Source organism: Pholcus phalangioides, unplaced genomic scaffold, assembly GCF_987345545.1.
Source record: "Pholcus phalangioides strain wild (caught in Gottingen) unplaced genomic scaffold, Ppha-v1.0 ptg000003l_1, whole genome shotgun sequence".
Lineage (NCBI taxonomy): Eukaryota > Metazoa > Arthropoda > Arachnida > Araneae > Pholcidae > Pholcus > Pholcus phalangioides.
This window is the reverse complement of record NW_028301596.1, coordinates 19,234,036-19,479,441: the sequence shown is the minus strand read 5'-3', so window position 1 is coordinate 19,479,441 and position 245,406 is coordinate 19,234,036. Positions and strand designations below refer to the sequence as shown.

Sequence of the window (245,406 nt, the reverse complement as noted above, 5' to 3'; positions counted from 1 at the left end):
TCTTAGTGCAATGTGACATTCAATATGTGTTCATTTCAATAATTTGTTATGTCAAGTTAAACGTTTGTTTTTTTCCTTTCCTAGAATTTATTTCAAAGTAATGCTTCCATTTCCCGCCATTGGCGATGAAAATTGGCAACTTTGCTCAGTTTTGGCATCATTTCCGCCCCCCAATAAAATATTTTCAACCTATTGTTCAGTTCAGGGTCTGAAAACATTTTGACAATAAATTTCAACTGATGATGAAGGCTTTGACCGCATTTTCCTTCGAAAAATGCAAGAGAATCCAAGTCGTCGCAAACTGCTGCCAGAGAAGTTGCCAATTATCACTAAAAAACTTCAGTAAAAAAATGGAAATTCAAGTCAGCTTCGTCAAATGTACGGGGGAAAAAAACGGCTAAAATTACGTAAAAATACTGGAATATTTTGTAAAATTCGAATCATCTGTTCATCCCTTCATATAAACCATACATTTATGCGAGGTTATACATTTATGGTCCGAAAACACTGTTGCCATAGCTTTACAGAAATAGAAAACATTCATATCAAATATTCAAAGCATTCTTATCGATTTTGTGTGTGTTATCTTAATATCACATAATCCATGTAAATGGCATGATTAGACAATGAAGGACATTTTAAAAAGCTTCCTCGTGTGTGACCCTTTAACAAAGAAGTGAGATAGTAAAAGACTGATAAAAGCCAGAACCCGGATAAACACTTATAGAGGTTCAAAGTACAGCCACGGAAATCCGGATACTTTGTGACAATAATAATAAGTCGTCGGATCTCCCTTTGCCAATAATATAAACTAAGCGGACCCCCCTGGGTCAGTTTCTCGCATAAGCAAACGGGTTACATGCCCTGCACCTACGAATTTTCGGGGCACCGAAACTGGCTGCTTTTTATATAATCGTCATCAGCTCTGCCCCTCTGAATCCTAACTCATATTTTCATAAAGGGTGGTTGATGACGTAAGCATTATCCAACCCCCCCCCCCTCGTCATCAAAAGTCAGCAAATCGAAAACCCCCTTCCCCCCTCCCCATCGATGATGACGTAATACTTGAACGGCCCCTAAGCACGGTATCCCCACCCGCCTCTGCCTCAAAGAACACTATATACGAGAGGCCTCCAAAAATTCATATTTGCTCAGTGCCCAAACTTATGAGAAACCGGTCCTGCCTGGGGCAATAAAATTATGTCAGCGGACTGCATTCCTCCAAAATAAGATTTATGGGGTAATGGGTATACGTATAATACCAATGGAAAATTTTGCCACCTTCGAAGTTGCAAAGCCCCTCCACTCAGGGCCGTCTTAAGAGCCGCCGTCTTCATGGGTCAAGTTGTTTTTCTAAGGCCCAACCATGCAAATTCTAGAAAATTTCAACCGGATCTCATTTTTGTGAGGGCCCCCCCCCTCTTCTCCTGAGGTCCCCGGGTGAGTTAATACGGCACTGTCTCCACCTCCTCCGAACGGTTCTTGGGGAACTTTAGCATTCCACGGAGTACCAGCTAATAACCTATACCCAATACCAGTGGTTCTCAAACTTTTGTCACCTCTGGCTCCCTCGCTCGATTTTTTTTTTCATACCATGACCCATGTTCTTTTGAATAACCAGCTTATATCCCTTATGGGGGACAGAGCCAACACCTTCTAGAGCTTCTGCCGTTGACAGTGCGAGGGTGATGGTTGGTTTGTTGTGGTTACCCAATTCATGGTTCATCTGCGGCCCTCCAGAATAGTTTAATAGATATCTTCACTTAGAAAAGAACTACTTCAAAGCATAAACAGGCACGCAAATCATAAGGGGTGTAGGGAAAGGTTTTCCATGGCGAAACCTTCTAACAAAATTTCTGTTCTTGCAAATGCTAAAGCAAGAGGTTTTTATGGAGGCGAGATATTTCGTTATTGCCGCTTAAAGGGTTAAGAAAATTCTTTATACGAGGAAAGAGGATTCAAACTGTGCGCCACCAGTCTTTGTCAGACTAAGGTTTTTCGAAAAAATATTTTGTTACACTGCTCTGGGGAGCAGGGGGTGAGCGTTGATTAGGGTAAAAGGCGCTGCGAGTAGAAAAAGTTTTGAGAACCCTGACATAGGACAAGATCAGGGAGAAAAGTTTTTTTGGTGAAGTGTCGGAATGCGATGTTTTGACTGGTAATCTGACACCAGGAGAAATCCTGTCGTACGAGCACCCACGACTTTTTAGCCTTCCAAAGGTCGTCGCTAGCGTCTCACCGAATCATGCAGACGTTTAGGGACTCGCAGGTGCCTAATGTCAAAACCTCACATTCTGATACTTCTACAATCAGCTTATCCACGACCACCTAGGTTATATAGGAGAACGTGGCTCATCCCCCCTGATCTTGCCCCCAAGTGACCTTTTCCTTCCCCCCCCCCCCCCCCAGATAAAGAATTTTTCTAAGCTAAGGGATAACGATTCTTAGGTTCCAAAGAAATGCAGCGACGAAGGCACTGGAAGATCTGACAAAAAAAAAAAAAAAAAGGCTGACAAAGGTGGTTACTTCGGAGGAAACACCAAAGAAGCAGGTTCTATGTGTATTCTTCTTCCATAATAAAATAAGTCTCCGTACCCTTTGAACGTAGTAGTAGATTTGTTACAAAGTTAATTTTTTTCCTATAGATTTTCATTTTGCGATTTACAGAAGCGCTTCATTTCCCCTCCATTAGCGATTTTTAGTAATAATTGATAACTTGGCTACGTTTTGGCATCATTTTTGGCGACTGCTGATGATTTCTCGTAGTTCGGATTCCAAAATTTCCGGTTTTTTTTTTCTCTCGAGGAAATATGATCGGCCTATTGTTCAATACCTGAAATCCAACAAAAATTTCTGCTAATGATGCCGTGTCATTGACCATATTTCCCCAAGAGAAATGCGGAAGAGTCGAAGACGTCGCCAACTGTAAACAGAAAAGTTGCCGAAAGAGTGAGCCTAAGTTGTGAATTATTCCTACAACTTCGAGGTGCGAATGCCAGCCGATCTCTCCCGTTGAAAAACCTCGCCGTAGAGAACAACGCCTGCAACGGTACAAATGATTCAATCACTTCGAAATTTGAAATATAGATAGCAGCACTAAAAATTCACACACAATACTAAATACGCACTCAGACTGTTTGGTACATACAAGGGGCCCAATAATATCGGGACCAAAGATGTCTTTATAATTTAGACTCCCCCCCCCCCCGATTTTATAATAATCTGTCTGAGGACAGATTTATTCTGATGACGCTGAATAACTGCAGCATGTGTCGTTGCATTTTTAGGTGTAACGACGGAGTGGGTGGGACCCGCATTTCCGATCGTCCACGTTGTCATTGACATGACATTATTCTCAACGCATCGTCCACGTTGCCTGTCTGTTGAATAGCTCACGAATGGTTTTCCCATCTGGGCCTTTTGCGACCTGAAATCGCGTTTGAAAACTCCTTGTGGCAGTAGGGCGGTGATTTAATCGATGGTATACTCTCCAACACAATAAACACACGTTCCTCCATGGAATACATCACTTCCGGAATTTCTTTCACTATACGCTAATACCGGTCACGTTTCAACGGCGATATCTTCGACGACTGATCGTTCTCTGCGTCTGAGCTCTCTTTATAGGGATCTTTAATGCCGTCCGTGGCTAATTTGTCACTAAAATTTAAAGGTTTCTGTATCAGATTCTTACGTTTTTAATAAACGAACATACCACTAGTTTCATGTGCTTCTATCTATCACCGTTTCCGAGTTATTTATTTTCAAAGTTAGGGTCCTTCGTAAAACACCCGGTATCTTCGTCTAAAATATGGGAGAAAAAACGGGACATCTATATATTTTTTCCGCAGGGAATTTTACTCTAATAGGGTTGTTTATAAATGGAAAACCTGTTGCCGTTGCTACAATTGACACGTTTAAAACGAAATACGATAAACATGTTAATTGTTGGGGTAAATCGAGAAGTTATCCATACTTACAATAAGACAACCATAAGTATTCTTTATGGGCATTGCATAATATTTTATGTACATAATTATATTGTTTATACAAATACAACGCCACAACAGGCAAAATGCCCAACGAGGTTTGTAATTGCATTTTTAATTGGGTTGCTGTATTTTTGAAACATATCACATCCATATTTGTTATGGGCATCTTTTTCTCAGCCACCTCGTTTGGCATTTTGCATGTTGTGGCCTTGTATTTGTATTAGAACATAAATCAAATGTCCCGGTTTCTTTTCCCAAATATGGCCACCCCTATTTGTGAATTTTTTTTATTCGTATTGACTTCGAAAAAAAAAACTCTGTGTGCATCCAAAAAACATTTAATTGATTCTTGAATTTCACAAATTATGGCGATTTTTGAACATGATTGGATGACATTACACTCATTCGATGTTATCCAGTTGCCTGTCAGAACCTCACCTGAGGGGAATGAAATCGTCAGAGAAGAGTCGGCTGACTTCCTCAGCGACCTCTATACTGTTGATGATCAATCGCCTCACTTCCTCGAACCAACGATCGATCTCGTTCGTGCTCTCGTCGACAATGTCGTGATCACCGAAATCACCACCACCACCACCCCGATTATTGGGAAATCTGTTGGCGTTGCCGGATGAATTTGAAGCCTCGGGTGCTGCTGCCACAGCTTCCGAACTCGACGAGGTCAGCATCCTGGACAGAAAATTATCGGCGACCCTCACGTTCTGTCGAGCTGCGTTCCTCGCGTTCTTGATGGCGTCGTAGCCTTGCTTAAGGTCTTCGACCCAACGGTTGAGCTCGCTCAGTCCCACGACGACCTCCGGCGTAGAATTGCGGCGCAGGAGTTCCCTCACCTGTCCGTTAGGTGCTCTGGACCGCCCCAGGATCGCCAGGAACTGATCTAGGAGCTTCATGACCTGATCCGCCCAACCTATCAAGGACTGATACTGGACAGTTTCGCTGACGGTGGAAGAACTTTTCAGAATCGAACCTGCCCCACGCAGCATCTGGTTGGAATCACGCTGGTCGGCCGGCAAGTTCCAGCAGGCTTGGAAATCCTTCAGCAGGGCACCGAGGTTCGACTTGACCCGCGCGATGATCCCCTCTAGATCGGTGGTGTTTGACAGGTCCTCCTGCAAGCGGGACGCCATGACGTTTAGCCTCCTGTTGTTGAACTCCTGCTTGCCCTTGTTCACTCCGCACGTGAAGCCAAACGACATGGCGTTCCCAATGGTGCTGGCGGCAGCGGCGACCCTGTGGTCCACCTGCGCGAGCTTGTTGACCAACGCGGGACCGATCGAACACGCAGCCGGGGTGAAGCAAGACAATGGGCCCGTCGACCGTCGGGGGCTTCCCAGCGACTCCAGAGTATCCGACCTGTGACTGATCCAGTTGGGTAAGAAGTACACCAGGTCCTCGACCTCTTCCAGAAAGGATTTCGTGTGCTGGATCAGCCGAGAGGCCAGGTCATTCGGCGACGTCGTCGTCTTCTGGTCGGCCATGGCAACAGCGAAGAATTAGAAAACAGAAACTGGAAGAGCAAAATAGATTTTTATGTTATTAGATTTTCGGAGAAAATCCCCAAACATGAGCCACACAACATATAATAATGTAAAGACATTCATGAATAGAGAAATCGGTCATCTCCTTTCTCCTAAAGGTTCTTTCTTAGATTACACAGGGCAATCCAAGGTACCATCGAAGTCTTACCGCATGGGCACCATCAGGGGGATAGCTTCGGAGCCGTCTTAGCACGTGGGTACCACCAGTGTTACCTTAACCCTTATAGCGCCAATCCCGAGATATCTCGTCAAACCTTATCTGCTTTATTTCGGTCACCCCGAAACATCTCGGGAAAAATTTAAAAACCGCTTAAAGGGTGCCACTGTAAATTAGCCCAGTGCCGCCCTACAGCATAGGCACCATCCGGGGATAGCCCCTAGAGCCGTCTTAGCACGTGGATACCATCGGTGTCCAGCCCTCAGTGTCATCTTAACGCATGGGGTGCCACCGGAAATTAGCCGCTGTGCCGTCTTAAGGCGTGGGCACCATCAGGGGATAGTCCCAGAGCCGTCTTAGCGCGTGGGTACCATCGGAAAAGGGGGAAATGCATACGAATGAACCAGAGGTCTTCAACCCTCAAGACATTGCGGGCCAAATTAAAATTTTCCATGAAGCCCGTGGAGCTACTACCGTCAGTATTTTCATAAAGGAAATATGGTCAGCCTAGACATTTATCGTGTTGAGTGCATTTATTTTTTTTTGTTACCGGAACGCCTTTCGTGGGCCGCAGGTTATGCACCCTCTGATATGCAGATCAACTTAATGTACAGGGTGCTCCATAAATTCGTAAATCGTTTAAAAATCCATAAAAATTGAAGGAATTTGTGTATTTGAATGCAATTTGCGGTTGTCATTCTTACTACGAGGGGGAGATTGTTTTTGCGCGATAGAGAGCGCTGCACGAAAGCAAATCGCAGAATTCTTTCTTTTTTTTTATTATCAATCTCTTCTGTGTCCGAAACGTTGGTGAAGCTTCAGCTGATGATTTGTAGCTGAGCTAAAGCAACTTCGCCAACAGTGCTTTTTCTACCATTGTCAAAATCACAATGAAAACATTATGCAAGCGCCAGTGACAAGAAAATTCAGAAATGAGTTGTTAATCGTGCAACCTACATTTTATAGCACTCAGATTCGTATATTTGCAGCGATTTGCCTTCTTGAAGCGCCCTCTATTTACAAGAACCTGAACTTTTCCCCCAAGGGCGTAGCGGGGACTTGGGGGTCTGGTCCCCCCCCGAAATGTGAGAAAATGACCGAAAAAAGGGAAAAAGATGACCGAATCCATTGTTCTGTCACTTTTGTCTCCCCCCCCCCCCCCGAACGAAATTTCTGGTTACGCCCCTGTTTTCCCCCTGTATCAAAGAATTGCGAAATTAAGGAAAATTCAGAAAATGTCATTCAACGTCATTACGTCAGATTGTTACGGGAAGAGGGGGGGGGGGGTTTGAATAATGCTTACGCATTAACAACCCTTTATAAAAATATGTAGCATTTGCCGAAACTAGAAAACCTTTCCCTAGTCTGTGGGCATCTGAACTAATATTATTCTTATTGATAAGTCAGAGCCATCTCGAAATGTTCCGCAGATCCTTCAAGTGCTCTAGAAATTTATTGTGAGGAACTTAACCCTTTAAGCAATTTAAATTTTCCTGATCCGCATTATAACTGCCAAATTTGGAATCGCGTAGTCTTCCCAAATTGCAACTTATTTAAAAAAAAATTTCTGATTGAAAGCAACTTTCCTAGCCCCCCCCCCCCCCAACAAGAAAATTTATTTCGCCCATCGCTTTTATTTCCCCGAGTATGATACAGAAACACCTTATCACAAACCATTGTGTCAGATCTTATCGTGGAACCCCTATTTCACTGCGGTCTCCGCATGCCCCCCTCCCCCACATGGGGAGTGGGGTGGGGGCTGACAGGGCTCCAGCCCGAGATGATTTTCATAATTTTTTTCACCCTATAAATTCATAATTGTGGGGGGGGGGTGTCGTGAAGCGTCTGACCAGGGGGGCACCAAAGATTTCAACCTTGTGGCCCCACTACTACTAAATAACACATGCACCTCGTCCACATTCTTCTGCGGAATTTCTAACGAATTGGTGCATGTTGGAACGTGCGTGTACGTGTTGTGAACCTAGCATGAAGTTTGTTACTGTGTAATTCTTTTAAAGTGGAGTGCCGCCATCTGCCGCCAATTTTTCTAACTACGGCTGAAGTGCAATGATTGAATAATTATAGCGTTGTAGCCCTGTTGGTCTCTATGGCGAAATTTTTCAAAGGGGGGAGATCGGCTCGCATCCGCCTCTCGAAGTTGGGAACCACAGAAAACCAACATCAGCCGACCACCACTAGCGACGGTGAAATGACCCTACTGCAGGATGCATGGGTCACCATGTCGTGCCTGACTGAACTCTTTGTTTGTGCTCACGAAGTTGGAGCCCTGTCATCCTCATTGAGAGGCATATTCACGAATCAAGAGCTTTCATTATAATCATGATGCTAATCGTTGAATCATAGGGTGTTGTTCATCTGTGTTGTTGGTGATTATCTCCTGAGTATGAAATCAAGCATCTATCCTCAATGGTTTAAGTGAGCACTATAGGCCGGTTTTGTCGTCCGTTTTGGGGAAAAGAGGGAGTGTCTGCGATACGGTGGTGTCGTGTAGACGGAAAAAATCGAAGGTCAAGTGGTTCAAGGTCGCGTCAAAAAATCTGGTGGCCGACCTCCTCGCACCCTTTTTTTATGGAATGAATTTTCGTGTACAGTCGATCCCGGTTATAACGTTCCCATTTATAACGTTTTCCCGCTTGATGCAACTAATTTTTGGGGGGGGTCTAGGTAATTCTAATTGAGATTTCCCGTTAAAAGCGTTTTCCCGCTTACAACGTTTCCTCATGGCGGTTTTTAGAAAAACGTTATAAGCGGGATCCACTGTATTTTATTTTAATTTCCTGAATTTATTTTTCCAGTCAGACTTATTTATAACGATCGCCGTTTTAATGACAAATTTTCTATAACAACAGTTCTATGGCGGAATGACTAATTCCCATACAGAAGAATTTTCATGAACGTTGCTTACAACGTCGAAGAAATTCAACGCCCTCGGTTACAACGATTCATTTTTTTGTCACTCTTTCTTTTGTTTTTATGGCATGTCTTTTTAAGAAAATTCTCCATTTTTCCCAATTTTCGATAATTCTACCTACAATCGGTTATAATTTTTAGCAAAAATTGGTGATGCCTCGTATTTATGATCCCAATTCACCGTACTGTTCTAGATCAATTATGGTCAATGAACACTTTATTTACATTATATTTGATTTCATCCGATTACATTTTTGATCCAAAAAATAAGTACGTCAGCCTTACTTGTAATGACTAGAGCCCGGAAGTTTAGGCACTAAAGATGATCGAAATAGGCAGGCAAAAAGGCACTAAAAATGAATAAAATAGGCACAAAAAAAAGACATAATTTTAATGAAAAAAAAAAACTACAAATAACTAAAAACAGGTATTGAGGGCCCAAAAAATAGCTGAATTATTTTAATTACAATGTATAATAACTACATTATTATTTAAGTTAAATGGATTTCAAGTCAAAAATAAAATGTTACTAGACCGTCAGGATTAGGTTAATTCCAGGGCCACGATTACCAGACGCGGGGTCGGTAGGGATAATGATCTGTGGAGCTATTTCGAGTTGCGAATGATTCTCGTTTATTTGTCGTATCATTTTGAATAATCATTATCATTTCTGTAGTTGAAACATGGCTATCGTGTTCTATTTTTGTAAAAAGAAAAAAAATATTTTTATATTACTACGTATACAAGACTACTTCAAGCGTGGGGCCCTGCATGACCGCATCTGTCACACACCCATGAGGGGGAACTCTTGTCAATTTAATCGATTTTAAATGTGCATGTTTAATAAATAACCATGGTTGTTTGCAGCGCATTTATGGTGCAAAAAAATAAAGCCAAACAACATGGGCCCCAGAGCCCTGTTTGCTCCTATTCCGCCTTCCATAAGCCATGTTGCCAATTCAAGACCTTTTCGGACAATCATCGGTCCATTATACACATACAACGCAGTCCAATGCCTGAGCGAGACATATTATATGAAGCCTGTGAGGAGAAACAAATTTCTAACTTTCCTCCGCTTTTCTAACACGGACTGCGTTCATCTGAAACAAAATCATACACGGCTAATATCATCCGGTCAAAGCAAAATTAATACATGCCAACACCAATCTCTCAGATCACTTAGTTGCGTCTAAATGGGGCTGGGGAGGGCGGCTTTCTGACGATAAGTAATACTGAGATTTGTGAAATTTTAAAAAGAGCGATTTTTTTTGAAGTTTTCACAATGCCCGTAATATTCAAGTTTTACAGATTATGCCTCTGAAATTCACTAATAAACTTGAAACTGTTAAAATAGGCATTTATGGCACGATAATTTCAAAAAAGGCATTTTTACCGGAAAAGTTTAAAAATAAGTAAAAAAAAAAATATATTTATGTGGCATTTTGCCTGAACTTCCGGGATCTACTAAGGACGAATCGTGTGTACGCAAAAAAATTTCGCAGAATCTTCGATATCATTTTAACCGTGTTTGGCTGTATAAATAAAGTACTTTTTTTAATTATAACTTTGTGATCTGCAATTGCTGAACTGGTCAAAAACCTTTTTTTGGTCAGTATTGGCACCTAAAACTTTTTTTATGTAGATACGGAATTTCGGGCTGTACGAAATGTTTTGCACGCCATAATCCATTTTGCTTATCGAGAAACTTCTGAAAGTGGTATTTTAACTCAAATAGAGAGTTACGGTAGTCTCTCGATAATTCGAGGAGGATCGGACCGAGGCCACCTCGGATTAAGTAAACAATTACGAAGAAAACGGTCAAACTTCTTGCACATCTCTCGGCGACCCCCGAAAGTTGAAATGGTCTGCGTCCATTCAAAGGAGTCTATAAAATCCACGTATCAGAAGACATATTTCAGGGCACTTTTTGCCTTTTACCGACCTCAGTTGTACGTATTTTTCTTGCCCTGCGCATAGGCGGAGATAGACTTTGAAGTCTGGGGGGGGGGGGAAGGGGCATGATGATAATGTCAATTCATATATATGCATATACATTATATCTGTCGACTTCAATTTTGACGCTGGGGGGGGGGATGCATCCCCCCCCAGGCGTATCTCCACCCATGGCAGTGCGCCAACATTTTTTTTGTTGGGTAATTTTCGTTTTTTGTGAATAGTTTTTTTTTGTATTTTGATTTTATATTATGTTCCCTCCACTTCATGGATTCTTTAATATAGTAAATTATGTCTTTGACCTGCGATTTCTTTTATTTTTCTTCCTGCTCTTCTGCAACTGATATAATTGGTAAAGAGTGAATAGCAAGCGCGTCTTCCATTGTGGACATCCATCAACAGTCACAAGCTGGATCGGTTGAAAAATCGTTGCGTGTAGACACCCCGAAAAAATGACACGATTTTCAGACCGGTTTGGTCCCCCCAGAACGTACGATAAAACGGTGTGTGTAAACGGGCCTTATGACCCCCCCCCCCCTCCACAAGGGTAGGACTGGCAGGGCGCTAGCACGAAATCCTGGGACAAATCTCTATTATTGTACACTATAAACTCAATACAGAGGTGGCCCCCCAACAAACATCACAGTGTGTGTGGGGGAGGGGGGCCTAACTTAGGATGGGAGGGATGATGAGCACCGAGATGCTCGCAGGGAAAGGCGAAAGCCTTGTGAGTGCTGATTCACTCATGGGCTCAGTATCCCATTTCGATAAGATATTCGGCTAAAGTACCAAAGGATGTTTATAGGTGTGTTCAAGCTCGATTCCCGGTTCGTCCTTGAAATTTTCGTGACGCGGGGGTGCGACAGAAATCATGACCGTGGGTGGGGGGACGACAACATGACCACAGGAAACAGGGTTACCAGATTTGGAAACTGAGAAAGGAGGAGGAAGATGCCTCTGCGCAGGGATGGTCCTGAAAATTCTGCCGCCTGAGGCGAATATTTCGCCGCCCTTATAAAGGTGTGACTATTTGACTTTTATTTACACGTTGCTGTGAAATTCTCTAGCGAAGTGACATCCCTGAGTTCATACGTTTATGATCAGAGGCGTACGCAGAAGAGAACATGGGGGGGGGGGGGGAGACTATCAAAAATTAAAAATATCTTTTAATATTTTAGTAAAATGTTAAAATATCGAAAGAAAATGGCCTTTTATACCGCATGTTATCTTCATCCATTTCTGTTGATTTAAAATGATTTGTGAGACGGTTAGTAGCTCAAAATTCCTCTACGAGAGATGCCTGTACTCCACAAACCCAATGTGCCCCTTCTAAAAGTCGATCTTGCGTACGCCAATTGTAATGTTGAAGGTATGGTGCATCTTGGGTAATGCAAATTCTACAAGTAGTCATTGTATCGCTTGATCACTGTTTCGCACAGTGTAACCATGTGCTCCTTGCACCAATAAAAAAAAAACTCCAATCCAATCATATGGCAAGTTGATGGCATATATCGCAGCAAGTCCGTCGGAAAAATATTATATTTGTTTTTGGTGAAGTGCTACTGCGCACATTCTCCACAAACACCCTCGACCGCATATTCTATGATCAAAAATGTTTGTTTAGGTGTCTTATATCACCTCTTAAAGGTTGTCCCACGAATTTAAAATCACCCTGTATTTACATGAGAGAAAGACATCAATGAACTAGAACACCTTCCACCACCTATCGAATAAAACTGTTGCAACTCTTCGATTGAAATTAGCAACCGGATCTTGATTTTAATGTGCCGTATGAAAAGAATAATAATAGTATTAGTCAATATTTTATAAGCAATAATATATTAGTTTGAATTATGAAATTCGATTCGAAATTTTAACAGTTGTTATTTGTGCGTGGTAAAACAACGTTAGTAACAATCGCAAAGTGTAGCGATCTTAGGTTTTCTGTGATTGTAATCGAAAACAATACTAAAGATAAGAACGGCTGCACTTCGTGGACTTTACTAACGTTGTTTTACCTCTCACAAATATCAACTATTACAATTTAAAGGCAAACTTGATAATTTAACCAATATTATTGCTTATAAAATATCAACTAATATCATATCATATATAGTTTTTTCTATACGGCACATCAATCAAAATCTGGTTGCTAATTTCAATCGGAGAATTGTAACAGTTTTATTAGCTGTCGGTGAGCAAACAATGGTGTTCTTAAAATGGATGTTGCGGTTCTCTTCTTTTGAGAGCTGTTTTTTTTTTTTCATATTATCTTGGAATAAGCTGTGGTCACTCTCTGACCCAGAGTGTGCAAAAACATCCAGCCCACAGTCATTCAAGTGGTCTAGATGTTCCTTAAACGACACTTTCTCGTCACCATTAAAAATTTTGCTGATACTTTGATGATGACGCTTTGCAAGCATCAGTAAAAAAAAGTTCTCTTCTTTGAAAGGTCTCCGGGGTCGGGATTTTTGAAGTTTTCCGTGGCATTTGATCATGCGAATCCCAGAAAATCTGTCACGAAACCCCAGGATTCAGCGGAACATTAGTTGAAAATCCATTATCTAGAGCAGTGGTTCTCAACCTTTGGAAGCCCGCGGTCCGGTTTCATTTATTTTTCTAAGTGGAAGGCCCGGTCAAACACGTGATTAACGGAACGTGAATGGGAGAAAAGGAAACGGCAGATCAGTCGCGGCCCGGTATGAATGATGTCACGGCCCACTACCGGGACTACCGGGCCGCGGCCCGGCGGTTGAGAAACACTGATCTAGAGTGTGAGCCAGGGCCGTCTTAAGAATATCATGGGGCCTCCGGACCAATTGATTTTTCTGAGGCCCTACCAAACAACTTCTCGAAAATTTCAATCAGATCTCAATGTTGTGAGGCCTCGTCTTCATTGAGGCACCCGGGGGGGGGGGGGGCACGCCTTAAGACGGCACTGGTGTGAGCATGGAAGTTATTAAAAGAATGACCTCGCCACAGCAAGAACTAGGTCAATGAGCTACCAAACGAGTACCCAAAAGCGTTTCCGAGCACTTAAGTGACCAAAAAATAAACCTAGAGTGTGAGCAAGCATTCGAGAACAAAAACACTGTATGTGACCATGGAAGTGACCAAAAGAGTGACTTCACTAGAGCGAAGGATTAGGTGAGTGACCAAAAGAGTGACTTCACTAGAGCGAAGGATTAGGTGAGTGACCAAAAGAGTGACTTCACTAGAGCGAAGGATTAGGTGAGTGACCAAAAGAGTGACTTCACTAGAGCGAAGGATTAGGTGAGTGACCAAAAGAGTGACTTCACTAGAGCGAAGGATTAGGTGAGTGACCAAAAGAATGACGCAGATCGTGTGTAAACTTTTGAATGACCTAGAGGTTGAGCGACCAAACAGTGATCTGAAACATGAAATGATTTGTGTTAGCATGGGAATGTGAGCACGAGAGTGACCGAGAGAAAACGGCGGGGTTCAAGCGGGCAGGCGGTCAAGAAAATGGGACTAGAATAAGAATGCGTGGACTAAAAATAGAAGGGCAGCAAACTTGAGGAATGAGTGGTAAAGAAAATTAGACTGGAATAGGCGAACAGCGGCGAATTCAAGGAGTGCGAGGTCAAAGAAATTGATCCAGAATAGGCAAAGGGCGGCAAAAATTCGAGGAATGAGTGAAGAAAATCGAGATAGAATAGGGATCCTCAACCATAGGCAAAAGGGCAGCACATTCAAGGAATGCGTGGTCAAGAAAATCCAACTAGAATAGGAAAAAGGCGGCAAATTCGGGGAATGCGTGGTCAAGAAAATTGGACTAAAATTGGAGGACGACAAATCCATAAATCATACTCTGGGCGTAATGGGGTGGGGGGAGTTGCTTTGACGTTTTTCCCACGAGACGTATAAATGGACAAAGTTTTTAGCAATGGCTTTCCAAACAGTTAAGAGAAATACGGTAGAGTCTCGTTTATCTGACCTACCTAATAATCATGTTTTACAAAAATAAAAATCGAAACAATTAAAATTAATTAACAATTAAAATTAAACAATTAAAATTATAACTGTAAGCAGGGTTGTTTGGTTTAACCAAGTGGTTTTTTTCAAAAAATCAAATAAAAGTGGCCTAAATATCATTTTTTTCCTTGAAAAATATCATATTGGTTCATTATTAGCCAAAATGTTTCATTTTTACCACATTTTATATCCTTGGGGTACATTCTGATGGTATATCTTTAAATGACATAAGATTTTACAAGCGGTTTTTTTCAAAAAGTCCCATAAAATTGGCCAGAATATATATATTTTTTTCATATGAAATATCTTAGTTATTTAAAGCTATATACAGAAGCCAAAATTTCTCATTCTCGCCACATTTTCTAACCTTTGGCTACATTCTGATGCTCTATCTTCAGCAAATTCATGAATAAGGATTGCATTACACATCTAAATGCAGTGGTATAAGGGGACGTCGCGTAGAAGGTGCGTCTCTTTTCCGTGAGGTGGCGGAATATCCCCAATCACTTGATATTGGAGGGGTGTCCAATGTATACACGAAACTACGGAACTTAACGAAGAAACCTTTATTTCGAAGCACACTCAAAACAGACAACCTTCCAGGACGGAAGCCACATTCCAACTCACGTTCTCTTCTCTTGGAAGGTAGATTTTCTCTTCTCAACTTCTTTTAACAACGTATATACAAACAAAACGCATTAGGTGCTGTAAGGCCACAGAGAGTTAGTAAAAATATCCATACTGGGAAAATAGATTCGTTACAATCTCCCCCTCTGGCTCCGACGACGTCTCGGCGAGGAGCCAGTAAGAGCCATCTCTCCTTTGGGAGTAGTTCCTGACGAACAGAACGGGAAGCTCCGGGCAACTGCTGACACGCTTGTCTCAGGTCGAAGTTCAGTTTTCGAGTCACACCGGTTCTGGGGACGTCGACTAGGGTTCGGATGCACTTTTGAAGGACGCCACTCTCTTGGGGTCCGGGTAACCACGGTTGTGGTCTCAGCATCTCGTAATGGAGTCAACTCCCCTTGGAATCGGTACTGCGTTAAGGGATTCAAGACGAGTTCTTGTTTCCTCCCGTTCAGGAAATCTTCAGCTTCCTGAGTAGATTCAACGTTTTCAATGATCTTATCCAAAACATCATTCCCACTTTGGGACTCACGGAGAGTCCGTGAACTCTTCTCCACTACAATGAAGTTGAACAGCTCACACTGCTTGGCTCCTTTACCAATTGGGCTGGATAGCTTATCAGTGTGGCTGCCTGGACAGTTACGGGCAATATGACCACTATTTTTACACTGATAACACACTATCGGATCCCAACATCTTCGGGCAACGTGTCCACGTCGACCGCAGTTATAGCAAGCATGTCCTCCTCGCAAGGTCGAGTGAGAATTTGAAACACGACACTGTTCGTAGCCTTGTCCAGGGCCACCTTTACAGCGGTATACCCTGTCATGACCACTCTTGTTGATCTGGTGCTTGAGGTAAGGTCTTCCTCCCCCTAACTTGGAGCATCTATTGGATTCTTCTGAGAAGGAATAAAGTTCTCGCTGCTCGATGAAAGGTATCGGGCCTCCCCCTGGCTTGAAGCATCGCTTGAACTCCGGCGGGAATGAATCAAGTTCTCGTTGCTGAGAAGTAAGGTGGGTACCTTTATCTTCACGAAGTCGACACGAGGGTGACTCAGCAGGTAGTGCCAGGAGAGCACTACTTTCAGATGGGCTTTCGACGAACGGATGTCGCTTCTCAGGAGCTTCAGAGAAGTACCACTTTCCTTGCTGAACATCCAGGATGATACCAGCATCACTGAGAAAGTCGGTACCGAGAAGGGTTCGGTTTTCTCTGGCCTGTGGTAGCACCATCATCTCGGTGGGAATCACTTTACCTTGGACGTTAATGTCCACAGTCGTAGTTAGGACTTCGGCTCTACGAGCATATCCATCGGCTAGTCTCATAACGATAGTCTTGCGGGAAAAGGGCAAACCATGTTCTTGTAGGAGATGATATAGCTTCTCCCCTGCCACCGAATGTGTGGCACCCGTGTCAGCACACACTGCTCCACGCTTATGACAGATCATGACTTCGATAGCATTTCTTTTATGTCTCTCAGTTGAGAAACTGTAAAAGTCCAAGGCGTCGACACTAACTTCTGGGGTGTTCGTGGCAGGACTGCACGTTCGACATCGGGACTTGACGACACCAGGTTCTCCGCACCCGTAACATCTTAGGATATGACTGCTACTGGCATCTTTCGATTCCGTATTAGGATGGGGTGATAAACTGTATAAGTCCAAAGCGTTGACACTGGGTCCTGGTCTATCCGTTGGAGGATTACACGTTCGGCATCGGGACTTGGTAACACCAGGTTCCCCACAACCATAACATCTTAAGGCAGGATGACGTCCTGCATCTTCCGATTCCGGATTCGCACGTTGATTAGAATGAAAGTCTCTTTGTCGCACAGGGGACCTAGGGGGTTCATGTTGCTTTGACAGCAACTTCTTCCTCTCACATTGGATCTCGCTCTTTTTGTTTCGAAGGTTATCATAAGCATCAAGCTTCTCCACGATCTCTTCAGGGGTAGTCCACTCACTCCAAACATCCAGAAAATGTTCTTTAACTTCAGGTGGGATCCTCTTCTTCATCTGATCCGAAATCATCAAATCTTTCAGCTCGTCAAAGTTTCCAATGTTCAGTTCGGACAGCCAGCCTTCAAAGTAACTTTGGATCTCAAAGTGATAGTCCTTCCAGGTACTTCCAGGTGCTTTTCTGTGAGTAGAAAAGAGCTGTCGGAACCTTTCCGCACTCAGCTTGAAACGGCGTAAGAGAACCTCCCGGATGTGGTCGTAATCATGAGCCTTATCTTCAGGTTCTCGAGCAATGAGTTTAGCAACTTCATTCGGCAAAACTCCCAGCAGATATGCAACCCAGTTCACCTTCTCCACTTTCAAGAATTTTAGCTGTCTTTCAAACAACTTTAGGAATAGCGACATATCATCTTCACTCGGATTGAAATTCGGGATCAACCTCTTCACGTCGAACTTGGGCTGATCGATGAGAGCGACGGATGGCTCTTCTGCCGGTTGCGAGAGTCGTTGAAACTCAAGCTGCAACCGCATCTTTTCAAGTTCAAACGAACGTTCTCGTTCCTTTTCTTCGGCGATCCTAGCTCTTTCCTCAGCTATTCTAGATCGTTCTTTTTCTTCGTCGATTCTAGCTCTTTCCACAGCTATTCTAGATCGTTCTTTTTCTTCGTCGATTCTAGCTCTTTCCTCAGCTATTCTAGCTCGTTCTTCTTCTCTTTCCTCAACTATTCTCGCTCGTTCTTCTTCTCTTTCCTCAGCTATTCTAGCTCGTTCTTCTTCTCCCTCTCTTTCTCCGATAATAGTAGCCAGCAGGGATTTCACGAATTCTTCCTCATAACCGGAGGACTTTGTTATTATATGCTTGAGATCTACTACACGCGAATCATTCGGAACTTCCTCTCCTAATTCTAGAGCGAGTAGGATCAAATCACGTTTCTTACCTTTGGCCAAGTACGCCATTTCGATTTTAGGAGCTATCAGGAACCTCACAGTTGAGATCGAATGTCCGTTTCGTACTGCCTTGAGTTCGAGCCACGACGTTGGGCGCCAGTTTTATAGGGGGACGTCGTGTAGGAGGTGCGTCTCTTTTCCGTGAGGTGGCGGAATATCCCCAATCACTTGATATTGGAGGGGTGTCCAATGTATACACGAAACTACGGAACTTAACGAAGAAACCTTTATTTCGAAGCACACTCAAAACAGACAACCTTCCAGGACGGAAGCCACATTCCAACTCACGTTCTCTTCTCTTGGAAGGTAGATTTTCTCTTCTCAACTTCTTTTAACAACGTATATACAAACAAAACGCATTAGGTGCTGTAAGGCCACAGAGAGTTAGTAAAAATATCCATACTGGGAAAATAGATTCGTTACAGTGGTGTATTTCTCGTACAGGTTTCTTTTTCCCTTCACAAAGAAGCAGCAACAGTAGTGACACCATCATGCTAGGGGCACACACACACACACACACACAGGTGGTCTTGTATTCCAATAAAGACAATTACCTCACATACATTTTCTTTCTCATAAGAAGTAGCACATCTCCTACTGTATATCTTCCAGTCTTAATATTCAATAAGTTTTTTTTTTATACTTTCATGGTTAAGCCCAGTTAATCAAGGTTCTACTGTATAGTAGTAACAGATTTATGAAAAATAATCAGCTATATACAGGGTGATTATAATTTAAGTTTTGATTCCAAAACTATACAATAAGTACTGGTCAGAATGACTTGAAAATTCGCATGGATACTCCTGGAGCAATGGAAGTTTCTTTCGCAAAAGGAAAAAAGTGCAAGTAGATGATGCTGTACACTTGGCCAGCAGTATAATCTATTTTGTGCAACCACATCATTTCGGCACTTCCACAGCATCAGTGTGTGGATAGAACAACTTCTTGCACATTGCAATACCAGCAAAGCAGCTACTGAAGACCCATTTCGACAATAACAGAATGCAACTTAACCCATGCAACTTCTGGCGTGGGGGGTGCCACAAAATGTTATGAGCAGTGGTCAGATCGCGCATCTCCTATATGTTAGAAGTTCCTCGGGAATATTAATGGGGGGGGGGGAAGAGAGAGGTTGGTTCAATAAAGGTGAATTGCAAGCGCATCCACATCATGACCATGGCATACTCTGTTGTTGAACAAGAAGTTTTGTGCTTTCACCTCATATCCAGAACACGGTGGACAACATATTTAACATTTCTTGAGTAAGTTGTAGTTGTTTGATTACTTCGTTTTTTTTGTGATGTTTCCATTAATTACGAAATCGTGAAATGCTATAATTATCATTTTGCCATGACTGGTTATCGTTTCCGTTCTGAAAGCAAATTTCCCACGTGTTGGATGTCATTAATTTTATATTTTTAAGTTTTTTTTTTCCCCTTTACCCCAAATAAAACTCCATTTCTTCAGGAATATTCATGTCAATTTTCAAGTCATTCTGACAATCGTTCTTTTTTTACAATGTTTTGAAATCAGAACCTTAGTTATAATCACCCTGTATATCGTGAATCATTGCTAATTAATCTGCATTATTCATGCTTCATTAAATACATTATATTAACCTAATTTTTATTAGTTTTTGCAAAATAGCTTCCTAATTAAGTATTACTGAAAGTAACTGGAGAAAAAAACCTTTATATATTATATGATTAATAATAACATTAAAAGAATTTTCAAACAGTGATACATTGAGTTGCAAAAAATAATTAAATTGCAAAAGTTGGTTTTTGTTAAAATGTAAGAAATATTTATTGATTAATTAATATGGAAATAGTGTTAATTACATTAATAAATATTTTATTTTAATTAATTATTAGAAGTTTGAATGATTTTTCAGAAATTTTATTGTTTTTAATGTTAATACTATTTAAAACAAAAAACCGGTTTAAACCAAAAAAACCGGTTTTTTTACCAACCCTGACTGTAAGTAACCAATTCATTTTAATATCGTTTTACGTTTCAGTCAAAAGTTCAAGTCAAAATACTTCAAAGAAACTTATTAAAGCATATACAACTCACCCGAGGAGATCCGAAAACAGCGATTTCACTTCAGCATCATGTTCAGCAATTGCATGTAGGAGAAGAAAGTTGTTTTTTTTCGAAGAAAAAATGAATAAATGGCGCCACTAACCCCACTTTGATATTCAAGCTTTAACCACAGAAAGGAAATAAGCAACAATAATTATTGGGGTTTTTTTTTTTTTCTCTTCTATTCACTGCTCCTCCCCAACACGTGCTTAAAACTTGTCAAGGACGACAAAACTGTCTGGTTTCCGTTGACTTCCTCCTTATCACTCCACCAAAGCCGCTTGAAAGATGCAGCTTTGTTTTCCACTCCTGTCATCTCCTCCTCTATGGTTACTCTCTCGGAACTTGTTGCTAAGTGCTTGCCAAATTCGCCAAAAAACACCAAAAATTTATCGGCATTAAATCTTAAAATCCTTGGTCAGGGCCCCCCAGATAAGACAGGCCCCTCGATAGATAATTTTAATTTGCGCGAAAAAACAAAAATATGATGAGAATCGTCCCGGGGCCCTGTCAGCCCCGCCTTTGGTTATTTTCATAAAAGAAAGTTTGTTTTAACAGGCGTGTCACGGCATTGGGTTATTTTATTTTATGCACGCGTACGCTCACACACACACAGTAAGTAACCTAGAAATAAATACTCAAGCCATGGCCCTTTAACTCCCAGGGCCAAGGCAATGACTCCAAGGAGTGGGGGGGACTTGGAAGTCTGGTCCCCTTACCCAGGGACGGGCTTACGAATTTCACGACCCTGTGCAAAAAAATTTAGAGCACTTAAGCGACCCCCAGTGCGGCTCTACATCACTCAAGTTACCCCCCCCCCGGCACTTTCTCAGATTAGGGGCCGCTCAAATATTACGTAAGCAAATTTTTAGCCATTTTTGACCCCCCCCCCCCACGTCAGCAAAATTTCGTCATCAGCTTTGCCCTCCTGAATCCTAACTCATATTTTCATAAAGAGTGGTTGATGACGTAAGCATTATCCAAACCCCCCCCTCCCCCCTTGTCATCCAAAGTCAGCAAATCGGAAACCCCCTCCCCCCTCCATCGATGATGACGTAATACTTGAACGGCCCCTTACTCAAGTGATCCGCGGCATAATTACGGATCACTTGAATGATGCGTGCATATGATGTTCTTAAGTCAGCCACCTCGTTGGGCAATTTGCCTGTTGTGGCGTTGTATTTGTATTAGTATTTAAAGCATTCTAAGCAATCCCCTTTTGTATTAGTATTTAAACAGTTCGAGAGTACTTAAGCGGCCTAAAGACATTTCTAGATCACTTGAAGGATCCACGAAACATTTAGAGATCACTAAAGTGGCTCTCTAGGAGACTTATCAATAGGGAGATTGTTAGTTCAGGTGCCCACAAACCACAGTTGAGGATGCCATTAAGAATATTTCATATTTTTATAAAGGGTGGTTGATGACGTAAGGTTACTAGGTCATTCGTTTGGCCGCTAACTGACGTGGTTCTTTGCTTTCTAGGTCACTCTTTTCATTGCTCACGGACTTTGGTTTTCAAATCACTCTTCTCATAGTTCAGATGCTCACACACACACTCTCTCTCTCTAGGACACTCTTTTTGGCAATCACATGCTCATAGACGCTGGAACCTAGGGGCTGATGCCATTTGAGCGCCTTCCAGTAAATTTTGAAAGAGACCGAGGTCCCCAACAAATAAATTTTGAAAAAACAATGCAATGCACCTTCCCCATCCCACTTACATGCTTGGGTCCCGTATAATATACGGAACGCCAGCACATTTCGGCTCCCTTCATGTCGGCGCTTCTGCACATGCTTACTCACATTCTAAGTCACTATTTTGCTCACTCATGTGCTTGCAAACTCTCTAGGTCACTATTTTGGTGATTCATTGCTTGCTCCCGCTATAGGTCACTCACTGTCTGGGCAGAGGTGCATTTATGGTTTTGCCGCCCGTGGGCTACACACATATTTTGCCGCATTCTTCCATTCTAATTTTTTTGACTAATCTTTCCTCGAATTCACCACCATGTGATATATTCCACTTGGTCTTCCCCACTCCTGCAAGTACACCTGTGCCTCTAAAGTCACTTTGGTCACTTTCATGCTCACACACTCCCTTATAACCACTCTTTCAATTATTAACATTTTGTACACGTTTTTTGTTGCTCACATTCTTACAGATGCTCTAGGTCACTCATGTGATTCCTTGTTTTATAGGTCTTTCTTTGGTCATTCACATCCTTGCTCACTCCCGTGCTTGCCCTTTGGTCACTCATTGACCTAGTCCCTTGCTGTCAGGGCAGAGGCAGATTTATTGAATTATACAAATTTTGCCATCCTTCCTCCCATTCTAGTAGTTTTTTTGGCCACTCATTCTTTAAATCTGCTGCCACTCTGAACTTGCTGCTGTGAGCTACAGACCTGCTAAGCCTCCTCTTGTAAATATGTCACTGATTTATGGTAGTATATGAAAATGCCCATCTCCCATGATAATATTTTTCTTGGCAACTCAATCCTCAAATTTGCCACCTCTATCATTTTGTCCGCCCTCTAAGCCTCCTATAAATACGCCATTTCAAGATCAAGTGCCTCCATGGTGCAGTTCCACATCACTAGAGTGGCCTGTGACATATTCCCGGATCTCTTCAGTGGCCTGTGGCACATTTACACATCACTTGAGACAACCGCTGTGATTTTTCAGACCAGCTTTAACACACACTGAATTGAACAATTCAACAGTAAAAAACAGTTTTTTTTACATGAATAAAGTAATTTAAAAAATGGTGGGATTTGTGGCAAATACGGTTACACAAAGAAATTTCACAAAAAAGATAATTTTTTTGTAATTTAATACTCTGTTTTTTATTGAATTTTTCTTATCACAATTTCTTTCAATCAAATTTTGAATATTCACAGTATAATCATCAGAGAGGTTTTGTTTTTGTTTAAATTTTTTTCATCGAGGGAAAATGCAACAGAAAATACATGTCAAATAAACTTCACAAAATGAACAATATTAATACACATTTTTCATCAATAACAGGATTGAATTCAAAAGCGTATAAGGCTCATCACTGATTTCTGAAATAAATCTGAAATTCTCCTAAGAGACACACAGTATATAAACCTCGAGTCATTTCATTAGACGTGAATATAGAAACATAAAAAAAATGTTCATCAATATATACACATTTTATTACAAAAACAAACAATCAAATAAACGAGGAACTTTCTGAGAACACATTGGTGACAAAATTGTTCGAGCGAAACGATGAAATAGATCAAATGATTATAAAAATCAAAACACTCATACTGAAATGCAAATGGCACATTATCTCGCTCGATTCTCGCTCAATTCAACGCAATATTTTAAAATTTCCTTGAATGTTTCGATAAATTGTGTCAAAATGTTGCTTTTAATTACATTTTATTAGCAATTTTCTTTCAAAACAATCTTTTTCTCAAATTAAATTTTTGTGTTAGATTGTTAACATGGTATTGCATTGTATATGAAGATGGTCATGTAAATATTACATTTAAAGATGGAAGTACATACTAGAAGAGAATGTCATGTTGAAAAAAAAAAGTGTGAATTACAAAAACTGAGCATTCAAAAATGACTGATGGATTACATCAGTGGAATGGGTGTGATACATACAAAAACAACTGTAACGTATCACAAATTATTGAATTGTCATGAGTTTTTCAGGTATATGTGTATTGTGTATTTTAATTTTCCCACTATTAGCCCCAAAATATTATTTATAAATTATCCTATTGAGATAACGCAGACTGAAAATTTATATACACCTATTTTCAAACAATACAAAACAGGACCAGCTTATAATTAATGCTGAAAATTACCTCCTTCCACACCCAAGCATACTTGACAGAATACTTTTCTGAAGTTACGATCATTATTGGCTTGAAATCTCTTGGCCAGTGAGATCGTTTGATTTACCCTATTGAAAAGAAAAAGGGTGTGAAAAAAAGCCTCCCCCATAATTGAACGATTCAAAGACGCTACAAGCCAAAAGATTTGTACCGTAAATGCTGTTGCATGAGGAAAAGATCCAGAGATATTAGAGAAACCCATTTATATATGGTTGGATGCTGAATAACACCAATTTTTTTTCAGCAGCAGCATCTATTATAAGTGAAAATGTATTTTGCATCATTGAAGGTAAGTTTACGTAAAATTATTAAGCCAATATTCTCACCAACAGAACTTTTATAAACACAGGTTGTCCGGGAAAAAAGTATCCAAAAGTAATAGCTTATGGTAAGATAACTATGCATAACCATAACAAGTTATAATTTCAAGTTGCATTGAAGAGGCAAATTCCTCAAGTTTATTGGTGGGTCAATGAACTTTCATATAAGTACCATTAATAGCTGTGCAGCTCTCCAAATGGTGCTCAATCTCTTGCCAGGTATTTAGTAGCATTCCAGATGTTATCTAATCAACTGCTGCAGAAGCTGTTTCAAATCATGCTGGAGACTTCACATTCCACTCAGATTGCAGTGTTTAACATACATCACTGATTAAAAGTATGTTCGCCTATTTACTAAAAAAAACATCAGCAAACTTATGTTGTGGCATCTGCATGTTATCACTGAAACTTATTGCATGCACCTCATAAACAATTCTCTGAGCAACTTCTAGCAAATTGGTGTGCCATGTATGTGTTGTGTACCATCAAGTTTGTTCCTGAAGAATGCCTGCGATGTGTTCCAGAAGTGCTGTCCCCGTCTTTCGAATTTGGAAGCAAACAACTTGGCAGCTTTTTTTACTTGTATCATGTTTTATGCGTGAATTTTAAGTTTCGTGGGCTTGATTGCTCTCTATGGTAACTTTTATTTTTGAAATAGGAGATCAGCTAAAATTTGCAAACCTTGAAATTAGGAAACCATCTTCAGCCGATCAAATACTGGCAATCAGCAAAACTGTTGCAAAAAGCATCTCAAAACAGCTGTTGTCAGTTAGCATGCACAACTGTGGTAAAAAAACAAACCCTGTAGCAATTCCCCATCAATGGTACAGCACTTTCATAACCAAGCACGCACGATTCTCTCGGTATAAGCCATTAGGATACCTTTAGCATGGATACCTTGTATTTAGGGGATTTTAGAGAGATAGAATTGTCCCCTGGATATAGCGAATATAAATTGAAGAAAATAATGCAAAACGAAAACCTTATCAGCTACATGTCACATTTATTGCCAGACAAATCCTAGGTGCCAGATCGCCACGATGACTAGAAAATTAATATTGGCGCCTAATTTTTTCATGTATGATAACTGAATTGAAACCTGAGGAAAGCACAAAATTATCAGAAATGATATCAGCATGTTTGCTAGCATGAAAAGCAAGTCTGGAAGGTTCTGGGCAAGTAAAACAATAAACTATTTTGGACAGATTTTTGTTTGGCGGCTATAAAAATTTTCTGGTGCCCAATTTTTTTTTGACTTGTCAAGCCCTGTTTATTGTCATGATATAAAAAATAAAAATTAAATTTGTGAAAACATTTCCCAAGGAAATTTGATTGAATGAAACGGTATGCATTATTCAATAAAACATATGGTTAAGTGGAGCAAAAGAACCATTACAAAACAATTCGTTTTACACACGACACACTGTCTTTGCTACATAGTAGGTATAAGACTATTTTTTTCCTTTGTTAAATACCTATAAATCTTTAATTTCTATGAACAACGAATAGCCTCAGTGATTTCCAACTCGATAACATTTATGTACATTGTACAATATTGTCTTGCTCGTTTCATGAACAATACAAATACTATATGTACATGCAACAGTACATACACACACAAAAACTCTCATTTAATGAACACATAGAAAATGTTCATTGTTTCTCGTGAAGAAAAATTCTGAAATATTTCAACCAGTAATCATTCATTCAAAGGTGGTTGCAGCACATTCCGCAGCAATTTTTTTTAAGCTCGTCACATGACAACATGCAATACTTTCAGACACACCAATTACTCTTATTTCCATTTTGGTCCTCCAATAACAAAAGAAAAAGTAAAAATACCAAATACTTCGAAATTACCATGAAAAGACTCATAAATGAGAAAGCCAAACTTTGGTCGCAATAAAAAAAAATTATTTTTCATTATGCATGGAAAGCAATTCAGATTCATAAATGAATGCCAATCAAACTTCAGCCAAGATAAAAAAAACTGTTTTCAGTACATTTTTAACTGTATTTAGCATGTAACTGTTTTCAGATCAAATTTTAAAAAAAACTCTTTTCAATGTGCATGGAAAGCAATTCAGATTCACAAATAAACGGAAATCAATTCAGATTCACAAATAAACAGAAATCAAACTTCAGTCAAAGTAAAAAAATAAAAACTGTTTTCAATATCAATGGGAAGAGATTCAGATTCATAAATGAACGCTACTCAAACTTCGGTCAAGATAAAAAAAATGACGTGTTTCAACATGCAATGGAAAGCAATTCAGATTCATAGAAGAATGCCAATTAAACTTTGGTCAAGGTATAAAAAAACCGTTTTCAATAAGAATGGAAAGAGATTAAGATTCATAAATGAACACCAATCAAAATTCTGTCAAAATAAAAACCGTTTCCAATAAGCATGGAAAGCAATGAAGTCCATGAAATTATAACGAAACCTGTGAAGGTAAATAAAAACTGTTTTACTTAATGCTGCAAAACCCTTCAGCGACCATAAAAAAATAATAACTCGTGCAGAAACACATCGATCATGATCATTGAGAGTGCATTTGTTGGTCTTACACCTAAATGCTATCGAAATCATACAATAAAAGAATTTGATGATCGCAAAGATACATTAGACACACACATGGCTAAAAAAACTTTACCATGCACTGCAAATAATTTTTCCAGACTAGTTATTATTTAACAATTATTGAAAAATTTCGCTAGCCACCTGTCTGCTTGCTTGCTAAACATCTTGCAAGAAAGAAAAAACTGTGTCGTCATCTCTCACATGTGTGTGATTGTTCTCTATATATATAATATATATTTATTTATATATGTATATATAAACAACCATAGTTAGGAACGCTATATAATAACTTTATGCTAGCGATACTTTATAACGAGAGTTTTTCAGTAACATGTAATATAGTATTTCATTTTTTCTCTTTAAATAGATATTGACTCGTTAGAAGTCATTCAAATTAATTAATGCCTAAAGAATAAACCTACTTAATATAGAGAAAATAAACAAAAAGTACTCGCAAAGAACTATGCAGTCTCGCAAAAAACTTTTGGCAAATGCACTTTGAAATTAAAAAATAATGACAATAATAATGTCGAAAAAGAAAAACGGGAATTCTTCACAAAATTCTCGAAAAAAAATAATGCCCACAATGTATTTACAAGTTTAACGCACACGTGTTGGCACTGAAATATTATGAAACATGACATGGCAGAAACACATTTACATAAATATTATATATATACCGCTATTTTTTTAAATCGCAGCCTTGAGCACCATATGGTTTTCATATTTCATCTTTTATAATCTGATCACACAAACTTTAAAATATACTAATGTGTTGATCAAACCTATGGTATAAAGTTTCTTCCGAAGTTTTTTTTTAAGCACCTCTATGACCTACAAAATCAGTGTTATTTTTTTTAAATCGTCAGTAAAACACAACGCGGATTCTCATCCGAGTTTCATCCACAGTTTCAGTATAAAAAAAAAGAAAAGAAATTCTGATGAGGCTTTCGTTCATGGCTGTGAACAAAAAATTACGATCGAAAAACAAAAATCTTTCCTATCAGTCACTAACGTTTGTCTCTTCAGTCAACTTTTGTCGCATGCTTGAAATGTCTTTTTCCATCGGTACTGATGCCGATCGCTGTTTCTTCACCTGAACAGGAGATTTTTGAGATGAATTAGATGATTTGTGCCTTTCAACCGGTTCTTCGACTTCGCCGATGCTTGTCTGTACAAGAGGTGTATCAAGTTCTGGATACTGAGCCATCCTTGATCTCAGTAAATATGCGTAGGTCCTATACCTTGTCAGCTGAATAGTATTAGGATGACAGAAAGAGAAAAAATATATAAGTACAATTTCTGATACAATTAGTTACATAGCTCTATTACAGTGGGTTTTAAAACAGGGTTGTGAGAACACAATTTTTAGGGTGGGGGGGCCAGAAAATTTTTCATTATTCAAGTTATTGATGATTCAAAGGGTTTCAAAAATATAGATAGATGTTCACAAGGCACGTCTAAAAAATTAGAATTTACTGCTCTAAGTCAACAGGTTTCCAACTGGTTCTGCAAGAGGTTTTTGGGATACAGTGGTATCAAAAGATTTAAAACTTTTATCAGTACAGTCATACTGTCCTGGTACATCATAAATGTACATCATTAATTTCAAGACTAAAAACGTAAGTTGAGGTTAATTTTCCCACTCACATATTGTTGAAATAATGAGGCAACTAAATTTCAAAATCCCAAATGATCATAATCTATATCTATTGTATTTAATAACACAGATTCTTGATGAAAAAAAATTCCAAAGGTGATAAAAACTGTAGATTATGGCTAAAATCGCAGAAAAATTACCCTTCAGCGAGAAACAAAACACTACTGCCAATCTGCAGTGAATTAAAATGTCTTTCTCAAAAACAAACCCATATATTAAACATGTTAACACTAGAAAGATGGGGAGGGAGACTATACCTAGAAAGACGGGCAGGGTTCTGTGAGACCTCATAGCTTTTCTCTAGCAATTTTTTAACACTTTAATATTTTAGATCATGGTATGGTATTTTTATGACAGAATTGATGTCCGTCAGCGTGGAGGAAACAGGGGATCTGTATTTTCTATATTCCCGATAGGATTTCAGTGCTATATCACCTTTAGGTTTTGAATAGGATCAATGAGTGTGATCTGGATTTTTCTGCAGCTGGGAGAACGTGCTGATTTTCTTTCCGATAGGTTTTCAGCCAAATTTGTCTATTTAGATTTGGTAAAATTCATATAATTCCATTGATATGGAATCAATATCTGTAAACAATGGGTCTCGCATACAATATTTTAGAATCCTTGACATCCTACTGATGAGTAAGGCATATGCATTCTATATGCTTCAATCTGCAAGATTTTTTTTTACAACTAATAGACAGAATATTATTGAAATTTTGTATATTCATGTGAATCAGTTGGCGTTTGGTGTAGGACAAGGTATTTATTGGTGGCTTCTATATTGTTTGTGTTTATTGCTTCTACAGAGGAATGAATAAACACAATTCATTCCACTGTAGTGGATGAATCGTGTGGACTCCCCTAATGGACACTCCCCGTTAGTGGACACCTCTCATTAACGGACACTTTTCTGATCCCCGGTCCTGTGGAATAGGGTTTTAATGTATTTCACTCCCTGTTAGTGGACACTCTCAATAGCAGACAATAAAATGAGGCAAAATTTAATTTTTTTCTGAACTCTAATTCATTAAATTTTATTCATAAATTGAGAAATTATCATATATTGATATATATTTATCATATCATATAATAGAGATTATATATAATCCCAAGATCGTATTGATAAATATGATAACTCGTCAGTTAATTACTTGATTAACTGAACATAACTATTGTCCAGGATTCTGATTCCGAATGGTAATGTTGATTTTGTTTGCACATGTTGATACTTGTGAAGAAAGCCAATATTATAAGACTGATAATGTGGTTCTTATCTCTCATCGCATAACACATGTAGTGTATGTATTATGTAAGGGCAAAAATAATTAATTTTGTGGTTTAATGAAGAGAGGAAAGGTTACAAATTTTTCCATATTTATCAGACTTCCAACTTTATTTGGGGGGATTATACAAAATCGACGGTAAAAATGATAAATGTAGCAAAATTTAATCAAACTTTCTTTATCGAGACGATTTGCAACTATTCATAACCACTGGCGCATCACTTTTGCAGTAACATATACATTTTTAACATTAAAATGTATAAGAACCGATTGCGACTGAAGCTAAACGTTGTATAAATGTGAAAGTCATATAAACAAGGTTCCATTGTATATCCTACCTCTCCAATAGCAAGCACTCCCTATTAGCGGACAAAATTTTTGTTCCCATGGGTGTCCGTTATCGAGAGGTTCTACTATAGTGGCATTTTATATTGCATTAGCTGAGACATTGTTGGAGGTATAACTCCACTCCGATTCACACATTCATCATCAATACTTCACAAATGATCTGCCTGGGGTAATTTTCAATCTCTTCTCAATTCTCATCATCAGTACCACTTCATCTGAGTTTGCCTCACACAGTTTTTGCCAACTCTGAGAAATTTCCTCTTCCATGAATCTGCATTTTTTTTACATTTCTACAGCACTCACAAGAACGTGGATATTTGTACTTTGCAGAACAAAAAGTCATCGGACAAAATGACAAGAATACTTGACAAGAAAAACTGAGACACCCGCTGACCAACATTTGCAGATGAGATTGAGGGTAAAAAATGTCTTGTGAATGGGGATTATACCATATTGGATGCTCAAAGAGACTATCAGAAATATTTTGGTCTTGCAAAATCAATTGTGCTAACGTTGGCAGTACTATACAGTGAATGTGTTCTAAAATATCTGGGAGGGTCAGTGTGTGTCCCCCTTCTGTTTTTCTAGGTACATCTGTTTGTAACTTCATTGATAAGAAAGATAATGAAAAAACAGGATAAAATATTGGTGTATAATAGAAGCATAATAATTCAGGAAAAGTCGAGAAATTTTCAAGCTTTCAATTTATTCTTTCTCGAGGTATGGGAGCAGAAAGAGCATGCAGGTTCACAGAGACCCTGTCCGTCTTTCTAGTGTTAAGCACGATAAATATGTAATGCAAGTATCTGCATTTATAATGAAAGGAAAAAGCATCAATTTTTAAAGAACACTGACTTTTTGTGACACTTGATTGATGTTTTTGATTTCACCATGACCGATGTTTGTCTTTTTAATACAACTTATATGAAAAGAAAAAGTCTGCGTTTTTCTGAAACGTTTGATGAAAAGAAATTCATTGGAATGAGTATCTTTAAAATTTATTATTTTTTGATTATCAGTATTCATGTTTCGTTATTGCACGTACATAACTTTAACAAAACAGGAAGTTTTGACCACATGTGCATCACTATAATCTTCAATTATTATCCACGACTATTGACTGCTAAGCTATTTCCCTGCATGATAAGACAACTTTTCTTGTTACTATCAGAAGGTTAGTAAAACTTCCTTAAAAAAGGAATTTCCCACTATTCCCCCATTTACGACATGTGACGTCATTTAGAAAGGGGTAAAAAACAGAGACAAAATACTTTTTGCCCCACAAGAAATTCCTTATGGATTGTTTTCTGCACGGGAATTCTTTTTAAATGAAGTACGGAACTTTTAGGGACAGTTAGGAATTTTTTGTGATTTTCATAAAAATTCGAAAAGATTTAAGAACCTTTCAGGAGGTCGAGAGATGAAGCTAAAATTCAGGAGACTCCCAGAAAATTTGGGAGACTTGGCAGCTATGCACATGAATACAAATTTTTTAAGTCTTTAGTCAAAGTTATCACATTTTTCACACTATCACAATTGCAAATTGATTATTTGAACACACACCTCATAAAGTAGATGGGCTTCTTTTTCAGCATGCTCATGAACGAATCTTGATTTTCCTGTTCGCTCTGAAGTTTTGTTTAAATGCTCTTCATATTCTTTCTCCAGCCAGATTATTCTATTTTCATGGTCTTGGAGCTGCTCACGCTTGAAATAAAGTATACAAAAAATGAGCATATGAGAAAAATAATTGAAAATTAGAATGAAATTCATAGTTATTGGAATACAATACACATACTCGAAAATTATTCTTTTAGATTATGAATCTACGTAAAATTTAATATTTACCTTTGATTTCTTTCATTTGGCTTGAAAATGTATATTAAAGAAAATGGGTGTCTAGAAATATTATATCGCTTAAAATTTGCAAATTACCATTAATACATAAGATAATCAAGGGTTTTAAATTCACTTGATTTGAATCAGCCATTCAGTTTTGGATATTGCATTGTTTCAAGCTAAATTATCGAATTGGGATTACTTTAAGTCTCTATGTATGATGTTTTAGATGGCATTAATTTTCAGATTAAGTAAAAATATATGTATACACACATGTCGATATTATTATAGATAAGAGAACTGAGGTAGTCTTTTTTTACCAGGTTCATTTTTGTGTGACTAACGGGTAAAAGAGGCCTCTGAAATTTACGCTGACTACCAAGACCAGCTGGAAGAGATGGAGAAGACAGACTAGCAGCAACTAGATTGATTGCGTCCACCCAGCTGTCCAGTTCCTTGGAGTCGCTGTGAAGAAACCATACAATCAAACAATAAGACATTGCTTGGAAATTATTATGACAGGGGAGTCCATAAAAATTGTTCCATTAACCAACATTATGAAAGAAAAAAATAAATTGAATTACAAATACAAATAATGCTTTATATAGGCCTATATTGCAGGAGTTTCGAAGTAGAGGAGGAGGTAGAAATGGAAGAAGATCTAGAATGGATTCTATTATTGACAAAATGGTTTTGAAACAGTAAAAAAAATAGTATGAAACTTACTATCAGAATTAAAACTAAATTGAAATCAAAACAACTCTCAATAGCAAAATACAGAAAAACCTCTTAACGATCACCCCTCATTTGCGACCAAATAATAATTTCCTCTTGTATAATAAAAGTATGCTTTTCAAACCACTGATTAACGGAAAATTTGTTTGTCCCATGGTGTCCGTAAAAAAGAGGTTTTACTGTATTAAACTCTAAATATAGAAAAATATCAAACTCTCAAATTAAGAAAAAAGCACCACTGTATGCAAAATAATTAAGTAGTATAGATAGCATGCCTAAAATTATATGATTGCAAGAAATACACAAGATTATTTAAAAAAATTACATCATCAAGGAAAGATTCAAGATATTTGAAATATTAGGGCTTAGATAAAAATCATATGTTCACCTCGTTTGGAACAGATAAACAGCCTGATCAGCAGTGCGTAGCCGGAAGACATACTGTTTCTTAGTGTAATCACTAGCTTTCTCCGCATATGCATGATGGATTCGGATGGAGTTATGAAGACTGTCATAAAGTTGATTTTTCTTGAATCCATGCTCATCCTATAAAATATGAAATAAAAAGTATGTAGAGTGTGACAAATATTTGTCATGGTAAAACCTAGAACAAAACCACTGAACCTTCCAAAGAAAAGAGTAATAATAATAATAATGAAACATTGTTTGAAGTACAGTCGAGTTTGCTTAGAGCATAATCTTCCCTCCCACAGTGATTCAAGAAGTGTACGTTATAAACGACAAGAATGTTATAAGCGATGTCGTGAAATGAGCTTATATAGCATTTGTATGCACATGCATAAAATACATTATTGAGATTGCTGCAGACAAAATAAGCTTAAGCAGCAGATAATTAAATTTAACATAGAATGAATGTATTTTTTGGTTGATATATGTCTCCTGAGGAACTTTGAAAAATTTATTCAGTACATAATATGATGAACATGCATAAATTTCTGCTTAATTTAATTGATTTCGCTAACATTATTTGGGTTCATGCTAATAGTTTCATTCAACGTTGTCTTCATATTTGTAATTAATTTATAAAGATAAATTAATGTTCCCAAAATTTGTCATCAATCAACATGCTTTTGCATATTCTTTCAACATGTAGAGATTTGAACCATGTAAAGCTTTTAAACCAGTGCAGATTTCTGTTTTCCCGATCAAAACAGTTTTTCTTTTATCAGTGTCATCTACCAGGTGATCTAAAAGTATTAGAAAAAGCAAACATTTTTTCAATGATTTGAAAAGCATCAATGATGCTATTTTGACAGAAATAGGGAAAACAGAGTTTTTTAAAAATAATAAGTAATTGCCCACAGAATGTGTACATACTAACAGGTAGCGCTGTCTAGCTACCCACCACAAGCGCGGATCCGGAACAATATGTTGGGAAGCACAAATTAGTGGGAGCAAAGGGTATATCGTGAATACACATATTTTACAGGCGAAACCATTATTTTCAGTTGTATTTCTGGATCCAGAGAACAGGGCGCTATCACCCAACCCGATTCATTAGTCATATGTCAATATCAAATGTAATTATTTTGACAAAATTTTTCGTTACTAAAGGAATTCCCATGCCTTTCTGTGAAAGACTACGTCCAGATATCACCCGAATACAATGAATGTTGGTTGCAAAAATTGATCATTTCTTGGCACCATTTTCCCAGGTTTTTCTTTGCAGTATGTTGTATCACAATCATTTTATAGGTTAAGAGAGTGTTTTTGGTATGTTATATCCACAGTGTATGTTATACGTGTACTCAACTGTATTTGAGAGGTTGAGTATGAATAACACTATACCATCAATGGGTAAAAAAGAAACATAATTTGAAACAATTAAAAAATGAGGTTGAGAGGAGAAACTATATACCTTGTGAAGATAAAGGACTAAATCCTTTAATGTTGCATACAACATTTTCCAACTTCTTCGACCTAGTGGAGCTAAAATAACAAAATTAAAATTTGATTTGTACAAAAATGTCTTGCATTCATTTTAATTTTTGTTATCCTAAATTTTTATACACTTAACCCTTCAATGTTTATTTTTCCCCCGATAGAAAAAAACCTCATTACTTTTTTCCCCCACAAATGTTTCTGTAGGAAACTGAATAGAATGCTAATAACTTGTACAAAAACCTGTTTACAAAGCACCTCTAGTTTTAGCATTTGTTCAAGTAACTTTATTTTATTCAGCTTTATTTATTGTAGAGCCAAAAAAATTTAAAGTATCTAAAGCAGGGTTCTTTCCGGGGGCGAGGAAATTCTCAAAGAGATTTCAGGGGTGAGACAATTCATGAGCTTGGGTGAAAAATGCATTTGGTAGGGAATAACGGGGTAACCAAAATAAACATTCTAGTGTAAACATTTCTAGTCATATATACATCAGAATTTGACAGAACACATGAGAGTTGTTCAAATTTTTCTTTTTTTCTGCAACACTGTTTTTACCTTGAGACAGTACACGCACTACCCACACAAGACCTCAATTAAAAATGCATGTATATAGTTTGAAATTTATGAATTACTAGCTATAATACCCGGCGTTGCCCGGGTTTTCTTCAATGAGGCTTTTTTGGATCACGTAATATCTCCCTCTTTCTTTGAGGGACATGCAAACCAGGTCTAAGTTAACCAATATGGCCACTTCCTGCGAGTCTCATGAAATAAACAAATCTAGATATTTAAAGAAACCTAGAAATGGATTTCCCCCCATTTTTTAAGGGGCTCTAGGTATTTCGATTCCCCCCCCCCCCTTTGAACTTCAAGTTATCTATCTCTGCCTGTTTCTGCTTCAAAAAATACTTAATTAAAGCTGTGGAATTTTTCCCATGTACTTTTTAGGGGCCTGCAATTAATTTTAGAACAACCTAAACTATATGAATTTATGAAGTTGAATATTAAAAGGCAATGTGGAGACATTAATTTTCATGCTTGAGAAGATATAAATAAAAAGTTGAAATCAGTGTTATTGCATGGATAGTATCCAGCTCAAAAGTAGGTCCGGCTAATTACTTCATATTTAATCTCCTGGGCTTCGTATATCTCTAAGCGAACTCAATGTTTCAAAAATCGAGTATTTAATACAGTTTTTAAAATTATTGATGTGACAGAAAACCAAACCAAATTTCCACATTTCTACATTAAAATCGAAAATTTTAGCACATGTGTTTTCTGATTTCTATGAGGATCACCCTTTCCCTGACCATCAAAGTGATGCTGATGATGATTACGACGTCATTCAAAAAAACCTCATCACTGGGAGTATTGAAAATGTGGCAAACCATTATAAAGGTATAAATATTATACATATACTAACAGCGTTGAAGAAATGACAAACCATTGTAAAGGCATATACACGTCTGAAACGCATTGCTAGGGAACCACGGTAACCAAAGTAAATGTTCGGAAAGTGATTGTTGAGGCCCAAAAACCATTGTTGCTGGACAGTTTTTTGCCCTGGGCTGACGAAATTTTAAAGTAGCCTATCGTTCAAGTCGGGTCCCATTTGGTATATATGCAAAATTTGACGATCACACACACAGACAGACAGACAGAAAATCAATTTTATATATATAGATATAGTTCTGCCTGAAAAATATTGAAAATAATTCTATTTCTTTGATCACACAAGGCAAAAACCAGAATGGACAAGCAGGTGCCCCAAAAGCCTTTTTCAAGGACATTTTAATTTGACAATTTGATAGCGGAAAACCAGAACATATCTAGTCATGCTAAGCCTAATCGTGGTATGTAAAATGAATATGTAGTTGACAATGTGTTTTCTGAATTGAAAAATAGAACTTGTATAGTGTTAGAATAAAAGCAAAAGCTCGTAAGTATAAGATGAAATTTTACTACATACTTTTCTTTCCACTTGGATCTATGCAGCACTTTCTCATAACATAACCCTTCTTGTATTCTGTTGCGCAATTTGGATTTGGAACCTTCAATCAAGAGGAAAATATTTCTTTATTAATAACTCTTTTAAATTTTCAAGAACATAATTCATAGAAGAAATAAATAAACATAAATACAATCACTTGCCTAATTGGGTAATGGATAAACTGAGATACCCTGCTTATTCTAATATCATCCTCTGCAACCAAAAATTCTCCCATAGAGATAATGTTAGCCTTCTCCGCTTAATTGAATATTATAATTCACACGACAACTGTTGATACAAATCAACCACTACGTACATAGTATTTTAATCAGGACACACCAATTTAAAGCACTTGATTTTTAAAAAAAAATCATTGATCCCCACAAAAAGCATTGTGGGGTCATTTTGACCCCAGCAAGTATTAATGCATTTTAAAAATCAACAAAAAGAATTTTCATAAAAGCAATTGATTTTTTTAGAATGTCTTCATTCATCGATCAATTAACTCAGTAAATAATTTTTTAAATTTCTTTAATTATTTTCCCAAAAATTTCCTTTTATTAAGACACACATTCGAAAAAAATGGAGGGATATGTGACTTGAATTTTTTTAAATTATATATGAAAATTTTTGAATGCAATTTTCATGATTAAAAACTGAACAGATATGATTAAAAACTGAACAGATATGATTAAAATATACTCAGAAAATAAAATTTACAAATTAAAATAATATTTACTATATTTTCACAAGCACCAAAATTAGTCTTATTGTAAGACTGAAACACAGTACTTGCACACAAACAACTCCATGAAATATTGATCACACAGGTCTTATGTACAGTTCACTAACAACACTATCCTCATGCTCACCTCGAAAAAACTGGTGCTCCCCCGAAACGCAATTTCTATCTCAACACTACGTTCGTCAGACAAAAAATGTCTTATGAGAATGGTGAGGTGGGGTCATTATGACCCCATGAAATAATGGAAAGAAAAAATAGAACAACCTCATAAATTTGTCAAACACCTGTGAACAACTAGCTTGAAAGATACTGATAACAGGATGCACCAGATGCATTTCTTTCTCAAGGGAGTGGCATGCTGAGCAATGCGTGGGGTCAAAATGACACCACCATGCCAGTTGAGGGTTAAGCAAGACCGTGCAAGTCAGAAACACATTCATTAATTGTGCAAGGAACAATCTTGTCAATATAATTTGTTTTATTTAGTTGATGCTGAATAGCCCTGTGGTTGTACATCCAGTGAATTGAGCTACCTGCACCATATGTGTGATACTGAGTTGCATTAATAGGAGAGGATTCGTGAATAAAATCAATTTTCTCTACCAGAAAAATGTTAATCCATGAAGTTAATTTGGGCTTAACAACCTTTCATGTTACATAAACACAGGTTTTTGGTGTTTGTATTTTTTGATTTAGTTCATTTGTAGTTTATTCATTAATGCTTAATTAAATTTGAGCAATTAAGAGAAAAAACAGTTATGTGATATGACAGTATGCATTCTTAATGATTAACAAGATTTGTTTTAATTAATAAGCAGTCAGTTAATTTTAATCAAAAAATCTGATTTTTTAATTTTATTTTTTAAAAATCATGATTTTTTCATACCGATTTTAATTGGATAAAACATTTGGATTCAATGGCAGATATGTTGCTAAGTTAAGACTCAGGAAAAAAAACTAACTTGAGAGCATTATAACACATATTATTAGCGTGAAGTGCTGAATGGAGACATTGCAGCCTCTCTTAACTACAGCAATTTATAAAGAATTGAAAAGTGTGTCTCTTGTGTATTGGTTAGTGCACTTGCCCAGTATGCAAGGGGATCCGGGTTCGATTTACGGAAGAAACAAATCTCACTTTTCTTTCCAAATATTCGTTTCGGCATAACATCCAGAAAATTCAATTTCTCAATATATTTCGGGCCAAAAAAAAAAACCATCTCTTAATCATAAAGAACTTTGGCAACTTACTTAAGGCCAAGATAAAACTCGCAGTTACAGCTTCAAGTTTTGGTAAATAATTGTACACATATTTAGCATATCAGAAATGTTTTGGCATTAGGCTCCCTTTCTGGCCAAAGCTGAAAGGGACTGGAGATTTTGAAAAATCACCAGAATTAATGCTTTAGCCATACAAACAGAAGATAAGGATTTCTGGAACATTTTGCCTCCTTTGAGATTGATTTATGCGAAATTAACTATAACTTATTCTTTGACATTAAGTTTGACCTAAAATTTGAATAACCCAAATTTAGGTAAATTATGCTTCTAAAAAGGTTAGTGAACTTTGAGATACTTACTTCAAGAAATGGGTTGTGTCCAATATAACTTTGACGTGGTTCTTGAACCCCATGACCATTAGAGTTATTTTTCTTATCATCATCTCCAAGTTCTCTGTAACATATGGAAGGATGAGACACATACATTTTATACAGTGAAAAGGTAAACAGAATTTCTTGCATGACAAAAATGTATTCACATTTAAATCAAAATTAATCAGGAAAGACCTTAGTACAAAGACAAAAGAATGAGCACTGCACTGCATAGTTATTACACTGAGTGTCAATATATCTTTAATGGTTTTACATTTTAAGTTGTCACAAAAAATGATTCAATATCAAGACCAAAAGATAACTAAAGGCAACACAGCATTAAAGTCTGTAATATAACTCTTAAAATAACTGAGTTTGAATAAATTTGTAGGATACAAGTTTATTAAAAATTAAACTAGTCACACTTTTATGTTTGAAGTCCCGATTTAACCCTTCATATCTATATAAACTGATTTGGGCGATCTCTATAGAAGTATCAGCAATAATTCTAAAGAAATAGTTTTCCTGTTAAGAAAAAGTCCCATTACTTAGATTAAAAAATACAATATCTTTAATTCTCCGTTAAAAAAAGGAAGGGGGAAAGAAATATAGAAGGAAGAAAAAATAGAAAAGGGAAAAAGAGTACAGTAGATTTCTTTTCACCCTCACCTTCTCATCCTCACCCCCCATGTTATCTTCCTCTTATCTATCATTTCCCAATTTCATCAGGAACACGAATGTTTTTCAAGTTCTTGAAATTTGCACAATGTTTGAATGTTTATTCTATCCATATGAAAGTTGTTAACCAAATTGGTTTTACAAAACACATGTCAATTGGAGGGGAGACGCATTCATGTTTCTGGAAAAATTTTGATGCAAAAGAACTGATCCAACCAGATGATAAACCAAAAAGTGAAAATTTGCACATTTATATCTCTGATATAAAGGAGATGATACATAGCCTAAATAGTAGATAGATGCATTATATCGTCCCATTGTAACGTGCCGATGATCCCCCGGCGTAAAAGTCCGTAGTCACCGTCACGTTATCTTTGTCATAAATGTTACTAGTCTGCAGCTGTGATCGTATGGCGACGATCAAGGCCGATCGTGATGTTCGCCTGCGATCGCATGCAAATGAGGTGACCTTGAAGCCGATTGGCTTGATCAGACACGTGCGGTCGGATGTTTTTCCTTTAAATACCGGCCGTACGTTGTAACAAGTCTGATTCCGCGTTCGTCTAATCTTGTTCTGTTCAACTGAAGCCCTCTAGTAGGACGGTTCACCGTCTTACTACCGTATCTATTGGCCTTAGGCCGAATTGTTAAAATGCAATAATCTACATTATTTGAATCCGTTTTCCGGCAGGTCCGGAATCAAAATATAAAACAATCTTCACAGTCAAAGTTCTTCATTGCTGATCGAGGTGGTCCGGCCCTCAACCGAGAGGCCCCGGAGCTGATCAAGGTGGTTCGGCCCTCAACCGAGAGGCCCCCGGAGCTGATCAAGGTGGTTCGGCCCTTAACCGAGAGGCCCCCTGGAGCTGGTCAAGGTGGTTCGGCCCTCAACCGAGAGGCCCCCTGGAGCTGATCAAGGTGGTCCGGCCCTCAACCGAGAGGTCTCCAGGAACTGATCAAGGTGTTCCGGTTCTCAACTGAGAAAACTCCTGTGGTATTTACGGAAAAGCTAACAACATCGGATGTCCGATCGCTGCACAGGTTGACTGTTGTTGATCATCAATTGGTGAGCCAGTATCTTTACTACTAACGTCCAATAGAGGGCTCCAAGACATACTAATCCATTGTTAAAATTAACTAACCCATATAATTAATTGAATAAATAATAATATTTCATGCGAAAGTTTGTTTCTAATTATTTTCCACTTGTCGTTTGCCACTTTATTGCTGGATATTTCGAACCGGGCAAGCAACTCCCATAAGGGACGTTGCACCATGCATGCATTGAATATGCAAATTTTCCCTTTTTAATCAGCAGGTTGGATACCTTATTTTGTTGTCTAAATTTTGTCTGAAACTCAAATGTGTATCCCTTTTGAATCATGTTACAAAACATTTTAGGAAAATAACTTCCATAACACGGGTAGAGCAAACATTCAAACATCATTTCCCACATTGTTTTTTTCCCCAAAGACATTGTACATTCATGCTTCTGGCATGAGAGGGGGGGGGGGGGAGGGGGGCGATATGTGGGGGAAATCACTAAACAGGGGTATAGAAAGAATTGGGATGGGAAGAAAAACAACCTTCATTCATAGGATTACAATGAAGCTTCGAGATGAGAGAAGAGGTAAAAAACCAGGGAGTGCTGGAATGAATTTCTTATGTTTGCATTTGGATGAGATACCTTGTTCAAATGTAAACTTCATAAGGGGGGGGGGTGTTAAACATTCAATTTTAACCAAACTGTAGCGATGTCAAGCAAAATAATCAACATCGCAATGTTGCACACCCAACTGCTGTTCATCAAAAAAAAAATCTCAATTATATCAAAGAGATATGATTCCGCAGTTTAAAAGATTGATTCAAAAGCAGCAAATAATTCAAGCCCTTAAATTTTATAGTGAATTGAGCTGGAAGTAGTAGTAATAACTACTGACAGACTGGTGTGTGAAATTTTTAAGTACAAGAACACAATGACACACTTTTATTAGTAGATGGAATTGGAACAAGAAGAAACCTCTTTTTTGAGAACACAGCAGAACCCTTTAATGAAGTGGTGCCACAAGCCCTAAATTATTATCATCATAACAAAAAGAACAAATTTTGAAAAAGAGAGACGTTCTGAATATTAGTGCCGAGCTGAACTTTAGAAAGAAAAGTTTGTCTCTGCCGAGAATTGAACACAGGTCTTCTTGCAGTCAGTGTGAGAGTATATGAAAATAGCTAATTATTATGAAGTATCAAAATCTGAAGTGATTCTATTTTCTATACCAATTTAGGGACAAAACAGAATTTAAAAGTCTGTACTGATTAGGTTGATGGGAAAAACTTCCCAGGTAATGAAGTAACATGAATAGTATAAGCATTAAAGTTAGTTTTAAATAATTGATTAAAAAAACAATGAAAAAATGTGCAATCATTTAGAAATTTATAGACTTTCTCATGCATCGCTTTTTTTTTTCTTTTCTGAAACATGAAATTAAGCTTAGGGATTATAATGTGATCCCCATGCATTCCTGAGAGATCTGTACGATCTGTCCAGTGAATTTGTTAGTATTAGTTGACATCCATGTCCAAACTAGGATTCCAACCCAGACATGCACAGTCAAAGGCTGGTACACTAACCAGGTGGCAAAGTAAAAAATAACTCAAAATTATTTTACGTCACTTCTCACTGATGACAACTAATTATAGCAAATATTGAAAAATAGTCATTTTCAATGAAAAATGAAAGTACTCATTCTGTTAAAAATTGTGATCCTGCAAGACTTTTGATACTTTTTTTTTTTCAAGTTTCTACTCAGAAACAGGTATATGAAAGTTTAATCTAAAAATCTTGAATAATTAAAAACTTATTTCATGAGCACACTGAAAGGAATCATTGGATTTCTTCACAACTCCTCATATTTGATGAGATTGATATGAAGAAAAACTTTTGAAGAAACAAAGAATAAATGTCTACAATACCAGTACATGCAAAAATTTCCCCATACATATAAAAAAATAATTCTATAGGTCGCTTCCCCTTTTTGTCATTGTGTGACTAATAATAACCCCAGTGGTCAGCAGCCCTTCAATTCTGACCAGTTTCAGTCAATTATGGAGTCAGTATTTTTTTTCAAACACTTTTAATTAAAAATTCTCACAATAAAAATTTCTGAAAGCATAAAATGTAAAAGTACTAGCAGTTACACTCACCATATCCAAATGGTTATAATCACGTAAAATATAAAAGTAGGTACCATAAATGTACAGTAAAACTTCGGATTACAAGTAACTGGGTTTATGAGTGTAAGACGAGCAAAAATTTCAAAATTTTCAAACAGACTAACTTATGAAAAAGATATTTCTTGAAATAAGAGTAGTATATATATATATATATATATATATATATGCTAGAGACTCCAAGATAAACACTATAACTTTGAGTGTCCACCTTGTCTGTCGAGCATCCCATGATCACAACTAAAAAGCTGGCAGTTCACTTTCTCTCACTATGGGAGAGGCCTTATTACAAGTTAGAGGACCAGTCTCAAGCATTTTCCATAGATCTTTTTTGTGTTATTATTTCAATGAAAGCCGAAACTGAAAAATATCTTGTCTGCATATGTGTATTAAAGAAACCCTTTAAAGGGCTCGTTTGATTTGGGCCCTTTGTTAAAACATCACTGACTATCACAATAGCATTGCTGTAGCATCCTTCCCATGAAAGACTGTCTCACCCACTAATTAGGTTTAGATGTTTATGCAAGCAGAAATTCTAAAGTAAAAAAATCCCTTGCCCTTTTATATTATTCTGGAAATACTTGAACCTCCACTGTAAAATAAATAAAAATACAATAGTACATAACAAATCAACCAGCATTTTAGCTATGAAAAGTATCGTAGCTGGTGTGAGAGGAGGGGGGAGAACGGTTGCAAATTGAATTATTTGAGTTTCCATCATTTCTCATGAGGAAGTACGATTTGATATACAACTGTTTCGAATTATAAGCAGCAAGTTCCACTGTATTTAGGAACACAAAAAATAACGCAGAAGAATCATAAATCGGAAAACATCTGTGGCAAGTGAAAAAGTCGTTGACTAGCTAGCTGATTAAGTTTGATTGCACCACTCTCTTGCTATGACCAATAATTACACTGCTCAACAAAAAAAAGATATTTTCATGACCCCAAGGAAATTTCAACAGTTTAAGGGTATATTGGCACTGCTAATTTCACAACTGATATTGTTTTTGCCGAATTGGCTATAGTTTTTGACATAATGCATACTCGTAACATTTCAATATATAGTCTGCAGCCACTAATTTTTGCGTTGAATTTTTACTTTCAATTTTTTATTTCCCTTTTTTATTCAATATATTATTACATTTATATTATGATCAGACATTAGAGGTCTATATTTATTGATATTAATTTTATTATTTATTTACATTTCGCACAATTCGAATGTGATTTGTATGTTGCTTATGTATTACCACACACACATTAAAATTTGAATTTCATTTTATCTCAAAGACCAGAGCCAATCTGACAAAACTGAAGCCAGATTTAGAATTAGCACCCTAAAATCACTGAAAAAACTTTGAGAACAAATTCAGTGTGTTGAGCAGTCTTATTCACTCAAATTTATTTTTCATGCAATGAAAATCATACCTCGCTCTTAAACAGTAAAACTTTCAAACAGATCAGAAACATTTCTTATTTTTCAAGTTAAAATATAGTTTCAGTTGGTCAATTAAATGAACAAATAAATACAAAAATACAAAAGAGCATATGGGAAATATTAAGTATCAAACACTTGAATGTAATATAAGTTCAAACACCAGGAATAAAAAGAAAATTTCATAAATTTACAAGTTAAAAATATTTCAAACATAGAATATGCACCTCACAACAAGAAGAAATTTTCAGAATATAAAAACAAAATGAGGAAAAAAAAATTTTTTTTTAGTGAAAGCAAATAAGCAAGTGATGAGCTTTGAAACAAGGGATAGGGGAAATAAAATTTTTTTAGAAGCAGGTAGCCAACGCTAAAAATATTAACATAAAGTAAGCAAAGTAAGACAAATAGACATACATCAAAAAAGTACACAGACAGTACAAAAAGTATATGGTGAAATAATGAAGCACATAGATTTTATGAAAGAGATATGAAAGAAGACAAGCTTTGCGATGTATCTCAGATCGAGTGAAAAGAAATTGAGGGCAGTGTTTGTTACTGTAAACAATTGTCACTTGGAGACAATGTTGAATGCTATATTACTGTTGTGAATTCTTTTCCATCTTCTTATGTTACCAAGTTAGTTATATATAAAACAAATTCCACAAGTTTTGAGATGAATGCAATTAAACAAAGAGGTTATCATTATACCAGCAAATGCATTGTTTTGTGGCAAAAGAAACCCAAAATATGACACAATGAAAATGTTTTCATTATTTTTCTATTAAAATGGTAGTTATCTATTTGATCTGCATGATGGGTATTGCATGAAAAGTTTGCATGTGACGTATAAATAGATTAAAAAAAAGACCAGTCTTTATGCCATTTTTTTTAATAAATGAAAATGAATTAAGAGTATCTTGAGATTTTGAATTTTTATAATCTCAAAGTGAAACAAATACAATATCTTTAATTGATTTGACACAAAACTCTACCACTGATTGCTGGAAAAAATAAACACTAGTAATAGTTTTTAACATAGCCACAAAAATTTTCCAGCTATGCTATTTACTACTGTATTAATACTAAACAGTGCAACAGCAATAACATGAGCAACTATGCAAATGTGATAATTGTGAAATTGCACTATGAAAGTTCTATACTGTGTCTATCTCTTTTGTGTCTTAAATTTGACATGCATCAGTAATGCTGGAACCAGAATATTTTTATGGCAATGTTGAAAACTCAGAGGTCAGTTAGACTTTCCCAGTATCTTTTTTGGAAGTTAACGGACAACATATAGTCAATTATAGGGTGGCCAGATCATGTGACTGAGAAAATGAGACAAATCCTGATAAAAAATAGAGCAACTTGAGAAAACTTTTTCAGACGGCATTACAGTGTCAAATTTTAAGGCAATGGTTAAGACTACCTATTGCCAATAAAGTCTGTGGTTATAATGATTTACACAGTTGAATCCCAAATTTAAAATATAATAGAAACATTGTTTCAATGTATCTATATATAAAATTATTTTAATATAGATAAAGATTTTTTAATTTATTATCTCATGTGAAGAACGATTGTAAATGAGTAGATTATAAATTGAAGTGTTGATTTGAAATGTATAACAAGTATTACAACAACATATTAATTAAAAAATAATTTTATGTAATAAAACAAGGTGAATGCAGGACAACCATGGAAATGTTTTCATAATCTAAATAATGTAAAAAAGTAAGTGAAAATAATTTGCCCCCCGAAGAACCCTGAGATTATTTTTTAATCAGTCCCAGCGTCTAGTTATGCGTGGCCTAAGTTTGAGCACCAAACTGGCTGTTCTGTACTATAATGTTGTGCAAGATACAAATTCCATTCAAACTAGCGGCCATGCTAATGACACAGCCCTCTCAATTTGAAACTACAAAAAAATATGGGTAAATTTAAATGTTAAAATAAAATGTTTTCATCACTTTGTTAATGTTAATTCATTTTATGTTTAATGTTTTCATTACATATTAAAAAAAAATTGATTTGATCAGATCTTTGATTGCACAAAGAAAAAAAATCAGGATATACAGGCGTCCATAAAGCATTTTTTTTGGGGCAGTGCATTAATTAGTGAAAAACCGGGACATCTGGCCACCCTAGTCAAGTGTCGAGTATCAAGTCATATCTTATGAGGCATAAGATCAATGTCACCATGCCAGAAAAAACTTGCTCTTTATAAAGTTTGTATTCCATCAAAAGGAGATATTTTTGAATATGGAAAAAAAAACCAATCATTTGAGTAAGGGTACAAGATATGGGAATATATTTGCAAAAAGTTTTCTTTCGCTATTTTATTTGGGACAATAGAATTCACCCGAATAGCTTTTCTAATATCCAAAAAAAAAAAAAGATATGGACATATAAAAAAGGTATTTTAAACATAAATTATATAAAATAAAATGGGAAATATGTTTCTAGTTAAGTTTTAAGTGGTTTTTTTTAAAAATAAAATTGTCAGCATAGCTCTTGCAATAATGCCTTTGTGCAGTGTGATATGAATACTCTCAAAAAGGTGAAGGAAAAAGAAAACCATGATAAGAGTCAAACATCAGGTGAATAAAAAAAAGGGAGAAAGGATGCAAAATACCAGAAAAAAAATCTATGAAAGCAAAAGATCATTCACAACTAATACAAAAAGAAAAAAAAAAAAAATCAAAGAAACTAAATCAAACAGCAAATGCATATTAAAAACAAATTACTAAGAGGGAAATATAAAACACAAAATTCAAGGACGAGGGAATAAAATTAAAAATTATCATTATTATAGTAAAACTTCAATGTTAATAAAAGGTTTTACACCTTTGGGGTATAGAACCAAATGCTAACGTTCTCCATGAGCTAGATAATGGTTGAAATAAACTACTCTTCATATCAGGATACGAAATCCACCTTCTTCTACTAAAAGAAACGTAATGTTTCAGTCTTTAGAAGATAGGGGTGAAAGAAAGAGAGAGAGAAACAACTACAAAAAAACATTCACGGAAAGTAAAAGTTGTTTTAGAAATACATAAAATTTTTCAGATAAAACTCTATGAATGTGTAAAACATTTTGTGTATGCTTACTTGTATAAGAATATTAATATTATACATGAATATGCATGATGCTCCCTGTAAAAAATAGGGAAAGAGACCCAGATGATATATATTTTTGGTTATTATGCTAACTAACCATGTATTGGTTGATTAATTTGAATGATTAATTGCCTCGAATTTTTTTTATACATTTAATTTTCCTTTATGATAGTTAAAATGAAGACTAGTACTGCTCACAACACATACAAAAACCCCCATTGAAATATTTACAAAAAAAAGAAGAAAATCCAGTGAATCATCGAAAAAAAAAAATTGTAGAAAAAATGCGTTCTCACTAATCTTTAAAACACCCTATTTCCAGTTTAAAAACAAATATTAACGGATATAATGGCTCCCACCTCCTGGAACAGGGCCCTTAGCCAGATTTTTTTTCACAGGTCCCCTCTGTAGTGCACTTAGTGTGTGAAAAAACAAAATGATGAGACGTCCCATGCCCCTGAGCTGAAGCCCTGTCAGCCCCACTCTTGTGAAGATCATGGCTGTTATGAATATACTTGTTTCTAAGGGTTTGAAAATAAAAACATGCAGGAACATCATTCTTTTTTTCATAATAACCATATTCCCCCCCCCCCACCACCATTGAGCAATATAAGTATGTTAATTTTAATCCATTTTAATATATAAATATATTAAAATGGATTGAAACATTAATATAAAATCTATCCAGCAGTTAAACTAAATGAAAAAATTACTATATTTTTGGAAGTAAAAGGTACCACAGGGATCAGTTCTAGGGGGCCAGTACTTTTCCTCATTTACACAAATGATTCTAGTAAAAAGACTTTCTACAGTAGAAATTTACAAATTTCATATTTTTTGTAAACACAAAAATGTGATTTTTCTGTATCAAAGAACACTGCATAAGATCACATACAGAAATATGAACTTATTTTCCAGCACAAAAACCAAGATAAAAAAACAAAAGTTTAAAAACTCAAGGTAAAAATGCTGAAAAACAAATTATTCTACATACGTAGCCCATTCTAGTGGTTGGGTTTTAATGGAATGATACAGTGATTTAAGAACATCTCTGGGAAAATTTTCTCCGTCATTCAAGTCGGACAAATTTTCAATGAACTCTCCACAGACCATTTTACGACAAGAAATCTGAAAAATGAGAAACCCTTATATTTAAACATACATAAAGCGTATAGAATTATTTTTTGCGCACATACTTATCTAAAATATAAGAGTAGGAGTACTAATCCACGATATGAATGAAATAGAAAAGTATGACCATAAATAATAAGATTACATTTAACTCACTTATGTATAAGAGAATGAAACACAGTAAAACTTTGAAACAAATCACAAAAATGCTTTCATCTCATTTGACTTATTTAAAATGGTGTAGACTAGAAATTAATAGAATCAAATAGCATGTACAAAACATCACAAAAAAACAAACAAACGAAATGCGGTGCTACTGCATACGTCCAAAGCAATATATAAAAAAAACCAAAATATGTGAAATAGTGTCTTTAACAATTTCATGTTAACTTTTTTTTTTTCACTCCAGACTTCACAAAACTATCGAATACATAGCATGACTTTACGGATAAAAGTTGTGTCTCAGTTTGACGTTGTTGCTGTCCATAAATTTTTTAACCCCTTCCAGCCTCAATTTATTTTGAATTTATTTAAAAAAAATTCAGAATTTCTTTTTAATGCTTATTATTGTCATCTAGAAATTTCATTAATATTATTATTACTGTGAAAATGCCAAAGTTCCATAAACAGAAGATCATTTTTGTTTGAATTTGTACCATAATAAATTTATACATTTTTTTAAAATCCTATACAGTCGGCATTCATTATAACAACCCCTAACATTTCGCCAAAAATGTAAGTTATATCTGGTGCTCATTATATCAAAAAGAAAATATATCAGGGTTTGTCCAGATCTTTTCATAGGATCCTGGTTTTCGTAAAAATGTTCCTTATTTTTTGTAAGGCAGAATATCCTCCTACCTGTGTGAAAAGCTCTGCATGCATCTACGGTTTCTCGATATTTTTTAAATTTTATTTGCACACACGGGGTAGGAGATTATAAAAGAGTTGCTTCATGTTCTGCGAGGTTGTGAATGCCCTATATTTAGTGAAGGGTTGGTTTTCTGCACCTGAAAAATTTTGAGAATACTCTGGCAGATGGATCCAAATTTTGACTGGACAAATCTCTCCATATAGTTGGATCGTTATATGAAAATATTCAGAACTTATCTTACCATACATTGTAATAGAATTGCCGCTATAGCATAGGGTCGTTAGAAGGAGCACCAACTGTATAACAGATACTGATAATGAAAGAACAGCTGAATATTCAAGTCCACATGGTCACTTCAAAGGCCAATTTTTATTGATTTATTCCAGATTTTTATTGATTTACTGATGATTTTATACACGTGTGATTGGTTTTATTTAACACATTTTACTTTCATTTGATTATATTAGCTGTAACTCACTGGCGATGTATGTGCACGACTGCACCTGCCCATGTATAAAAATTAGTATTTGCTGCCAGTTATGGCCGGCGATGTAATTTTAACATTCAATAAATCTCCGGAGGCACTCCAGTTCCCATGGGGCAATGTGCTTTAAATCACCCTGTGTGATAGAGCCTGAGTGTCTTTCAGTCACTTCAAAGAGAATTCAGTTCATCTGATGGATATTATGTTGTGCCTACATTGCAACTGTTTGCCAAAAAAAAAAATCTCTGAACCTGAACATAAATGTTATCAATGTGATAAACCTGTCTATTTTAAAAGTGTTTTCTGCCTACCAGAAGCATTAGAAATTTCCCACAGATATGCTAAAAAAACAGGCAAATGCTGTGATTTTATTTTTTAATGTGAAACTGTATCATAAGGATACTACAGAAAATTATCATGTACAGGTGTTACCAATTTTTCACCAATGTTCCATAAATTAATCATGAAAAAAAAACAAAGAAAAAAATTGTTTTTCCTCAAATTTTGAAATTTATCTATGAATATACATGCAAAATAACATGCCCTTACATATCAAATTTTACAAAATATAGTCAAACCTCTCTATCTTGAAACTGACAGGATGGAAAAAAATTCAAGAGACAGAGTTTTCGATAGTTTTTTTGGTATGAAAGGAAAAACACGTCAAAAATGGCAAAAAAATTTGATTGGTAAAAACTAAAAAATGGTGTACTATATTTTACTACATAGTAACGAAATTGTTGATTAAATAATCAGTGCTCAATCACACTGTATGCAAATACACTAAAATATGTTCAATTTGTTTTTTGTTCAATTCAATTTTATTTACATACCTTATTCATGTACAGGTGAATTCAAAATAATCTGTAAGCTTAGAATGATGCATATTTTTTGCTCTTTCAGTCTTCACAATCTCATCTGTATTAGCAAGTGATGCAAATATCTTGGGCCCTATCTTCTCTCCCATTTTCATAAACAATGACGCTGCATTTTTGCAGAATGTTTGGCAGTTTTCACTGTTACTTTTTCTAGTTCCTCTGAATCATCCTCTAATGTATTTTTGTAATCCGAGTCCACCATACATTCACCAATAATTTCAGTTTCAGTCAAGGTGCTGTAAGTTCGTGGTGAACTTGGCCCATTTCTACAAAATCGAAAAACAAAATTTCTAGCTTGAAGTGTGTTTCAGTAATGCCCCTAACTAATTTTGAAATTTGAGTGAACCATCAGATCTGATCATTCATCACTCAGATAATTGGTTCCAAACCCACAGCTTTCTTGAAGTAACTCTGAATTGTTTGTTGGCTGACTATTTGCCATGCTGAACAAGCCATCCACATGGCATCCTCCCCCTGTCAATCATAGTATTCGCCTGTAATTGACGAGATCCATGAACAAAATAGGCTGTAATATGAATTCTTTCTCATCAGTTTCTTTCACCACCGGAAAAAAGTCAGATTTGTTTAAAAGAAAAGGAATTCCAGTGTTTTCTTTTCACTATCATAGGGCTTAGCCTTTGAGAGATAAAGAGTTTTTCGAAAAATACTTCAAGACTGAGAGGTAAAAATGCATTGGTTTAGTACAGTAAATGCAAAGATTTTTTCATTTTTCGAGAAGTAGAGTTTTTGAGAAAGAGAGGTTTGACTGTAATTAACTCCGTTATATATAGTAATTTGGCATTTAAATTGTTGTTATGCATGGCTATTATGCACTATTACCATATGTCAAATTTCTCTATGCCCAAGCTATAGTTGGGAAAAGGCCGAAATGATTAATCAAGCATGCTAGAGCTCAGCTTGGCATGAGCTGGGAAGGGGTTAATCAATAAATTACAAGAAAAAGGCACATTACCTCACTATGTAGGTCAGAGTTTAAAAGCATAAGGGCACATGTTAATGTATGGACAGCATCTGTTGAAAGAAAACATAAAAAAACCACATTTAAGTTTCCATGAACAAGTGACTCTCAATACAATGACACTTGAAGAACTCTGGGTATTAGATAGTTTTATAGTATATTAAATCATTAAGTATCATTAAATGGCTGCACTAAAATCCTTTTCATTAATTTATTGGATAGACAGAAAAAAATATATGATGCTATTCAAAAACATGCATTCATAAAAATTCAGGTTTTAATTAGCTATACAGTCGGCCTCACTTAATCGGACATCACCAATTCCAACAAATGATATCCGATTATGTGGGGAACAATTTTACTGCCATCTTACACCATTGGTTGAATTTGTACATTGAATACTGATGAAGGATCAATATTAATAAAACTTCTCAAATAAATCAGACACTTAAAAAATTTAATGAAAATTGTATTTATAATTACAATGACCACAATACCTACTTTTCATTAGAGAAGTTAGCACCCTCTATTGGCTCAACAGAGAACAAAAATAAAATAAATGTACGTATTAAAGGCAACTTGAATACTTGGAGGCCAGAACCTACTCTCAAATGTATTTATATCTTAAGCTAGCGGCATATTTTCCATTAATTCCAAATATTCATTCAATAAAAGCAACATTATTTGTATAGGGATTGATGTGTATTATTGTTGACATATGAAATGTAATATTCAATTAAGCGGGGAACTTGTACTAACATTGTCTCTATGGGAGAAATTTAGGAGCCGCAGGATTTTATCCATTTATGTGGGGTATCCGTTTATCTGATTAAGTGAAACCAACTGTATTGCAATATTGGCTAATATACTTCAAGGAAAGAGACTTTTCTGGATGTTATGCTGGAATGAACTTAGAAAAAGTTTGCTGTCTCTGCCAGAAATCAAACCTTAGTTCTCTTGCAATTTGGGATGAGCGTATCAACAAATACACCAGGAGAGACAACATTTCTTTCCATAATGCGCATACACACATGGACTGAGAAAAATGATCATGCTTCTCTAATGTCACTACCTGGGGAGCCATTTGCTGAAGTTAAGGGAGGCTGCAAAATCTCTACTACAATGAGTCATACTTTTCTTTCATGTCCTTTCCAGAGTTCTCACCTCAACATAATATATCTAGAGAGGAAGGCTCTTTCTTTGTATTGTGGGCTGAGAAAAATTATCTCTGTCTACAAAATATGCTTTCACACACTTAAACATCGAAATTATTAACGTAATGAGAATGAACTCACCTTGTGACCTGAAAGTTCCAGGGTTGCAGTCGAGGTAATGCTTCGAGAAATGAACTAATACCCTCTCACGCTCTTGGGTCTCTCCAATAAGGCAGAACTGTGATAGAAATTTTCGAAGAGCCACATCAAGGCTGTTTTCAGTGAAATCAAAAAATTTCAGGTACTCTTCGGCTACAGCCTTGCTGAACTCGTTGCTGCAAAATACAAGAAAAAGACCATAAATATACACATTCAGCAGTTAGGGAGGGGGGGGACATAACCGATGTTCAGTAATTTTTTATTTGATCCATTAAAACATTTCAGTGGGAAATTTGACAATATTTCATAAATATTATGAATACAGTGAGCATTGATTATCTGAAACAATTGGGGATGTTAGGATAACTGGTTTTTCGCATATAACTGATCATTCACGGAAATGTTTTTACTAGTGTCATAGGAGCAATATGAAACAAAGAAACAGCGATATTAAACACAAAACTGTATATATTCTGTATCACGTCTTACAAATAACACACAGAACTGACTAGCCCAGTTTGGCAAGTTAAAAATGGCAATTAAAGTAGGTCTACACTTTAGGAAAAAAATCCCAAATTTTCTTTTGCTTCAGAGCCGAGGCTCATTTTTTTGCCGCTAAATCTCGCAAACGTTTTAAAGACAGCAATTGGACAACATCACATTCTTCTGATGTTCTAACCACTTCATAACCGTCTTCATTCAAGGCAGTGAATCTGCAGACTGGAACGCTTTTGGTCAACCAATGTTTTGGTCAACCAATGTTTTGGTTGATTGGCATCCAGATAATTGATTCTCTACTGTATAATTTAAAGGAAAAACTAATGTAAGTCTTTGGCAGTATAATGGCACCAGCTGTTGTTAACATAGGTGAATGACATTGCCAAAGATGCACCTGTCTTCATTTCAGAACTCTGGTAACCATACATTTACAAATAAACTCGATGGGAAAAAAACCCAGTTTGTATACAGTGTGCATATTAAAAGTACAGTGAAACCTCCCAACAACAGAATTTAACTGGACCAAGCAAATGCGGCCATTATTGGGAGGTTAACGTTGTTAGGAGGTTCAGTATTTCTGAAACATGCATTGGATTTTTTGGTTGATTGTAGAATTATAACAACTTATGCTATAATTAGTTAGAAGAAGCTGTTTTGTAGCACATGACATTCATTTTGCATTGAAGATATATGAATTTTTCCATGAAGAAATTTATTTGTGATTTTCTATTGTTAATTTCATTTAAAACTTACATAGAGAAAAATTAATAATGCATAGCTGCACAGAGGCGAACACAAGGATTCGCCTCTGTCAGAGTACCAGGATTTACTATTATTAGCTAGGGAGGGGGGTTCAGATGAGGCAGTGATTCCAGTACTGCCAAAGGGTAGTAGGGGGTATAGGAGTAGGATTTGCCAATTCAATTTAGGCCTGAAGGACATTTGCTCCTCACTTGGGGTCGCGTTCTTGGAGCTCCCCGCATTTACTGATAGGTGGCTTCGTTGGGATGGGATTCATCTGAATAGGAAGGGGTCTGGGAGGTTTATGATAGGCTTAGGTCAGGTTTTTTTATTACCAGACCTCGTAGAAGGGAATGTGGGTTAGTAAATGATAATAACAACAGTATTGAAGGGGAATTACCCACCTCTGACTTGGATGGCTTTTCGATTGACATTAAATCACAGGGCAAATTAAAATGTTTGATAATAAATGCTAGGAGCTTGGATAATAAGAAAGATCTTTTAGAAACTATAATAGCTGTGGAGGGACTGATCTTATAGCCATTACAGAATTTTGGGCAAACAATGGGGATGAATCTTTCTTACACATTTCAGGATACGATACATTTTTAAAGAAATAGATCGGATAGGAAGGGGGGGATGAAGTGTTGATATACGTCAAATCATGTTTGAATGCTAGAGAGTGTAATGTGCAAAGAAGTGACATTGAAACTATTTGGGTTGAGCTTGAAAAAAAAGACGTCATAAACTTATTATTGGGGTTTGTTACAATCCACTGAATAGGGATCCAAACTACATTGCCAAACTTCATGATGAAATTTCCTACATGTTGTAAGCATAAGAGGGTTGTAATACTAGGGGATTTCAATTACCCGGGTATAGATTGGAAAAATCATTCAGCTAGAGATAAATATGAAAGGGACTTTTTTAAGTTGGTGCTCGACAGATTTTTGTACTAGCAAGTATCAGAAGCCACTAGGGGGTACTGCTATTTTGGATTTAGTTCTCGCTAGTTCCAAGGATCCTGTTGAACATGTTTCGATGGGGGATCGGTTTTCTCCCAGTGATCATTGTGTTGTCAGTTTTTTGGCTAACTTTTCTTCGGGTAAGGTTGATAACAAAAGACTGGTTCCTTTTTTTTGGAGAACTAACTTTGATGTTTTGAGAGAAAGGTTAGTGGAAGTTTTCTGAGACCGGTTGGAATCAGTCGGGATGGTAAGTCAATGGGAAGAATTTAGTACGAAACTGCCCTCTGTTTTGCGCGACGTTATTTCCTTTGTTCAAAAAAGTGTGTTTGTACATCGTGACCGATATGGTTCAAGGAGAGCGTGCGTAACCTTTATCTTGAAAAGAAAAGAGCTTGAATATCGTTGAGGAAGTTGTGTAGAGGTCCTAAATCTTCTAAAAAATTTTATGTGCGAGCACAGCACCAGGACCAGATGATATCTATCCTAGGGTACACAGGAAATGTGCTAATGAATTGTTGGGGCCAGTCGCGCAGATTTACAGGAGTAGTGTTGCTTAGGGTATCGTCCCAAGGGATTGGGAGCTTGTTAATGTTCCGATATTTAAAAAGGGTAGTAGAGAAGCTGTGTCCAATTATCGTACAGTGAATTTGATGAGCTCCCTCTCGAAAATTTTGGAAATTATTATCAAAAGGCAGTTGGTGAAGTGGATAGACGAGAATAGTGTATTGTCGGATAATCAGCATGGGTTCAGGAAGGGGGAAGTCATGTGTAACTAATCTCCTTGCTTCTATGACTAAGGCTTTAGGTAAGGGCAAAAATGTAGTAGTTGTTTACCTTGATTTACAGAAGGCATTCGATCGGGTCCAACATGGTAAACTCGTGAAGCGTTTACACGAGATTAAGATTGGGGCAAAAAAAAAAAAAAAAAATTGCTGTATTTGATAGAATCGTGGTTGACAGATAGATCACAACGGGTTATGGCAATGGGGAAATCTCTGATTGAATAGTGGATTTCCTCCAGGAAGTGTCCTGGGCCCCATACTTTTTCATTTTTTATCAATAAACTTGATCAGGGTATCGATGTAACTGTTAGCAAGTTCGCAGATGATGTGAAGATGGGGGGGGGGGTGTAGTTGGGAATCAAAGCGATAGGGATTCTCTCCTAGACGAACAAGATTGGAGCATGCTCAAATGAGTGGAGCATGAAGTTTAGCATTGACAAGTGCATGGTCACTCATTTTGGCTCGAACAACCCACGTTTCTCTTACTAGTTGAACTTACTGTCACTATCCCGGATGCAACTAGGGTGACCGATTTGGGAATTCTCATTGATGAGCGCCACGTTACACATAATCAATTCAATGTTTTGTAGGTAAATATAAAATTTGTTTGGTGCAAAATGTTTTCGGTATTTTTCGACTTCATAATGAAGTTTGACAGAATTTTGTTTTGTTTTAGCGTATTGATGGGATAATACATAAAGGCAAAACAACCTACCCGATTGTTGCTTCCGGATTTGAGGACTTCGAGGCAGCACTTCTTGAACACATAACATAAATGATAAATCAATTAAACCAACAAAAATCATAAATCAATTATGCAATGTTATTCTTGAGGGGTGAGAGGACAGCGGAAGGAGAACTTGAGACACCAAAACGGTGCTTGCTCGACGTTTTGGGCACTCACATGCTCTCACACTTTTTTGGCCACTCACATGCTTGCACACTTTTTTGGCAACTCACATTCCTGCACACGATCTGGGCGACTCTTTTGGTCACTCACTAACATAGTCCCTTACTGTCTCGGCAGAGGTGGATTTATTTAGAGATATACAAATTTTGTTGCTTTTTTCTCATTTTACTAATTTTCTTGGCCCCTCTCAACTTTCCGCCCCGGGGTATAACCCCCTAAAGCCGACCCCCCCCCCCGTAAATACCCAACTGGGTACAAGGCATACAGGGCTCGTGGGATGTAGATGATATGCTTTGAAATTGAATCGGTGCAGTGAGACCAATCAAAAGATATTAAAGTACTTACTTTTTTGATAAGTGTCTTGAGACATCAGTCTTCTTGAAGCCGTCAAGATTATAAAGCCGTTTGGCGAGTCTCGAAGCAGAAGGCAAGTCCACAGCTTTTGGACTGTAGTGAAAACTGTGCAAGCTCTCGATGTCGGATTCGTCGTCCGTGGTGGAGTCTGTCGGCGACGGATTGTTATTTCTTGCCGCCGCTATCGCATCGTCCTCGGGTTCGGCGAAAGAGTCTTCGTCGTAGCTCTCAGTCAACTCGTGGTAGGACACGTCCGCAAACGTGTCCTCCGAACAAGGCGACGTCGGGCTCTCCGCGCTCTGTTCTCTTCTCTCGCTGTCGTTGTTGGCGACCTCCGCTCTGGGCACGGATAGGGAACTGCTCAGAGACGGGGTGCGATCCTGCTGATGTGGTTGCTGCGTAGTTAGTAGCCAGTCTGGAGAATCGCTGATGACCTCCACGGGCAGGGAGCACACTGCCACGGAGGGTACAGTTTGTCTGCTGCTGTTGTTCTTGGATTTCGTCGGTGATACCTGAGCTGTGGTAGCAGTACTCGTCTCCGTCGTTGTAACGTCCGTTTTCGCGGGGTCTTTCGCGAGAACGTCGCTCATCAACCAATCATCGTCCAACTGCAATTCGGCACCCGGAGAGAGACTTCCAGCCGGCGACTCGCCGGCAGAATCGTCGGGACACGAACGGCCGACACTGCCCTCGAGGCTGCTGATTGCCGATATCTGCTCGCTGGTGCATTCTCCCTCGCTGCATTCACTCTCGTCCTTCCTGATGGTGGGTGACGACTCTGAAGGTATAATCTCTGATCCTGAAGAATCACTGTGTTGCCGAGCCGAGAGCTGTCTCGATTCCGGAATATCCGTGTATTTGACACTGATCTTTGAAGGCGAGGAGGTCTCACTGGAGCTGGGAGACATTTCGTTGCCGTTCGTCGGGGAACACACCGGGGATTGGGCTCTAGCCGAAGACTCGTCAACAGTCCTCCCTTCGCAATTCATTCCTATGGTATAGCTCGCGAGATCCTCGATGTCATCACCGCCACTGTCATCATCGCTGTCGTCGTCGGGCTTTGTGTCCAGGAGTGTGTCCAGTGACGAGGCCATTTCCTCTTCGATGTCGATGTTGACTGTGGTCAGGGATGACTTCTGAAGATGATCTTCGCTCTTCGAGGTGCGGACGAATCCGCCATAGCTGAAGATCTTCTTGTCTGTAATGGGACTGTGCAGAGAAGACAGGTCCTTCGATTGTTTGGCTTTAGTCCTCTCCAGCTCTTCGGGACTGGCCGGGGTCGAGTGGTGACCGTGCGGAAGGAACTCCAGCCTGTCTTTCTTGGACAACATGTCAAACTTCTTTTTGCCTGGGTCGGAATTGAAACTAATGTAGAGTTCGGTTGGCATTATGAAAGCATCGAAACCTGGTAATGTCCTTCTGGAAGAAACGAAGTTTTCGTCGGGTGGTGACTCGTCGTCGTCGGGGTTTCTCGAATCACTGCAATCATTCACCTCGAAATTCTCCTTTTTCACTGAACGGTGGATGTCGTCGCTCACGGCAGGTTTCAGGCAGCTATTGTTGATTCTCAATTCATCTTCGCAATATTCCATGACCCGGATGACCCGACTCAGATGAGAATGAAACGGCAGCGAGCCACGGCTCCACGTGTCTTCTCCTTGTACTCGAGAACGTCAGTAAGTACCATCAATAGCGACAGATAATCTGTGTCAGCCATCGGAATTACATCCAGAGACATCTACGATTTTAATATCGAATTACCTGTGGAAATAAATAAATGTAAGACCACAGATATTACATACTATTCAAATGTATCATCGCGCCTATACATATAAAAAATCAACTCTTTTCATAAAACTCAATGGTCCAAACTATATTTTTACCATTAAATACAAATACAAACAAAAAGGCTACAACAGGCGAATTTCCCAACGAGGTGGCTGAAAAAAGAGGCCCATAAGAATAGTGATGTCAAATGGAACCGAAATATAGCAACCCAATATAAAAGAATATATCACGAAAGAAAAACTAATAATTAATAATATACAATACACAGCCCATAAAAAAAATTATGGTTGTCTTAATTCTAAGTACGGATAGCTTCTCGATGTATTACATGTTTATCGTACTCTTTTTTAAACGTGTCGATTGTGTTAGAATTCACGACCTTCGAAGGTAAGCTATTCCATTTAGTGACAACCCTATTAGATAAAAACTCCCTGCGATACCAAAATCTGGAATTGTCCCTTACTGAACGATACTGGTGTCCTCCTGTCGAAGCAGTTGATTAACAGCGTATTAATAACTCATGGTCAATTATATCCATCCCGTTGAAAATTTTAAACGATAACTTCTTCTATAATATACTCCCCTACACCTGGGTTACTTTAATGTAAATATATTAAAGAAATCAAGTCTTTCTTCATAGCTCAAGCCTTGTGTGCCAACAAGAGCACGCGTAGCTCTTCTCTGCACCCCTTAAACCAAGTCTACGTCCCTCGGTAGGTATGGTCTCCAAAACATTACAGGACACTCCAGTCCGGGACGAACTAAAAAGTAGAAGAATCACTTTAGGAGAAGCCGAAGAGACCTTTTTGAGAATGAAACTTAGCATTCTACTTGCTTTTTTGACCATCGCTGAACAATTTTCAAAAATCCATTGATGAGTGGCTAGACTCATCAATGAGAATTCCCAAATCGGTGACCCTAGTTGCATCCGGGATAATAATACCTTTCAACACGTAAGTGAAACGTGGGTTGTTCGAACCAAAATGAGCGACCATGCATTTATCAGCACTAAAGCCCCGTTTACATGTGTACGATTGGGGGGGGGGGAGGGGTTGCTTTGGTGATTATTACCTGTGTGGCAACTCTTTTTTCCTCATGGAAAAAAAAGAGGGACGGAGATCTGTCAAAAGAGGCCCATCTTTTTGCGTAATAATGCTGGGTATGACTCGGACATCCTCTCCCATAATCCCTTGTGCTGCGAAAACCACTGTTACCTCCTTTGTCGGCCACCTTGAGCTAACCACTTGCGTTCACACCACGTGACCAGTGACGACTTCTGGAAAGAAGGCGGGGATACCGGTATAAACTAAACGTCATGTAAACACGGGTTGTAGCAAAATCCGTTACCAGTAACTTTTTGGGATATTTTATTTCCCATGTAAACGGGCTTAAAGATCATGCTCCATTCATTAGCCCATGCTGCAATCACATTCAAGTTCGTCTGGTGCCTCTCCCTATCATATACAAGCATAAACAAAGTGAAAACTCAAGTCCGTTAGAACTCTTCCTCATGAAGGCGGCAATATATGGAGAAGATAATGGCTTCGTGCTCGGTACTTGGAACCAATGACCAACGGCCTAAGTCCGTTTCAATTCGAATAACTCGTGAACCGTTGGTGATAGAATCATACTTACAGTTAGAAAAAGCATGCAAATAGCATACCTATTTTAGATGTGTCATTTATTTCACTAGGAGACGTACATGTACCGAGAAACAAAATTTAAATTTTTATACGGCCCTCCCCCTCCTCTAACTTCCAATAAGAAAGTGTTGCCGTGTCTGTTCTGAGCCTAAAGAAAAATCCCATATTTTTAACTGCAATATTCGCTGAGATATTTGAATTCGAAAAATCGGAGAAAAGTTGGGAAGAACAGCATAAACTAACGGACAACGCTCCTTTTCCTTATTTATGCTGTTCTTTCCATCTTTTCTCCGAGTTTTGAATCCAAATATCGAATACTGAGAATTAATCGAATTAAAGAAGCGAATACAGCAGTTAAAAACTTTTTTTTTGGGCTCAGAAGGGACAGGACACAACTTCCTTATTAGAAGGTAAAGGACGAGAGACCGTATTAAAATTTAATTTATTTTGTGGTACAGAATGATTACGGAACACATTCTGAGCATTTTTTTGTTTTAATTGAAACCATACCTCTACGGTTGACGAGATAAAGGCCATATTAGGATTTTCAGGACCCCCTGTATAAGCCGTTATTTCCAGCTATGTAAACGTCCCTCAGAACATCTTTTTTGCCTGGGAGCCCATGATTTTGAGACATTCCTACAAAGAACTTCCCGCGAAAAGAAAGTCCAAAAAAGCCCAGTGAGTGATTTTATTTATAAAATTTTTGTTCAAATTTACTTCAAATATACATTTGGGCTTAACAGACATGGCAACAACTTTCTAATTGAAAAAAATAAATCTTTAGGCTCGATAGATATATGGCACCTAATGAAATAAATGACATCTAAAATGCGCACGCTATTTGAATACTACAGCAGACTCTACTATCCGGCCTAATGTGGTAGAAGGGCAGGCAGGAAAAACAAAAAAGACGGATAGGCCGGAGTTCTATAAATGCTCACTTCCGACCCCCACCGATACAGACATCTATTCTTAGTACAGGCCGCCAGTGCTTTATGCCGTAAATGTTTGTTACGTACTGTACAATAGCGTAAGCAGGATTTTCTTGAGGAGGTCATTTTTTTTGTTTGTTGTTTTTCACTGCAAAAATTACACTACAATCTCGGCTTTCGGTCCCCCCCCCCCCCTAGATTACGTCTATGGGCGTACGTTTTAAACATTTATTACCAGAAAAAAGGAAATTCCAGATACGAAAGAGGATGTCCCCAGTATTGTGTACACATTTTAAGGAAATTTGAGACAATATAAAATTTGAGATTATACATTTTAAGATAAATTTGATAATGTCTAACTTAATTGCAGGGGATATAAAATCATTTAAACTGTACAATATTATGAATACCTAAACTTTTAAAATAAACAAAATACTAATATAGACTTAATCCTTATAAAAATTATTTACATTTATTTTACTGTTCATTGACACAAATTGATAATATTTGGAACGCCTTGGCAAAGTACATTATTCCTCATTTTATCACGGAGAATTATTGTTATTTAACTAGGCCGGACAGTGCGGAGAGTCGAGAGTCTACTTTATTTCTAAATAAAAACGTGTTTCTATAATCAACGATTCTTGACTTATTAGAGCTGAAACAGACTTCAGTTTTCACCCTGTATACAATATCTGTAACGCTGCCTTAAAAAATTATTAAAAAATAAGTATGCATGCAATCGATGAAAAAACAAATCAAGTAATGAATGAAGCAGGAATCATTTCAAAACACAGAAGATTTGAGCTTTCAGCAGTACAAAACCAAGAACTAAAAAAAGAGGGAAAAAGAAAAACAGCGACCTCTATAGAAAATTACATGGCATGTACGAAGTTTTTTCCTCTTTCTTTTCACGCAAACACGCTTACCCCAAAAGTTTTAAATCCAGCGACACCTCAGCGGCAGAGATTTAAAAATAAGAAAACTTCACCGAAGATTATTTCAAAAAACTTTACATGAAAAGAGGGAGGAAGAAAATTAATTTCCAAGATTTTCTCCGGGAAGAAAACATTACTTTCATTCATTTTTGGGAATTTTTTCCCCTCCTTCAGCAATTTTTTTCCCCTTTTCTGAAAACCGACCGGGGAAATCATTCGCCGTTAACCTTTTCTTATTCTTTTCAATTTTCTAAAGTATCTTTTGGCGAGCATTTTTCCCCTCCCTTTTCTTTTCAATGTAACTCAAATCTTTCAGAATTATTTTTAATTTTCTCAACGATACTATTATAAGATCATAATTCAAACTTGATAATTTCTTTTCCACTTTAATTCCGAAGATCAATTAACTGATCAGAATATTGTCAAAACGGACAATGGAAGTGGAGTAGGAAGCGTTTGTTTCCCCTCTTTCATGGAACTTCTCCATGAATTCATACCACATTATATTCACCGGAAGAACAACCAATTTCATTCACTTTGGAGCAGGGGTTCTTGACATTTTTTCACCATGAACCAAAATAAAAAAAAAATTAGCTTCGCGACCCATCGGACTGTTTTTCTAAATCAGTGAAACTAGTGACACAATAAGCGCAATTATAACAAGACCTATAATGGATTTGTACGACTCATCTAGGAAGATCCTGCGAATCAAGTTTGGTTCGTGACCCATGATGCTCTTGAATTCCTGGTTGTAAGTGAATCTGTACGACCCTTCTCGGAAAAACCCCCTGCAAATCGAGTTTGGGTCGGGATCCATAGCTCAAGAATTCATGGCTGTAAATGGATTTGTATGGCCCATCCCGGAAGTCCGTGCGAATCGAATTCATGTCACGACCCATAGTTCAAGAATTCCTGACTAAGTGAATTGTACGACCCACCACGGAAGCCTTTGGAATTAAATTTGTGCCGTGGCGCATATCCCAATAATCCCTGGTTCCACGAACATGTGTGCACCCCATCTCGGAAGCCCCCGACGAATTGAATTTACGTCGTGACCATAGTTCAAGGGCGTAGCCAGGGGGGGGGACTTGGGGGTCTGGGCCCCCCCCCGAAATGTGAGAAAATGACCGAAAAAAGGGAAAAAGATGGCCAAATCCATTGTTCTGTCACTTTGGGTCCCCCCCCCGAACGAAATTTCTGGCTACGCCCCTGCCATAGTTTATGAACCCTGTACAAAGATTCAATCATTACACTTCACTGATGGTTTGAAAAATAAATGGCAGTTCTATAACAATCATTATACAGAAACAAACTTCACTTTAGGTTCAGAACACGAACATTCCAACATGTACCAATTTGTTAGAGGCTCCATAGGGGGAATATGGACGAGGTGCATGTGTGGTTTAATAGCAGTAGTTCAAGAATTCCTGGCTGTAAGTGGATTTGAACCACCTATCACGGAAGCCCGAGCGAATCAAGTCTGGGGTGTGACCCATAGTACCTGAATCCCTGGCCGTAAGGATTTGTATGACCCATTTCGGATGCCCACCTGCGATCCAAACTTGGGCAGCGACTGATAAGTCAAGAACCTCTACATCAGAGTCAAGTAAAAATTTTTGTTACATTACACATAACCTAGCTATTAGCTATTTCATTGGTTCGTGGATGATTTAGAGAAATTATAGAAAAAACTGCTTCTCTCACGCCCTCACATTCTATTTTGATTTTCCTTTCAAAGGCATGATTAAAACAAAAAGAGTTTTCAAATAGATATTTCTAGAAATATGAAAATAAATACAGGGCCCTTGCTCAAAAAATTAGAAAAAGTAAGATAAGGGGATGCGGTACTACCCTAAGACAACATAATCATAGCCTTATGGGGGGACTCAAAAATTTATTCATGATTATTTTTTTCATAGCACCATTTCAAAAAAAATCAATTTTGAGTCAAAAACAGTGTACTAGTAACCATAGATAATTCTTTTCTGTCTCTCCTCACAATATATATATTGCATTCTTTTTCTTCGAGACGTCTTCCAAAGTCCAATCTATCAACTCTTTTCCTCGATGCACAGCAAATTATGAAAACATGTAAGTTTTTTAAGAATGACACTCTTTCGAGACGACTTTCAAAAGCACAATTTGTAAATTACACACACACACAAAAGGTGCAATATAAATAAATCAAAGTGAACTGAATAGCTACGCTATCCATCCCTTTTATAAAAGAATTTTTCTGCATTTTACTGTTCGATGCCAGAGTCATCGTTTTTGGCAAAGAGCTTTGTAAACATTGTTTATGCCTCTGCATGTCCTAAACATACAGAAGACAATTGAACGCTATTGGGCAGCATCAGAATCACCAAACCTAAAATAGGCCTATGTGTCTAACTGCTTTGTTATACAAACTGTTGTTTCACTTATACACAAAATGTGCACCATAATTTTGAAGGATGAATGTTAGTTATTGTACAATTACCATGTCCAAGACCATGAAGTAGTAAAATAATTTTTTTCTATTTTAAGTTTTTAATGATTACTCAAAACATTGACACAAAATGAGTTTTTGAACCCTCAAACTAAGCAAAAGAAAAATTAATGAATCAGATACATTACACCCCCAAAGAACCTGCAAAAAACGATACAACTTCTGCTTTCGCAAAATGATTAATTGCAGTAAACTACATTTGTATTATTCGGCAATGTTTAGATGCGATTCTTTTTCCATTTAAAAAAAATTACACGAATTTTATTGACAAGATTTGGTAAAAAAAAGTAGGAAAAGTAAAACAAGTGGGAGTCCTGTAAATGTCAACTTCGAAAAAACGTAGAAGTTCCCGAAATACGTTTCACAGCATTAACATTTCATATGGTGGAAAACAAACATCACAAAATTCATCCTATTGCATTTTCAAATTATCAATTTCACAGGGAGATTATTGCATGTGCTCTTTCAGAGACCAACACATGTTTTTTCCAAAACAAAACGCGCGCTTTTCGAAATGACCATTTTTACTCTAGATACACACATGCATGGACCAATTAATTTCATTAGAAAATCGTCAGAGGAATGAATGTCATGTGTGGTTTAGTAGTGATATAGACTTTTCTTGTTTTTTCTTTCTTTCAAACCAAGCACAACTCTGATCTATCGTCATGGGATGGAAAATTTACGACCGAGTGAGTTGTGTCAGGAGAGAGAGAGATAGAGAGCGTGTGCACGTGCATACGCCCAAGTCTAATGTGCTGTCTGATGGGATGAGAGCACATCTTTTCAATTTTCCAAAATGACAAACACTCATGAGTGAGATCAAGATGATATTTTTGCGTCATTTTCATCATTTACCGGCAATACATATTGTAATCTATGTTTTCATCGTTCAGAAATGAATACAAAAACAGATATTAATTCGCACTCTTAGGAAAATGAACATTAATCTATTTTACTTTCCGTGTTTTTGGTGACCTTGTTTGTTAATTGTTTGGGTGTAACCCTTGTGGGTTTATTTTTTTAATTATAATTAATCAAAAAATTACATATGTATTTTTATAAATATTTATCATCTAATAATACCATTTTTACTTTATTATTAAGAGTTCTTTAGGCATACGAATTATAAAAATATGCTGGGGGTCCAAGATGACCTCATTTTGGGCATTTATGGGAATTTTTTACCTCCATTATGAGAGAGTTAACGAATTACAATGTCACAAACAATACACTCAACATATTACTACGATACATAATACATGTTCAACTCTTCGGAGATCGAACAAAAACAGTTCAATAGACAAAAAAAAACTATTCCCTTAAATATATACATAATAATTCTGTTTGATTTCTATATGATGTATTTCCTGAAGTTTCATACGCCACAATGGAAACAGATAAAGACGCATGGTCACGAACGATATTATAAACGTCTGAGATCACGTAACCAAGATAATATCCCTATATACAATAAATATATGTTTGGGAAAAAAACACACAAGTCTCGAGAAGTGATGCGCAGAAACATGGCAGAGATGGAAAATACAAAAAAAACAGAGATATATAGAAGCAGCTCTAGAGATCTCCCGAGATGCGCTCGAGACTTTTCGAGAACCGAGATGCCGTTGCCTAGCGACCGCTCGTCATCATCAACATCTTCTAGGAAAACAGACCCTACCCATACACACATAACCGCTGCTCGCCTACGGATGCGGCAGAGCGAAGATGCCAAACACACAAATAAAAAAAATGGCAAGTTCCTCTTCGCACAAACATCGTCGCCAACAGGGGTTTCCCGAGCAAATTCCACGGCGTTAGGAACGTTTATTAACGGAGAAGCACTTCCCGTTTGGTCTTAGGATGAGGAGCAGTACTAAGCTCCCGAAGTCGATGGGGGGAACAAAAAAACAACACACATCACACGCGCAGATAAATACATTTGTTTGGAAAAGTAACATTTTCTTTCACGATCACGACGCATATTTTCTCAAAGAACAGTCGGAATTTCCAGCATTCCTGCAGCATTCACGGAACGACACTAACGTGAGGAAGTTCTACAGAGGGTGCCGATCCTTACACAGCTGAACGAAACGAATCCTAAAGCCATTGGTTAAAAATACACACAGAACACCGTGATTTTTTTTATTACTGAACAGAAGCGTAGTCTATTTGTTAAATGTCCTCCCATAACTCTTTCGCAAGTTTTGGATAACTTCTCAACACTATTCTAATTTAAATTCAAATTTATTCATTTTCAGGAAGAATTTAAAAATAAGTACAGGAAGATTTAAAATTAATTATAGAAAACATATTTACCATCCAGAGGCTATGATGCCTGCACATACGATCGAAAACTTACACGATAATTAAGGGAAAAAATAAAAAATACGAAATGAACACACACAGAAACATTAGAAAACAAGTCACACAACACGAAAAAGGCAAAATTCTCAATGTACGACGAGAAATGTAAAATAAACAAAACATTAAATAAAAAATATACGGGGGAAAAAATGAAACTTGCACATACATAGTCAACACACAAACACAGCAAATTTTTTTTTAAATTAAAAAATTTACGTAATTGAAGTGGCAAAGTGAATTAAAACAAAATTAAAAAATTGCCAGTGAAGTGGCAAAATTAAAGTGAAAAATATTATTGCTGCTCCTAAACGTCAAAATAAGAGTCCACATCGTCTCTTGAAATTAATTAATAATTTGAATAATGATTTTTTAAATGTCACGCGTGTGTGTGGGTATATTTTTTATTTCTACTGTAAATGAACTATATAATAAATAATAAAAATGTTTACGAAAAATTTCTTTCCTAAAGCTAGGAATACGGTAAATCATGGTCCACTTTCGGATGTAGTTTTTCTTAAATTGCATTTAAGCCTTTACTACGGTTTAAGAAAAGAATAATACGGAAAAGAGCATCATGCCACAAAAGAAGTACATCAATATTTCTAAAAATTGTACAGGAAAGAAACTGACAACGACTCAAAATTTTGAAAACTTTTTTGGACTGAAAATAAAAGCAATACATTAACTAATAATATTTTAACAAATTATAGTTAATATTTAACTATGAATTTGATAAATATGAGATGAACCAATTTAATATATGGCTTAGAATACCAGCTGACTTGGATTTTTCGAACGGGAATATAATGGTTTACACTGTCAAAAGTCCTCGAAATATCTAAAAATACTGCAACAGTAAATTTGCCCTTGTCAATGACATTATAAATAAATTTCGAAAAGGCCAAAACGGCATTTTCAGCAAAAAAAATTGTAGAGTAAAAAAAAATATATATATTCTAATTAAATATATATATTTTATATTTGTTCATATATTTTTATATATTTTACTGTAATTCAAATTGTGGTTAGAAAAACCTAGAATCTTAGAAAAATATCACAAAAGTAGTAAAAATTTGTTTTTATAAATTATCAGCATAACTGATATTTTTAAGGCTATCCTTCGGTAATAAATGTACAAAAATGTTCACTTTTTCGATCCAAGTAACGGTACCTCATCAAAAAAGAACGAGTCTTATTTTGCATGAGAAGGGGAGATTTATTGCATTTCTAAGGCGGAATAAAAACTCGCTACACACAGAGTTCCAAATACATCTCCCGAGGCAGAAACTCGGTAGCTTTAAATATGTAAGATACTCTTTCCTGCTTTAACCCTGTTTTAATTCACCTGCAATATATATTCCTCTAGGTACATACATAGAAGTGATAATAAAGATTATGCTTCTTTTTATTTGTTCGTCCCCCGTGAGTTCAGTCAACGCGGATTAGACACAGACGGCTGTCTACTGTTGCATACTAATTCGGTGTCCCGAGCTTTCGTTGCGGATACGGTTGGTCCACTTGTTCGATGAATTTCTAAATCGCGCGAATATTTAGCGTTACCTAGACATTACACAAATTATGAGTGAATTGTAAGAAATGCTGGTTTTTCAGCAGTTTATTGCATTAATACTGTATTAATGAATGCTCTGATGCCGTCTTAATGGATATATAGGGAGTCCCATAAATTTTTAAGTAATTTAAAAATTCATAAAAATTGAAGGAACCAATAAATTTGAATATTATCATTTGCGAAAAATTCATTCTCACAAAAGGAAATATATATATTTTTTGATAAAGAAAAATAGTTCAAATTTTTGTCGATAGAGGATACTGCACGGAAAATCACTGGAAATATGAAAATCCTATAAAATGCAAGGTGCGCGATTAATAGCTCATTTCTGAATTTTCCTATAACTGGTGCTCATGTAACGGTTTCATTGCGATGTTGACATTGGTGGATAAAGTAATATTGGAAAAGTCGTTTCATCTCATTCACGAATCACCGATTGAAGCTTTACGAACGTTTCGGACACAGAAGAGATTGGAGAAAGGTTTAGGTCCAATCACCTCTGCCGGACTTGTTTACCTGGCTCTCTATCAACAAAAATTTCAATTATTATTTTTTTTTTATGTATCGAAAAAATCCTCTTTCGTGAGAATAACGTTTTTGCAAACCAAATTCAAATATATTAATTCCTTCCATTTTTTATGAATTTTTACACTATTTCCTAATTTATGGGACACCCTGTCGAATTGGGTAAATATTTATCATTCATCAAGACCAGAGAGAAAATATCTTACGCAAACTTTGAGAATGAAAACATTTCAGTTACGTACGCCAATCATTCTCAACTTAAGGCCATATAGCCCCATTGAAGATCGTGCGATATTCTAGGGAGCCTCCGGTGAAAATCAAGTGAAATCGGAGACTATAAAAGAATTTCAGATCAGGAAAAAATAAAGCTTTTAACTGAAATATATTGGGAAAAGGTTGGAAATATTTGGACGGTTTATAGAAGTAGGGCTATCTTAATCCATGCACCACCTTCCCCATTCAGACATGATGCAAGAGGCACTTTCTCAACCATGAAATTGCATTTCGGGGATTTTTTTTTTTCTACCGTGAACGCAGGCCACTTTGACCCAAAAGGGTAAAATGTATTCTAATTCCTGTAGAAAAATTCTCGAAACTAGTTTTTTTGTATTTTTTGCTAAGTAGCGGTATTGAGCAAGGCAACTGAGTGCATCGGGTAGTTTCAAATGGCCGACTAAGCAGCAATAGTGGTGGTTAGGTATGCTTGTGATTGCAGATGGTTTTTTTTCATCTCTCAAAACTTTCAACTTTGTGGGTTGTAATTCAGCTTTATCAAGTTAGGTAGGTGCCTAATCAGAAACACAATTTGATGCTTTTAACTGTAGTATAATTTAAAAAAAATTTATTATTTGTTTCTAAAAACATTAATTGAAAAAAAAAATTTAAGCTCTGGTAATTTCAAAAATACACCCTACTTTGGCCAAACATTTTCATGGACCAAAGTAGATAGTATTTTTGCAGCCCTTGATAATTTGTTAGTACACCTGGAAACATAATTATTATGCACTGAATAATTATGTTCATTTTTTAAATTGGCCACCCTATTTCAAGTTTTTGTTTCCGGAGTGGAAAGATGGCGCATAAATACAAGCCTGGAAATCGAAGTTATGCAGACTGCAGCAATGACCACCTTCATAGCTGTTAAGATGTTAAAAAATGCATTTTCTAGGAAACCAGGTCATCCCAAGGTTTTTAGTGCCGAGGAAGAACTAGCCCCAGGGCCGTCATTTCAACTTTTTCCGGGGGGGGGGGGGCAAAGACATGTACTGAATGTATGTGTGTGTATATATATATCATTTTTAGTGTATTTTCAAAAGCCAGGGGGGCAAAGGCCCCCCCCCCCCGACCCCCTCAAATGACGGGCCTGGAACTCGCATTTGCGTCATTCTGATAAAATGTGTACTTATGGGTCCCTAATAATTTAGCCTCCATAGCTTGTTAAAAGAAAAGTCTTTTTTTCGATCGATTCGTAAGACATACGATTGTTAAGTGAAAATTAAAAATAATAAATTAAATATTGTGGTTTTTACGATCAATACAAGTAAAATACGTTTTCTTTCAAAAATTGATGTCTTATTACGAGCCCAGGACAAGAAATACCCTAGCTTTTTAAGTAATGCTTTAAGATAGGAAAAAGTAAAGCGAGTCAAAGTTAGGTACATACAAGGGTAACATTAACACAAACTGTTTTAATGTTTTTTAATTAGCTTAAGTTAAAAAAAAATCTTTTTTATTTGCATAATGTAGTCTATAGATATAAAAAAAAATTACCAGAACTTAAAAGTAATAATATTGGGTTTATTGGAAATTAAATTTGAAATTTTTTTAAAAAATGGGCCAAAGTGTATATAAATCGCATTTACGGTATCAAGAATTTCACAGTAATACTTTAGGCAACTGAAACCAAGAATTTATAACAAACTATCTAACACAAGAACTAGGAAATATCAACTTTAACGCTGTTTCATCAGTAGGTACGTTTCATTAAAACAAATCATTTGTAGCCAAAAAAAAAAAACCTGAATCATTAATACGTTTTGCAGATTAGAAATGGTAGCGATTCCACATCTCGAGAGAGGTGAACGAATCGCAGCCCAAACAATCATCAGCTGATGGTCTCCCACATTCCCTTCGCACATCTCGCCCACACGGTGGGAAATGAAGTTACGGGAAGATGGGTTGAGCAATGGTGTGTGTGTGTGTGTTTTTTATTCATTATTTTATTTTTTGGAACTGATCCAACACGGCTTTGCTGGACTTCTTCCAGAAGGTTCGTGTGCTACGAGGCGTTCACCTGTTTGTGAAAGGGAGGAGGAACCAATACATAAACACAACAAACTGCAAACTTTTTATCGTCTTAACGTGAAACGGCAGACCTGGAATTGTCTGAATATGATACATTTCTTTGTCATATTTACTACCTACTTGAACAATTAATACTGGAATCTTCAATCTTTTTTTTCCAGTCTCCTATTTTTAGAGTGGTCCGAAGCTTACAGGAATTCCTCTCTCGATACTGAAACTGATAAGTCTTCGATTTAAAAAAGTCTCTCCGTAGACAGCAAGCAGGCCTTCAACGTAATACTTACATATCATGAAAATTCAAGCATTTGCTGTTTTCACTTCAAAATATGGAAGACAGATGGCACATTAAGAAATACTACAAAATACATACGCAAGGGCCACGCGGGTTATGGAAAATTCTCTCCCGACGTTTCGTTCGACATTTCACCGAGGACGGGGTCAAGTGAGGGAATCTTTCTTTCATACTGGAACTCATTCAATCGCTCACTCAGCTGCTAACTCACCTACTCAACTGGTCACTCAATCATTTTCCAGCATAGCGGAGGTCTTCTTCGACCACCTGTTTGCATCTCTTCATTGAGACAGAGCGGAGGGCCATGATCTGGTTAGGAGGAGGCCATTCATTCTCATACTCTACTAAACCATACACGCTCTTCGTCCATATTCCTCTGCGCAACTTCTAACGAATTTGTACATGTTGGAATGTACGTGTACGTGTTGTGAACCTAACAAAGTTTTTTTCGTGTAATGCTTGTCATGTGTTGTGATGCCATCTATTTTTTGAACTGTGAGTCGGTCAATCATACGATCACTCGGCCCGTTCAGGGCGAAACGTCAGGGACAAAACGTTCTAGGGGCAAAATGCCGGGGCTATGTTTTTATAAACCGGGCCATTCATATGCACGCACACGTTCTGACATGTGCTAATTCGTTGAAAATTCCCCAGAAGAATATTTACGAGGTGCATGCACGGTTAAATAGCGGTAGTAGTCGCATCTGAAGAAGCGCACGTATGAAAACTCGTGGTTTCCAGCAAAAATTGCTCATTTCCCTGATCAAAACTCAAAAACTTCTCTAACTTTCCCTGACCGAAACCCAAGAAAAATATACAATATAATTCAGTCTTAACCTTCCAAATGTTCTACGAGTTTGTTTTTTTTTTCCTCCTTCACACAATTTTCTCCAGAGAGATTTTTTAAAATATTCACATATTTCCTTGACTTTTCCCAAATATATTTCGCCCAACTTTCCCTGACCACTTTTCATTTCCTCCAAGTTTCTGGGAACCCAGCAACTGACATTATCTTCAACTGTTACACGTAATATGAATTCTCGGACACAACTAGAATGGAAAGGTTTAATTGGATTGTCGATTCAAGACCTCGCGAACATGAAACTGGGCACTGTTACCTAACGGCTATGGATCGATACGCTGTTGACGATGAAGATAAGAGCAAGACTATACCCACCAGAACCACGCGGGGGAAAAAATAACAGCGAGGGAAAAATGGGGGGGGGGGGTGAATTCTGAAAAGTTCTATATAAAGCCTACATAGAAATCTCATTCTCAAATTGCCCCCCGCCCCTAGTGGGGCGTGGGTCCCACGTTAGCAATCACCGGTTTAGAATAAGTGTGTCCAAACTTTAAGAGAGTACGAAGCCACTTCATTAATTTGAAAACGTGTCGTAGGCTACTTAGTTAGGTGATCGGGGACAACGCTGGAGAAACCGCGAGACACCCAGGCTCTGCCACCTTAAATGATCTGAGAATGTGTCGCAGGCCACTCGAGTGATGTGGAACTGCACCGCGGGTCACTTAAGCGATTACTTTAAATGTGCCGCTTTGTTCATTTTCACAAAATTAAGTTTGAGGTCTCAGGACACAACAGATGACTCCGAGGGCCACATTTGGAACACGGGCCCTCGGTTGAGCATGTATGGTATAGAACAGAGGTTCTCTGCCCTTTTTGTCTCGTGGAACCTTTTGTGGTGTATAATTTCTATGGCGAAGCAACGAAAGCCTCTATTTATTTATCAGATTTAATGTGTGATCTATTTTATTTTCTTCAAGCGGACGCGGAGCCCTTCGGAAGTGCAACAGTAGTCCCAAGGGATCCGCGGAACACCGGGCGAGAACCGCTGGTATATAACTTTACTAAAATAAACGTATCGAAAACTCAATTTCAGACTTCAAGCTTGTTGAATCATTGATGTGTGGTCAGAAATGGATGAAATTGTTTCCTATACTGAAACAAAGACATCAAATATTTCAGACCAAAGTCAATAATACATCTGAGAGAAAAAAATAGGGGGTAGCGGTATGTGTATCTATCAATCGATCTGTATCGTGGGAAGAGATAACCTTGGAATGAAATGAAACAAAGGGAAACAATGAGAATTAATAACCAATTGGTTAATCAAGATATCAATTCCGATGGTTTACGGAAACTTGGCCTACGATATTTTACCCCCTAGCACGCTTCGTCCCCGGTATATTTCGCCCGGACGGGTCAAATGAGTGGGTGAGTGACCAAATGTCCAGGCGACATTTTGCCCTGGATGGGACAAAGTGAGTGTTATCGTATGAGTGGCCAAGTAAGCGGGTGAGTGCTCAAATGCCCTGGTGACATTTCGTTTCAGACGGGGGCCGGGTGAGTGAGCGATTGAGTAAGTTCATGCATGAAAGAATCACCCACTAACTTGGTCCTCTCTGGACGAAATGTCGGAGGCTAATGTTGCGGATCACACTTCAAAAATTCACCCTGATAATTTCAAACATACAAAAAAAAAGTTCTAGAGTAATTTGCAAGTTCTTAAAAAATCTCCACACTCCTTCCCTCTAGAAAAGTTCCATTATACGGTGAAAGCATTTTCAAGGTTATCGATAGTTAACTAATTCGGTGAACGACAAGACGATAATCAATAAAAATGATAGAATTAAATTAGAAAAACACATGAGTAATTCGCAATTCCAGTGTCCAAATTCAATAAGAGTCGGAGGATAATGATGCTTATCGAATAAACTTAGATTTGTCAAAGATTTTTGAACGTTGTGTTTGGAAATAAAAACATTCGAGCGATCTTCAAACAAGAGCACTGGGGATTTTGCTTAAAGGAAACACAATTATAGGGGAAAAAATCTTTCTTTGCAAAATATTTACTTGTGAATTTGTAAACAGCAAATAGAAAGCGATATTTAACCGAATAACATAACAGTCAAAGGGATATGCAGACTATCAATATTCGATTTCCATACTTTTTGAGGTTCGTTACAGTCGTATAAAACAACATTATATGCATGGGAAATCGGTAGACTCTACCAGAATTTTTTTTAACCCAAAATTTCCCTTCATATATATAAATATAAAAAGGGTAAAAAATGAACGTTTCTTTCGACTTTTTCCAGGACGTAGGACCCTCCAATGTTGGTCGATACGTTGACAGGTTCCAAAAATTTTGTGTTATCCTGACTCTAATCGCACATAAAAAATTTAGGGCACCATTAATACTTTCTTTTCTTAGTGGCCACAGCAACTCAGAGCTTGGGATGCCAAGCCGATGGATTTGTCAAGTCGCCTTTTAAATTGAGGTACGCTATAAGTCAGGTTCATGCTTTAATCCCCCCCCCCCTTCAGGTACAGGCTTTTGGCAAACAAAGTAGGATGATCTGTATTTGAACTATCGGCGATAAATCTAAAAAAACTGGTTTCCTTGTTCACATGTTAGAAATAGAAGGGGGAGGGAAAGAGCGCAGCGGATTTCTCTTTCGCTCCCCCCCCCCACCCGTTATCTTTTATATAAAAAATAGTAGAAAGACACCTAATATATAGGGTCAGGACTATAGAAAGAACCGGGAGATTAAAAAACAACTTATGTTCAAAGGGTTACAATGAAGATTCGCGATGATGAGAAGAGGTTTAAATAAAAACCAGGAAACGAATTAATTTTGTTCCATTTGCATTAGGATTGGGGAATAAATTTAAGGAATCTTATAAAAAAAAAATTCAACTCGTATCAAAAAGAAATGCCCAAGGGAACCACTAAGGGAAATAAAAATCAAGAAAATTATTTCCTGATATAAACGTACATACAAACACGAGAGAAGAAAGATCTGAAGGCGAGATAAAGAGAAATGCGCAACACTAAACGGTACCGGGGTTATTCCATCCGGTTGTTCTGTTTAATTTGCCACAGACCAAGGCCGTTCGCTCGTCATCAAACGTTCCGAGACGAAAATTGCAATACACATCTGCCGACAGTCGAAAAGCGTCATGCGAACAGGAATTCCAATTAGTGTGCCTTAACATAGTTAAAAGAGCCTTAATGACTAGTTGTCGAAAACAGCTCTGCTAACATTCGTCTCTCTTCCTCCCCCAACCTCTTCTCTCCCACACACACACAGAAACCTTCCTTCAACTACTACCAGATGAGTCAAATAATGCGATTTGCATTCACTTCAAAACTCATGTCCTGTCATCCGAAATAGGGATTGGGCCTTCCTTCATCAAGTAGTATGTCTCTCATCTCTAACTCAACCTATAGACATGTGGAACAAATGACAATACCCTTCCTTCACTGGTTATTAATGGGCAAATAGAAAGTAAAACAAAACTTACAGAGTATCCCATGGATTCTTAAATGCTTTAAAAATTCATACAAATTGAAGGAATTGGTATATTTGAATACGATCTACGTAAAAGTTATTTTCACGAAGGGGTGATTTGTTTTCCCGTGCAAAAAAAAAATTAGTTCAAATTTTTGTCGATAGGGGCGCTGCACAGTAGAAAATCACTGGAAATATGTTAGTCCCAAAATACAGGGTGTACGATTAACAGCTCATTACTGAATTTTCCTGTTACTGGCGCTTATATAATCTTAGTGATTTTGACACTGGTGTATAAAGCACTATTAGCAAAGTTACTTTACTTCAGCCACGAATCGCCGGCTGAAGCTTTAAGAATGTTTCAGTCACAAAAGAGATTGAAGGTAGGTTCAGGTCCAGAATTCCGTGACTTGCTTTCGTCTAGCGCTCTCTATCGACAAAATTTGCACATTTTATGCACTTATGAGGTGACCAAACATCCCGTATTTCCTGGCCGTCCTGGTTTTTCACATATTTCAACGAAGCCAACTTGGCTTTTTATTCTTTCAGATCAACGATTAAAACTATGTTCATATTTAAGAACTGACATTATGATTTTACGACTATAAATAAAAATATTTATCCAGCACGTATTTGTCACGTTCTTTTTTATAATTCACTGAAATTTGCAGTAGCAATTCATTTCCCGCGATTGGCGACTTTTCTGTGATTTTAGAAATAGTTGGCATTATTGCTTGCTTTTGGCATCATTTTTGGCGATAATTGGCCATGTCCCGTATTTTTCTCGAGCAAATATGGTCAGTCTACACACAAACTAGCGTCGCATACCAAAAATAAAATCTCCACCCCCCCCCCTCCTTCGTGAGGATAACCTTTTGTAAACCGCATTCAAATATACCGATTCCTTCATTTTGTATGATTTTTTTAAACTACTGCATTTACGAATTTATGAGACATCCTGTATTTCACGCTATGAAAAATGCTGAACTTCTATTGGGAACAAAATTAATTTTTAAAATATTTGAAAAAAAATTCATGAAAAGAGATTTTTGGATATTATTGCTGAGGCGAACTCGAATAGAAAAGTTCCGTCTGAACCCGGAATAGAGCCAACGATCCTCTACAAATTAAGGGCAAGTGCGCTAACAAATTCACCACGGAAGACGCGACTTCACTTTCTTTGTAGCATAGGTAGGCACGCATAGTAGCGTGAGGTAGAGACTTTGCAGCGTTCTTTACTTACTTCAGCAAATGACCCAAACGTGGTGAAAGTAGAGGTTGATTTTTCTCAGATCTCTCTAAGTGTCTGTCCTTGATGTATTGTAAGCTGTGGAGAGTTTTCTTTGTCTCTACAGCCGCCACCTGAGAGACATTCGCTGAAGTTTAGGGAGGCTGCTAAGTCTATACTTGAGCGTGCGAGAGTTTTTTTTTTCTCTGTTTTCAAACCGAGCACAACTCTGGTCTATCGCCATGGATAATTTACTACAGAGTGAGTTGTGTGTATTTGTGTAACCAATAGTCTGAGTGCGTATCTAGTACTCTCTGAATTTTTAGCGCTGCCATCTATATTTTACCATTATTTATTACAACACCCCCAGAAGGCATGAAATGCACTTACACTAGAAAAGTAATAATAAATATAAATAAAGCAATGATAAAAAATGACAATAATAATGAAAAATAAAAATAGAACGAAAAGCACTTCGTATATTTGCTGCCATCTCTATAGAATTGTGAGCGACGTGCAATGATTGGATATTTGTACCCTTGTAGGCCCGTTGCTCTATGTGACAAGACTTTTTAACAGGAAGATTAGCTCGTATTAGCACGTCGAAGTTGGGAATCACAGAAAACGAACTTCAGCCGAACACCACTGTGCCGAGAGTGGGCTCAAAACCTTGCGATCCGAGTCCGTTACTGTGACCACAGGACAGCACAGCGGGCACCGGATTGCAAGAGAATCGGGATACGATTCCCGGTGGAGACTACTACTACTAAACCACAGATACACCTCGTCCATATTCCTCTGCGGAATTTCTAATGAATTGGTACATGTTGGAATGCGCGTGTCCGTGTTGTGAACCTAACGTGAAGTGTGCTGCCGTCTGCCATCTATTTTTTCGAACCATGAGTGCAGTGTAATGATTGGTGATTTGCACTGTTGCAGGCCTGTTGTTCTCTGTAGTGAGACTTTTTATTCTCTTCGAATTCCCGATAATATCTAGAAAGTACCTTGCCTCGATGTATTGTGGGCTGGGAAAAATCTCTCGCCACCTGGAGGGCCATTGGCTGACGTTTAGGGGGACGCTGTGAAGCGTCTACTTTAGCGCGTCACACTCACTGTGCACGTTGTAACGTAAGTAGAGTTGCGTTCCCTGTGTTGTGCGTTTAGCGCACTTGACCGGATTCGATGTATTGTGGGTTGAGAAAAATCATCTCTCTCTCAACAACAAATTTGTTCAAAATAAATCGATTCCGAATGCACAGCACTTGGGAAAACATCGAATAGAAAATATTCGCAGCAAAAAAAAAAAAATAATAATAATAATAACAATAATAAATAAACGTAAAAAATTGCAAGGAGAGTGAAACAAAGTGAGTATGACTACTACTGCTACTCATATAAATAACACACCATGATATATTTTCAAAAAGGATCTGCTCTGCTTCACATGTAATGCGGTTCCAATGAAGTGTAGAACGGAAGAGCGAGCTCAAGAAGAAACAAAAAAAAAAAAGTCCGTATTCAATCAATTTTAGAAACAAAAGTGGTTTTGAGGAGGAAGAGTAGAGAGGTATGTGGAAATGCACACAAATCATTTGAGAGCGGCGCCTTCCCGATCGCAAAACGCGATCACAAGCAGGCAGAACGTGATTTTTCATGTTTCGATCATGTATTTAATGCTGCGAATTTTTTATGGAAAGAGAGGGAAAGGAAAGTTATGGTGTCAGGAAAAAAAAATGCACACAGTGTTCGGAACCATTTCAACAGGCCAATATTTCAATAGTTTAAGTTAATCACCCGTCAAGGAGTTCACGATACTAAGATTTTTAACTACATACAGGGTGATTCTAAATTCATGGGACAAATTTTAAGAAGTGATAAAACACACCTAAACAAGAATTTCTGTTCATAGAACATGTGGTCAGATCGCAATAGCAAAAGGGATAGAGGGTTTTTTTTGAGAGTGCACAACAGTACTTCACCAAAAAAGAAATACGTATCGTATTTCTCCAACGGGTTTGCTGTGATATGAGCTATCAATCATTCGAGGGTGCCGGGGACTGCAATGTGGTAGGCCTTTTCATGGTGTAACCTGGGTAACGCAAAATATACCTCACGTAATTGTACAGCTTGTCACAGCAAGGATTCAGAGAAGGGTAATGGGAGCGATCATCTTCCCCAAAGAAGAAAAAGAAATTGTTGTCTCCCGTATTTTACAGAGCAATCAACCTACACATACAATAAATCACCTCCCAACACATTTCACTGGATCCAAGCCTATAGATATTGTTTGAAGCAGCAAGACCTCGATGGTCCACGCACGAATAAGAATCAAACTTTGGTTTTAAAAAAAGTTTTGTTTTTATTGCTGCATATGCATCTTCGGATTGGATTGGAGATTGAAGAAATTCGAGAAATTCCTAAATTTATCGAGTTTCTTCAAGTTTTTGTGCGTATACAATATAACAAACTCCTATTCAACAAATTCTAGTGTTGGACTCGGATACAACGAACCCATATTTCACAAATTTTACTATTGTACCCTAATATAATGTGCACTTTCATTTAATTATAATCAACGACGTTTGGGTACTAACGACGGTAAAAAAAGCTATACTTTCTTTAGCATTTATCAAATTTACTGACGACACTTGGGTATTATTCATAATGGCCGGTAAAAATGATAATTTTGTACATTCATCAAATTTACCGACGAATGGAATGAATGTAAGTTCATTGCTTTCCCCCCCCCCCCCGAAATCTTTCCAAGAACATCCTTGGGAGTCCCTCTGATCCATTCATATGTACACATGATAAAGTTTCCCCCAACCCATTGTAATGTTAAGAAAAAGTGGGGGGGGGGAAGAAGGTTCATTTTTATTCATATATAAGATGATGCAAGTAATTTTTTTTCGATTGATTTCGTTCAGACTAAGAAAAAATGCTTCTAGCACCGTAAAATAAGAACGGCGTGTTATTAGAAAAAAAATTCATCGTTTATGAATGGAAGACTGCGGTAAAATTCGTTTCCGGAGATTTCCTAATTTACGAAGACGTGAAAAAAATACTATTCATCCATAAAATAACAACCGGAATCAGGAAATTCGGGAAAAAAATATTTCACAGGTAGGAAATAAAAATCGAGGGGAAAGGGTAGAGGAAATAATACTTTTATCAAATTGAAAACGGTTTTACAGTATTAACAGCAACAAATTCATTTGATTACTTTTCCTCGTGTGATCTTTTCCCCCCACTCTTAACAAGGAAGCTTTCGAGATTTGGTGCTTGTGCACATCCAATTACAGAATAAATCTCCGCTCCATGCTTCCGGCGAACAACAATTCAGAAGTAAGACTTGAAGCGCGCAGTCATACCGAACGGTTTCCTTTAATTTTAACTGTAGCTGCGTCATCATGAAGCGCGGGCGGTTTTCTAATTTACTTAATGAGCGACTATTTACTGAGAACTAAGAACCGTCGCAAAGTGAAAACGACCTCAAAAGATAAATACTTGCTTCTATTTGAAATTTTAAGAGGAGAAGGGAAAACGCATATGCAAATGTTAATGCTCAATCTTCTCGATTCTGCGAAGGCGTTGAAAGAAACATACAAACATTAAAATGAAAAGGAGAAAAATCCAGATTAAATAAATAAAGGAAAATATAACGTGATAAATTTACAAGGGAGAAGAATAAAAACCTATAGATCCTGGGCAGAATCCCACAGCGAGTTATTTCTTGGTAGTATACAAGGCAGTTTTGAGAGAAACTACACAAAATAAAAAATTATAAGTAACAAAAATCTGATTTTATGAATATAAACTTAAACTAGTCAAGCAATGAATGCATATTAACCCTTTCTGCACTGGTGATTCCAACTGGAGGCACTAAGGTTTTTGTCCTTCACAGCCCTTTCTTCGTAGGGGAATGATACCAAATAGCATTGCATATTGCAGTTATATTATTGCAATAAGATCTCTCGAATTCGAACACTCCGGTCAATTTTTTTTTTACCGTGGACTTGAGTTCTTTCACTAAGGCCGAAACTTCGGCCTTTTCTAATATATCGGTCATTTAATTTTTTGTACCACTTTTGCGAGCTTCTAGGAAACAGTGATAGCAACTGTGTCTCTCAATGATGTCAGCTTTGATAGAGACAGAAAGAGAAGACTTTCTTTCTTTGTTTCATTTCCCCACGATGTTCAGTTAACCCAAAAGTTTTAGAACTTGTCCAAACGCTCTATTTTTTTTTCTGTGATTATGTTAAGTGAATTTCCGAACATACCTAAAACGTCAAGTGATGTATCAGGGACACGCTCCAAACGGAGTGATACTTTATGTACACATGAGAAAATTGAACTTTTTAAAGAGCTAGAACACGGAACACCGGTACGAATATTGTGTAGAGAACATTTAGAATCGGAAAATTCTACCTTTTACGATCTTCAGAAACAAAATATATATAGCACATTCGGGTATTATGGAAGAATACCACTTTTATTTTTTCGATAATTCCAATTTGAAACATGAGAGAAACCTGAAACTCACATTTCCATAAAATTATGATTCTTGTCTTCGCACTAACAAGTCTATCGTATTTATAAACATTATGTAATTATGAAATCTTATGTCTACGAAAAAATGCATTAAAAAAAACAATTTTGGTCTGGTAATATGCAAAGGGGGTTCGAAATGAAAAATAATTTGAATTGATCAAAAATAACATTTAATGAGTCCATGAAAAATGAAAATTTCGTTTGTTTTCGTTGATCATGTGGTGGTGTCCAAGTCTATTTACAAGAGTCACAAATGCAATCATCATCTTGTTCTGCCCCAAAACAGTCAAGGTGGGTCCCACACAGAACATGGCACATATTATTTCTAGGCCTTTCTTCAATCTTACTAAACTTTCCATCTTGAAGAGATATTTTAATTCAACTTAGATAATACTTCTAGTATCCCATATTACCCGACACACCATCTTTGAAAAAATAGCGTTCCCTTTAACCGGAGAGAATTGCTAGCTAAAAATGAGCACAGTACAATGAAATACAATTTTTGTGATGCACATTGTGCTTATTTTACAATTAGTGGGCTCATTTCTAATAGTCAATAAACCTTTTGGAAACCTGCTTAAGTGACACTGACTCTATAGCATCGTGGGGGCATTTTGAAGTAGTTCATCACTGTTCCACTTAAAGATCATACCTGATGGTAGAGAAAACCTGGTATTCCATACTACCCGAATGTAGTATATACATTTTTTTGGTTCCGAACAATGACTACAGAAAGTAAAGGGATTTTTCGCCCATGGATATAGTAACGGTATGTAAATTAGAAATTCTTGTTCTTCAATTAAATTATCTGTTACTATACGCATTGCTTTATTAATTTTTTTTTTTAAAACATGAATCAAAGGGCTCAATTAACTGCTTCAAATATGAAAACTTGGGAAGTATAAAAAAGAATTGATCCGTAATCAGAAAGCTTTAAGAAAGTTCGGACACAGAAGAGATTGAAAAAAGGTTCAGGTCCAATCACTCCTGCCGGACTGGCTTGCAGCGCCCTCTATCGACAAAAGTTTGGGCAAAATGTGGAAAAAAATTCCTTCTTTATGAGGATAACTTTTCGCAAACTACATTCAATTATACTAATTCCTTCGATTTTGATGAATTTTCAAACTTTTTACGAATTTATGGGACAATCGGCATGTACAGTAAAATCCCTCTTAACGGTCAAATTATAATTTCCTCCGTATAATAAAATTTCAAACCCCTGATTACCGATCACCCCTCTTTTACAAACGAATGTTTTTGTCCCACCGGTGTCCGCAAAGAGGTTTTACTACATTGGCAACATACGATAAATTCATGTTCATGAGGTAGGTGTTGGGAGAAAATTGGATATGCAAAACCCCGGCTTCCAAGAGGGGAAAAAAATCCTTTCCATTACGAGAATCACGCTTCACACGTAATTAATTTAGTGCGCTATAAACCCGGCAGTTACCTCAAAGTGCGAAACATTGTTTTGGCGATAAATGCTCAGCCATCAAACACATCCACCTTATGTCATCAAGCTTCGAACTCGAAGAAAAATGCAAAAAAGTCTGAAAAGCAGAATAATAATAAGATACATACTGTACACGAAACTTGGCTTACAACATAGAAAATCTACGTTAAACAAATCATAAACGAGAAGTGCGGTGAATTCAAAAGTTCATAAACATTATGGACATTGCGAATTACCCGCTACTCTTAAAAAAAAAAAACGGCAGTGTCATTAAGATAATTACACGTTACTACCTCTTTAGGTTGCAGATAAATAGCGCAGCTTATTTTCAACTTAAACAAGTCACCTCAAATGGTATACCAATGGCATATTCATTATATATAAAACCCTTCATAAATAAACTTGTGAATGAGAATGAACACGGAAATGAAATAAAAATAACAATAATAAATAGACGTCGATATCCTAAAGTGCATCATTTATTCAACGGGGGCTTTTGCGATGGTATAATAAAGGCCAGGAAGTGGCAAACGTTAACCAATAAAAAATATTATAGATATATGTATTGGATAAAGTGCATTTATAGATATATAGATACATATCCCCCCCCACCCGAAAAAGGATATGAACTGGTTTTTCCGGAAAACAGCCACACAAAAATGCACTTCAGAAAATTTCCCACAGGGTGATCGATCGAGCAAAAAAAAAAAAAACGGTTTTCTAGACTGTGATTTCTAGTAACTACGTACCATCAATCAAAGGCGTCCTGACACGTCAAACGGCGTCGCGAGAAGGAATGGAGTACAGCTTTGAAGCTATCTTCCCGGAGAATTAAAAAAAAATAGAAAGACGGGAGAGAAAAAAATAACTTCGAAACGAGATTCGACCGACGACACATGAAATATTTCAATTTATGGAAACCACGAGTCCTAAGCTGCGTATGCATATCGTAGTATATAAGAGAAAAATTTCTATTGCATTTAAGATGAACACTGTGAGAGAAGGCACGCATTTATTTCCAATAACGCAACAGAATATACCATTAATATTGCAAAAAAAATTATTTCGAAATTTTTTGACAAATTTTTATTGCATAGTCGAGCCCGCTTATAACGAAATCGGAAGTAACTAAGTGTTATAGTTTATAAAGGCAATTCTGAATTTTAATCTTCAAACTGGCTGCAGTAAGGAACATTTAAAGAACCCTTTGCACATATGCAAAGCTACGCACGCATTTAAGGGTTAATACTGTATAGCTTTCTTTTCATTTTGATGCCTGACTTTTTTCCAGAAGCTTCATTAATATTGATCCTTCACGCATCAGTATTTAGCACACAAACTACATCAGTGTTGTTAAACTGCAATTGAATTGCTGCTCCTTATAATCGAATACCTGGCTTAATCGGATATTATGTGCTAAAACCGTTGACATCTGTTTAAGCGGGGCCGATTGTATCTAGATTTCACCTATTTTTACTTGTTGCAGCTTAAAATTGATAACAAGGACTTATTTATCGTGCTACAATTGGAACTACTTAGGGTATTCGATTTTCCCACCATTAAAATGAGATATTTACGGTACATAAATCTTTCGCTTAAATAGCGCTTAGTAAATGAAATTCATAAGAACGCATTTTATTTTTTTACGAGATTACAATCACTTTAAATTACAGAAAGACGAAGTTGAGGGATTCCCACATGCACGTACAAGAATTCATGATTACATCGCATAATAATACTCCTTTTTTTCCTTTCAATATTCCATTCCAGACAATACGAAAAAAAAAATAATATAACTTCTCCCTTTACTCAATCCAAAAACATGCAATAATCATCTTCCCGATTGGCAATGACGAAGAAAAATCTAAAAAAAGAAAATCTTTAGCAGACGAAATAAAAAGAAATAAAAAAGGAATAATACACAAAAACCAACTTCACTAATGAATAGCAAACAATGAGATCCAGTTAAGGAATTTCGGGAAATGCTGCCAAGAAATAAAAAGTATCATAACGGGTACATGCAAGGTATTTCACAAGTCCTTGTACTGTGCATGTTTTCATCTAAAATTTACGAAAGAAATAATTTAGGGAAGTTAGTGAAAGCCTTCGACAATTTTGCGACCCGTTTGGTTCCCATGACCCATAATTCGAATTCTATACAGTGATACGATTGCACCTGTCGCACCCCCTCCCTAAGAGCGGCTCTGAACTGGGATTAAGCAGCGGACACATCCTCATTAACGATCAAGTGCAAGATATGATTTATTCATTTTTGTGAACCCGTAAAAAGGGATTTCAAAACCTAAGATAAACGAGTTATGCTAATTTCAAAAATTATTTCCATCCATTTTCTGTATAAATTAATGTCAATGTATAAAATGGGAAAGCAATATCGTAAAAACTTATATATATACATTACAATACATACATTGGATTGTTGCAATGGACAGAGATCGAAATGTAAAGAACTGGCACGATCTTGGTATATCGTGTTGTAAGTCTGGGTACTTTTAGTAGTTTGACAACGTGTTTCGAGATTTCCGCACACATATTGGCACGACAACGAGTCACGCTATGAGATTTCGCGATTTCCTTCGCGTGTGATCATTGTAATGTTTCTTCTCATAAGAGAGGTTTTTTTTCTGTCGATTCTGTCAGTGGAGTAAAAATTTCAGAAAGTTATTTTCACGGCAAAGGTGAGTACACAACAGAGAAACAAACATTCACACGTTACATAGGGAGCCAATTCCCAGACTCGAAAAATCTGTAGTTTGTGACGTGACGAAAGATTTCGTTGCCGAAGGCAGGGCCGTAACTAGGACTTTTGCCGCCCACGCAACTTTACATTTTAATAATTTTATAACGGTGTTCTTTGCTCCTACCTAAAACGGTCGCCCCTTCCCTAAATTTTGCCTCCTTGGCAGTAGCCTCCTCATGCCCCCCCCCCCTCTAGTTCCGGCTCTGCAGAAGAAAACGTCATAAAACTAAGAGGGATAATTGGGGATTCCCCGTATTTTACTGAAGTTTTGGCCATCCCGACTTTTTTTTTTATAAAATTTGTCCCGTTTCTTCTCGTATTTTTTAACGAAGCCTACTTGAAGTTTTATTCTTCACTGAAATCAAGATGATTATTATGACTATTCATCTCACTTATTTGTCATGTTAATTTTTTTTCCCGTGGAATTTATTTTTATCTATTGATTTGCAGCAGCACTTCATCTTCCGCTTTGACGGAAATAATTGGAAACTTGCTATCATATTTGAGGACAGTTGGCAATATTTCCCGTAGTTTTTTCCAGAAAACATGGTCACTTTAAAATTACAAGGGCTGGTGGATTTTTTCTTCATTTAATTTTTGCGGAGCAACAACTTGAGGATTTTTAAGGATTTTTCTATAAAGATACGAAGAATTGAAAGAATCTGGTTCCCAACAGGAAGATTTTGATAAGGCTAAAAAATTGGAAGCATTGGCACCTATTACGCTGGAATTAGTGCAAGTTCATGGGATAAATTACAAAAAACATTGTGCTTGAAAATAAATTAAAGGAAAAATTTCAGCAATGTCTCAACATTTAAGTAAATAGGCTTGTGGATATTTCTTTTCCAAGTTTGTGCCCTTGTTTTATCGATCGAATCTTTTTTTCCCCTATCAACCTTTAATTTACGGGGGAACCTCCGGAATATATCGTCGTAAGATAAACTATCAAATTTACTTGTTTCATTAAACTTAATTTAATAGAACAGCGAACCCATGCGGCTGATTTTCGTTGAAGAGAATAAAAAAAAAAAAGTACAGAAAACACGAAAACTATTTAAGAGTTAGGGAACATATATATTTTTCCTCTTTCACAGTAAAGTACTAGCTCTGCGTTGCTCCACCTCGTCCACGTAATAAACATAAAGCTTCCTGGTACACATTCTACTACATTGTTAGAAAACCTTCTCACGGAAAATGTTCTGGAGCATTGCCTCGTCAGCGGAATTTTCTTTGCTTTAGGAGCCCGAGCTCGTTCATCATTCAAATAGCAACACCCGGAACTCGCAACGAGTCTGCAGCGGTAATATAAAACTTTTATCTGTGCTTTCTTTTTTTTCTCGTTTCTGTCAAATTTTTTAGATTAATTTATTCTATTCTTACAAGAAAGCAAGCTACTATTTTTTTCCTCCCATGTCAAGAAAAGCCAAAATTCGCACATTCAAATGATTCTCTTGTGCAGTTCTTCAGGTTCTTGTCGAATAATATATACAGTATGTATGGAATGAACAAATGTTTAATTTAAATAGAGTATTTTAAATGGTGTAAGTTAAATATAAACATTGATTTCTTTTTTAATTCAAACTTTTACGAACTCCGCTGAGCATCATCAAGAAAGTCATTTTTCGGAAGTTATGCCGAGTTGAACTCGGAAAGAAAAGTCATCTGACTGGTCTCCGCGGTGACTCGAACCCAGGCCATCTTGCCAAGCAGATAAGAGCGCTCTCGTAATACACCATTGGAAGGTGTATAACAGAAGTCTACTTCAAGCCAGGGCTATATAATAAGGGCTGTTTCATGACGTGCCGGAGTCGGTACAAGCTGACCTCACGCGTGACGCCATTGCCCAAACAGAACTGGGTGCGCCCGCTTTGTTACCCTGTCAATTACGATAGTTTTGACAATCATTACACTGCCTATTTTACTGAATTCTTTCCAAATTTAACTTTTCGATTATTGTTATAAGTATCTGCATATTTATTGGGTTGCTTCGTACGACCGTTCAAACATTTAGTTAATTCACATTGGGTTGATTGAAAGCCAACTCGAGACAGATAATTTCAATTATCTTCTGAACTTTCTAGTAAGTTTTAATTACCTTTTTGTGTTTTCATTTGAATTAGGTGCAGTTTTTAAAAGCCTTGGGGGGCATGTTATTGCCAATATAACTGCAACATAAAGACGTGGGAAGCAAAAAGAAAAATCATAAGATAAAGAGAGTGTGTGAGCGCGTGTAAAGTTATTATTTTGAATACTAAAGCAAAAAACATCACTACTTACCAAGTATTTCCCGGATTTGATCCATTTCTTAGCTTATAGATTATAAAAATATTACAAAAATACCACAGCGCATGTCCATGACACTAAAACAACACCATGAGCGAGAGGTCACTCACTTAAAACAGTAAAATAAGCAACTAAAAAAGCCACGTCAATTGAACACGTTTTGAGGGCTGATGCCGTCTGCTTAAAAAGTGTTTTGGCAGTGATGTCACGCAGTAGCGCCGAAACCACGCCCACTGAGCCAAGACGGCAAGCGCGACTTGAAAGCAATGAAACAACCCTTACTATTATAGCCCTGATTTCAGCGCCTCACGACACAGTGCGTGAAATACGGAAGGCGGGGTCTTGCCTCTAGTGGTGTGTATATGGTAGCGCTCTCGCCAGTTTTGCAGGAGGATCTAGGTTCGAGTCCCAGCGAAGACCAGATAACTTTGTAATTTCGACTTTCTTATGTAAATGTATATGAGAAAACACTTTGAACGGATTTTTTTTCTCAGATTTTTTTATTGCCAGAAATTTTTATTCTACATGCGTCAGTAAAATGAACCACTATAAATGCTCACTTCGTACACCCACCTTACTATCAAAAACACCATTTCTAATACCAAAGACCGCTCTTAATCATATTTTGTGACCTCTTGGTACTCGTCAGTACTCTATACATGAATGCCTACATAATGTAAATTAATTAAAACTTTTGACAATTATTTTGCCTGAAATTGACAGTCTTACTTGCATTAGACAAATTTTATTGTCAATAATATTGTCTGTAATTAGCAACTTCACTTGTTTTTGGCAGTATTTTGGCAATAATTGGCAAACTTATTTGCCTGAGTTTTTTTTTTCTTTTGCTGTAATCGGCAACTTTACTTGCTTTTCACAATTTTTTTTTTTGGCGGTAATTGTGTAATTGGTAACCTTAATTGCCTTCAAAAAAATTCTTTGAATGCAATTGTCAACTTTACTTGCCTTCAACAACTTTTCTGGCTGTAATTGACATTTGACTTTTTTTTTGGCGGTCCCCACTCTCCACTGACAATTTTCCATCCGTAATTGGCACGTACAAACTTTTTGGCTGTGATTGGCATCTTTACTTGCATTTGACAATTTCGTTACGATAATTGACGATAACCCGTATGGATCCCAATATCCCGCATTTTTATGAAGGAAATATGGTCAGCCTGGGCTTTCATCGCATATTGATATTTTCCTACTGGAATAACTTCCACGGGCCGGACGACATTATAATAAACAAGGCTCATTAACATTATTCTCTATGCATGAGATTCTCATATTTTTTACTATCTCTTCCTCCAGAATTTACAAAGATTTCCGGATAAGAAAAATGAAATGATCCATGATAGCTCATTAATGATGAACACAAAATTTTCAGAAAAAAATTACATTATTATTTGAGAAAACCAAATATATTGTATTTCAAAATTAAATATTTATTAAATTTTGTTTTTAAAATATTAAATATTTTTTGTATGAAGCGAAATGGTTTTTCCCCTCCCCCGTAACATAAAGACACTCGCATTTACGAAATGACTCAGAAAATCACACAAGTATTAATTTAAATTTGGTTACTTTCAACTTGAAAAAAAAAGATAAAACTTGATTTTTTACAAGTGCTGAATCCCTTTTATGATGATGAAACAAAAAACGCAAACAAGGTGGAACTCGGTTGAACATTTGAAGAAATTCGCTCGAGTCGAGTTAGTTTATCACAACATTTAATTTTACGGAAAACACAAAACACGACTACGATATTAGATAAAAGACCACAAGAAAATAAAATTATTGGTTATGAAGAGAAAGGGGGGGGGGGAGAAATCAAAGTCTCGATCACGTACATTTCTGCGCGAAGAAAGAACGAATACTAAACATTATAGAATTTCATAGAAATGAACACGAGAGGAATCGATAAATTCGATTCGTTCCGTTATCCCCTTGAGTAATCGATCTGAGTTTCTGCCATGATCAACCGATTGATTTTTAAATAAGAAGGTGTAACAAATATAAAAGCGTTCTACCTCCGACATTTCCCCCCCCCCCCTATTTCTCCTCCACGCATCGATTCGCGACCTTTATAAATCTACGCGTGGGATGATACCAGCGACGGCATAAAGTTAATAAGAGACGCCTACGACTAAAACTTCTTTGCTGATACAATAGCAAAAGTGAACCAAAAAACACAGGTAATGTTTAGTTATGGGGGAAAAAATAGCACCCGCAAAGGGCAGATTTCTACATTAAATGAAAAAAAAGGACAAAAAAGATAATGGGCAAATTTCTACATTACAGTAGGACCTTTCCGGACTCCCGGGACCTACGCAATTCTGGATTAACTTTTGTTTGTTTTTCCAAGTTTTCATATTTAAAGCAGTAAATATTACCTCTTTGGATTTATATTTTCCTTAAAAAAAAAACTAATAAAGCAATATGCGGATAGTAACAGATAATTTAATTAGAACCATAATTTCTAATTTACATACCATTAGTAGTTATCCATAAAAGAAAAACATTCCTTATTCTTTGAGTATTTTTTGTAGTCATTGCTCTGATCCGAAAAAAAGGCAAAATAATTTTTTTCGTTTCAGAAGTTCGTATAAACGGTAGATTTCATGTTCTCCACACAATATTCATACTGCGTTCTAGCTTTTTCAAAAGCTTAACTTTCTGACGTATTATACAGAGCACCATGTAGTCGTTTGTGGCTTGTTTCTGCCCCATTACTAGACAATTTCGGAAATTCACTTAGATCAAGTGCCTTCAACCTTTCAGAGAGAGAGAGACATGGCGGGCCAAATCAAAACTCAGATGTCGGAAATTAAGAATTAATATTTAAGCCCGTGGGCTACCAACTCATGTAATTTAGTGCCATATTGATTGAATGGGGTACCGAATTACACACAGACAAAATGATTGAAGATTTTTATTTATTTTAAAATTATTGCTTTAATTCATTATAAATTTTGATTGGTTCAGAAATAATTTTTTCACTAATTCTAAAAAAAGTTTTTTATAATTAATTACTGATTAAACAAATTAATTCTGATATTAGTTTCAGTTTAAAATCACTTTGAATGATTCTGCAATTATATATATTCCGGTAATTCTGAAATTATTTCCCTTTTCAATATATCTTCAAATCATTTCTTTCAATAATTATGCAATTATTCTCTTATTGATTGCAAAATAATTCCTATCAGGTACTACAGACGGCATAATCACCAATCAGAAATTACGAAATTATCTCTCATTGATTAATAAGTTGTTTTTTCATCAATCTGGAATTATTTCTTTCATTATTTCCGAATTTTTATCAATTTTTTCTGGAATAATTTGTTTTATTAATTCTGAGATTTTTCGTTCATCAATTTTGGAACTTTTAGAATATTTGTAATTTTTATTACGAAAAAAATTGAGTCAATTCTGAACGTTCGTTAAGTTTATTTCTGTAATTTCATAATACTCACCGCACTCGACACCCCGTAAGAAATAGAATCAATACCGATCAATAATTTTTTTTCGACCTCAGATCTTAACGAAGCATGCTAATTAGCTCAGTGAATGGGAAAACTAATCACGGGAGAAAAAAACTGACAAATACAACAACGAGCAACTAAAAAAAATCTAACAAAGAGCGAAATGATAGATTCAATGGCAAATACGTAATACACGCCAACAAAAAAAAAGCAAAAACGAAAAACGAAAAACTTGATTAAAAAAAAGAACATTCTTTAATGAGAACTGAGCGTTTATCTTATTAATGAGATGCAATTATCGCAATTATTAAGAAATGATTAAAAGCAAGTTTGCTTCTACGAGTGAGATGATGAATATAATAAAGGTGAAAATAGCAATGTGCGGAAGAGGAGGATAATTACGCACCAATATTAATACGTAATGCACTATCGTTTAATTCATCTAATCAAAAAACAAATTCGCCCAGAAAGAATGTACAGTGGTACATCATTCATAACCGATGTACGGAAGTTTCATCCCGGACATTTCGTCTGCCCTGACCCGTATGAGTGAATGAGTTACCAAGTGAGTTTCGACCGTATGAGTGAACCAGTGAGTGTATGATTAACCTTATGAATGACCAAGTAGTCACACACACTCATATGGTCACTTACTTGGCCACTCATACGGCCATTCACTGTACCAGTCATATGGTTATCCGCATACTCTTTTGGTCACTCGTAAAGTAATTCACCCCCTTATGTGGTCCACTTTATGGTCTCTTATATGCAAATTACCTGCTCATGAAATGACAAAATATCCGATCCAAGTTCCCACAGTTTCAAGGAAAGAACAAAAGGACCGACGAGAGAATATATAATACAGAGGGCAGAGTTCTCAGAGAGAAATTCACTTTGAAACATTCTAGAAATTTACTTCAGCTAGAAAAATTTATACATGAAAACATCCTCGTGTCTGGATCTGAACTTTTTTTTAGAAAAGGTCAGCACTTCCCGCTTGTCTTTTCACATTCAAAAGCGCAAACAAAGTTTTTTGTTATGTATCTGCATTAAAAGTGTTTTATTACATGGTGCTGACATACTTTGACTGCACGTAGCTAGCGCATTAAAATTCTTCTTTTTTTCTAAAAGCTATGAGATAGAGATCGTCTCTTTGCTACATGCTCAAATGTCTTGAAACTTTGCATGTTTCATGACTAAGTGGTATTACACGCTTTAACAGGCAGGCAAGGTTGTTTGGTTTAAACCATGTTGGTTTTAACCAAGTGGTTTTTTTTCAAAAAAATCACATACACAAGTGGCCTAAATATAATTTTTCCCCTGAAAAATATCATATTGGTTCATTATTAGCCAAAATGTTTTATTCTTACCTAATTTTCTATTCTTGGGGTACATTCTGATGGTATATCTTTATGGTATAGTCCATATTCCAAGGAATTTCTAACTGATAATTATTTGGACAGGAACCACCGGCCACTTCACGAACTGGCCAATTTCGGGCTTTTACTACTGTACAGTAGAACCTTGATTAACTGGAGGTGATGTTGAACATATGTAAAAAAAGATTCAATATTAAGCCTGGTTATATACAGTATGGGATGTGCTCCTATGGAAAGAAAATGAAAATATCTGTGAGGTAAATGTAACTATTAGTACAATGGTGTTTGTCCTTAGCTGGTCTCTTTATGGATTATAAGACCACCTGGTCTTAGCATGGCAGTAAAGTCACTAGTGTTGCTGCTGCTTTGTGAAGAAAAAAAAAGCCTGTGAGATAATACACACCACCACATATGAGTGATGCAATCCTCGTTCATGAATTTGCTTAAGACACAGTATCAGAATGTAGCGCAAAGCTATAAAAAAATGCAGTAAGAATGAGAAATTATGATACTGTATATAATTTTCAGCAACTAAGATACTTAATATAGAAGAAAATTTATGCTCAAGCCATTTTTATGCGATTTTTTGAAAAAAAAAAAAAAAACACATCTTACATCATTTACCCAAAATGTTATGTGCAGTGATCGGATTGCAAACTTTGGTGAATTGAAAGCACATTCACATCATTAGTATGACATAGGCCTACTCTAATCTGTTGTTGAACAAGCACTTTTGTTCTTCCAGAACACAGCAGACAACATATTTAGCTTTTCTTGTGAAGTTGTAGTTTGTTGAAATGACTTCATTTTTGTGCGGTTTCCATGAATTATGAAATCATGCCATACTAATTGCATTATCATTTTGCCTTGACTGGCTATCATATCTGTTCTGTGAGTAAATTTCCCATACGCTGGATGGGTACAGCGTCTATTTTACATTTTTAAGTATTTTTCCCCCTTCGCCAAACAAAATTCCAATGCGTCAGGAACATTCATGCAAATTTTCAAGTCATTCTGACCAATGGTTTTTATTTCAGTGTTTTGAAATCAGAACTTTAGTTATAATCACCCTGTATATCGTAAATCATTGCTAATTAATCTGCATTAATAACGCTTCATTAAATACATTGCATTTGTATAGTTTTTATCATAGTTTTTACAAAATAGTGTCTTAATTAAGCGTATTGAAAGTAATTGGAGAACGCAAACATTTCCTTGAATTAAGCTATAAAATAACTAAATTGCAAAAGTTGGTTTTTATTAAAATGTAAGAAATATTTGTAGATTAATTAATATGGGAATTGTGTTAATTACATTAATAAACATTTTATTTTAATTAATTATTGGAAGTTTGAATGATTTCTGCACAAATGTTATTGTTTTTAATGTAAATACTATTATGCAAAAACTATAAATACTATTATACAAAAACTATAAATACTATTATACAAAAACTATAAATACTATTATACAAAAACTATAAATACTATTATACAAAAACTATAAATACTATTATACAAAAACTATAAATACTATTATACAAAAACTATAAATACTATTATACAAAAAATATTTTTTTTTACCAACCCTGACAACAGGACTTATTGAAATAATTCCAAACTGTCTAATACAATAAAATATGAGTATTTTAGAAAATTTAAAAAAAAATGCATGTTCATGAAATATTTTTTTAAAGAAATAATCGAAAAATTCAATTAAAAAACTCTCATTATATACAGTTACATAAAATGATTCACACACACAACAAAAGAAAAAAACTGAGAACAAAAAGTCAACAGCAAATTTTTCAATTCTCCATAAAATGTTGGTCATTTTTCCGATTTACGTGTACATAAATTTAAAAGATCTTCAAAAATAATAATAAAATAATAATTTTTAAAACATATATAATTTGCCATTCTTAATGGATGATTCATGCATTATATATATCGACAATATTTTCTAAACAAATTCCGAAATTTCTAGTAATCCATTTTATGTAGTCTTCCGAGCGAATTAAATCAAATCTCGCGTGATACAGTGAAACCTCGATATATCTGCGAACCAAGGAAAAAATATTGTTGTAGAGTAGTTATCGCTATATCGAGAAGTAGCATAATCATCAGACGCCACCCAATTTATGCTGTTGTTAGCATATCTTCTGAATTGGCGCGTTGTCAGTTAACCCACAAAATGCATTTGCGAGTGTTTATTCAAAGCAAAAAATCGTAATTGATTACTTGATGAATAAAATTCCGTCAGTTGTCCCCACCCTGTAAAGTAGTTTTAATAGCACAGCACTTTTGAGTGCTACACAAAGTAACTTCACGGCAACTTCATCACCATTTACGGAGGGTAGATAGCGCAAAAACCGATGTTATTAAACATCTACGAAAGAACGAAAAAAAACTGGTAAGGAATTTAAAATATATTGTGGGAGTCATTTTGAGCGAAATATAATTAAACATCGTTGTATTCGATACATTCAGGTTTCGAAATATTCTCGAAAAATTAAACATCGTTGTAGAAGTTTCGAAATTTTTTTCTCAAAAAATATCGTTATAGAGATATTTATCGAAGTAAAGAATATCTTGTACCGAGAGGAGTTTAACATTAGACTGCAGACAATTCACAAACAAATTTTGGTAAAAATATCAGAGGGATTTATGGTCATATCGAGTATCGTTGTAGCGAAGTTTCACTGTATTTTATGAATGTCACACATCTATCGAATAACTCCATTTCCATATGACAGACAAATTTCTTATTCTGCGATTTCACAAAAATTTAAAAATTACCCAGTTTCGACGGAAAATTTCTTTATGAATTCCCAAATGTGTGACTGACTGTTTTACGTTCAAACATTTAGCTGCTAGAGTACAGAGCGTCCATACAGTGGGTATTGGATATTGCGGCACCGCAGTTCTCAATGATGGCAACCACTCGGGAGAATATCTCGTCACGACTCCCAACCGCGTCAACACTCTTCACTTTTTCGCCGTACTTTTCGAGGATCGGCTTGGTGTTGGCGTGATAGACGGCCAGTCTGTTGATTATGGTGTCCTCTCTGTCATCGGCTCGACCCCTGGACCCGAGCCGGACTTTCATCACCTCGTCGGGGACATCGAAGAACAGGATGAAAGAACAGCGGCATACGCGTTCTTCGAACATAACCGCCTGCTCGTAGTCACGTGGATAGCCGTCCACCAGAAAACCGTCAGCGTTCCCTCGGTTCTTGTAGATCGCTCTGCGGAGGAGGTCTAGGACCACATCGTCCGGTACCAGCTGTCCCGACTGCATGATCTCCGCGAAATCGCCACCCCGATCCGATCCGGACGTGCATTCTTCTCGAAGCAGATCGCCCGTCGACAAGTGAACGTAGTTGTATCTGTCGGCTATCATAGCACACTGCGTTCCTTTGCCGGAACCCGGACCACCGATAACGAAGATGACCGGAACCTTAATCTCAGACATCACTAGTGACTCGCAAGAGAACTTGGCTCACCAATAAACCGATACCCGCCACAAGTTTACGGCTCGAAAAGAAAATTCCACGGATAGAAAAAGAATTTTGATATGAATGAAAGGGAGTACAGGACTGAAATGAAAAGACGCAACACTTACCGAAAAACACACATAATCGAGATACTCGGCTTTTTTGAAATACCGCTTCGAACAAAGGCCACGGCGTCGTTTTAAGACGACAAAATATTGTTTTCTTTAAGATCCACACGAAATGCTGTTACTCATGAATGAATGGTAGAGAAAAAAAAGTCTTTGTAACTACTAGTATCATCAATTCAAGGGCATTTCTGTTGTTTAGTCGCGATCTTTGGAAAACCGCAACGAAAGCGATTTCACAGCATGACTTTGATGGTCGACTATCGTTTTTGGACAAGCCTGAGTGAGCACAATGGTTTCTTCCATATACACAGGTCAGCTAATCCTATGGCGTAATAGTCGAGTTATTTTTGGGATTTTTTTTTTCTTTTAAACAGAGGCCAATGTTTGATAAGAGCGATAGCCATCGGTGTATAAGTATTTCTTCTATTACTTTTATTTTTTCTCTTCTTTCATCGAGTCGCTTCAAGAGTAGACGACTTCCTACCGTATTCAGTGACGATAGAGTTACTTGTGCCCCAATGACAATAAACAATTCCGTTGCGTCTAGTTTATCTTCATAAAACATTGCTACAATAGACAATAAATTCAGCTTTACGTAAGGGTGATTCCTGAAATATAGTCGATGAATTTATGATATTTCTTGACGCAAGCACCACAATCGAAAATAAAACATTAGCTCTACGTAGACGCCACAAACTTTGAAGAATAAAATTTAACTTTTATATTAGTTTTCTTGTAATCCACAAACAGATATTTGTTAGAAAATGCATACAAAGCACTCGGAACCACATATGAATTGTTCAAATTTTATTTAATAAAACGATATTTGAATGTTACGCGATAATTTTCGTATTAAATTTCATATTGATGCTTTTTGAAACAAAAATAAAAGACGACGTACATCAGTGTAAAGCGCCCCAAATACTTAAAAAATTATGTTATCCGAACATGAACGTACTAGCCGCGACGGACAGGCGAAATTGGTAGTCAATTGGTACTGAGTGACTGACTGAGGTAGATGCATGCATTTTCTCAGGGCGTATCGAGTCTATTGACTCCCATAAGCTTCCCCATTCGAGCTCGATGCGATTGGTACTGGTTCACTCCTTTCCCCATTTGCCTAGCTATTGTTTAGATAACCAGCATTTAAAAAATGTAGCACTTCTTCTTTCTTTAATTATAATCAACATTTTTAACCCATAGAATGCTCCCATCGTCCAGAGGTGATCAACGTAGTCTACTCAATCATCCTGTGATGATCTGAATTTTTTTATTCTTTCACACATAAAGTTCTTGAAATGACGTATAGATGACATAAGCATATATATATATATATATATATATAGTTCTTTCTTTATTATTTTTTTCCTATTTTTTCATAACAGATTTGCTTGTGCTATATAGAATGAGTACGTTATTGAGTACTGGTGGAGTGCCTGCCTGCAATCACTATTTTGTCAGTGATGGTGGATTCGTACCCAGATTCTCTGTTTGTATCACTTTTTTCGATTGTATTATAGGTACGGTGGAACCTGTACGAAGCAGAACGTCAAAAGTCTTGAAATGATACATTATTTTAGACAGGTTTCCAATTTTCAAAGGTGCACACACACATAAAAGCATTAATCAATGAAGGGACTATTTTTTAATTCCGTCGAAGACAGGTTTACATCTCACATAGTGTATTTGCAACGTTTGAGTTTTGAGTGCCATCCATCTTTTACAAAAGAAAACTGAAAAAAAGAGAAAATTTTTTTGTCGCCATTTTGAGAGAAGCATTTCTCCGATTATTCCCGTACCTAAGGATTAAAATACCTTCTAATACATGATTCGAACATTTCACATCAGAATGAAAATCAAGTTTCGTAGCACAGTGATACAGATTCTAGACAACAGTGGTGTAAATTACACAATCTTATTAGACTAAAATAGAGGAATAAAACCGGTGAAATCAACCTAGTTCTCGACAAATTAAAATCAAATGATGAGCTAAAACTTTACGATCATTTTGAAACTCTGTGGGTTTCGATATCGAAGGATAAGATTGAATAAAAAGGTCTAAGATCAAAAGACCCAAAAAGCCGACTATCACGACGGACGCCTACAAACGATTTTTTAGTTTAAAATAGAGGACTTCAAAGCTGATAACAGATAAACATTATGAAAATTTGCGTAACTAAATTACCCGCATTATTTTTTTGATTACCAACTTCAAGTAAACGCTCTCAGCCAGCATCGTATTAAAATATGTGCACATTTAAAAAAATCATTTTAGTTGTTCGGATATGAGAAGTTTTACTGTATAGCTCTATCCATCAAATATGAAATTGAATAATTTCAATTTTATCACAATATTTGTACTGATCTTAATTTAGTAAGAAAAGCTGTGAAATTGATAAAAAAAACCTCCGAGGGAAAAACATCCAAGCAAATACGACAAAACTTGGTTATAACGACATCGAAGATTCCACGGAATTTTGACATTATATACAAGGTTGACATTTTTAAGGATTTTTCAAGTATGCAAAATATAATCAGGTGCAGTAATATGCTACGCATGAAGCCTCCGTACTATTCAATATGGTTTTTTTTTTTTAACATATGACGTTTTTATCAATAGAATCGACAAACATTTCCTCTATGTTCTGGACATTAATTATATAGCAATTTCTCAGCAAAAAGGAAAACAAACGAATGGCGAAAAATATAACGTTATCTCTGAGGTCGTTGCGTTTCCATTGACGTAATAAGCAAGGTTCATTAGCATTATTCTCTATGGGAATCTGTCGTAACAACCCCCTAATGGCGTTATAGCAGAGGTGTCGTTACAATCGAACGTGACGGTAAATACGACACGATTTCGCCGGAAACATTTCCTTCAACCAAGGCCGTAGCCAGATATGTTTTTTTTGGAAAGGGGGAAATGGCTAATTCCATTTAAATTAGAAGTTTCCTAAAATTTCGAGAGCAAGTTCCCGATGGTTCCCGTCCTATGGCTATAAACGTGTCAATTGTGTTACAATTTACTACTTCCGGGGGTAAGCCATTCCATTTATTAACAACCCTATTAGAGAAAAATTCCCTGTGACACCATAACCTTGCATTGTCCCTCACCAATCGATACTGGTGTCCCCTTGTAAAAGCAGTCGATTGGCGGTGTGCTAAAAGTTCATGGTCCATCCTATCCATCCCATTGAAAATTTTGAACACTTCGATTATATCTCCTCGACACCTGCGTTCATCCAATGTAAACATATTCAAAAAATGAAGTCACGCGTAGCTCTTCTCTGCACCCCTTCAACCAAGTCTATGTCCCTCTGTAGGTATGGGGGATCTACATGAAATTTTGCTTAAAGTTTGACATAAAAATGACTTTTTCATAGAAAATGCGACAGGCAATCCAAAATTTATTAGTTTTCACCATCATGAGGCACTTTCTACCAAAAAATGTTTCTAAAGTTCACTCCAGTACCATTTTCTAGAGAAGTGCTAAGAAAGAAGTCAAATACCTTAAAATACACAAATTTGAAAAATTATTTCGGTTGTTTCAGATACGAGAATTTTTACTGTATCTGTTCATCATCGTGGAATTGAATAATTTCAATATGGGCACAATATGCATTCTGATCTTTAGCAAAAAAAAACCTGTGAAATTGATAGAAACCTCTGTGGGGGGAAAGCAACGAAACAAATAAATACGACACGATTTCGCTTACAAAATTGCCTTCAATCTGGGCCGTACGCAGAATTTTTTTTTTTTTTGCGAATGGTGGGGTGAAAAACCATATAAATTAGTTATATAAAATTTCGAGCGCCGACCACCAACCCCCTTCCCCCCCATGGCTACGGATTTACCTTCGACGATACACAATAGAAGAATTCGATTCTTTAGTATATTGACATAAGGTTATTAACATATGCAAAAACAGGGAAAAGAAATTATGTTGAAATTGAATGGGTATGGCAGGATAACTATAGACAAAAGACTATTTAGGTATTTAGATATTCCATTGGAGAAATCACGACGGTGTACTACTATCAAAAGTTTTAACCCTCTATGGTCAAGTGTCCATTTGAATATACATGGCAAATACATGGTAGAAAAAACCTATTTCACTAATTTCTTTTTTTTTTTTTTTTTTTTTTTTTTGGTATTTTAGAAAGTACGATTTCAGTATAACATTAAATTCAGGGCAAAGTGTATATTTTACTATTTTACGCTTAATTAATCATTTCAGCTAATTGAAAAATTCAGTTTAATTAAATTGCTGCAATTGTTTTAATATTGAGCACCAATTTACACCCGTTTCTGTGTAGAATTTTTTTTTCAATAAGTTTTCATGAGGGTCAAACTCTAGAGAGTAAAATTAGACGTTTTCTGAAATTTCGAGAGTGGTGCATTCCCCCCCCCCCCCCGGCTATGGCCCGGTCTTCGATAGTAGTTTGTATATATACTCATAATAACTTGTACAACTGTTTTTCGTGGTCCCCATTCGTGGCCTGCAGGCGATGTGCATCTGTGCACCTGCCCATGTCCCCCCATATCTTTGTATTTAATGACATTTTTTTTGTACGGTGAATGAAGGAATTGTGGAAGGAGTCCTGCTGTTGGTTGGCTTGGGCTGTCCGGCTGGCATTGTGGTTGCCGGTCTTGGATGTCGGATTTTCCACCATGGCCCACGTCTCCTGAGACGAACCAGCTTATATTCCCTAGGGGGAACAGAACGGGGGGCCATGGTTGGTCTGGAGGTCTTCGATAGTAAAAATATAATTGATGACTGAAATTGATCCGTTTTAATATACACAAAAACCAAAAAAAAAATTTGCGTTGAAATTCAACGGGTATTGACTAGGAATGGGACTAATAGTGACTTGATCGAATAAACTAATGCCGAATATCAGATTAATGTTTTAGCAAAAAACCGAATATGATGAATTGCAATGAATTTTACTAAAATTCATCACAATTATAAATAAAATTGATGTTTTTAATTGAAAATAAAATTAGGTAATCACAAATGATTGATATTGAATTTTAATTATACAATGTTATTTGTATAAATATTAAAAAACTGGCAGTAGAAAGATTTTTATTGCCACGATACTGACAATCAAATTTAACGATGATATGTTGTATTTTAATACAATATTACTTACGGAATCAATTTTTTTCAAACTATACTTTCACATCTAATCAAGAAATTGTCAACCATTATTTGCTCTCAACTAGTAAATGCATCATGATATATTTACGACTTATTTTCTTATTTTTTTCTTAATTCAGATATTCTCTCTCTTTGCCCCTTTTCCCTCTTTTAATAGTTAAATACATATCTTGTCTAGGTACATCCTTCAGTTGGTGAACTTGTGTATAGTTCATGCTCACTTCCACCTCATTGCAGCAAGATTCTAGTTTCAGTTTAATGTTTTCCTGATCCTAGAAATTCACCCTGACATAACATTTTTCATAGGAAGGCATATACACCACACATTAAAATATAATCAGTAAATTTTTAATTTATGGGAAAAATTCCAACTAGATTTTTAAAATTAGTTTGTTCTCAGATTTACACAGGTATTCAGCCGAATACCCAAGTATTGTTCGATCGAACTGAATATTCGACAAAAGGGCCGAATACCAAATAGCAGCCGAAGATTCGTCCCATCTCTAGCACTGACAGAATGACCTTCTACTGAAAAATATTTCGGAATTCAGGATATCCCGTCATAGAAATCACGACTATGTGCAATTAAAAATTTTATAAGGTCACATAAAAGATATAAATTAATAACATTTACATGAAAATTATGAGAAGAAAAAAACTTACCCATGGTCAGGGATTATAACTAATCCAGAGAAAGAAGAATATTCACGTGGAACAAACTCAAGTAGTCCAGGACATGATAAACACTCGGAACATCATCATCACAGCCTTGCGCAACAGAAGGCACCAGGAAACTCACAACATCAGATGAGAACGGCATTTGAAAATCCGATCAACCACCGATACACCGACATGTCAATCCCAATAACGCGGTTTTATCCTGTAAAAAAAATCGAACGTTATAAGACCCCACTCAGTTTTTCAAGACATCGAATAAATAGGGGGAAGGAAGGAAAAGGAGATTTTTTTTTCTCTTTCCTACGAGGCTCACAGTCAGTCACGATGAAACATATTTAAAACGAACACAAAACAGAATAAAAGTCGCGCAGGAACGAAGGCACTGCCGTAATAAAACACAGAAACCCAAAAACTGAAAGGGGGAAAAAATGAAATTTCACACAAAAAGTGAAGGGGAGAATGAACTGGATGCGGGGGAATAAAAGTTACGCCAGGATTTTCTCTGTCTCTTTCTCTATGTGTGTGCCTTTTCTGTATCTCTCTCAACAGAAATGACCTCAGAGATGACCCGGTCATCGGCGCCATCTACCGGAGCGTATCGCAACCACGGGGGATCGGCGGAAGACTATCAATATTTCTTCCCCCCGGCAGGAAAAACCAATTTCCATCGCAAAAGTATTCTTCCTATTCAACTGTGTGCAGAAGATCGAACAATATTTCATCATAATGATAAAATAAGCAAGCTTATGAAAAATGTAATTTATTAAAATTCAAAGCATCTTTGATTCATGGTCCATTTCCGTACTTTCAAAGCTCAACCAAAAATTCCAGGAATTTTCCGATTCATTTTCCAGAAAACCGTACATTAATTCAACTAATGGTTAAAAATTTTGATCCTCCTACCAGTTATGGAGTTGATTAACTCTTAACGCATTATATTTCCTTCTGAAATTGAATAATGTTGCAATAACTCACAATCTGATCATTTTATTTGGTACTACATTACTGCTAAAAAGTAAAGCAACAAAAACAAAAAATGCTCATAAAAGCAAATGTTTTTATTCTTTTTTTGTTGGCATTTACACAGGTCGTAAGATGAAGAAAGATATTCTCAGGCGCAAAGAAAATACGAAATCAAAACTAAATAACAGCCGCATGAAAAAAAAAATAATCGTATATTGAGCCACAAAAAAGTTCTATGAAGGGTGTCGGCGATATCATCACTTAAATGATGTCGTGTATTCGACTTTTCCTTTACAACAACGCAACGTTAAAATACAGAATTTCTTCAAAATATGTCATTTATGTACCAAATTTATTAGCACCCGGAAAATCCCGCTACTCAATTTTTTTGCTGCCTAATAGTTCCCGCTTAAGTTTGCCTGTAGTGTATGCGAATGTGGTAGCTTTTCGTTCTTAAAGTCCTTCACAGTGACGAATTTTCAGTGTGTTGTGTAACTTTTGAACAGCAGCGTAGTTTGATCAGAACAAACTTAGACTGACAAAAATGAGCAAAATAAATTATTTCCATCTTGATTCTTAGGAACAAAAAGCATCAATCACGTGAATTTAGCAGTACTGACTGTACAATGATGAAATTTATAATTATAATTTTAATTGAAGCGATTTCTACCTACTAGCTAAGTTATACCCTGATAACAGGAATGGAAAACGCCTCTTAAACCAAACCCAACCCTTTAATGGTTTACCGTAATTTCAACCTACGGTAAACTATTAAAACCCTAAAAAATCAAGAGTTTTATCAGTTTTGAAAAAGGGTGGGTTCTAACCGGTCTGGTCAATGTGAGTTTTGACTACTTCAAGTGGACAAAACTCGCTCAAATCTTTTCCCCACTAACTCCTAAAAAAGTAGTTCCATGAGACTGCCTTGATTTATAATAACCCAATTTAATCAATGACTGAAGAAGTAAAATATGGATACTTGAGTGAATATAATTAATTAACGAATCTACAAGTCAAGATTTGCTGAAAACTTGAAGGAAACTTAATTCAAACCATAATAAAAACAAGTAAAAAATAAAAGAATAACCAATGTAAATCAGTTTTGGCATGGTTTTGGACATTATGCAGTCGTCGTTCGTCATAAAGACCCCATGTTATTGGTTGCGACCATTCCGTTGCAACGACTGGTAGGATGTCCCAAATGTATATTCTTCCTTCCGATATAACATTCATTTTCGACGGGACGATGGGGATCTTTATAACGATTGTCGACTGTAGTAAAAACCAGAATATTTACCATGTTTTATATGTCCACCTTATTGTCCGAAACCCTAAGTGTGACAGACACTATTAGCTAGTGTGTGATAGACATCATTACCTAGTTAATAATTTAATAATTGGCATAATTAGTGAAAAGAATTTATCTCAAGATATATTAAGAAATAATTTCAGAATTATTGAAATAAATAATTAAAGAATCAATTAACATGGTTCCTTATTAAAATTAATCAGTAGTAAGTCAAAGTTTTGCAGAATTAGTGAAAAAAATGACTTCAGAATCAAAATTGTTGAAAAAAATAATAATTTCAGAACAAAGAGTCTCCAATTACTTTTGCCCCAATGGGGAACCCCATTGGCTCCTCCTATTAAGATGTCACTGTAAATTGCATGAGTAAGCCCTTGTAAAAATCTGGATTCGTGGGACGTTGTTTTTTTTAATTTAGTGAAACCAGTGACGCAATAAGTGCATTTATAACAGGACTGTAAGGGAATTTGTACGACTCATCCAGGAAGCCACAGCGAATCAGATTTGAGTCGTGACCCATGGCTCGAAAGCCCCTGGCTATAAGAGGATTCATACGACCCATTTCTACAGCCTATGCGAATCAAGTTGGGTCGTGACCGATAGCTCAAGAATCCCTGGCTGTTAATGGAGTTGTACGACCCCCTCGGAAGCCCCCTGCGATCTATCGGTTAAGAACCCCTGGATTCAAACCTTCTCCAGTTGCTAGCTAAGATACATTATTCTTATTTCAGAAATGAAAAATCCCTCTCAATTTCAATTTAACGTAAACCATTAAAGCCCTGAAAAATTCCGTTAGAAATCCATTGGCAGTATTTTTCAAGAAACTAAAAAATAAAAAACAAATCTAAAAGGAAAAAAAAATCAAGTCATACCCCCTTGGCGCTTTGGACAAGAAAATAGAAATAAGCGTTTTAAAAATCCGTCTTTTGGCCCGAAGCCACTGATTAGAAAAGAATGTCCATTAAACCGATAATGTGGTCTAAATTCCGAACAGAGACGCAGACCATCCATTCTTTTCAAGCACTAAATGATCACATTTCGGGGTTCACATGTCAATCTACCAACCAACCAAACAAAATGTGGTTACAATAGTAAGACAAATATTAAATGTTCTTTGAGAGTAGATTTGGATTCATATAACCCGTATAGGATTTTTAAAGCTCAGTATAAAAGCTCCATCAATAATATGGTTTCAAATGGATTTTTATGAGTCAGTTTTTGAAATAAAACAAATACATGTATATAAAAGCATACAATGATACCTCGGATAATGAATGAACAATTTTACCGTGATTTTTCTGCCTCGGCTAACGAAAATTTTCGTTGATATAGATGTACGCGTTAACATAAAACAGCCGCGTCGCGAGCCGAGTTTTCGCACCAATCCTCACACGTCTAAATCACTGTCACTCGAGCCCTATCAACTCATGTCCACCTTGGAATGTTTTTCCAGATGTACTAACTCAGCTTCTCTTCCTGAAAATTTTTGAACCATTTCTCGTAAAATGAAAGATTCAGCCGATAGAAAATGCATTGAAAGAAAAAAAGGAGCCCGTGTTTTAAGAGCACGCGTTCTTTCAGGGCAAGTCTGTTAGCATCAAACTGAGCAGTGTGGATATTACAGGAACTTTTCCATCTGCACGTATCAGACACAGAAGTGAGGTGACCAAAACAAATGAATGGGGACACCTACTAACTCGACTGGGTTGTGTAAACACCAGCATAAGTTGGTTGTGTTGCATTGTATAAAATGAAAAGATCTCCAGTGCCTCACCTTCCAGTAAATTCCCTTTTTTTCCTATTTTGGAGCTCTGCATTTTAACCTTTGGTCAGTTTTTGTCTTTTCTTGGAGTTTTAAAAATGTTATCTTTAAATTTTGAGCAGTTTCTGGAATGAATTAAATGATTTTACACAGAAACCTTAGGGATATCATGTTTCATCTAACGAACGTGATTCAGGAACAAATTATCTTCGTTAGCCAAGGTATCACTGTATTAAAAAAAAAAAGTCTACAACTAAAATAAGAATTTTTTTAAATTAACATATAATGAAGTATAGACGAAAAGCACGCATTCAAAGCGACAATCCAAAAAGATTTGGTTAAACACATCGCAAGTGGGGGACAGAGCTCGTGTTGACTGAGATCTCACTCCAACCTCGTCCTACTGGAATTTAAAACTCTTTCTTCAGCTGCAGAACGTACTACAGTTAAACTCGGTTGTAACGACACCTCGACTGTCAGTAATTGGCGGTCCGGACTGATTCCCATGGAACAGCGTTTCTCAACCTTTCTAAACCCAAGGACCAGTAAAATGCCTGAAACAACTTGACGGATCACTTGTGTACCGTATATCGGGATATTCCTGCGACTGATTTTGATTACAATTTTTATATACATTTGTCCCGTTTTTCCCATTTATTTGAATTTTTAATGCATATATGTACTAAAGTCGTGAACACAAAGCGTTTTTATAAAACATAAGTTATATTATGATAATTAAGGCCAAAAAATATGAATATTCGGCTCACGTTTTTTTTTCGCAGTTTTTCAACAATTTTAATAATAATTGATGATTCTGCCTACTTATGGCAAAGTTTTTTGTCACAAATGATGTCCCGTATTTTACCCCTGTTGGTTCACCGTGTTTCTCAATCAAATACGGTAATCTGATCATTTGAATATTTTTCTTCGTGAAATGCATATTTTACTGCGTTTTAACAGTATTTTATTTTCCCACCTTTCAGCAATTTTAGCAGTATGAATTAGCGAATTGCACTTAAGGCAATAAATTACATTTTTAGCAAAATTTAGTGATACCCCGTATTTAGGATCGCATTTTCCTCGACGATGCATGATGAACCTAAGTACGAAGGTGCAATTTCTATTCAAACCCAAACCATTTTTTCTAGTATCAGTTACAACGGTTGAATAATTTTTCATTCAGTTAGAATCAAACAATCAGGTCTGCCTGCGGACCACAGGTTGAGAAATGCTGCCATAGAGAATAATGTTAAGAAATCTTGCTTATAACGTCGTGCAAACACCTTGGTTATAACGAAAAATTTTTCGTCATTTTTGTGTTCATTTCAATGACGATTTCTTGAGAAATATACACCGCACGTTAAAAAAAATTTTTTTATTACATATTTGACGTTCCTACTTGCTCATTGACATGACCACTACGAAAAACATTTCCGATTGTTGCCCTTCCCGACTATTTTTTTATAAAAATGACCCGTTTTTTTCAACGAAGCTTGCTTTAACTCCCAATCTTTACTAGAACAAGGAATGAAGGTAATTTCCACAATTTAAAAATTGCGTACCGATAAATAAATATGGTCAAATATTTATGTCACATGTATTTGTCAAGTTAATTTTTTCCCCATGAAATACATTTTAGCAACTTTTGCTGCAGCACTGTATTATTCGCCAAGAGTTATTTAAAAGTAATATTTGGCACTTTACCGACATTTAGCAACATGTTCTGTGAGAATCGCGATGTCCCGTATCAATTCAATTTCTCCATATTTTTCTCGATCAAAAATGGTCACCGTGATCATAAAGAAATAAAACCTTCAGCACGGGGTACTATAGATTGCCTCTCATTATAACCCCCTTCATCACTTAACCCCCTTCACGATCACGGACGATATATTTTGTCCAAACACTAGTAGAATAAATTCAATCCAGTTGTCTGTGTTTACTTTCGTCTCTCCTCACCATCGCGAAGCTTTATCGTAATCCTATGAACCGAAGTTGTGTCTCCCCCCCCCCCCATATACTGTATCTTTCTACTACATACGTGTAAGAGCGAAAGAGAACGCATGCGGTGAGGGTGAAAGAGATCTCTCCGCTTATATTCTTTTATCTACGTATCCATTATATTGTGTGTTTTTCCCTTTTCTATTTTTTCCTCTTGTAGTCCTATATTTTTTTTTCATTTCCCCTTCTTCATACTTTTTTTAGCGTGCGGTTAGGTTGGGAAATGGTTACCAGATTTATCGCCGATACGTCAAATAGAGATCATCAAAAGCATGTACGTGAAGGGAGGTCAAAAACGTCAATCTCGGTTGCAACCTCAAAAAAGTTTTGGAATCTTCGATGTCGTTATAACCGAGTTTGACTGTGCTTCCCTACTTTGCATTAACAACTCACGATGTTAAATTATCCTCTCTCACAAAGTCATGATATTATTTATTTATAAATTATATGAATCGATTGTTTTGAGAAGAAAGTCATTATAATAAAAGAGAAGGGAAAAAACTGCTAACAGCTTTGTTCGAAGCGGTAATGGTGAAACGTTAACGACTAATAAAGAAACGGAAAAGAATCAAGGGATTGGATGGCATTTTAACAAATAGAAAAAGAGAATTTTTAACTACCTAACTCTTGTTTTTTTTCCCCCTTTCTGAAAAAAAAAGGAGAAAAAAAACCTCAAATTACAGAAAGTGAAACAAAAGAAAATGGGACGAACGAAAAAATTAGAAAACGGGAGGCTGTAAAAAGTTTTGATTGTCCATTGCGACAAAGTAATACAAATACACACTTGCGTGAGGAGTAATTTCATTTTACAGAATCTCAAGAAGTTCTTTGTTGTTTTTTTTATTATAATTTTTTGTTTCACGGAAGAACGGATCAGAAGAATCCCTTTATTAGTAGTGACTTTATAGGAATACATTTCCTCTCGGAACAAAGATTCGATTTTAATGCACCATCTTTACACACACACATATATATATATTCGAATGCTCGGTTTTTTTTTTAAAAAGGCAAAATAAATACTCAGATTCATTTCCCTCTACCTAAATACGTACATATAATTTTTCCAGGAGACCCGGCGGCTATGAATACAGCACCGAATTTATTTATACCGTTGTTAATTATAATTGAAGCGCTTATTTCAAGAACCCCATAACTGACAAAAAAATTCGAAATTGAGTTAATACTGGTTTCCTTCAGTTATTTGAATGACGCTTCGTTTGGTGCAGAAACCCACTGAAAAACATTTTGTATAGCACTGACGTCATCGGGTTTTATCAGATCCAAAGACCAAACAGGTTGTTTCTCTGATTATTATGCGTTTTGAAAGTTTGTTTTGAGGGTTCTAATGATTATTTCATACACTCTATGTGGTCAATACCATGTATTCAAAAACACACCTGTTTTTTTAATTTTAAGCTCAACAATATTTGATTCTTTAAAAAGGGTAATTCAATAATGCATGACTGAAACGCAGGGGAATTACATAAGACAACCTCCCACTGGAGTGTTGTCAGCATACACTTTTACACATTTCTCCCCAGAGAGAGGGAGAGAGACATAATAATAAGAAATACACAAGAAAAGAAAAGCGAAAGTTGACATCAACTTCATTTTGTGTTGGGAACAAGAGATAAAAAGTTTGGAAACGCCTAAGTTTGAAAAAAGTGTCTAGTGAATCGCAATCAAAAGTGGAAACTTCAAAGAAAAAGTGTCATTAATTCAGGCACGTACAAACGTAACGTACGGTGAAACCTGCGTATAACGATACAATCTATTACGATAAATCTGCTTATAACGGTATTTTTTTGGTCCCATTCCATAGGAAAAGCGCAAATGCTCAAACTGTCTACAACGATGACCTGTTTATAACAATATTTTTTCTATGTCCCTATAGTATCATTATAAACAGGTTTTACTGTAATATACACAAAAAAACCGTCAACTCTGACGAAACATCAGGAATGGGCATTCGAAAGGAGACAAGAATCCCATTTAAATATATACGTACGAGCACATTATATTCATTCATGGTTTACCTGGAAAGGTGGAAGCCAGGGCGTTCATTAATTGCTTGAGTATGTCAACATTTTCTTTGAGAAAGACCACTTGCCCTTCTGAGAACCGCCCTATCCTGCTGGGAAAATCCCAATCAGCAAGAGAAAAATTGATGATCTGCAGAAGTTCGCTGAATGTACATATTTAAGTATCGGTTATACCACAGCAGGGCCGTAACTAGAGGGGGCGGGGGGGGGGGCTACTGCCCCGGTCGGAAAAATTTAGGGGCGGCAGTTTTAGGTGGGACCAAGAACACCATTAAAAAATTATCGAATTTTAAAAATGTGGGGGGGCGACAAAATAATGTTTGCCCCGGGCAGCAAAAATCTTAGTTACGACCTTGTACCACAGACTGAATTCTACAACATGATTTTGAGTTGGTCGACATCTGAAGTTGAAATAAGAGAAGATTCTGAGTATGAGTATATACAGAATATATTACATATGACTATTTTAGTTCTACAAAATATCTGTAATTGGCCAAACTAAAATTCAATGTCATTAAAAAGTCAGCTTTGTTGATTTTTAACCCCCAACTGGGCTTACTAATAACATAAAAATGGTGAAACAGTGTTGTAAATTTATTTTATTGCAGAAACCCCATAACTGCATAGGCTGGAAATTTTTTTTATCCCCTCCCTCCCTTGAACCTTAATGAACATATCACGTTTCCACTTTATGTACAGAACCGTCCTCTACACATTCAGGAATTTTTTCTTAAAAAAGTATCTGCTTTTAGTTAAGTTGGAAGGTTTTCCCTTGAATATATGAAAATTTGAAATTGTGCACTAATAGGGTTTCTGAAACAATCGCTTCAATCAATAATGTTCGCGGGGAGAAATACATAATTATTCCAGAGAATAAGAACGTTGGTGATTTCGGTATTTTATGTGCATTCAGAGCTTCATTTCGACAGATAAAAGGAAATAATATAAGAAATAATTAGAGCCTTAACACGAGCCTTCTCATTGGTGTTTCAATTGACGAGAACGTATTTCAATTATGTAGAAATTCAGATAGTGTATCTTGTTTATTTTCATGTCGTATACAACTGTATACATTGGATATCACAAACGAGTAGTGAGAGGGAATACAGTCAGACACCTCGGAAAAAATCACTTTAAAAACCGATGGTATAAGCAGGTTGGTGTTGTTTCTTCAAGCTCAATTAGCAAATTAGAGTATGTATTTTGCCATTTTTTGTTAAATTAGAGCATGTAGTACTTCTTGTAATGAGTCATTTTTGCACAGATCAGCTTGACGGAAGTTCTACAAATATACAGGGTGGTCATAAAATAACTTATAGCGGCCGCAAAAATCAGCGAATGAAATTCGAGATATTAGTGTTTCAAAGTATGCGCTCGAGAATGAAGCGAAAAAAACCTTAGCCCTCATGGTTGCGGTTACAGAACTAAAATTTCGAAAAATTCAAATGGTCACTTTTATGCATTGCTAAGTGATCGGTGTCGTAAAAATCATGAATGACGTTGGAAAGGTACTTGTGGCACCATAAACGTCGGAACAGGACGTACACAAAAAAGATTTCACTATGGGGTTGGTACGCAAACCCCTCGGAGAGGGGCTTCTTGCGGCCCAAATGTGATCTACGTTGATTATTTCAACAAGTCTGTCTGCATCTAGCACCGGCGTTTACCATTCATTACTACCATTCCAAAGGTATTTATGTTTTTTACTGCGCCGATCACTTTGCAATGCATAAAAGTGAGTGTTCCCATTTGAATTTTTCGAAATCTTGTTGCAGTAACCGCAACCGAGAGAGAGAGATTTTTGTGGCTCTTCTCAATCTCGAGCGCATACGCTGAAACACCTATAACTCGAATTTCAATCGCATTCGTTGGTCTATGCGTCTGCTAGGGGATCGTATATCAAAAAAGCTATTTTATGACTACGTTGTACTTTGAAAATTTCTTTAAGGCCCCTTAATACTGATGAAATTTTCTATTTTTATGTACTTGCAATGTTTTCTAGTAATATGCTTTTTTTTCTCTAGTAATATATTGAATTTTAAATAAATTGTTTCACAGATTATGAATTTGCTATGAATAAGGGGCCGTTCAATTATTACGCCAGCAAATTTTTAGCCATTTTTGACTCCCCTTGTCACCAAAATTTCGTCAGCACTGCCCCCTACTCTTAAAGCACATTGGTAGGATCAGAAACGCAATAGGGGGCTCATGCACCTGCCCCTCCAGATGGAAAAAAATTTTTTTTAATTAAAATTTCGAAAGAAAATACCTTTATATGTTATCATAATCAATTTGTTAATTTCGGTAAGAACTTATTCCTCTAAGAAATTCATTGCGACCCACCCTTTAAGCCATGTATGGTAAACCCTTGACCCGCAGACCAAATGCGGCCCTGAAGGTTATCTGATGTGGCTTGCCCCGTCAAACCTAATTTTGTAAAAAGGAACTAAGCGGCACATTTACATTTTTCAGATCACTGAAGTAGGCGTCAAAGATCACTTAAGTAACTCGCGACACAGTTTCAGAACACTTACACGATCCGTGGCACATTTAGAGATCCCTTGAGTGACATGTGGCGCAGTTTCAGAGCACTTAAGTGGCCCGGACACATTTACAGTGCACTTGAAAGATCACAGTGAAATATTTAGAGATCACTAAAGCGGCTCTGTAGGGGACTAATAAATAGGGAGAATTTTAGTTCTGTTGCCCTATAACTATCGAAAGTTTTTTCCGTTTTTGGCACACCGAATAAGATGCCATTAAGAATATTTCATATTTTCATTAAGGGTGGTTGATGACGTAAGCATCATCCAAACCCTCCCCATCAAAAGTCAGCAAATCGGAACCCCCATCGATGCTGACGTAAAACTTTAATGACCTCTAACGTGAACATTTTAAGGCAGATCATTGAAAAAACCCTCTACAGATAAACCACTTCAAGAAGATCGTCGATTCTGAATTGAAAATTATACAGGGATTTATCAGACCTATAGCTTTATACAACAAAAAAAAAAGTTACATTTTAATACGTTACTTTCTTAAAGTCATATTTAATTAGCAAATAACATTAACAAATTAATCACTGGCAATTACAGTTAGTTCACAAATAACTTTATACGAGAAAGGTTGCAAAAAATAAATGAAAGGAGGGAAAATAATAACCCACAATAAATTTACATGATGCAATTCTGCGTAGTTATCATATCAATTATGGCATAGATTAGGGAAAAGAAAACGGATTTCCTAAGAACGAAGCGAAATTTCCGCGAGGAACAAAGATGTTTCATTAATGGAATTGAAGGGCGATGTCTACTTTTCTTGCAGGACAGAGCGAAGTTGCTATGGACAACCACCGATGATGAACGCACGACATCCGGCGCTAGTAATTTGAGCAACAAATGTCATTTTGCGGAAGAGCGGAAGTCATTTCACTACGAGCAGTTTTTTTTCTCCCCCCACCAACCGAATTCGCCTGAAAACCTAAATGATGAAAATTCGAATAACAACTTCCTGCACCTCATTGTCGGTGAATAATGACAAAATAATTCGTGAGGGAATTTAGTTCCACTGCTTTCCATGAAATGCAAACATCATAAAATATATTACTTTTAATTTGCGTTAATGCACGAAATTTCTCAATCTGTTTTTCAATTGATAAACCAGTTGATCACTGTGGGGCGCGAGTAATAAGATGCTCGTCTACCTCCACGAAGGCTACCGTCAGGTCCACGAGTTCGATCCTGAAAAAGGACATAGATGATTAGTTCTTTCCCCAATCGAACCTTGGGCAACCACCGATATTTGATGCCTCAATATGTTCTAACCGAAAGTCCGCCCTATCCTAACGTGAACGGAAGTATAGCATGACTTTCTCTGGAGTGAAAGTTTCCGGCCCAACTCCATCGGTAGTAAATTGCTGTATGGCGATAAAGTCGGAATTCCTAAGAGCAGGTTTTATGTGCCACGTGCATCGTCCAGTGCGACACGCCGTCCACTCACCAATAGGAAAAGTAGTACGACTGTTTTCCTACAGAACGCAACACACCTCACGACTGCTCTTTGAGTAAGGCGTGATGCGCCGACTGCTTCTGGAGGAGTCATTTCAATCGTGCACCGCGCATTTCGCCGATCTGCTCTTTTGTTGTGTTTCCTTACCTTTTCTTTCCGTCTCATTTTTTTATTGTGTAAAATAGCAAAAATGTGTGGATATGAAGACGACAGAAGATATGATGTGCTAGGCTAGGGAAAATACAAATACGTAGCGCAATAAAGTTACACGTTTCTGCCGAAGCGAAATGGTTCTATTCGATTCACGCAGCGCAGAAAAACCTGCTCCTAGGAAAACCCAGCTCAAGACCGGATTTGGTGTGCAGTAACCTAGTGGTTTGTTATTGTGCACCGCAATTCACTTATAATATTGGACTTCAAGAATTATTAGAGGGAAGGCATCGAAGAAGTTCACTTCAAACTTCTCACGTCGTGTGGATTGTGGAAATATTGTGTGGATATAGCCAATGGAATTAGTCTCCTGGCCAGTAAGAGTACAGGGCGCCCTATCTTTATCGTGTAATGAAAATGGATTTAGTTTCTGTTGAAAATGAAATAAAAGTTGAAAGAAATTCGCAATTACCACCTAATTAGAATTTAACAATCACTTGGAAATACGAAGTGGAGTGACATGCCGTCAAACTTGGTTACAACGACCTTGATTGTAACAACAACTCAGCTATAACGTCAACAATTGGCAGTCTGGACGACGACTACTACTACTACTACTACTACACCAGACATGCACCTCGGCCACATTTCTTTGCGGAACTTCTAACGAATTGGTACATGTTGGAATGTAGTGTATGTATAGCGAACCTTCCGTGAAATTTGTTTCTGTATAATGCTTATTGTGTGTAGTGCTGCCATCTGCAACCAATTTTTTAAACTGAGTTTTTTCTCCACTCATAGTGAGTGAAGTGTAATGAATGAATAATGGTAACGTTGTAGGCCTGTTGCTCTCTGCGGCGAGACTTCTCAACGGGCAGATCGGTTCACATTTGCGCCTCAAAGTTGGGAACCGCAGAAAACCAACTTCAGCCGACCACCACTGCGACGACGGTGGGATTGGCAGTCTGGACCGATTCGCACAGAGAATTACGCTAATGAACCTTGCTTATAACGTCGATAAGAAGGAACCACCTAGAATATAATGACAAATTTTTCGTAACCTTTGGTTTCCGTTTCACAATGCCGTTTTCCCAAGAAATTCCTAGGATTGGAGCTCATCACACCCAGGAAATGTTTGTCTGTTGTTCTGTATAATACTTAACGATGAAAAAGATTTATTGTACGTTTGACGTTCTTACTTGCTCATTGACACGACCACTACGAAACATTCCCGATTACCTATATATATAAAATTGATTTTTGTGTGTTTCTCTATAAAATCTACAATTTTAGATTGATCGTCGTCAAACTTTGCATACATATACCAAACAGGATCCGGATTGAACGATAGGCTGCTTTAAAAGTTCGTCAAAGCAGGGAAAATGCCCGAAATGGGCAAAAAAACTGTCAGGCAACAATGGTTTCTAAGCCCCAAAAATCGTTTTGGGAATGTTTACTTCGGTTACCGTGGTTCGCTAGCAATGCGTTTCAGATATGCGTATGCCTTTACAATGGTTTGCCACGATCAAAAATGGTCACTCTGATCATGAAGAAATAAAAACTTCAGCACAGTACTCGATTTCCTCTCATTATATTTATGTAAAAATGAATATGACCATAAATATTCATCTCACAGGTTTGCCACAAATTCATGTTTTCCCCGTGAAATGCATTTTAGCAGACTTACTATAGCATTGTTGTTCCCGCCAAGGGTTATTTATAAACAACATGGTGGTTTCGCCGACATTCGGCAATATGTTTGGTGAGATTTGGTGGTGCTCCACATAAGTTATCCCAATTTTCCGCATTTTTCTCGATCAAAAATTTGTAACCTAATCATAAAGAACTTCATGCAAAGTATTTGATTGCCTTTGATTATATTTTTCGTCTGGAATCAGCGTTTGACTGTGTGTAAAGGGGAAAAAAAAGTGTTTTATGTAAAAACTCACAATTGATGGTTAAGAGCAAAATGCAAAAGAGAATCTTTGAATATAATACATATTTAAGGAATTCGTGAAAAATAACTGCTTTTCGGATAGTATATTTGAATGCAAAACACAGAAAGCATTAAATACGAAAACAGGCGGAGTTCAATTCATTGCCCGAAAATCCATTCAGCAGAGTGTGATGAAATTCTATCTTGTGATATAAAGAAATATTTACTGTATCCGCATTCAGCCATGCTTTCTTTTAAACGAGATGACGAGGTGAGCGAATATCGAGTGCATTAGTGGAAGAGGAACCCTGCAATAACGGCAAAAAGAAATAAGAAAGAGCACCATTCAGCCTGAAAAGACACACGAAAATATACTACTTCGATTTTTCAAGTCAGCTTCTAAGGAAATCGGGAGACGAAAAAAAGAAAAAAAGTTTCCCAACTTTATTTTTTTTATGAACACCCTATACGGGAACATTTCAGTGAAACAGCCAAGCACAAGCAGCAATATTATATTGGCTCAGACGTACGGCGCCTTGAATATAGTACTGACGAAAAGGCACGAGAAAGCTAAAAAAAAACAAAAAAAAAAAAAATTGCTTTTATAGCGATTCCCAACTGCCTGTCCGAGTTTTGTCTTTTTTTTTCTCCCAGGATGTGAATGTGCCATTAAGCTAAATATTCTAGTTACAGTGTTAGAAAAGAATAGAAATGTTCGGTCACGAAAACAACTAGTAAAATTTATTTTTGTACTCATAAATAAAGCAGGTGAATAATCTACCTTTAAAAACAAGCAAAACCGTGACGGGAAAATTAATTCGAAAAACTCCTGTATTCATAAAATTATTTGTCTCACGATAGGGATGAAGTTCGAGTTTGGTAATACAGTCGTCGCCGCTTATTAGAATCACGGATAATATTATCACTCGGTTGTTATCACTTTTGCAAAGAACGAAACAGACGAATATACGAGCCAATATCCGTAATATGGGAGAAAAATTATTTATACTTCAGATAATGTTCTTTTTGCCGTCGTAAGTTTCTTTTTTTTTTGCGCATTCTGAAACTAAGATTTGACCAAACTTATTTTTTCCCCCAGCAAGTTATCGATTTCAGCCTGCAAGACCATGTAGGAGGCTGGAGAAAGTGTCTTTCCCCCCCCCCTCCCGTTGACAAACATTTTCTTACTCAATGATCAGTCCATAGTATTCGCTCTAATCCATGTACATGTGAAGCCGCTGTTTGCAATAGCCTTCCTATAGTAAAGACAAATGCATGACGAAAAAACGCGCTTTCCTTCAGTTTTTGATTAGTTTTTTTTTCAGTTGACCAGGTTCAAATTTCTTTTTCCGAGACTTTCTCATGGGATCTATAAAACGTATTGTACATTAAAAAATACCATAATTCGTGATATAAGTTAGACAGTTCCATTCTAACGCCTCACGATGGCTAAATAACAAAAATGAAGGTTTTAGCTTATGGTGGGTGGGGGGGGGGAACTCCAGTTGTCCGGAAAAAAAACCGGAAGGATTGAACATTTTACAACAAATTATGAGGGAAATAAAAACATTTGTCCTGTTTTCACAACACTCATTTGCCATACGTCCCGTTGGACCACACGGGATGTATGGTCACCGTATTCACAAATGGGACTTTCGGATATAGCTATCATATGGTTGTTATCATGGAGCCCGAGTCCCAATATGATCACATTAAGCGGCATGGACTGTACATTCACAAAAAAGGGGGGGAAATACATACACAGAAGTCAAAAATGCCTTTTTCCACCATTTCATTCTAAATAAAAATATATTCTGGCGCTTAAAAATATCCAATCCCAGATTGGTTGTGTATAAAGCGCGTGGCGTGTAGGTTAGATCAGTGTTTCTGATGTAGGCCTTTCCAACCTTCTTCCTTTCAAACCGAGCACAACTCAGGTCTATTGCCATGAGCAATTTACTACCTAGTGAGTTGCGTCGAAAGTGTAAGTGTGTGTACCCAACAGTCTGAGAGGGTATCCAGTGTTGTGTTTGATTTTTCAGTGCTTCCATCTATATCTCAGAAGTGTAATGATTGAATATTTGTACCGTTTGTAGGCCTGTTGCTCTCTGTGGGGGACTTCTCAATGGGGAGATCAGCTCGCATACGCGCCACGAGGTTGGGAACTACAGAAAACTTACTTCAGCCGACCACCACTGTGGCGATGCCACCCCTTTTGATCCTGGATCCTGGGCGGGGGGCGCCACGGATAAAAATCAAATGGAAAGAAACCCATGGCAGGTGGCTTGGGGTGGGGGCACAATGAGCGTAGAAAAAATTCAAATGTGTAGAAATAGGGCATTCATAGCCCTTCATCTAACCGCATTATGAAAAGTAAATAAAAAAATTATATTTAAAATATAAATATAATGATAATTATTATCATATAAATGATTAGGTAAGCCTCATTCCAGTTCTAATTGAAGACAAAAAAATAAGTGCATAACAAATTATCTAACCTTGGTACAAAGTTACTTTTCAGAACCCAGCAGAATCACCCATACAACCAAGGCTTTATTTCAGGCATAGGCTCTTCCACGGAAACCTCATGTATATAAGTTCTGGTACTATAATTTACGGGGCGTAATTATGTGAATATATAAGCTGTGACTTCTAGTTAATGGGCTTCTGGAAACTTATAGCACAGTCCCGGAACATCACTCTTCCCATAGATACAGGAGAAGGGCGAAAGAAGCGATCGCCACTTCCCGTTCAGTGAAAAAAGTTTTTACCGGAATAGGCGAGAGGTCAAAGGTAGACATTTTTCTCGTCGTCCCGTACGAGAAATCAGTCCCATGGTGTTGAAACACCATTGCATAGAGCCCCCCCCCCCCAACAATAGGTGAGCTCTCTAAACTCTAGCGCAGTGCTCGCTATAAGTTTACGTTAAAAATCAATCCAATAAGTGGGGATGGGTTCGATAACACACAGGAAGTCACGAGAAAAAACATGGTAAAAGGGGACCATGCGTGAAAAAAGGTTAAGAACCACTGGGTTAGATTCCCGGAGAGCCAGTGCGTCAAAAACTGTAGGAGGGGGTCCACCAAAGAAAATACTCGTACTATATGAATGATTCTTCTTCCCCATGTCACACTGAATAAAAAAAATTTTTAACGTAAAAATGATGACAAAAGTCACTGCTTTAACTATTCAAGATTACATGTATAAAGATTGTGCATGTTCATCTGGTTAGGTGAAAAAAAATTCACACAGAATTAGTACAGAACTAGAATGTTCCACACACACACACACACATCAATCGATTATCTAATTTTATTCCTTCAACATGTATTATGGACATTCCCAGCAACATTAGATGACATTCAAATGCTTCTGCACAAACGGGTGGAAAATCCGGTCTTTAATGGACTAAACGGTAATAATCGTTAATGAGGGCAGTTTCTGCTACTCTTAAATGCGAAGATGAACGAGATTTTGAATTTCAAGCGTTGAAGCAAACGACCGTTGAGACGCAGCTGCGATATCGTAACGCCTGTACGCAAAACGTGTCATTCGCATGAATAAGAACAATGCACTGTAATTGATAGAAAAGTGATATCAGTTCAGCCACAAAACAGGAAAATGCGGATACGTAATAGCCGTTGCCAGATTTCTCGTTCAACAGTTTCCCAACTGAAACGTAGATTTCAGTGATCACCAAAAGCTCCAAACAATGCATACGAGTAACTTGCGAAGTGAAAGAAGATTGGGTACAGTTTCATCCTCAGTTGATAAAAATGTCGCGTTTTAATCCTATCCTTCTTTCTCCATTCCATCAAGTAGGGGTCTGTAGAGACTTTTTTTAGAGAGTTCGGTTTTTGATTCGAAAATTTTCATTATTTTTGTTAAAAATAAGTAATTTTGTGGGAAAGCGAAATATATATGTTCATTTATCACAAAAAAAACAATGAAATGTCCAATTCAAGGTTTCATTCATTTGCATTTTGTGAATGGTCCGTTTTTCAGATCCAAATTTTTGTGAAGGATATGTTATTCAGATCCAAATTTTTGTGAAGGGTATGTTATTCAGATCCAGAATTTTGTGACGGATCCAAATTTTGGCTGGACAGACCGCTGCATCAAGACAAAGAATAGAGAAAACTTCAGAAGTTCAAATTTAGATATTTCTGCGGCAGAGTATATGGTCCAAACTGCGTGTGACGATAACTCGCAACGTTACAAAACATGATCAAATCCATGAGGGATAACAAAAAGCACAGCCTATGGCAAAAACATACACAGGGTTGTATACAAGAAGTTCTATGCAAAGGGGGAGGGGAAACAAAAGAAATTCAGATGAAGTAAAAGCCATTTCAATTATTTAAAATCTGTCTTCATACAGTCTTTTGATAAAACACTAGAAACTCTCGATGAGCGGACGTCCATGGGAAAAAAATTTGGCCCGCTAATGGGGTAATGGAACCCCGTTTGTACGACTTTCGCATTTATACGACGTTCAACTTCGGTATCGATTGGTTCCTACACATTTTAATGTTAAAATGTATATGTTACTGTAATAGTGATGCACTAGTGGTTGTACATAATCGCCAATCTCTCGATAAAGAAAGTTCGATTAAATATCACATCATTTATCGCTTTTACTGGCGATTATGTATAATCCCCAAATAAAGTTGGGAAGTCTGATAAATATGGAAAAATGTAAAACCTTTCTTCTATTCACTAAATCAATTATTTTTACCCGTACATGATATGTGCCCTACACATATTTTGCAATAAAAATTAAATTAAAATAAGTGTGAAGATAAAAACATTCTTAAAAACATTATCAGTCTTGTAATGAAGACTTTTTTCACACGTGTCAACAAATAAAACCACCATTACTATTGCAATTCACCGTCCTGGACCATAGTTATGTTCAGTTAATTAAGTAAATATTTGATGATTTATCTTATTTACCAATACGAGCTTAGGATAAAACATAATCTTGGCAATAATTCTTGGGCAAAGTGCATCAACTCTTCTATAATCTTACTTGAATATGATAAATTCTCGGTTTATGACCAAAAATTAAAACAAAAATTAGAGTTTGGAAAAAAATTATAGATGTCTGATTTCACTGTTCGCTAACGGGGAGTGAAATATATTAAAGCCCTATTCCCCAAGACCGAGGAACAGAAAAGTGTCCGTTAAGGAGGAGGTTCCAATGTATAAAGGAATAAAAATAATGTACATATGACCAAAATTATTTCTTCATGAAATAAACGCTTGATCAAAAAAAAAACCAAGATACAAAAACGCTTTCAAGATGAAAAGTGAAAAGAAGGTGGGTTTTGAAAAAGTTGAAAAGTTTTTAGTACCTCTAAGATAAGGAGCATGGAAAGAAAAATCTGTCGAAAGAAAACAAACGTCATAGAGTGGACGAGAGTAAGCGGACTGTTTCGAAAATATATCGCATGTGCAACACACAAACACAGAATCCGGTAGAGAAGAAAGTATGGCAAGGTGAGGGAATAACTATTCAAAACGTAAGTAAGTGTTAGATACATTTGAAAAAAAAAAGGGGGGGGGACAAAAGAATGCGTGTCTGAAGAGCTCAGACATGGTGTACCGATATGATAGCGGGAAAAGTAGGTCCAAGCTTTGAACCTAAAGGCATCGGGATTCCTACTTTTTTTATCCTACTATTTTTCGTCTGTCCCTGAAAGCTTTAGTTTAACGACTACTAGATGGAAAAGACGTAAAAAGAAAAATAACCAACGGGTTTTACACTCCACCATAAGCTGACGGCTATGACCATTTGCTTCTTTTCTTGCAGTCATAAAACCTGCACCGAAGAGATACCATGGGAAGCTCCCATTGGCAGATTCTGCATGAGCCAGAGAAGCTCCGATTTATGTACACACATACGATGTTCTTAGGTGGGAGGAAGGTCACCGGACACTTCCTTTTTGGTAAACACGACTGAAAGGATAAATAATATTCTTCAGGGGGAAAAAAATTACTATCGTGCAAACATTTTACTTGCGAAAAAAAAAAATCTGAATTTTATGGCTTTTATTCCCATTCCATCACATTTTAAACAACTTAGTTTGTCATACATGTTTCACATTTTCTGCGTGATTTACCACCGTAAAAAAAAAAAACACGATGCACACGTGAGGAAAAAAAACAATAAAAACTGTCCTCCACGCACGTTGTCAAATCGATAGAAAAGCATTGAGGTCGAAAGTCTCCCTGACAATCAGCTGATTTCGAGATCGTGTGCGGAAAATTCATCACCAACAATTTACCGCTGGAACATTCAACGACAATTAGCCGCCAAGCCAATCACCGGAAGGAAAATTTACTACCACGTGTGTCACCGACACGACAGATCGCTACGAAAATTCGCCGTCACGACAAATCATCGCGAGGAAAATTCACCGGCAAGCAATTTGTAGAGAAAGTGACACAGTGAGTGGATGAGCAAAAATTCGCCGACTTGACGATTCATCGCTAGGAAAACCCGCCGACATGACAATTCATCGCTAGGAAAACCCGCCGACATGACAATTCATCGCTACGAAAATTCACCGACAACCAATTCATGTGCAAAGTGAAATAGTGGGTGCATGAGACCAGGTAAATGACTGAGCAAGTGAGTAAGAGATTGAGCAAGCAAATAGATGAGTGAGCAAATTATCGAGTGAGCCAGTTGCATGAGTCAGTGACTCGTGCGGTCACTCACTCACACGGTCTTGACAATTGCCGTAAATCGTTTATTCCCATAACGATCTGCCAGGGACGAGTCTGGTCTAAAACAAACTCACACATTCACTGACTTGCTCAATCATTCGATCGCTGGTGACGGTGGTGAATTTTCCGTAAATCGATTTTGATATACATGCACAGGTATACGAGTTAATCATTTAATGATTACATTAACATTTATTTTCTTGAAGTGCAATTTAAAAAAGAAAAATTTCAAAAAAATCATGCATCACGACATGGATTTAGAATTTGATTTGCCTCTTTCTCCAATATTCCACGAGTACGGAATTCAAAAAAAGAACAAGATCGGCATTGTGAAATCGTCAAAGCATGAAGAAAAACGAATCGTAAAATGTCTGGTTGGAACCAACTTGTTTTCACTTCGATTCAATCGCATAAAAACTCAAGTCGATAAAACTTCTCCATGCTCGTTAAACGAACACAAGAGTTTTCAACAAACTAACGAGAGAGGGAGAGAGTAAAATAAAAACTATAATCAACCTATGGGCACGAAGAAAAAAAAAACAGAACCAATGCTCCAACCACACTCATTCCACCCACGTGATAAAACTATCAAAGAGGATGAATTAGACACGGTTGTTTGAACACAGCAGCATCGAACGGATGCGAGAACAAAATGAAAGCTAATAAAAGCGAATGCGTCCCGGGAAAAAAAAAGGGGGAGGGGGGCATATTGACTGAAGGACTGTTATGTAACAATAGCAATAATGATTACACATCCCGACTGTTACGCGATACCAATCACAATAAGTACGTCCGTACTTGTTTCCAGCAGACGAATCCAATTCGATTTCTCGACGCCAATTAAACTGAGCGGGACCAGGAAAATTATTACGGTGCTGAACAAGTATTTGCAGTCATCTCAATGAGATGAGAAGATGTGCGGGCAGTATCGCGGAGTTCTTTCCCTCCCTCCCCCTCATAATTTGTGTACAAAAAAAAAGATCAAGGGTGGTCAGCCGTCTAGAGAGTAAGGACAACTTCATTCATTTGAAAACGTATCGCGGGCCACTTAGGCGATCAGTGAGTGTGCCGCAGAACTGTCGCGTTCCACTCAATCAAGTGATCTGGACATGTGCCGCGAAACACTCAAGAACTGTTCTACAGCTGTATCATGGGTCACTCTAGAACTGTATCATGCGATCTGGCAATGTACCACTTGTGTGACCTGGAACAGCGCCGTAGGTCACAAAAGTGATCTATAAATGTGCCGCGTGTCGTTTCAGCGGTCTTGAAATGTGCCGCAGGTCACTTAAGTGATCTGAAAATGTGCCACAAGCCCCTTAAGTGAAATGTGCCGCGGATCACTCAAGTGCTCTCAAACTGTGTCGTCGGTCACCGAAACGATCTATAAATGCGCCGCGGGCCGCTTGATTGATCTGGAACAACACAGCTGTTCGCAGTTGTGGTGGTCGAGTGGTCATAGTGACGGACTCGCATCGCGACGATTCGGGTTCATACCCCACCGTAGCCGCAGTGGTGGTCGGCTGAAGTTGGTTTTCTGTGGTTCCCAACTTCGAGGCGCGAATGCGAGCCGATCTCTCCGTTAAAAAGTCTCGCCGCAGAGAGCGACAGACCTACAACGATATAATTATTCATTCACTACACTTCACTCATTATGAGTTGAGAAAAACTCATAATTTAAAAAAATAGATTGCAGATGGCAGCACTACACATATAACAAGCATTACACAGAAACAAACTTCAAGGAAAGTTCACTATACGTACACACACACATGTTGTTCTCAAGCTTGTGCCACCCGCAGCTTCCTTGCCCAGTTCATGGATTACCTGCGGCTCCCCAGAATATTTTTGTAGATACTGTAATTCCACTTCAAGTGTAGAGGCACCCAAATCAATATATTCAACTAGCCGCGACACTTAAAAAAGCCACGATGCACACTTTGAAGAAACACTGCCTTAAGTGATCTGTAAATATTCCCGGATAACTTTAATCCTCTGAAACATGGGCCACATGAGTGATCTGATAATGTGCCGTGGGCAACTCAAGTGATCAGTCAATGAGCCGCGTGTCACTCAAGTGACCTAGAAATGTGCCGCTTAGTTAGTTCATTTTTACAAAATAAGGTTTGGTGTCGCGGGCCACATTATATGACTCCGAGTGCTACATTTGACCCGCGGGCTATGGGTTGAGCTGTATGAAACAGATCAAAAGTAAAGTCAAACTCGGTATAACGACAACGAAAATTCTGAGAAATTTTGCAGTAATAGTTAGGGCTGACGTTTCAAGACCTATATGTTGAAGGAAAACATTACCAGATGCGATGAAATACCGTGCATGAAACTGCTATTCTATTATGATCGGGATGACCATAGTAATTCGAGAAAAGTACGAGAAATCGACGTCATAAATACGAGACAACGCCAAAATTATTGCCAGTGGTCAGCCAAATTACCAAATATTGCGTATAACACTCGGCAAAAAATTTAGTGATGCAGTAAGTTTGCTAAAATGTAATTTACGGAGAAAGTGGGAGGGAAGAGGGGGGAAATGAACACAGAAAAATATGTGAGATGAATATTTATAGTAAATATTTAGGCATCAAAATAAGCTTCATTAGAAAAAAAAGCAAACATAATATAACACGTATATAAAGCATAGATATAATATGTTAATCTTATGTATATGAAAAAAGGAACATTTTTTCAGAAAAAAAAAGTTGAGAAGGGCAAAATACAAAACACGGGAGGATGTCCAGTATCCTTTTCAGACCCGAGCATTCATTTTTTAGAAATTCCCAAAATGGTTTTGTGAATTTTTGATGCTCAAAAAAAAAAAAGAAATTTAAAATTTAAAACATAAATGTCAGCAAAACATTTTTCAATTTGTTTTTCAAATTTTCAGTTTAAGTTTCTTTTCTGTGAAAAAATAATTCACTTCCTTCAAATTTTTCCAACCAAGGTGATGCGGGGTATATTCATCTGCACGTACAATTTTTCTCGCAATTTTACTTAATAAATCACACTTTTCCCCAGAGACGCTCTTTCCTTGAAGCCATTAAAAGAAAGTTCAACTCTAACTGCTGCCCTCTGATGAAAATCCCATTAAGTTTGTTTCTATCTCAAAATTTACACAATCTTTTAAGTCAGGGCTTAACTCCCTGAAGTCAAAAGAAAAAAATTTTTACAGTGAGAAAAAGCAACCCACACGTTTGTGGCACCAGGGACTGAAAGGGATATGCAGGTGATGTCATTGAGTAGGTCAAAAAGTATCTAACTCGTAATAAATCTTTTTTTTCTTCAACGTTAATCATCAACAGAACAACAAATGTTGCTTTGATGTGATGAACTCAAAGGAAAACACCATAGATACAGTGACAAGAAAAACTGTTGTTATATCCGCGGTCGTTGCGTTTTTAATCGACGTTATAAGCAAGGTTCGTTAAAGTTATATTCTATCGGAATTATCTAGGACCATCAATTACTGACGTTAAAGTCGAGGTGTCGTTATAACCGAGTTTAACTATAAATCACGAGAAATGCCAAGAAAATTTGTTTTCCGTCAGATGTTATCGTCGTTTGAATTTCCATTCTGTAAGTTTGCAAATGTATAGAATAAAGAGAAAAAGGTTCTTTTCTCCCAATGTTAAAAAAAATCATAAATCTGCACACAAAAAAATTAACGGGAAGAGAAACGGACACGTTTTTTAAGAGATGTCACTCCAATGAACTGATAGTACACACGTTTCAAAATAATTTCAAGAATTTTTCACTACCAATGTGATATTCAATCCTGTTTTCTGTAAACACTACTACTTGAGTGTACATGCACGGATCAGGACTGCAAAAAAAAGTGTCTACTAGCTAAAAAATGGTTCGCGGAGCTTAATACTTGAACGGAATCGGCTAAGTGATCGATTATTCAATCCATACAAGAGCTTGACAGTATTACCATCAACAGTAACAAGAAAAAGAGCGCACGGATCAGCTTTCAACCAAGACATTACCACACGTGTCGTATCCCCACAAATAATTACGATTATGATTATATTTATTAGACACAATTATAAATCATAATTCTATAGTGCGACCGACTCTTAAAATTGTAGTGATAAAAACTTGAAAATACCGTACATCAATATTAGTAGCCTATCTGTGACCGATACCAATTATATAAATCTCGGGCTCCTATCAGACCAATGAAAGGAAGTTTTGGCCACTTCCATTCATGCAAAAGTTTGCACTCAAAGATAATCAGTAGATAAACATTAATGTGCATTAAATTTTCATAATTAAAAACAGTAAATTGATCAATAAAGGCACGAAGATTCCACACAAAGAATTCCACAAAAACCCGGAATCTACATGCTTACCATGTCACCGACCGCGAAAGGTTTTTTTTTACATACATGTATACAGGGGCGTACGTAGGATCGATCTTTGGAGGGGACCCAAACATTTTTTTCCCGGGAAATTTTAAGTTTAATTTAATTTAATTAATTAATTTACCCTTTAAAAAGCAGTTAAATTGACAGACTGGTTTGAATAGCATATAAAAGGGTTTTTTTTTCCTCAATATATTAATTTTTCAACAAAATATTAAATTGTTTTTCTAATTTTTTGGTAGGCTTGGCCGTTGCGCAGTTCATATCCGCGAATGAAAGACTGTCGAGTCTACTGACAAGACTCCTGGTATATGTAAAATTTGTGGGGGGGGGGGGGGGGGGGGAATATGGATTGCGACCATAGGTTCTATTGTAAATATTGTTTGTCTTTTGATACGTACTATCAACTCCCCAATTTTTTCTTGTTGATAAATGTGAATAAAGCTAACGTTACAAGAGACTGATGATTATTTATAAGTTATTTTTATCCTTACAACACTTATTTTAATTTAATTTTTATGGCAATATATGTTTAGAAACTGATCTCTGGTTGAATTCAAGTGATATTTTTGCATGATTTCTTCCATATTTATCACACTTACAAACCAACTCCATTCAGGATTTATGAGTGATCATCGGTAAAGCAAAAGTGATGAATTATAGACAAATTTATCTTTCTTAACTTGCCGAGACGATTGTGATTATGCATAATAACTGTCGATTACAGATAATCACCTATTTACCATAACACATATACGTATAAAAACCCAGAAGAGGAATACGCTATCTATGATATTTTTATGGAATTGGTACTTGTGAACCAGTCTGCTGGCATCTACTCAATACTGTTTCTGCTTTTTAATACTACTCGTATATCATGCCGCACTAAGTATGACTCAATGCTCATACCTAAAATAATCATTGATATAACCCTACGCTATAAAAAAAAAAAGCCCATACATTAAATAGCTATTTGTTCCTGTCATTATCTTTCTCCTCCACACTGAAACATCGCCACGAAAATGGATGCTGATATAACAGCGAAACAGCACTTTTAGCCGTCATGGAATTTACGAGCAAATCCTTATAATACTGTATAACCTAAAATGGAAGGAAGTTGAAATAGCCATATACGTTTTCAAATGGTTGTATTTCAGCCGCTTTATATCAAACAACGCTATAACACTCACGAGCGTCTCGTTAAGCCAATTTAAACCCTCGAATTCTAGCCATTTCGGAGACAAAATAAACTGCCACTGATGCCTTCCGTTTTATATTGCAACTTGGCTCCTGGCTAGACACCAATTTTTCCGGTCTCGGCTTTTTTGTATCTCGTCTTTTATTCTTTAGGCTCATAAAGAGAGCAGCAACAACATAAACAGTTCACGAATTCTGGCGATAGTTTTAGAGGGAGTAGGGGGGGGGGGAAAGACTAGTTTTTAACGGAGAGTAAATTCCCATCCATATAATACATATTCAATCATTAAACTTCAGGTAGTTCAAAAAAATCAATAAAAATGCAGAGATAGGAACTAGGAATCAACGCGAACAACATTTGAATAGAAAACATACATAATAATTAAATATTTTACAAGGAAAAATTTTCTGATTTGACCTTTTAATGATCACGGACGAGATATCTCGTCCAAACGCAAATGACAAATTCATTCAAGCTCTCCGTTTTTTTTTTTTTTTTTGCCGCTTGTCTCATCAACGAAAAGTTTTTGGTAACCATATAAAAGGCAGTAGCTTTTCCCCCTTTCCGTTCTCTCTATACTCCTGTTTAGTGAGATTCCCCCCCCCCCTTCCACATATTATGTATCTTTCTACCATATAATTATGACAGAAAGGGAACAAATAGATGGGAGGATAAGAAAGAAAATGAGAAGGTGGGGAGCGAAAATGAACTCTACAGTCGCTATTTTTTTTTCCTCTAAGGTGTTAAGCGAGGTGGCTCGCTCCGATGGATATTTTATATTTCACAATAAGATTCTCATTTCATTTTTTTGTATCCTGTGTATATATGACAAGTGTAAAATAACAGATGAGATGGCATGGAACTTTTCCCCAACTCCCAACCCCATCTCGTCTGTCATCACCACAAAATTTGTTAATCGCGACAGTACCCAAGTGTCCGGGGAAAATATGTTGTAAGAATTTTGTATGTTTTATTGTAAGTTTTTTTTTTTTTTGACACAAAATAAAGTGTTCCGGACTCTGCCACGGGCTGGACGAGATCTCGGCAACGGGATAAGTCCAGTGGCAAAGTTCTGGCGTTCATTAAGCCGCTAATCTTTTTCCCCTTCCATTTCTAACATGCGAACCATTTTATTGCCGATACTTCAAATACAGATCATCTAAATTTATTGCCAAAATCCTGTACGTAAAGGGGCTTAAAAACTGTCCGTAGAGAGAAATTTTGAAGTGTAAAACTTTTTTTCGCACATGAAAACCCTAACACATAGAGAAACACTTCAGCAATGTCTGTATTTTTTGTTTAAAACGGTATGTTTTATCTTACCATAAATTCATGAGACAAATCTAAGATTATCCACAGACAGCCTTGAAATTTCCAACACTTTATTCTTTCGTCTATTTTTGTGTCCTCCTAAGTTTCATTGTTATTCTCGTTTCTGCATACGAACTATTCGGGTGCAGACCTGTGGAACAAAATAGGCAGATGATCAACGACGAGAAGTTGAGAAAACACAACATTCTAATCTATATGCATTCCATAAATACAGTGCAAATCATTAGTATTAAAAAACGCATCCGCTATAAATTACCGTATCTTAACGTGCACAAGGAACCTCTGAGTTTTAGAACTTCAAATTTGGAAAAAAAATTTCAAAGATATTTATTTTTTATACATAAATTGAAATGAAAAATATTTTTTATTCAACATAGAAACCCTTAAATGTGTCACTCTCTCATCCTCACAATACCTCACAATCAACTACATCAACTAGTTCGTAATATATGAACTACTACTCTTATTAATAAAGTATTAATTTTTTGAGTTTTTCGAAAAATTGTGTAATTTGTTGATATCTACAATACTTAACCATGTATAAGAAACACCCCCCCCCCTTCCCTTATTTTTGGGACACAACTTTTGGCAAAAAGTGGTTCCTTATACACGCTAAATATCTCATTTATTCAAGATGAAACTGAAATCTCTGATTTACTCGAGTTCATGAGTATTCGTAGAGAATGTGTGTGTGCTAAGGCTTTATTTTTATAATTTTTATTCTGCACATCTGAAAATCTTTGAACTCTTTTTTTTCCCTAACCCCTAGAAAAAAAACAAGGATAACAACACAGCACTGCTGTATCAATCGGCAACTACTGTCGGCATCCTACGGAATTTCTTTAACAAAGCTAGCTAATAGCTACTGAGGAAAAAAAAATTCAAGAGAACGTAGAAAAAATAAAAGCAAGAGATTTATACTTCCAGTTTTTCCGAAGTTGGGAACTTAAGAACTCCAAAATCCTCACCAAATTCGCATACGAAATTCTCTGAACAGAAAAACAACTTGGAGAAAAAATGAAATCTGTTTTTTTAATGGGGTTTTTTTTTTGTGTGTGTGTAAAAATAAAAAGTTCTTCAGGTGCAAAGAAAATTAATCGCTAGGGGATTCAAACTTCGGAGCAACAATAGAATTAAAAAGAAAAGTTGGAAACACCTAAGAAACGTGAAACCCAAACAAGATAGATAAAAAAAAAAGACAAAATTGGCAACGGTCCAATCAAAGATCGATACATGAGAAGAGGACAAACAATAATGGATACAAAAAGAAAAGTTGGGGAGAAGTCGGTTAAGGCCGACTTGCTCTTTAAATTGCCCTAAATAGATAACCCACACGCCCGTAAAAATAAGAGGTAATCCGAAAAACTATCGGTAACTGGATAGCAAGCGCTCTAACAAATAAGTAGTGCCATTACTACCGCAACTAAATTCCACCGAAACTAAAAGGGAGCAAGATGTTTTTACATTTAACTCAATAACATTAAGTAGATACATGTAAAAGAAATCACAAAAACGAAATCGGATCATCGATGGAAAAACTTATTTTACCCTAATTGCGGTGTATAAAAATATATTAGCGAAGTCGTTACGGCACCTAATCCTTGATTCTATCCATTATTATTCAGAGACAGATATGTGAAGCCGTTTATGTTTATAATTAAGTTTTAAGCAAGAAAAACAATTTTGTACAGAGGATAAAACAGAAAACTGAAAATTTCCATCATTCACCTACAATTGTACCCAATTTTTCAAATAAAAACAAAAGTCGTGCTTTTGAAAAGTCTTTCTGCAAAAAATAATGCTTCAACACAATACATTAAATAACGCTCTCTCTTTCTCTCTCTTAAGGAACTATTAACAAAGAAAGGGTCCGGAGGGTCTTAAAAAAGTTATGGAAAAACACTGATTCTACTCATTTAAATATACACAAAAATATAAAAAAATCCGGTGGAATTAGTCATTCAAAAAAATGTAAATATTAATATTTTGAAAGCCAATAAAGCCAAGAAGGAATTTGAAAATCCCGCAACCCCAGTGTTAGAGTGGCATCATTAAAACACATGACTAAGAAAAACATACAAAGAAAGAGAAAAAAAGAAATTCTAGAACAGAGGAAGCTGGAGGAAAGAAAGAAAGTGAAAAGAATTTTTTTTATAGATATTTGCCAAGAAGCATGAGTTTAAATTTCATAAGCTCTAACTAAAATTAAAAAATCAATCAAAAATCGAAAATTTTGCTAGAGTGAGGGGGGGGGGGGGGCAGGGACCTTAAACTTCTGACAAAAAAAAAATTGATACTCGCACATGCACTGTAAATATAGCCAACCTGCCAAATTATTCTAAAGAAACCTACATGGCAGACAAAATTTAATACAGATTGAAATTACAATGAATGCAAACTGAAATTGCATTACAATAGAAATTACAATAAATTTACGTTACATGGTTAAGGAACTAAAGTTGTAGAGTAATGAAACATTGAAAGACATACATATGTATCGTAAGAAAATAACGCAATTTTCCGAATGACACTTCCGGCACAATGTGGCGAACTGCTGCGAAACTACGCATCACCCAAGCAAAAAAAAAACTATGTCATGTGTCTAAACAAATAGCTACACAACGTAAGAAAATCAAATTTCGAATTCCATTCGAAATGACATAAAATATAGAAAATTAGCCATATAACCATCAGACACCTTATTTATTGAAAAAGAATAAGATTTATATTACTCAATTTATGATCATTGCACAAAATTGAGAATTAAAGTAAACAGTTACTTGCCGTGTAGCCTATTCTTTTGTAGTGAAAATAAATAAAAATCACCTCTCTAAGACGTGCTTCTGGAAGCAAGAGGAATCCTTCGAATACAGGGAGCGGGACTCGGAAAAGGACAAGCCCAAAAAAATGCATATTTCTCTTGTAGTATAACCAGGAAAAGAAAAGTAAATATTTCGAGCATAAATAATAAAAAAGTGAAGAATATGGAGCTCACAAAATTGAAGAATCATGTAAGAGATATCTCTAGAAATTTCATCCAGCAACAAAAAAATACTGACATCACGTTTCTGCTTGATTCACCCACAGACATAAGAACGGACGTGGACGAATTTCATATCCAACAGATCATTTACTGAGCAACTTTTTTTTTTTTTCTTTGAGAATCAGAAAAACGGCTTCTCAAAGCCTCTTATTGCCAGGAAAATGCTATATTTGTCTTAATTTTTTTTCCCTTTACGAAAAACGTGCGACAACGTCTTTTTTTTCTCCCAGACATGAGAAGATTCCAACAACTGTATAATAAGTATTGAAGCATCATATACAAAATGTCTTCCCGACTGATGTTTCTTTTTTCTGGCAGAGAACGAACAAAAACATTTTTTGAGCCGTTCCTGAAAATTCAATTTCGCCTAATAATATTTTGTAACAAGAAAGAAAACGACATGCATATTTAGAAATTTCCACTTGCAACTACAGAAGAACGTAGATTATCCGAGCCTCCGATCAACTGAAGTTCCGGTCATTTGACCCTCCACTTATAGCCCACACTATAGCGAACGAATGCATCAGAATACATTCAGATGAATCAGAATACATTCGCTATAACGAAACGGAAATTCTCAAAAGGCGTTCTTTCCTTTCGCTTTCTTTAAGAATTATACATAAAATGAGTCAGAGGTTTTGTTTTTTTTAAATCGCCCTATTTTCTTCACCCTATTCATGGGGGTTTATAAGCAGGGCATGTACCTCGCATATATAACAAGATAAGAAACAGCATATGATCGTCTTATCTATATAAGAGGTAGAAAAACATTTTATCTGTAGGTGTGTTGGTTGGGACACCACCTCTAGTTTTGACATCATTGTTATTTACCCTTAACAAAACCTTTCTCCCCACACTCTCTCTTACTTTTCTTGGAATCTTCCAACATGGCAAACAGCTCTTAATCATTTCCTCTCCCTTAAATGTGTTATTGGATACTTTTATACTGTAACGAATACTCCAGTTGCAGAAACTGCTGCATTCCATGAAGTGCAATTTTTTTTTTTATGCAATGTGTATGAAGATAGAAGCTAACTCTAGATGCATATTTCAGCAAAAGTAGTTCAAAATAGAAGGCAAAAGAAGGGTAAATTTATCTAGTTTGTTTTTGCCCATTATGTTCATATCCTAAAAAAAAACTAAAATTTGTTGATAAATAAATATTAACATTTTTATATATAATACAAATATTTTTATAACGGGAAGTCCGTTACGACAATTTCTCCTCTGATTGTGAACTATAGTCATAACGGATTTCAGCTGTACTTTCCTTGAATTAATTTCAAAAATTAAATACAGTAAAATGATGAGTGGAACGCCTTACGTTGCAGCCAACTGGTTCGCAGCATGCCGCAGATGGTCGTAGTCAATAGGAAAGGAAGTTTACGGAGCAAAGAGCCCATCGTCGTGAGTTCATTTTTCTGTTTCCCCAATACCAGTGGTTGGTATCATCAGCGGCTGCCTACCCGGATACTATACTAAATTCGAAGATTCGTTTCTATACAGAATTAATAATAGACTTTTCAACGCAGTACACAACTTATGCTTTTTCAGACTGTCACGTTTGTTCTGATTGGTCGTAATGAATATCAACCCCTTCACGTACAGTTTTTGGCAACAAATTTAGACGACATGCAGTTGAACTAGCTGAGATAAACCAAAAAAAAAGTGGTATCATTGTTTAACACATGGGAAATGGAGAAAAGATGAGAAAAACAAAACAGGTTTTCCGTTCATCTCTCATCTTTCTATGTATATGTTTATACAGAGTACAGTATGCGCTTTTTTTTCTATCGTCAAACCGTAGCGAGGGAGAAAAGATAAAGACATAGCTTAGGTGAAAGAAAAATAAAATAGAATTTTTTTTCTTATGCAGGGTTACCAATAAAGTCCTGAAGGGGGGGGGGGAGAGCTCGAATGTATTTCTTCCAATGCATACTTCCATTTGGACGAAATATCTCGTCCGTGGTCGTTAAGAGGTTTAACTGTTGTCCCACGAGAGGTATTTTTACGTCCGGAAAAATGTAATTGCATTTGAAGACCCAGCAATCAGATTGGTTCAGACAGAGGAAGCTATAAAGCTCGGCAGAGAACATGGAGCACGGCTCTGAAGTACATCAGACCCTCTCCGTTCTACGTCCTTCAACGAAATCAGCGAGACAACCAATCGGATTGCTTAGCACTTCTTGTGCAATTAACACCCCTTCCGGCGTAGAGATGCCTCTCGTAGGACGTCGGCAATTTAATATTCACCACGATCAATCAGAACAAGCAGTGCATGACAGACTGAAAAAGCATATAAGTACACGCTATGAACAAATTCTGGAACTATCTTCCAATTTAGTATCCAGTTACGCAACTTAGACACCATCTGATTACGGCAACCACTGGCGTTGGTGAAACAATGAGAAAAATTAACTCGCGACGACGACCTTCCGTGCCGAAAATTTCTCTTCCAATAGACAAAGTTTTCAGTCGACAAAGAATGAATATGAATGAACGAATAAAGCTTACCATCTCCTTCCATCAAGCACGCACTCGGATGTACCATCACAAACAAGTTAAAGGGTCGGTAAAAACACATTTTAAGTGCTTATGAGACAACGCTGGAAAGAATACCCAGATTAAGAGAGAGATGAAGGAGAGAGCATAGTACACAAAACGAATACTTGTCTTTCTAAAGTTTTGGAATTTCCAAACTTGCTTTTTTTTTGGAAATTTATCGCAAGGCAGAAAAATTGTGAGTCTAGTCAGAGCGCGAGTTGAGTTTACAAATTCTACTGTCGCACTTCCGGGATCAAAATTTAATCGAAAAAGCAATTCCTCGGCAACAAATAAAATTTTCGACATCGAATTAAACTCACGAGAGCCGACAGATAAGGCACGTCTTAAAATTTTATGGTTTTGAGAGCAATAACTCTAGTGGTGGTGACTTTGAGAATGTCTGACTCCACCATCACATAAAATCATTCTTGCAGATAGGGCAGCGTTGACATATACATTAAAAAAAAAAATTAACTCATAATACAAGTTTTCTGACGCTTTATGGCTGAACAAAAAAGACAAAGACCGAGACGATGTCTAAAACTTTGTGGAAGCAAATCAAATCGTAGTCAAGAACTAATAAAAAGACCGAAAATTCAAAATAAGCATATTCAAATACCCATCACAGCTTGGATTTGAGGAAAATTAACCGACAAACAATTCAATAACAGTTCGTCACCTGTGAGTGAGTGGCTGTTTGATCTAGCAAATGAACGAGCGAGTGAATGAATGAGTTAGCGAATAAGCACGCGAGTGACCGAATGAGTGACTCATTCGCTCACCTGTTTGCTCACTCACTTGTCATGTATTTTTGAGCTCAATTGCTCATTCACCAACTCACTCGCTCATTTGCTCACTAATTCCGTAAACAAAGAATAAATCGGAATATACGTTCATTGGTTCAGTACTAGAACGCAGGAAAGTATTGCATCCCGTGATGCTTGTTCACGTGAATACTCCTTGTTGCAAATATGAGGGGGAATAAACTCGGATGACAAAATTCGTGACATGTGCAAGTCTTTTTTTTTTTTTTGTATCCCTCCGACCTTCGTAGTCTAGGACACTCGAAATATTGTATATCGATACGAACATCTGGCAGCGGAATCCCAAATAACTCCCCACAAAGTAGTGTTGGATAAAAAAAAAAACGAATAACACTAGAATACACTATTTTCACGGGATCAATGTCACTCACTCACTCTCGTGGCTAACAAAAAAAAAAGAACAAACTGCGTTATAGCAGATGATATGTGCAATCTGCGTAATATTCAGCAGCTGTCAATAATGTTATCGTCATAAGCACTGCGAGCGTAGCCTACGAACAAATATTTCCAGCGAATCGAGATGTGAGAGAAAATCAACTCGAAAAATCATAAGCAGTTCGGTTCTTCTTCTAAGTTAAATTGTCCGTCATGTATTGGTGCTCCGTGTGCACGTCCCAGGGGCTTCGCGGCCACTCGAGGAAAATAAATCGGTAAATTCGATAGATATAAAAAAAGAGAGAGACCCGTGGGGACTCCAACTTAGAAATTATACACCTAAAAAGGGGGTCCGTCAGACCAAAAAAGGGTTGATAGCCCTTGTATCAGAGCACAGATATTCAACCCGTATGGCCCTCGGAGTCATCCGATATGCTTGCCACGTAAAATAATCCTAGATCACTCAAATGGCCCGCGGAACGGCTACAGATCACTCAAATGGCGCAGTTCCATATCACCTAAGTGGCCTGTGGCTAAGTGACCTCTGGAACGGTACACTTGAGTGACCAGCGGTACAGTTCCAGAGCACTTAACCCTTTGACTATTAACGGCACATCTATGCCTCACGAGCGTCCTACCATTGACTACCCAGCTTGTGGTTCGAAAACTGTTTGATAAAAAAATAAATTCCGAGCGCTAAATTTGTTTTATTTGTGACCCATTGTCATAGTACATGGGAGCGAATTTTTTTGCAATCCGTAGTCGAAGGGTTAAGAGGCCCACGCCACCAGATCAGTTAAGTGATACGAGGCATATTTGCATATCCCTTAAATAACCCAAGGCATATTTAAAAATCACCTGAGAAACGCGGCACAGTTCCAGAGCACTTAAGCAATCCGCAGTACATTTACATTTAAGTAGCCAGAGTCACATGGTTTCAGATCATTTGTGGCCAGTGTCACGGTTTGAGATCATTCAAACGGCCCGCGGCACTTAAAGGAAATGAAGCTTTGAAGTGAAATATGGTGAGGGGAGGAGCTGTAACTACTTTCAGAGCCCATAGAACCTAGGTTAAGCATGGACCCGTCCGGGCATGCCCCGGGATCCTCATTCCCATTGGAAGCCTACACCATGAGAAATCCGGTACTATGATCTCCGTAAGTACACAAATATTCAAGTTCCTACCTCTATCTAAATACGGGGACCCCGTGGCGTGTTGAGATGGCTCTGAACAGAACCCCCTAATAAGAAGGAAAAGCTCATTGAACTCATAGTAGGCGCGAATCCAGGGTGATAAATAGAGCGAAGCGAGTTATTGTGTAGGTTCGTTGGATCATTCCGTTTTATTTTACAGCACAGACCATTTTTTTCTATATAATTCGGCTCAGGGGCAGAATGATTGATTTACCCCATTGCCTTTTTCTGGATCTTTGCAGCGCCATCATGAGATTCACCATTGTTTATAAAATTTTTGTTCAGTATAATTTTAGTTTTAACTAAGTTCAATCAAATAAGTAGAAAGAACATCGCTCCGATATAATGAGAGTGGAGGGTCCTGAAAAAGACAAAAGACAGGAAGGTTCACAAGAAAGCATGGTTCAAAGGGGAAGGGGCCACGGACAGAAAAAGAAACTGTTTTAAATACGAAACGATGAAGCTTTCTGCTAACTATACGAAATACAGATGACTGGATACCAAGCGAAGATAATTGGAAAGAAAAGTCACATTTCTGTGTGGGGAATCGAACCACAGTATTTCGTTCTATGTCGCCATCTGGAGGCTAATTTCGTTACTAGCTGCTGCTGAGTTAGGAGGCTGTCTATTGCGCAGTCCCGTTCAGCCCAAAGGGACACAGTGTTTTTGGGAAAGAAAATGTCTGTCCTCTATAGCTTAATGGTAGAACACGCGCCCGGAAAGTGCGAGGTTGATGGTTTGATGCCCCACAGAGGGATGTGACTTTTCTTTCCAAGTATCTTTGCTTGGTATCTAGTCATCTGTACTTCGTGCTGTTTCTAGTGTTTCTGTAGGGACGAGAGACTAAAGTTAGTGAGCATTGGACAGAGTGTTTCTGTGATCACGTTCACTTCACATGTGTATTATTATTTTCCTTTTGCAAACTCAATTCATAAAAAAAAAAAGTTTCGGGACTTTCAATCTAGTCTCTGTGCGACGCTTTTCTAACGTTATTTTCTCCACCAGCGTAAATGTCATTTCTCCCGTTTTCTCTTTGTGTCTCAGCATTGTCATTACGGTCGTCTTCTACCATTCTTTACAACGGCGATAACTTTCTATAGTAGGAGTTATTATCACTTAGTTGGAATAAAATGTCACTTTGTCCTTCCTTTCTCAGAGAGAAGCGCATTCGCGTACATACTTAGCTGTTAGTGAGGAGGAGAGAAACAACACAATAAAACCTCCTCGATGAACATAATACTGTATTAGCCAACGACGAAGTCACTTTTTTTTTCACGCTTTATACAAGGTGATCGGACTAAAGGTATGTAGAAGTAATGGCTTAAATTGAGAGAACCCCACATGCTTTGTAATGAAAGTACTGCACCGTCGATGGGGGATCGCTCCAAGTTTTTCACCAATTTTTTCTATAAAGGTCGCACATGAGCATTGTCGATTGCTGCTTTGAGATGCTTTCCGTAGCAAGTTGCCAGCATGGGGACGCTGTGGACGGCTGAAGATGGGTTTTCTACCTTCAAGGTTCAACTGTGTTCAGATCTCCTTTCAAAAAAGTCTCTCCTCAGAGAGCACAATCAGGTCCATGACATTAACAATTCTTGCATAATACGTGATGCAACAGAGAAAATAAACTGGCAAGTTGTTTGCTTCCGAATTTGAAAGTCAGACGGCAGCACTTTTGGAACGCATGGTATCCCTCAGAAAAATAAACTTCACATTACGTTCATTCCGGCAAGCACCAATTCGTTAGAAGTTCCAGGAATGTTTCTCAAACGAATGTTTACGAAGTTCATTGTGCAATTTATCAGAAAAGGTATCAGTTCGACGTTTATTGCCTGCTTAGGCTAGCTGAATTCAAATCAGTGACACATGTTAAACGCTGTGTATAGAACTGACTGAAATGTGAAGCATTCCCACATGATTTGAAAAATCTGCAGCAGTTGATTTAATGACACCTCAAAAGCTACTAAACACTGGATCGAATACCTTATGGACATCCACAAAGCCATTAAGGGGTGGTCTCATTAACCTGCAAATAAACTTGGAGTTACTTACTTCAACTTAAATATATATTTATATACATGTGTGGTTCTTTCATTACTCGCCACAGAGAGCAACAGACCTACAAACAGTACAAATGTAATTCAATCATAACACATCACTCACTACACTTCTGAAATATAGTTGGTAACACTGAAAAATCAAACACAACACTATATACGCACCCAGACTTGTTAGGTACATACACAGTTACACTTCCGGCATAACTCACTAGGTAGTAAATCACCCATAGATGGTGATAGACCTGAGTTGTGCTCGATTTGAAGGAAAGAAAAGAAAGGTTCTTTCATTATAAGACCTTAGTATAACCAGGAAACTGTATACTCATAACAACGAGCATAGTTTTGGAGAGGGCACGAAAATTTTCTGCTCGAGAAGTTTAGAGTTGTCACCCTCAAAACGCATTTACATTGATAGAAATTGGTCAAAATAGCATACAAAGGTTTTTTCTTTAATTTTTGGGTAAAAAAAATTAAAATATCAAAACTTTTTTCAAATATCTGTTGGGGGGGGGGGGAACATGAGCTCCTATGCATGCGTACGCCTCTGATTCATAATATAGATAGTTCCCCGAACGGAAAAACGACAACGGTATGCTTTTTCTCCTCTCTAAATCAGACTGAATTAATTTCACGTTCATTCTACTGAAAATTCAAAACAAGTTCACAAAAAAATTCGTGAAAGATCTTAATTGAAACTCTCAACTTCTTGACATAGAAAATTAATTCACACTTTTCTTCACTACATTTGATAGCGGAACCCTTATAGCTCATGAGAAAAAGTACACACTTCAATACATTTCATACTACATCGAGGTTCACGGGGAGAAAAATCGATCACACTGTGTCAGAATCAAAACACTGGCTTTTGGCTACCTCTCAAAACAAAAATTGGAACAGGTTCTGTCAGAGAATCTTACAATCAATCAATCTACTTGTGGTACACACACACACACAGCCTGCTGCCTCGGCACGAATTCGATAGAAATGTGAGGTTTTCGTATTTTCCACATTTCAAAGATTTGGGTGCCAATTTTGAAAAGGAAAAACTTTTTTGATAAAGAACGTCAAACTATCGCAACTTACACCGACAAAACATTCGAGGCATACAAAACATTCATTAAAATGATGAATTTAATTTGTAACTTGACTATTCCGCAAGTTACTGTTATCCAATTATGAACTCTGTTATATTAGAAAATAGCATTTATTTACATTTATTTAACATTTGGTTAGTAGTTGCAATAACTAAAAATTGCTCGATTATTGACGCAAAGTTAGAGATACTTGCGCGGATTTCAAAAGTATTTCCTCTTTTGCTGTGAACACAACAGCTTAAATACATAGAATGTATGTGTAGAACAATTCCATAGATCTTCTGAAAAAAATTGCCTTTTATTCGTAATTAACGTAGAGTTGTAATGCAAGTACACTATGTTTCCAAATGTCTTTTTTGGAGATTTTAAACATTTTTTTCTCGAATTTCTACATAAATACTGGGCGCTTTATTATTCTGGTATACAAAGGTAATTAACAACCTTAATATGCAGAAAACTCCCAATGTTAATTAACTGATATATAAAAAAACTCTCACAATGTTAATCAACTTTGGTGTAGAAAACGCATAATGTTAGAACTCCAGTAGTTGCAATATATTGCCCCTTTTATTCCTGGATATTAACCGACATCATATTGAGGCAGCGCATCATATTCAGAGAAGGGAAATGCAAATTTTCTCGGACTATCAAACATGAGAAGCGAAGGAAATGACAGAACTTCACTCTTAATCATACTTTTATCTTGAATGTTGGAGCAAATGACCCATGGTCCAATTGAATTTGACACCCTGGTTAACAGAGTGGTCATGAGTTAATGGCAACAAATTTTTCTTCTATACAACCTCAAGAGTGCAGTGCAAATACAAAACCGACGTGATAACCGATTGCTGATCACTAGGATTTTTATGACCTAAAAACTGCCTGAAAATGCTCCATAAAAAAACAATCATGCCCTAAAAAATATGCTCTTTATAAAAGCGAGAAAAAAAATACCCAAAAATTTTTTCCTCTTCCATTTTCAGTGAAATGATGAATGTAACGAATGAGGAATGCAATTAAAACTATTTTAAACCATCAATTGTTGCTTGAACTAAAATTCTTGAATTGACAAATTCTAAAACTGCCAAATGTATAGACCTCTCATAGAATCACACACAATGTATAACACCGGGTTTTTTTTTCCAATTATTTTAGTTGAGTTTGTTTCCTACAAAAATATCCTATGGGAGGTGGAGGAAACTCAAAAATGCAAAACTCAACGCTAAACTGGAAGTATTGTCAAACCTACCCAATGCAAGTTTGCTAAGTATAATTTTCGCTTAATACCAAGTAAAAAAATTTCACGTTCGACATTAAATTAACTGTTTTGTTGATTAATACAAAATTCGTTTGCTAAGATTTTTTCCCCCGACTTCTTAACAAAGTTCGACTGTATTTAGTCTTGTTTTTGTGTTGGTGCGGTAATACATGCAGGCAAAACTACCTACTACTGAATTTTTGCTTCCGAATTCGAAGACAGGTGGCAGCACTTCTTGAACACAAAACCTAAATGATAAATCAATTTAATCAAGAAAAATGACAAATCAATTAACTGCCATGTTATTCTTGGGGGGGGGGGGGGAAGAACGGTGGAAGGGCAACTTGAGGAATCACCAAGAAACCTAAGACTAGCGTGCTACGAGTCCGGTTCGTACAATTGTGTCTCTAGCTTGAAGAAAGGGGAGAAGGAATTGGTATTGTCACTAGGATGAATGTACAGATGTTCTGTGTGTGTGTGAACAACACTTAAGATCCTCCTTTATTTTTTTTATCGACCTTGCATAAGTCTTTCAGTAGCAAGGGGAAAAATTAGTTCTCATTGAAAATGCAGAAATGTACAAAATAATTCCTTAAAATCATTAAAATACATGCTCTACACCAGTGATTCCCAACGTGGGCGATGGCATGTTCCAAAGGGGCGGTAGAAGCTACGGGTATAACATAGGATCTTATGGGTTTGATTGCGTTGGGGGGCGATGGGACTTAGGTTGGGAAACTATGCTCTACACCAGCGGTTCTCAACCTTTTCTGACACGCGGAGCCCTTTTCAGTGAATAATTTCTCTGCAGGAGCCCTTTCTAGTATATTATTTATATGGCGGTACCCTTTAGGCCTCTTTTTTTTTGTTCGTTTATCAAATTTATTCATTTATTTTATTATTCTCGAGTGGCCGCGGAGCCGCTGGGAAGTACACACGGAGTCACAAGCGCTCCGCGGAGCACCGGTTGAGAACCACTGCTCTACACTATCACGTAAAAATAGTGAAATATGCAAAAAATAAAATTAAAAAAAAATGTTTAGTCACAGAAATCCTAGCCCTGATCACTTTTTGCGCCACAGTCATTTTCTGCACATAAAGGACTATTAGTTTCTTCTTCCAAATTATGCTTCCCGGCAAGCCTTATAACTTCGGTCAGTTGGCCAACAAACATCTTTACTAACTTTTTATTGATGAGATTTGACAAGAGTCCAATCACCAATTTTTACTTCTGAAATGGTTTTCAAAACTTTATCTATGAAGTTTCGTAGTTCCACTATTTCTCGATACTTCACCTTATTGGTTAATAAAAGTAACGCAGCTATGCTGACTTTTAAAGCTTTATCCTTTCCTCAGTTTTATACCACAGATGACAAAGCCAATGCAAGTAGATAGGTGGTTTGTTAGTAACAAGATACAGCTAGCGCGTTCTTCTATTGTAGTGATTCTCACGAGGGTATTATATGCCGACCCACCGCTGGGGAACTTGAGTATTTTTCCAAGGAGACCACGGGTGAAAATCAAGTAAAAAAGAAGTCGTAGGTGGTGATTATTGAAGTCACAGAGATCTGTGAAATTACTGAGATTAACTACATGTAGAACCCCGAGAAAGACTGATGATATATACCCCGAGAGGAAAGAGGGTCTTACTTACCTTACATACACCTCCTACACATTCCTCTACGGAATTTCGAACGAATTGGCACATGACGAAATGTAGGTGTACGTGCTGTGAACCTAACGTGAAGATTATTTCTGTGTATATTGCTGCTGCTACTGAATCACACGTGCACCTCGTTCATATATATGTAGTGCTGCCATCTGGCCTCAATTTTTCAAACTATGATTGAAGTGTAATGATTGAATCATTGTAGGTAGGCATGTTGCTCTCAGTGGCAGGACTTTTTAACGGATAGGAGGAAAGAAGGTCCGAAAATTCACCTTATTAATAAAATTTTTCCACGCTTTTTCTCAGCCTAGGGTCCGCAGACCAAAAGTGGTCACTGAGGAGATTTTCGAATATTTATTCTCATTCAAGTGATGCTAAATGTGTCTTGAATAATGAATATCTTCTGTGGATTTTTCTTTATATTCAGAAGGAATACTTTAGAAAGGGTGATGATTCCTTTCATAGTGAAAACTCAGGTGGTCCGCAGAACTAGAAAATTTTAATTAAAAATAAATGAAAATTACTTAATTGTATTTCACTAATACCAATGATATTTTCACATGGGTTCATATAAAAAACATTAGGTACCCATACTCTTCATTATTGGTCCTCCAATTTGGTTCGGACATTTCAGTGGCCCTCCGACTTGTTTCAGATACTTCAGTGGTCCTTGGGATCCGAAAGGTGGAGAACATGTTGTTAGTTTAGGTAAGACAACGGGGGGGTCACAAAAAAAAATATGCTCCAAAGGGAACCCGTGGGTGACAAAAAAATAAGCAACACTGTTCTATTGTATTCATATTCGATTTGCTTTCGTTTTAACCCCTTCTCCATTTTGGCGGCGTTCAAGCAAACGATGCAAGTCATCTCATCGACCTACAAAATTAAGGCCAAGATAAATCTCATGTCGAAGGCGGCAGAAAATTCGAGAACTATGGCTCTTTGGGGACTCATAGATAACTCGTAAAATGCTACGGCAAAATTTGAGAGAGAGAAAAAAAAAAGTATCCGATCTGCCAGAGAAATTCAAATCGATATTGGACGGAGTACAAGAAAAACACTGGAAGCTATCCCGTATAAATTGTAGCTGTACAACAAAAAAAACCAAAATGGAACAAGAAAGACAAACAGGAATTCATCTTTTCTCCAATGTTGCTAAAAAAAAGACAACGCCAAGGGAAAAGTATAAGTACTATATGACGTGGGCGGACGTTTGTCAACAGAAAATGTCAGAACAAACGAAATGAAAAGATGTAAAAACTAATTTTCTCCAACCCCCTTCAACCTAAAAAAAATAATACACATCAAAGTAATAGCTGCACATACCCTATCTTCTTATACATGTACCTCAAAGGAAAGGGAAGAATAATTCCGTACACACGTCTTGTTATCTCCAACACAAAAAAAGACACCACCACCACCTTTCGATGATCGATTACCGAAGATAGAATCAGACATGTATAGCAACAAAACAGCAGTTTGTTGGATTGCATTTTCTCTTTAAATGGTGCATGGACCTGTTAGATCAGTGTTTCTTAGACCGCGCATATAATGCGGCGATCAAGAGGTACGGGAGTACTCTCTAACAGAGACCAGCGTCACAAACAATTGTATTGTTTTGTTCTGCAGCGCTCAACGAGGTGCGCGACTTGAATAGATCTGTTTGTTTTCACCTCGATCTGCTGATTTTCGTTATTCTCCTATGATTGGTCCGTTTCTCCCTTTTTTTTCTTTCCCTCTTCTGCGGAGAGATCACTATCATCACACCCTTACATTTCAGAACCCTTCCGGTCATTTTCTCTTGCTTCCTCTTTCTTGACTAAGTGCGGACATCTCTTTCTCCACTCCATGCAATTTTTTATTCCTAATCACAATTCTTGTAACGCGTACCTCTTCGTTCCACTGTGCTCGGCCTAAACCTTTTTTGCCCATGGCCCCGTCGCCACCCCCGTCTCATTCGGGGGCCTTTCCCCTGATATAGTAGTGAGACGCAATCTACTTATATGAATTTAATTTAGTTTACTCTACTGAACTTATGATTGAACTACTGAACTTACTAAATTTATAATATAAACAAATTTTTTTATAAATGAGGTTGATGTATAGACGCCTGGGATGAGTGCGGATATTAGGGGTCATCCCTACCCAAGAGACGAATTATATGGGGGAAAATGGTCTACCCAATAAAATAAAAGACGATCTAATGAGCCACACAATAAATAATTTTCCCCTGGCTCCACGCCTATACTGGGCTGCTACTGCAGTGGATTCCACTTAGAACGTTTCTCCGCTTAATACGAATTGGTTTCGTGGATCCAACTCTTGCTTTTTACTCACATTTCCCGTTTAAAGTGTTTCCTTCTTAGACTGTTTTTTCATCAGTTTTCTTGTGAAACGTTACAAGCGGAATATACTGTTCTACTGAACCGTACATGAACCTCGTAAAGATTTCACTGGGGAATTTCTAACGAATTGCTACATGCGGGAACGTGTTGTAACCCCAATATAACAAGATCCTACTTGATGAATTCTACAATAGGACCTCGATATAACAAATTTATATTCAACAAATTTTGCGATTGTAAATATGCCTCTACATAATGAACTCATGTTTAACGAATTCTACAATTGTACCCTTATTCAATAATGAACTCTCATTTAACAAATTTTTCGATCGCGCCCGGATATTACGAACTTCCACTTAACAATTTCTTCGATTTAACGAATTTTTGCAAGTTCTCATTCAACAGATTCGCACGGCGACAGGATCTGACGAAAAATCGTCAAAAATCTTGAAATTATTTAAATAGGAATTTCGTTATATATCGGAGTGCGACTATATCAAACATACTACTCAGACTCTTGTATGGGATTTTTTTTTTTCATATTTATCAAATTCACAAGTTCCACTAGGGAATTATGCATAATCATCAGTAAAAGCGATAACTTTTAGTTACGTATCAAATTTACCAGGTACGTACGCTTGGGTTTTACATATAACCACCGGTAGAAGTAATAATTTTTTTAGTATTTATCAAATTTACCAACGACGCTTGTGGGTATTACGCATAGTCACCGGTAAAAGTGATAAATTTATCAAATTTACCGAGACGATTGGCGATTATGCATAATAACTGATTAATCAAATTTACCGTAACACGTATATGCCATCTTTGAATTGCCACGATTGTTTCTATGCGCAATGTATTATTTTAACCACCTTACGATCAAAGTACGTAATATTGCGTCCAAACGCCAGTGGACTGAATTCAAACAAGTTCACTGATTTCTTTCCTCTCTCTTGATCATCCCGAAGCTTTGTTGCAACCTTCGTTTTTTTCCCCCTTTTGGATTTTTGTATACCCCTGACAGTGATATTTTTCTTCACATATGATGTATCTTTCTTACAAGAGTGAAAGAGAACAGGTAGAGTGAGGGTGAAAAGAAATCAAACTTTGTACCTACATTCTTATCACCTTATCTTTTATACTGTCTTACTCTTTTATTTGTGTATTTTTCCTTCCCATTTTCTAACGTGCGGTTAGGTTAGGACACAGAGTTACTATATTTACTGCCGATTCGTCAAATAAAGAGCATCAGAATTTCTTCGCTTGTAAGCGAAGGCGTTAACCAATTCCTTTGGTGTGAAAACGTTTCATCATTGCAATTCAATTATATTGGTATTATTTTTCAAACTTAGCAGGCAATTTAGAATTCCTCCAACATTTCTGAACATTTGATGATTTATGAACTAACTAAAATAAACTATCACCTGCGCGTCATCTCTTTTTCAGTGGACCAGCACCTGTTAATATACCCCAAAAGAGATTCACAAGAGAACCTATTAAATACAGAATCGCGGACACTTTCGCAATTCCAACTCACAAAATGACTCCGAAATTTTTAAGAAACTGTCAAGTTTTCTAAGAGTGACGATTACATATATGTGTGTTCGGCACAAAATTTTATTTCCTTCAGGAATAGAAGAAGGAAAAATATATATATCTCATTAAAAACACATCAAAGCCACATCCCATTTCTTCGGGAAAATGGTGCAACGCTGCATTCAGCTCCGCTCCAAGGAAGGCCAGAACCTTTGCATGACTTTCATAAATGCCTTCTCTTACTTTGCATGACTCAAAACTATTCAATCCTTTTAAAGAAAGATAAATTGCCCTTCAGAATTTTGAAATATATAAAAAAAAACTTAACCATCATTCCATATGCGAAATTTTATGTAATTCGCATTTGTTAGTTTTACGTCGAATAACTGATTCATCAAATTCACATTTTGTAAATGAAAATAATATTTTCGAATAAAAATTTCCAAATTTGTCCGCGGAGTCAGATGTGCTATATTTCTGCGACTAGCGGGCCATATAGCCCATATTTTACGGGACATTACCGTAATTCTGGCTGCCCCGAATATTCTATGACATATATTTTTCCCGATTTTCAACGCAAACTTATCCGAAATTCTATATTTTACTGAAATCAAGAATTGAGATTAAAAATTATGTGATGGTAATTATAGTCAGATAAATTAGATTCTGATAAATTAGATTATTATATATAATTTTACATATTAGGACAAACATATACTGTAGGCGTGTGTGTGTATATATATATTTTGGTGAATTGCATTTTAACCTCTTTACGATCACGGGCGTAATATTACGTCCAAACACCAGTGGAATAAATTCAAATAAGTTCTCAGTGTGTTTTCTTTCCTCTCTTGAAATCATTTGATAATTTTTGTCGCACCACGGTCATTTCCTGCACACGAGGGATAATTAGATCGGGACCTACAGTTTATTGACGATTCCGAACGGCAGACTTGTTTTTTATACTTATCGAAAAGTTAGTGCACTAACCCCTCGATGGGGGACTAGCAAGTCATGTCGCCGTTTCTGTTGTACCCCTGTGTCAGGAAAGTTTTCTGACAAGGACGAACCGGATATCGAGCTCGCGACGCCTCTAAACATCCTTTGGTACTTTAGGCGAGTATCTTATCCTGGGCTACCGCGCCCCCTCTTACCATCGCGAAGCTTTATAGCAACCCTATTATCTACAGAAGTTGATTTTTTCCTTTACCTCCTTTTTTTATAATGTATCTTTCTAATGCATACATGTAAGAACGAAAGAGAACACCTAGGATGAAGGTGAAAATAGAACTCCATAAAAACTTTCTTACATTAGCTATTATATACTTTTTTCTTTTATAATTCCCCCTTCCCCGTTTACTTTTTCTAACGTGCGGTTAGGTTAGGACAAGGTTACCATATTTATCGCCGATTCGTTCAATAGCGTTCTTGCCAAAATCTTGTGCGTGAAGTGGTTAATCAATAGAGAATTGCAATACGCCTCTATTTCCCGCCATCGGCAATTTTTCAGCAATTTTAAAGATAGCTGGCAACTTTCACCTTCGATAATTTTATGGCTATAATTAGCAATTTTACTTCCCCATCATAAAAAAATCTATAAATAGCAGTTTCACTTCCGAATCAGCTGCAGGGATCAGCAGTGCTCGTGAAGCTGCCAGACGCTTGGGCTTACCACCATCCTCGATACGCAATATTCTTCATGGAATCCTTGATCTGTACCCATACAAATTGCAGTCGTGCCATGAACTTTTACCAGCGGATACCATACAGAGGGAAGCATTTGCGAGGTGGGCTTTCTCCAAAATCGAACAGAATCCCAACTGGGTCTTTAACATCTTGTGGACAGATGAAGCGCATTTTTCATTTCATGGCGACGTTAATAACCATAACTGCCGCATATGGGAGACGTCTAATGCACGTGAGTACACGCAGAAACCATCGCATTCCCCAAAAGTGACAGTGTGGTGTGGGTTCATAGGTTCGTTCATCATAGGACCCTTCTTCTTTGAAACGCAGTGCCCAGTAAATGGGTTGGAAACGGCTACGGTGAATGCGCAGCGTTATTTAACGTTTCTGCTCGAGAAGGTCGTGCCATGTTTGCGTGAAAGAGATGCGTTTTCTACCGTCACGTTTTATACAAGATGGAGCAACTAGTCACACTGCTACTCCGGCCAAGGCATTCCTAATACAGACGTTCGGGGAAGACAAAATCATTAGCAGGCGTTGAAGGTTCACATGGATTCCTCGGTCTCCAGATTTGACACCAGCAGACTTCTGATTATAGAGATATTTGAAATCCCGGGTGTATCGATCCAGTCCATCCAATCTGTCGGAACTGAAAGATGCGATCCGCCAAGAGGAAGACCAAATATTTTCAAACGTATTTCTTTTGCCCAAGTTGATCACACGTAGGAAATTTTCGGCGCCAGTACCAATTTATTTTAGTCGCTATAACGATCTGGCAAATGATATTTGTCTGGCAATGTCAAGATTTGTAGGTTTTCTGTAGTTCCCAACCTCAAGGCGCGTATGCTAGCCGATTTCCCCGTTAAAAAATCTCGCCACAGAGAGCAACAGGCTTACAACGATACAAATATTAAATCACTACACTCCAAACTCTCATGAAAATAGATGGCAGCACTAAAAATTCACGCACAATACTAGATACGTATGTAGACTGAGGTACACGTGCTCACTTCCGGCACAATTCACTCGGTAGTAAATTGTCCATGGCGACACACTGGAGATGAGCTGTTTGAAAAAGAATAAAAAAGAACGAAATCGTCAAACCGCAGCGAGAGAAAAGAAAGTAATGCTGCGATAAAGGGGAAAAAGTCGATTCTTGTTGAAATAGTTGCAAATAAAGCGTTTCGATGGGGGGGGGGATGCAGAACTCGAACGGGTTTCTTCCATCTACTCTAGACCGAGGTATCTCGCCCTTGTACAAAAAAGATGGGGTAAAAACACTTAATGTGACATGTGTGCATGAAAACTGTCTATTTCGGACAGTCACACCTTTCACGAAACAGAACCTCAGGTGAACGCCTCCGAGCTAGTTTTGTACCAGAATCCCTTCCAGCCCGACAACATTGCCACAACGCTAGAAATTTCATTGGAACAGGTTGAATACACACACAAGAACTAAATAATAAACTGACTTCATGCCTTCAGCATGACAGTACCATAACTACTGTACTTGACCTTGCATGCAACTCGTAAGCATTCCACTGGAGAATTTCAAACGAATTATCATACGCCGGAATGTGTGTTCTGAGTGCGTGTGTGGCTTTAACGTATTCATGTTGTCAGAGTTATGATTCGTGTCGTACAAGTGCTGCCATCTGTCTTCTATATTTTGATGTGGAAATAGCAAATGTTTTAATTTTTTATGTTATGTAAGTACCGTGTTGAAAGACTATCTGCTCTCTCTGCTGGGAGACTTTTCAAATGTGAGAACGACTCTAATTCGCGCCTCGAAGTTGGGGGGGAAAACCCACAGAAAATCACTTTAAGCTAAAAAACCACTGCCGCCAACGAGTTTCAAATCTAGATCGCGACGCGAGTCTATCACAATGCCATCACGACCACACAGAGGCAACCACCGCCACCACACTAGACTGGAAGTTGAAAAGCTCGCTTGATAATCGTCATAATTAGGCTCAACGACTCAGAATTAGAGACGGGACGGATAGTGATTTGGCCGAATATCAATTTTTTTTTTAAATTCATCACAATTATAAATAAAATTTGTTTTTAATTGAAAATAAAATTTGGCAATTTCAAATTATTGATATTGAATGTTAATTATGCAATTTATTATTTAAATAAATATTAAAAAACTGGTAATTGAACGATTTTTTATTGCCACGTTACTGACAATCAAATTTAACGATGATATATTGTATTTTATTAATACAGTAATTACTTACGGAATTTTTTTTTTTTCAACACTTGTTACAAGTTCACATCTAATCGAGAAAATGTATGTAAATCATTATTTTCAGATGTCCTTTGCTTTTTTTGCCTCTTTCAGTAGCTCATGCGTATCTCGTCTAGATACATCCTTCAGTTAGTTGGACTTGTGTTATTCATGCTCACTTCCACTTCAGTAGGATTCTATTTGCAGTTTTGTGTTTTCCTTATCCTAGAAATTTCCGTCATAACCTCTTTCACAGAAAGGGAAATACGCCACAATGAAATATAATTAAGTAAATTTTTAAATTTATGATCAAAATCCCAATTAATTCTTTAAAATTAGTTTGTTGCGCTTAGATTTACACACACATTCGGCTGAATACTTAAGCATTATTCGGCCGAATAGGTCCAATATTAAATAGCAGCAAAATATTCCTCCCATCTCTAGTCAGAATCCACAGTTTTGACAATAGCCAAATCCTTGGCCGACAGTCAAGGTTCTTGCAACCCGAGTAGTTATAGCACCTTCACTTTCAGCAGAAACAAATAATGAACTTCACTTTGCTTGTGCTGCGTTATAGCCCAATCTAAACTCTTAAAGTGATCATTATTTAATTTGGTAGTGTGGTACGTTCATCTTCGCGCCTCTCAAATCACAGGTTGAACTAAGCAATATACAATCTGCACCTTATACAGCTGATGCTACCATATCATGCGGTATTTCTAGAACTAAGCTTGATGAATACGACTATTACTACTACTAAAAAACACATGCAACGCGTCCATATTCCTCTGCGGAACTTCTAACGAAATGGTGCTGTTGGAATGTGCTTGTCCGTGTTGTGAACCTGACGTAAAGTTTGTTTCTGTGTAATGCTTGTTATGTGTAGTGCTGTCATCCGCCATCAATTTTTCTAATCATGAGTGAGGTGTAATAACTGAATAATTGTATCGCTGTAAGCCTGTTGCTCTCTGTAGCGAAACTTTTTAACGGGAAGATCGGCTCGCATTCGCGCCTCGAAGTTGGGAACTGGTGAGTATGACTACAGTTCGACAGAATTTTCATCGTAATATAAAACTTCGTATCTTACCGCGCTACGGCACAAACACGCGTCACTCGATCGCATATTGGGGACTCACCCTATCAATGAATATACGCCATCGTTTTTTAATAGCAAAGTCGGATGCGATAAAAAAAAAAAGATACACAACGAAGGTGGTTGAGAAAACGGGGACAAAGTAAACTTCCAGACACTGAGCAAACGAAAAATCAATCTCTTTCTCTCACGAGTTTGTCGTGCAAACACAAATCTTTGAGTAACGCCGAGGAAACTCTCTGGTAGAACGGCTATACATAATGCTTGGGGAGTCCATCTCTTCTCTCTACATTCATGCAGTTTGCCCGACCAGCGCTACCAGGGTTATGCCTCGTCAGCAAAGTTTTTTTTTTTCCCTAGACCGAAGGAGAAATCCAGGATTTCAATCATTTCTCTCCAAAGACCACGGCTATTTCTTAAGGCTATCGTCGCAATCTTCTTTCTCCTTCCTTGACGTACATCAGTTACAGAAAAATTTTAGTCCTCCTCTCACCTCCTCCTTCACTGCACTGAAATCACGATTTAAACCTTTCTGAAAAATGACTTCTTTCCCATGGGTTAAATTTAGAATGTCAGGAAAAAAAAGTACTCCGAAAAGTGATGTTTGGGTTTCCCCCCCCCCCTCCCAAAACCTTCTTTTCCTGTTTCCTGTATTCCCCACCGGTTTACGTATAGCTTACGTACATCCGAGGCACTTCCGAGATCGAAAAGCTTTATTTACCCTTTTACGTAAATTTGACGGAAAAGCATTTGAGCGCGAAAACGCTCGAACGAAACAAAGGCAAGTTGCGAAAACTCTATTTTGTTCGTGGGGGAGCCATCAAACATGGAGCCTCTAGTAAAAAGGAATTACCTGACACTCACTCTCAATACGACAGGTAGTGAAGTCTGATTTTCTTAAACTTCAATCGAAGAAAAGTTTTAAACATCACAACAACTTTTAAAATATCCCACTCACATATACTGGTGTTCAAAATTGAGCGAATTTTCACTTCTGGTCGATCATCGGAACTTCTGGACAAATTTTGTATACGCATAAGTTGATACAATACAAACAAAATTAGACATACAGCAGTTATTATACGCATGCATGGTCGTACGTAAGACGCATCAATGGCGGACGGTCTAACGCAGAGCTTGCAATATCGAGGGAAAAAATAGTTAATAGGAGGTACTCCTCTTATGCAGGTCAGCGTCCCTCCTGACCTCATAGGCCAGGTAGCGGGTCTTGGTTCCTGATTCTCGACGCAAGTTTATCTGGAGAGAACCAGGGACCTGCCACCTGTCCCCCCAACATCAGAGGAAAGAGACTACTATAGCGGCGAAGGTTCGATGGTTTGGGTAGGCATCATGCTGGATGAGCGCACAGACCTCCATGTCTTTACTAGAGGATTTGTGACTGCTGTCAGAATAGAAATAACATCTTGGAGCCCTATGGTCACCTTTTCTGGGGTGCAGTTGGCGCTGATTTCATTTTAATGGATGACAACGCAAGTCCACGAAGGGCTGATACGGTCGAGGAATCTCTGGAAGGTGAAGATATTCGCCGGAGGGAGTCACCATTGAGCATGCCTGGAACGTTTTTGGGAGGGCAGTTGCAGCTCGTGACATATTCTAGAAACCTTAATCACCAGACCTTCCCCAGAACCATCCAGATGCTGACATACAGCGTTGCTGGAGAAGTGGGACTGACTACCATAGGTCCCCTTAAACAGCAGGATTTCCAGATTTCCAGTCTCAATTCATGTTGTGTGGTAATAAGGTGCGTGTAATAGTGAGACCATACCCCCCTTATTAACACTGGTTTTTTTTGGTTCGATATCCTACGCTCTGTGTTAGATCGTCCGGCACTGATGCGCTTTACGCACGACCATACATGTGCACAACAACTACTGTATGCTTATTTTGTTTCGATTATATCAATCTATATGCATACCATATTTCATTAAAATTTGTCCAGAAGTGAAAATTCTCCAGTGTATAGAAACGGTTAGAAGAGAAAACGCTAATCTATACATACGAGAAAAATAAGGAATTGGCCGTTTCAATACAGCGTACAACTTATCGTGAGAGAGAGCGACCAACGTCTGAAAAAACTCATAAAGAATAAATTTTTCAGAAAAGCGCTTTACAAAAGAAAAAAAAAAAACATTCACAAAGGAGGTAAAAAAAAAGACAATAAAAAGCATTTCAGGCGCCCAAGGGGAGAATTCAAACTTGAAAACAGGGTGCGCGTGAACGAAAAGCGTTTCATAAATATCTTTACACTGTTTCAGACAAGGAGAAAAAAAAAAATAACGTTCATTCATGATTTAGAACAACACGCAATAATAATCTAAAGAAAAATCGCAAGACATACTTTTTGTGAGAATTTTTTTTATCTCTATGCTTTAATAATTTCCAAACCGTGACAAACGACCAACGAATGGATCTGTTCCGTAGACCACCAATAACGACCACGTAATAAATTTTATAGCGACACGTATCTCATCGGAACCGTAATAAAAGAATAACTTGATGTGATTTTTAGGGCGCTCAATGTGTGTGCAAGTAAAACCAAGGAGAAGATGTGCGTGCGAATGTAATGAAATGCAACGGACACGGGGACCGATATCTACCATAACTATCTGAGAATCACGTTAAAGCAATATAATAAAGGGTAGGAAAGATTCGATGCAAAAAGAAAAAAAAATCAATCGATATGGAAATGAAGTGAGATGGGCCCTTATATGAAGGAAAAAATTTAAAAACAAGACGATGAGCAACAAATGCGTCGACGAAGGCACCCCTTACCAAACGCGATGCCAGGGGCGTCTTTACGCATACGTTATTACAGTCAATGAAAGAAATAATTCCAAAACTGGTGAAAATTCAGAATTAATCAAATAAATGATTCCAGAATTGATGAAAATTCAGAACTGATGGAAGAATTTTAGAATAGATGAAAATTCAAATGTAATGAAAGAAATAATTCCAGATAGTGAAAACTCAGCATTAATGAAGGAAATAGTTACAGAATAGATGGAAATTCTAAATAATTACAGAATAGATGGAAATTCTAAATAATTACAAAATAGATGGAAATTCTAAATAATTACAAAATAGATGGAAATTCTAAATAATTACAAAATAGATGGAAATTCTAAATAATTACAAAATAGATGAAAATTCTAAATAATTACAAAATAGATGAAAATTCTAAATAATTACAAAATAGATGAAAATTCTAAATAATTACAAAATAGATGAAAATTCTAAATAATTACAAAATAGATGAAAATTCTAAATAATTACAAAATAGATGAAAATTCTAAATAATTACAAAATAGATGAAAATTCTAAATAATTACAAAATAGATGAAAATTCTAAATAATTACAAAATAGATGAAAATTCTAAATAATTACAAAATAGATGAAAATTCTAAATTAATGAAAGAAATAATTCCAGCATAAATGACTAAAATAATTCCAGAATTAATGAAAGAAATAATCAAAGTATTCACAAAAGTCTTTAATAATTTTGGGCCCTCATTTTGATTGGGAGCTCTGGGGGCCCTTTTGATCCATAAGGAGCCATTCAAGTATTACGTCAGCAAAATTTCGTCAGCAGCTTAGAATATTTCATATCTTCAAAAAGGGGTGGTTGATGACGTAAACAACCTTCAATTCCCCCCCCCCCGGTCATCAAAAGTCAGCAAATCCGAACCCCCCTCCCCCTCGATGCTGCCATAATACTTGAATGACCCCTAACTAGAAACAAAAATGTACTTCAGTCCCTCGGAGCAAACATCTCTTTTGGTGCTTTCCTCCTCCAATGATTCTGGATGAAAAGGGTGTGCGTTTGGCGATGGTTTGGCCAGGGCCGGAACTAGGGGGGGGGGGTGTGACTGCGCCCGTCAAATACTCCTAAAGACGACTCTGACGTTAACCACATAGACATACTTTTTTTTTCTCACCGCAATTTACATGGGGCCCTGCTTGGACCTTTCAGTGGCTCGTCTCAGACTTTCCCAAGGTCATTTTGAGCTATCAGGAGCTCCGTATGAAGTCCACATCGTAAGCATTACCACCCACTACACACACAGACATACTGGTTGCTATGTTCCAGCAGCCATTCCACAGACTACGAGAATCATTTTCCACTCCTTTCTGAATGTCTTCCTTCGTACTAAAAAAAAGTGAGCATATACATGAATACATTGTCTTTTAATGAATTTCTTGCGGAAAAACATGTTATATGTGTTTTGTTTCTCCCCCTCACAAAAAAATTAAAAAACCGAATATGATTCGCCTTTCTAAAAATGTCAAAAAACAAGCGATTTCGGCATCAAAATGGATGATAATGCCTTCGTCGCTACAGTGCTATGAACCATTATTTCAGCGATAGCTCTTTCCCCATACTTTAACATCGTGATGGACAATTTGCACAAGGCATAATTTTTTTTTGCAAGACGTGTGTATGTAAATCGAGTCATCGTTTAAATTACTTTTGACGTCTATTCATCTAACATGTGAAGGGTTGTTACGTTTTTTCGTGGATGAAATCACGTGTCAGAAAGGCATAATTTGCTTCGACATGCCAAATCGGTATCTGTTTTTGTTACGGTGGTTAGAGACTTTTGCTCATTTAATGAGGCTTCAGACATACCAGAGGTAATCACCCATATACGGGTATTTCACGAGGTGTGTCTGAAGGGAATGAAAATTCTACAATTGGTTCTAAAATTATTGTATGAAAAATGGTCAGCGCAAAAAGAGCTGTGATGGTGGCGCATCCATAAAATAATACTTGAGAGACTTCAGGGAGAAACAAAAATTACAATATTTTTTTATACCGCCCTTAATCAAAGAAATTTCAATAAATAAAATTTACGTCTTTCTATTATACCGAAAGAAATTCACCCCGTAACATTTAAATGGAAAATTTCTGAGATATCGGTGATTGAAACTTTTTTACTTTTCGTGTCTTTTTTTGAAAAATTTTGAGACAGTTACTTCAGCTCAGGGATTTCTTAAGCTCTTCCAGCAACGACTCATGGACTGTTCAAGTTAAGATCAGTTCCGCGACCCATTGCGCGGGACTGTTTGCTTTCCGAAACCAATGAAACAATAAGAGGCGCTTATAACAGGACTGTATAAGTGGATTTGTACGACGCATCAAGGAAGCACCTGCGAATCAAGTACGAGTCGTGACCATAGACTTAAGATATAAGTAGACCGCGCACGCTATTCATAAAACTTGTCGAACGTGAAGAAAAGATGAGCAGTATTGTCGGGGAAAGAACAGGTTCTGCGCTATTACATTTGGCGTGTTTTCGCAGAAGCTAGGATGTTGCTGTAACGAAATTTGACTCAATTCGATCAAGTTGATGAAAACTTTCCTTCATTTTTTCAATGAATTTCACTCATTTTTATGTGAAATATTTAGGGAGTATCAGATTTGAAAAAATAAATTCTATAAAATAAACAAATATTGGAAAACGGAACAACGTATATGTTGTAAAGCCTAATTCATTTATATTTTTAAATATTCTCTTCATTCACTTTGTCGCTTTTAATTTCGAAAATTTATTTATACGAGGGGTTATTAAAACAAAAATATATCTTTCCAGAACATTACAATTACTCTATATACTCATAATTAATGTATAATTAATTATAATGCATCATATTATGTTATGTAATGTAACACATTCACACTCATACCATATTCAGTCATGAAATAATATTCAAACAATAAGAAAAAGTTTCATTTCTAACATTCCTGAAAAACCTTTTATAACCTCATCACACAAAACTGTAAACACTTACATAATATTTCAGGATTAAAATAGATTTTACTGAAGAAAATTACAGAATCTCATCATCAATTTCTCTAAATTATAAGAATTAAAATTCCATGTAGAGTATATATGTAATAATTTAAAGTGTGTGTATATATATATATATATAATATTTTAGGATATAATATTTCATATATATAATATAATATTTACACATGTCACACACATATATATATATATATATATATATTATATATTATATATATATGTGACATATGTAATCTCTTCGCTCCAAAAGTATGCATATGTTAATCTTAATTTAAGGTATTAAATCGTTTTTAGAATGATTCTTTTTCAAGATAACATCTGAGGTACACAATATATGACTTCAGGTCTTAGTACAGATATTGACTCAAAAAATCAATTGAATAATTAATTTTCTTGTTTGAAGCGGCAATTTCACATACAACAAACATAAATTAATGAATAAAAAAATTTCTTTTCTGTAATAGTTTTATCTCAGGTGTGAAGAGGGGTAAAAATACTATTATTTTTAGAGGTTGTTATGCATTTTTATGCAAAACTGCAATTGTCTAGAGGGGGGGGGGGGAAGTTTTCCTCACATTCTATTTAAATAGAATATTTTTCATAAATTTCTCCTTCTGAAAAGCATATTTTCTTCCAAGTTGAGCAAAAGTCGAATGAACTCACTAGCTCGCCAAATCTCGCCAAATCTTGCGGAGACGTATATTTCAGTTAAAACTTCATAAAACTCACAATTTCAATCATTTATTGCCAAAAATTCTATTAAAACATTTAATAATGATTCATGACATTTGAATTTTACCAAAACTTGGAACTTTAATTGAATTAAATCCAAAATGGAGTCGTTAAAAACTGAGATTGCGTCAGAAATCCATTGCATCGTCAATTTAATATTCCAATTTTTAATTTATAAGAAGGGGAATAAGCAAAAAAGTATTCCCTTGTGAAAGGATACTGGTCCCCCTTTCCTAAACCGCTCAGAACATCCGAAAGCTGCGCAAGTGTTGGCCATTCTAATCAAAAATAAGACAGCGCGTGTAGATCGTCATACGAGTAGCCATAAGGAAAGCATTGCCAGCGAGATTCCCTGACCAGCCTTTCGACTGGAGTCACGTGACTCCGGATCTTTGCTTCACATTGTAACCCCTCGCGCGCACTCTATAGTATTATTACTCTGTGGTCGTGACGCATAGCTGAAGAAACCCTGGCTATAAGTGGATTTATACGACCCATCTCGGAAGCCCCTGCGACCCATATGTTAATAACACGTCTTAGCTCGTAAAAAGTGTAAAAAATCAATTATTTGAATTATCGATGCCTCAAAATATTCATCGAAATGCTAAAGGGGTAAAATTCTTTCGAATAAAGAGCGAGGAGCAAAATTTAATTGAATTTTTTTTTTCTGATCGAAGAGGCCAGTGCAAACAATTTTAATTTTCATTTCCCTCAACTATTATGAAAAAAATCCCCCCCCCCACTCCGACAAATTTGAATTTAATTTAGAAGAATCACGCAAGACATTCCGACAACCACCCGAAACAATATTTCGAAATGACAATCAAATTATCAGCAATCTTTCATAGCGTTATAAAAGAGAAAATGCGCTTCATCTTGCTGAGTGACGCATTATCGAATGTCTGCCAATAATTTGTACAAATGGCTATGCTACGAGAATTTGAGCTTCAAAATCATCATCCTCTTTCAATGAAAAAAATTGCTGGTTTCCCAGGCTAAACGACACCGCAGCCGGCCTTCCATTTTATTTCCATACAAAGACGACCCGGAATAATAATAATAATAGGCCATCAAGAGACCAAAAACCCATTCAACAACGAATTTCCCTGTTTTGCCCATGATGGATTAGGCCGAAAGATGACGTCACGGCGGTTTATGACCATCCAAACACAGAGCGCACACTCTGGGCTCCTCTAATGACATGAGCCCAATAGAGAGAAGTTATGTGGCAAGGAAGAAAGAAATTAGTGTTATGACTTGATTAGTGAATCCTCTTACTTCGCAGGACTCTTGAAAGGACGACTGTTTTATTTTGGCCATAAAGAAATCCCATCTGTAACAAAGCCCTTCAACATTGAGAAAAAACCCACATACAGTTATGAATAGGGTGCGATAAAACGCGTGACTAAGAGCAACATTAGTGAAAACACACTAAATTTCCTTAAAAAAAACATCCAATTTATTTATTAAATACTAAAAGAACGATATAAATTGTTTTCCACATCTTATACAGCTGATTCAGAATGCACATTTTTCTTGTACAAGTGTAATAGTATGGTTCTCTATCTCGGCAGGGGCGCAACTAGGCAGGCGGGTCCGATGCCCGGACGCCGGATCAGAGGGGGCGCAAATTTCATTCTTTACCTCTCCTTCAACATTGCAAGGGGGCGTCAACATGCGTGCCTGTCCCGTCAGACCAAGCATCTAGTTGCGGCCCTGTCTGCATTTGCAAGTGCCCCCTCCAAATTTATACATACGTACGACTGGCTCATAAAAATTAAGCACACGACGGCTTGTATAACATAACGACACCACTTTAATCTTGCCCCTTTGGAATGGACGGTTAGTGGAACACACAACAGGTGGTACTCGGGCATGCACAAGCCTAGGCGTCATAACGCATGGGCCTAAGAGAAGAGGGGCCTCACAAAAATGAGATGCTGTTGAAATTTTCTAGAATTTACCAGGTACGGCCTCAGAAAAACCACTTGGTCCGGGGGCCCATGATGCTCTTAAGACGCTACGGCTATTAGAGAAATACTCAAAACTAGTTAGGGTTCTGTTTGGCAGCCTCATAACAATCAAGGGGTTCCACGGAACAGCTTCATAACCATTAACGGTTCAGCGAGAGCTTTTATGTTGGAAACCCCTGCAATAGACGAATGGTCGAAAGAAACAGCGATGAATTTTTCTCTTATTAATTTTTTAACGAGTAATTTCTCATAAGGCCCGTTTATATGGCAAATGGAAAAAGTGGGTTCAAAACCCGCTTCAAGGATTTTCGCCAAATCCAGCTTACATGGGCCCACACTTTAACCCCCTTTTTAGATGTCGTCAGTGGTCACGTGAATCGGCCGGTTCAATTCGCCGCGCAAAGAATTATAGGAAAGGAGGTTACACCTTGGAGGAGGGGTATACAATATACAAATACATACAATACATACAAATACAACGCCACAACAGGCAAATTGCCCAACGAGGTGGCTGACTTAAGAACATCATGGGTCCCCGAGCCATTTTTTGGAGTCCCTACCTACTACTGCTACACCACACATGCACCCACCCCACCCCACGGAACCTCCCAACGAATCGGTGCATGCGGGAATGTGCGTGTACGTGTAGTGAAACCTGACGTGAAGTTTTTTTGTTTCTCTGTAATGCTTGTTATGTGTAGTGCCGCCATCTGCCACCAGTTTTTCTAACTATGAGTGAAGTGTTATGATTGAATGATTTATCGTTGTAGGACTGTTGCTCTCTGTGGCGAGACTTTTTAACGGGGAGATCGGCTCGCATTTGCGCCTTGAAGTTGGGAACCACAGAAAACCAACTTCAGCCGACCACCACTGTGGGGTTCGAACCCGGATCCTCGCATCACGAGTCCGACACTATAACCACTCGACCACCACAGCGGCAGGGAGTACCTTCTTTATATCTTTTCTATTTCTACACAACTACCCCAGCCTATTTAAATTCACTTAATTATCACTTGATTAGCTAGCTTAATATTATTTTAATAAAATAAGAATAATAGGAGAAACATTTAAAATTATTACAAAACCAGTTTCAAGACCATCGCATTTAATCAATTTTTACCACATCTAGACGGCTAAAACCACTTTTAGACAGGGTGCCCAATGGTCAAAATGCCAACCCTCCCTCTGCTATAAATAAGAATTTCGAATTTTATTCTGAAAAGGAAAAGTTAATTAAAAAACTCTTGATTGTCAAAAACATCAAAGTGGGAAACCAATTATTTTTTTTCCTTTTGACGTTATTCTAACATACTATTAGAGAACCACAGGCAGTCAACTGTCTAAATCTGGAAATCTCTCAAAAAAAATGTTTTGTTAGCCATTTTGTCCAGCTGGTGGTTGAAGGAGAAAATTTATAGTAAATTGATTTATCAATCATACAACTTAGCATTAACTTCCTTCTTTTTTAAATTTCACAGGTTTTTCTTTTATCTGCTTATAGCCGCTGTGGTGGTCGAGTGGTTATAGTGACGGACTCGCGATGCGAGGATCCGGGTTCGAACCCCACAGTGGTGGTCGGCTGAAGTTGGTTTTCTGTGGTTCCCAACTTCAAGGCGCAAATGCGAGCCGATCTCCCCGTTAAAAAATCTCGCCACAGAGAGCAACAGTCCTACAACGATAAATCATTCAATCATAACACTTCACTCATAGTTAGAAAAACTGGTGGCAGATGGCGGCACTACACATAACAAGCATTACAGAGAAACAAAAAAACTTCACGTCAGGTTTCACTACACGTACACGCACATTCCCGCATGCACCGATTCGTTGGGGGTTCCGCGGGGGGGGGCATGTGTGGTGTAGCAGTAGTAGGTAGGGCCTCCAAAAAATGGCTCGGGGATCCATGATGTTCTTAGGTCGGCCACCTCGTTGGGCAATTTGCCTGTTGTGGCGTTGTATTTGTTTGTATAGTGTTTTAACTTATAGTATTATGTGTTTTATAGTTGTCATATTTTCATGGTAATGAGGTGAAATTTGGTAAAAAAACATGCGCATATACTCTGATTTTTACTATAACGGCCAAAACCTTACCAGCCCAGATTTGCACTGATAATGATAATTCTTTGATTTCGGATGCTTTTGTTTTTTATGGCTTGAATTCAACTTTATTTGAGTTGACAGTAAATCTTTACTCAAACATAATTAACTAATATACATTTAAATATTCATACTTCATTTCTCTAGCCATTATTTTAATTGAATTATAAAGGCGGCATCATGTAACTACTTTTAAAGAATTGATGGAAAAAAATTTAAAGTTTTGACCACTTGAGAAGTAGCTGAAACTAATATCGATCAGGCCAGTTTAAACCCCCCTTGGTTAAAAGGGATTCAACCCTGCTACAAATTATCTTTGTTAGCCTACTTAATTGGAAAAGTTATCAAGCATTTCTTAATCAGCCTTATACAATAGTTTTTAGACGTATTGTTATGAACCTATACATAGGTGCCGAAACCTAGTGGTTGAGGGCCTTTTAGGCCCCCAATAATTTTGGTGAAAAAACAATGCAATGCACCTTCTCTCTCCAGCATATGCATTTGAGTCCTGTATATATGGGACGACCAGCAACTTTCAGCCCCCCCTCCCAATATTTTATTCATGTCGGCAAATCTGAGCCTATACACCTTGAAGATAATGAAAATTGCAATAAAAATGCTTGTTCTTACAGAGAGAAAAACAGCTCTTTCTACACAACAAAACTATATATAAAAATCATTTCAGTATAATGCACAAAATCTTGTTTGATAAAGTCAACCCCCCCCCCCCAGATATAGTGAAAGAAATTTCCAATTTCCTGTCCCATGGATTCATTGCTCCGTTAGGGCTTGACAAATCTTAGGTGCTAGGTCGGCATGATTAGATTACAACGGGAGGACGGCAAAATTTTTATAGCCCACAGGAGGAACTAGGTCAATAAGTGACCACACGAGTGACTTAGAGCATGTGAGCAACCAAAACAGTGTGCAATTATGTGAATGACAAAGTGATCTACAAAGCAAAAGACTGTCAATGAGTAACCAAGAGACTCAGAGCATGGGGAAACATGTGAATGGGCAACAGTGTGTAATCGTGTGAACAGCCCAAGTAGCGAGAGATCAGGTCAGTGACTAACCAAAAGAGTGACCCAGAAGGTGTTTGAGAGCGGGAGCAACCTAGAGAGCAAATGGACTAGGTTGGTGACCAAGAGAGTATGAAAGCATGTAAATGATCACAAGAGTGACTTGAAGACGGGAACAGATGGGGGGGGGGGGTGTCTCAAGTGGACTATAGACCAGTGTGACTCATTTTATTAGTGAGTGATCAAGAAAATTAGATTAGAATGGGAAAAGTGGCGAACAAAATTTGTCTAACCCACAGGTGGCAAATTCATAAATCTGCCTCTGACTAACACAGAAAATGGTCACCACATCCCAGAAAAGTCTAAAAGAGGGCAATTCAAGATTATTGAAAGAATATAATGGTCCCCTCCCCACTTGCCCGGCTGAATAAGTATATAGTTGCGGCCATGGTTCAGCCTTTAGAAGAGTGCAGGCCATTTCATTGACTTGAAAACGTGTCAGGAGCCACTTAATTAAATGATCTTGAGCAGTGCTGAAGGTTACTCACGTGGTCTGGGAATGTGCTGCAGGCCAATTGAGTGATGCGAAACTGCACCGTGAGTCACTTAGGTCAGTGATTCTCAACATTTGGAGGCCCGCAGCCTGGTTAATTTTTTGTTAGTGGAAGACAAGGTCATAAACACTTGAACAAGTAAAAATTTAACAATGTGCATAGGTTACTTAAGTGCTCTGAAATTACACCACATGCACATTAAGTGATCTGTAAATGTGGCACAAGTTATTTAAGTGCTTTGAAAATGTACCACAGATCACTTGTGATCTGTAAATATGTCACAGGTCACCAGAGTAATCTGAGAATGTACCACAAGCACTTGAATGATATGAAACTGCACCACATCGTCACTTAAGTTATCTGAAAATATCCCACGTTGCCATTCAAGTGCTCTGGACCTGCACTGCAGAGTTATTTGCAATTTGGGAAAATGTCACGGGATACTCAAATTATGTGCAACTGCACTGCAGGTCACTTAAGTGATCTGGAAATATACCGCTTAATTCATTTCTTAGAAAATTAGGTTCGGGGTCATGGGTCATCAGTTTAACATGTATATTGCGTAGATGGTAGAAATATTTAAGGGCTTGGGGGCCATGTTCACTCAAAAAATTTAAACAAGTAATGAAGGCATGAAATTTACATATAATTTTCCTAAGGACGAAAAGCATCTCATATGCGTCACCTATCTAATAAGTGGATGACAGGAAATGGATATAATATACATCTCTTTAAGCTTTGTTTAAAGATGTTTGTAAATTGTGATCTAAATTTCTTAATATGATGGAAATATAGAAAAAATTAACAATTTGTAATTTACACATAAACGAATACAATTTTAAAAACCTATATGTTAAGATGAAAAAAATAGCAAACACGTACATGTAAAAATTGAACTGAAGAAGAATGAGATCCATATATTTAGCGTCTGAAAAATTAGATGTAAAATAACCTTAACATCCGGCCTCCATCGTTAAAGATGTACTCGCCGAAAGAGAGATTTTATCATAGCTCCGGCACTTTGACAGTCCAAATGCTATGAAAAGAAAAACAAAAAAAAACATTATCATAGCTTTGGGCTTTGACCGGTGATCCCTGGGAGGAAGAGATGAAAAGATGATTATATTTACATCAGTTTTTTTTTTTATTATCTGACATAAAACTCCGAATGTAGAGTTTCGATATCTGTACATTGCATTCTGCCATTGAAGGGGAAAAAAATTGCGTGACGATATAAGCTGTGTTTTATGGGACATTTTTTATTTATTTTCTTCATGAAAATGCTTGTTATCTCAACGAATATTTTTAATTTATGATATTTTATATAATTATGTATAAAAATGACTTATATAAATGATATTTATAGATTCTAATTGACCTTGACCATATCTCATGGAAAAAAAATTTGTTCACTAATTTTCATCAAAAAAATGTTGCCAGTTTTATATATTCTGAAAACTTTGGAGATGAACCAGCATCAGCTCTAGTAGAACTACTAAAGTTGGTGTTGTCAGAACACTGTTGGGTGAACTGGAAAAAGAAAAGGTAGCTACTTGCGCTGGGCCAGGGCCGTCTCTGGCCCAGAAAAAAAAAATACATGTATATATATATATATATATATATATAGCTAATATCTAACTATACTGCTGCCATCTAGAGGCCAATTGTTGAAATCAGGTAAAAAACCGGTATCATTATATATGGTCATAATTAAGGTTACCATACGTCCCGTATTTTCCGGGACAGTCCCGGTATTTTCTGTTTTTTTGGCCGTCCCGACTTTTTGGCAAAAGTGTCCCGGTTTTCCCCGTATTTCACACGAAGCCTACTTGAATTTTCATTCCTTATTGAAGTCAAAGATTGAAATTATTTTTCAACTCATAAATTATTTTATGATAATTACAACTATATATGGGAATATTAATCTCCCATATATGCATTGGTAAACTTTTTTTTTTCGTGGAATACATTTTAATCCACTGCAATTTGCAGTAATGCATCATTTCTCGCCATTGTGATTTTTCCGTAATTTCAACAATATTTGGCAACTGTGTTTGGTTTTGGCGTCGTTTTTGGCAATAATTGGCAATGTCCCGTATTTTACCGTATTTGGAATACCGGTGTCCCGTATTTCTCTCGAAAAATATGGTCAGCCTAGTCATAATATTCAATAAATAATAATGGTCATTCGACTGAAATGTTTTCGACATTATTTATTAGTATTTTTCCTATTAAAAACTCACATATAGTCTACTATAGGTATTTCATAGAAAAATATTTTTTTTTATTAGGATAAAATGATATCCAAATACATACGAGGTGATAAAAAAAAAAGTCCTCAGCTTCCACAGCCGTCCGAACCACATAGCGGTTACAAAGACGCTATGTGTGGTTACTTCTAATGTTTTTTGTCTGGAAAAAAGAAGAAAGATGAAGATATTTAAGTAGAGTTGGTGGAAAATATCCAAGCTATGCATTGCATTCTTTAAATGGTTATGCTCTTTACATTTAACATTAATATTATATTCCCCCATGTAATAATATACATAGGAAAGGTTTTTGTTTACAATGACTGCCCTTTAAATATTTGGTTTGGTATTAAAATTTGTTTGTTTGCTATTGGATGTAAATTTTAATGTTCTTCACCTATTTATATTAAAAAAAACTAATTATATTCACTGTTAGTAAATTTGATAAAAACCATTAAATTCATATGGGGGAATGAAGGAAATATGATACTTATTTAACATTAAGAATACGCTGTGCTTCTTATGGCAGTGGGTGCAAAAACAGCTGTTATAGTATTCCGTGAAAGATATCTTTCACAATATATTAAGGGGAGGGAAGTGTGTGGTGTCAACTCATATTTCAGGGAGTTAACACCACTCTATTCTTCAATATGTATTGGTGTTGGTTGAGTGGTCATAGTGACGGACTCCCATCTCTGTGACCCGGGTTCGAGCTTCACCATCACCACAGTGGTGGTCGGCTGAAGTTGGTTTTCTGTCGTTCCCAACTGAGAGGTTCAAATGTAAGCTGAACTCCCTGTTAAAAAGTCTCACCACAGAGAGCAATAGGCCTACAAACAGTACAAGTTTTCAGTCACATTACACTTCACTTCTGAAATACAGATGGCAGCACTGAAAAGATCAGACACAACACTAGCTGTACACTCAGACTGTTGGGTACACACACTTATACTTCTGGCGCAACTCATTATAGATAGTAAATTGCCAATGGCGATAGACTAGAGTTGTGCTCTGTTTGAAAAAAAATAATAATGTATTGGTATGAGTTTTTTCAAATGAGTTCAAGTTAATTCCTAATAAACAGTTTACCTTATGGTCGCTAAGTTTTTTACTATACACAAACAGATATGTTGCCAACTTCATCTCGCTGAAATTTCTTCAACTGTTATTCGGTATAACTATAGTCCCGCCGGTGACCCTAGCAAATAGCGCCAAATCAAGTGTGGAGGAATTGAAAATAATGGCCAAACAGTAGTATAGTGTAATATTGGGAATTAATCAGACTTCTTTCAGCAAGTTATTAGTGATTGAAAAGGATTATAATCCTTGGCTGTAGCCATTTTATCCCCATGTTCGGATCGCATATTAATATGATATAAAATATGAATGTGAAACATTATCCTTGGTAGGTGAAAATGTTTAGTTACCTTTAAATGCATGCCAAGACCACGAGTTGCAACCCAATGCATAATAACATGGGGAAGTTTTTTTTACCGCTCGCCTGATTTTTTCTCTTTTTTCATCCTCCTTTCTTCACTGCAGTAACAATCCTATACTCTGTTCGCTCTAACTTGGGTCCTGATGTAAATAACCCGCTGTACCAATTTTTGATATCACTCCGCATCCTTTCTCTCTATTGGTTGTAATTTTACCCGCCCCTTCATTACGTGTTCCGAACACGTGAGTTTTTTCCTCAAACGCGAGATTGTAAATTTGTTATGAAGAATTTTCCTGGAAATTTTCATAGTTCTCCAAATTTTGTTGAAATAAAAACTGTTGATAACACTAATTTAAATAGAAAGAGGTATATATCTCAAAAAAAAAATCGATAACGTATTCTGTCGTTATCATGGCACACTCCTCAAGAGTTGGGATGACAGGGCTCCAGCCCGGATATCGCCTGCGACAATTCTTGGCATTTTTTTATTTTTCTACGCTAAAAGTTTATTATATAGAAGGGCTGTTGAAAGGTTGGTCTGAGGGCCCGCCAAAGATCACGGCATGGGGAGGAGGGGGGGTCTTGCGGCAGGATGTGGGGCCATGGTCGTTACAAAAGCTTGTGCGAGTTGTTTATTATTTTACGGCAGATAGTGAGAAAACAATAACTTTTTCTTATTACTTTTTTTTTCTTCAGAATTTTACAATTTTATTTCTGAGCTAATTTATGTTGTATGATTTTCCTGGGTGGGATATGCTACCAATTATAACGTGAAACAAATTATGAGCAACTTACCGTTGTGTTGCCCCCTTTTTTTTTCTTGCGGGTCTGTATAATTAAATATTTCATAATAATCCACGGGCTGTAGAAGTTCCAATTTGATGAGAGAGTCATCCACATTATTTCGAATCTTTACTTCAACCTGTTGTTGATAACCTGTTTTTTGTCAAGACGATTTCGGTTTTTTATCCGTGCATTGGTTGCGAGCCATGATCCCAACATCCAGCAGCAAGAGCCCTGAACTGCAATCTTTAATGGGCCCCCAGGCCAGGCTTTCTCACCGGATCTATAGTGTTTGTCATAATGAGGCTAACTGAATCAAAAATGAGCATTACTCTTTCGAACCAGAGTTTCAAAACGTTACCTTCACGTCTACGTGATAATCCTCAGACTTCTTCGGCTCGCCGCCTACGACGAAACCAATATTGCTTCTTCCCAACAAGCTGCTCAAGCAGAAGTGAGAATTCTTTTGAAATGCGTATATTCACTACGAACAATAAGTGACCCCCCCCCCTTCAGCGTACGTGAAAGCGTGTGGATGAGAAAAAAAATCTTATTGACAGAAACTTTGTTTATAGGAGTCCAGAGCAGCTGCAAAGAAATGCATTTTCAAATGGCTCTGCAAAAAATATAGGCACGCATATTTCATTTATGTCATCAAACGATAAAGAAGAAAACTCTTTTTTTTTTTTTTTTTTTTTTTTTTTTGCAAGACCTCTTGAAGAAAGCTATACAAGTGTATATCAAATCTGTTTGCGAATAGGAATAATAATAATAAAATGAAACTTCCGTTTAAAAAGGGGATGGTAATATTTGAGTGAGAAAGGCGTATCCTGTCACCACCCACCCTGAAGACATAGCAGCAAAAACGCTTTGACCGATCTTTAAAAAATATTTTTCCAGTCTTCCAGATAACTGTGAAATAATATGGAATAAATATTTAAAAAAAAAAATTATGAGGTATTTTATGGTACGAGGGGCAAACGACAAAGTACTATATTTTTGGCGGTGTTGCACAGTAAGAAAAGGTGAAATGTTCTTCAACCAATCATTTTGGGCATCGCACACATGCTTTTATTTACATCAGGACCCAAGTTAGAACGAACAGAGTATAGTTATACCAATATAATCCAATAAGCATCCATATCTACATGTGTTCAAAAACCATAGAATTTAACATACGGTACATTGATACTAACTAATTAATGAAAATGTGAAATAAAATTTACAGGAAAAACAAATTCCACAGGCAGTCATTGTGAAGCCTAGGCTCAAAAAAAGCAATTTAACACCTTAAAAATAACAGGAAAGAAATCGTTGCTGGAATGTGACTGCGAGCAGATTATGTAGCAGAACCACTGTGCAATGAAAGCTAAATAACACAACGTTCAGCAATACAACGATGCACAGGAAAAGTTTCATTCAATCGCTAACATACTTGCATGCAAATATGCAAATGAGATATTAGAGGGAACATGGTAAAAATGCTGGAGCTATTACCATATGTGTGATTTCGCTTTTATTTTGTCACGATGGCTCATGACCCCATCTCTCATGATGATAAATAATAGAAAATGAATAAGAAATGCAGTGGCTTTTCACAATGCAAATATATTGGAATATTTGTTAATCAATTAATGACAGCTGGGCCCACTTCATGAGCAGTTATTGACATTTGGATGCACTTGATCTGCATTAGGATTAAATCAGGGGGAAAAAAAACATTTTTTCTGCAGGTTTAAAGCCCTAGTAGATGAACGAGACAGTAAAGCCGTCGTAACATCCAAGCACAGTGAAAATACTCAAATGTGACTAATGTGCCTTATTTGGCGGCTTTCTGAAGTGTAACTAAAGTCCATGCCACTCACCCTATATATATTGCATAGGCGCCAATGTGTGCTTTCGATTAACCCCTTATAAAAACCTTCCGATCACACACCAGACTTTTTCAATTTTTCCGGATATTTATAGAAAAAATCTTAAAAATGCACAAATGGTGCTCCATATAAATTAAAAGTCTCTAAAGAAAATCCCTCAATCTCAGTGTTGTCTTGTTTTCTCAACAAAAATACGGGTAATTGATAATTCCCCGTATCTCACCAAATATGGTACCAAAATTGAATGAAGTTTCCAATTATTGGTAAAATCTTGAGGGGAAAAAATTGGCAATGGGGCGAGAAATGAAGTGCTACTGCAAATCTACGGATGAATAAAAATTCAAGTGGGCTTCGTTCAAATATGGGAAGAAATGGGGCAATTTTCATGGGGAGGGCGGAAAGTTGAATGGGCCAGAATGTCAGGAAAATCTGGACATATGGTCACCCGTTTTCTTATTGATATGACATGTTTTCTTCTGCAAATATTTCAAAATGTTTTGTCACACAGCAAACACTTCGTCGCTAACAAACTACAGATATTTTAATCTGAGAATTGGTACCAATATCATAATATTGGCAATGCTTAGTTGGCAACCATATGTTGCAGGAAATCATGGTTATTGGTATCAGTGGTACTGCTGTTCATGAGTGTTAACAGCTTGAGAATATTGTGCATGAACTTTTAATGTGGTCATCTATTAGGGTGGGTATTAAGAGGGTTGCTGAATTTATTGTTTTTTCCCATTCAAATTATCAAGAGGAGGGTGCCAAAATAAACGCTGGCCCTGGGCAACAGAGTAAATTTTAATTTCTAGTTGTGACCTTGGGAATATCTGTACCATTCACCACTTTCACCAACAAACACTCTAACGGGTCAAACAGCAATACCATAATGGTTCATTCTATTTTTTTTTTTTCACAGTGATCTAATCTTGTTTCTTACATAAGTACTTTTATTTTATAGGTCTGATGTTCACATTCAAGTCAATATGAAAGGAAAGGGTAGAAGAAAGGACCATGACGGCAAGGAGCATGTACTTCAGCTCACAGATTTCTCTGTGGGTGATCCCGGTGCAACATGCTCAAAATATTCAGCAAGTATGCAATTTTTATTTCTTTTTCTACATGTGCTAGCCAGATAGTTACTCAATATTGAAAACCCATATTTGCTTGTATCCATCACTCATTCCGCTCATCATTCATGCGTTGAATGAGCTTTCCCTTGCATTTGTCATTCTCATGACTTGAGGTGCTGTAGCCCAGGTGGCCCTAAAGTACCAAAGGATGTTTAGAGTTGGATACTCGGTTCATCCTTGTCAGAAACTTTCCTGACACAGTGGTGCAATAGAAACGGCAACATAACCACAGAAAAAGATTCCTACCACAGAGAGTTACACACCGAGGGGTTAGTGCACCAACCTCGCGTTGTTGCATCGGACATAGAGAACCGCAGCTAGAGATGTGAGAATATTCTTTGAGAACTAGAACATTCTCCTTGATGTAAAATTTGGAAAATAATAGAGAATATTCTTTTTTTCTTAGATAGTAAAATTTTTTTTTAATTATTTTTGTTTTATACAGTAAAACTTGTCTTTGACGGAATCGCAAAGAACCAATATTTTTTTCTGTTGAACACAGGTTTCTGCTTAATAGAGGTTCAATTCAAATTAATGTGTGAAATTATGTAACAATCTTGTATAAAATTGAAATAAATTAATTGAAAATAAAGTAAATATATTTTTTAATAATGAATAAAGTAATTATTTATTAGTGAATAGTAATTAATTGCTGTATTAAATTTTCATCACTTTATATGATACATTATTCATTAAAAATACATACAATATACGGCATTTACTTAAACATTATGCTCAGGGTTGGGGTTTTGGACAGGACACGCGGGATAAACTGTCGAAAACTGTCTGAAACTGTCCAAAACCTCCAAGTTTCAAAATTTTATGTGGAAACCTTTTGGATTTTTTGTTGTTGTTTTTTTTCATGATACTAGCATATTAAAAAAAATACTATCAGAAAATCTACTAAATCAAAAATATTTCAAAAAGGTGTCATTTGTTTTTTTTCCTCTAAGTAAACTGTTTCACCAAATTGATGGTTTTAAGTTGGAAATCTGATAGTAAATTAATATCACTCATATAAATGTTTAAATAAACACAGTTTTAAATTTTTTAGTTTGTTATAAATGTTATTTCTACTTCACATTTTATTTTTCATGTATGATCATGAAGCAGGTACTGTATTTAGGACAGTGATTGTCCAAAACCCTGCCGAATCTCTCCAAACACTTTTCTTTAAAAAATACATTATATTGAAGGTACCAAATGTGCATAGTCACAGTTATAATCATTGCATTATTGTGAAACTCAACATAAATATTATTTTTTTATTAGATAGCAATATAATGATGTGAATATATATCAATGGTGTAGTGTTTATTTGATGCAAATTGTTCTATTTTGACTTTTCAACCTTTTTCTTTAAATTTTAAAAATTGATCTTTGTATTTTACATTCTCCATTTTTAAAAACTAATTATAAATAAAGGAAAATATCTGAAGAAAATGAGGCCACTATGTAGCACCTACTCATGACTAACAGAACACAGTTTCACAAACACTGATTACGCCTATATGATGATAAAAGACTTCAAGACCCAAAGCTTTTGTTAAATTTAAATTGCTGCTCTTCTTATGAGGCTAGGAGCTAATATTTTACCGAATAAATTCAAGCTATATTTACAATTCTATCGCATGCGGGACAGCAATATGAAAAACACTGGATGAAGGCTTATCAAAAGACTGTCTTTAACACACTGTTTTTTTTCATTTTCATGTCCCCCAAGTTATGCATCAATTGAAAGAATATTTTCAAATTTTGTTATCTTAGAAATCATCTTGGCACAGATAGGGCAGCTAAATTAGTTATGTGTTATCGAATATTAAAAGGCGCAGCTGCTCTTGATTATTAGTGCTCGATTATTACGTAAGTTTAATTTGATTCTGTAGTAATATCTATTGCTTTTTTCTAATTTTCATGCGACAAATTTTTATCCCATTCTTGTATCTTTCATGTTTTCATAAATCTAATATCTAACCTCAAGACAGTTCAGTTTCAATTGTTTGATAACCTGATATCAGTCATGCAACCCTTTACATATATTGTTTTGAATTTTAACATTCTATTATATTTAATGTAATTAATAATATAATATAATTTATATAATATAAAGTTTAATATTTGATTATAGAAGTTACCTCCTTATCAAATTGCAAAGTTTTCACTTATAGTTATAAATAGGATGTTTTGGACAGTTTAGGACAGTTTTAGACTGGAAGGTTTTGGACAGTATGGTAAAAACCATGGTAAATACCATGGTTTTTACTGTACTGTCCAAAACCTTGCCAACCCTGATTATGCTATATTCAGTCCATTACGTACATTAACTATTCGCTTCGCCAAATAGTGAGTAAAAAATTAAAAACAGTAGCTATAAATAAATTTTTATTTTTTCCCAGTGGTCAATAACAGTTTTCTGTATGCAGTTCGCACCCTTTGTTGCCTGACTTTCAGTAAACATTTTTGTTTCGAAAACCATACAAAAAATACCTTAGTCATTATGCTATAAAACAAAATTTTTGCAGTTTTTTGTTTTGACAGCATCTGTATGAAACTTCACACTATACTATTTTTTCTTCCGAAAATGATAATATTCAGCTCATCTTCTTTTTGACTTTCTCTAAAATTTCCAATGAGAGTGTCTATATCATAGTTTCCCAATCTTTTTTGTCCTATCGCTCCCTTTTTCAGAAATTTTTTCTCCCATCCCCCCCCCCCTAATGCAATCTAATACATAGGCTCCTATGTTATTCCCGTAGCTTCTGCTGCTCCCCTGGAACTTTCCATTGCCTCAGGGAGATTAATTTAAAATTAGATAAATTTTCACAAATAAGTTCAAAACAAAAAAATTAAACCAAAGTTGATTGACAGAGGGAGCTATTCTTGTATAATCATCTTCATTTGAGAAGATACAGAACTGTTATTTTCTTCAATGTACAGTACACACAACTTTTAACCGAACGATGGTGATATCTTACGTTATATTTATTGTAAAAAAATAAGAAAGGTATTCTTCTTCGTTTAAGACCTTCCATAAGTGTATTAAGTTCATTTTTTCTTAAGGGGTCATCTAGATGTTAAAACCAGATCCAACTTTTGAAAGTTCCATGGTAACCCCATTTTTTTCTTCCATATTTGGATTCAGAATCTCAAGAAATACTGAAATACCAAATTTCATCAATTCTGAACAAACAGTTAGTGAAATATAAATTATTGAAAAATTATTGAGCATAATTGCTGAAATAATTTAGGTATCTCATTACTTTTAATTTTAAATGATAGATTCTAAGGAGCCAAACATAATTTTTTTACTCATTTGGAATTTGGCTTTTTTTTAAATATGAATTATGAATTATTAAAACATATTTTAAAAATTTATGAATAGAAACATACATTAATTTTCACTTCATTCCAATCAGCATAGTCGAAAACATAACAAAATCAATTTTCATTCCAATCTCACCTCTATTTCGCAAGATATGAGCGATTATATGAAAATGACCACTTTTAGGGACCATATACTAGATATAAATTTGAAACTGATTGAAAAATTTCTCATGGCAAATTATGCTAAAATGTTTAAATATAGAGCTCATAACGTTACTGAAATGGGCATCTATTGTTTTAAGTATACAGTGATGCGATAAATAAGTCATCCATCCAGTTTTACAAATATTTTTTTTTTATCAAGTTATGTATTGAAATTGTTTTTATTATTATAATATAATATTATGATTATTAATATTCTTGAGAATAGTCTCTTGAAGGTACTACTACTATTATGAATTGCTACAGAAAATAAGAATTATTCTCAAGCTATTTATAATAGTCCTTTCAGAGAGAATATTTTTAATTATTAATCTTGATGAGAATATTCTCAAGTAATTTATAGAGATTATTTATTAATAATATTACATGTTATAGATATTCTTGCGAATATTTTCTGGAAGGACTATTACAAATTACTGGAGAATATTCTTATCAAGAATAATAAGAATATATTCTCAAGTTATTTATAATAGTAGGCCTTCCAGAGAGTATTCTAAATGTTCTCCTAAGGATTATTCTCAAGAATATTCTCCTAAGGATTATTCTCAAGAATATTCTCCTAAGGATTATTCTCAAGAATATTCTCCTAAGGATTATTCTCAAGAATATTCTCCTAAGGATTATTCTCAAGAATATTCTCCTAAAGATTATTATCGAGAATTTTATATCTCTAACCCCAGTTAATAGAGATGATCTCTGAGAATGTGAAAACCCCTTTAATTTAAAAAAAGAATGCAGATCATAAAGTGTAAATTTATTTTGTCTGAGGATAGCTTTCTCTCTGAATATCCAGTTCTATAATCTTATGCCGCTTCTTAAATTTGTTGAATCAACCTTGGCTTCCTGTGAAAGACTCGTCACCATGGGACTAATTTCTGAATGAGAAAGAGGGGCATCATAGTTTTAAGAGGAGTGTGACCTGAATTTAAATAATATGTGTTTTGCTGAACAACCAAACATTGATGACACCAGTTGGAGGTGGGGCTTCTCTCCAATGCTTGCTGTACCCAGGGCACTTTCGTGAGCGTGATTTTCACCTTAAAATTAGGTGATTCCCACCTAAAAACAAAATACTTATCGATCATATAGTCACTTCAAATATATTAATTTGAGAATACACGTTCTTAAATTCCTTCCCATGAATCTCAATAGTGATGCAATCATTTTTGCTTACACAAAGAATAGACTATGCCTACTACTAAACCATACATGCATTTCGTTCATATTCCTGTGTGTCACTTCAACGAATTACTACATGGTGGAATGTGTGTGTACTTGTGAACCGACCGTGAAGCTTGTTTCTTTGTAATGCTTGTTATAGGTCTGCCATCAATTTTTTTTAACTGTGAGTGAAGTGTTATTATTGAATATTTGTACCGTTGTAGGTGTGTTGGTCTCTGTAGTGAAACTTTTAATGGGGAGATTGGCTCGCATTCGCTCCTCTAAATTGGGAGTCACCGAAAACCAGCTTCAGCCAACCACCACAGTGGCTACATGAGAAGACACCGAAGACAGTCAGAATCCTAATTGGCACCAATAACTAAAACATTCTCTCGATTCGAGGCATATTTTTGTTGATCTTTTTTTAATTTTAATATCAAGCCTATTCTCATCTTCGATGACCCCTAGATGTTTCACTAAATGCATTTTTGGGCTATTAAAAAGGTCTATAACCTCTCATTTCACAAAATCACTGGTGAAAGTCTCTGATCTGCTTTCTCTGTTCATCACCTTATTTGAAAAATTTCTGGTTTCTTTATTGCAAGGAAAAATCCTCTGATTTTGCTGATTGAAAACAAGATTTCATCAAAGAAGAGGATAGGCTGAGATACATCAAGAAAAATATTATCAACAAAAATATGTCATGAATCATGAGAATGTTTTGATTATTTTTGCCAGTTCAGATTCTGACTGCAAACACCTGCTGTCTCTGTGAATTCAGAGATATCATGTAAAACAAAGTATGTTGCGGCACAGCAATTTATGTCTTGTCTAAGCAAAAATGATTGTGCTAAAGTTTATATTCATGGTTCCAAATTCATTCCAACTTCGAGACACAAATCAGAGCCGGTCTACCATTCATAAAAGTCTCTCTGCAGATAACAGGCTGACCTTCAACATAATACTTACATGACATGAAAATTTAAGCATTTATCATCTTCACTTCAAAATGTGGAAGACAGCGGCACCAAAACGAACACAATTCATCAACATCTCAGAATCCCCTGCGAATCAAGTTTGGATCATGACATATATCTTAAGAGCCCCAGCCACTGTGCGGTTATGTAGGCATCCTGCTGGACTCTCATCATGAGAATCAAAGTTTGAGCCCTGGTGACAGCGCAGTAGTGATCGGCTGAAGTTATTTTTCTGATTTCGAGATGTGAATGCAAGCTGGTCCTTATTTAAAAAAGTCTCTCTGCAAAAAGTGGGAAGACCCACAACACGATACTGAAAAATTCAAGCATTTACCATCTTTACTTCAAAATATGGAATATAAGTGGCAGCACCAGCAATAACACGAAACAATAACAATTCTAACAACATGAATACATTAGAGGTCACACATACACCCTTATAACACACATTCCGGCATGTACCGATTTGTTAAAAATTCAGCACCGGTATGTGTACAAGCTGCATGTGTGGTCAAGTAGTAGTAGTTGAGATTCATAGGAAAGAATTTAGGAATGTGTTTTTCTCTCTGATTAATATATTTTAAATGGCTATATGATTGCCAAGTATTTTTTCATTTGAATATTTTAATGTGGGAATTGCATTCATGACAGCACCTTCAGGTTAAAGGAAAGGCCTATATTAGAATGTAATGCCAATAATATCAGAATTGCCATTGATGTTAATGATCATTGCCTTCTTCCATGAAACGGCACCACTCCTTGAGTGTGTTGCTGTCTGAATTGAGTTAAAGCTGCTTGACCAAGCTTTCTGAATCTACTTTTGCTTATTTATTTGTAGTACCTTTTGATGACTGTGATTAGCTGATCCATTGCGATTCAAAATTTTACTGACTATATCGTATATTCATTATTGACAATCAATGACATTTAGATTTGGATTATTAACAATCATTCGATTAACTGACAATTGCTAGCTTTTTTTATGAGATGGACTATATGCCATTATCTTATAATCTTGTTTATAATTTTGATCTGCCCATTGGCATTTGTTGTTTAGATTTTAATTACTTGTTATATGATTTCAGATTGATGATCGTTTTTACATGTATTTGATTTTTTGTTGCCTTCGTCTGAGGCGACAATGTTTTGTTGTTTATAATAAAACTTTCTGGATGCACCCATCCTTTTTCAATATCTCTCTGATATAGGAAGCTGGGTATGTCCGATCTTCAAAGGTCAAAATACTTTTTGATGTTCACCCTTTTTAGAGGCTTTGTGGAGTCAAATTCATCAAAAAATTCTTTGATTTCTGCTTTGTGTTATTTCCATTCTCTGACCACCTTTTCTTCCTAACATCATATTCTAGCACCATTTCATGATTGGTTAGCCATTTTCCAGTCTTTTAATTGTTTCTATTTATTTATTTTCTTATTGACACCACAACTCTTTTCCATTTGTTGCTAAAACTAGTCTTGTTCTAAAAATGAAAGTGATTAGTAACAACTGACTTTTGTCAGACTGTGCCTCAGTTGATAGTGGCTCTGTTAGTCAAGGTTCTACTGTACTCGCAAGAGTAGACATTTTGTTGTTTGCACATTGGAATATATTTTTATTTGAAAGAATGCTCTTAAACCAATTTTTCTGCATTTATTATTAGAGGCATATTTACGGGGGGGACTAAGCAAACTATAGCCCAGGGGGCCAAGTTTAGAGGAGTGACAAACTTGAGGGATGAATGGTTGAGAAAATTAGTGTAATGGGGGGAACCACACATCTGCCTCTGCCAGAGAGCGGAAGACTTCTAGAGTGTGTGTGTGCAATCATGTGAGCGACCTAGAAAGTGAGTAACCAATAGAGTGGGAAATCAGTTCAGTGCATAACCAAAAGAGTGACCAAGAAAGTATGCAAGCATATCAGTGACCAAAAGAGCAACTTAGAGACTGAAGCATATTTGCAGGGAGCCCAAGTGGGCCCAGGGTGGAAAATTTGAGGAATGTGTGGTCAGAAAATTAGACCTGAATGGCAGAAGGGCGACGAAATTTGTGTAGCCATCAGATGGCAAAAGTTTAAATCCACCTGTTTCCAACCATGGTGTTGTTCTTGATTCGGTCATGGTGTTAAGTTAAATTTTCTAATATGCCCATGACTGAACAAAGTGAGTATGACAAATCACTAAATACATCAGAAATTTGAATGTTATATATATTATATGTATATATAAATTTTTTATCTGAAGAATAAGTTTATGAGGATACTAATGATTTTTTTTAACATAAGTTCTGCAGAAAAAGGAAGATGAGTGCATTACAGTTGAAGACTTAGATCCATTACAGTTTGATCTTGAATATTTGCTGGTAGCTGTCACAAAGAGGCGGCATGAACTGGAGAAAGAAATGCAGATGTTGTCTTCGTTAAAAAATAGGAAATCTTTAACATGTGATAAACAGGTAAATTGCTCTTTACTTATAGAAAATTGTTCACTATGTATAGCACTGTGGTTTTTCAATTAGCATTCACAGGGTCGCATATAGCCACTTTTCTACTGGAACAACTTTTGTGGGCTGGAGGTTGTGCACCTCTGCCCTAAGGGTAGCTTTGACCACTGGTTGAGGAAGAACTTATTTATAACTAAGTATATTTGCTATCACTGCCAGCAATAACCCTATCGATCTAATTGAATTGTCATCAATGGAAAGTATACCTCAGCTTAACAGGGATATATGCAAAACAATGAGTTTTCGATCACCCTAGCAGGCACATAGAACTAGCCTGAAGAGTGACCTCATTTTTTAAATATTTAACACCAAATTAATCAATCAAATTTGATAGAAATGGTCTCGCTGCTGGATTTGAGAGAGAGTAATGATCAAGAATGGGAACAATGCAAATAAAGTAGAGCTGAAAGGGGGAAATCTATGGGCAAAAAAAAAATCAATGATTCTGATTCTTTTTTTAAAAAATATTGTTAAAAGAACTTTTCTGAAAGTCATGATTATTCAAAAAAAAATTCAAAGAATAATGGTTTTGACAGGAATCCAAAAGCAATGGTAAAAGAAGTCGAATGTCCGAAGGAAAATCTACCACAAAGAAATGTAAAGACAACAGTGGCAAAAGTCATACTCCTCCAAGGCAGAAAGCAAAAGTTGCACAGGTTGGATTGTTAAATAAGTGTTTTATTTATAAAACTCGCTTGAATTTGTTGTCTATAGAGTTAAACACTGAGTACATTGTCTGGGGTCTGTTCAGCCGAAATTTGGGTCAGTTTTTTGGATCCTTCACAAAATAAAAATTAACAAAACCATAAATTTGGCATTTCACTTTTGTACAATATTATTGTTTCAATTCCACAAAATTACTTACTTTTCGCAAAACTAATGATCATCTTCAAAAAACGGGTCCTTGAAACAAAGTCTGGACAGACCCCTGATTCTTTTCCAAGCAATTGTGTATGTGTGTGTATGCTCATGCATGTCTGTTCTTATGTACATGGGAAAAAACCCCTGATCTCTTTGATAGAGTCCTGTCTTCAAAATTATAAATTTTTTCATTCTATCTCAAGATGTGGTAATGGGTCATAGAAATAATGGGATTTGATTGTTGGCATAATGAATTGAAAAGCCCTCTTGTTTAAAGGCACATAGGAAGACTGTACCACTGTCAACTGGTTTACTTGTGAAAGTCTTGCCAGTTATGTGGTTGATTGTGTGATATCTTCTTGCAATAGCATTTTCAGATCCTCATTTGTAAGTCTGCTTACTAAGAACCTGTGCCTGACATATTTAACCATATATTTTACTAGGACTTTTTCCTAAATTATAACATTAAAACATATGCAAATTGTAGTGCAGCAAATAAAGTTTACCAATTGTCATGCTCAGCTTTATGGGCAAATTAAGTGCAGGTTTGAGCACATTGTATATCAGTTGCAGCAGGAACTTCTGCCTACCCTAAATAATTTGTGACAATTGACCCATAACAATATGATTATTTGACCTATTTTTGAGAACGGTTTTTACAAGCTAAATTAGATCTTATTTGATTTGGACAAAAATTTTGTAATGCAAGTTGTAAATGATTAAAAACTTGATAAATTGGCTGCATTCACAAAGAAAAACTGTTCTGGGCTGCACTCAAATGATAACTTACCAGAACACTTGAAAGGCAAACTTACCATATCAAAAAGATTGCCAGCAGATTTTTCTCCCTGCTCTTTTGGTGACAAAAAACACTAGGAATCCACTCAAAACGAATTCGAAATACAGTAATACTTCGGTTTTCGTTGGCTTTGGTTATCGTCAATTTTGGTTTTCGTCGATTATTTCAATGAAAAATTTGTCCCGTTTTCGTTGGTTGCCTCAGATTTTGTCGCTGTACCCACAAGATCTCTTTGCTAATTCTTGTTCTCCTACTCAGTGTGCCATTGTTTTTTGTTCTAAGAGCATCAATCACCCCACGCGTCTAGCCAAAAAATTCCATGGGACCAAATAAAAGTTCCAGAGCCAGCAGCCCTTTGAAGAAGAAGGCAGGAAAAAGATCGAGTTGAAGAAGGAAATCATTGAAAAATATGAGAGTGGCATTAAGATTGCTGAAATCGGTGTGTGTGTGTGTACAGAAAGTCGCCATCCACGATAACTTCTATTGTGACAGACTTCTATTTAGACAAAAGAGTATGTGCTAACGAAACAAAGATCACAAACAATTCAAGATGTAGAACAGTTATTAATTTGGATCAATCAAAATCCGTTGGAAGAGGATTCCGTTTTGGAGGCCATCATTTGTGAAAAGATCAGACTGTTGTATGCCAATTTCACCAAGAAAATGCTTGGGACAAATGCTACTACTAAACCAGACATGCACCTCGTCCATATTTTTCTGTGGAACCTCTAACAAATTGGTATTGGAATGTGCATGTACGTGTAGTGAAATCTGGTGTGAAGTTTTTTTCTGTGGGACGAATGCTAATGTCTTAATGATATTAAGGCCAAGCAGAGGCTGGTTCAAAAAATTTAACAGGCGCACTGGCATACAACAGTGACACTAGGCACGGCGAAGGCTCAGTTTTTAGTATTAAACACTATATTTATTCTCTATAAAATGTGTTTTTGGTATTAATTTGGAGAGTCTAGAATGAATTAATTGGATTTACATTGATTCGTATGGAAATAATTGCCTTGGTTTTCATCGGTTTTGGATTTCGCTGATTTTTTTTGAACGGATTATGGATGAAAACCGAGGTGTCACTGTAGTAGTAAAATATTTATGTCAATTTAAAATTACTTGTTGGGGATATTAATAGTTGATGTTGACCACTTGAACCTCTTGGATTAGACTATTTCTTTTTTATTACTTGTTACAGGTTTTTGCATTTTTAAATTTCCGTGATGATGATTAAAAATATTACATATTAATGTTGTACACATAAGATGTTTACTGATGGAATCTATCTTTCAGCCAAGTAGGATATCAGAGACTCCAGTGGAACCAGTGAAACCAAAGAGTGACACACCAAATCGTTTTTGGGCATCCATAGAGCCTTATTTTGCTGATCTGACTCAAGAACACATAAGGGTATGTAAATATTTGATGTTAATATTTAAATTTTGCAGTGTCATTTTCTCATCATTATTGTGTTAACAGCATCGGCTAATTTCTTGCCAACTTTTGCATGCTAAATTTGGCCTATCATATTCAGAGTGGTTGAAGCTCTAGTATTATCAGTGTGCTGCTGATTAAAGAGAATCATTTATGCCATGAAATGTTAAAAATAATTAAACTGCTGCAGTTGGTCCTATGGGTCGTGGTCTTCCCACATTATCATCCAAGTGTGTCTGCCAGGAGAACCGCTGCTCTAAACAACTGGTAGAATGTTAATGTTTTAGTGGTTAAAACATTTGATTATGTTCACTAAAACTTGAAGGGAGAAAAAAAAAGCTGTGTCCACATGTTTTTTATATAAAATACAGTAAAAGCCTGTTATAATGAGTAACAGCTTATAATGAGAATCCCACTATAATGAGTGATTTGCAAGTGATTGTCAAATAGCTGAGGTTAAAGCTATAAAATATATTTGGTTGTAGCTAGTTCAAAATTAGGGAGCATTTGCTATAACGTCAAAAAGTATTCTTAGAAATGCCAGTTTTCTTTCTCTTCAAGAATCAAACATAATGACTCTTATCATGGCACACGCTCCTTGTAAAAATTATTCTGAAACATTTCTAACAAAGAATGGACACAGAAGAATCCAATTTTTGCAAACCCCTCCTATTTTTGGGCTTTCTCACTGTACACGTGGGATGCATGATAGGGTTTTTTTTTTTTTGTGTGACTTCTGTCTTTCCCTGACTGAGACCACGGGACCAGAAGTTTAAAGTCATTTTTCGAATGACTGAAAAAATCATGCTAAAAAAGCTTTCTGAAAAGCTGTAAAATGTTGATGAATTCATGCAGCCATGGCATTGATCAGTGATATAATAATTGAGAATTTCAATTGTTCAGTTGGCTGATTAAATTGCTTTGATAGCAAAACTATACAAAACTGTCTTGGGAAATCAACAGGTGGGAGACCAAAAATCAATTTCATATCAAGAGTTCTTTTCATTTGTTAATATTAGAATGAAATTATCTATGAAACACATTTTAATGCATGTAAAGCAGCAATTTTGCTCAATTTGCATAGCCCGACAGAGCAAAAATTGGAAATTCACTTATTATGAGAAATCTGTTATAACAACAATTTTCCTCATGATTGTAAACTGTCTTTATAACAGACTTTTAACTATCAAGTATTTTGTATTTTTAACTATCAAGATTTTTCAGGAAAATTGTTATAAAATCTTTTTTTCTAACTTTTCAGTTTCTGGAAGATGAGATTAATTCTTATGAACATGACTCTGAATATTATGAAGTGCCTAACCTTGGAAAACATTATGGGTACAAATGGAGTATCAAAGAAATACAGGAAGAACAAAAAGAAGGTGTGTAAAAAAATTTCCTCTCCTAAACTTCAGCATGCCAAACTATGAATCTTAAGATGGCTACACACATAACTGTGATCTTGAAGCATGTGTGTTCAATATTTTTGTACAAGCGTGCTGGGGAGCATCAATAGAATTTTGCACAGGCCTTTGTAATGTATGAATGGATTGAAGATTGAATAAATTTTGATAATTCATGCTCTTGCAAATGAAACTGAAAGTGTGTAGAATGCAAGTGTTTTGTGTAAGCTCAGTTTTTTATGCTACAGTGAGCTCTACTTGGTGCTATTATTTTTCTGTTGGAGTTTTTCTTCCATATACAAAGACAAATACTGCCTAAGTAAATGTGCATCTCACCTGAGCTTGACATATTCCAAGTACAAACCAGTGTTCTTGTGTAAGCATGCTTGTACCTTGTGGTGTTGACAGGAAAATTGTGCATGCTTGTCTAGTTTACAGCTGCCTTTAGATATTTACTTTCTGGTATGATATCCTCTTCTGGTAGGGAATTCCTCTAAATTGTAATGATGGATTTTTTTCCCATCTCTTTCAAGGAGAAAAAGTAAATGAAAAGCTCAAGGGAAGCAATAATGCAACATCATATGGCTCAAGTGATGCAGAGAAACTGTTGAAGAAATTCGAAAAAGAAAAGTAATTTTTTTTATCAATGATGCACTTATATCTCTGAAATTATATTTCATTGTTTGTTCATGTGAATTTCCTTTTTTTTTTTAATATTGCTTAAAATGTTGTTAACCTAAAAAACTTTCTAATAACATCCAAGTAAAAAACAACATAATTTCTCGTTATTTCGCCTCAAATAAATTTGAATGAATGGAAGGAAGATTCTGGAATATACAATGAAATTTTGAGATACATTGATTAGAATTATTATCAGTTACGAGAAAACAAATGAGGTTTTTCCAGTTCTATAATTTTGATTTGGAAAAAGTAGAATTGTGATGCAAAAATTATCATTCCATAAATTATACATCTTAAACTGAGTGACAATGTTTAATTTATTGTTTTGTCATTTGAGAGATATTTGTATCTATATACTAGTGATGTCATTGAAAATATTTTAGTGCTTCTGTGAGTGCTAAAGGAAAGGTACTACAATAGAAGCCTGTTATATCGTGTTAGGGAACATGATTTACCATAGTGTTGTAACCTAACCCTGGTGCAATAGGGTTGGTTTTCTTTGTCATGAAATAACAGGGAACACACATGATGGTGCCTGCAATATATTTTCATTTCACAGTTCAATAGAGTTCTATTGTACAGAATAATTAATGTCAGTGGATACCTTTATTTTTCTTCAGTTAACGTGAGAGAAACCATCTCCACCTTAATTTATAATCAAATCTTGTTTTTATAATTTTTCCATTTGATGCATATTTGATTTCCTTTTCACCATATAAATATTGTTTTCAGTGAAGCACAAGATAAATCAACCTATGGGCAATTGACTACCTGTATAATTAACTGCCTCATTGAAGAAAACATTGTCACATCAGTTGAAGATAATATAGACTCGGGACGAGGTATAGTTCAAGTTATTTCCCCCCCCCCCCCCATCTACTGAAATCTTTCTTAAAAGAATATAGAGTTTAATTTGTATCTTCAAAATTATATTTAGTCCTTTGAGTAATAATTCTTTCAGTGGATGTCTGTAATGCATGTTGTCCAGGCTAGAGGTATCAAAATGTGATGACTATAGTGAGAGAACAATACACGATTATTTATTAATTTTAGTTGCATTAAAGAAAGTCTATATTTATTTGCAAGGCTAATGAAGTTCAATATGAGCACCATTAGTGGCTCCACAGATGTCCTAATAGTATTCAATCTTTTTCCAAGTGTTTATTAGCATTCCAGGTGTTATTGAATCAACTGTTGCAAAGGTATACTAAAAATACAGATGTGGAAGACTCCACATTCTACTCATTTCACACACAACAGACATCACTGATTTAAATCCAGCTGGCCAAAAGGTAACTAAATCACAGACTGAATCTGGCATTGTGGCGTTCATGCGTTGACTGGCAGTCATCGCAGAACTGCTGTGACAAGTATCTTAAAGTAGTTGTCTACAGGACATACGTAAGTGTTGTGTTGGTAGAAAACTTAGAGCAGTCCCCTATTGACTGTGCAGCATTTTCGTGACTAAGTATGTATGGTTCTCTTAGTATAAGCAATTACTTTTGGATACCTTTAGCCCAGACACCCTGTAGTATATTTATTTTTCCCATTGCACTCATTTTTAAATTATTGAGTCACATATTATAAGAAATAATGAAAGGATTGTATACCAAGTAAAAAAAAATGGTAGTAAATATAAGCACACCATAAAAAGGCAAGAAAATAAAGAAAGAAATACAACCCTCAAACCTAAGGAATTTCTAATGGATTTCTCCATGTCAGAGATTGTGGCATCATTACTCTGTGACTTCATTATTCTCTGCCACACACAAAAATAAATTGATGCGGTAATACAGTGAAAAATTTTGCTTTGACATGCTCAAAGAACTTGCTGCGACATGCTGATGACCTACATCACCTGACTGTATTTTCATAATCTCCAATTGCATGCATAAAGAAAAGTGGGCGAAGGCTGACTTGTTTATACCATTTCTCTCTAACCCAGTTGTACATGTAACTGCCTGTTCTGCTTTGATCGTCCAGTGATGTGTGGCATCATAACCTGACCTACTTTACTAGTGCGGTTGAAGTGAACTGATACAGTGTCATGTCTCTAATTGGTTAATCACAGTTCCATTATTGTTACCGCAGTGCCATCATTTCTTCTGTGAATATAAGTCTATATGTGAGATGAATGTATATATTCTTTTGTAATATTATCTCAAGGAGCAGATAAAGTTGCCCCTGCCCGCACTGAAATAAGCATTACTGTGCATGTATGAGGCACGATCAAATTTGCCATTCTTTATAGTAACTGAATAACCCGTAGTTTTAGAACATGCTTCATTTATGTATAGATTATGACTGAACGGCGCCATTGGGTCAACCAACATTTGTGGATTTGCAGCCAAAAAGAGCTGTGATATCTTTCTTAGATCGTGAGGTCAGCATCGCAGTAGTGATCTGCCTCACTATTTTGCATATATTTATCTTATATTTTTTTGGTATTTACTGATATTCTCACAATGTAATTGCAATGTTTCCTCCCCCCCCCCCCACATACTTAGATGGGAGTACTGGTTCCACCAGTGACAAGAAACCCAAGATGTGTTTGAAGTCAATAAAAATGGTCAACTACGTAGAAGTTGAAAAAAGGCTTCAGAAAACATTGGAGGAAATAGGTGACTGGGTTTTTTTTAATTTTATGACTATTCTAAGTAGTGATTGAGATCATAAAGAAAATCAACTTTTCAATCTGTGATTTTCAATCAAGTTTTTAGCATATTTCTCTGCAGGTGGTGGTTTTCCATAAAATACATTAATGACAAAAAAAAGTATCGAAAGAGGTTTAATTGCTTTTTGTCTTTGTTTAACATCTATAAATCATGGGTATCAAATATGTTTGCTTCATCATGTTTGATATATCGGTCCATAAAAGCACATAAAACTAACCTATGACCTATCATAGTCCTGGCGGATCATCCTGAAATGATTTACAGCCAGCTAAGCCCATGACGGAAAATATCCGAATTTACTAAATTAAAGTGCATAAAAATAGAAATAAAGAGAGAGCAAGTGTAAATAAAGAAAAATTATATAGAGCATATTATAATCAAGTTGGAGATTTCGGATAATTTGATGCTCTGGAATTTCTCTAGAGACCCTTCCCCAAACATAACTTTTCAATGAACGGAAGTAATTTTTTTTTCATAAAAAGATCTTGAAAATTGAGCATCAAATTTGATTCAATCTCAAAAGGTTAAGCATCCCCATGTACCGTAACTCATATATAACTTTAAATACTTTTTTCTCAGAAGTTACCCAATGCAAAAAAAAGTTGAACTTAATTCAGAAAAGTCTATGAAACCGTATTGATTTGTTAATTAAATTAGCTAAAATGGTATTGCTTAGAAATTTATGGCAAACTTCAAGAAATATGCAACTGTGGAAAATCAATCCTAGAAAGTTTAATATTTTATATCCCTCTTAAAATGCCCCATTTATTGTAAATGTCTTTTTAATTTTTTTTCCTTCTCGTGAATATTGAAGGCATTCTAAGCTGTGACGAGTCTGAACGTGATAATCCTGAAGATGAAGTGTTCATGGAGCTAAGAAACTTACAGCAGACTTTGCAAGCTTTATCCGAACACAATAAGCAGCAGAAAATGAAGCTTTTGGAAATTGCTAAGCAAGAGATGGCTCGGCAAAGTCTACGAAAGAAATTGCAAGTTGTTGATGCAGAGGTTAGTTCTATTTCATTGAGATCACAAATTTTTTACCAATTTTATTGTTGAGGGTGTCATACTATAAGATGATTGTATGATTCGTATTCATCAGGTTATTACAGCAGTACCATGATAACTCTACATTCCAAGAGTGCAGATAAATATATATATGTTGCACATAGTTAAACAATTTTATTTCATCAGATAATTTTTTTTTGTTAATTTATAGATGAAGTTTTTCATGAAAATTTTTCAAATAATCTCGAATTAGGGTTAATAGCACATAGCATGTTGAAATATCTCTTATTTGTGAGTGAGCAGTACAATTGCCTAAAAAAATTAGGAAAATTTTCCTATTCGCTAAAAAATTTAGATCTTTCTCACTCAAAAATTTCAGGTATCATTCACACTTATTCGTGACTTGTAGTCTATATGCTCGAGTTTTCAGATTCCAAACAGTGGGAAGCGACCCTATCCCAAGGTATGAGGGAGAATCTTCATGTTAAAAATCAATGAAACCAAGAAGTGTTGAAGTAGAGGAGAGCAAGGTTGTGTGAATATTTATGGATTTGACCAATGCATGGGCAATTTCAAAAAACTTAGTGATAACACAGAACGAATTGTAGTTGATTTAAACCTTTATATCCGACATTATGAAAAGTAGAATAAGAAAATTATAAAATAAATTAAAAGTATAAATGTAATCATAATAAATATTTATCCTGTAAATTATTTGGTAGATCATTTTAGTTCTAATTAAAGACAAAAAAAACGTTTTGAGAAACAGTTCAAAAAAAATTTATCTAACCTGGTGCTTTCAAGTACTGTCGGGATATAAAGGGTTAAGCCATCTTGTGTCAAGTTAGAGGTTTATTTTAATTAAATTTAGTATTGTGCCAACCATGAGAATAAAAAATTTACAGTTATCAGGGTTCTACTGCATTTTTTTTTCATTTAAAACATCATAATATTGAATGAAACTATATTTTTGATTTCCAGATTAAAGAATGTCAGAAGAGATGGGTGATCCAGAAGAAAAAGAAGAAAGCCATTTCAAACAGCGACAGAGATCAAATTCAAAAAGTGCTCAAGAAGCGAGAAGACCTAATCAAGAACCTAGAAAGCAAAGGTATCTCCATCATATGAACATTTCATTTTGAATGCTACTCGAGAAACTTATTTGATAGATTGTTGTTTGCTCGAGTTAATGAACTGCAGTGAGGAAAATGCAAGACGTGTTTGCGATGTTTCTCACTTTTTTTCATCTTAGGGGGCAGAGTATTTTTTCATACGACATATTTTTGAATTTTTGTATACTCACCAAACATTTCTCATGAAGTTCGTTATGAAAGTTTTTTTCTTTCTTTCGTGTGTGTTTGTACGTATACCAGTAGTCATTTACAATTGTGTGATGGCAAATTGTGTTCATTGTAAATCATAAAAAAATCTTGCCACAATGTGCTAGTTATGGAATTTATTTTGTACATAAATTTAGAGGATGTTTATTTTCCATTGTTTGAGTGCACCGTCTTGTTGTTCTGAACCAATTTCAATAGAAAACCGTACCAAGAATATTTTTATTGACGTCATAGGAAATATGATATAGACATTGTCTATATCCCATATCTAAATACAGTGCAGCAAAGTATATGTTAAGGTAAATGTGATAAATCTGGTAATCATGCATAATCACCGACCATTTTGGCAAGTTTAAAACACATTGTGAATTTATTGCATTTATACGTATTTCGTATGCCAAGATCACGACCCAGGCCCACTTTTGTTTTCAATGAAAAACAAAAATGTATGAGCATCCATATATAATTTCACAAGAAATTACCTTGGCAAAATCACCAATTATGCCAGGTGCCCACCCAAACTATTGAATTATGTTATGATTGCTTTGTTTAGTATGCCATTTTAAGAGCATCATGGTCGAAGTGATTTTTCTAAGGCCCTCTATCTGGTTAAAAATGTCTGCCTACCAATTGGCATCCTTTTTCTTGAAATTTTTAATCATATCTAATCTTCACGAGGCCTCTGGGTGGGCCCATGCATTAAGAACAGCATTGATACCTGCACAATAGCAAGAATTTAATATATGCTCAAGCATTGACAGGGTGATTCAGAACTCTTGTACAAAACTAAGGCAATGATTCTTTCGACACCTGCAACTCCTGTGATCATATGCCTGTGACACCCTCATGAAAAAAATAATTACATGAATTGAGTAAAGTCTAGTTCCTTCTAGCAATATTCTCTGCTTGACGTGATGCCCCTGGTAGCCATGATGCACACTTTAAGAAATAATAGAATGCATCTAAACAAGCAATTTTGTCATACTTTGCATGGTCATAATGCGAGCAGTGAACCACTAGCTCTGTCACTGAATGCATAAAGCACTGGTTTTGCTACTTGTGGAATTTGTTCTTGGTTTCACGAAACAAGAAAAGGTGTGTATTTCATGTATACATGCTGCAGATGGGAATGCTCTGGAAACCCACTACTGTATAAATTGCGTCAGATTGAAAAACCTTCAAGCAATTGCACCAGTATGAGAAACTTTCTTGTGACATCCACATACTCCTGTATCCTGCTATCAAAGGAACCCGTTTCATACACACACTTGTGCAATTGCTCGAAGTTTGCTTTATCATCAGAAAACACTTCTATACAGTCTTTCGGCTCCCAGAGCGTTCCTGTCTGCAGCACCATACATGAAATATATTTCTGCCTTTTCCCAATTCGTGAAACCACCCATCACCTCTGCAATCCACTATAGAAACGGCAATAAGTGGCAAAACCAGTGCTTTACGCAGTATGTGTTCAATGGCAGTGGTTCACTGCTTTGCGTTACAACCATATATTGCATGATGGAAATTACTCATTTATATATGTTCTATCACTCATCAAATTTTTGGCCATGAGTTCTGAATCACCCTGCATACTTCAATACATGTTTCTTATTCAACTCAGCTAAAATAACATTACCAAAGATTTGAAAACAATGTGAGACACGCATGGGATTCAGAAAATTTATGCACTGTCAAATAAGAAAAAAATACTTTGTGTTAAAATAATGAAATTTGAATGAATTCATAAAGCATGATTCAAACATGTAATCGCAAAAATCATACTCTATAACTGTGTTTCCCAACCTTTTTGATGTTGCGGACCCCTTGTGGTGCCAGTCAATGCTCCACAGACCCTTGGTAGCATCTCAGGTCTATTTCGATGCCCCTCCCCATAAAATCCCAAATGTATTGCTTTTTGTAATTTGCGTATCATTAAAAATTGAGTTTATTTATTAAATTTCCATATCACAAAGTATGTCATTCATGCAATGGTAGAAAATGATCCAGCAGACACCCCTTACAAAGTATTCACAGAACTTCTGCAAACTACAGGTTGAGAAACACTGCTCAACATAAGTGGAACATGAAACACCAACTCTGTCCTATCTCTAAACGGTGTAGAGTTATGGTGGAGAGAAGGGAAATGCGTAAGATCTGAAATAAAACCAGACTTTGTGAAAGACCTACACAGACTAAGCACATATTTGGAAAGATCATAAAAAAAATCCTTTAAGGTGACGCCATTTCCATCAGAATAATCTGAATTTAATAGTGAGCTACAAGCACTGAAAGATTGGCAAAGTGCAAAATCAAATTGTTGCCAAAATCTGTAACCATCAATTCTGCAAACACCCTTCTAGCTATAATTGGTCAAATTTACCAAAAACTTGTCCATTGCACCAGCTTTTGAGAGAGCTTATAATAAACCATTATCTGTGTTCTAGTTCAGAAGCAATCTGGTCTTATTTTTTTCAATATAATTACGGAAATCTGTTATTAAAGATTTTGACTATGATTTGCTTTTGCACTTTACCAATCTCTCGGTGCTTGTAGCTCACCATTAAAGTCAGATATCCTGGGTGCCACCTTATAGGATTTTTAGGCTAATAATTTTCACCCACTTTCAATTGACAGATAATTCAAAATTCACCCTGTACACCAAGCATTTTCGATCTTCTATGCAAAATGAGTCACCTTGAGAATTTTAATGAAGGCCACCGAGCTAAACCAAACATATTATCAAACAGTGTGGCAGGTAGGCCACGTGTTGAAAATCTTTTCTCCATACTAACAAAAAAAAAAGTTGTATATTAATGTAATTTTTGCCATTTCATGTTTCGCCAATGCATTTTTCCCTCCTAGCCATGAATGATGTCATTTTGAAATGCTCCACAATTCTTTATGTTGAATGTACTCGTACTCATGTAGTGAAAAAAAGAGCCGTTTTACTAAGATGTTGTTTTTTTGTAATAAATTTGTGTCATTTGGATGATGAGCGAACAAAGGTTTTTTGTAAAACAAATAACCAAGTTCTTTTTTTGTACAATAAATTCATTTACATATGAAAAGGCCCATTTTTTTTCCTTTGTGTGATTTTTTATGTAGTTTGATCGAAGCATAAATATAAAAACTGTAGTAGAATCTTGCACACATTAATGCTAGCATGGGGGGGGGGGAATTTCAAACTACAGTGGAACTTTTGTTAACAAGCCTAATCCATTCTGCCAATTATCCAAATCACTCATATTGATCGAATCAAACTTTCCCATAGAAAATAATGGAGACGAATAATTCGTTCCACAATTATTCATTCACATAAAAATGACATTCAATGAATAATGCGACATAATATACTACTACTACAATAAAATATACACTGCTCAAAACAATTAGGGGAGCAAGCAAAAATTTGAAGAAAACCGTGCGAGACAGCCACGTATTGGCATACAATGGATAGTACACGCATATCAATGCGCAATACAGAAAAAAAGACGTAAAAAAATTTGGAATTAAGCTTTAATTCTTTGAAAATATGGAAAAAAGATGATTTAGGGCAACAATTTGGTTACATGTAAACGATAAAAAAAAGTACTGTTTAGACATGATGCATGAGTTTTAATAGGGCGTGGTCTCCTCGAACAGCTAAGACTGCTGCACACCTGTTTGCCATGGATGCGATGAGGTTATCGATCAGACTTTGGGGAATACTGTTCCACTCCTCAAGAAGTGCAATCTGCAAGTCTCGGACAGTAACAGGCGGCCTTGGTCGCGCAGCAATGCGTCGTTCGAGCATGTCCCAAACATGCTCGATTGGATTCAGGTCAGGAGAGCACGCTGGTCATTCCATACGCTGTATTGTTTCAGCTTCAAGCATGTTCTCCACCAGATGAGCTCTATGCGGTCGGGCATTATCATCCTGGAAAACAAAGGAATCTCCAATGGCTCCAGCGTAAGGGATGACATGAGGTCGCAGTATCTCGTCTGCATACCTTCGGGCCGTCAAAGTGTCATTCCAAATGATATGCAGGTCCGTACGTCCGCCTATGCTGATTCCACCCCATACCATCCAACCAGCTCGTCTGTATTGTGACCTTTCACGAACGAATGCTGGGTTATTTCGAGTGCCCCTATCCCTCCATACCAGAACACGTCGGGTGTCACACTCCAGCCTGAATCGGGACTCGTCTGTAAACAGCACTTGGCTCCAATCATGTTGCTCCCAATCTCGATGTTCAGCAGCCCATCTTCTTCGGACCGCACGGTGGCGTGGGGTCAACGGAATGCAGACCATTGGCCTACGTGCATAGAGACCTCCCTCATGAAGCCGATTACATACTGTTTGGCTGGACACCCTTCGTCCTGTTGCCAAGAGCAACCGTCTTTGCAGCTGCGTAGCATTCTCTGTTCTGTTTTGACGGGCTGTTAACCGTATATACCGGTCATGAGTTGCTGTAGTGGCGCGTGGCCGACCTTGCCCTGGTCGACGTCTAACATTTCCTGTTTCTTGGAATCGATTCCACAGCCTTGCAACAACACTTCTGGCGACTCCAACAGCGTCCGCAACACTACGTTGTGTTTGCCCGGATTCCAGTCTGCCTATAACACGCCATGCCATGGATTCCGGTAAATCACGTTGTTGAGACATCCTCAAGTCACCTTGTCCCAAAAAAAAATACTGCGCAATCGAATTTCACAGTTACGGCAGTAAAACAGACGTTTCTGCAACATCCCGATTTCTGCCCTTATCTCCTTTTTCTGGTTTTTGACGTCATGAACTTTGATTTGCATATGAAGTTTTCTTCTTCCGTTTCCTACTAGGCTTTAAATTATGGATGATTCATTTTATGTTACTTATCGGTACACATCTTTGCGTAATTTTGTTAAAACCATGTGCTCCCCTAATTGTTTTGAGCAGTGTAGTATAATATAAATAACACCATAACCGTAAAAAGCAATGACATTTGCTTTTACTCTTTTTTTAACTTCTCGGAAATGGGAAGTTCCACTATCTCATTGGACAGATTCATTGCTTGCTTTGCTACAATACTTTATTTGGTTAGTTCTTTTTTTGCAAACTTTGCACAAATTCCCATGTTCTACACATCTCTTCAATCTCATTTGAAGAGAGGGACTTTTTTCCTCAGATGAGATACCATCTATAAACTCTTGTTGTTGCATGCAAAGATCCATCTACATCCAACACACTCCTGGCCATGTTCTACCACTAGTTCTTGAATGTCATTCTCATTCACCTCCAGTCTGACAGTCTTCCCCAAAGCATATAATCTGTTCGACAAATGTTGGCTTCTATTCATGACCTAGCTTCTCAAAGTCCTGTTCGAAAATGCACAATTTTGGGCCAGTTTTCTCTTTATTCTCTCCAAGTAGAATTAAAAAAAACCTTCAAGCACACATATGCGGGGTTACAATTATACATCATTTCGTATTGTAAACAATCATGCTCGCACGTGTTAATTTTTCGAGTAAGATACACTGACCAGAGACTGGAGGGGGGGGGATATTACCACAATTCCACAGAACATTCATGGACAAAAGCTAGAAACCATCAGCTTAGTTGTGATAATGTGAAAACAAACAAAACACAAAATTTTTGCTCGTAATGCGAATCATTGCTTGTTGACCAAAGTTCCACTGCACCTAGAATGACAGTTTCGGCCATTTTTCACCACTATAGGAAAAAATCCCAGTATTTTCTTTGCAGAAACTTCTTAAAACTACAGTAAAACCTCTCTTTAGCGGACACTGGTGGGACAAAAAAAAATGTCTTTAAAAGAGTGGCCATTTACTTTTATTATACATTATGTATAATTTCCCTATGTAACATAGGGAAATTATTATTTGGCTGTGAAAGAGGGCTGACCGTTAAGAGGGGGTTTTACTGTATTCAGTCTCTGACTTATTTTTGCAATAAACTCTTGTTACAGATGTACCAATTTTCGATGAAAAGAATCATGACAAAAACTAATCCAGTGTTTTGTTACTTTAAAAAAGCTTTGACTATAATTTTTTGAGCTCTTCATTTTCACTTGGCTTGTACACTGAAGAGCCAAAAAAAACTGGTTTCCTGCCTAATATCGTGTAGGGCCCCCGCCAGCCCGCAGAAGTGCTGCAACACGACGTGGCATGGACTCGACTTATGTCTGAAGTAGTGCTGGAGGTAATTGACACCGTGAATCCTGCAGGGCTGTCCATAAATCCGTAGAAGTAAGAGGGGGGTGGAGATTTCTTCTGAACAACACGTTGCAAGGCATCCCAGATATGTTCAATAATGTTCATGGCTGGGGATTTAGGTGGCCAGCGGAAGTGTCTAAAGTCAGAAGAGTGTTCCTGGAGCCACTTTGTAGCAATTCTGGACGTGTGGGGTGTCGCATTGTCCTGCTGAAATTGTCCAAGTCCGTCGGAATGCACAATGGACATGAATGGGTGCAGGTGATCAGACAGGATGCTTACGTACCTGTCACCTGTCAGAGTCGTATCGTCGGGCCCAGGCGAGGCATAAAGCTTTGTGTCATGCAGTCATCAAGGGTACACGAGTGGGCCTTCGGCTCCGAAAGACCATATCGATGTTTCGTTGAATGGTTCGCACGCTGACACTTGTTGATGGCCCAGCATTGAAATCTGCAGCAATTTGCGGAAGTGTCTGTGACGTTTATAATGATTCTCGTCAGTCGCCGTTGGTCCCGTTCTTGCATGATCTTTTTTTGGTCATAGCGATGTCGTAGATTTAATTTTTTACAGGATTCCCGATATTCACGGTACACTCGTGAAATGGTCGTCCGTTAAAATCCAAATTTTATCGCTACCTCGGAGATGCTATGTCCCATCTCTCGTGCGCAGACTGTAACACCACGTTCAAACTCACTTAAATCTCGATAACCTGCCATTGTAGCAGCAGTAACCGATCTAACAACTACGCCAGACACTTGTTGTGTTATATAGACGTTGCCGACCGCAGCACCATACTCTGATTGGTTCCATATCTCTTTATTTGCATACGCATGCCTGTACTAGTTTTTTTGGCTCCTCAGTTTATTATACTTAGGTTTGAAGTCTAAATACACTTAAGTAATTTCCGAATAGATTGCATGTGCGGAATAAAAAACAATAGCTACCAAATCCTGAGCAATGCAAAATACATACTCGAGACAGCTTCCAGATATCAACTGCATTGTGCACCAAGAGAATGGATTCATTTTGTTGAAAACACAACATAGTTCTGGAAGAAATTTCCTTCTTTCCACGATTTCAATTTTGTGTGTGTGTGCATGGTACTCAAGACCTGGATTTTCTGTTTATCGACTGGGGAATTGATTTTTTTTTGCCCAGTGGAAAGCATAATACTAAGTAAAATAATGACCCCCCCATCAGTGTTGTCTGAAAAAATAATTTTGAAGAGTAATTTCACTGTTCTCCAAAATTTTAATGGGTAATTTTGTAAAAACAACAGGTACTTTTTAAAATGAAAAAAAAAAAACAATTTATAAAAATAAATACCGAAAATTTGGAGTATTTTCACTCCTCAGTGAAATTGAATTTGGATGCATGAATCACACATCCAGATGATCATTGGCAAACACTGCCCCCCCCCCCCCCACATTATCCAGCAGCGCTCCTAGGCTGAGATCTTTGTGAGGGTTCCCAGGGACTCCCTATAGTGAATTTATAATGTGAAGAAACAAAAAATGATAAGAATGGTCTCTGCCTCAAGCTGGATCCGTCTAGGTAAAATCGTGAAAAATGAAGATTCCCTTTGTTATGCGGTATTGTACCAGTGTACACAATGCAAAATCACGAAGATCCACAGAAATGGTAAATGAATTGGAATAATGTACGATGATGAGCTTTTTCAAAAGTATACTTTTGAATTGTATAAAATGGGTGATGGAGAAAAGCAAACATCTGCACCATCAATATTAATATCTGTATAAGACTGTCCATTTCAGCATGTTTTGCAATCATATTGAATATCTGCATAGCAGTCAAAATGACCACTACTGTCATTCTAAGCCCAGTTTACATAGGAAATTAAATATCCTGAGAAGTTACCAGTAACAGGGATTTTCGATGCAACCCATTTACATGCATTTAGTTTACGTCAGTTCCCCTCACCCCTTCGGGAAGTTGTCACTGGTCACGTGGGTTGAACAGAAGTAGTTGGCTTCAGCTGACCCATTAGATGATTGCAGGTAAAGCTCGATAAGAGACCATGATTTTCTGTGATAAAATCGAGCATAAGAACTTAAGAAAAATCCAAAAATTGATTCTTAAAAAAATCTGACCTTTTTATTTTCAGTAATTTTTTTCTTGACTTCTATGAGCTTTTCTCATTTCATGACTCATCCATAATGGTAGGCATCCTGATTTGATACGGCAGAACCAGTCTGTGAAAGTTCAGCAATGTTGTAAATGAGACTGGTCAACAGTGAGACAAGATATTTTCAAATTAAATTTATAGTGAATGTGGTCAGGTCCACCTCAGCAGCATCATAGCCATCGGGGGGGGGGGGGGGGGTTGACTGTCTGGAAACACCAGGCCAGCTATTCATATCATGGGACACCTGAGGTTCAGTCAGTGTACGGGTGGGTTTATGTGTTAAGACAGACTCTAGCAACAGAGGTGAAATTTCAAATTTGAGAATCACAGAAAGTCATGGCGGCACCAAACTACTTTGAGGATGGATGGGAAGCCATGTGTTATTTAAGATCTTAAGCATTTTCTATGATTTATCAGATAACCAGAGGTGGTCTCTGACTAATTCACCCCTCAGATCGTCGAGATTCTTCTGCAAGGATTACCAAACTGTTCACTGCTCCGTGGCACCCGACAAAGGTTTTCCTGAAGAGATTCTTTGTAAAACTGCTATGGGGGAGCCATGGATAAGTGTTGATTTGGAAAAAAGTATGAGAGCCCTTGCTCTCTACTGTATTTCACCATATCAATGATTGACTAAATATTTTTAAGAGCCTTATACACACCCAAGTTTTTGTTTCCTAGCCGATTCAAAATAATCACAATGTCTCTTCGAGGGAAAAGTATACAGTAGATTCACATTATTTACTAGACACATTTACATGACCAAGAGTATGTCAAACAGTGTGAAGAACATATCTGCTGCATTTAAAGTGTAAAAACAACCTTCAAATACGGCTTAACACAGCACCAATGTGCTAATTAGACGGGGGGGGGGGGGGAATTCCAGAGAGAAAAGGTCTTTTCTTCTGTAGACAAAAGGTGGTGTTTAAAACATCTACCAATGATTAACTTCTTTTCAAAAACATTCTAACGCAATATTTTTAATGTCCTAAACAGGAAACTTTCTTAGTCATCCCATCCTTTACATCAGCGTTTCTCAACCTATGGTCTATGATGGCACATAGGTGATCCGCGGGCAGACTTGATAATTTAATTCTAACTGAATGAAAAATTATTCAATTGTTGCAATTTATATGTTATTAATATATCCATACAAGTTCAAATAAAAATTGTACCTTCGTAGTTAGGTTTACTATACCTCATCAAGGAAAATGCGTGAAATTGTGATCCTAAATATGGGATATCACTGATCGTAGCCAAAAAATGTAATTTAAGACAAATTTGGTAATTACTGCAAAAATGGATGAAGGGTGGGACAATAGAGGGCTACTACAAAGTGCAGTAAACAAAAATGTATATGCAAAATAAAAAAACATTCAAATGAATGATCATATTAATTGAGGAAAACTAAGGGGAATGGGGATCTAGTTTTATGTCTCCAATTGTCATAAGAGACATTACCATACATCAGCAAAATCCCTAATTGTAGTCAAAATTGCTGAAACATTTAGGAAAAAAATTTTGAACGTGGCAAATACAAAAGATAAATATTTGTATTTAAAGCCATAATTATCATAATTATGAAAACGCTGTTTATTCACGATTTCAGTAAACATTACTAATTTGAAGCACTGTTGGAAAAACTGGACAAATGTATAAAACAATTCGGAACCGAAATACTGGAATGTCCCATAATTTACAGGACACAAGTGGTCTCTATTCAAGTTCTTCATGCATTTCATGTCCACAACACACGTGTGTACTCATATTGTCGTATTCACGTTGCTCACAGAATAAGGTGCTAAGCGAGATGCTACGGGTGATCCCTAATTGTACATATATATTATACACAAAACTTCTATTTTATATATTTTCATTAAATCCGCCAGAATGAGTGAACTCAACCCAATAAAACTGATGCTGGCTTCTAGTCGGCAAGTTATCAAACCCATTTGCTCACCAATAAGGTGTTAAGCGAGATGACTCGCTCCGATGGATATATATATATTTTTTCTTATTTCACAATAAGATTCCCATTTCTTTTCCTTTTTGTATCCTGTGTATATAATATGGCAAGTGTAAGATAACAGATGAGATGGCATATGGGGGGGGGGCTCAATTGCTTTTAAAACATACCTCCATCCTAATATGTGTTTTACATTCATCTTAACTAAACCCCAAAACTTCTCCAACTCCTAATCCCATCTCGTCTGTAATAACCACAAAATTTGTTAGTCGCGACAGTACCCAACTGTCTGGGGAAAATATGTTGTAAAAGTTTATATGTTTTTTTGGTCACAAAATAGTGTTCCAGACTCTGCCACGAAGCTGGGCTGGAAGAGATCTCAGCAACGGGATAAGTCCAGTGGCAAAGTTCTGGCGTTCATTCCATTCATTCAGGACACAAGTGGTCCGTCAAATTATTTCAGACATTTTACTGGTCCTTGGGGCTTAGAAAGGTTGAGACACACTGATGAATTTGTTGAAGCTGTCCTGATTTTCACATGTAACATGGCACATGATTGTTATCAGACCCTCCCCCATCCCAGTCATATGATCACATTAGGCAGCATGCACTGTATTTTTAGTAATTCATATTGCTCGTGATAAATCGATTTCACTGTTTTGAAATTATTTATGAGGTTTGGTTTTGCCGATATAAAGCTTTAATTTAAAACAAAAATATCTATGAAGTTATTTTTTTTTAAGGTACAGCCAACGCCTACAGCGATTTATACAGACCAGGATCAACCCAACTTTTATTTCTTCAAAACAAACTGTACAATAAAACTGCATACAGGTTTTCCAGCAAAGATGTGACACATCAACACAAGGTCTATAAAAAAAATTGTTTTGTACCCTGTAAAAGTTGATTCAACTATTATATTTGTATACACACACTCTTGCATATATATATATAAAAAAAACATGACAAACTCGTTACAGGGTTATTTATGTATTACTTCTTTAAGTTACAGACCCTTAAAATGATAAAGACCTCATGCAACGTCTGAATATAAAGCTGCTTTTTTTCCATCTTAAACAAAATGAAACAAGTTAAGTTAAACACACTACTTAAGACCCCCAACAACTTGGTCTTTTTCTCACATCGCCATTGAAAATAAATTCAGAGAAAAAAAATTAAAAGATAACTACTCTTTTTTATAAACCAGTAATAATAATAGTTCTTTTCTTTGTTCTAGGGTTTCCAAAATCACATGAACTGCCGAGCATTGCTCCTAAGAATTTTTTTAATTAAGCTAATTACTGAAACACAACGGGGAAAACAGAAAAAAAATCGAACAAAATCTAATGGAATGAGCAAGATAACATAGCCAATGAATACGTTCAGTCAAGTCAAAAAAGATGAGAGCATAGACGAGAAAGGGCAGAGGGGTTGAGAAAATGGGATGGCGGTGAACAACTATATGCATTGTACACCTCAGCACAGAAACAGCAGCAATGTTTCGACTCTTTTGTGCAGTAGCTAAGAATATGACAGCAGTAGGAACGCACACAATAAAATACTGTTGTCTTCAAAGGAAATAATCTGGAGTGCGCCTGGTGACGTGAGGCTCGCCTCTGCGAGGGGCTGGATCAAACTGGAGACTGAAAAATTGAAAGACAAGACATTAACTTTTGTGAATTATACATACAGTCAATTCGCACAATAACTCAAATATCTCTTTAAGTCGAAAAGTTTTCACTCAGCCTCAAAACTTTTTTCATGCTTTAGAATTAAAATTTTCCTTTCACTTGATGTTTTCTTCCTTTAAGTCGAAGTTTTCGGGAATGGTAGAAATTTAAAAAATAACATTCAGCAATAGAATGACATATATAATTCGGCATTTAGAAACAGAATTTAGTATTTAGCAGATTCATCTGTCTGCTAGTAAAAAGTGAATGATTTTCATGAAAACAAGGACAAAAAAATAGACAGTCAAACATCACTGCATTTTTTGACAGAAAATAAACTTATATGCATTTCATTTATAATTTGATTCATTTAAAAGAGTATCACGTATGCATCCGTTACGATAATACAGTATGTATGTCCAGGGTTCATACAAAATTTCCTAAATAAAAATTAATTAGTTTTTAAGGAGTTTCAAGCAGTTTTTAAGGAGACATGGCAAACTTCATAACTTACAAGTTTTACAGCAAAAAAAAGGGTGGGGCACATATGCAAACTTATTTTTAATTTGCCAAACAAATTTTCCCTCTTCTCAAAAATATAGACTTTTGAAAGCGGTTCAGAAATTACAACTTTTGATTTGTTACCCGCATCATAAGAATTCAAAAATAATCAATCCATCAAAGTGTTCTCAAACCTTCAAGTTTCAGTCAAAAATGTAACTCATAACAGCATCACATAAATTATAAAAATTCTAAAAGTGATATTCATTTCCCCTCCAATTATTCAAAATACAAAAAACCACAACTGACAAAAATTTTCTTACAAAATTATTTATATTTGCAGCAACTCTTTATTCACCTGTCACTCAAAATGGATCAACACGTACACAAATTCTATAAAATTAAGTTTTCAATTTTCCTTCTTGTTTTTCAGTTATACTCAGAAAGAAATTTTTGCAAAATAGGAGCAAATTTCAGGACATTCAATAAACACGATGTTTGGCAAATTTAGCACTCATTATTTGGCAACATTGGCAATTTAACACTCTTTATTTGGCGAAATTTACAAATTAACACTCATAATTCGGCAGACTACCTCTTTTATTCATTAAATGAATTTTTTCTCTCACGAAACATCAGGATTTGACGCAATGACGATAGTAATTCTGCTGCTTTTTGCAGTGGCTACCTTTTTTTTCTTTTTTTTTAAAACAGAAACCGCGGTCGGTTGTTGAGGAACACTGGACTAGAGCAAACCATCTTCAGCTGTACGATCAAGGATATGATCGGAGTTTCACGATGAAAAGCCCGATAATTTGAATAAGGAGCTGCGGTTACCACACTCCGATTTTCGGGGATAAAATCGAGAGCGGGAACTTGCCAGGAAAATCCAATACTCATCTAAATTAAATTTCAATCCTCCAAATTTTATAGAGGACTGAAAATACTCTTTCAAATTTTGCGTAACTTTTTTTTCATAAGATAAAATACCGCTTAAAAAATTAAATTTTTCAATGATAATAATTTTGTTTTAAATACCTCCCCTTAAACTTTTTGGAGAGTGAAATTACTCTTCAAAATGACTGAAAATCTTCTTAGGTAATTCTTGAATGGCCCCTTAAAAAGGAAATGGAAATTAAGGAGTTTTTAAGCACCGTACGACCCCGATGTCTAGTTCACTTCTAAATATTCTCATTCAATAATTATAAATATGATTAAATTAGAATAACTTATATTTTCGAATTTCTTCATCCCCAGTAATTTTGATAATACAATATTCGTAAATGCCACTGTTATTTTGATGAATCATTCATCTTCCCATTCTGAAATCAGAATTTTCACTATAAGTCGAAATAATAACTCATGAACTAATGGGAACTAATGATACTAAGTTTTTCATCGGCTGCTACACATTCGACTTAGAGATTTGACTGTACAAGCAAACTGTATAAAATTTTGATCCAAGCAAAAACAAATACATTATTTATCGCTTCATTACCAATATTTTATTACACTTTACCTGAAATAGCAAATATATTAAAAAATAAAATGAGTGAGAATGAGTAGCATGATAGCTTCCTTAACTGACTGGTGGTCCACGGGTATGATGAAAAATCTACATGAAGAAAGCTCAAAGCATCGTTACAAAACTACTTCAAAAATGCTAGATATCTCCAACAGGACAACAAGATACCAAACTTTGCTTTATGTGGTTTAACATTTTTGTATTGTATTGGATCTTTCCAGAAGCATAAATCTTTTCTCATTTATATTCATGTACAGGAACACCAGTCGGTTAAAAAAGAATGCTTTTTACACATACATGGTTACTAACCATAATGTATAAGCCATGTTAAAAAAAAAAATGTTTTCTTTCTTTGTAATGATTAAAGTCTCCGAAAATTTCTAACATTTTTGAACATCTTCTAACTTACTAAAGGTCTCATTGATGACAAAAGCTTTCAGATAACTGTAATCTATTAACGTTTTATAATTATCGGCATGTTTGGAGAAAGGAGATTAGGGTGAATTTTGCCTGGATACAAATCCCATACAAAAACAAATATAAATGGGATTTTTTACAAAAACAAAATAGGGATTTTTCCTCCTTTCATTGTGCTCGCATCACTGATTAGCGCAAAGGTGTTAATCATTGCCAAACAGAAGGTAAAAAATTGCCTGTCGTTACTACTCGAATCAAATTGTGAAGGGAAAAAAATAATCACCAAAAGGCACAAAAATGGGGAAATACAGACTTAACAAGACTTATAATCATATCAGATGCAAATTATCTCACCAATTTGAATGTCAAGAGGCCAAAATGGTGCTGGATGCTTGACAAGTTGTCTTTTCCTGATCCAAATAGAACACTATTTCTCGCTTTTAGGCAATGGCAACAATTCTTATTACACTCGTTTTGTCATTTTATGGGGAAAAAACAAAACTAAATCTTTTTTTCAGGGTAAGCTCAGATGGCAAAGTTTTGTAAGTCACTTTTCTGAAAAAATTGAGTTTTTTGCATTCCTGAGTCTCATTCATTAATGTTTAGGAGGCAAAATGTGACGTTTTTCACTTTCAGTTTATGAAGAAAACAATAGAAGCAAACTGTAATAAGTCATTTTCATTCAGTATTTTTTGTAGCATCTTGAATCTCATAATTGCTGATGAGTGAAATTCTAAAATCTGAGAACAATTTAAGCAACTTTCTGCATAATTGAACTTTGCTGAAAAATTCTTTGACAGTGGATAGAAATTACAATAAATAAGAATGTATATGAATTTCTTTAATACATTAAGAAAACAAATGAATTATATATATATATATGCTCACAAAGAATATTTTAGGGCGTCATCTAACTCCATGATAGCCGCTTGATTACCACATCTGTAACAATAGTTCGGAGCACTGAATATGGTTACTACATTTCTGTCATGGCACCAGTTATAGCCCTAATGGAAAAAAAAGAGATTCATAAAATATTTACGAAATGCTAAATAAGTCTTCATCAATGTCAAATTTAAGCTGAGAATAAAGAATGATTTCAAACTTTTAGATAACAGAAATACCTACATCTACTCAGTAAAAAATAATATACATGAAATATTACAAAAGCTGAAATTTAAAAAAATATTTATCAGGTGCATAGCAAACGGGGGGGGGGGGGGGGGGGGGGAGACATGTCATCTTACTGATGAACAGTTGATTCTAGAAGTATACTTCCAATTAGAAGAAGTTTTCTAACAACATGTAGTACTCAGATGCACCATTAATTGTTCAAGGAGTTGTATAGTTATCAAAATAAAGAAATTTACTTTTTATATGATCCCCCATGTGCCCCAAAACCCAATTAGAAGGTGGTTCCCCAGTCTCTCCTGATGCCAACAAAAGAGATATTGATGGTTTTTCATATTAGAGCTAATTTTTCCCAACTTTCCTATGTTTTTTGAATATCTCTGTGAATATTGTACTTAAAACGGATTTATTTTTTGGCATCAGAAGAGAATGGGTAACCACTTTCTAATTGGGTTTTGAGGCACACGGGAACTGTATAAAAAGTTAATTTTTTTACTTTAATAATTACACAACCCTTTGAAACATGAATGATATATCTGAGTACTACACATTATTTGGAAACTTTTTTCTAATTGGAAGTATACCTCTAGGATCAACGGTTCGCCAGTAAAATGTCCCTGTTTGCTATGTATCCTGTATATAAAGTCAAACCTTGATTACCAAATTAGAAGGAACAAACATTTCTTTCAGTTAAATGTTAAATAATCACAAACACAGTAATTGACTCACACGAACTTGAGAGTTACACAACATTCTGTAAAAAAAGCCCATTCCTTAGAATTCAAGAATTATAAGATGTTCACTGCAGGGTTGGCAAGGTTTTGTACAGTACGGTAAAAACTCTCCTGTCCTAAACTGTCCAAAACCTCCTATTTATAACTATAAGTGAAAACTTTGCAATTTGATAAAGAGGTAACTTCTATAATCAAATATTTAAAAAAAACTTTATATTATATAAATGATATTATATATTATTAATTACATTAAATATAATAAAATTTTGAAATTCAAAACAATATATGTAAAGGGTTGCATGACTGATATCAGGTTATCAAACAATTGAAACTGAACTGTCTTGAGGTTAGATATTAGATTTATGAAAACATGAAAGATACAAGAATCGGATAAAAATTTGTCCCATGAAAATCAGATAAAAGCAATAGATATGACTACAGAATGAAATTAAACTTACGTAATAATCTAGCACTAATAATCAAGAGCAGCTGCGCCTTTTAACATTCGATAACACATAACTAATTTAGCTGCCCTATCTGTGCTAAGATGATTTCTAAGATAACAAAATTTGAAAATATTCTTTCAATTGATGCATAACTTGGGGGACATGAAAATAAAAAAAACCATTGTGTTAAAGACAGTCCTTTGATAAGCCTTCTTCCAGTGTTTTTTGTATTGCTGTCCCCCCATATGATAGAATGGTAAATATAGCTTGAATTTATTCTGTGAAATATTAGCTCCTAGCCTCATGAGAGCAGCAATTTAAATTTAACAAAAACTTTGGGTCTTGAGGTCTTTTATCACCATATAGGCGTAATCAGTATTTGTGAAATTGTGTTCTGTTAGTCATGAGTAGGTGCTACATACTGGCCTCATTTTCTTCAGATATTTTCTTTTATTTATAATTAGTTTTTAAAAATTGAGAATAAAAATAGAAAGATCAATTTAAAATTTAAAGAAAAAGTTTGAAAAGTCAAAATAGAACAATTTGCATCAAATAAACACTACACCACTGATATATATTCACATCATTATATTGCTATCTAATAAAAAATATTATTTATGTTGAGTTTCACAATAATGCAATGATTATGTGTGACTGGAATATTAAAAACGACAAAAACAACTTTCCATACTGACAATTTTAAAAACTGCAATTACTTTTAGAGTGTTTCATGTATCCAGACATTTAATATTTAATTTTCAAATTTTTGAAAAATTTGAGTTAAAATAAATTTTTAAATTTGAAAAATATATAATGGGATTTTTTTCATCTCTATCCTCATATCTACTTCCTCTCTAGGTTTCAACTCCCAAAAAGTAATTGCCACAATATTTTTGATGTGTTCTCTTTTATACAGATACTCCAAGTTGAAAATTCTTTAGTGAAGATGCTCTTTTGGGTAAGGACCCACACTTTCTTTGAATTTTTCAAGATGAACGTGGAAGATATGTCATTTGGAGAAACATTGAAATTAAATTTTTCGTATCGATTTTTGTTTTCCCCCAAGTTCAAGATGATTTTTGACCCACCGGTTACCTAAGCACCCGATAAGAATGCAAACATATATCACAAGCTTTTTTATTTTTCTTTATTCATGATTTTTTGGGAGTTTTGTTTTCCTACATTATTTACTGTAATTACAATACATATAACACATTGCATCCTCCATGCTCATCTCAAAAAAATTCAAAGAAAGCATGGGTGCTTGCTTACCCGAAAGAGCACCTTCACAAAAAATTCTCCACTTGGAGAATCTATATAAGAGAACACATTGAAAATATTGTGGCAATTACTTTTGGGAGCTAAAACGTGGAGATATATGAAGGATATAGAAATAAAAATGGAAAAGGTCTCCATTATATTTTTAAATTTGAAATTTTAACTTAAATTTTCTAAAATGCTAAACGCCTAGACACGTGACTTGTATTCCAAAAGTAATTTTGTTTTTAAAATTATCAGTATAAAAAGGTTTTTCTTGCCATTTTCAATATTCCAATCAGCCAACAGTAAATGACCAATTCACAAATATTGATTCCCCTCAAAACAAAACTAACATTTAAAGCATAAAATTTCTGTACTAACTTTTTTAGTCATAAACCATTGGTGGATGTGGTCTGGTAACCAAGGACAAAATAGTGTTGTATAGTGTAATCAAGGTTTCACTGTATTCAACTCAATTACAGTCAACTCAAAAATGTCTTTTGAAAATATAATCATCATTAAAAACCTGAGAACCAGGCTAATATGTATCAGATTTTTTTAAACATATTTATATATTTTAAGAAGTTAAAAATAACAAATATTTTTCATATTCAGTAAACATATTCCAATTAAAGTGTTTGTACTTCATTTGAATTCTACGTATGACAGGAGTTCTTCTTTACACGGAAAAGTAGGAGAAAAAATATCTTATCTCATTTGATTTATCTCTTCATACGTTCACCAATTCATCATACTTGAAACAGTTTAGATGAATCAATATCACTGATAAAATCTTATCTAGTGTCATATCTGCAATTTATCAGAGTTGATTACTTTTTTTCAGTCGAGCAAAAATGAATAGTGCAAGTTAGTAGTTGTTATAGAAAAACTTTCATTGGCCTAAACGTGATAAATTTTTATATTATGTCATGTTCAAATTACAATCACAATATTTGTTTGTTCCATTAGGAAAAAACACACAATCAAAGTCCTTATTTTTTTACAATCAAATTATTAGTCCTTATTTTCTTACATTAGAATTAAAGGTAATCAAAAGTGCTGTGCTACATGCCTGTTGTCAAAATGTTTTTTTTTAGTAAAAGAAAAACTTGAAAGAAATGAATTGAGGAGATAAATACCTCCATAACAAGTTGGTGTGCTCTTGCAACTAGAGTCAAACCATTGCTATGGTTAAATGTTTCTGATATATCTTGTCCGAATGTGTAGCCAGCACCTCGTGGAGAAATACCCCAGCCACCTCTGTCATCCGGGTCCGACCACAGTAAGTCACACATTGGTCCCTGCATACATAAATACAAAAAAGTGACACTAGTTGTACAACTAAATACAAAAGAAGAAAAACAATATATTAATTTAAAGAGCACAGTGAATAATAAATGAAATAAACAACCATTTACTGAACATATTGTTTATGAGTAGTTGATTGCATCAAGTTAAATCCAAAGTTATTAGAGAAATTAAAAATGTGAAACCGCAAAGAAAACTTAGGCCTGAATTACCTCATGTGGTACTTCCTGCAAGCGATCAAGAGCTCGTATATGATCTAAGGTATCAATCGAAGGAGACAGGCCTCCATGCAAGCAAAATATCTGAAAAGCAGAATTAAAAAAAATAATACAGCACATTTTCATCAAATAACCAATTAAACAAATTAACTACTTCATTAGTACAATGTGACTTCAGAAACTAACCTATGGTAGATTTCATGGACTAGTGAGATGTCTCCCCATTTGCATCAGGGTAGTTCGGCTTTAACCAAGTGGTTTTTTAAAAACCAGACTTTTTTTTAAAAATCACATAAAAGTGGCATAAATATATTTTTTTTAATTTAAATATCATATTGGTATATTATTAGCGAAATTTTTCATTCTTACCACATTTCCAGTTCTTGGGGTGCATTCTGATGGTTTTTTCTTTAAATAGTATAAGATGGTATGGTATAAGTGACTGTTTTTTCTTCAAAAAGTCTCTAAAAATGGCCTGAATATATATTTATTTTCATATAAAAGTGTCTTAGTTATACACAGTACCAAAATTTTTCATTCTTACATTTCCTAACTTTGGGCTTCATTCTGATGCTCTATCTTTAGCAAATTCATGAATGATGATTTCATCACACATCTAAATATGATAGTGATGTGTTATCTCAAGAGATTGTTTATTTTCCTTCCTGCAAAAAGGCAGCAAAGTAGTGACTTCACCATCATGGTAAGGGCAGGTGGTCTTATAATCAATCCAATAAAGACACCAGCTGCCCCTAAAGGACAAAGATACCAGTTCATATATATATTTTTTGCTTCACGTTTTTATTGTCTTTCCATTAGTTGTTGCACATTTGGTACTGTCACAAGACTTTATATTAAATTTATTTTTATTATACTTTCAACATTACCCCCAGTCAATCAAGGTTTTACAGTACAGTAATAAGTGATTAATGAAAAATAATCATGAAAATTTGCATGGGCACTCCTAAAGCAATGGAATTTTCTTTTGGTAGAAGAAAAAAATACTTATAAATGTACAGGTAGATGCTGTACTTGGCCAGCTGTATAATCTATTTTGCCACAGATCATATCCACAGTTCAACTGCATCAGTATGTATAGATAGCACAACTTTTATTAACACTAGAATCGCGGCACTTTCGGTATACCTAGAACCGCGGACTGGGTCAAATTGACCCAAACTTTAAAAAAAACAGCGTTTCATAGCGAAAACAGGATATTTATTTTCGGTTTCTGGGTGTCTCCCTACTCTTATTCAATGTTGTTTAATTGCGTATTCAGAATGGAAAATTATATTTGTTTATGAATATAAAATAGGCTTCAAAATTAGCTAAAAAAATGATGTAATTCAGTGAAAATAAGATTTAGTATACATTATTTACTCTATTCAGTCGATAATTTGACAAAGATGTAAAATAAGCGTGTCCAATCGAGCATGAAAAAGTCTATAATATGATCCTGTCAAATAAGTATTGATTTTTTACTGATAAGTGGAATTTATGATGAGCAGTTTTGAGCAATTTTTTTTCCCAATATTCTTGCACATTCATCGCATGTTGAAGTTGCACAACCCATGCAAAAACTAGCAGTTTTGTTCCCACATTTTTATGTCACCTGACATCAGACTCTCGTTTATTTTTATTCATTATTACTACTATTATTATTATTATTATTTTGATCGCTCACCAACAGTTACATGATCAAGATCACACGTTCCTTTTGAGCAAGGGCAACACGTATGATGAACGCAACTCTTCAATAAGATTTTAGAGGAAAAGTTCTCAAAAAATAGTTCTAGCCTTCTGTACTGCTCTCTACAAAATCCATGAATATTTTTATAGTGAGATTCAGGATGTTGTAGAAAACATCTGTGGTGCCACCCTACCGAATATTTTCCTGGCATTTGATCGCTACAACTACGATCGTTACACTTTGTTGAATTGTAGTGTGAAATAGTTTGTGTGTGTGGGGAAGATTTTTGGGGATAACTACTTCCAATATCGACTGCCAGATGAAGCGTGCTGAGTAATGAAAAATTTATATCGTTCTTTCCTTGATACATTGTGATTGTGGCATCATTGTTCAATACAACTGTAGTTTCACTATATTTATTGCGTGAGATAATATTGCTCTTCGATTTCGTCTCATCGTCTCTGCTAAACTCGTATTTTTTGGCTTTTAGCATTCGAGCCAGCTTCCGTGTAGTGTAAAAAGGTGTCGGTTCAGGCATTTCTGTCCTTGTTCTCAAATGGCTTGATCAGTTGCACCACTATGTGCTCTGAAAGAGAGAGATTCGTTGGATGCTGATACTTCCCAAGATTTCGAAATTCGTGCAAAACATATTTGGTGCAAGCCAGAAGTTTACTCTTTTTCTGTGACATCGCTTGCCTACAGACATTTCAACTACATGTTTTTTCTAGAGTTACTCTCCCAAAATCTTCATTGAGTCCGTCAGAATTCCAGGTATTCAAGTTTACAAAGGAAAAAAAAAATATTTAGCTCTACTTGTGCCATTACCCCATTCAAAAAAAGATAATCTGCTCTGACAATGAATTGGCCTTGACCTTGAAAGACCTTTATCCTTCACTATCTTCATTTACAAAAAAATTTAGAAAGGGTAACCACTTCCAAGAAAATTCTACCCCTCTTTTTTCCTATAGAATAGTATGTTGGGTCAAAATGACCCAAACCACGGTTTTAGGTATAAGTGTTTATAGCTCTAAAACACGAAATGTGAAGATCATAAAATTTTTGTGAATTAATATTCATATGATATCATGAAAAGTCACAAAATATTTTTAACATCTGGTGTAAATTTTTGAGATAAATGAAAACGAAGTATGATTTGGGTCAAACTGACCCACTCCGCGGTTCTAGTGTTAAGATGTGCATTGCAACACTAGCAAAGCAGCAGCTGAAGAAACATTTTGGCAATAACAAGATAACATGACACCTGGCGCCACATTCATCTGACCTCGACCCTTGCAACTTTTGACTTTGGGGGGGGGGGGGGTACTTCAAAATGTTTTGTAATGTTCGGATTGCAAATTTTGGTGAATTAAAAGCACATACATATCTATAACCACACCATTACAATGACATACTCTGATCTGTTGTTAAACAAGCATTTTTGCCCTTCCACCTCATATCCAAAACATGGTGAACAACACATCTAACATTTTTTGTGTAAGTTGTAGTTGTCTTTTTAATGACATTATTTCTGTGATGCTTCCATGAATTATGAAATCGTCCAATTGTAACTAAGTTATCACTTTGCCCTGACTGGTGATCATTTCCATTTCTACTGGTAAATTTCCCATGTGTTGAATGAAAACATCTTCGTCTATTTTATGTTTTTTAGTGCTTTCTTCCATTCACCAAAGAAAATTCCGCTGCTTCAGGAATAGTCATGCTAATTTCCAAGTCATTCTGACCAGCGGTTCTTATTTTCCTGTGTTTTGAACTGAGAATGTTAATTATAATCACCCTGTATATTGTAAAATCATTGGCGATTAATAAGATTAATTATGCTTCATTAAACACATTGTATTTACCTAGTTTTTATCATGGTTTTAAAAAATGAAAAAATTGAGAATTTAATTTTTAAAAAAATCTCAGCTTGAAGGGAAAAACAATCCCATTTTAGAGCAGTTTGCTAAAAAGTATTATAATTCCCTCAAAGTGGGCGACAGGATTGAAACCTGCAATCAGTACTGTGCAAAATAAAAGATGAGTCTGTTATTCTTTTCTAATGAAACAGGATATGGTTCCATATTTGCTTTTGAATTTTTTTTCTAATACAATTATCAATCTGTTAGCGTTATCAGAAGCCCTAGTTCAAAATGTGATCACATCAAGTGGCGTGCACTGCATTATCACCAACAATATAAGCCTGTCGGCAGAGTTCTGGCATTTTTTATTATGTATTATCACCATTCTTAAGATGCTTCAACACAGTGCTCTGTGTCAGGAGAGATTCTAGCAAGCCGTGGTGTCGGAGGCGGAGCTGCTGTGGGGCTCAAGCACCCTCAGTATTTTGAAGAATGGGACCGAACACTCCCAAAATTAGAAATTAAAATTTTCTACATATAACTGAATTCAAGCACCCACAGGTCTAAAATACCTCCAATTCCCTGCCAACAAAGACTAATTTATAAACAATCAATTACTAATCACAACCCCCTTTATTGTAGCACCTGGAGAAACTAGCTAAGTATTTTTTGGTAAAATTAGGTAACCATAAGAAACAATATAGTCATAATCTTGTGCAAGTCTATAATTTATCATGAGTTGATTCAATGCATGTTTGATTCTCTATGACATTTTCAAATATTTTTGTATACAACCGATCAAGTTTTCCCATCCTGCTCAATTTTTCATAAGTAATGAAGATTATGCTGGAGAAAATTTCAAAATAAAATTTAGCCAATAATTGTAGTCATAATCTATCTTGGAGCTCAACAGAAGAGCGCTCAGCACAACAAAAAAGTGCTGAGTGGTCATACAATAGCTTTGCTGGTCACAGAAATCAACGAATGTAAATGAAATTTGAGATATAGGTGTTTCAGAGTATGTGCTCTAGAATGCAAAAAACCAAAACATAGTTCTCACAGTTATGGTTACATGAACAAAATTTATAAAAATGTAAATGGAAACACTCACTATTATACTTTGCTAAGTGGTCATCACAGTGAATAACCATGGATGCTGTTGTAATGGTACAGTGTGACCACACCTCTAAACTTGTATGACCTTTATCACAAAAAAAAGGGTTCATTTTTCTGAGGGAGAAATCCCTGTCTTTTCATGATGAAGATCATAAGGTCAGAGGCCATATTTGCATGGTCAGACAATGCCTGTTACACCATAAACTCAGACACACACAAAGAAAGAAGGTCTGACCAGGGGGCTGGTGTGATAATTTCTCAGTGGGAAGACATTGTGGCAGAAATAGGATCTGCACTAGTTTTTTTTTTTTTTTGTTTCTGAATATTTCTTTGTCGGCATCTAGCATAGGCGTATACCTTGCAACAGGTACTGTTCTAATGCTATTTATGGTTTTTTCACTAAACCAATCACCAAGCAATGCATAAAAGCCAGTGTTTCTATTTGAATTTTTTGAAATTTTGTTGCTTTAACCAAGGGGGTCTGTCCAGACTTTTTTATAGAGTCGTTTTGTGAAAAGGGCCATTAATTTTGTGAAAAGCAAAATAATCTAGTTAATTTATCACAAAAAAAACTAAATGCAAAATTTGATTCCATTAATTTGTATTTTGCAAAGGGTGTTTTTCAGAAACAGAATTTTGTGAAGGGTTTGGAAAATGGATCCTAGTTTTGACTGGACAGACCCCTGCTATAACAATAATCGCGAGAAGTAGGATGTTTTCCCTCTCATTCTTGACCCCATACTCTGAAATACCTATATCTCAGATTTCATTCACATTTGTTGATTTCTACAGCCACCAGGGACTTGTATATCGGCAGTTATTTTATGACAGGCAATTATTTACAGAACCACTTCTGAAAACGAGAGGAATTATGCAAAATTATTTCATCTGAAAGAATGTGAATAAACAGTTCTTTTAACAGAGTAAAGATACAGGGGAAAGCAATGTGCAATCATTAATATTTAAAAATAAAAAAGATGAGTATTTTCATATTGAAAAAAAGTTATGTTAAATCTTACCTGGCCATCTACCAATGCAGTCAATGGAAGATAATCAAAAAGGTCTGTGAAATATTTCCACACGTTGGCATTTCCGTATTTTCTAAGGCATTCATCATAAAAGCCATAAACTTGAGTGATTTGTCTACTTTCATGGTTGCCTCTTAAAATTGTTATTCTTTCCCTATAGCGAACCTGGGGATAAAAAAAGAGAAGAAACCAATGAATACCTAGTCGTAATATTGCTTTCATGAATTAAAGTTAACATTCTCTTATGTTTACTTTTTTCATACATTCATAACCGTACTCTAGGAGAAAAAAAACTAACACATAGATTAAATTTTAAATCAATAGACTTTTGCGCACTAAATTTTATGCTCGTTAAAAGCAGGAAGGTTCCCAGCAAAAAACGAAAATGGAATAAAAAAATTAAAACACCACACAAATATGGTATTATCTCGCATTGGCCAGTAAACATTGAGGGAGACCAGCATGTCGAGAACACCTGTATTTTCCAGCTTGCTGCGAAATGCATGTGGCACACAATAATAAGCTATAGGCTCATTTCAATTTCTAGTATTATCAACATTCTTAGCATGCGTCTACACATTGTCTTTGAGTGATCTGCTGAGCCTTTGCATAATGCAAACAGGATTATAGGTTACGACAATTTATAACACAAGCAATGAAACTACTACTCGTGAGAATTTGATCATGGCACAGTGATACCTGAACTTATACCAGTAAATCTTGTTAAATTTTTACTAATACCAGTCCGCCCTTCTTCATGAAGAGGTAGGTAAATATGTAAATTTTCTTCATTCTATAAGCTACCAACTTAAGAGAATGAGAATTGGGGAGGTTTTCCATTGATCTAAATTCCATATAAAAAGAAAACAAAGTATCAGAGAGACTTCTGAAAATAATGTAGAGATTTTTCTCCTTTGCAAAAATATGACATCATGCAAGACAACGGCAATTAGCATCAAGTCACCAATCATCGCATACAAGTAGGTTAAATTACCTATCATTACCACTCTCACATCAAAAATCCCGCCAACAAAAAAAAAAAAATCACCATCACGCCCCAGAACGGGACATATAGACAAAGCAGATGCAAGTCATCTTGCAAATTTTGAACATTGAAAGGCTGAAATCAAGCTAGCGATTTGATGAATTTGTTCCGCCCCCCCCCCCAAAATTCTGTTATTTGATGCAACAGCAACAATTTACATTATGCTTGTGACATTATTTCAGGAATTAAAACAAAAGCAGCCGTCTTTTTTTTTTTGGTAAATTGTTTGGAAATAATTTTCTCTAAAAATAAGAATTTTTTACAACCACAAGCAAAATTAAGGCGATGATTTTCCAGAAATCCAGGAGATTGAGTAGAAATTCAGAAGACTTGACAGCTAGGGGATGAGACGAGGTTAGTTTGAAGTAAGGTATAAAGGAATTATATATATACTGTGTACATCAAAAAGACTTGTCACACTTCTAAAATCTTGTATGGCAAAAGGCTTCAATCAGTTAATGCAGTCAAAAAGGTTAGTGCATAGCTGTGGAAAAAAAAGCAAATACACGATTCATTTATCACCATCCAAGGAATTCTTCAAACAAAATCACCTTCCAAGTTTCTTAATACATTATAAGACAGTCTAATAAACACTATGTAAAATATAAAAACAGATTATTGCATGTGTATTCCATTTACCTTCAGTGCAACTAATAGCGTTACTGTCTCTACAGAATAGTAACCTCTGTCAACATAATCGCCCATGAAAAGGTAGTTGGTATCTGGAGATCGGCCCCCTATACGGAAAAGCTCCATGAGGTCGTGGAATTGACCGTGGACATCTCCGCACACTGTTACTGGACATTTCACCTCCTGTACATTGGACTCCTTGGCCAATATTTCCTTTGCCTGTTAAAGACAACACAATGAAAAAAAAAAATTGCATGAAATTCGAGATCTACAAAATAAATGCATAAAGACTTATTTTCCAATGAAACAAAATGCATATCATAGCTGCCAACTTTGGAGAATGAGAATTCTGGATGTTTTCACGTGTATCCAAAATCTGTACAAAAATTAATGTAATTTTAGTGATTTGTCATCAGTAAAAACATCGACGTTGGCGACATATCACTTATCTTTAAAACTATGGTATAATCTATTTTTTTGTGAGATTTTACGATTTCAGCCTGTTACAAAGGCTTATTTTATTGCTTCTCTCACTGTACCAGGGTTTATGCTGCATAAAAAATTCCTTTCGCAAAAAAGCAAAAATGGGGGGGGGGGGGGAAAGCTTTAGCAAAATGCTACGATGCTAAGGGGCCATTCAAGTATTACGTCAGCAGATTTTTAGCCATTTTTGACCCCCCCCCCTTGTCAGCAAAATTTAGTTAGCAGCTCAGAATATTTCATATCTTCAAAAAAGGGTGGTTGATGACGTAAGCAACATTCAAAGACCCCCCTCCCTTGTCATCAAAAGTCAGCAAATACGAAACCCCCCCCCCCCCCCGATGCTGGCATAATACTTGAATGACCCCGTAATGTAATGATTGATGGTTGGATGTCTACTCATTGCCTACCTCCTGTACACATTTTTGCAAAAGTGGCTACTACCTTTTTCCCATTCTACGATTTTCTTTCGCATTTTACGAAAAATGCGACCGTAGCTTAAACCCTGCACTATAGCCTACCGTATATCAGTTTTCCTGGTGTTAAATTCAGTTCTTTTTGTTGGAATATCTAGTTCTTCCTTTCAAGTTATAATTTCCTATTCCCCCCTTATGCTACTTTTCTGTGCATACTAACCATTATACCTGAAGTTTCAATCCAGTAATTGTGTTTCATTTTACAATATGTTACTTCATTCTAAATTTCAATCTAATGTCTCTGGTCTAAACTGCCTCTCTTCATACTTTGACTTTCTTTAGCCACAGAACAAAATAGTCTAAAACGGGGATTATATTAATAACTCCAAATCAGAATGTTTTGCATTGTTCTACAATGAGCCCTTGGTTGACGAAATGTTCTACAGTGAAAATTTCCATAATAGCGTTTTTCACATTTTTCTTAAAATTCTTCCATTTTTGCTACAGTAGCATTGATTGTTATGCAATGTACGTCACAGATTTTGGCATATTCTGCTTTGGGAATTATAGCTGTTCTGATGTTGGTGACGTATTGCTGCATTGCCGTAGTGAAAAACTTAGCAGCATAAAACTCTATAATTGAAAATTAACCACAAGCACATTTACAGATTTACATACTTAGATTTATAATACATGCTTTAATTATTGTCACAAATCATGGTACCACTGTATAACATAACATGATTTGTCTTTGATTATTAAATTTAAATTATACACGCTCAGGTTTACACTTAATTTACATCAACATATTTCAGAGCCGCGATCAACACATTGCCAAAAATAAAAAAGAATGTATTAATTTTCCACAAGCGGGGTCTGGTGAACACTAATATGACAATTTTTTCCACATCAAAGCTGGTACCCTAACCACCCAATCATTTCTGCTAGTTTTGGCCACCGCATAATTAATTAATTCAAATTTTTATATTATAGGCCAATAATTTTTCCACCATTTTCAGCATATTTTGCATCATCACATTTTCGCTTGATTCACGTAATAAACTGTGCATTTTCCATAATCATATGCCATCTTGAATTCACCATGACCATATTAACAATCACTTGGCAAGAAGAAAAAGTCGTCACATTGGCGCTGACCACACTTGTGGGAAAATTAACCAAAGATTGTACTATGCCGTTGCAACATTTAAAAATGCAGCTGAAAGGGTTGATATTGGCGACACATATCGCTGTGTTAACCCAGGAGAACTCAATAGTTTCGCTAGCATGCGAGACCCTTACCATCACACGAAGTGCACTGATTATCGAGATGGCTGTGCCGTTCCCACTACCAGCTAGACAACAGCGGAAACTTCTATCATTCTTAGTTTTGAGGAAATATTTCACGGCATGAGAGAAGATCTCACGCAGCAAGTTCGTACGAGTTAGCATAACTGAAAACTTGGCAACAAAAAAGTAAACTGATAATCAAGAATGAACCACAAGCACGTTTACAGAACAAATCATCCTTCACAAACCATGGTACCCACTGTATAGCATAACATAATTTGGCCCCGATAAATAAATTAAAATTATACACGTTCAGACCTATACAATCGATTTATATATCAACTGCACCAAATGTTTCAGAGCTACAGTGCTAATGCATCTCATATTATTTTGATATAGAAATCCATAAAATTTCTAGTCCAAATTGAAAGCACAGCAATGACCAAAATCTTAAAATTGTCTTGACCATGTCAAAAATCCGATCTCTATCGATTATTTGACAGGATCCCCAGGACAAGGCACAACAATAAAATAAATGCACGGGAAAATCGATGAAAAACTTGAAGTTGAATGCACCAAAGAGTGAATGCATAACAATATAAAAAAAACAAATATATCTCTTAGTACCGTATATGTGAGAATTATTCATAGCATCCAAGGACACTGATATGGAACATTTCAAATTAAGATCAAGAATCCAAGCAGCTATGATAAAAATAAAACGCAATGTTTTGTTGATGAATACAAAAATATTGAATAGAACTCAACAAATTACCTTTTCGCACAGAGTTTTCACTTGGTTTTCAGTCAACTGTTTGCATTCATTCAATTGCTCTATCCACGAATCCAATTCTTTTAAAGCAGCCTTGTCTTCCATGATTTTAGGGTGGAGAAGAACAGAGTGGAAAACGATAGTTTCGGAACTCCTACCAAAGTTTGACAAGATCAAGATTGAAATTAACGTCTAAAGATCGAAGGGGCCACGATATTCCACTTGAAAACTTTAAAATTAGCGATTATTTTTCGATAGAACCGGTTCTCGATTGCAACAACATGGCCGACATTTCCATCAGAAAGACTGAAAATCTGACGAGTTTCATTTTTTCTCAATTGCTTCCCTTGGAAGAATTTTTTTTTTTTCAAGGAATGTCACACAAATAATCTTAATTATTGATTTTAAGGGAAAAAAACCAAAATTTAATGGTAAATACTATTAAAATAATATTTTTATCTCATTTTATAAGAATCACGTTGTTAAAAATGATCCCTCTGAGTTAAATCATGCCATATAAATCCGAAACAGTCTCATCTTACTTCTCATATCTTCACATATTCTGCAATTATTTTATCAAAAAAATTGATAAAAGTTATGGGGAAAGAATTAGTTTTGTATTTAAAGTTACTCAAGATCTAATATTATATAAATCTTTGTACAATGTTGATCTGTAAACTTTTGACCATACTACCCTCACTTTGAAAAAAATTCCGTATTTTCATGTCAGTTTCTCATATTTTTTTCAATTAAATTCATAATGTTTTACCATGGATAACGTAAAAACTTATTAATTACATTATGACTACTTAAAATTCATCTCACATTAAATAATTAGACTTTCTTGGGAAAAAAGTTTCGTTGACTAGATCGGGAGTTGAACCTATTTGTACTCGCTTATTGACCGAGGACACTGACCAACACACCATAGAAACGAGGTTTGTGCTTTTAAAACAGGCATATGACTTTCTCAGCAGAGACATTGCAGTCTCTTAACTTCAATGAATGACCTCCAGGTGACGGCAATCATGGAGGAAAGAATAACAGGAGGTGAAATCAGGAACGAAAATGGAAGCCGTTGTGGCAACCCTATGGGCTGACGAGTAAGCCCAAACAAACCGCTCTTTTCCCTATACTTAACATGTGTTTTGCCGGATCGAATTCTTTTAAAATATTAATAACTAAATAAATTTAAGCACCATGACCATATAATGCGACTTCAAGTAATCTACATGATCTAATAAAGGGGAAAAATTAAATCTTATCCTTATATAAGGGGTTGTTATATTTTTAATTTATTTTTGAAAAAGGGGAAGATCACTTTTCACTTTCGACTCGTCATACGTTTTTGGTTCAGTGCTTTAATTTAATTTAAAAATTTGATGCATCACATTAATGTCTATGGATATGATTAATTAAAATAATATGAAGCTGCCATAAAATGCAATTTCATAATTTTTTCTTTTAACTGTTTCTCTTGCCTTTTTGTTTCGTTCATCATTATGATAGATCCGGGACATTTCCAAAGTGTTTCAGGCCCGTGGGCGCTCGTCTTAAGCTTTACATGAGGAATTTTGATTTCTGAATCAGTTCTGAGGTGCTCGAGCACCTTCTGACAGGGCCGTAGCTAGGATTTTTGCCACCCGGGCAAACACGATTCAGCCGTCTGGGGCAAACAGCGTTTTGCCGCCACCGTGCCTCAAAGTACTGGAAGTGCTCGAACGTCGTCCGCCACTGTGTATTTATGGTTTTGCTGCCTGTAGGCTGTACAAATTTCACCACCCTTCTTCCGTTTCACTCTTGAATACGTATTACTGGAAATATATGCCGCCCATCCGAACTTTCCGCTATGTAGATGTATTGAGAAAAAAATATTAAAAAATAAAAAACTTTTTTTACGAGCCGCGATAAGTCATCTCTCTGGCCTATAGTATTTAGAAAAATAATCTGGGCTTTTTTTTTTTTCCTCTTCATTTTGTACCAATTACTTTGCTTTTAAAGTGGTACGAAAATTTGACAAAAAAGTTTCGAATTGAATTTGAAATCTAAAATTGTGTCTGTGTTCGAGTTTTTGCCTGGAATGGAGAAATATTTCTACAATATTTTAATATAAACAGCTGAAAGGCAATATATATGCTAATGTTTTTTCGCATGGAAGCCACGGTTTGTTTGGGCTTACTTGGTCCCTTTAATAGAGCGATCACTGGCTTCATCTGGCAACTCAGATTCCCCATGCTTTCTCAACGGAGGCGCTGGTCGCGTCACCTCCTGTTAGGCCCCTTTCACACGGTGCGGATGCGGACGCGGGTCCGCATACCCTTTCAAACGAGCACTGAAGATGCGGACGAATCGCCCGCATCTTTAGTTCGAAATTCGTGCATAAAAACTGTTTTTTCGCAATTTTTGTAATTATTTTTCTCCTTCACCCCTGATTCAGTGCCCATAGGCAGCCTAGAGGCATTCTTTGGTGGTTTTTATCATTGAGCCTAAAGATGCCTCCATTCCGATCCTCACAAGTAGTCGATGGGAGAAAATATCTTAAAATATTTTCAAAAAATTTTGAAAAAAAATCCGTCTTTTCGGAAAAATATGAAAGAAAATTCCAAAAACACATCCAATGTTCGAAAACATTCGATGTTCCAAAAAAAAAAAAAAAAAAAAAATTCAGCAGATATCAAAGAATTTGCAAGTATAAAAAAAGGGAGGGGTTGGGACTTTCAAAATGTCTGTGCTTAGAAATATTCACATCACAATTCTGTCTCAGGCCGGGATTACACTATAAAAGTTTTGTAAAAGCTCTTTGATAAAACGTGAAAAATTCAACCATTAAGATCACCGGTTGCATTTGCTTGAATGCAACCGATGCGCCTATTGGTTGAATTTTTCAACTTTTATAAAAGATCTTTAACAAAACCTTATAGTATAATCCCGGCCTCAAGTATGGATTACACTATAAAAATTTTATAATAATTCTTTTAAAAAAGCAACTAATATATTTATCAGTTGCACTTGCAATTTATTAGTTGCTTTTTTCAAGTTTTATAAAATAACTTTCATAAACCTTTTAGAGTGAAATCCCATCCTTAGATTAGTCACTTCTGAAATATAAAATTTCATTTTTTTAAGTTTATAGACTAAATATTGAGTAAAATATACTTGTGGGTATCGAGGGAACCACCAACAATATTCAAGCGCTAGGGTCTTCAAACGACTTAATCCGGCCCTGGGTGAACACCGTACGTGGACACTGTTTAATAAAAGTATTTTTTTAAAGTTTAAAAAAATTAAGATTTAAATTTTAAAAAATAACAAATATTTAAAGTAATATTTCAGATATTTATATTTGTTTAAATAATTTTAAAAATTTAAAAAGAAAAAAATTAAAATTTTTAAATTAAATTTAAAAGTTATTAAAGTATGTAGTCAATTAAATATTCGTAATGGCTTATAATTTTGGTCCCGTCAGTGGCCGTTGTTGACAGGTTTTCTTGTATAAAATTGTGAAATATGAGACAAAAGGCAGTTGAAGTTGCTATATCTCCATCTCAGAAGGAAACGGAGGGATAGACGTGTGTAGGTACATTATATTAATGAGCAGGGACCATCATATGGTGTTTTTAAGGGTATTTATGGCAAGTAATTAAAAAAATTCCGTGAAAAATCACCTTCAAAAAGTAGCCAAAGATGCGGACGAATTCGCTCCGCATCCGCATCGTCTGAATAGCTCCGAATAAACCTATTGTCAAAACTTCTATGTGCGGATGCGGAGCCCGCACTTAGGTTTTGACACATGCGGACGACGTCCGGACCCGCATGAACATTTCCTAGGTGCGGAGATTTTTCGGCTCGTCTGAAAGGCGCAGTATATTCCAATTGTTAAAACTTCTTCCGGACCCGCATCCGCATCCGCTCCGTGTGAAAGGGCCCTTATTCTTTCCTCCATGGACGGCAGTACCAAAGGCAATACAGTCGGATAATGTTTTTCTTTTCGGTTTACGATTCAACAACTGATAATATTTTTTTTCGGTTTACGATTTATCAAATCAAAAAATATACTTTGTGGATTTTATGTTAAGGAATGAAAACTTAGTGGGAGGGGGAAATTCCGTTCTCTCCAATGCGAACCAAGCCCAGGACCTCTTGCAAACCGAGCAAGCACACTGACAGTTATTCTTGTTTATGGGTTAATGGCCAGTGTACTCGTTCGGTTTGCATGAAGTTCTGAGTTCGATTCCAGTAGACACCGGGAATCTTTTTTTTCCAGTTTCACCTCGGCATAATATACAGAAAGTCTCTTCATTCAATGTATCGTGGGCTGAGAAAAAAACTATTCATCTCACCACGGGCGGAGATGAGGAGGGGTATGACCCCCCCCCCCCCCCAGCGTCAAGGGTGGAATCGACAGATCTAATGTATATGCGTATACATAAATGGACATCATCATCATAGTGTCCCCCCCCCCCAGTTCAATGTTTTTACCATGAAATACATTTTACTTCATTGCGATTTGAACTAGCTCTTCACCTCTCACCACAGGCAATTTTTTCTGCAATTTAAGCAGTAGTTGGAGTCTTGATAGCTATTTTTTGATAACAATTATCAACTTTTTTCTTTTTTCATTGACTCTATACTATCAACCCTTGTTTTATCGGAAAAATATGGTCAAATAAGTTTTCAGTCGTCTGCCCACGTCATTGAAGAAATCCCTGTTTATTTTGACATGATAGAAGTAAACAACTCAACTTGCCATCTTTTGTGTCTTGATGCCGTGAAATAAGAAATCTTATGTGTATAAATAATTGATTTGCAATCCTCTAACATCGGCAATTAATTGCAGAAACTGCAGATATCAAGATGGCAGAACAATTAAGCTTAAGAGGCACTTTGAGCGGTCACGATAATTGGGTGACCCAGATCGCTACTAATCCGAAATATCCGGACATGATATTGTCATCATCAAGAGGTATGTGTGAAATAATATACAAAATTGAAATGCTTGGTTTATTTTCTATTTTGCATATTAAATATACCTCCCATTATAATCCTCAATAATTGGGGTTTATTTGTTCAATGTCATAATACAAGTTCGATCTTTTCATGGTGTAAGGCAGGGGTCACTGTCGGGGCCGATCTCTTTCCCACAGTGCGTTTAGTACAGCTTAGTGGTCCGCGGGTATTATTGAAATGTTCAATGTGGCCTTGCACTGTGTCTAAAGTAGATGCCTACACTCTGGGCCTTGAGTGTAAAATCAACACAGCATATGCCGTACCATACTGTAACATGGAAACTTCCATCTACTTTAATAAGCCAATGAGATGAGTATTGCCAATTCACTGTTTATCACTCAAAATTCGTCGTAGTCATTTGTTAGGGGCCACAAATGTTGGCTGGCATGCTTGTACCACCTACCAGCTCCACAGTGGTGTTCGGCAGAAGTTGGTTTTTTGTAGTTCCCAACTTCGAGCTGTGAATGGGAGCCAGTCTCCTTGTTAAAATGTCTCGCCACAGAGAGCAACAAGCCTACAACGGTACAAATATTCAAACATTACACTTCTCTCACAATTTTAAATACGTAGATTGCAGTACTAGATACACTCATACTTTCAGCTCAACTATTGCCCGTGGTGTTGTGCTCGGTTTGAAAGAAACAAGGGCATGCATGCCAGTACATATTCACGAACTTTGTTTTTGCAACATTGACCAAGATGTATGTGTGAATTCATTTGATTTGACAGCAATTAAGATGCACACTCAAGAGCAATTAAATATTGTCATCTGGGCCAGGCTAATCATTGTCATGTTAAGGGATGACTTCTGTATATTAGAAAGGGGATTGTTTGGCTCACCATACACATGCTATTTAGCAGCATGAAAGCTTGCTACTTTTGGATTATTTACGTGTTTGTATCGTAAGGATAATTTCACGTGCATGTGCCCCAAGGATTATTTGTTTCTAATGGATTATTGCTGGTAAAAAAAAAAAAATTTGATTTCCCTTTCTCTCTGTTACATTAGACTCGGCAATGTCAGGCGCCAAGAAGGGTGCTTATACTGTTTTTTCACCCCAAAAAAAGTCCAGATTAAGCCTCTGTGTTGAGACAACCTTGACCATACAGCTTATTATAGGTAAAGCCAAGTTTTCCTAAGAGTAGAATTTCTGCGTAGCGTGAAAACGCTGATTGGTTAAAAACTTGAAATTCAGGTTTGTTTGACCAATCAGAGTTTTCACGCTGCAGGCGCTGTGGAAACCTGTTTCTAGGAAAACCTGGCTTAAATTTTTTGGGGCTCCAATACTAATTTTTGAATTGCATCTGTAGGATTCATCAAGACCCGAGTTATGCAAGAGATTTGTACTTTGAAAGAAAAACATTTTCGTTAATAGTGTTTGATCTTGTGTTGATGTTCTCGTATAGTTTGGTTTAATTGCATGTGAATTAAGTTTTTTCTGATTTTGTTATGGATTTCGTTGTATTTTCTAGATAAGACATTGATTATGTGGAAGTTGACTCGTGACGAAACAAATTATGGCACTCCCGAGAAGCGATTGAAAGGCCATGGTCATTTTATCACTGATGTTGTCATGTCCTCTGATGGCCAATATGCATTGTCTTGTTCTTGGGATAAGACATTGCGTTTATGGGATTTGACATGGTAAATATAGGTTTTTTTCCCTAATTCATGTTATAACAATATGCTGCTGTATGATGTCATGAAAATTTGAGTGTTGGTAGTTGTCACCATTGCACCTAATCACATGAAAATGTTTTATTTTGATAAAAAGAAAGAAAATAATGAAATTTGCCTAAAAAGTTGGTACCAATTTGGCTCTTTTAACAGTTGAATCGGGGAGATGACTGTACACCCTGTTTTTGAGCCAGATGCCTGTTTTTGGTTATTGATACAGTTTGATTAGTGGGGGGGGGGGGAAACCCATACCTTTCCCCCATGAATTCCCCTTTTATTTGTCTGTATCTGTGTGGAAATCTCCTGAATTTTTATTCTCTTGAAGTTGTCTGCTTAGTGTGGTCTACCATTTGGGCAACTGCATTGCAATCAGTCTGGCAGAAACAGTCTTGTTAAAAATGGAGGAACAAATACAGCGGGCACTGTTATAGTGACCTCTGTTGTAATGACTGGTATAGGTCATCATATATAATGACATCTATGTATTTTCCTTTCAATATAATTTCCATTTTTGTCGAAATAATCGAGGGGGGATTATCATCATGAGCGTCAACTGCAATTTGATACTGAAATTCAAATACCTAATTTATTGCCCAATTCAAGTATTCTTGAATTAATTTTTCAATTTTTTTTTTTTAGTGGGAGGAGCACTAAGCGATTTGAAGATCATACCAAGGATGTTTTAAGTGTTGCTTTCTCCCCAGACAATAGGCAAATTGTTTCTGGTTCAAGGGACAGGACCATCAAGCTGTGGAATACACTTGCTCAGTGCAAGTATACCATTCAGGTAATCTATGAGTGTGCACATGATATAAATGTGAAGTGTATATGGTGAGGGCGAGTGAGTTTGCAGCAGAACCTGTATGAAATGGAAAGTCAAAATAGTTTTTATATTTTTATGATGGTGTAAATTAAAATACCATAGGTGCAGATACGTTTGATTCTATCGACTTTTTAAAATCTTCCGAATGGAAACTTGATTTTTCAGTTTTATCTTATCTTAGCAAAATTTTCAAATTGTGTTTTGCAAAGATGAAAAATTCCTTTAAAAGTCTTTGCAATCCTCAGCTGTGAAAAATTTGGGAAATCGTAGATTGTCATCAAATATGTCATAGCCGTTGAGTTTCTTAAATTTTTTCTATCTGCTGGACTGCAAAAAAAAAATTCTTAAATCTGCTGAATTTTGACCATGATTGCAAAACATTCCTGCTTTTGTTTTTAATTCCCGAAATGATATTGCAAGCATAAATTGTCGCTATTGCATCGAATTGGTAATTGCAGGGCTCGGCACGGGTCACTTTTTCCACTAAAAGTCACTTTTTTAGAAACTGGTCACTTTTATTACGTATTTTCAGGCCCATGCCACTTTTTCTACTTTTCTAGCAAAAAAACCTCTGTCTCGCGCGTTTTTCTGCTGTCAGTGTTTTTCTTTTCTTCAAGGAGGAACTTTACCGGTTCAATATCGCCAATTTTCTCCCTCCCTTCATTGAACTACGATCGAAGGCGTCTTATCTTCCCAGGAGCATACCGTGTGACGTCAACATAACTTGATTTCAAGGTGCTTGGAAAGAAAGCTCCTTGGTTAAAGAATCGTCATTTTATGGAAAAGCCGGTTCGGAAAAAAAAAAAACTAGCGTAAAAAGCGTATACTTACTACAAAGAATTCCCCCCCCCCCACTACCATTCTTCCTTATTTCCCCACGTGCTCACTCGTTCTTTCATTTTAATCTTATTTTAAAATTGATCCTTTATTTTATTTGTTTTAAAAAGTTTTAGTCCTAAGGGCTGAATTTCTTTCTTGGAACATCGAGCAAGTTACATTTGTTGTTTGTTCTATCGTTACTTTTGTTAATTTTTTTAAATGTTATTTGAAATGATGAGTTAAGAGAGCCCTTGCAGAAGCTAACTTACGCGCAATGGGAGAATATCAAAGCGCGTATTATTAATATGTATTAAGCTTATTAATACGCTTTGGCGAATAATCTTGCAGCAAGCCAAGGTTAAAGGAGCTCGCGGGTATTTTGAATTTACTTACAATAAAAAAAATCATCCGATTGAAAATCGCGATCCATCTACAAATAACATTCGTACTATTTTTCTAAGTGGATGTAACTCTCAGCAAGAAACCGTACCCCCAAATTTGATTGAAAGGAGAACTATTTATGAAAAGATCACAGAATCCTGCAATTCAACATTTAGTTTAACACAAGGGTTTCCAAATCAGATGAAAATTGGTCATCAGCTGATTAAAAACTCAGTTAACGTGCATGTGAGCCGTAAATAAAGGCGGATTTAACGATGGGCACGCCGAGTCAGGGCCGTCTTAAAAGTATCAAAGACCCCCGGAGGCCCTTCTTCTCTTGAGGCCCCGGGCCCATGTTTTGATTACGGGAGGAGTCAGCGCTAACGTCAGCCAAAAAGCCATGTTGGTGCTTACAAGGTTCATGGGAAATTTACCGGGGAAGGCCGCTGAGCCTCTTTTTCTGTTAAAAATTACGGGGGGGGGGGGTCAAAATTATACTGTTTTCAGGGGTGGGAACTCTGCGCCAAATATCTAATTTCGCTTCAGTATTCCCGTAATTTCGGAAAGGACTCCAAAAATTTTTTTGTTCCTGCTTACCGCGAAATGATTCTTTCTAAGAGCGTGTTTTATTCCACTGTACGCCTTATTTAAACTATCAGCCTTTCCATCGCGAAACCCCGATAATATCCGTGATCGTGCAACTGATGATGATTTGCAATGGTCTTTCAGCTTTAAAGCGCAAATGCGAGTCAGTTGCCGTTTAAAACAAAGTCGCGTCTGGAAGCAGCAGAAATTACTGTAGTCGATCGTCATTGCGTCAAATCCGATGTTTCGTGAAAAAATTTTCATTCCGGAAGTAAAAAGTGCGTTTCCGCCGAATTACGAATGCTAATTTAAGAAACTTTGCCGAACAACAAGTGTCAGATCGCCAAATAACGAGTGTTTGATCGCCAATCTCGCCAAATAATGAGTACTTAATCACCAAACGTCGTGTTGATTCTTCCAAAATTCTCTCCCGCAACAATTTCTTTCTAACTTTGAAAAACTTGAAAACTTATAGAAAATTTTTAGCCCATTTGAAGTGCTGTAGTTCCAGACAACCAATAGTGCCCTCAGTAAGCAAAAATCATCTTAAATAGACTGGTGTGAAAAATTTTATGACAGCCTCTGTTTCAAACAAGGTGTCAAAAGCCTGAAATACCAAAAACAAAAAACAAGCAGATGAAAAGATGTTTGATAACAAAAGACAGTGCAGTTGTTTTATTTTGAAAGGGGGTGAGGGTTAATGAAAATATTCTTGTTAATTTCCCTGCTCCAATTTATAAATATCTGCTCCAAATCCTATATTTTGCTGCTCCGAATCCTGCATTTTGCTGCTTCAAAGCTGCTCCGAAATGGACTTTGTCACTTCCCACCCCTGTGTTTCTCTGTAAAAGAGTGAATGTGTGTTTTTTTTGCAGGGGTGTATGTTGTGTGTAAAAAAAGGGAAAAATATTTTTACAAATTTTTCTCTTGAAAACCAAACAACTGGTTTATTTTCTCCCTCACTCAAGGACAGTATTATTTTGGTGCCCCCCCCTCCCACCTTTATAGTACTCTCCCACTTTTCCCAGTCCAGCCATAGGTGGAGATACTCTAAGGTCTTAGGGGTGTGGCACGATGGCAATTGATATACACCATATATATGTATACATCAGTAGGCTCTGCCATTGACACTGGGGGAGGGTGGATTGCCCCTCCCTCAACGTATAATAATTAAAATACTTCATTCAATTATTTAATAATTTAAATAATTTATAATTCAAATAATTTTTTGATTTAATAATTTAAAATAGTATTGTTAAAAATTTAAGTTATTCAGAACATTTCTGGTTAGCAGAATGCGTTTGAGTTTGATTTAATTATTTCACATGTTATGTCAAAAAAAGCAATTTCAATGAGTTCTATTGAAAGGCAAAGTTAAAACTAAATTCAATTGCAATTCATTCAATTTGGTAATAATCAAAATTCATTGTCCATTTGGTCTCTTTCTAAAAATATTTTGTCACTATTTGGTCACTTTTAATTATTTTGGTCACTTTTTTTTAAATATTTTGGTCATTATTTCCACTAATTTTGAGGCCATGATCCGTGCTGACCCCTGTAATTGGGACTTGATGCTGATCAGCTTGTGCAATGGCACACAAAGGGGGAAAAATCCTTAAAATATTACTTTTATTTATGAAAAAAAATTCTTTACATTTACTTTTGTATAAAATTGCAGAAAATGCTATGAGGATTTTTACCACAACATTTTCAGTCAGGTAAGGGCTCATTTCTGAACAATGCAAAGGATTTTGCTTCTGCAAAGCCCCCTGGTAGGGTTGTTTATGGAACCTTGATCAATGATCCATGCACCCCCCAAAGGAAAGCACCTGAACTGAAATCAGCTTAGTGGTAAACGTTGAATGTAATATTAGTCGGATCTTTAGTTGAGGAGCCAACTGAGATAGCATAAATATGAAATGAAATCTGATCATTGTGCATTTGCAGGATTAAAGTTATGACGATCGTCTTTTATTTTCATCTTTAGGTTTTTTTTTTTATTTCTTGATGTATTGAAAATGGTTGCAACTTACTTTGCCTGATAAAAAATATATTTATATTTTTTGCATGTGTAGGAAGATGGCCATAGTGATTGGGTGTCATGTGTGCGATTTTCTCCTAACAACAGTAATCCATTGATCGTCTCTTGTGGTTGGGATAAGTATGTCAAGGTCAGTACTTCATATGCTTTATCTTTTTTTCCCATTTAGGTAGAGTACTGTATTTATTGAAATGCTCGGTCTGGTGGTACAGGTCAAAAGTCATGCACCAAATAGAAGAAACTGAAGAAATGCCACACTCGTGGACAAAATCCTGCAACTGTTGCAACAAATTATGAGGTGGTCTATTGATTTTTCGTGCATCCGAGGCCACAAAATGTTGCTAAATTTGCCTCTGGTTTTCCACCCAAGATGATAGACCATAGACCTGTGATTATGGTCCATGAAAAGTTGCAGAAGACATAATTTGTGACATTAATGTCTGTAGACAATTTCAGGACATTGTCTTTGCATTGCTTGATTCTGTCTATGATTGTGGATGTATCCACTGTATAGAAAGGATGGGAAAGAAACTGGGAGCTTTTAAGTGAGGGATTTCAACTTCATTCATGGAGTAAAATCGGGGTCTATTGCTATTATATGCAATTTACTACAGAGAAAAAGGAAGACTGCAAACATCAAAGAAAAAATCTGTAAATCAGTTATCACATAATATTAAAAAAGGTAACTAACCAGATAGAGATGTTTTTAAAAGTTTACCCTTCAAGCAAGTGATTAGAAATCACTAAACTCTCTTCAAAATGCCATGTCTTTTTTAATTCAGTAGGCTTTCTTCTGATTTTCAGCAGGCGCAACTTATGGGGGGGGGGGATTTTCTGCAGAGAAATCATTTTTACAAAATATTTAGGCTTGTCAATGTTAAAATAGGAGACTTCTTTGTAGGCGAAGTATCTCGTCATTGCTTCTCAAAGATTATATAGAAATAATGGCAATCTTTGAAGGAAAAAAACTGCTCCAGGTTTTCAGGAAAATTAAAGTGTAATTTTCTCGAGAAAATTTGTATAACAACTATATACACTGTATGTGTTAGTTGAAATATTAAAAAACAACATATTACAAATTAATCGATAAAAATGCCACTTTATTTGTATAGAATAAATTGCATGTTCACTTTATAGAATGTGTGTTCTTAGTTTTTGATTCACTGGTTATAAAAATCAGCCACTTAATGAAATCAAAACCATCAGGATAATAAGCAGCTGGCACTGTAGATTCTTAAATGATCAAATACCGTCGAAAATTAAGTCATCAATGGAAGTATGTGACATTATAAATGAAAACATTTTGAGACGTTACTAGTTATTTTGTGATAAAATCCATTCCAATCATTAAATTTATATTAATGTTGATGAATTTTAAAAAATTATCTCTATTCCTTTCATCTTTAATTGCTATGCTGGTTCATGTTTTTATCATAATCAGGTCTGGAACTTGACTAATTGCCGACTGAAAACCAACCACATTGGACACACTGGGTATTTGAACACTGTGACAGTATCGCCTGACGGTTCTCTGTGTGCGTCTGGAGGAAAGGTGAATGACTAATTCAAAGCTTTTATATATATATATATATATATATATATATATATATATATATATATATATATATATATATATATATATATATATATATATATATAAATAAATAAATTATAGCACGGTGCAAAGCTTCAATTGAGTTACTGGACTCATTAAATCTTATTAACTTGATTTGACAGAACAGAATTGATTCAAGAACCCACGGGCATGAAATTCTGAATAGATTAATCGATGTTTCATTAATTTTTTTAGGATTGCAAGGCCATGCTGTGGGATTTGAACGAAGGAAAACATCTGTATACTTTGGATCATACGGATATCATCAATGCTCTTTGCTTCAGTCCAAATCGCTATTGGTTGTGTGTGGCTACCGGTCCGACTATAAAGATTTGGGTATGTATCTGATGAAAGTTTATAGTAAATAACAGGTGAAATATTCCTATGTAACGATATTACTCTCTGGTTCTGTAGTGTTGATATATTTCATCTGTAACAATAGATTCTTTTTAACGATAGTTCCTTGAGTATTGTTCTACAGGAGTTACACCAGACATGCTCAACCTATTGCCACTGGTCAGATGTGGTCCTTGGAGTCCTCTGATGGGGCATGCAATGTCAAACCTAATTTTGTGAAATTGAACTGAGTAGCACATTTATAAATTGTATAAAAGACCCATAGCACATTTCTAGATCACGTGAGAGACTTGTGGCATATTTACATAGAACTTGAGTAGCCCACATTATTTAAGTTACCTGTGACACAAGTTGGTCATGGCACATACCCAGATTGCTTAAAAAGCTATGAGTCACTGTGCAGTACGAGAGCACTTAAGTGACTCATGACACATTTATAGATCAGTCAGGTGTCACCTATTTGAAACACCAACTATGGCCATGTCGCTATATTGTAATTTGCTGCCATTAATGAGTCGGGTTGGGAATGAAGGCGCCGTTTGTTAGAGAAAATATATATATATCCTCTTTTTGTCGAACACAGGACCGTGACAGCAACCTTCACGGTGGTAGACGAGCATCTTACACCACGCCACTCGGGCATCACCTGGTGCAGCTCTTTCTTTCTGGAGCTACCTGCAGCACAGTTGCAGATCATTTAAGTGGCCCCCTTCTCGATCACTTGAGTGCCTTGCAGCACACTTACAGATTACTTAAGTGACCTGTGACACATTCATGTTTCACTTGAGTGCCCCACCCCTTTCCCTAGCATTTTTATAGATCACTAATGTGGGTCTTTGCACATTTCCTGATCATTTAAGTGACTTTTCAGATCACTTAAATTGCCTGCAACTCAAGTGACCTGCAGCAAATTTTCATATTACCTAAGCAGTTCTAGGTATATTTACAGATAAGTGGCCTGCTATACATATTTCTGTGTGTGTGCAGAATGTCATGCCGAAATTTTTACATTTTTTTTGTGCCTCTAAAAGCTGCTTCTAGTGTTTTGTGTTCTGAAAAAAAAATATTTCTAGAAATTGTCCTTAACATACAAGCCAGTCGGCCATTATTGCTGTTTTCTTTTGTCTCCTGAAAAGCGACATTTTTTTACCTTTCCCAGAAGGTCGAGCACCCTTGCTATAACACTAAATGTCATAATTGCTGTATCGTAGACACCTCTCTGACCTGGAAACAATTTGTATATTTCATATTACAGTCGAATCCCATTATAACAAACTCCAAGAGAGCAAAAAAATTACTTTGTTGTAACAAAATTTTGTTATAAAGGAAATCCAAGTTTCTGCATTGTTCCTATGTAAACTTAGCTGGGGGATTAGGAAAGTGTTTGTTAAAACAAGATTTTTTGCTATGAATTGCACTGAGTTCATTGTTGGTGTAGTCTAATAGGAATACAAATTTCAATTGGATTGCCTTGATAACATGGAATATATTTGTTTTGTCTATGTTTGCTGGAAATGATGATCAGTTCTTTCGTTCTTAGGATTTGGAAGGTAAGAACATGGTAGACGAATTGAAACCAGAGGTGATATCGAGCACCAAGGCAGAGTCACCGCAGTGCATTTCGATGGCCTGGTCCGCTGACGGACAGACTCTGTTTGCTGGCTACACTGATAACACTATCAGAGTCTGGCAAGTTTCAGTCAGCTCTTCACGCTGAAATGGATATGTATGTGAGTGTATGTAATAGGACTTGCGTGAAATAAAACATTTGTACAAGAGGTGTTTTCTTGGTATATACACTCACGAACCCCGATTTCCTTTTTTTTTTTCGGATTGAAATTTGAATTTCAATGCTTTTTTAATATTGGATATTTGAGTTATATCAGAAGTTTGGCATTGTAAAATGGGTGCACAATCTTTTCGGTATGCAGATCTGGCATTTGCAGGGTCAGCCACTTGTACAGTAGAACCTCTGTTACCAGGACATCAGATTAACCTTGTATCAGAGCTGTAACTAGGATTTTTGCTGCCCCCGCCCCCTCTAGGTAAGGCCCTGCTGTGAGTGGAAATTTTAATTTCTAAGCATTTTCCTGTGTTGTTAGTGGGGTTTTTCATTGGTAATAAAAACCAACATTTACTGTTCTGTAGAATTGGATTTCTTTATTCTTCACAGAACCCTCTCCCTTTCTCGGAAGTCCCTAAAATGCATTTAAATGGGTATGCACACTTAAGACCTAACTAAAGACAGAACATTGCCCTGGGGTGGTTTGTATTTGAGGATGAACAGCCAATTATTATCTTTGCTGGGTAAAAGCTGCTTATGCATGGGAAATGTTCGAAATGTATTTTTTTTTTTTTTTTAACTGAAAGACAAGGCACAAGTGGACAGCCAAAAAACACCCTAGGTTCTCTGGGGCAAAGTGTGTTTGAAACAGGTAAAAAAACGTCTTGACGTGACAAACATGTATCTTGCTTTCGAAAACTTTAACCAAATCTCATTTTCATGAGGCCTATTTTGCACTTGAGGTGGGCCTATACATTAAGATGACATAACGCAAAGATTCTGCCATTAGTGAAGCCCAGTATACAATTTTGTTATTTTAATTTTTTCACTCCCTGTGGTTTAATTTTATTTCCCCACCATTCGCCCTGATAATTAAAGTTCTACTGTACCATATCTAAAGGGTGGCTATACATCGCCAGTAAATTTAGCCCTCTAAACTTCTTTCCTATATAATATGTCCAGTTTTTTCTCTATTTTCAACAAGGCTTAGTTCAATTAAGAAATCAAGAATTAAGATTATTCTCATGAGTAATAATTATAGTTATAAATATATTAATCTCGTATATTTTTCAGAACTATGCCTTTTTTGGCACATTATATTGCCTCCCAGCACTCACCATTTGTCTTGACAATGTTGAAGTTGGCAACGTTACTTGCCTTGCACAATTTTTAGGCTGTGATTGACAATGTTACTGGCTCGTGACAAATCAGGAATCCCAGCGATCTCAAGTCGGTTGAGGAAATTGCAAAAAATGTGTAAAAGTCTGGGAAACTTTCTATTAGGATCGGACGAAGTGATTTCCTTGAAATTCATTATGATTATAAAAATTATTTTAAATAAAATTATTGGCACTTTCAAAAGAGTGATATTGAATTTTAATTATAAAATTTATTTAAAAACAAATATTAAACTGGTAATTGAAAGATTTTTATTGCCATGATACCAACAATCAAATCGAGGGGTCTGTTCGGACCTTTCTGGAAAGTAAAAAAAAAGAAATGAAATGCTAAAGTATGGTTTCTTTAATTTGTGCATTTTTTGCGCAGGGGCTATTTTTCAGATCCTAAATTTCCACTGGACAGACTCCTAAAAATTCAATGATGATATATTGTATTTTAATATTACAGGATCAATTTTTTTTCAATACTTGTTACAATTTTACAGTAATACTAATTAAGAAAATATCAACCATTATTTACTCTCAACCAAAATTAATGCATAATAAGATTTACAACTTATTTTCTTTGCCCCTTTCGGTATTTGAAGCCGAATAGTCAGGGGTAGAAAATGATATTTATCAGTTTTTTAGCACTTAAAGTTTGGCAGAAAATAAAATAATTTTTTTTACATATATGCAGTAGCGTACACAGGATTGTTTTTAACTTTAAAAAGTGTTATCTCAGCTCAGAAGAAGGGTGTGCCCCCACTAAGCCACGGAATATAGAGATTTTCTCTAGAAGAGAAAGTTAATAAAATTTTTGAGACACTGCTTGGGGGCCGTTCAAATATTACGTCATCATCGATGGGGGGGGGGGGGGATTGGATAATGGTTACGTCATTAACCAACCTTTATGAAAATATGAGTTGGATTCAGAGGGACAGAGCTGATGACGAAATTTTGCTGACGGGGGGGTGGGGGGAATCAGCGTTTTGCTTACGTAATACTTGAACGACCCCTAAGCAAAATATATTTAATCAGTTTTAAAGATGCATATTCCGATGACTTTCCTTTCATCAAACGTTCCAGAAAAAGGCCAACTTTTTTTTTTTTTACACGACGTGTTAAGCACATAAACATCGGCCATGATGGAAAGACTGGCATCATCACCCATGCGAAATCGAAAAAACATCAACAGGGGTGCAAGAGCTGCACCAAAACGCTCTTGCTACATGGTGGCCAACGCGCGGATTCCCTGCGCATTTGCGCCAATTCTTGTTTGTGGTTCGCGGAGGTACCGCTAATGCACTGTAGTGCGTCAAATACCCGGAATTTAGGAAAAAGCAAGTGAAAATTTTGTTCACAGGTCGCGTTCATTACGAGGCAAGGAAAAATATACAGAGGGGGAAACTTCAATTATTTCATTATCTACCACAATCGCGTTATCCCGTGACCTTGGAAAGTAGTTCTCCTACTTTCCAAGTACAAAATCCTGTAATGTTATTGGTATAACCCGCGGACAATCAAAGTCCCTGAATGAATATACCGAATTTTCCGATTTCGGAGAGCGTTTTTTCTCCGGCGGGTTATATACTGAAAATAAACGTCAATTCTGCGGCGTAAATTCACAAGATTGCACACGCGCCTTCGTGAAGAATCGAAAAGGGGATAGGTTTACTCGTTTAAATGAATGAAATTTTTCGGAGATCGTTGGGAAAAAACGGGAGCTGTAAAAACTCCAGCTAAATTAATCCGTAGTTTTGTCGTCTAGCCACTATGCGGTCGTGTGGTTATCGTCGGCGGTTGCCGATTGTGGGGGAATTTCGCGAACAGGGCCAGCTCGAGGAAAAAAAATCGCTACCCATGCAGAACCTATTTCTGGCTATACTGACCACGTTTTTTTTTTGATCGACAAAGCTTTTTTCACCTTTTGAACTCCATTTGGCACCCCTTCTAGAGCGGTGCCCAATATGGCCCGCCCCTGCGTTGGTGGGGGGGGGGGGGAAGAAAGGATGCTCTTAACAATAGTCAAAGGAAGAAGTTTGTACTAGGAGCATGCAGATTTTACATAGCTTCTGTGAGATACCCATTATCAGGGGTGGGAACTCCCACCCCTGATAATGAAGCAGGGGCCATCCTGCTTCAATAGCGTGTTTTCGCATTTTTCTGCGCCAAATAGCGAATTTTGCTTCAGTATGCCCGGAGTTTCGGAAAGGACACCAAAAAAATTTTGTTCCTGCTAGCCACGAAATGTTTCTTTACGAGAGAAGAGCGTGTTTTATTCCACTATACTTAAACTAACGGCCCCTGATCGGGCTTTCCATCGCAAAACCCTGATATTGTCCGTGATGGTGGAACTAAAGATAGTTTGCAATGTCTTTCAGCTTTAAAGTGCAAATTCGAGTGTTTCCGTTTAAAAAAAGTCACTGGAAGCAGCAGAAATTACTGTAGTCGATTGTCATTGTGTTAAATCCCGATGTTTCGTGAAAAAAACTTTCATTCCGGGAGTAAAAAGCCCATGTCCGCCGAAATACGAAAGTTTAGAAACTTTGCCGAATAACGAGCGTTAAATCGTCAATCTCGCCAAATAGCGAGTGTCAGATCGCCAATCTCGCCAGATAATGAGTGCTGAATCGCCAAACATCGAGTTGATTGTTCCGAAATTCTCTCCCATTTGGCAACAATTTCATTCCAAGTATAAAGAAATTAAAAACTTATAAAATTTTTTTAGCTCATTTGAAGTGCTGCTGTTCAAGGCAGCAAATAGTGCCCACAGTAAGCAAAAATCATCTTAAATAGACGGGTGCAAAAAATTTCATGATAGCTGCTCTTTCAAACAAGGTGTCAAAAGCCTGAAACACAAAAATCAAGCTGACGAAAAGATCTGCTCCGAATCCCATATTTTGCTGCTCCGAAATGGACTTAGTCACTTCCCACCCCTGCATTATATATAAATGTCCTATTTTTCCAAAACATGTTGAAATGAAATGTTTGCACCTTCTTTTGTGCCTCCTCTCGTGCATTGCTGGGATGTTGCTAACATTGCATCACCAACAGAACCATCAATTATGTGTGAGGGATGGGTTTCACTATATTGCAAAGAAGTGAAATCAGTTCAGAGAATAAATAGTTTAATATTGGGCAGACATATTCAATTCAAACCATGTAACCTTGAAAGCAGCAGCCCAAAATTTTTCCAGTTTTGGTGAAGGCTGTTTTCTTTTTAGCAGATCGTAACTTAGACAGTCAAAGAGAGTTCAGTGTTAACAAATGTTTGTTTGAACACTGAAAAATCTGTCCATCGAATACTTTAATGGAATAAGACAAAATCTTACGTTCAGTGGCATGAAAAATTTGAAAAAAATTGTCGTTGAGATACTGAACTTCTGAAAGCGAGTCGTGATTCGTATAGAAAATATTGTAACAGGCTTCAGCCAGAGAAAACAGCGGGCGGGCGGACCATTTTTAATCTATTAACATGCTATTATGTTGAGAAATTGTTTACGTAAATAAGATAATTACATTTTTCTCGTTTTTTTTTGCATTTTGCTTTTAAATTTAATCATTTTTTTAAATTCTGTGAGAAGCTAACTTTTTTTCACGGAAATCCTTATTATATTCTACACACCTTTTTTTTGCTATATCAGGATGAAAATAAGATTTTGATGTTGAAGCAGCAGAAATTCTTGCTAAAATTATTAGACTCTTCAAATTAAGCACCATGCATATTCAACATCGAAGCAGCAGAAATTCTTGCTGCTTAGATGTTGAATATGCATGGTGCTTAATTTGAAGAGTCTAATAATTTTTATTCGTTATTTCAGTAATGCATGTTTTAGTAGTGACAGATAAGATACTTTAGAAAAAATTTAAAGGATTTGTGAAGGAAATTTATTTAGAATTATTTGTTCCAACCATTTTTGGCAAAACCTTTGGCATTTCACAGAAAAATTGCATCTTATATTGCAGATATAGTTAGTTTTTAAGTTCTGCTCCAAAATGGATGAGGGGCGCTTGCACCCCTGCATCAAGTAAGTGTCACAAAAAGTCAGTGTTCTTCCGAAATTGACGCCTTTTTTCCTTCATCGTCGGATTTTGGGTTCATTCGCGCAGAATGTTTGCTCACATCGTTTCTGATTGAACACAATATTTTTTAGATTCCGCGTCCAATTTGTTTCTTGCGTATGGATTTTATTCTCTACTTTTCAATTTTTGTGAACAATCCCTATTTTATTTGTAAAAATCCCTTTCGTCTTTATTAGGGAGTGGTTTTACTATAAAAAATACACGAGTCCGCACTAAAATCACCTAATTTTTCATTTTCAAAACTTGGCAGCTATGCCATGCTTAAACCATTACATCGACTGGCACATGCCGGTAGCAAGTAGAATTAGGTATATCTAGCATTAAACGTTTACAGGAAATAACTCGCTCATGCGCATTACATCATAGACCGGAGTCACGATCGGGTGTGACGATTTAGTGATCTAGCCAATGAGGCACATCCCCATGTACGGCAGGGAAAAACGTGGCCGGTTTTGCACTATAAAAGTATTTTTACAAAACTTGAAAAAAGTCAATTAGATTATTGGTTCCATCCTAGAAAATGCAACCGATCTTATTGGTAGCATTTTTCAAATTTTATAAAACTTGAAAAAATCTAACCAATAAAGCTCATAGGTTACATTTGCTCGAACGTAACCCGTGAGCTTCATTGGTTGGGTTTTATGTTTTACACGGGGGAAATCTTTATCATACTTCATATTTACCGGTATTACAATGTGAATGTTTGATAAAATTCTTTAAAACTTAAAAATGCAACTAATGAGTGCATTGGTTATATTCGAGAGAATGTAACCAATAAACTTATTAGTTGGATATTTCAAGTTTTATAAAAACTTTTCGAAAACCTTCGCAGTTAAATCGCGGCCTAATGGGTTTTGTAAAAGAACTTCAGGGGTGGGAAGTCCATTTTGGAGAAGCGAAATTAACTTACGAGAATATTTTCGTTACCCCAGGGGCAGAAATTTTGTTTGGTGGGACCGATAGAATAGATTTGGCCATCTTTTTCCGGTCATTTTCTCACATTTCGGGGGACCAGACCCTCGTTACCCCCACCCCTTTTCAAAATAAAACTGCACTGCCTTTTGTTATCAAACATCTTTTCATCAGCTTGTTTTTGGTGTTTCAGGCTTTCGACACATTTGAAAGGCTGGCTGTCAAAATTTTTCGCACCACTCTATTTAAGGGCCCCGCCCGCATCAGTCTAAAATTCGTGCAATTTTTTCGTAATTTTTGTAATTATTTTTCTTCACCCCTGATTCAGTGCTCATAGGCAGCCTAGTCATTCTTTGGTGGTTTAATCTAGAGCCCCATAGAATATGGGTACAAAAATGCCTTCAGTTCGACCCTCACAAGTAGAAAAATTCCAAAAAAATAAATCGGGACATATCCGATTTTGCAAATAGAAAAAAGGGGAGAGGTGGAAACTTTCAAAATATCTGTGCTTAGAAATATTCATCACAATTCTGTCTTAAGCCGGGATTATACTATAAAAGTTTTGTTACAGCTCTTTGATAAAACGTGAAAAATTCAACCAATAAGATCACCAGTTGCATTTACTTGAATGCAACCGATCTTTCATAAAACTAATTAAACCAATTTCGTTAACCAATAAATTTGCAGGGGTGCAAGTGCCCCTCACCCATTTTGGAGCAGAACTAAAAACTAACTATATCTGCAATATAAGAAGTAATTTCTCTGAAATGCCAAAAGTGGTTGGAACAAATAATTCTAAATAAATTTCCTTCACAAATCAAAGTCCCTTTAAATTTTTTTCTAAAGTATCTTATCTGTCACTACTAAAACATGCATTACTGAAATGATGAATAAAAGTTATTACTCTTTAAAACACCATGCATGCTGGAAACATAGGTTAAGCAAAAATTTCTGCAGCTTGAACACCAAAATTTTATTCATATTGCTGATATAGTAAAAGTAGTGTGTGCAAAATATAATAAAGGTTTGCTTCTCACAGAATTAAAGGGAATGATTAAAAAAATTTGAAATATGTCTACCCAATATGCACACTATACCACACATAATTGAGTTTTGTTGGGATATGTTAAGCAACATCCCAGCGATACACGAGGGAGAGTGCGAAAAAGAGGGTACAAACATTTCATTCTCTCCATGTTTTGGAAAGGTAGGACATTTATATATATGTATTTCACAGAAGTTGTGTGAAATGAGCATACCTTCCTTTGACTATTGTTAAGAGCATGGCCCTCCACCAATGCAGTGGTGGCCCGTGCGGCCATAGTGGGCGCCGCTCTAGGAGGGATGCCAAATGGAGTTGAAAGGGAGAAAAAGCTTTGTCGACCAAAAAGTTAGTAGCACCAAAAATTAAAGTAAGCGTTGTCTTTGAACGCAGGTTGGAAGCCGCGTAATTACCGTTATTTTCAGTATGTAACCAGCACCTTCTAGAGATAGGCCTCTGCACTGTTTACCATAACGTCATTCAGACTAAGCAAGTTTGCCACATCTAGAAAAAAACAGCATCCTATTTTGACATAGAATCTTTCTGTGGCTCACTAATACCGTAGTGATTGCATGTGGAGTATAGAAATCGAAAATTCTGATCCCGATCATTTTTTTCCTCAGCACAATGATACTAGCAGGAGAGGGAATTTTTTCCCCTGAATATTCTGAGGGAAAATAGACTACGTACTGACGTCACAAGCGGCGGAAGCAGCCACCTCTCTAGGAGGTGCTGATATAACAAGACTTTGTATTTCGAGGTAGAAGAACTACGATTTTTTGAAGCACTCATTTGCGCTTTAAGGCTAAAAAAACATTGCAAGCCATCTCCAGTTGCACGATCACGGATATTATCGAGGTTTCGCGATGGAAAGCCCAATAGTTCAGTGGAATAAAACTCGCTTTTCTCGGCAGTGTTGTCTTAAGGCATGGGCACACTCCATGATACTCTTAAGACGGCCATACTTCTCGGAAAGCAGGAACAATTTTTTTGCCGTCCTTTCCGAAATTCGGGGCATACTGAAGCAAAATTCACAACTTTTCTGGAACTACTTTCCAACAGACCAATTTTTTCAGTCACGAAATATCAGACGACTACAGAGTAAGTGGTGTTGAAAACAGAGGAATACTCTTCTCGGAAAGAATCTTCGAAAATACACTATTGGACAGGATGGCACAAGATCCAACCCCTAGAACTTCATAAAC

General features: G+C 36.4%; 5 protein-coding genes and 1 pseudogene across 11 annotated transcripts; 2 read left to right on the top strand and 4 right to left on the bottom strand.

Annotated features, from left to right (window-relative positions):
• Positions 1–4,314: 4,314 nt before the first annotated feature.
• LOC149088221 (uncharacterized) lies at positions 4,315–21,013 on the bottom strand. Of its 2 annotated transcripts, XM_089245577.1 has the most exons (3): positions 20,198–20,529; positions 8,922–8,986; positions 4,315–5,517 (listed from the first exon to the last, which is right to left on the bottom strand). In XM_089245577.1, the coding sequence occupies exon 3, from the start codon at positions 5,486–5,488 to the stop codon at positions 4,427–4,429; it is 1,062 nt and encodes a 353-aa protein (XP_089101703.1). In that variant the 5' UTR covers positions 5,489–5,517; positions 8,922–8,986; positions 20,198–20,529; the 3' UTR covers positions 4,315–4,426. The 2 variants fall into 2 exon arrangements, with proteins under 2 accessions (XP_089101703.1, XP_089101702.1); XM_089245576.1 differs by lacking the exon at positions 8,922–8,986 and having other exon boundaries at positions 20,198–21,013.
• A 2,039-nt stretch (positions 21,014–23,052) lies between these two features.
• LOC149088219 (uncharacterized) lies at positions 23,053–167,281 on the bottom strand. Of its 5 annotated transcripts, none has more exons than XM_089245571.1 (15): positions 167,098–167,281; positions 131,040–131,178; positions 103,219–103,435; positions 57,457–59,226; positions 53,195–53,388; positions 51,894–51,952; positions 48,548–48,681; positions 47,281–47,379; positions 39,075–39,168; positions 36,729–36,810; positions 34,737–34,807; positions 33,246–33,403; positions 32,443–32,587; positions 31,847–31,990; positions 23,053–28,241 (listed from the first exon to the last, which is right to left on the bottom strand). In XM_089245571.1, the coding sequence occupies exons 4-15, from the start codon at positions 59,055–59,057 to the stop codon at positions 27,993–27,995; spliced, it is 3,030 nt and encodes a 1,009-aa protein (XP_089101697.1). In that variant the 5' UTR covers positions 59,058–59,226; positions 103,219–103,435; positions 131,040–131,178; positions 167,098–167,281; the 3' UTR covers positions 23,053–27,992. The 5 variants fall into 5 exon arrangements, with proteins under 5 accessions (XP_089101697.1, XP_089101700.1, XP_089101698.1 ...); XM_089245574.1 differs by having other exon boundaries at positions 47,281–47,376; XM_089245572.1 differs by having other exon boundaries at positions 167,168–167,281.
• On the bottom strand, positions 96,346–97,299 carry LOC149088220 (adenylate kinase isoenzyme 1 pseudogene; annotated as a pseudogene).
• Positions 167,282–168,562: 1,281 nt separating the features above from the next.
• Ada3 (transcriptional adaptor 3) lies at positions 168,563–192,225 on the top strand. 2 transcript variants are annotated; one of them, XM_089245569.1, is made up of 12 exons: positions 168,583–168,707; positions 173,524–173,657; positions 175,463–175,558; positions 181,657–181,826; positions 182,411–182,530; positions 184,831–184,947; positions 186,233–186,353; positions 186,908–187,004; positions 187,788–187,897; positions 189,563–189,676; positions 190,545–190,738; positions 191,720–192,225. In XM_089245569.1, exons 4-12 carry the CDS (start codon positions 181,773–181,775, stop codon positions 191,864–191,866), a joined length of 1,074 nt encoding a protein of 357 aa, XP_089101695.1. In that variant the 5' UTR covers positions 168,583–168,707; positions 173,524–173,657; positions 175,463–175,558; positions 181,657–181,772; the 3' UTR covers positions 191,867–192,225. The 2 variants fall into 2 exon arrangements, with proteins under 2 accessions (XP_089101694.1, XP_089101695.1); XM_089245568.1 differs by lacking the exon at positions 175,463–175,558 and having other exon boundaries at positions 168,563–168,707.
• Positions 192,226–203,141: 10,916 nt separating this feature from the next.
• Positions 203,142–222,235, bottom strand: mts (protein phosphatase 2 catalytic subunit mts). The gene is made up of 7 exons (XM_089245567.1): positions 221,916–222,235; positions 218,964–219,173; positions 217,271–217,444; positions 211,581–211,670; positions 211,200–211,361; positions 207,378–207,496; positions 203,142–204,019 (listed from the first exon to the last, which is right to left on the bottom strand). The coding sequence occupies exons 1-7, from the start codon at positions 222,015–222,017 to the stop codon at positions 203,947–203,949; spliced, it is 930 nt and encodes a 309-aa protein (XP_089101693.1). The 5' UTR covers positions 222,018–222,235; the 3' UTR covers positions 203,142–203,946.
• A 4,403-nt stretch (positions 222,236–226,638) lies between these two features.
• Positions 226,639–236,996, top strand: Rack1 (Receptor of activated protein kinase C 1). Its single transcript, XM_089245566.1, has 7 exons — positions 226,639–226,875; positions 228,393–228,564; positions 229,237–229,384; positions 233,281–233,376; positions 234,688–234,798; positions 235,057–235,197; positions 236,759–236,996. The coding sequence occupies exons 1-7, from the start codon at positions 226,767–226,769 to the stop codon at positions 236,933–236,935; spliced, it is 954 nt and encodes a 317-aa protein (XP_089101692.1). The 5' UTR covers positions 226,639–226,766; the 3' UTR covers positions 236,936–236,996.
• Positions 236,997–245,406: the final 8,410 nt, after the last annotated feature.

Coding starts and splice junctions, on each gene's coding strand:
- LOC149088221 (XM_089245576.1), bottom strand. CDS start 5,488: ATGGCCGACCAGAAGACGACGACGTCGCCGAATGACCTGGCCTCTCGG.
- LOC149088219 (XM_089245571.1), bottom strand. CDS start 59,057: ATGGAATATTGCGAAGATGAATTGAGAATCAACAATAGCTGCCTGAAA. Junction 33,404..34,736: donor TAGTCCTTTATCTTCACAAG/GTATATAGTTTC, acceptor CATATTTTATAG/GATGAGCATGGATTCAAGAA. Junction 31,991..32,442: donor GTCACACAAAAATGAACCTG/GTAAAAAAAGAC, acceptor CTTTATTTCAAG/CGTGAGCAGCTCCAAGACCA.
- Ada3 (XM_089245568.1), top strand. CDS start 173,549: ATGAAAGGAAAGGGTAGAAGAAAGGACCATGACGGCAAGGAGCATGTA. Junction 173,658..181,656: donor ATGCTCAAAATATTCAGCAA/GTATGCAATTTT, acceptor TTTTAACATAAG/TTCTGCAGAAAAAGGAAGAT. Junction 189,677..190,544: donor GAAAACATTGGAGGAAATAG/GTGACTGGGTTT, acceptor TGAATATTGAAG/GCATTCTAAGCTGTGACGAG.
- mts (XM_089245567.1), bottom strand. CDS start 222,017: ATGGAAGACAAGGCTGCTTTAAAAGAATTGGATTCGTGGATAGAGCAA. Junction 211,671..217,270: donor CTGCATTGGTAGATGGCCAG/GTAAGATTTAAC, acceptor TCTGCTTTTCAG/ATATTTTGCTTGCATGGAGG. Junction 204,020..207,377: donor GACGCCCTAAAATATTCTTT/GTGAGCATATAT, acceptor TCAATTTTTCAG/TCTCCAGTTTGATCCAGCCC.
- Rack1 (XM_089245566.1), top strand. CDS start 226,767: ATGGCAGAACAATTAAGCTTAAGAGGCACTTTGAGCGGTCACGATAAT. Junction 226,876..228,392: donor GATATTGTCATCATCAAGAG/GTATGTGTGAAA, acceptor TGTATTTTCTAG/ATAAGACATTGATTATGTGG. Junction 228,565..229,236: donor CGTTTATGGGATTTGACATG/GTAAATATAGGT, acceptor TTTTTTTTTTAG/TGGGAGGAGCACTAAGCGAT.